Source organism: Cavia porcellus, unplaced genomic scaffold (genome assembly GCF_034190915.1).
Source record: "Cavia porcellus strain 051 isolate PalLab524CR breed Dunkin Hartley unplaced genomic scaffold, mCavPor4.1 scaffold_8, whole genome shotgun sequence".
NCBI lineage: Eukaryota > Metazoa > Chordata > Mammalia > Rodentia > Caviidae > Cavia > Cavia porcellus.
The window spans coordinates 61,672,711-61,961,068 of NW_026947491.1; the positions used below are offsets into that span (position 1 = coordinate 61,672,711).

The 288,358-nt window shown below is 38.2% G+C and overlaps 3 protein-coding genes and 2 long non-coding RNA genes across 9 annotated transcripts; 3 read left to right on the forward strand and 2 right to left on the reverse strand.

Moving 5' to 3' along the window:
- Positions 1–10,171: 10,171 nt before the first annotated feature.
- Positions 10,172–12,766, reverse strand: LOC134477174 (uncharacterized). The gene is made up of 2 exons (XR_010049085.1): positions 11,522–12,766; positions 10,172–10,589 (listed from the first exon to the last, which is right to left on the reverse strand). It is a non-coding gene; the product is annotated as an uncharacterized LOC134477174 (long non-coding RNA).
- A 65,650-nt stretch (positions 12,767–78,416) lies between these two features.
- On the reverse strand, positions 78,417–175,357 carry LOC106028978 (uncharacterized). The gene is made up of 3 exons (XR_010049360.1): positions 175,171–175,357; positions 96,519–96,624; positions 78,417–79,141 (listed from the first exon to the last, which is right to left on the reverse strand). It is a non-coding gene; the product is annotated as an uncharacterized LOC106028978 (long non-coding RNA).
- On the forward strand, positions 174,538–205,478 carry Cpsf6 (cleavage and polyadenylation specific factor 6). Of its 5 annotated transcripts, none has more exons than XM_005006369.4 (11): positions 174,538–174,781; positions 181,961–182,170; positions 183,692–183,795; positions 186,894–187,039; positions 188,182–188,355; positions 188,485–188,595; positions 189,041–189,545; positions 189,960–190,075; positions 190,638–190,791; positions 193,771–193,963; positions 194,043–199,321. In XM_005006369.4, the coding sequence occupies exons 1-10, from the start codon at positions 174,722–174,724 to the stop codon at positions 193,958–193,960; spliced, it is 1,770 nt and encodes a 589-aa protein (XP_005006426.1). In that variant the 5' UTR covers positions 174,538–174,721; the 3' UTR covers positions 193,961–193,963; positions 194,043–199,321. The 5 variants fall into 5 exon arrangements, with proteins under 5 accessions (XP_005006426.1, XP_005006425.1, XP_003476145.1 ...); XM_005006368.4 differs by lacking the exon at positions 194,043–199,321 and adding an exon at positions 200,652–205,478 and having other exon boundaries at positions 174,550–174,781; XM_003476097.5 differs by lacking the exon at positions 194,043–199,321 and adding an exon at positions 200,652–205,478 and having other exon boundaries at positions 174,563–174,781; positions 193,774–193,963.
- A 30,699-nt stretch (positions 205,479–236,177) lies between these two features.
- Positions 236,178–240,935, forward strand: LOC100732231 (lysozyme C). Its single transcript, XM_003476095.5, has 4 exons — positions 236,178–236,373; positions 237,930–238,094; positions 239,773–239,851; positions 240,355–240,935. Exons 1-4 carry the CDS (start codon positions 236,238–236,240, stop codon positions 240,419–240,421), a joined length of 447 nt encoding a protein of 148 aa, XP_003476143.2. The 5' UTR covers positions 236,178–236,237; the 3' UTR covers positions 240,422–240,935.
- Positions 240,936–280,213: 39,278 nt separating this feature from the next.
- Positions 280,214–285,284, forward strand: LOC134477175 (lysozyme C-like). The gene is made up of 4 exons (XM_063254220.1): positions 280,214–280,378; positions 281,987–282,151; positions 284,457–284,535; positions 285,035–285,284. The coding sequence occupies exons 1-4, from the start codon at positions 280,243–280,245 to the stop codon at positions 285,099–285,101; spliced, it is 447 nt and encodes a 148-aa protein (XP_063110290.1). The 5' UTR covers positions 280,214–280,242; the 3' UTR covers positions 285,102–285,284.
- The last annotated feature ends 3,074 nt before the right edge of the window (positions 285,285–288,358 follow it).

A 288,358-nucleotide genomic window follows, 5' to 3' on the forward strand; every position in this document is an offset into this window, starting at 1 on the left:
CTGTATTAGTTGGCTTTCCTATCACAGGGACAAAGTACATGACACCTCCAACTTGAAGGAGGAGAGATGTATTTGCCTTGTTGTTTCAGAAGGCTCAGTCCATGGTGTCTGACTCCACAGCAAAAATGGCACAGCAGAAGGACATAGCGAGGCACAGCTTCTCAAGTCATGGCGTTCAGGAAGTAGAAAGACAGAAAAGCTGAGCCAGAGAGATTACATCTGTCCAAGACAAAGCTTCAGTGCACCTCTCCCAACCAGGCTCTGTCTCCTAACAGTGCATTTAGCTACAAACTCACCAATGTACTGATCAATGTTGATTACCAGGGCTCCATGATAACAATCACCCTCCAAAAAATCCCACCTCTGAACTTTGGACTTTTGGGAGATATTCTAGATCCAAACCATAACTTTCCATCCCTATGCCCCAGAAGTCTCATTTCCATCTCATTACGCAAAATGAATTCAGTCCATTTTAAAAGTAGTCAAAGTTTTAACAGTTTCAGCATTGTTCAAAAATTCAAGTTCAAAGTCTCCTGTAGGACTGAAGCAAACTTTTTTTTATAAGTCCCTGTAAAACTCCCTCCCCCAAAAGTTTTATACTTCTAACATATGATGACGGGTTGAACAGTCTCATTCCAAGAGAGGAATAGGGGGCGTGGAAAGGAATGGACCACAGCAAGACCAAAACCTAGCTGGGCAGACTTTAAATTCTGTAAATCCCTCTGCGGCACCACCGTGTGATATGAGACGTGAGCTCCAAAGGGTGTGGGAAGCAATCACTCTGCAGCCTTGCAGGTTGCACTCTACACAGCCTTCTCTTGAACTGGCTTTGCTCACTGCCTGTAGTTTTGCACGGCAGATGTTTCACATTCCTGGCACCTCTAGCTATCTGGGTATTTACTGTAGCTTTGGCTTCACTCTTAATATCTGTATGCTCTATTTTCTTAGGGGACCCAGGCAGGGATTGTGACCCTCTCACACCACATTTCCTGGCTTCCCAGGTTTTCCTTTTCAAATCTGGGTGGAGCCAACATGGTGGCACATGCCTGCAGTCCCAGTTCTTGGTAGGCCAAGGAAGAAGGACTGCCATGAGTTCAAGGCCAATCTGAGGTACAGAGTAAGATTCTGTCTCCAGTAAAGTAAAAAATCAAGTCAAATCAAATCTGGATGGAAGCTTCCATGATTATATAACCATGGCATTTTGCATTCATGTAAAACCACCACCCTGTGGATAATATTAAAGTCTTTCTTCTTGAACCATGACTGTAGTGACCCTCTGAGTGCCTGGATGGATGAACTGGAGATTAACTTCTCTAGGTGACCTTGAATGTGCAGGGAGCCCTGGGGTTCTTTTCACAAAGTAAATTCTTTCAAAAAAACTTTATACCTCTGAACCTGTGATGGGTATGATGTGACCAGTTCCTGAGATGCCTTCAAGCCATCTTTTCTATTACCCTGATGAAAAGTACCTGATTTTTTAAATGAAGTGAATCTATTCAGCAGTCGCACTTTCCTTAACCCAAATTTACATGTGCTTCCTTTCTGACTAAACTGCAAATTTTTTCAAACTGTTCTGCTCTGTTTTTTGATCCCAATTCTCATTGCAGATCTGGCTAAAAGGAACCGAAAGTACCCATGCCACAGCTTCAGTATTCTTCTTCCTTGAAATTTCCCCCACCAGATAAACTACCACATTTAATTTTAGCCTCGTACAAAGTTTTAGGACATGGCAAAATGTAGACACATTCTTTACCGTAAATGACCTCAGTATGGTTCTTTACATGGTCCTCATTCCCTCCTGAAACCTCTGAGCCTGATTGTATGGTCTACATTCCTAACAGCTTTCTGGTCTTCTCTGGTCTTCTCCAACCAGAGCCGTCCATTAAATTCTGTTTACAGTCTTCTAGACTTTCTCTAACTCAGTTCTCCAAACTTTTCCTAGCTCATCCCACAAACCAGTTCCAAAAATTATGTCAGGTATTGTCACATCACTTCTCTTGGTACTATTTATTTTGTATTAGCCTGTCTATTACTGGGACAATCTACTAGATATAACTGAAAGGAAGAGAGATGTATTTGGCTTGGAATTTTAGAGGGTTCATTCCATGGTTGGCTGACTCCAAAGTAGAAACAGCATAACAGAAGGGCATGGCAGAGCAAAGCTTCTCAGTCCAGGGCAATGAGGAAGGCAGAGAGGAGTGAGAAAAGATGAAGGGGGAAGAGGAGAGTAAGAAGAGGAAAAGAGACAGCCTGGGAAGATAACACATCTTTCCTGGTCACACCCCAGTGACCTACCCCAGTCAACAAAGACTCAGCTCCTAACAGGACATTCAGCTATAAATTCATTAATGAATTAATCCACTGATGAGTATAGGGCTCCAGTGATCAAATCATATTTCAAAAGCCCCACCTCTATATACATGGGACTTTAGGGAAATATTTTAAATCTAAATCAAAGCAATAGTTATATAAATAAAAATTTTGAAGTACAAAGAGTATAGATGGAAAGTCTCCTTTTCACTCACACTACTGTATATGTGTGTGTGTGTGTGTGTGTGTGTGTGTGTGTTTATATATCCCTCTTAACATTTTCTTTTAAAGGAACTTCCTCTTTTGTGTGTGTGTAAAGGTGTTGCTGGGAGTTGAACTCAGGGTCTTGGATGTGATAGACAAGTGCTCTACCACTAAGCTATGTCCCCAGCCTCCTCATTCTTTGTATTCTTTAAAACATGAATACATAATTGCCTGTTGTACAGATGAGCTATTTTCATTTAGCCAGTTCATACTGATGGACAGTTAGGTAGTTCCCAAATCTTTAAATTAAATATCCTTTACAGACATCATTTGCTCAAGTAAGTGACTACTATTTTAAAAAGATAAATTGTAACAATACTCAATTAACTAATGTTCAAAAATACAGATATAAAAAGGATAACCATTCTCTTATCAGATTATCAAAGATGTTTTTAAAAGTATAGTGCCCAATGTTAGGTCAAGGGAAAGTGGGCACTCTTGCCCACTGCTTGTGGGAAGGTGAATGCATTTTTTAAAAAATAAGAAAAGTTTTAAGAATTGTATCTATCTTTTGGCCAGGTGACTTCACTTCCTAAGAAAATATTAAAAGTTTTTCTTGATAAAATATTCACAGTAAAATGTACTTAGTAAAAATAATATTTTGTTGTTAGGTTTCAACTGTCAGAAGCAACAAGAGCTGGATAGTACATGATTCATTTCAAAAATTTGTTTCTCTCTATTAGATTCCTCAAGACAGTGAGCATTAGGATGCCAATTATATTGAATATTAACTAAATCAATGATGGTTATTTTAAAGTTCATTTAGAAAAAAATTGAAAACCATTACAATATGTGATTTCTAAGTATCTATTTCCCCTTTGCTTTTGATCTGAGCCAATCGTGGGTCTTCTGGAAAGTACGGTTAATTAATATCACTTACGCCTGCTGGATGTAAACAAAGAAATGTGCATCTTAATTGCTGCTGCAACTATGAGCAAAAGAGAAACACTGAAAGAATAAAGGCAATGCTGAAGCGGCACATAGAAACACAGAGGCCCAGCCTCTGCCATCGGATCCCTGACGGTAGGCTGCAAGATGGTTGAGCCTATATATATATATATATAGCCTTATCGCTCCAGTCATTTCAAGCTGGGTGTCTACTTGCATCTTACACACAGTAGTTGTAGACAAAGGGCAATTGTTCAGTAGATCAGCTTTTATTATTTGGTGAACAATAATAAAGAACTTATATTAGTAAAGACAGTTCTTATGTTTTATGAGCTTATTAAAAAGCAGAGTTCACAGCCATTGTGGAAAACATTATAGAGATTCTCAAAGAAATTAGAAATAGAACTACTAGAGAGTCCAAAGATTTTACTTCTGGGAATAGATCCACAAGAATAAGATTACTCTCTTGAAGAGATAGCGATGCTTCCATGTCCCTTGGAACCTCATTCACAAGCTGGGATATAGCTCAGTGGTAAAGCACTTGCCTAGCATGTATAAAACCCTGAGTTCAAGACTCAGCATTGAAAAAAAATCCATGCTTGCAAAATTTTTCTCAATAGTCAGGGTAAGGAAACAACTTTAGTGTTGGTCGGCAGATAAATGGATAAAGAATAAGAAAATATGGTATATGTATAGACATGTACATTTCACTTGATGAGGAACCACATATATGATGACAATTGCCCCCTAAGATTGTGTGGTCTGTTGATGTCATGGCCATCTTAGTTTAGGTAAGTATATGCTGTGATAATCACACAGGAACAAAATTACCTAATGACACATTTCTCAGAATGTGTCCCCCTTGTTAAGTGACTGATGATTACATATATGATAATTAAATATTATTTAGCCCTAGAGAAGAAAATTCTGCGTTTGTGACAGCACTGATAAAACTGGAGGATATTGTGCTAAGTGAAAGAAGCCAGGAACAAAAAGACAAACTGCATAATCTCACTTATATGCATGGTTTTTAGAACCTGAACTAATGGAAGTAGAAAATAGAGGTGAGAGAGTCAGGAAGATGTTGGTCAAAAGGCACAGACTTTCAGTTATTAGATGCATAATTTCCTGAGACATAATGTACAGCATAATTGCCATGCCAAATGCATTGACTATTGGAAATGTGCTGGGAATACATTAGGCTGTTCTCACCACAAAAAAAGGTAATCATGTGAGGTGATGGATATATTAATTAGTGTGATTATGGTGATTATCTAGCAATGTAAATGTGTATCAGAAAATCGTATTGCATACTTTAACTACATTCAGTTTTTATCTATCAATCATACCTCAATAACGTGGAGCAAAATGAGATAAAGTCTACGTATCCATAGGGGAAAAGCCAGAAAGCTCTATCAAAGTATTAACTATAGTAAGCTTTGATGCCTCTGGCTTGTGGGGATTGGGGAAATTACAAGAGGAGGAGAGGGCCACACTGTCATCTGACAGAGAGGAAGAAGGCTAAGATGACAAGGCAGAGCTGGGGCCCCCTTCAGATTCAAATTTACAGAATTCTCAGCGGTTCACCCTAGATTTAAGCTAATCACAAAAACAAGCCCTAAAATGGGATCTGATTTGGATTGTTTGGATTAAGTTCTTCTTCTGAACTAAAACAAAACAGAAGAGAAATATCTGATTTTAGGAGCTAAGTAAATAAAGGCCAAAGACTATGAAGGAAAGGGGGAAAATAACCTAATTTACTGTTCTGATACATAGAAAACTCTGAAATTCAGTGTAAAATCCAAGTGGCCACTGAGCGTATCAATAGCTCTAGGCGTAGAGTTTTAGACCGGCATTTGTCAAACTTGTTAATGCGGCGTCCAGTAAAAAATTCCCTTTGTACTGTGAGGCACTTTGTGTTGCATGGAAGCCAGAGTATGTGGGTTCAGGAGACCAGTTATTAAATACAGTTGTTTAATTCAATAAAGATACTCAGGTGTAAGTGAGCTCCATGTTCTGAAATGTCTTCATTGTTTTGTTTTCATCTTACTTGTTAATGCAAATGCAAATGTCAGCTAACATTCATGCTTTAATATACTCCATCAATAATACAAGAAACTTTTTTGAAAAATCAGAGAGGAATCAAACATTTAGAAGAAGACAGGAATGGTGATCGGATGTCCTTCTTATTTTCAGAGCGTAACACTAACAGCAACTTAAGAAATATATATGTATATCACATCAAGGCAGAATTGGAAATCCCAAAGCTAGGCTTTATAATACATAATCCAAAAACAAATTATACAACTTTTTGGTACAACTAGCATATGCTTATATTTCAGCTTTTGCAGGGAAAGGTCTTTTCTATAATTAAAAGTATCCATTATTTTTATCCATGAAGGTGGATAATATTATGGATAATTTTGAAGTTACTGATCTGCCCAAGTAGGTCAAAGACATTGCTGGCATACTCAGTATGCCTATACTTGGTAAAAAAAGAATTCAGTGTTTACAGAAGATGACAGTTGGTATGAACCCACCTGACCATATTGCTAAAAATAACTAAATGTGTTCACTACCCATAAAACATGAAAGCAATGAAGCGAGCCAGCCTTTTGCAGCTTACCTCTATTAAGTAGATTTTCTGTCACTGAATTCATGTGTAAGGCCTGTAAAAAAGGTTCATTGCTTTTAGAGTTTTAGACAAGTCCTTGGGAGAAAATCAAACTAAGCTTCTCAGAGATAATATGTGGCTTTTCTGACAGTGTTAACAGGAAGGCTCTTTGAGAATTGCTATTCCTATAAAACCCTAAAGAGAGCTCTGACAAATGAGTTCAAACAGTTGGCTTGGGCTGTCAGGGGCTGGGGAAAATGGTAACTATGCAGTGAAGACCTGTACCAAAGGCTGAGAAGGGGAAGGTTCTGAGTTTTGCTAAAAATCTGGATAGTGAAAAATGAATCTTTCACTTTCTGAAGGGCTGAAGTCATTTGAATATCTAATGAAAAACTGAAGCCTCACTGGAAAAAGTCCTTATTCAGTAAGTTTTGCCTACAATTGTAGAGGCTCCCCAGACCCTCCTGATGCCCATCTGCAGGTGAGGATTTTCCTGGAAAAGAATCTGCCAAAAAATAGACCCTTCTGATAGCTCGCAATATCCTTAGTTGAAGAAAATATAACTGACGGACACTCCATGACCCTGAATCAGCTCTGTCAATTACAATTCATTATCACAAGATTGCTTTGCAAAAAAGATGAACAACTGGGTATTCTGTGCAGCCTCAAGTTACTGGAAATAAAGGACATAAGTACATTAATAATGGTCTTTATGTGGGCTCATTTATAAATTCTTCTTTGATATGGATAGTTGACATTTTCTAAATTTTACATATCATTCTAGGCAATAGCAATTCGGAGACAAACCTTTAGAGTATCACCTTGCAACTCCCTCTCATATAGAAACATCTGAGAGTATGATGAATTTCAAGCTGAACCTTCTACCGTCCACAACTGGCCTAAGGCTTATTATGAAGATGTGCTGCTTTCTACTGCTCTACCCTCAAAGAGCTGAAATGTGAGGCAAACTAAGGGTCAACTTGCCCGCTTCCAGTTAACAGATTTATTTCAAGGTTAAATAAAACAGTTTTGCAATCAAGGCCACTGAGACCTGCCTGCCTATCGTCACAAAAATCTAAGGGTAATAAGGTTTTTATTCTGGGTCCCTACTGCTTAATAAACCATTCACCTCCATTGAAAAAGAAAGCACAGAGTAGCTTAAGAATGAGGACACACTCTAAAGAAAAGCTATCAACACGATTCTGTAGCTCTAAAACATGGTACCTTCCATTGTCTCTGGATTTTTTGCTTAACATCAAACAACAATCTGGCTCCAGATAAGCTTGATATTTTAAAAACAAAGTTATTTTAGACTTTTTTTTTACAAATTGAAGGAAAATTTATTTATTTATTTATTTATTTTGTACAATGACAATTACACATTTTAGACCTACAAATAAGTTGATGTACGAGTTTTAAACCACAGAGCACAATGTGTGATAGCCTTCTTCCTTCTCACTTATTATCTGAAGTGTCATATTTTAGTTCTAGCTCATGAAGCTCAAGACAGTTAGTTAAGAATTTTGTGGTAAATGGAACATGTGGGAAACATTAAGAAGAAATGCTAGTTGAAAACATATATGCCCTTTATTATTATTATGAGTTGCCGTTTCCCAGGCCCTAGAATAATGTGAAATACAATTGAGTTTATTATACTATAAGTGCATTGGCTCTTTACATTTTCAAACAAATTTATTATAAAAATTGACAGTTCTATTAATATTTTAAATATATATAATTTCTTATACTTCTGACTTTGTGCTTCTTTATGAATGTTAAAGGTCAACGAGCACCCTGAAGTATAGACAGTGAAATAGCATGCCCTCTTGGATTTGCTTTAAAATATTAAACAAAATAAAATTGTGCATAGCAGATAAATAAAACTAGATTGACAAACTAGGTAACTTTGAAAATTGAATGATAGGAATATAACAGCTCATCATACTCTTGTATTTGTTTGAATGGAATGTGTTGCAAAAATTTTTTTTTAAAAGTCAGAGACATGGAAATTTTCCAGGGACTAAGAATTAACAGTTAAAAACTCTTTAAACTAGAAGCCAGACAAAGTAGATCATTTAATAAATCTTGCTAGTATTTTTTGGTTAAAATGAAAACCAGATTGTGTATTTCTAACAAAATATGCCTGGAGGATTTAAGTAAATAAAGATGTCACAGTAGACAGTTCTTGAAATTCTATGTGTCTTGCTTAGCCAGATTGCGGGGTGAAGTTTGAGGATGGGGAGAGCATATTGTGTGATTCAGGCTGTGAGGTGTCTTTTCTACTTCTCCTGTGTACAAGGAGGTGTTACAGGAGAGGATGTTGTTAGACACGACTGATGGAACAGAGCAATGAGACAGAGAGAGAGAGAGAGAGAGAGAGAGAGAGAGAGAGAGAGAGAGACAGAGACAGAGACAGAGACAGAGACAGAGACACAGAGATTGTCCCAGAAAAAGGAGGCACAGGAGCTGAGAGGTGTCAGCCAGAATGAGGGAGTGGCAAACACAATAAAAACAGCAAGGAGAAAAGCTTCAAGTTCCTCTCAGGGAGATTTCACAGGGCCTTCTGCTCGACCCCACACTCGGCTCTTGTTTCAGAAACTAAAATGATCCCCCATTCTGTGGTGACATCCACCCTGGGAAAGGAGAACAGCACCTTGTAAACTCACATAAGGAAGATAGTCCGGAATCAAGGCAAATCCCTCGGAAAGTAGTTCAGTCTTTCATTCTCATGGGGCTTAGACTGAGGGGCTCAAGAAGCTTAGTTATTTAACCCATGTAGAGAAACAGGATCCAGATGCTTTGGAGATTAATTTAAAAGGCCCACCCTAGGTACACAAAGAAATGCTAAATCTTGGCAAGACCTGGAGACTCACTGGGTGCCTGTCCAGGACAGGATGTGGCGCTGAGAAGACCCAGCACAGACAGCATCACGGAGCCTAAGGGACTCTCATGTGTCTGTCGTGTCTTTGCTACTGGACCACAGAGGATGCCATGATTGAATCTTCTTAGGGAAAGGTGCTGAAGCTGGGGACGAGCCCCACTTGCCTCCAAGACTCTTGATTCTCTTCCTGCACAAAGCATTCTTTTGTCAAAAAAACAAGAAGAAAAATGTAGAGGATGCCAGTATTTCCAGCCAGGACAGGCTGGGAGCTAACACACCAGTAGAAACCTGGTTTCTGTCTCTGAATTGTCTCCCAGGCATGTAGTGGACCATACGCCAAGTGTGCTATACCCTTGTCTCCCCTGCCAGATGTACACTGTGTTGCCAAACACCAGACTTCAATTCTATACCTCATTCGTCCTCTCCTGGCAAAGCTGAACGGAGTCCCACTGTTATTCACTCATAAGGTTTCATCAAACCAAAATATTTGGATCCATGTTTAGAAGTTAAGTCATAGCATTAATGTATGAGTAACACTGGGAGAGCATAGGGTTTCTGATGACATTCCTGATGGCTGAGAGAAATGACACCAAGCTCCTTCTGTGTAAGAGCAAATGGGTCGGTGGTGGTTTTTTTTTAAAATTTAGATAAAACAGACAGTAAAAAACATACATTTTCTTAAGTGTGAAGCTTAATTAAATTTTGCATAAGCCCACGCTTGTGTAACAACCACTCAGATTCATATCTATAATATTTCTGTCATCCCATGAGGTTTTGTCATGCCCGTTGCCAGTCAGTCCTCCTCAAAAGTAACTTTTAACCTGACATCTATATTCATTGATTTGATTTTGTCAGTTCTTATGCTTCATATTAGTGGAATCATGCAGTGTGCAATTACAGACTCTAGTGACTTTTTACTTTATTTACTCAATTCTAATGTGACTTTCATCATTGGTGAGACATGCAGTTCATTTATTTTTAATGTTTTAGTAGTATTCTATTATGTAAACATTCCACAGTCTACTTGTCCATTCTACTCTGGTTAAACAGTGGGTTGTTTACAACTTTGGGCTATTATGAATAAAACTTCTGTAAATGATTTATGGTTGATATGAAGCATGGTTTTAATGTGCATTTTTCTGAGGTCTGGTGGTGTTCAGTAGGGGTATAGCTATGTACAAATACAGTGGTCACTTAGGAATGATTTCCCAACGAAAGGAACAATAATTTTTTTTATTTAAAGAAAGATTAAACAAAACAGAAAATAGGTAGAAATAGTACATACATGCAGAGAAAAAAAAAGAGTAAGAAATCACTAGTTGATGTCGTTTTACAAATAGTTGTTCAAGGTACAAAAATGGAACATGTAAAGTGGGAATTCAAATAGAGGGACTGCAAAAAGTTCTAATCAACTGTCCAACAAAAACTTAGTAACATGGTTGTCAATCCTATACATTTAAACATACACGCAGTTATCCATATCTTCATTTATGTTTAGATTAAACAAACTAAATCACGTTAAAATCATTTTGAACAAAGAATAATAGTATTGCTGGATTTCACTTCATGACGCTCCATGATCAGCACTGGGTACTGTAGTGTCTTCTTTTTAAAACTGAATTTAAAGAAAGACTAAAAAAACAGAAAACGGGTAGTAATAATACATACTTTCAAAGAAAAATAAACAGTAAGAAATCACTAGTTGATGATTACAGATTGTCTTCTTACAAATAGTTATTCAAGATACTAAATTGGAGCATATAAAGTGGGGATTCAAACAGTGAGGTTGCAACCAGTTCTGTTCAACTATCCAACAAAAACTTAGAAATATGGTTATCAATCCTCTATGCTTAAACATACATGCAGTTACCCATATCCTCAATTATGTTGACTTTCAATAAACCCAAGCAGGCTAATATCACTCTGAACAAAGAATAACACTATTGCTGGGTTTCACATTATGACACTCCAGGATCAGCACCGGGTATTTTAGTATCTCCTTTTCTTCAAAGTATCTGTTCATTTCATCAATTGCCATAACATCAGTTCCCATAAATTGTTTATAGATTCTACACATGCATGGGTCTTAACATGTATTTTTTTTTTAATTTTGAAAGTAGCAATTGTGCAACAGCGTAAGACAGAACAAAGCCAATCAAGACAATGCTGTGAAATTGGTACAGGATTTCACAGTAGGATACTAGGATAGTAGTACTAAGTACTATGATATATCACTTTAATTTAACAATAGCTATCCAGTCAATTACGTATTGTTAAATCAAACCAAAAATAGAACACTGTAAAACGAATTGAGAATATTGAATAGAGCAAAAGAAATATAACAAAAAGTAAAAACAACCTATGCCTTCAAACAGAAGATAGAAGGAAATCCCTCATATTTGCTATACTGCTTATGGTCATCCTCCCAAGAGATGTTGAAATATCTGTCCCTAGTAGGTAAGGGGGAAGGGGGCAGGTGGGAGAAGGGTGCTTGATTTTCAGCTCGAGTGGGAGTTGGCTTACAGGTAATGGTTCTCCTCCAGGCCCAAACTGCAGGTGCTTACCAAGAGGGCAGGTGAATAGGCTGCCTGAATTCCTCCATGGCTGGAACTCTGGAACTCTGTTCTCCTCCTGGCCTGCGTTGCAGACGCTTACCGAGAGGGCGGGTGAATTAGGCTGCCCGAATTCCTCCATGGCCGGAACTCTGGAACTCTAGGAACAATAATTTTTAAACACTTTGGAAACAAAATGTGAAAGTAAATAGTCTCATCCGCTTTTATCACTACTTTCCTCTCTTACACCGCCGTTTCTTTATTCTGTCTGAGTACTTGTAAGTATCTGACTGCTTCATGCCATGAATTTCAGTGGACAAATGAGAATTTTCTTGTCTTTCTCCCCTCTGTATTTCTTCTAAGAAGTGATGGTGAACTTTTTGCAGCTTTCAGGGATAACAAACAGCCCTTTTGGCACATGTGCCATAGGTTTGTAGCTGCTATTAGGAGCTAAAGCAGAGAAATGGAAATTAAGGCACTGGAACGGAGTGCAAAACTGAAGGATTCTGCCTCGTTGAATCCTCTCTCCTCTTGCCTGATTTTTTTTCCTTAAGTGCTGGGATTACAGGGATGTGCCGCCATGCTCAAATTGAATTCCTCTTCTCTGAGATCTATTCCACATAGACAGATGTGGGTTCCTAAAGTCATGTTTATATCATGTGACCCTACCCATTCTACTGACTTCAACTGATGAGGTAAAAGAAGTCACTTGATCCAGAGGGAGGAAATTCTTTGCTTGGCATGAGTCCCAAAGATTTTCTGTTGTGAGCATTTGAAGTTCTGTTGTTGAGGCAATGACCGTTGTTCCAGAGACACTGGGAGAGGAGACTATGCACAGAAAGGCAGCAACAGTTAGTCTGCGGACAAAGTAAGACAAATAAAGAGCTGTGCAGAGATAAGGGAAAGAGAAAAGCAGCGACAGGGAGAGCACAGCTGTGGGAATCCCCACAAGGCCTTGATTTCTGGCTCTGCTCTGCGTATCCTGTGTTCTGTAACATAGCTCAATAGTGATTCAAGTGAATTCCGCCTTTTTGGTGAAGCTGGTCTGAGTATGTTTTTGTTCCTTGCCCACAAAAGTCACAGAGTAAAGAAATTCTTGTCCAAGTCTCTTTTGATCATGGGTTGGAAAAAGAAGGTTAAATTGCAAGAGGCCTGAACCTGCTCCATCCAAGCACTGCTCCTTGGAGGCTCACCCTGCAAATGCTGTCTTTTCCTACTACATCCATTAAATAATGAGAATAAAATTAAAGACAGGGAAAAAAAGCATAGGATTTGCCTCATTTACCTCTTTCCTCTTCCTATTTTTCTTCTCTAGGAGTGCCCACTTTTAGCTTTTTTCTGTTTCACTTAACTTCCTTTTATTTCTTTGCTGAAGCCTCTTAGCTTTAGAACACTGTTTCTAGAACAATGGCTGTCATGAATGAAAGCATTTGGATGTAGGGACAATCTTTTCCGAAACATGGGTCCCTGTACTTTAGCTGACACTTTGGGTCAAAACCAAATCAAAACAATTGACAAAAGAAAATCGTGCCTTGGATGAGAATTCATAAACTGTGGAGACCAAGAGCAAACCACGCACCCTGTGCGGCCTGCCCAGTTTTCAGAGCTGTGCGAATTTCAGCCTGCTAGAGAGTTCAGGGACATGCAGGCAAACGTGGGAGAAACAAATCACTTTGTTAAAAAAAGGAAGAATTTAGTAGTTAAGAGCACAGGAAATGAAAGCAAGTAGATCTATAACTTCCAATGTGAAAATAAGTGCCTTTTCAAATAATTTAGCTAGTTTCTTATTCTAGCTGTGACCCAGATGTTTATTTAGAAGACAACTTAGCTCTTCTGTATCTGAAATATTTAATATTTCATGGGAGTGTCCTTCTCAGGGTAACAAAATATAAAATGACTAGCTATGGATTGATTTTTACAGGCAACCTGAGAGATGAATGAGGAGGCAGCCTCCTAAAGGTTTGTGATATTCTCAAGGACAGATGAAAAAGAATCAAACCAACCAGCAGCAAGATCCACCGTACGGAAGCAGTGTGCTGTTTTTCTCACATATTGTTTGGTTCCCTAATTCATTTTTAATTCTTGTACACGTGTACTGCTTTGTATTTAGAACGTTCTTTTCTGCAAGGTGTTAAAAGGAGGGAAGGGGGAAATGATACTTGGGAGGCGTAGCTTGGAAAGTTTTAGTATCCATGAGAGAAGCCTTCTCAGGGTTGGGCTGAGTGGGAACTTACTAAAACATCTCGCCTTTGTCTCCATGACACTCGGTTACACTGCAACCTGACCCTGCGGTTTCTGCTAAGAAATTCCATCCCGTCTTCCTAAGTATTATCTTCTTTATAAATGACAAAAGTGGAACAAGAAAAATGCTTTTCTCATATACTCTTTAATCCTTAGCCTACTTAGCCTTATGTCTTTCAAGTAGCAACAAGAATTAATAACATCGTGGTGTGTGAAAACCCATCAGTCACAAAAGTTATGTTACATAAAGGGAAAGGAGTAGCTACAGGCTGAAGTTTCTTGCTTGAGGCCAAATGTGTGTTATTCTCCCCAGACAGGATGGAGTCAGACGCTGAGCAGGTTATCTAAGCACAAGGGTCTCTTTGGAGATTGTCTCAAAGATGTGTCCAAATATGTAGCTTAGGAGGACAACTTTGTGGTTTTGGAAATGGATTTGGAATTTGTATGTGCTCTTGCAGTATTTTTTCCAGAGAATTTTCAAACAAGTTTTCATTGTTACCCCTTTTAAGTAACTCAGCTTTATACATGCAGTGGGAAGGGACCCGCATGGAGTAATGGGGGAAATCTAAGCAGGCGTCAAGTGTAGGAAAGGCTGCAGCTACCCGGCATCCTGCCCCCGGCACAGCCTTTGCCTCCTTTTGCCCAGATGTTCTCAGGGTCAGACCCCACAGGCCATCAGTCACTGCTGATAAGCATTTATTGACCATCTCATGGCTCAGCCAGCCTTTAGATCTTAGTTTAAATATCACTATCTCAGAAACACATCCCTTGGTTGCCCTAAGCCATCCTATGCGTTATCAGGTTGGTGATTGTTGTTGAGATTGTTGACTTAGCCTATATTCAGCCTTCCCTCATCCAGGTATAAGCTCCCACACAGTGTTTATTCTCATCACATCAATAGATATCCTTGATATATTGTACATGCCTAACCCTTTCTACGGACTTAATAAATATCTACTTGATCAATGAATCAATTAATGCATGGAGCCAGAGATGTTGGCATACGCCTGTAGTCTCAGCTACTTGGAAGGCTGAATTAGGATGATCACTTGATTCGAGGAGTTCAAAATCAGCCTGGATATCATAAAAATGCCCTCATCTCAAACATACAAAAATAATAAATACATAAAACATAGTATTTAATGGAATATAATTTTCAGTGTTTATTGAGCATTTACTACATGCTAGTTCTCTAAGAAATCTAATAAATGGCCGGGAGAACATGGCGGACAGATAACAGCAACTACCAGAGGCTCTCTGAAAGACTTGGCTCAGAAGCCAGGAATGGTGCGGACTAAGGAGACATAAGCAGGTGGAGATATGCTCTGCTGACTCAGGAATGAACTGGGGTGAGAGAAACCAACTTGGAATGCATTCCTGGTGCTAAAACAGGAACAGAAAAGCCTCGGTGTGGAGGCTGGACCCCATGCCATTGTAAGCCGCAATTTGGGTTTCCCGCCGCGCGGCGGCTGGCTGCCTCTACAGTGGCTCGGCAAGGGGAAAGACGTGCAGAAGCTCTGAGAACGGCAATCTGCGAACGGCAGGGAGGCGTGCATTGACTTGTGGTGAGGTGAGTGAGAGAAACTGACACTCTACCACAGTTTGACTCCAGCAGAGGACTTTCTGGGCCCGAGCAGTCCTGTGGGAGCAGGGTGCGGTGGCGACTCCAGCCACACATCCCCCGCTCAGGCGGGATTGGTGAAAAGTGCCTGGCCTGTGTGACGCTGCCGGCGGACCTGGTAGGCTGTCCCAACCCAGATCCCAGAGCCTGACGGTGGCCGGGAGGGGAGACGCGTAGGCTGCCTGGTCCGTAACTCCCTGGTGCATAGCAGTGAGCGGGAACACCTAACTGGCGCAATTCGATCAGGCTGTGGCTGACTGGGAGAGAAGCTGGGCCTCTTATATAAGCTTGCATATATAAGGAACAGAGAAGAAGAGGCAGCATGGGAAGAGGCAGCAACAAGAAAGGCTCCTCGGCCCCCAATTCTGAGAAACAGGCAATAGCAGACACCGCACCAATACACATAAGGCACCATATAGAGAGCCTCATAGACCAATTCAGGAATGAAGTTATCAACGACCTGAAGCTAGAAGTATGCAGAATAGTTAGAGAAATGCTAAGTACCACCCAAGAAAAAACAGGTGGTGGAATGGAAGAACAGAAAAAAAGGGGAGAATTGTTTGATGGAGAAAACAGAGAAAGCATAGAATACGTGAAGCAGGTTCAAAGGGACTACCAAGATACTAAGAAGTCTATAGAAGACTGGCATAACAGCTTGAAAGAAACTAAGGACAGACTATCTGAATTGGAGGGCAGACTTGTAATATGGGAGAATGAAATGAAAAACTTCTTAAAAATAACAAAGAAACAAACAGCAATAATACAAAGACAAGAAGATGATAAGAGGATCCATAACTTAAGGATTAAGAACATAAAAGAAGAAGTAGGGACACAAACAAGTGAACTACAAAAGCTACTCACAGAAATAATCCAGGAGAATTTTCCTAATTTAGCAAAAGGTAAAGATACTCAGATGTATGAGGCATACAGGACCCCAGCTACCTACAACCCAAACAGAGCAACACCCAGGCATATAATAATAAAAATTCCAGAAATTCAATACAAGAACAGAATATTAAAAGCTGTCAGAGACAAGAAACAGACCACTTACAAGGGAACACCCATCAGAATTACAGCAGATTTCTCTGCACAAACCATCAAATCACGAAGAGCGTGGGGGGAAATAATTCAAGCTTTGAAAGATAATAATCTCCAGCCAAGATTGAGATATCCTGCACAACTGTCCCTGGAAATTGATGGAAAAACAAGGTGCTTCCAGGATAAAGAGGAACTGGGGGAATTTGCAACCACCAATTCAACTCTACAGAGAGTATTGCAGGATATTCTAAAAAAAGAAAAATACAAAGAATCCAGAAATAATGGCCGAGAGGCCACAACGAATGGAGCAGAGAACAAAATGAAGAAGACAAACTGACAGCTACTGACAGAAAAAGAGCTCAACAGAAATGAGGCAGAGAAGATTGGATGATAGGAACAGCTATTTTGGAGAAAATGACATCTTAATAGGTAATACTGATTTAGTATCATCTTGTTTTGAAGTCTCATCTAGCTTTTGTCCTTCTGTCTCCAATGGTCTAAATAGGCTGTATCTTATTGGATTTAATTATGTACGATAGTATAAGCAAAAACCTTTTAAAGACAAGGAGATTATACAGAAACCATTGTTCATTTTCTGTTAGTCGATTCTAAATACTCTGTAATGCTGTCATTCTCTTGAATGGTTTTACATTGTTTTGATATAGTTAATGCTACAGTATACGAAGTTGTACTCAAGGATTTCAAAGAAAGAGACAATATGGTAACTACTTTTAGGTTAGGATTATCTGGTAGTGAAACACTATTCTGCTTAAATGGTTATGTTTTGATCTGCGCTGTTTTGCTGTTATGCCCTCTTTTATCTCAATCTCCACTCCATTATTTACTTTTTTATCTTTATCCTTTTAATTAAAGGAAAAAAATAGCAGGATATATTATAGTAACCCACTTTGACTTTTCATTACCTTGATTTAAAGCCCTGTATTACTTTCACCATCTGGTTTTTAACTGATGTTCCCCTATTCTGTTTTGCTGGATAGTATCAGGTTCGAAAGTCTAGGCATCAGCTGTGAAGATAACGAGATTCATTATGACGCCCATTCTTGTTGACTTTTATCTACTTTTGAAGACCTACAATGTCTCCAATGTTTTGGTTTTGTTGGTTTTATTCTTTACTGTTTTGTTCAATTGTATTATAACTAACGATATAGGCAATTCTATTAGAGATAGCGGGAGGCATTATGGTAACCATTGTTGATCACCTTGTATTATGTTTTTACATTATCTATTATGTCCACCCTTTTGACTTGACTGATTCTGTTCTGTTATGTCACATTTGGTTTTACTCTCTTCCAAAAAAGTAATAAGAACCATGGGAGCAATGAAACCCAAAATGTGTAATAGTCATGGTACAAAAGAGAGGAAAAGAAAGTGCTCCAAACTATATAACTGCATGTATATTTAAGTGTATAAGATAGAAAATGACATCACAGAGTTTTATTGGATCAATGAACAGAACTGTTTGCAGTATCATTGATGGAATGTCCACTTTACAAGCTTTAATTTTGTGACTTGAACAATTAATTCTAAGATGACAATATGTAATCCATTAACTAGTGATTTCCTACTGTTCATTTTTTTTCTGTAAATCTGTATCACTTGTACCCTTTCCCTGCTTTTTTTTTCTTTTCTCCTTAAATAAAATTAAAAAAAAAAGAAATCTAATAAATGATCTTTACTCTCTTTGTGTGTTCACTCTTCCTGGATAAACTCATTCTTTTTAGTAGCTCTCATCACTAACTTTGCATGTGAGGATTAAAAAAATTCTATCTCTTATCCTGAAGATACCTCTCTGTAGATTACAGCACTTTACTAACCCTAGAATAAGACAAAGAATTTTAAAAACTCAATATCTGGAAATCATTCAATATATTCCAACCATTCAACATCAGGTTTAGGTTTTAGGTTTTCTAACTATTATAAAGACTTTTTTGTTTTTCTTTCTTCAGTATCAGAAGTGAACTTAGAGAGCAAGGAGCATTGAGGATGTATCCCCAGATCTTCATTGTGATTATTATTGTTGTTTTATTTTCCATTTTATTTTGAGACAGAGTCTCACTAGTCATCCCGCCTGGACTTCAACTTGTGATCCTCTCACCTTACTCTCCCAAGTATGGAGGGATTGTAGATGTGTGCCCCTGAGATGGCCATGGAGAACCTTAAAAGTAAGATAGATGTATATGTCAATAAATCCCAATGCTTTGTATTTATTTAGTGCATTGTAATATAAAAATTTTAAATGTTTTCACATTACTACTGATGAGAAATTAGGGTTCTAGGAAGTTAACTAGGGCTGACAAGTCCTAGAGCTAATGTTAACATATGATAGAGCTCTAAGGGTACCAACTGAGCACTGTCATTTCCAGAGTGCATCAAGTTGAGAGTTGTTCCCCTAGGAAGTCGGAGACCTTGAAAGTCTTTTGAGTGGGTAGGCAACAGTGTGGAAGAAAGGTTTAGGGAAGTTAAAGTAGTCGTGGTACACAGGATGGGTGGAAGGGGACACGGAGGTCAGGGGTCTGGACAGAAACTACAATGTGACTCAGGTGGTTGGTGAAAAAAAACCCGATTCAGAGAAAAGTAGAAACACAGAAATGTTAGAATTTGGTGCTAAATGAAGTTAGAGGATAAAGAAAAGGTTTGATTTTCAAATGTCTTTAAATTTTCAAACATTAGCAGTTAGAGGCAGAGAAGCTGAGAATGGGAACATGTTTGGAGGGAATCAATGACCTCGATTTGGGACATTGGGAAGTGACACTGCGAGCCCTGTGAGTGCATCTGAACATCTCACATTCATGAGGAGGCTGGGTGAGAAGCAGCTGAAGAAGGTGATCCCGGGAAGAAGATGAGAATAGCTCTTGTGGAGACTGTGGCAAGCAGGCCAGGAGACAATAATTCAACTTAAGGGCTGAACTGTGGTTAAAGAGCAGGAAGAGGAAGGAGCAGATGGAGGATAAGGAAGAGAGGAGGAAAGTAGCAGTCAGGGGAGAGAGATGACCAGAGTGAACAGTGGTCTGGAGGCAGGAACTAGGAGGTTGTCTGTGTAAATCTGTCAGAGCTGACCCAACAGCTGGGATTTTGCACGTTCCAACATTGAGAGTAAGGCAAGCTGAACCACTGGGAAAGAGTTTGGAATGGATCAGGGGACTGGATTTGAAATCAAAAGTGGGGCTGGGAGTTGGAAGCTGAAGTCTTACCAGTGAAGTCATAAGAATGAACAACTTTCTGAGCAGGAAATAACAGAAAAAAAGATGAGCAGAGCAAGGACTAACGTTGGAACCTCTGGAGAGATGATCCTTAGTCCACAACTCATTGCACAGGTGCTATGCTAATAGGCCAGATGAAGGAGGAAAAGAAATTTTATGGCAAACAAAAGGCCAAGGGAACTTCTCACTTCCTAACTATACCCAAGTCTGCTATTTTGTTGATCCCAGAGTTAGATGGGAATATTCAAGTACATTCACACAACTTGACCAGTGCTTCAGGTAAGTAGATATCTTTTCAATGTTTATTCCTTTTTTTATTTATTTGAAATATTTTTTCCTATTTAGTGTTTGATTCATTCTCAGGGGTGGCCACTATAGTTACTGTAACCTTAATTAAAAAGGGACTTTGTGCAGGCCACTTTAGAATCCTTCTGCTCTCTGGCTTCAATCTTCACTTTGGGTCCTTGCATTAGTATGGGAGTGAAAAAGGATATTTTGATATTTTAACCTCCTGGGTGCACCATTTTTTTCATGTGTTTTTTTTTTCTAGTACCAGTTGACAGAGGGAAGGATATTTGTTTTCTATCAGTGATCCTCTAAGTAGGCAACTTTATTGCCTTTTGTCTCTTATATTTCTGATAAATATTGATTTGAGTGGGATCCAAGAAGATGTCAGTGCCTGTTTGTATGCTGGTTTGTCAAAACCCTACTACTGAATAGAATGAAGGGGCATTTATGTTTTAACTCTTGAAAAAGTTTGTAAGTTCTTTATGTTCTTGGGTAACACATGGTATGTGTACAGATACATCTTAAATCTAACTTCAGACAAAACTGATGATAGTGACAGAGGAGACAGTTAGCTGGAGATGGCAGGCTGGCAGGGAGGATCCCAGGGAGGAAATTCTGCAAAAAATGCTCTAAATGTCCTGAGCCTGTGGTCCCCAAATTCCCTGAAGAAGTACAGTAAGCTCCTTTCAAATTCTCCACCTGCACACTCCTATACTTTGGGAGCCCACAAAGTCACAGGCAGGTGGGGACAAACAGTATTTTGACCCATGGTGACCCTGCCTTACCCATTAGGCCTTATTTACATGTATTTGCATGGCTCTTTTGACCCCTCTGTTGGACAAGCTATGCTTGTCCTGACTCCCTTTCTCATCATGAAGCTGGAGCCTCAGAGCTGGTGGAAAAACCCTGTTAGTTCCCGCCCTTGGCCACTCCCTAAAGCAACAGAAGCAAATTGTCCATAGAGCAGTTTTCACGTCTAACTCTACCCACTTTGATCACTCCCAAGTATCCTATCCAATAAAACTACTTTGCTTGTTACACAACCCAGATCATCACTGATGCCAGGCTGATCCTCAATTCTAATAACAATGGGAATGTTAAAAGGTCACAAGGAAAAAAATTGGCTCTTTTCTTGTAGTACTAGTCAGGGCCTTCCAGAGAAGTCAAACTAATAAGATACACATCAACAGAGAGACTGAGACATGGAAAGAGAGATTAAGAAAGATTTACTTTAAGAAACTAACTCATGTTTTGTGGGATGCAACAAGTCCAAACTCTATAGGATAGACCTGCAGGCTAGAAATGCAGGTAGAGTTTCTATGTTACTGTCTTGAGATACAAGTTTTTTCTTCAGGAAACCTCGATATTTGTTCCTAAGGCTTTCAGCTAATTGGATGAGACCCACCTCTTGTGGAGGGCACCAGCTTTGCTTAAAGTCTGCTGATTGTGAATGTTACTCACATCTAAAAATTACCTTCATGGCAATGTCTAGACTAGTATTTGGCTGCACAACTAGGCACCATAGCCTAGCGAAGTGCTTACATGAAAATCACTATCACACTGGGTAAGAGCATTCTCAGCAACAATCCCTTCAGAAGCTGTGACTTCCCTTCCTGAGTCAAGAAGGGTGAGATGTTGCCCTTTCCAGCATGTGCAGAGGGACAAACCAGCCCTGTGATCAACCTCTAGTCAGCAAAGAGCCACAGAAGAAAGTGGGGGATGTCAAGGCAGACTGTTCATACAGGCCAGGCCTGGAAGTGATATACTTCCTCACACATTCCATCAGCCATAGTTACCAGCCTGTACTCAAGGAAAATGGGGAATAAGTTTATGACCAGTGTCTTGCACAAAGAGGTACGTACAGTCAGCCAGTTTCTAGTTTCAGGGACTAATTGGGTGATAGTTTGGGTAACCAAGATAAGACACTCACAATAGCAGATGGGGTAAGAGATGTTATGCAATATTCAGCATGTGCAGCCTTGGGACATGGCGGCAAGATGTCCTGTAGGGGGCCAAAACCAAGTTGAGAGAAGATGGGGGCACCGTAGACAAAATTTGGAGTCTTTGACCTGTGAGTGGCATAGATAAGAGAAGAAAAGAGTAATATAGATGCATCATTAAAAGAGACAAAGGAACCAGTGGTGGATTTTGAGAAAAGAAGAACAGGACCCCAAAAACTAAAAGAGGAGAGAATTACAAGAAAGGGTGATCAATGGAGTCAAACAATAACAAAAGGATAACAGTTCAGAAAATGTTCTTTGTGCTTAGTGATTATTTTTTGTCTTCTACACTAAAGAAATTTTCTCTAAATTTTTCTCTTGTTGGGAAAGAACGGTTTACATTATAATAATATCTAGGCCAACCAGGGTGGTATTTGCTTGTAATTCCCACCACTCAGGAAGCTGAGGCAGGAGGATTGCAAGCTTGAGCTTAGCCAGGGCAATTTAGCAAGACTCTCTCTAAAAAAAATTAAATTAAAAAGGGCTGGATGTAGCTCAGGGCAAAGCCTGTGGGAGAGTAGCTTAGGGACAGAGCACTTACCTAGCGTGAATGAAGCCCTGGGTTCAACTCCAAGTACCACATACATAAACACACGCACACACACACAAACACACACACACACACACACACACATATACACATACATACATACAATCAGTAACAAATTAAATGGTTGGGGATGTAGCTAAGTGCTCCCTGGGTTCAATTCTCAGTATAGAAAAAAAAATCTGAACAGGGAAAAAAAAGATTATGGACTGAGCACAAGAATTTCTCAACTAAGACACCATGAAAATGGCAGTAAGTGAATGGTCGAAGAAAAAAGTAAATAAACCCACAGCAAGAAGAGTTTAAAAATAATTCTAGAGAACAGGGTGGAGCGAAGAGAGCCACATAGGGAGGGCAGAGGAAGCTGATGCAGCTGGCCAGAAGCTGCTCCTGTCGGGTGAAGACCAGGAGTAGGGGTATGGACGTAAAGTAAAAGGTGAGACTACAAAGGAGAGCTGGAGAATGAAGTGCAGTGACGAAGAAGAGAGGGGAGGAGGAGGAAGAGGAGGTTGAAAAGAGAAAAGCTGATTTCTTCTTGGAGCCCCAAATTGTCTGGCCGTGAGCGGCACAGCAGCCCCGACCACAGTCTGAAGAGAGAGAACACAGAGCCCACCTCCAAACCACCAGGCTGCACAGTGCGTGTCTGCCAGGACCGTGGTGCAAACGCTGTTTGCTGCTTTTCAGCTTCTAAAACCCAACTACAGACTGATGAGGGGAGATGAGCTACACTGACACAATAAAATGTAATGTTAGTCTGGCAGAAAGAAATGAATGGATGTTGGCTGAGGAAGCAGGAAACATATTAGATCACCTTATAACTGTCTTCCAAGACAGGGACTCAAGAGACACAGTCTACATTTGATTGCAGAGAAAAGGGAGGTCGGGCTGGCAGTTTAGAGGTAGGATAGACGTGACCACCTGAGGACCCCAGTATGAAGCTGCAACTGTGACAGGAGGAGACATGGGAGCAGTGAAAGGAAGTTAAAGCCTCCTCCACCAGAGCAGGAAGTTAACAGGCAATGTTTCAAGTTGATAAGTCAAGAAATATTATTTACAGTATGAAAGTGATTATCAGAAAAATTTAGAACAATTGTTTAATGTGGTTCTGTCTGAAATAGAAAACCAAGAGACAGCTTGAATAATGAAGCTCGGTTTTGTGGTTTCTGTATTGGCTGGGTTTTTCTTAACCATGTGTAAAATGGGATAAGTTGCTAATATGTGAAAATGTGCACACTTGCAATTATACTTATGTATCTCCACGTAATACCATAAAGTGTTAAAAAACACATTGCAGAGTGATATACAGATTATGATACCCTATACAAAAAGAACACCAGATACGTAGTTCCTTATGTTTTGTGGGTGCAGATATTTGCAAATGCATAGAAAAAACTCTGGGAGGATTTGCAACTAACCAATCGCAATGTTTCCTTCTTTGAGAGGACAAGGTGGGGAATGGGGAGCAGGTAGTGTCAGGCAAAGTCTCTGGCCTGACTCTACCCACATGGCCCAACGCTTTATGCAAAGAAGTCCATAGGAATTTGTGCAATTCTGGGTTTGACCAAGGATACCTTAGCTGTGTCTATAATGTTTAGCTTTTTGCCAAAAAAAGCATAATGCCTTTTTCTTCTTTCTTTCCTTCTTTCTTTCTTTCCGTCTTTCTTTCTTTCATTCTCTCTTTCTTTTCCTTTCTCTTTTTTGAGACCTGGTCTCATTGGGTAGCCAGTTGGCCTTGAACTCTCCATCCTCTACTTCAGGCATCCTAGAGCTGGAATTCAAGCATACTACAGCTTTAAGCCGGATCTCTGGCTTAAAGCATACTTCTTTTGCAATAAAAATAAACTTCAACATATTATTTCCCCCATGAAAATTCTGTTTTCATTGGGAACAAACTTTAACTGCAAAGAATGAATTTCTAATGAATTTCAAAGATTGACATGGATTAAAGAGAAAATCATGTGGTTTACAAAGCATTTTGGATATTGTCAAACTCAGCTTGCGTGGGCTTCTGTCAGTGTTGACTCTGTGAATGCAGAGGTTAATGATCTGTGTTATTGTCTGATGGTTTTCATGAACTAGAAAATTTCTCTGAGGCTTGAACACTGGGCCAGTTCCACAAGATCGCTGTGACTCTATGTTTCTTTATTATTAAAAATAAAATAGTAGACACACCTATAATTCCAGAACTCGGAGAGGCTGAGGCATAAAGATCACAAGTTGAAGCCCAGACTGGGCAAATAGCAACTTAGTGAGAACCCGTCTCAAAATAAAAAATCAAAAATACTGGGGATGCAGCTTACAATTCCCTGAGTTAAATTCCCAGTACTGGAAAAAAAGAGAGAGAGAGAAATAAAGAAGGAAAGAAAGAATGAAAGAAAGAAAGAAAGAAAGAAAGAAAGAAAGAAAGAAAGAAAGAAAGAAAGAAAGAAAAGACAGCACAACACAACACGATGGCAAAATTACCCATCTGCTTATCTGATTCTGTGGGCTCTCTTACTAAGATGTTACATGAACAGACCTTTTGAAGTTGGGACACTATTGTTTTGGAAATTGAGTGATGGAGATGAGATGGGAGAAGATGGGAGATGGAGAAGGGCTGTCAAGAAAAATGAAAAAACATAGTAAGTGAGTATGTGTGTGTTTAGCCAGTTTCATAGAAGCCAGGATAAGACAGATGTCTCTATGTTCAGTTTTTCCCATGAATATTCATTTCTGGCTTAAAATTAATAAAAGAACACAAATCTCCAAAGTGGACTTATATCTCTTAGGTTTAAAAAATACTAAAGAAATAAAGCTATGGTTGTAATCTCTGAGATACTGAGGCAGGAGGATTACAAATTTGAGCCTAGCTGGGGTAATTTAGCAAGATCTTGCCTCAAAATGAGAGAAAGAAAAGGAGGAGGGAGCGAGGGAGAGAGAAGAGAAGAGAAGAGAAGAGGGGTGAAAAAGAAAAAAGATAGGAAAGGAATAAAAAAGACAAAGCAAGGGAAAAAGGCAGGAAAGCTACAGGTTTGGGTCCTGAGTGACAGTGGTCACTTAAGATGCATTCTTGAAATATCCATTTCTCATCGTTAGCTACAGTGCTCACTTTTTAAATTTTAATTGGTACCAGGGATCGAACTCACAACTGTGCACTTGCAAGGCAGGCGCTTATACCGCTGAGCTAAATCCCCAGCCCCACAGTGCTCACTTTAACAGCACATATACACAGACCAAATTTGCTAGAGTCCAGATTCGAAAGAAATGGAGTTTTCCATTCTATGAAAAACATGCCAGATACTCTGTTGCGCTAGACGACCCTTAAAAGAAATGAAGATTTAGAGACAAAATGGAATTGTGAGGGTGCTTTATTTCACACAAGTGGTCTTCATTTTCAGAGATTAACATAATTACAGAATGTTAAAACTAGAATATTTTTCACATCAGTCGTTTTGTTTATTTTCATTTTTCCTTCAAGTATTTTTACACTAGGGAAATCAAAGCTCCAGCTAAAGAATTTACTCAAAACTACCTTGTTAGTTTCAGGAATGGGTGTAGAACACTGATGGCAAATTCTCCCTGATCTGTTTACTAAGTCAGCAAACGTGCATGGAACGTTTACTGTGACTTCGAGCTGCGTTAGATTCTCAGTAAATGCTAGTCCAGGCGCTCCTTGCAGGCATTCCTCATTGGTCACCACACTCTTTTCTGCCTCAGAACACTGTTGTACACTGTATTCCAGGCAGCAGCTGTGTGAATCCTTTTTTTTTTGTGTGGCCCCTAGAGTTAGGTGTTTCCTTTAAGTTTTTCTCTAATTTATTTAAAATGTAATATAAAGATATTAAACTGGGCTCATGAGCATCTTAAATGTAAGGACTACCACCACCATTTCCCATAGCACATATGTAGCTTTTTTTTTTCTCTTTCCTTTTTGTTTTTGTTTTTGGTGCTGGAAACTGAACCCATGTCCCCCTGCAAGCTAAGTACACAGTCTACCATTCAGCTACATCCTCCACCCCCAGCTTCTGTAGTGTCACTGGTGCTCAGATCTACAGATTCATTGTCCAGCTGCCAAGAGGGAGCAGGATGGCTCTTCTTTGTTTAACTGCTTGGAAATCATGATTTACATTCTCAGATATACTTTGCGAAGACCCTACATTTCACTTGGTCAGGGTGAAGCCTTGCCTAAGCTTAAGGTCAAAATTCTGTCTCCTTGAACAGTGACCACAGCATCTCAGCTTGGTCCTTTGAACATGGGTGTCTGAGTCAGCACAAGGTTCCCTGCTCAGCTTACAGAATCAGGACTTGGGAGAACAGAGAATTGCTGTGGGCAATCAAGCATTAAAGCGGCTTAAGGCTCAGACAGAGAGAAAGGATTGAGGAGGATAGAGAGGAAGTACCCAGAATTAACAACCTCTTTTATAGTGAACTTGACACCAAATGTGGCACTATCCCAATAGTCTGCGTGTTACTGTTGGCTATGGGAATAACCCTGACACCTTTTTCATGCATTCAGCATTCAACACATATTGTTTGAGTTACAGTATGTCAAACACTCTGCTAGGTTGAGGGGATAAAGAAATAAGAAGGTGCATGGTCTAAGGAAACTTGCAGTTTGGAAAATAGATATAGCTATGTAAACAAATGCCGGAAAAGGAGAGTTACAGGCAATTAAAGAAAGAATTCTGAAATTAGCAACCATCTAGGAGATTAGAATAGGCTACATAATTTGGGGAGCACAACACAAAATGAAAATTCCAGATTCTTATTTAAAAGTTGTTCAGGATTTCAAGGCAGTGCCACTGAAGCATTAAACAAAGCATGGGCTGTTCTGAGTGCAGGGCAGTACGTGTCTTACAGGTCACACACTCATGAAGTTGGCTCTGTTGCAACCTTCAGTTTCTAGAAAACCAAGGACCAGCCCTGAGAATATGTAGCTCAATACTGATGAGAAGTGGTGAGATGTTCAGAACAATTTTTTATGCTTTTACCACAGTTTCTCTTTTTTAAAATTTTTAAAAATTTTTTTGTCTTTTTCGTTTTTATCGGTACCAGGGATTGAACTCACGACCGCCTGCTTGCAAGGCAGGTGCCGCTGAGCTAAATTCCCAGCCCCTTTACCACAGTTTCTCAATCATTATGAGACCGAGTGTTCTGGTGGCACTGCATGTGAATGCTATGATTGTATGTTCCTCAGTCCTGCCTTCTACTACCACTGAACTTGGGCATTCAAAACCTCATCTCCCTATGCAGCAGCTTGGGATTTAAGAAAAGTGCTTCCAAAATAGCTAATTGTGTGTCTAGCTTTGGAGATGGTTTGCTAGCCGAGACCAACCTTCAGTGGTATTTGAATACAGCCAGATATCCTGGATTCAGCAGAAGTATTCACTTAAAGGAGAAGAAATAGTTAGTTGGAAAACAGTCATTTATCCTGCCAGCACTTGATACACTGTACAAATCAACAATACCAGCTGGTTCCTGGAGATGCATGCCTTGGTCCACAGGGAAACCAAGAGCAGCGAATGTTTTTGAATATGTAAACAACTTTAATAAGAGTACAGAGTGCTTAATTAAAGAAGTAATTTAGTTTTGTACACAGGAATGAACAAATGGTTGTACATATACACAGTGAATATACATGAATAACTTAGTTTGTGAGCTTGACATTTGAAAGGAAGATGTATTTCCTGGTTTGCAGGGGAAACTCTCCCCCACCCCTTTACTCCATCACAGGGAGGGAGATATTTGAAAGTCAAGGGCATACTTGGGGCATGGTGGAACTTTTGATATGACTAAAAAGTTAAAAGCCCTGCCTTGCCAGTGACTGGTTCTTTGTATTTCTATTGTTTGTTGTTGTTGCCTCCTGTGGATCCTTTTCCTTGTCTGTGTAGCTGGTGGGGTAACAGAGACTTGGGTGATGATTTGCTTTGGAGGGACGCCTACTCTAGGAAAGCCAAAGGAGTGGGTGGTGAAGATCAACTCTGCTCTGGTTCCTCTGGGAAATACTCTCCTTCCTTCCTTTGGGTTGGCCTTTCCTGATTCTCCTTGTCGTGGAATTAGTAATAGCTTGAAGGTCAGACTTAAGGGGTTCAGCCTAGTGGAAAGGAGTCAAGCCTGTTTTTGTTCTAGGTCTGTGCACAATCTACAAAAGAAGAGTCTTGGCACCCATGAAGTTAAGCTTCCCTAATAGCTAAAGAGCTGCGGGCCCTATGGTCCGAAATCTGACATGATATGGAAGGGCCCTCTGCCTACCTCTCAGGATTCTGTAAATAATCTTGTAAATAAAGCAAGCCTTGTTTACTAGCATCACACTGTCACATGGAACTAAAGCTAAGCTTTTCCAGCACTTTGTGACTTGATTCAATCAAATCCAGTAAACACTCTTGATCCTAATATGGAGCCAATGTAAAATAACAACTTTAAGAGAAATAAGAAAATATCTTGTTCTGAGCCAAATATGGATGACCGTAGTCCAGGAACATGGTTATGAGTTACTCAGAATGTTGTGTATCTGCAGAATAAAGATCAAAAATCCTTGCATTGATCCAGCACATTAAAGGGGACATTAAGGGAGACAGGCTATAGCAAAGTGGGGAAATCTTTTCCATGGATTTCAGATGCCATCTTATAGTATTCTTAGCAGTAGGGTTGTTGGAGGCTAAAAATCCACTAAGCTTAGCAATATATTCCAATAGTTGTATCTGATACAGAAGTAAAAAGTAAACAGCTGTTTAAAAGACAGCTTAAAAGATAACTCAAGATTTTGGCTCTTGGTCTGCAGCTTTTGCCATGTTCCCACAACTGTGATGTTTTGCTTCATCAATGTCAAGTAGTCTGCAGCATCTTCAAGATAGCTGTGGTTTCTTCAGAAAAATTAGACTTCTCAATGGGCAAGACACTGTCAACACAGGCAAAGTTTTCCTGTGGTTTTTGAAGAGATGAATTTATTTTGACTTGTGTATGATAATTACTAATTAATTAGCGTTGTGTTTGACATGTTACTCTGCATAACTTTGGTCACAATCCTCTCAAAAGCAAAATTTTATGGAAGAATTTGAATAAGGTTGGCAGGCGCAGCCACTGTGCATCAAAACTAGCCAGTTAAAGAGGGGACAAAGGACATTTGATTGAAATTGCTGACAAAATGAGCTCCGTCTCTGTCCTTCCTGTGCCCCTCTCACTGCCCACCTCCCTTTTTCCCGTGACCGCAGTAAAGGCCTAGGAATGTGCACAGTGCGCTACCCCCTGGAAGTGACAGATCCTGTTACACATTCTTATTCTTAATTCAACTCGATTCATTCTCCCAGCAACCTAGCTTCTAACTATTTATGTTATACCCTTGGAAACTCTTGTTGTAGTGCCAAAAATTAAAATAGCTCCCTAGGCTCTCAACCTTTTCACTGACTGCCTCCTTTACTTTGCAGCTTTAATCGAAACTTGGATTTCTTTAGAGAGCTGTCCCTTGCAAGCTGTCCCTTGTCTCAAGAGGAGGCAGCTCAGGCTTGCACACTTGTCCCTCTGATGGCCAGGCTTAGTTTCTTCTGACTATAGGCTTTGGCCTGCAATGCACTGTTCTTTCACATTCTTTCAGAATCCTTTCCTTTGTAGAATAGCCTTTCAACCAGTTTCCCATCTGTATTTGTTTCCTGTTGCTGCCCAAACAACTTACCATAAAGTAAGTGCTTTAAAACATCCTGATTTTAGATACTGGTGATATAACACGATGGTAGAGCACTTGCCTAGCATTCTTGAGGCCCTGGGTTCAATCCCAGTATTATGGGCAGTTAAGTTAGACAGAAATTAGTATACACTGGCTCTCAAGGAAGTCAGCACAAAAATAAAAATGTCAGAAGTGGGGCAGGAGGTGCACCTGAAGAAGGCCAGGCCTCGAGCTGAGGACGCAGTGGCCAGGTCTACATGCCTCCCTAACAGTTAAACAGAAATTTGAAATTATACTGTAATTAGTATCACCTGGTGTTGTAAGTCCAGATAGGTATCAAGTGCCCAGGTAGGTGATCAGAACATCTGGACCCTCCCTTCCCAAAAGTGGCTTTGTTCCTTCCATGTGCCCTTGCCGTGTGACTCATTTCCCTACTGGATTAACATTAGTTAAGCAGCTGTATTTGTAATCCAATAGGTTGATTATAGTTTGACCCACATTGTGACTTTACTGTGTAAACTACTCTTGATAAAAACTTTGGTGATCCTCTATCCGAGACCCCTCCTAGAAATCCAGGAGCAATTCTCCTCTCCTTATTTCCAGCAAAACCCTCATGACTTCTTTTGGTTTATAATATCATTCCTCAATGTTAGACAATGCAGTTGGCATGTTAAACATCTAACAGGTCAGTAGTCATATTTCTCTTATATCATCAGTACTGAAAAAACCCAGTTACATTATCTTACCATCGTAGAGGTCAGAAATCCAAATTGAATTTCGCTGAGCTAAGATCAAAGTAGCAGCAGCACTGTGTTCCTTCTAGAGCCCCTTAGAAAGAATAACTGACTTTTCTAACTTCTAGTGGTCAATTGAATTTTTTGATTTGATATCTTTCCTCCATCTTGAAAGCCAACAATTCCATCACTCAGAACTCTATTTCTGCTATTGTAACAGGTCTTTCTGTGACTCATTTGGGTTTGTTTTCTATAGTATAGAGATCCTTGTGATTACCTTGACCCGCTCCTGATATTCCAGGGTAATCTTTCCATTTCAAAATATTTACTCACATCTGCAAGGTCCCTTTTGCTGATAAGTAACACATAGATTTTTGGGACATGAACATCTTATTCTTTCTCTAGCTATCCCTACAGCTCTTTACTACACTGAGAAAGCTTAACCATTCTCTATCTAGCATTCTCTGGTTAAGATATCTCAGTCTTCAACTCCCCCACCATCTTCAGCGATGCCTACCTTGCTGTCTTTGTTTCTTTATCCTTTGTTTCCCCTGATCTCTCTCTCTCTCTCTCTCTCTCTCTCTCTCTCTCTCTCTCTCTCTCCCTCTCTCTCTCTCTGTCTCTCTCTCTCCCCCTTATTAGCAATTCCATTTTCTTCACCTCTGTATTCTTTTCTCTCCTTCTTCAGCTGATGCGGGCCCTGGGAGAATCTGACTGTGAGGTTTTCAGAGCTGTGTTTAGAGAATTCCTTCACTGATACCCTATAAGTCTGGTTCATCAAAGCTGCTCAGGAGTGTTTTGCCTGGCCAGGCATTGTGGTGTACTCCTGTAATCCCAGCACTCAGGAGGCTGAGGAAGAAGGATTGCTACAAGTTTGAGGCCAGCCTGAATTACAGAGCAAGACCCCGTCTCAGAAACAAACTAAACAAACAAACAAACAAACCAACACCAAAAAAGACAGAAGAGTACTTTCTCTGGCCTCTGGTGAACTTCTCTTTGCAAGGTCCATGTTGAAAACTCCAACTTCTAACATCCATAAAACCTCCACGACTCTCACACTTACTTAGCACATGACATTTGCCCCTAAATCCAAGCAGAAAAGAGAGGCAATGTGAGCCAAAAGCCTCCTTCCTGCATTTGTGAATCTATCTGAGATACGTTTCTTCTGCGTCCTTACTGTCGGCACAGGTGGAGGAGTCCTTCCTCCTTTTGGGCCGAACCTTGCTCCACGATTGAATCCTGTCTCTGTCATTTACCACTTCTTTCAAACATTAATCTCCTGCCATCCTTTCTTCATTTATAAATGTGCATACATTTTAATACTATAAACGTAATCCTTTCCTTTACCCTCAATTCTCAAGCTATTTGCCCTTTGTACAGTTAGCACAAGAATAAAATTGAGGGAATCACTAAATCTGAAGGAAAACAAAACAAACAAAAAACTTATTCCTTCAGAATAAAATGAACAAAATCAAATTTTTCAGAAATCAATTCAGACACCTTCAGAACAATCCAGAAGTTGGAAGAGGCACAGATTTGGAGCACTGTATTGTATATAATACGGATGGTGATATTTTAATAAAGAATTATACAAACACACCTAAGGCCTTGAAAGCTAAAGTAGTATATCATGAAGCTCCAACTTTATGTATCCCTGTAAATCCGCACCTGTCCAGAGCACAGCGTGAGGTCAGTCCAGTGGCTGACAGTGTCTCCGAGAAAGAGCGTTGCACTGTATGCACTCCGAGAAAAGTACTTGACAATCGGAGATTTAGCTCAGTGACACAGCACCTGCCCGGCAAGTGTGAGATACTAAGGGGAAAAAGAACTACTTCACAGAAGGTATTGTCACCTCACTGCTAGTATTCAGGATCATTTAGGAGGATAGTGGCTCATTAGATTTTAATTTAAAAACTATATTTTTAGATTCAGAATTGCCTTTGGTTTGTGGCAAGAGGTAGTAGCTTTCTATTTGCATTTATAATATATGATTGCCTTTTTAAATAGCCATTTATTATGAATTTTAATTTTTTAAAATTTAGATTAATAATAGTATATATAAGTGTTGTATGGATATGGTAAATGTTGTGTAGATGGCTTGAGAATGGTCATGTCTGGGAGACACCAAGTCAGAGGAACTGGGATAATTTCTCTGAAAGAAAAATCTAAAAATGGAAGTTGGCAGTGAAACTCCATAGCTGCCCACAAGAAAAATCCTGTGGCCCAAAGCATGCGCACCGTGTGGCAAATACATTTCACATTGAAGAGGGATGTACAGTGTAGCATGGATTACCCACACCAGTTGTATTACTGGGTAATTCCGCTTGCTCTCAGCTTGTGTTTCCTGGGAACATTTTAATTATCATTGGGCACTGCCTACAAGCTATTATTCTCTCATTAGCAAGCCATGAACATCTGGCTTCCCTGGTAGTTTATTACTCAATATCAATTAATTAATCAACAGTGTGGTTTTTTAAACAGAAGCTCACATGAGCTTGGAGCTCTGTACTGGGAAGCTTGTTCCCAAGACTGCAAGACTGAAGGATGCAGGTGAAGATCTGGAAGGAACTCAGACCTGCCAAGATGACTGCACATACACACCTCGTCTGGGCGGCCAGGCTTCCCTCCCCTTTCAGGTGTCATTTGACGTTGTGCCACAGTTTCACATCAAACCATGGCCTTCTTTGCTCCTTGACGTCCATGATCTGCTGACTCTCCATTGCTAACTACGACTGCTCTCTGGATGTCCTTTCGTGGTCTTCTCGCTGTCCGATTTGGTTTCATTTTCAAAGCTCATCCCCAGGGACTTCCCGTATTTTTTTTTTAAACACTTTTGAAGACTGGTTGACCTCTATCTGGCTTCTATACCCCATTTTCTTTTTGAATGTCTGTTGAATATTATGAACTATTTTCTCACTAGGCATGATGGAACATGCATGTCCTTAAGACCAGCACTCAGGGAGGCAAGAGGATAGTGAGTTCAAGGCCAGCCTCAGTTTCACAGTGAAACCCTGTTCAAAAAAATAAAAATAAAAATAAACAAAAAAATACTGTTTTCTTCCTAGATTCTACTCTGTTTTCCAGTTGAAGGTGGATGTCTTCATGGTAAACAACAGAGAACAGGACACTGGGGTCAGATGACCTGGGTTCAAATTTACTTATTTATCAGCTGTATAAAGTGGGGAAATTTACCTAATCTCTAAACCTCAGATCATTCATCTGAAAAGACAACATTAGTAATTTCTCAATAAAATTGCTGTTGGTGCCAAGTAAGATAATCCACACAAGGTGTAGTGTGTAGTAGATGATAAATGCTCAGTAAATGAGGGCTATTTTTCCCTAACCACATCTGCAGCTTTAATTACTGCATGAGATAATCAAATGAATTATTCCCACCTTGAGCTTCCTTCTTGGCTCCAAATTGCTCACTGCCTGCTGACATCTTCTATGGGTTCCTCAAACAGTGTGTCCACAACAGAATGCTCATGATCATCAACACCCTTCTCCTGCTGTGGCCCACTCTCATTGAATAGTTCACCGTACTTTTCGCTTCTAATTCCCTGATGGCAACTAGTGTGATACTCCCAGACGTGGAAAACTAGAAAACTGGAGTAATTGTTACCTCTTGCCTCTCCCACATGCTCTTTCTTCCTGGCCACCAAACCTTGAGTTCTTTCCTAAGCATCACTCCTTCCTAAGTCTCCGGGCATCACCTGTAGTTCAGTCCTCGCTGGGTTGGTGTAAATGCTTCCTAAAAGTTGTTTACCATTTTAATTTATCTTCTGCAATATTATTCAAATTTCTTCTTTCTTTTAAAAAAATCTGATGACGTCATTCTTCTACTACAAGGTCAAGTCCAGGTCTTTTACTGTCTGACATTTTGTTTGCAATTCCTGCATTTCCCCTACTGTGTGTGTGTGTATGTGTGCGCGCCCGCGTGCATTGCTGGGTACAGAACCTGAGGCCTTGCAGAAGGTAGGCAAGTGCTCTGCCACTGAGCTACACTCCCAGGTCCACCCCTAACTCTTGAAAAGGCTTCAATACATGCTTTGCACTCTTGATACATCTTCCGCCCTCTGGGCCTCAGCTCCTTCTAACAAACTCCCATTCATCTTCAGTGCTTAGCATCAGTGTCACCTCTTTAGACATGTCCTCTGAATCACAGTGCGGTTTCTGATGACACTGCTATCATGTTGTAGTGACAACATTCTCTGTGTCTATCTCCTCCTCTTGATCATGAATTCCTTGAGGGGAGGCACTTTACCATTTACATTTGTGTTTTCGTAGCACAGACCCTGTCATACTGGACAGATGCAAGGCCATCCCCCTGAGAACTGCCATGTTCCAGGCTTCCACATCTGTTTTCTCACTCAGTCTACCTTTGTGATTTCTCATTGCTACATCTTTTGTAAGATTTGCCTGGAAAAAATCCTCTCCTGATTGTTAAATCTGCTAAGACAAGTGTATAGATTAAACAATAGAAATTCATTTCCTCACAGCTCTAGAGGCTGGATGTCTGAGATCAGGGTGCCAGGAGGGCTGCTTTCTGGAGAGGCTCATCTCCATAGTTTGCAGGTGGCGGCCTCCTCACTGTACCTTCCATGGCCTTTTTTCTGTGTGCACACTGTAAGGGAGAGCTCTCTGGTGTCTCTTCCCTCTCTCATAAGCACACTAGTCCTATAGGATTAAGGCTCCTTCCCTTCGGATCTCATGTAACCTCTATTACCTCCTTTTAGGGTCTATGTCCAAATACACATTGGGCGTTAGGGCTTCAAAACATGAATTTTGGGAAGACACAGCTCAGACCATAACTCTAAAACTAATTTGTTGCCTACTCTTGTGCTTGAATCTGAGCAACCAAACATAGATAAAGAAAAACACACAACCATGCCAACTAGTCTTGCTTTAAATTTGGGATCTCAAAACTTCTAGGAAGCCACCCGTTCACCCAACAAGCCTGGTACATTGCTCACAGAGGACTGTTTCACAGCTCATCCATGGGCTTCAGGTCCTCAACATGCCCTTTGCCCTCCTCATCCGCTGCTCCTGCCCTTGTTTCCTGTTTCACGGAGTCTATCACACTTTCATTCTCCCCACTTCTCTTCATGTTTCCGTATGTGCTCTCTCCTCCTTTCACAGTGAACGAAAGTTTTGAAATGTGAACAAGCCCAAGTCTTGGCTTGTGCATCATTCTCACAATTTGTAACAATTTGGTCTCCTATGTCATACATTTCCCTTTTCCTATTGGATAATTTCTTTCAACGTAAAACCTGTGGAATATGACATCAACAGGGTATCTTTCAGTTTAAGAAACAAGCATTCTCCCTAGTAGCCAAGTTTTCTAGTTCTTTTCTGCTTGTACCTTGTACAATTCCTTGAAGAAGTGAGTCCTTGAAATTCTTTCAAATTTCTTGAAAGCATGACAAGGAGAGTTGCTATCTCTCCTTTGTCACCCCCACTCTCCGTAACTCATACCAATAAGGTGATCATCTCCCCGTGTTCCAAAAATGTCACCAGTGACTTCCCAGTTGTCCACATCCTACTCAACCCATCAGCAGCCATTGACAGAGTTTATCTTGAACCCAGGGTCTTTCCACTAAGCTACAGCCTCAATCTTTTTTATTTAATTTAAATTTTCTTTTTGAGATAGGTCCTCTCAGCATTACTAAGCTGCCCAGACTGGGCAGCTTGGATCAAATTTGTGATCAAGAAGGATCAAATTTGTGATCAGAAGGATCAAATTTGTGATCCTTCTGCCTTAGTCTCCCAAAATTCTGGGTTCCAGCATGTGTTGTCCTGCCACACACACCTGGCAACTAACTCCCCCTTAAGCCATTGCCATACTTGACTTTGATTTAGGACACTTCAGTTCTCCCTTTTCAAAGGCCACTCACTCTTGAGCCCCTTTGCTGAAGCTCCCCATTTTTAAATCTTCTATTGTGCAGACCCTCAGGGTTCAGGTTTCAAATCTTCCTTCTCTATAGTCTCCTTGGTGCTGGGGGCCTTGGCTTCATGTACTATTCGTAGTCTAAAGACTTACCAGTTTACATCTCTAGCTCATGCTCTTACCTAAACTTCTCTGGGACGTTCTATAGATGCATCATAATCAACATGCCCAAAATAGAGCTCTTACTTTTTCCTCCAAAAGTAGCTCCTCCTTTAGCCTTCCTATCTTGATAAACGTCATTATGATTAACATAGTTTTTCAGGACAAAATCCTTGGAATCATCCTGGACTGCCTTTTTAAAATTTTAATTATTTTTATTAGTACATGTTTTCAGTACCTAGTGATTGCACTGGGAGTTGGTACATTTGGTTTTTTTTAATCCCCTTTCCCTCCTCTCCTTCCCCTTTCCCTGCATCCTTTCTTTGTTCCCCTTCCATTTTACAAAAGCTCTGTCTCCCTGTTTTATATGGGCTCGGTTCATGTAGGTCTTAATGAGAAAACTGATCCAGAATCTACCGTTTCTCATTCTCTCCTGTGTTGCCAATTCAGCCATCGCACCATAGCTTCTCGCTTAGGTTATTACACAAACCTCACTTTATAACCTGTTTTCCTGCTTCCCTTTTTGCCTCACAAACATGTATTTTTTCACATAGCAGCCAGCTTGATTTTTAAAAAGTAGTCAGAGCAGATTGTTCCTCTCCTCAATACCCTCTGTCTGCTCCCATCACACTTAGGATAGACCCAAAGTCCTCCTAGGGTCTGGCCCTGTGGCATCCTGCCCTGGCCTGTCTCTCTGACTGCCTTGTTCTTCACTTCTTCCCTCCCCCTGCTGGCCTCAGGACACATTAACCTTCTTGCTTCTCTTGAATATGTCGAATGCCTGCCTGCCTGCCTCAGGGGCTTGAACTTGCTGCTCCTCCTGTTAGGACACTCTTTCCCCAGATACCCACATAGTTTTCTTCCTCACTTCATCCAGATCATGCTCAAATTTAACCACCTAGAAGCCTTCCTTGATGACTTCTCCTTAATCTAAGTAACATAAGCCATCGCTCTCTGCCTCCTTAACTTGCTTTATTTACATTCCCTTTTAATACATATCATGATTTGACATGTTATTTGTGTATTTTTATGTTCCAGGTTATTGTTTCTCATGCTAGAATATGAGGCAGACCTGGGAATGCAGACCTGGGAAGTTTTGTTCGCCACCATTTACCCAGCACCTAGGACGGTGTCTGCCACTACTGCACTTGGGTGTTTGCATTAGTTTACCAAGATTGCTGTAAAACACGGTCTAGGGACTTACCCAGCAGAACGTCATCGTCTCACACTTCTAGGGACTGAGAGTCCCAAGTCAAGGTACTGATAGGGCTGGTTCTTTCTGAAGGCTTGAGGGAAGGATCTGTTCCATTCCTTCTTCCCATTTGTCTCTTCAGTAGTCTTTGTCTATGTGTATCTCTGTGTTCAAATTCTCCTTGTTATAAAGACACCAATCATATTGAGTTAAAACTCACTTCATGAACTCACTTTAACTTGTTTACTTGTGCAAGGATACTGTCTCAGTGTTACAGTGTTTGCCTGGCAGGCCTGAGGCCTTGAATACAAATAAAAACAAACACACAAACACAGAAAAACTGTCTTACAAAAAGTCACAGTCTTCTGGGTGTGGTGTTGCACATCTATAATCCCAGTGCTCAGGAGACTGAGACTGGAGGATGACCACAAATTCAAAGCCAGACTGGGATGCTTAGTAAGTTCAGATCCAGCCTAGAATACCCAGTGAGACCTTGTGTCAAAAAAAAAAAAAAAGTCACATTCTGAAATATCAGAGGCTGAGATTTCAGCATATAAATTTGGGGAGATTCAATTTAACATGCAACAGTACTCACTGAATATTTATTAAAGATTTATTAAAATATTTATTAAAATAAATTTATTAAATACTAAAAAGGCCTGATTGAATATATAAATGAATTCTTTAAACAATCCTTTTTATAATAAAGACATTAATCCTGGCCTGTGAATGTGACCTATAATTATTTTTCAAATTTATTATTCATTGTTTAACTTCATGTCCCAATGGAACACAGTTTGTTATGCAAATCTAATCACATTCATAAAAGCACACCAACTCCACATACTCCAATGTTGACATAACCCATTGAGCCTAAAAGCTGGCAGTTCAAAGTGTTTCATTCTATATATAGTTAACAAGAGCCCCTGGACTTCAATGAGTTAACTCAGAAATATTATTATTCTGCAGTAACACAATTATACATCAAAGAGCATAAAAAAGAAAGAACAGGAAACAATTTGGGAAGTGTGGAATGACCTTTTGCATATTAATCTCTAGAGATAATGGTGAAAAGCTATCAGATGTGTGACCTATATTGGAAAATAATCAAGTATCTTGGTTTTTTCCTGGCAACCACTTGTCTTCCCTTTGTTAGATTCTAAGGTATATATATATATATATATATATATATGAAAAGCAAGATGATGTATAGTGAAAACCAGGTAAATTGTGCCTCAAGAAAAGGGCAGATAAAATGCAGATGAATTAGATATGTGTACTAAAGAATCAGTCTGTGTTTTATGGGAGCTTTCCTTATGTAAAGAATTGTCTGAAATTTGTAAGTATACAGACAAGAGGATGGAGTAGTAAACCCAAGACTTATGATATTTATAACCAATTGCTCAAACTATATCATCTTGCTACATAAACAGCTTGCTGAGAAGGAGACTCACACAAATGGAGTTCAGAATCACTGTAAATTAAAAGTAAGAGCCAAGCTAATCTGACACGTAATTAATAAAATGTGTCATTGCAGTGATGCTTGAAAACAAAAAGTAAATGAGAATCAGTTCATTAAAGTGATTTTAATTAGCACTTTCCACAGTCTAATCTAGCAAGTCTGAGTTTAGCTGAGAAGAGAGTTAGGTGGAAAGTTGCTGAACAGCTGTGGTGTTGGTGGCCTCGTGGGAAGACTTTGAATTCCAGGGCCTTGGTATCCACAGCCATAGGCCATTTCTTTGGCCCAGCAAAGGTGCACAGGATCCTAAAAACAGTGTGGATGTTGGTATCTGGGCTTTACTTGGTGGCTCCCTCTGTCTGGAATGTCTCTACCTCTCTTTTATGTCTATGTAAGTCTGTCTCATAATTCAGATTTTAACTTAGTTAGAACCCAGATACATTTACTTAGTTAAACTTTATGATGGCTCATGAGCAGCATTGAAACTATAGATCACAATGGAACTTTAAACAGCCTAGACCACAATTTCCTTCTCTTCTTTGTAGCTGTGTTCAAGAGTCTCAGGACTCGATGGGAGCTTCTTAAACAGTGGAATCAGCCAGAATAGGAGAGGCTGGAAAAATGCAGTTGAGAAAATCTGTATACATGTAGAGTGTGTCATTTGGGATTTAAATAAGAAATGGAGGATGAAGATCCCTGACTCTTGGTTAAAGTTCCTGGGAAGAGGAAGTCATGACAGATAGACAGTGATAGAGATTCTGGGAGATTTGCATCAGGTATACAGATCTAGGCAGACTGGACTCAAAAAGTATGAAAGTTGTAAGACTACAAATAGAGTTACTCGTGACCAGTTCTAACAAAAATACTAAATAAAGCTGAGAAGTCTAAAAGAAGGAGGTATTAGGCATGCGTGCCTGATTACAAGAATTATTCACAAAAGATGTTGCCAGAACCACAACTTTGCATGAAGGCCACTGTAAACTTACACACATACACAAATACATCTGCATGGATAGCTGCCTGGTAACTTTCTGTTTAAACTTTCAACAATCCCACTCTTGTCACTGACGCTTGACCACCCTTGATCAAAAAGTCCTTGTGGCCAAGAATTATTATATTAAAATATTTCATGCAATCCTTCTTATTTTCCTTTAAAATTTTTCTGTACCTCCATCTCCTTGAATACATTCCTAGTTTACTGGACATATTTCTATTACAATCCTCTGCTATTTCCAAGTTTATTAATCTTTGGAGAATATATGTTATTTAGACTACCAGGATATCAGTCCGGAAGGCCTAAGAGGGTGTGTGTGTGTGTGGCAGGGGGAAAACTAGGCCAGTCATAGTGCATTTGGGATCTCAAGTTATAAAGCAGAGTAGAGATCCAGATATTGAAATGTGGATACAAGGTCAATGTGGGGCCTCAAGCAAGGCTAAGCAGGTGCTACCTAACCTAGCTGAAAATTTGGATATTCTTGATTGTCCCTAAATGAAGACTTGCTTCTCACCCCAAGGAGAGGTACAGTGGCACCTGCATGAGAGTGCAGGAACAATACAAAGAAATCACTGCTTCTGTTGTGTCTGTCCAAGTCTGTGTTCTTGTTACTGTGATGAAGAATCAAGATGTCCACATTACAGAAATGCACTAAATGTGTTTGACCTTCAACTTTAAAGAACGTTCCTTTTCTTTTTCTTTTACCTAAATCTTAGTCCTTACAGGAGCTTAATAATTGACTACTGGAGTGGTCCTTGAGGCTCAAGGCACAGTAAATCAGTTACTGCAAAAGGGTGGCCTAGGCACATTGAGTCTGTTTGTTAGTATGTGGATTTAGTCTTTAGCCCTCTTTTATAGCTCAGATTTTTAAATGTCTTCCAAAGGCCCATTTGGTATAGGCTTGATTGTCCCTTGTGGCACCATGGAAGGGTGGTGGAACCTTTAAAGGAGTCAGCCTAGTGGAAGAAAGCTGGGTCTTGAGACACATGGCCTTGAAGAGGGTATTGGGACCCCAGTCCCTTTCTCTCTTTTTGCTTCCCAGCCACCATGAAGCAAGCAGGTTTCCTCTACAACATGCTTCTTTCATGAGGTGCTACCTGCCCACAGGTCCAAAAGCAACAAAATCAATCAGTTGTTGACTGAAACCATGAGCTGAAACAAGCCTTTCCTTTCTATAAGTTATTCTCTCAGGTATTTTGTCACAGCTACAGGAAGCTGACTAACACATCATCACCACTACCCTCCCTTAATTTTTTGTTCAATATTCTGCTTTACAGGACACTTGGTTTGTGAAAGTCTTTAATAATAGGCAAAATTATGAATATTTTTCAATCTAAAATGGTTTGATCTATTGCATCCCTTTCAATATTTTGCTCATTTTTAAAATGTGTTTTATTTTATGAAATTAGAGTATGCAGTATGGTTTTTAAAAGTAACAAAGTATAAGCCAACTAACATCAGGAAATGATGGCCTAAGGATAGGTCAAATTATGACTCCTTCAGGAGCTGTGTTTATGTTTGTGGTTTCATGATGTGATTAAACTTAAGTAGAAGCTGATGCCAGTGCCATAGTGTTGCTCTGCTAAAAACTGACCTAAACTTTTTTCTTTATAAATTGTCAGAAAAAAACTTTTTTTTTTGTTTTTAAAATATCAGAAGAAAAAAATATGTAATCCTAGCACTCTGGGAGCAGGACAGTTGTAAGTTCCAGTCCAGCACTAGGCAATTCTGCAGTTTAGATAGACCCCTCCTTAAGATAAAAGATACAAAAGGCCAAGGGCATAGCTCAATGCACAGGCTCTTCCCTCCCCCAAAACTGGAAAAAAAAGAGGAAGAGCCATTCTTGTTCATGTCTGAACATCCCTGGGCTTTGAACAGGAATGCCCGGATACCTGGCTTTGGGATGTTGAGAGGTAGAAGAGGGTCTTACATCCATACTGCAGTCATTTTCTGAGAAACAGAAACTCTCTAACTTATAACCTTCCTTACTCACCACACAGGGACCTCACTTTCTTTTTCAAAGCTTACATCTGGTCCTTACTTGGTGGCAGGCTCTTCTCTAAGCACCTTATTAAAACATATTTAATCCTATCTACAACCCTGTGGATACATTTTATAGAAGGGGAATCCAAAGCAAGCAGAAATTAACTAGCCCCAAATCACACAGAGAAGCACTGTGTGATTTGCTGGGATTCCACTGAGCTGGGAATCAGTTCAGACACTTTGGTTCCATAGCAGGAGTGCCTAACAGCATTTGACCCTGGCCCCATTTTGAAAGTGATAGAATTTTTGGCGCAGCTAAAAAGATAGAAATATGAAATAAAGTGGCCTTTATTTTAAGAATGTGGAGAGAGAAACCCCACCACCACCACTGAGGTCTGGCTTTTCTCTCTGCCGTGTGGGGGCCATGCATATAGCTTTGGTTTAGGGTGGTGCCTAAGGGGAATTACTGATGCACAAGTAGCCCATTGGAATTCATTTTGAACCATAGGTAAATTGTCTAGAGGCGGGGAAGATGACATCAGGATAGAGCCGCTTGGTTCTGCCTCCCAGCCTCCCACCGCTGCAGTGTCCCATTCAGGGCAAAATCCTTTCAGGAAGGATTAAGACTTCACTCTCCAGCCCTATGCTCTCAACTCCCCTCTGTCATTCTCTTTGCACAGTACTCATCACCGGCACGGTAAGCTTGGTTGTTTGGTTCTCAGTATTGTTGCAACTGGCAAGCAGAATCATCAAAATGACACTCAAGATTTGGAGGCAGATTTTTGTCCATGGGCACTGATTGGGATCACTCCCAAAATATCAGGCCCTGATCTCCGATGGTCTAGGGCTTATATTGCATAAGTAAGCAAGAAGTACAGAGGCAGAATGGCTTGTCAGTTGAGGATTGGTTTATACAACGTACATCATAGTGATCAGCTATGCATCACAGTGACCAGTCATTTCTAAGAGATAGGAGCAACTGGATCTGGAACAGGAACTATCATCTGGGCAACTAAGGAACTGCAGTATACCAGCTGGGATGGGGTGGAGGAGCATTTTCTGCATATTAAGTTTTCTGCTGCATAGCAAGGTATAAGCACATAAGCACAGGCTTTCTGGTGGCTTTGTTTTTGGAGGTGTCCCATGCATTTAGGACAGTGTGTACTTGGTATGTGCTAAATAGATGAATAATACCTGCTACCTAAACAGAAATCTAGGCAGATTTTAAAAATCATCAAATCTATATATAGTATATAACGTGTCCAAAACAGCATTTCATGAATGGCTAAAGTATCGGGAGGTAAAGAAGACTCTTAAATGTAACTGGGTTCAGTGAGACTGTTCCTGTTGTATTTAAATCAGGGTGAAATTGGGGCATCACCTTTCTGGCTTAGTGAGATTATCGTGTAAGTAAGACAAATCAGATTAAACAAAAAGGCACTGTAGGAATGAGACAGCAGGAGGTGAGAAAAGGGAGGCTGCTGGTTTCAATTTCCTTTTTTCTTCCCAGGTTTATTGTTTCATTCTTTCTCCCTGCTTTTTAAAAAAATATCCCTTTGATCCACTCTGTTAAATCATCTACTCAGACACTTCACTCTAATTGCATAATTTTAGGAGGTCATGCCAGGGCTGGAGTTAAACTACACCGTGGTTTAGTTGTGAGTCATCTTCTGTGTGTGAGGAACAAAAGATCCTGATGTGAAATCTGATGGTAATGATCAGAAGATGGTGAAGTAATGCCCGTGGAGTGCAGGCTCTACATCGTCAGCAGGAGGCTCTGCCTTCCTTGGCTCTGGTTCTCCTGTCCTTTGAGTCATGTTTCGCCCAGCCAAGCCTGAGCGGGTGCCATCTTCACTTTTTAGCTGGTCCTGCCCCAGTATGGGGCTGACATGGGAGCACAGAGTCTTGTACGAGGGCTACTGCTGAAAGTTGCTTCAATTAATACACAATGACATTTAGAGCTGAGCAACCTCAAGACATGCTGGTTAGTCTCACACAGACTGCGTAACTGCAGAGAAATGGCTATGTGGAGATTCAGATCAGCCCTGAAGATGAATGGGGGAGAGATGGTTTCCCACTATTATTAATAATACTATTAGTAAAAATTAAAGGAAGCTTGCTTGCTAGGTACCCAGAATGTAGTATTTGCATCAATTAAATCTTCACAAGCCTTGTGGGAAAAGTGCTATGATTATTGTTGTTGTCATCAGTGGCGGGAATTGAGCCCAGGGCCTTTGCACTGAGCAATGTCCACAGCCCTTTCATTTTTTATTTTGAATTGGAGCCTCACTAAATTGCTAAATTGCCCAGGTGAGGCTCAAACCTGTGATCTTGCGGCTTCAGTTTCCCAGAGTACTAGAATTGTAGGTGTGTGCTACCATACCTGGCTGTAAAGCGTTATTACTATTCTTACTTGTAATTGAGGAAAATGGAGGGGTTAAAAATGTGTCTAGGATAATATAACTAGAAAGTGGTAATAGCAGAACTGAGACCCAATTTTCTGATTGCAGAATATCTGCTCACAATCGTGAGACTCAGCTTTGTAACTCTGTGTTTAAAACGCACATTAATAATGAAAATATCTGCCCAATAGGGCCCTGAGTGCTTTATGGATTCCTTACTAAATCCTCATAAAAACCCTATGAGCTAATCCTAGAGAGAGAAAGCCAGAGAAACTTATGCTGGGGATATTCTACGGATGCCAGGCCATACTCCTCGAGATAGAGAAGGTCACGGGAAATAGGAAATATCTAGAAGCTGTCACAGATGAGAGTGAGACAGAAGAGAAGGTCCCAGGGCTAATCAAGAGGTGAGTTTAAAAAATTTGTTTTTGTTTCATCTTTTATAGCTACAACTGACCCAGGAGACCTTTGCTTTGGCTGCAACAGCTTTAGACTAGAGACCATTCCAGATGACTCCAAAGAGCAGAGCCTTTCTGGATGACTCTGCTAATCTGCAGCCACTTTAGCTGTCCCAAAAGCTACCCCTGGTCTGGTCTCCAAGACCTCCCCTACCATGATCAGGTAAGTAGTCTATGATTAGCCAGTAGGACACGGGACATTCATGAGCTCACCCTTGTTTTCTATATAAGCAACCTCTTCTATATCTTATCATATCTGCCTATTTACTGATTTCACTTATACTGCAGCACAAGTCTTAATAAAGCCTCTTATGGATGGTTTTACTTTTGCCTGTTCATGATTTCTATCTTGAGTAACCTGAGCTGGTTGCATTAAGAGCAGGTAACACTGAAAGCAGCCAAAAGCTGCAACTGGTAACACTGACAGCAGCTACTAGCCAAAAAACAGTGAAGAGTGGTAGCATTGAAGAGGAATGGAGCACTTTCAGGAGCTGCTGGCTCCAGCTGCTGGGAAGACTCTGAGGGGGCTGCTGATAGCTGCTGATTGAAGTTAGTAGAAGAGTTCCAGAGAGTTTCCAGAAGCTTCTGGCTCCAACTGCCAGAAGAGCAGTAAGAAAGGCCACTAACACTAAATGCTAAGAGTCACTGACATTCAAGTTTCTGGGTTGCTAAATTAAGGGAGTTGCACTTTGCCTATTTGTGATGTCTCTCTGAATTGAGGAAAAGAATCTTTAGTTCATTGGTAATAGGAGAAGATTGGAAATACAATATGGTTTCCTTGTTCCTAGAAAACAAACTGGGGCCATGTACACAAAACCTGGAGTTTCAACAATTGTACCACAGTGATGTAAAATGTAGCAGTGGAGAGAAATACCAATGGGAAGTCTTTGCAACTTTTCTGTAAGTCTAAAACTTATTTCAAAATAAAATCTTTATTAAAGGAAAACAGTCATGAGGTACATGTTATGATTATTTTATACAGGAGAGATATAGTGCAGTGAGGTTAACTTCCCCAGCCTATAATTTCTCCATCACTGTTATAGGATGATTCATCCCAATAAATGTCTAGAACAAATAAATATGATTGCATGTGATTCACTTAATCTAGCATTTTGCACTCATGCACACATGTGTGTGCCAGTGTGTCTGTGCATGTGTATGTGGTGCTAGGGATTCAGCCAAGGGCCTTTACATCTCCAGCCCCTTTTCATTTTTTATCCTGAGTCACTTGGTTGCCTAACCTGGACTTAAACTTGCAATCCCCTTGCCTCAGCCTCTCAAAGTGCTGGGAAGACGGAGGTACATCACTATACCTGGCTTCTTAGCACCTTTTTGTGACATCTTATAGGCCAAAATAGCCTGATGATTTCTGGGAGAACTCAGTCCTGCTCTTTTACCATTTCTTTCTTTCTTTCTTTTTTCTTTTCTTTTTTTATGTGGGGAACCACTCAGATTGCTTCAAAGCTCAGGGACATCTAAAGACACCTGAGGTGTGACCCTGATGTCTAGCACAAGTGCACGGTGGGATATAGTTGTATAACCATAATTTAGCAGTGGACAACTACCCATGTACCAATGTGGCTAGCATGTAAGACTGTAAATATGAGATAACAACCTGTATAAGAACTATATGATAAAGACACAGGTGGCTCTTGTGCTCTTGCTCTGCTCCTATTGCTGCCTATTGTCACTGATGTCTTGCCCATGTGTGTTCTTTAACCTGGGGACCTTACCCATGAAGATCTCCCTGGGGCTCCTCCAGCAGGCCAACAGCTGGCATAGGTGGGGGATGTTGAGGTGAGTGGTTCCCTGGTGGCTGTGGAAACAGCACCTAGAGAGAAGGGAAAGCTCCAGCAATGGCTGATAAGCAAACCCTGGCCTTGCCATGGTTTTCTATAGCCACCTTTTTGGAGGCTTGGCAGGCCCTGGGGGACAGAAAAACAGTCTGTTTGGAGCCCAGGGATGCCTTGCAAGCCTTGGAAGCAAAAGACAAATTTTTCCCCCTCACCATGAAATGATGGGGCGGGTAGCTTGGGTGTTCTTTACTCTCTTCTGCTACATATCTAAATCAAGAGGCAAGTGGCCTTATCTGGAAAGTAGACCAGCTGCAGCAGATAGAAGAGGAACCCAAGCAACTGCTGGCTACTCTAGAGTTCATGTGTGAGGCATGGGAAGCACTGCCTTCTCTAGAAATGTCTTCAGAAGTGGAAGTCCTTATGTTCAAGAAAAATCCCAGGGAAATTCCATGGTTATGCATGCTAAGCTGGTCATTTGTCAAAAAGTGGAAATAGAGGAACTCCTAGCCCAAGGAGGAGGAATGGGAGGGCTGCCTACATTTACCTGGCATACAGTGTATACAGCTTACACAATCATGGCGCTATCGGAGCTGGCTAGGAATTAGAGTACAAGGAGGGTGAAACAGTGCTCATGTGACTTCCAGGAAAATGGTTGGGTAAATGAGCAGCAGAGAAAATAGTCTCTCTGAGAGGCATCATCTATACTAGGGAATACACCATTGTGAAGAAAACAAAAAGGAAGGAAGTGGGTCCTTTGGACCCAGGAAGAGACTGAAGCCTGAAATGAAGCCCACAGAGAGAGTAAAAGAAAAACTTCAAGGAAGAAGGAAGTAGCTGGTGGCGCCTTCACGGTGAGCAGGACTCGCTGCATGAGGGGAGCTAACTGGAAGCTGGGGACCCACGCTCACAGTGACAGTGGCAGCTGGTGATCCTAGATGCTTCTGCAGAAAGACTCAGTGCTGGAATGGAGCTGCAGATGTGGAGAAGTGCTGGCTGGGGTGCATGCAGAGGACTCAGTCCTCCCATGGGAGGGAGAGATTGCCCAGGAGCAGTTTTGAAGTCAGGCCAGATAAGCCCAGAACCAGAACTGTTGCTGGCTTCCTCCAGCAGCTCCTTTCTGGGTGCAGACTTATGGAAATTGCTTGGACTGTGGTGAGTCCAGTGAGTCTGGTCTGAGAGCAGGCCTGCTAAGGTTGTCTGCTACTCCATCATAAAACAGCTCTTGGCTTGCGGGGATACAGTGGCACAATTCAAGACAGTGTCTGCACAGGCTACGAGTGAATCCAGAGACAGTCCTGGAAGTGGACTGCCTTTTTTTGTTTTTGTTTTCGTCTTTCCTTGTTTGTTTTATTCAATTTGTTTTTTATCTCTCTCTCTCTCTTTGAGTCCGAGTGTGGTTCCTAAACACCTTTGGTGTGGTTTTGATCTGTTATACTTTTTATCTCTCCCAACTCTCTTTTCTCTCAGTTTTCTGCATCGTTTCCCCAAGTTGCTGGGCTCCATCTTTGTCTTCCAACCTATTTGTAATATGTTTCTCTTCCCCTACTTTCCTGTTTTATTTTTAATCTGTTTTGAATCTTAACCCTTGACAGAATTGATATATTATGGTCTTATATATTGTATATAACTGTTTTGCATTCCATTGAAAAGATATGAGAAGACACTTAAACAAGACACAATGTCAGACACTCAGTTCACAAAAGGCAAACCCAGGGTGCAGTGAGGATGGAAAATCCAAAAGCCCCCTACCAGGGCTCTCTGAAGTGGTAACAAAGCAACTGAATGAAGCTCTATAAAAAATGAAATCAGAAATAATCTCTCAAATAACTACAGAGATGTCCAAAATACATTTCATGCTTGCTGATATTAGAGCAGACACAGACAAAAAAAAAAATAGATGAGCTTAAGGAAATTATGGAAACACAACACAGGAAACAAATGGAATCCATAAAGCAGATTTCAGCAGAGATCCACGAGAATAAAAACTCCATTGAAAGTATTGAAAGCAGATTAGGCCAGTGTGAACACAGCATCTCAGATATTGAAGACAGGATTGCAGTTAGTGACCAGGATAAGAAATATTTCAGAACTAACAAGGGAACTTGAGAAATCAATCCAGCAGCTGCTAGATGAGGCAAAGAAGAATAACTTAAGATTAATATTACAATGAGCAAGCAGGAGATACCACAAATGACATTAAAAACATCTTCACAGACATTGTGACAGAAAATGTTCCTAGTAAAGAAAAAGAATTTGACGTAGAAATAAGTGAGGTATATAGAACTCCAATTAGCAATGATCAAAAAAATCTACAGCCAGGCATATCATAGTCAAGATTCCAGAAACTCAATATAAGAATAGAATTTTAAAAGCTGTTAGGTAAAAAGGAATGAATCACTTATAAAGGAAAGCCTATCAGACTCACAGCTGACTGTCAGCTCAAACTCTCAAGTCAAGGAGAGCTTGGAGTAAAGTACTCCAACTTCTAAAGGAAAACAACTTTCAACCCAGATTGATATATCCCACAAAATTATCCTTCAAAATTGATGGAGAAATAAGATATTTCCATGGCAAAGAACATCTGAGGAAATTTATGACCACTAAGTGAGGGCTCCAAAATGTCCTCCTGAAGGACATTCTAGAAAGAGAGGAGTAAGACTATAACTCCATGAACCCAACAGAAGGAATCCGCCAGGAAAGGCAAACAATTAGAGGGTAGAGATAAAGAGAAAAAAAGGTTGGGAGAGCCAATAATAGAAAAATAATATGACAAGGATAAATCAATACATATCAGTGTTAACAGTTAGTGTTAATGATCTCAATTCATCAGTCAAAAGACACAGACTGGCAGAATGGATCAAGAAGCAAGATCCAATAATATTCTGCACACAAGAAAGAAAAGAAATTTATAACCCAAAAAGAAATTTATAAACTGGAAGTCAAAGGATGGAAACCAACCAATGTTCCATGCAGAAAAAGGCAGAGGTTGCTATTCTATTTGCAGATAAGGTAAATTTCAAACCAAGACTGATTCAGAGAGATAAAAAAGGTCACTTTAAAGTGATTTTCCTGGTAAAGGGAACAAACCAAGAGGAAGAGATAACAATCATAAATATATGTGCAACAAATATTAGTGTACCCAGTTATTTAAAACAAGTATTAATGGACATAAAAAATCAAGTAAGACTTAACACAACTGTATTGGGAGACCTCAATATCCCGCTGTCCAAAAAGACAGATTAACTAGACAAGAAATAAATAATGAAATATTAGAATTAAATCAAACTTTTCAACAAATGGACTTAGTAGATGTCTATAGAGTGTTCCACACTACAACATCAGAATAAACATTCTGATGTAAATGTAAAGGAATGGAAATTATCCCATGCATACTATCAGATCGCAGTGCAATTAAACTGGAAATCCATGCCAAAGGAAACCACAAGAACTTCATCAACACATGGAAATTAAATAGCACCCTATTGAATAATCAATGCATCACAGATGACATTAAAGAAGAAATTAGACAGTTTTTGCTGTTCAGTGATAATGACAACACAACATACTGGAACTTGTGGAACAAAATAAAAGCAATCTTAAGAGGAAAATTTAGAGCAGAAAATACCCATATCAGGAAAACAGAGCAAGCACCTATAAACAACTTAATGTTGAACCTTAAACATCGAGAAAGAGCAAGCTAAACCAGGGGAGGAAATTATAAAGATCACAGCAGAAATTAACACACTAGAGACTAAAAAATTAATGCAAAAAATCAATGAATTGAAGAGTTGATTCTTTGAAAGATTAAATAAAATTGACAAACCCTTGGCCAACCTTATCAAAAGGGGGAGGAGAAAAGACTCAAATCTATGCAATCAGGAATGAAAAGGGTAAAATTACAACAGACCCTGTAGAAATCCAGAAAATCATCTATACTTACTTTGAAAACTTGTGTCCTAGTAAGATAAAAAATACAGAAAAAATGGACAGACTCCTAGATATATATGAAATAACAAAGCTGAATCAAGAGCTATAAAAATCCCAAATAACCCAATATCAATAAATTAAAGATGTAATGAAAACCTATCAACAAAGAAAAGCCCAGGCCTTGATGCATTCACTGATGAATTCTATAAGAAATTTAGTGAAGAGCTAATACCACCAGTTCTCAAACTCTTCAATGAAATTGAAAAGGAAGCAAAACTCCCAAATTCAATCCTGAAAGCAAGCATTACTCTGATTCTAAATCCAGAGAAGAACCCAACAAAGAAAGAGAATTACAGGCCAATCTCCCTAATGAACGTGATGCAAAACTCATTGATAAGATATTGGCAGATTGCAACAAATTGTCAAGAAGACTACATCATGATCAAGTAGGATGCATTCCAGGGATGCAGGGAGGGTTCAACATACATATAATACATCATATTAACAGAGCCAAAGACAAAAATCATACGAGCATCTCAATAGATGCTGAAAAAGCTTTTGACAAAGTCCAGCACCCATTCATGATAAAAACCCTACAGAAAATTGGAATAGATGGTCTCTATCTCAATATGATAAAAGGTATCTATGACAAACCAACAGCCAACATCGTACTAAATGAACAAAAATTGAAAGCTTTCACTCCAAAACTAGGAACAAGACAAAGATGTCTACAGTTTCCACTCCTATTCAACATAGTCCTAGAAACTTTAGCTAGAGCAATTAGACAAAAGAAAGAAATAAAAGGAATAAAGATAGGAAAGAAAGAAGTTAAATTATTATTATTTGCAGATGACATAATACTCTACTTAGAAGACCCCAAAGACTCCATCAAAAGACTTCTGGATTTAATAAGCAAATTTAGTAATGTAGTTGGTTACAAAGTTAACACTGAAAAATCAATAGCCTTCTTGTAATATGAATAACAAACTCACTGAAAGAGAAATCAGGGAAATTATACCTTTTACAATAGCATCCAAAAATAATGAAATACCTAGGAGTCAATCTAATGTAAGATTTAAAATACCTCTACATTGAAAACTATAGTACTTTGAAAAAGGAGATTAATGAGGATATTAGAAAATAGATATCCAATGTTCTTGTGTAGGAAGAACCAATACAGTGAAAATGGCTATACTTCCAAAAGTGTTATTCAGATTCAATGCAATTCCAATCAAAATTCTAATAGTGAATCTTACTGAATTAGAGAAAACAATCATAAAATTCATCTGGAATAAGAAGAGACCTAGAATAGCAAAGGCAATCCTGGGTACCAAAGACAAGACAGGGGCATCACAATACTTGACTTGAAATCATACTATAAAGCTACTGTGATAAAAAAAAAAATGGTGTGGTACTGGTAAAAAAAAGGGATAGGTTAGAAGATACATAAATAATTTCAGACACAGAAAGCTACCTTATTTTCACAAAGATGCCAAACACATTCCTTGGAAGAGAGATGGTCTAATAAATGGTGTTGAAAACTGGTTTTTCCATATGTCAAAGATTAAAACTGGACCCATATCTTTCACCTTGTCCTAAGTTAAAATCAGAATGGGTTAAAGATCTTAATATTAAAACATTAAATCTGCTGGAAGATAAAGTAGGTAAAACTCTTGAAGACATTGGTATAGGGAAAGACTGAATAAAACCCAGAGTGCACAGGACTTATTGCAAAGAATCAACAAATAGGATGTCATCCTATTGAAAAGCTTTTACACAACAAGAGAAAGCACCAACAGAGTGAAGAGACAACCCACTAGGTGGGAGAAAATGTTTGCCAGCTGTTCCTCAGATAAAGGATTATTGTCAAGAACATATAAAGAACTCAAAAAAATCAGTCTTCCCAGATTTAAAGACCCAATCCAAAAATGGGCACCTGAGATGGACACACACTTCTCAAATGAAAAAGTACAAACTGCAAATAAACACATGAAAAAATCTTCAGCAGTGGCCATTGAAGAGATACAAATTAAAATAACACTGAGATTTCACTTCAAACCAAAAAGAATGGCTAGTATTAAGAAATCAACCAAATAAGAAATGCTAAAGGGGCTGTGGGGAAAACAGAACCCTTTTCCATTGTTGGTGGGTATGCAGACTAGTGCAACCACTGTGGGGAGATTCCTCAAAAAACTAGGATTGGAGGTCCCATTCAACCTAGCTATTCCTTTTCTGGGTATCTTCCCAAAAGAATTAAAAACATATCCAGTGATATACATGCACTCATGTTTATAGCAACACAGTTTATAATAGTCAGATCTTGGAAATAACTTAAATGCCCATTAACTGAGGAATGAATAAAAGAGATGTATTTCTATATTATGGAATACTATTCAGCCATAAAGAATAAACTGGACTCTTTATAGGTAAATGAATGTGCCTTGAAAACATACCTATTAGCAAAATAAATGTCGCACTTGCATAATCATTATATTGTTTCATTAGTATAATAAGGAAAACACATGTATTTTGTCTCAGAAAGAAGCAATGATTCAGGCTATATCTGCCTTCACTTTGACTAACCCATCGTGAGCCATTGTGAGTTGACCTCTAAGTGTTTTAAGAAATTTTTGAGGTGCTATAATTTGGGTTTTTGCAAGTGGATATCCAGTTGTTCCAGTATATTTATTGAGGGTACACTCCTTTCTCCACTTAATTACTTTTGCATCTTTTCTGGAAATCAAATGTCTGTTATGTGGGTACCTATTTTGGGACTTTACATTACTACTTTGGTGGTTTGTCTGTATTGATATTAATGTCATTTTGTCATGATTGGTGTAACTTTATGATAAGTCATGGGATTGGGGGAAGGTTGGGGCTCTAATTTTGTTTCTTTATAAAAGCTGTTTAGACTGTTTTGAGTCTTTTATTTTTACAGAAATGCAAAAATCAAAATGTTAATACAAATGAAAAATGATATTGACAGTTGGATAAGGGATTGTGTATTCTGATTTTTATTATTTTCTTCTTTTTGTTTTTGGTTTTATCCTATCTTTTATTTTTAATAAAAAAAAAACAGTGCCCATGTAGCTGCTACAGCTATGGGACAGTGGGCTGATAACACACATTTAAGCCCACAGGAGATGTCCCAAATAGCTGACACCCCCACTATGAGATGAGTCCCATGGGATGTAAAGTACAGCCCTGGAAGCAGGTAATCAGATTGCGATAAATTGATTGATAGCAGTAGCTCACCTGGTTTGGGAGAAGCCAGGTGAACTGCTGGAGCAGGTCACTAAATGGACAGCCTGTCTAGACTTGGTAACTGTGCTATGTGAAATTGGCACGGGGCAACTGATGTTCACACTGCAGTACCATAGCCCTGAGGATGAACTGCTGATGGCACACACAAAGGACACAATCCTGGCAAGTGAGCCGGCTGGCACATTTGGATCAGTGGCAGCCCTTCTAGCCCCTTTCACAGATCACCCAACCCATGATGCTGTGGATGCCTTGGCCAGGCTGAGAGATGTGGAAGTGAAGTGCCAAGATAAGGCGGGATCTACAAAAACTGTACAACAAAAAAGAAAAAGAAGAGGGCTTGGGCAAGCAATCAGGGCCATTCCCCCCAAGGACAGGTTGTGGGACCACCAGAGTCAGTCTGTGCCATACCTGGACAGATCTGCTGGCTGCCAGCCTTGCCACAGATAAGATACACAGGCAGCCCTCTGTGGAGGCTGTTGTTCCCTGCGTGGCAATACTGGCCAATGGACCAGGGCCAAAAGGTCAAAGGAACCCCTGTGAAACAGGAAGTAGTGAGATTGGCCTCCTTTTATCCCAGTTAAGAGGCGGGCCAAGGTACACAGGTCTTGGGGGTTCCAGGAGACCACATGTAGAATTATTTACTGGTCCCCCCAAAATGTGCATGTATTAGTGTTTGGTGGATACCAGGGCCAAGTCACTGCTAACATATGACAACCCAGACCACTTGCACACATGAAAGGGTATGGAGAGCATTACACCACAGTCTTCCAGGCATTGGGTACTGGGCACAGGGACAAGTGTCCTTATGATGTTTATTTCCCAGGTTACATTCTGGGGTTGGATATGCTAACTGGCGTTTAGCTTGACATTCTGGGGTTGGATATACTGACTGGTGTTTAGCTTGACATCACATAGGAGGAGTTCTGCTTGTGAATTCACATAGTAAAAGCTGTAGTCTGAGGACATCTATACCACACACTGCTGACTTTCCTACATGTCATGTGAGCGGTGTGTATGAGACAACACTAATTGCCTGGAGGTCATGGGACAGACTATGCTGATAGGTGATAGGCCCTGCACAGAATCCCTCATTATGGTCCCATACAGAAGCCAGATGGGTTGTGGTGAATGGCTATTAGAGTCTCACACTGATGCTGTCAGTCAGGACCAATTTGCCTCCCCCAGGAGGACAGGCAATGGATCTTTCAGATGTGATCACAAGGCTATTTGCATAGTTCAACTTCATGTCATGGCCTAGTGGCCCAGAACTTGGCCACCTGGTTCAAGCCCTACTCTGTGTCACTGTTTTGTATTGATGATTTATGCTAAACTCTGATTGCCTTGAGGATTTAAAGCTGCCATGCACAGCCTGAAGGAAGCTTTGTTGGCATGAGGGTGGGCCATGAATGAAGACAAGGTCTTCATTATCTGTCTGTCATTATCTGGATTATCTGTCAAGTTTTGGGTGTTATCTGGTTGTTTAAGACAAAAATAATTCACAATACTGTTATTGATAAGATCCAAACATACCTCAGACCCATGACAGTTCACCAGTTGCAGGCATATGTGGGCTTGCTAGGTTTTTGGTAGACATATTGAACCTAGATATCCTGCTTTGAGCATCTAAGGACACCTGAGGATGTGACCCGGTGTCTAGTGCAAACACAGTGGGATGTAATTATATAACCATGACTTAACAGTGGACAACTATGCATGTGCCAGTGAGGCTAGCATGTAAGAGTGTAAATATGTATTAACAACTGTTGTGGTTTGTTAAATGCTCCCCCCAAATCTCATGCAGTCATGGAGATGACTGAATCTAGCATTTGTGATTGGTTCCTTGTCTAGTGCTGGGACTAGTGGTGTGAGTGCTGCACCCACTCAGGGGTGGACAGCCAACACAAAATATAAGGGAAGAAAGGAGGCATGCTTTCCCTATTTTGCTCTTTTTGCTCTTCTCACTTGCAGGCACCATAAACGGCTATCCCCTCGTCATGCCACCCTGGCCTTGGAGCCACCTGAGTATGGACTGAAATCTCCAAAAACTGTAAGCTAAATAAACCTTTCCTTCCTTCATTTCGAGTGTCAGGTATTTTGTCTCAACAACAAGAGGAAAAGTAGCCATAACAATAACTACAAAAAGTATACAATAAAGACACAGGTGGCTCTTGTGCTCTTGTACTTTTGCCCTGTTCCATGCTGCCTGCTGTTGTTACTAATGTCTTACACACATGTGTTCTTTGACCTGGGGACCTCACCTGTGAAAATCTTCCTTGTGCCCTCTATGTGCCAAAATGACCCAATAGCAATATCTTACATTTACTGAATGTTCATATAAAGGAATTCTTAAATTTTATAGACAAGAAAACTATAGCTTAGGGAGGTTCAGCAACTTGCCCAAGGTTATGCAATGACTAAACAGAGTTTGAACTGGAACTCAAGTCTAATACCCAAGTGTGGGCATAACCACACCTAATGACTCAACTCTGTCCTGCCTCTGTATTGTCTTTTTTTTTTTAATGATTTAACTATGCAGTAATTAAAGTTCGTTATGAAATAGGGTAGAATAAAGACAGGTAAACAGGACACAAGGAAAATTATAATTTTAATTTTAAAAATGCAAACGGCAGCTTCAGGAAACAACCCCAATTTAAACATTTTTTTTCTGTCTTTTCTCCCCAAACACAATAACCCCGAGCAATTCCCTTTCACCTACAAATAGGTTCCAATCTTACATTTTTACTTGCAAATAGTCTTCACCTGCGAATAAACCACATTTTCACCTGTAAATCAGGCTTTCCCTATGCATGGACTATTTTCTTATTCTATGTGGGCCATCATTCCACACCTACCAAACAAAGATCAAGACTACAGATTGATAAATTACTCAGATTTCCACCATTAAAAGCACAGGAATATCCCCAGTTCTAAACTGCAGCACCTCTGGTTCCTCTCCCTCTCCTTTTCTCTCCCCTCCCCTACTCTGGGGCTTGCACTCTTTATGTCTGAGGATACCTTTTAACTTCTGCCTAATAAAACCTTTTGCCATGCCTCTTACTGACTAGACTTAGAAATTCTTTTTTCCACAATGGGAGTCAGTGATCCTGCAAACTTACTTTATAAGAAGTGCAGGTTAGGATCCTTATATAAGCTTTGGGGACCTCCTCTGACCCTATCTGGTGACAATTATACATGAGAGATGCCTATTGTGGTGAATAGGAACTTTTTAAGGCTACTTCATGTAAAATAGGGCTGTCATGAGTAAACTTTATGTTCAGAGGAACTATTCCTACCTTTGTTTTATGGAAATAAGCCAAGAGCATACAGTTTTGTATCCAAGTTCCCAAATGGCTTTTATAGAATATACAAATATTTTAGAAAAAAATCTCTTAACCTCATTAGCCCAGTGTTTTGAGAAAAAAATATCCTTATAATTCCACACTATTTTTAATTTAAGGAGCTAGAAACTTCTAAAACTAACATTCTTTTTTTCTTTCTTAAACACATTTTTCTCCCTCTTAAATTATTTGCATACAAAGAAAGTGTGATTATAGACGTACCATACTCAGCTGAAGTATCAAGTCTTACACTTACACTTACACAAGTATTTCTTTCATTGGAAAAGAGTCTATTTTCCAGCAATTCTGATGTATGACAGTAATACTGGAAACACCTAATGTGTATAAACAATGTACAATGTGCCAGCTATTGTACTAAATGGTTTCACTCAGGTAATGTAACTCACCCAAGTCAGGTGCTACTTCTGTATCTGCATTTTACATGTGAAGAAATACACCCTGATGATCTTGAAACTGTTACTTAGAGCTTACTTAGGCAGAAAAGGCAGGTGCTAGGAAGGGGCAGGAGCCCTGAGATAGGAGATGAGCCTCAAGTCTCCTGCTCCTAATTTAAGGAGTAGTCTGCTTATATCTGTTTTGGTTTATTGGGCATTAGTGGAGTCTGTCATTTAAAGGGAGAGTCTCACAGGGCATGGTGGCCCACATATGTAATTCCAGCACTTAGGAGATTCAGGGAGGAGTTCAAGGCCTGCCTGGGCCACATAGTGAGACCTTTGTCAAAAAAAGGTGTGTGGGAGGGAGACTCTCATTGTGTGATAGTTAACTGGGCTAAAGAATCAAACACCATGTTACCGTGACAGTATTTTATAGATGTGATTAACACTTACTGATAGTATTACCAGGTTCAGAGATGCTGAGGTCTCCTTCTAGAGATGCTTTCTAGGTTCTTAATGTTCTGAATTGGACAAAATAAGGGCAAAAGGTAGTGAGGTTTTACATTTATTGAAGGTAAGAAAAGAAACATGTTCTGTAGAGCTAGTGAGGGCGAGTTAAAAGTAGGAAAAGAAGTACACGCTGCAGCATGCCAGAGAATGAAGTGTGGCCACCAAGAGCATGGCCACCATCTTTTGTCGTGCCCCACCCCCGCCCTCCAGGCTGACATCAGATCTAGGGTCATCCTATCAAACACCTGCTTGAGTTCTGAGATGAACTGAAGACGGCACTTTCTGACTGGTCCCAGGTACAGGGCCTGGGTGCATGTCTCTTGACTTTCTGTGATCCATAAATTACACTTACCTGCCCAGCCAGTTTGCCATTCTCTAATCTCCAGCCTCATTAACATTAAGTCAGTAAAGGAGATTACCCTCGATGGTGTAGTGGGCCTCATCCAATCAAGTGAAAGGCCTTGAAAGCAAACATTGAGTTTTCGCAGAGAAAAAAAATTCTATCTTAAGACTACAACATTAACTCCTGCCTGAGTCCCCAGGCTCTGGGGACCCTGGACTTGCCAAACCTCGCAATCAGAAAATAATTCCTTAAAATATCTCATCTCCTGTTGGTTCTGGTCCTCTGAGTAGCTCTGTCTAACACCAAAGTTCTACAGCCTTGCTAGTGATGGTGGTTGTTGATTGGGAGCTGGTCAGAAAGGCAGAATCTCAGACTCTGTCCAGACCTGCTCAGTTAGGAATTGCAATAGTTTTTCTTTTATTCTTTGTTTTCAGTGCTGGGAATTAAAACCCAGGGACTCATACACACTAGGCAAGTGCTCTACCACTCAACTCTATTCCGAACCCTTTAAAATTTTTTTTTTATTTGGAGATAGGGCCTGACTAAATTGCCTGGGTTAATGTAGGACTTAGGATCCTGCCTCAGTCTCCCAAGTAGCAGGGATTGATCACAGACATGCCCCACTGCACCTGACTCCATTTTAACAGGATTCCCATGACTCTGAAGCATATTGAGGCTAGAGGAACATTTAATATAACACTAAAAAACTAGAGCACAATCATCTTGCCAGAACAAAATCTCCAAAGACTTCAATTTTGAGGATCTGAACTTATTCTGGGAACCTCTGAAAAAGAAAATAAAACATCAACTTGTTTCCTTTGAACCAGCTACTTTGTGTTCATGTCATTAACGTGTTCAACAACTTGTGAACTTAATATGAAATCTCTCAGCCACCTAAGTGGTAAAATACCAGGAATAGGTCTATTTGCTTTTATCAAAGTTTTCTCATCAGCTCTTACTGTATGTATGCCCCCTTCTCATCTAAGGATATCAAATCTTTCCTGTTCCTCTTAATAAATAGGAAAGTTAAGTCCATGGCAGAGATATGGGTCAGCTAATTGATATCGAGTTTCCTCCACAGGCATAGCCAAGTTACATGAGACATAGTCAAAGGCATTGTCCAGCCTCAGCCTCAGATGAAACTGAAATATTTCATTGAAGTTTATAATTTCTTTAGCTAAAATTCTCCCTGCCTTGTCAAGATTTGCACTCAACTGCATGTGCTGCTAAAGATGCAAATAATGATGAGATAATTTCCTTATCCCGTTTGTTGGTCCAGAGATCCAACACAACTGACAAGCACCTTATGTCATTCTCTGCAGCTGGGACCAGCAGGTGAACAAGTCGTCACCTGCACTGAATAACATAACTCAGAATTATTTAAATCCTTCCACACTTCTGCTACAATCATTTTCTCAATTCATTTTGTGCTCTAACTAGACTTCTTGGAATCCATTTCATATCCCAAGAGTCAAAACTAATGAGCTCTCTGGTAGGAGAGCATACATATCTTCATCCCCAGAGATCACAGCAATTCATATGCAATTCCCCCATTGAGTAAAGGTTATCAGTAGTTCTGAAAGTGCTAGGGAATAGAGCAAAGCCAAGATTCACATAAGCTGAAGGCTGGGTTCTGTGGGGTGGGCCTTCTTCCCTTAATATCTTGGTGGCCAGAAAGCAGACAACTACAGCCATTTTAGATTAGCCTAAGCATTAGTGATTCTCAGCAGAGGGGAAAGTATATAGCAGAAGTGCACTGGAAACTTGGAGATTTTGAGTCAGTAGGATTGTGATGGAGCACAGAAATGTGTGTGTGAAAACTCTCCATGGAGCATTCTGACAAAGCCCTGTCCTTGCTTGGCTCCTCCTGCTTTATATAAAGGTGCTACCGTGGCTGTGCATTAGAATCATCTGGGGGTAGAGAAAAGGGAGTGTTTAAACAAAGCTTTGTACCCAGATTGTATCTCAGATCAATTACATTTGATTCTCTGTGGCTCAGGTTAGTCATTTATATGTTTAAAGCTTCCAAGTAATTCCAATGTATAATTCTTTATATCAGAGCTTCTCAAACTTTAACAAGTGAACACTCTAGACAGCGATGTTGATGCAGTGCAGGTTCTGATCCAAGAGGTCCAGGTGGAGTCTAAGATCCTGCATCTTTGAGATGCTTCCAGGGACACTGATGTTGCTGCCGAGGGATCATACATTGAGTAGAAAGATATTAAAAGGCCCTATTTATGCATTTCTCACAGTATGATTGCCATAACCCTAGTGCTAATAAATTTGAGTTTAACTTAGCTGAACATGAATTTCAAATAAACTGGTGTTTTTTTATGTAAGACTGTCCCAAATATTGTGCGAGATGTTTATACTGAAAAGTTATTTGTTGCTTAGCTGAAATTCAAACTTAAATAGATGTCCTATTTTTCATTTTGTTTTATTTTGCAATGCATAGTAACAAATCTATCTGCTTTGTTTCAATGACTAAGTATTGCACTGAATATCAAGTAACTGCATAGGACACAATGCTGAGAATATCATGTGTTATGGTTTGTTTCTAGATGTCTCCCCAAAGCCTCATACAGTCATGGAGACATGCTTTTCACAGGCTGCTGAATTTAGAATTTGTGATGATTCATTGTCTAGTGCTGGGATTAAGAATGTGAGTGCTACGCCCACCGTACATATATAAAGGACAGAAAGAGTTTTCTGTCTTGCTTCTCCCTGTTTGCTCTTGTTGCTTTTGCTGTTTTCTACTGCCATGAACTGTTGCCCTCTGCCATGTGCCACTCTGCCTTGGACTCAGCAAATTATGGACTGAAACCTCCACAAACTGTGAGCTAAATAAACGTTTCTTTCCTTAATTTGGGCTTCAGGTATTTTGTCTCAGCAATGATAGAAAAGTAACCAACACATCATGAGTGTCATAAACCCTGACCCCACCAGAAAGCACACATGTATGCATACATATTGTATAATGTTATGCAATGGTACCTGGTACTAAGATTCATTTATGGACTTTCCAGTGATCCTCAGACTCCTGACTAGAAAATCCTGCCTGTGTTTCCCAAAAAGGTGTTCTGGTCACTGGTATCACAAAATGTTTACAGATTTCTCATGAACAAAGAGGTTTTATGAGGAGAGAAATAATAAATTCTAGATTAGACAAAATTAAACATTTTTCTCTTGTAAAATTTTGTATATGTTTAACATATTGTGCTATAGAATTTTCCCAAAAAGTGACAAAATGTTTAGTACTTCATGAATAGATATATAATAGGTAGATAGATAGATAGATATGTTTCTGTAAAAGCTATTTCTTAGGCTTAGTGATATTGGATGCCCCTTTAAAGCATATTGCTTAACTAAATACCCTTTATGTAAAATTTGGAAAAAATACAAAAATAAAGTTTTACAAATGTTACTTGGCCTGGAATGGTGGCACATACCTGTAATCTCAGAGACTGGAGAGGCTGAATCAGGGGATTGCCTGGGAAACTTAGCAAGACCCCATCTTTAAAAAGCAAAATGAAAAAGAAAAAAAAAATGTTACTCATAATCATATTACCCAGATATAAACCCTATTAATGTTTTAACCATGTGTCTTTGGATTATGGAGGTGAGTGACTCAAGAGATGAAAAAGTTTCATGAGTAAAGGATTTTTGCCTAAAGGAAGGAATTCTTGATGAGTTAAAAGACCCCTAGAGGATGGAGTAAGATAAGCTCTGTTTGCTAATTCAATAAGAATGAGGGGTTAGAAACAGATTTTTCATCTTAGCTTCTTATTGTAGATAACAGAATATAACTTTAAGTTTCTCCTTATCTATTCCAGATGTTAAATTTCTGATGAATATAGTATTGAGATCTGACCAATTAACACAAATGTGGCTCCATAGCTTCAGCTACTACTCTGTCATTATTTCTTGAATCACTTCATTTGATCTGAAAGGCAAGCAATTGAGTGTCTGTAATTTGCCTCAACAGCAATATTCCCTTAACCATTGAAACGTTATATCCTATCTTCACAAAATCATCACGTTTACATCTTTTTATCATTAATGTGAAAAAATAGTTAACATGCTTACAACCGTTATCTATTAAACATCTTTAAATAGGTGGTATCTTTGGAGTCTAATGGCCACTTTGGAGGGGCAGGAAAGGTGATTTGTATTTTTACTAGTGCCAAATAAGGGCAATTCATAGAGATTAAGTAAATGACACAGCTTGAACCAGAACTAAAGTCTTTTGACTTCATCCTCTGCATTGTTAGATAATACAGTCAAGAAAATAAATTGTGTGCCATATTTGATTTTCTAAAGACTTACAATAGCTTTAGGTTTTCATGGAAAACATTAGTTTTTGAGGTCAGCAAGTATAGGCATTCCTTTACTGTGGAATTTATTTTTGAAGAGTCTCATTCTTCTGCTATAATCTAGGCCCCACTGCATGAATGTTTCTAAATAAATAATGTGTTCTTAATGCTGTGAGCATGAACTTGACCTACTCTTGAAACTTAATAGATATTTGGTGGACAGTTTTCTGGACTCTTCTGGCATCACATACATGCACTCCAATTCCATGTCTCACAATGCCAACCTGGACATAGTTATGGGGTGAAAGCGAGTCATTCCTTTGAAGAAAATCCTGAACAAGAGGCTATGTTTGACAGTTCTTCCATCTTGAGAAATAGTTTTAAAGAACTATTTCCAATGAGCACTGCATCATATTCATTCCATCATTTAGTCAACAGATACTTATCAAACACCTACTCCATGCCAAGCAGCTGGAGCATGGTTAGAAACAAGACAGAGGATGTCTGCGCTGAAGGATGTTCTACAGGAAACACACAGGGGAATTTTGGAAGATGAAGCAGGGAGATGTGGTGAGATGGGATGACATGAGATGGAGTGGGTGACTGAGAGCCAGGGAAAGTCCTCCGAAGAGCTAATGTTTGAGATAGGCTACACATTTCCATAAATTTAATGGATGCTGTGGGTTATTCCAATTAACACACAGCCCCACATGTTTCTGCTCCACTTCCCTGCTTTGGTTTAACATATCCAAATACTTGAAATATTCTCCTTTTGGCAACATTTCTATATGAACTTGGTGCTAGGAAGGCAGGTTGGTCAGATTCATGTATATATGAAATAATTTTCTACTCTTTCTTCTCAGAGTGGTTGCATTAGCTGCATCAAGAGACAGGCCTTGAAAACATGTCCCTGTGTGTAAATGTGTCCCTACCTGGTGAGCAGGACAGGAAGGCTTCCAAGAAGGACATGCCATTCTCCTTCTCACCTTCCTTCAGACAGCCTTGCACAGTGAGAAAGAATCTACCTCCACAACCACCACCACTCATTCCTAAGCTTCCACACTTCTCTAGTGTCTTGGGAACAGCCTTCAGAGACCAGATCTCCCCAGCCAAAAGACCGGGAGATAGCAACTTTGGAGTATGTGGTCCTATATCACTCAGGATGATAGGAAATACGTCCATTATAATGACCTGGGGAGTCTGCCCAAACTATGCCCCTCTCATCACCACTAAGTGTATCCAGGTGGGAATGGGGAAAAAGATGGAACTCATGAGTCTTGTACTGTTGAGTTTTTGTCAATATAATTCATGGAGATAGTGAGCCAAGTCTGGAGAGAAACTTATGGGCTGGCAGTGATGAATTAATTATCTTTTATTCAAAAGATTATTAGTGAGCCAGAATTTTATTCTTAATGGTAGGGAATAGAAAGATAAATAAAATATTATTTCTACCTCCCAGGAGCAATTAAGTTGGCAAGCTGGATTTGAAAACAAACTGTAATGACATAAGGGAAGGGATGATATATAAAGTGTTAGATTCCATTTAGTGTCACCTTCTTTAAAATGTGATAAGATCTAAGCCAGGCATGGTGATACACGCCTGTAATTCCAGCATTTGGGAGGCTGAGGCAGTAGGATTGCCGTGAGTTTGAGGGCAGTCTGAGCAGCACAGTCGGTTAAGGTACATATCAAGACCCTGTCTCAAAACACACACACACACTCACACACACACAGCAATAAGCTGTAGATGATTATCCAAAGCTGTGAGGCTGTTTATTAAATGTTATATTTAAAAGAAATAAAATTGCCTGATGTGGTGAAACATGCCAATAATCCTAATACTCTGGGAGGCTGAGTCAGGAGTATTGCAAGTTTGAGCCCAATATGGGCAACTTAGCAAGGTCTTGTCTCAATGTAAAAAATAAAGAAGCTGGGGATATAACTCAGTGTAAAGATACTGGATTCAACCCCCAGTACATACAGCCATATCCATCCATCCAAAAAGTTATAATAAATAATTAACTTCAGAAAGCATCCACAAATGTTCATTTTAGGAACAAAGATGTACATCTGACAAAGCTTCGTTAGTGCTAGGGAATATGAAGCAAGGTAGGGAAGTCTTCCAAATAGAACCCACCATCTTCTCCAACACAACTCCAATCACCAGTCTACCAAGTTGCACTGAGGGCCATGGAATATGAGATGTGAACAGCCGCACCAAAAACAAACAAACAAACAAACAAACAAACAAAAAAACAAAACAAAACAAAAAAAAACCAAATGAATTTTAAAGGAAAATTGAACCTATAAATTTGACAAAGACCCTAGAAATCTTTTTCTCCCTGCCAGTCCATTCCTTGTGCTGCTAATGCCCGTGAAGCTAAGTTTAAGCAAATTTCTCAGGGTCACACGCTAGTTAGGGGAAGGCACTGAAAACTCTATCTCCTGTGATTTCTCCAGTGCTTTAGTTCAAATGGCGTCAGTGAATTACAGATGTATTTGAGAACCACATAAAAACAAGAAATAAAGAAAGGAAGAAAAATGAAAGAAAGAAAGAAAGAAAGAAAGAAAAGAAAGGAAAAATTCAGTCCATTCATACAGAAAGATTTAATCAAACTTTAATCAACAGACTGTTAGAAAGAGAAATTAGCCAGGCATTGTCATACATGCTTGTAATCACAGAACTCAGGAGGCTGAGGCAGGAGGCCCACCATGAGTTTGAGACCAGGCTTGGCTACATAGTGAGTTCAAGGCCAGGCTGAACTACATAGCAAAACCCTGTCTTAAAAAACCAAACATAAAATAAAATAGAATAAAAATAAAATAAAATGAAGTGAAATAAAAACAGAAAAGTGACAGGCTATGAGGACTACATTAGAAAGTGTCTGGCAGTATGGCCTTCCCTACACATTCCATGACCCTGGGCTGCAAAGAGGGTACCTCACGGGCTGGGTATTCCTCTCAGGGTGTGCTACAGTGATCCTTTTATACCATGTGTGGTCGGATATGGAGTCCTTTTTGGTTGATTTTTCTGTGAAAAATTTCTTGAAACAAACAAACAAATCATAATTCAGTAGATATCAATAGAAAAATCCACATTGGAAAGGGGATGATCCTTGTTTAGCACCCACTGCACAGACACAGACACACACACACACACACACACACACACACACACTCCTGTCCCCCAAGTACCTAAAGGCAGGCTCATTTTCTCACTAATTGCCCTTCCTGATTGGTATTGGCTCAACAGCATGTGTGGCCGGAGTCTTACCTACTAGTGCCAAATTGTCTCCAATTCGTCTTACATTCCAAAATAAACACAAAGTATCAGTTTTACTTCTCTTTCGCTTCAAGGTGACATAATCGTAAACTACTCTCGGTAAAATATTCCACAGGCTGACATCTGCTTTCCTTTCCTCATCTCCCAAATGGAGGTGATCATAAACAGAGCTCCAAGAAATTTCTAATACAGCTGTTTCCACTGTACCACAGCTTCTCCAGTTTCAATCCTGAGGGTGTTTTCTGCCATCTGCTTATATTTATGTTACCTAAGGAATAAATCCTCCTAATTTAAAAACAAATAAACAATGTGTGGTGGCAATGTTTTAGTCACAATATAAACCTCACCAAATTAGTCCTGTTCACCAAGATCTTCCAAATGTGGCTTCAGCCTCTCCATTCTGTTTACGTTATGGAGCCATCAGGAACAGCCATTGGCATCGAAGGACTTGGGCTCACTTTTTCAAGCCCCCTCTTTGAAAACAGAAAGAATTCCTTGTATTTGTTCAACAAAGAGGGTCTTTGAAAGGAAAGTCTCTTTAAAAATCCAGACAAAGGAATTCCCTTCTACTCATAAAAAGGAATTTGTGCTCTGGAGCAGTGCCTGGTGGTTCCCTAAAGCACAAGTCTTACAGAAAGAACAAAGTCACATCGCTTGCAACCTGTGACATCCCGCAATGATGACCAGCAGGAGGCGCTAGGAGCAACCATCCAGAGAGTAAGATGTTTAGGTCATAGCATTACAGCTGTCCGTGGCTGTGGGGTAAAAACACTGGTTTTGAATCCACACGGATCTGGATACCAAACCAGTTCCCCAAATTATGATTTGTATAAAGGTTTTTTTTTCCTAAAGGTAAAAAGGGGATAATTATATCACTTTCTTCATAGGGTTACAGGATTAACTGAAATAATTCACATTAAATGCCTAGCCTTGGCCTTGGCACAGAGCAAGTGTACAATAAACATCAGCTAATAAGTAAAGGAGTAGACCTGGCAGCAGACGTAGTGATGTCGCGGCTTGTGAGCCACCCTTTGAGGTGAGCAAGTGTGATCCATGTGCAGTGAGAGCCCCAGACAGAATTCTCACGCGTGTAAAATGACAGGAAGGCCCCACTCACCCAACGCGGCCAGAAGGCTTCTGGCTAATTTTAAGAGCTGGCCAGTCAATTATAGACAAATAATAACTGAACATTCTTTGTTTCTCTTGGCAAAATCATAATTTGCAAAATCCTATGTAGCAAGAAAATGGTTCCAAAATTCTTTTTTTTTTTTAAAGAAAATTATTTTAATAACCAAATGTGGAATAAATGGACAATCTCTAAGAGTCCCTTTGGGCCAAAACACTATGTGTCTCACAGCATTTGGACTGGCAGGGAGTATGTAGCAGAAGGAATGTACCTGGGCTTCGGGTCAAACAGCCCTGGGCACAAGCCTGGGATCCAGCTGTTAGCACTGTACACAAGACGGTCGTGACCCATCATCTCTTTGGGGCTTTGTTCTCTTTACTGCATAAATAGAGGTAGGAATGCTTACCTTACAGAACTGCAGGAGAATTAATGAGTCTTAATGAGTAAGAATGCCTTAGCATGGACATAAGCAAATGGTAGCATCCTGCCCTTCGTCTCCAGGGTCTTCTGCAGTATAATCTAGAGGGCCTTCGTGAGGGAATTAAAGTCACATTTGAGACTTTGCCACTTGTGCAGGCACCTTATGGGATGTATTACTCAAACACATGCTTGAAAATTTGTTTTAAGAGAAGAGAGGATGAGAAAAGAAGCCAGAGGCAGAAACTGATTGGCAAGAATTTGGGTACTGTGTAGCTGGCTGCTTTGAATACCCTGTTCTCATTTATCTAATTTATTGAACACGAATTCCGTGTTAGCATCAGGCTTAGGGCCAGGGATACAACAGTCAAAACTAAATAGCTTCTGGCTTTAAGAGTTCACAGTCCTCTGAGAGGTGGCAATTAAAATATAACGCAGTGTGATCAGCACCAAGGGAGGAAAAGTACACAATGCCTCCTGTGCTTCCCTGGGAGGTTCTTAGCTCACACTACATCAAATGCATTCAATGATGGGTAGAGGAAAACAAATTTTTAAAATAGTTTTAAAAGAAAATATAAGGAACACTACTACAGCCATTGTTGTAGTCAGGGGTTGTACACAGAGAACAATTCAGATCAGGACATGGAGTTTATAATATTTTTATAATGGTCACCAGAAGTTAACACAAGAGAATGCAGAAAATCTATCCGCAACACCAATGACATAGATTATTTAGTCAAGAGTCTAAACCCCATGGCAATGTCCCGCATGAGTCCAGATAAAAACCCAGAGCTCAGGACACGCCTCCACGAGTCCACCTGGAGGTCCAGAGCCCACAAGAAGGACTCACGCCAGTCTCTTTTACGGATTTGTGCCGGAAAGACCCAAGGGTCAGCGGTGGAAGCCAGAAAGTCTATGCCAGCAGGATGAAGGAGCTGTGCTAGTGGGATGAGGGTTCTACTCTGGAGCCAAGAAGTCACACTCACAACAAAGACAGGGGCTCTCCTGAAAGGCACCACAGCTGTCCTCAGTGACACAGAGGCCCCGAGCTCCTCCGACAACAAGCACAGTCGGGTATGTGCCAGGAAGGAGCGTGACGAGTTCATCCTGGAGACCAGGCAGCACATGTCTTCCCCTCCGGAGCCAAAAAGCAATGCTCGATGTGAAGACCAAAGCTTCTCCAGGAGAAGCAACAGCTCAGATAGCAACTCATAGGAGAACCCACAATGCCTCCTTAATGCCTCAATCCCTCTCAACACCTCTCTTTTTCTCCACCTATTTATCCTGGCAACCCTCCTCAGGTGAAGCATCTTTTCTCAATGCATGCTGATGTAATCCAGCTGGCATTAAGTTGACCACCAGTTTTCAAACCATAACAGCCATTACATCATGTAAAAATAAAACACTACTGCTATGCTTTGAGGACAGCTAGTGTCCCCTAAGGTCCGTGCATTAAAGTCTTTGTCCCAGGGAGGGATTACTGGCTGATGGTGGAACCTTTAGGGGTGGGACAATGGAAGCTCTTGCAGTCACTGTGAGAGTCTGTATTCCTGCCTTGAGGGCGGCACATGAGCATCTCAATCTTTCCCTGTTTCCTGGCCCAAGACGCAGTTTGTTCTGCCATGTGTCTTGTCATGGTGTGTTGTCTTTGCCAGAATAGGCTCACCTTACTGGAACTTTCAGAACTATGAGCCAAAATAGCCCTTTTATCTTTTCAGGTTATTTCCTGAAGTATTTCACAATAGTAACGCAAAGCAGCCTAACATACACACTAAACCTGATGAAATCTATGTAGTCTCTCTCCCCCATTCATGTCTTTACATCTTTACAACATAGGTATGTACACTGTGTCATATAGAGTACTTCTGAGGAGAAATCTAATAATGCTAATAAACCTATGTTTAGAGACATTTATTTTATTTGTACTCAAAGTGGAAGTGACTAGTTGAATTTCAAAGTAACTCAAAGTTCTGAAAACTTTTGCGAAGATATTTTTCACCTTTAAAAAAACATTTCTTGCCAGTTTGCATGCCTGTAATCCTAGCACTATAATCCCAGTACTTGGGAGGCTGTAATTCCAGCATTTGGGAGGCTGAGGCAGGAAGATCACTGTGAGTTTGAGGCCAGCCTGTTACATAAGAAAATTCAAGGCCATCTTACACTACATAATGAAACCCTGTATCCAAACAACAACATATATATATATATATATATATATATATATATATATATATTTGCTTTTGCATTTCTAAATTCTACAAATTCTTGGAGGACATATTAATAATTTTTAAATTTAGGTAATAGATAAAACTACTCATTCACTGTAAATATTGCTATATTCTATATTACTCAGTTTCACAATCTCTGCTGACTTGACTGCTATTACATAAGCACACTGTAAAAATGCTCAATAGAATCATGTCTGTGAAAAAGAAAAGTTATTTTTAAAAAAATATTCTGCTCACAACATTTGCTGTTATTTGCAGCTGTGGACCTGGGACTGATTTATGTAATGTAAGTTATGTAAGCAGCAAGGTTTCCAGCAATGTTTAGCACCGTAGCAAGTAGGTACCTAGAGGCTCCTACTCTGAGGGTGCATAGAGGGGTCTTCTTACCTGGTTGTGAGGTTTAGAGACGTCTTCCAACACTGCTGGAAAGAAATGTAAGGGACTGATAGAAATTATCAAGCCACTGAGTAAAAGCAGGGAGGAGTAAAGTCATTATTTCAGGCATAATGAGAAGCAAATTCGACGTGTGAAAGGACATAGTGTACTTTAGACAGTATGTGGCATGAGTATTGCTAGGAATTAGTAATAAGATTTAGACCAGAGAGCCACATAGTACAGGAAACCTCCAGGAGAGAATTTTCCACACTACAGAATACATTATGGGGGGAAACATACACCTATCAGAAACCTTTGATAGAAGTGATAAATTAATGTAGAATATGAATGTGTTAAAACACCCAGCATATCTTTCCTCTGATATTCGTTTACAAGCCAAAAGTGCCCCCCAGAGTTTTCATTTATCCTGTCCATCATTTACTTAACAATGAAGCCAAATTTTCGATTTAAAGAATGATTGAGTGCCTCGCATCCATTACATCTTCTCAAGCAAAAATGGTGCACTTGCTGCTTGTGGAGAGGGTGTGCTATTTTCTTGTGATAAGAAAACCCTCCAAGCAGTAGGGTATCACGTCGTGGGAAATGAGATTACTTCTAACCAGGGATACTGAGTCACACTGATGTGTTTCTGAAAAACACAGCTGTTTTTTTTTTCTGAAATAGAATGGAGTTTTCGTCTGTAAGGGTTCAAGCCTTCTGTTCGAGACACTATGTCCAAAGTTTGCCTGAAAAAGAGAGGAACAGGAGCCGGAAGGAAAGGGCAGGGACTTCGGGAGTAGGTCAGATCCCAGGGGTCTTCTGAAGGCAGACGGCCAGTGCCAAGCTCAGTAAGGAGTTTGGTCTGGCCTGGGACCTGCCACCAACATCTGAATGGAACTGATCCCAAGTGTGGAGATTGTGGATTTGAGAAATGTAGCTGGGCATCAAAATTATGATTGGGCGTGAGCTAGGTAATTCAACTACCCAAAATGAAGACAGGGAAACAAGAACAGGAAATATCCCCCAAAGAGAAGCAGGGGTCTCTAGTCCCTGAGGAATTTAAGGGTGAGCAGTAGCAGACAAAATCACATAGATTATTCAAGAGACCTAGGAAGCCAGCACCACTTCCAACACCAGAATCCTGGTTGTGTACTCTTTTCCTAGACTCCTATACAAGTAGGAAGCCACATGATATTCACCCTATACACAGGGCGAATGGCAAAATGTCCCCTGAGTATATGCAAATTCATTTTCCCTCTGTGATATAAACATATTATATTAACTGCTCAAAGCTATGAAGTTGGCTTAGAGAGTCAAAATGTTTCTGAAACAGCAAGGTGTGACCTGAGTGAAGGAATAAACATATCTAAAAGGTGTTAATACAATGCAGAGAGCAGAGGCAGTTTTTTACTTTTCTGTGTATATACTTTTACATACAGAGACACGCAAACGCTGCGCGGGTCTGTCTGCACTTCATCTGACCACAAGGTGGCGGTGCAGCCTGATACTGCATCAAATGACCTGGTTTCTCTGCCAATTACTGAAAATGTTGAAGTACCTTATCCCTTATTATTCTGTAAAATGTGCAAAAACTGGAAGTTGCCACGATGGAGAGAATTCACTGGCTTACATACTTAGTCTGTTTTATAGTTACATTTCCTTTGCAGACTAAACCGTTGTTCGTATTTGTAATGTCCAGTACCTTGTCAAGTTTCAGTGTGTAAGTCAGCATTGCTTACTATGACCAACTGACAAAATCACATTGTCGCTTGCAAGGAAACCCTTCAGGCTTTTACTTTGTTAGTCTTTTGGTAGACTTCTGGTTTCACAATTCTTATGTTTAGTACCACATACTTTTTAAAGTTTTCCCTAAGAATTAAAAAAAAAAAAAAAAAACCCACGGATGTAAGAAATGTAGTAATGTTTTGAAAATTAGTACATGTTTGTGATACATAAGGAATACATATAGTTCTTTTTATTTCCTCTTCCCCTCCCACACTTCCCCTCTCTCTCCATCCTTAGATCACCTTCCCATCTATAGAGGGAGGGGAATGCAGTACGTTGAGTTCTTGTGCTCTGTTTGTATGGTACCAGGCAGACAGGAGAGGAGAGTGGCTGGCACGTTAATGAGGACGAAGATTGACTAGGACAGATACGGAATGAATCTAAGAGAGGGTCCTTGAATAGTAGCCAAAAGTCAAAATCAGAAAGATCCAAACACCAAGGCCAAGGGACAAGATGAAAATCACAAGAAGGGGAAGTCAAAATTTGGGAACAAAACAGAGACTAGAGTAGAGAAGCAGCAGTCCAGAAGCTAGCGAGGAAGAACGGGGATAACACTCCATTAATACGGATGGAGTTTTGTACCTTACCTTGATGAGTTGGCAGATACCTAGACGGTGAATCAGGCAGCGTTAAAGCTATAAAATCAAAACAGAAATTCCTGATTCATCATTGTTCACACTGGTAGAGCTGGAGGGTGGGAAGCACTCTGCAAAAAACTGAGAACTGAGAGTGCCAGGAAGATGGACTGAGGTCAGAAAGTGACAGATAATGCTGATCACTTATTCCTGTGGGCTTGAAGAGCTGGCTAAATTTATTCTCCCTAAGTCTATACTATGTATCTTTCTCAGGTTTCTGATGTGCAAGAGGTTTGGCTGCCAGTGTCACTGGGGAGCAGGTCAGAGCTGAACCCTGAAAAGAAAGCTTGTGGCATCTATTATTGTGCTTTGCATAATGCACTCACTTGCTTTCCTCCAGATTTAACTGCCACCACCCCTGGTTTGGGGAAGTGCTCTTCTCTGACTCCATGGTCTTCTGTGGGGCTATGAGCCCCAGCACTCCATGGAACACCAGGTCGCCAACCTGTGACCGAGAATGAGCCTGTTATAGTGCCAGACTCCTGGCCTTATTACTGACCTAAGGAGTAGGCATGTGCTTCAAGGTAGACAAAATCCTTTTCTGGAATTTTCTGAATTGGAGATCAGGGAGGCTCTTCCTTTTTTTTTCTTAGATTGAAAGCTATAAGGACATGTATTAGTGAGCTTCTTATATTTATGAAAAGAAAGAATTTCCTTCAATTCACATTCCTAGAAGTTTCTGTCCAAGACCAAAGGCCTTGCTCTTTGGGTCTCTAGAGAGAGTGGCATATCATGTAGCAGTGAGGTGAGAGGCAGACCACTTACCTCATGAGCCAGGAAGCAGGGAGGATGGGGTCAGGGTCCTACCATCCCTTGCAGTGGCATGATCCCCAGTTGCCTAAGGAGCTCTTACTATATTCCACCTCTGAAAGGTCCACAGTACCTCCCTATGGGGCCACCCTGGGGACCATGCCTGTGGCACGTGGACCACTGGGGGATACTCATCCAAGCCTTAGTTAGATGCGACTCCTGAAAGGCTGGCAGTCACTTCTCCCACTGTGGCAGACACTTGATGAATGCCAGAATTCACTTTCAATAAAAGAGTTGCTACATTTGCTAGAAGAATTGTTGACAGACAGAATTTGGCTATCAGCCCATGGATTGCCTCAGCTGTAGACAGCCACCTTGTCCAAGGTCAGCCCCTTCCCTGGGTGGCTCATGTCCAAAGACTGAATAAAGTACAGGTGTAAGCATCTGGCTGTCTCAGTCCAGAGCAAGACAACTCATAAAGGACTTTATGTCAGCCCATGTTGTTACTGTGCGTGTCTCAGCTTGATTTATGGGCCAGTTTGCTTCCTGCTCTTCTACATATATTAATCCTGAGGGTAGGTCTTAATAAGCATGCTGAGCATTAAGTTCAGCCTGAGGGTCTTCTCTCCGGTGATCACCACCTGAAACACCCACTACACGGAGGAACTTGAAAGAATGAAATCAACATATAAAGAGAAACTAAAATTAAAGAGGGAGATATAGAGCAAGAAAACTGGTTTAATGCAGTCATCCATGGACCAGCTTCAATCCTGACATCCTGCACTTTAATCGTGTGAGCCAATGAATTTACATTATTAAATGTTGTGGCTTGAGCTGGCTTTCTGACATTTACAGCAGAAAGAGTACTGCAAAATACAGAAATGATATCACACTGAACAGATCATTTTGAAGTATTAGATTAAAAGATTGCCAGGAGGTTCTTTTAAGATAGTGCATACAAGTTACTTAACTTTCTGTACCTTGCTCCTTTGTCTGTAAAATGCATACTTTTACCTATTTCATTTGATTGTTATGAAGAATAAGTCAACTAATCACTTCAGACACTGGCTACCGCATCAGCTGATTCTCTTCCTTTACTCAAAATCAGTGCTATCACTTTCATGCCAATCTCGAACCTGTGACTTTTAGACAAATTCTTTTTTTTTGCTTTGTGGGTTAAGGGTGCAATTGGTACAAGACTGTGAAGATTATTTATTACTGTGCATATCATTTGTTGATTCTCATGCCTCAAGTAATAAGCCAGTAGTACAACTGGGAAAAGCAGGCCTTGGGTAAAATTGCTGAGAAAGCCAGAAGGAAATGGTGCAGACCACGAGGAAAAGCTTGCGCCTTGTCTCAGGTGGGCAGCCACTTAAGCACAGTGCTTGTACAAAGGAGAATTTGCTAGTGCCAAACCTGACTTTCCAAGGAGTAAAAGTCTGGACTTTATGAAAACATCATCTTTGCAATATGAGAAAAAAAGTAAAGACTAAACAAAACGGATCTGCTGACCACCAGCTTGAGTCTTCAGTTATATAATATTTATAAAGTATTAAATTATTTAACAGAATTTTTCTGAAAATAATAAATCAGGATGAGTTTTATAAAATAGTATCTGTACTTACAATGAAAAGCAGCAATCCTTTGCTCCATCCCTCTCAGAGCTATCCCAAAAGAAAAGTTAAATTATCCTACTTCTTGAGTTACCAATTGCATATATTTGAGAAATTGCCTGATTATTACCATGGTACATAAATATTTGGGTTTATTATACTTTTTTGTTTCAACCATAGACGTCTCCAACTTTCTTTTCCCCTAGTCATCTAGTTTCTTTTTTTAACATTATGGAAAGCTGAATCAGCTGGGATTCAATCAAAACCACAAGTTATTTGATCAGAGAGAATTTACAACAAAGACTTTTAAACTGTGTTACTATTTTCATGGATAACATTTTTAACTGAAAGGATAAAAAAGGACTCAAAACACATGTTCTCTTAATCTTGATACCAATGTTATACTGGGTCAAATAACTTTTGTTGTGATGGCTGCTCCTGTGTTCTAGGATTCTCTGCCCAGGAGATACCAGTAGTACTCCCTTCACTTCCTTTGAATTGTGACAGCTAAAAATTCTTACCAGCTTTTGCCAAATGGCCCCTAAGAAGCAAACTTGGGCCTGGTCAAGAACCACTGCCTTAAAATATGACAAAGGCAGTACCCTTAGGGAGCAGCTACAACTCTTCAGTTTAGCAAAAATACAGAAGTTTGGAATTACTGAAACTAAGATTGCAGGAGAGGACATTAACTCCTCAGACCTCTGCTGTACTGGGTGTCTGAGACTGACACCATGAAACTGGTTCTGTAAGGCCTGCAAAACCTGCAAACTTGATTATACTGCTGCCCAGAAAAGAACTGCTGCTTACTGAAACAAGCAAGTATGCTGCACGAGGCTCAAAAAGCCAGTCTGCAGGAGCAAGTCACTCTTCCTCCTCTCATCTTGCAGCCTTCCTGGAGTAACTTCAAGGCAGAAGCTAGCAGCAAGCTGATTGAGTATTTTTGGAACTCAATCTGAGGCAGCACAGAGAAAATGAGAGAGAAGACAAAGATTAGAGAGGCCTTTAATGTGGGCACGGGAGAGTTATTAAAAAATATAAATGCTCTCAGTGAGAACAAAGAAGTGAAGCTACTTTTATCATTTTTGGCTGAGGGAGGAGTTTGGGAGGTAGGCAAAATGATGTATTAGAGGCTGACTCGAAGGAGCATCTGCTTGTGTAAAACAAGAAACAGAAAGATTTACTGGGGCTGGGAGTGGAGTGCTGGGGTGGCTGTGAAGTCCTAGGATTGGAAAGGGCTCGACTCATGCACAAAAAGGGGGTGGCAGGTTTGCCTCCAGAAGGAGGAGAACATGCAAGTTACTCTTGGAAAGATAAGTTGTTTCTCTGGGTCCATTACCAAGCTGGGTAGATGTCATGCCACACATAGTTAAGCCCCAGGCTAGCAAATCTATCACAAGCCAATTTGCACAGCATAGTGGTTTGGGGCTGGAAAACTAATTGGCACAAGTGTGAGGCTTTTCAGTTAAGGTCTTTCACGTATTATTCCTTGTGCTTCTTAAGCTTTAATGTGCTTACTAAACACTGGGAATCTGAGACAAAGTCTGAAAAATATGCAATGGAAGGTCATGGCACGAAGTTTGAGTTGATTCCTTGTGGGCAGCAGACAGCCACTGAATTCAAGATTTAAGGGGTTAAACACATCTACAGACCATATATGGGATGATTTTCCTGATGGCCAATCTTATCATCATGAATCAATTCTTACTGGCTTTGCTTTCAATATATCCTTATTTCTAACCTTGAGGACATTTTTCCTAAACCCATCTATGACTGTTATTCCTAATAGAGTTGGAGGATGCTTCTTCTGGATTCTCAGACCTCACTATGTACAGTCTTTTTGTCTTTGTTGTTGTTTAAGTGTCTCTTTCTCTCACCAGACTATTAATGCCTTGTCAGGGATTGTGTTTTATTGATTTCCTTGCCCACAGTCTAACGTAATAAGTGTTCCTTAAAGGCTTAATGGAAGAATGAACCAGCAGGAAGGCAAGAAAAAAATATAAATGAACTTGGAAACATAATGCTTCCCAATAACAGAATAATTCTCAGATGCCAGAGAAATATTTTAAACATACATACTAGAATTAAATAATATAAAATTAGCAGGTATAGTAAACTCTTTTTAACTATGCATGGATGTTTCTTGAAAATAAATTTCTATGAATGGGTGACAAATCTAGAATATAAAAGCAGATTTGGTTAAATGACAAAATACATAAAAATTATGGACATGGCCAATGTTACATTAGATTTGCTTTTAGATGTCTCTACCTCCATGATAACTCCAGGACACCCACAGAAGTAATTCTGGGTTGCAGATGAAAATTCTAAATTGCTTCTCTTGTTAGATGGTCAACTCATTCTTCTTCCACAGTATTTTATTTCTGAGTTTTGCAGAGCTTTAACTTTGGCTCCAGGTTGGTAGAATCTGTGTCTCCAGCCTCTTCTCTGGACTCTTTATCCCACAATTACTTTCATTTCTCCCCTACAGCTCAACAGTGCTTAACATTCTCAGGGTTCTCACCAGATTGCCCCAGGGAACCTGAATGATTAAAGTTTTTTTTATTGCGAAAACATAGCTTTTGGGGTCAAGCAGACTGAATTAGATCACATTTTCTTAACTCTGTGATCTTGGAAAGTTAGATCCCACTTCACTAATTTTCTGTATCCTTTTCTCTCAGTGATGGGTTGCTCATGGGATTGTTATGAAAATTAAAATATTTTACATGTAAAATGTCAAACTTAATTCTTGGGATCTTAGGTGGTTTCTGGACACTGACACTGAAAGGAACACTTGCAAGCAGGTTCTTTTTTTGAAGGGGCGCCTTCTTTTTTTAAATTTTATTTTGAAGAGAATAAAACCAAATGAAACAAAATATAATAGAGTCAATCAAAACAAAAGGATGAACATGTACATGACTTAAAAACAAAATACAAGGAGATCAACAATGGCTACCATAATGTCTTTTATTATCTTCAAAAGAATTGCCTATACCATCAGGCAAAATAAAATCAAACAGAATAGTATAGAATAAAACCAATAAAGACAAAACAGTGGAAACAGTATAGGCCTTCAAAGGAAGATAATTGCAAAACCACAGTGGGTATCATAATGTATCTTATTGCCTTCAAAGTAGTTGCCTATATCATCAGACATGATATAATCAAACAAAACAAAATAGAATAAAATCATTCAAAACAAAACAATGAAAGCAATACAGGGCTTTAAATCAAGCTAATAGGTAATCAGAAATGGTTACCATAATATACTTTGTTATCTTTGAAATAGCGCCACCCAGTGCAGTTCTCCATGTCTGCTGCTCCCTACCGCCACCATCTCTTTGCAGAGGTCTTCAGGCTTGGCAGCCACCATCGTCACAGTGACCATGCGCCTCCAGTTTCAACAGCTCTTCTGGCAAAGTGGGTCCGGCTCTGGGTGAAGGTGCTACCATCTTCTCCTTTGTTTAAGTTTTTCATTTTTTACTCTCTCTGTGTGCTTCAGTTCTCCCTTTAGGTTCTTCCTGGGTAGAGGGGACCCATTTCCTTCTTTCTTGTCTTCCCCGTGATGCTATACTCCAGCATCTGGACTGTTTCTCTGAGAGAGGCTGTTTTCTCTGCTGCTTTCTGTTCTGCCATCTTCCCGGAAGTCAAGGGGGTGCCCTTATAATGGGGCCCTTTGAGATAACAAGAATGTGAAATGAAGAAACGGGAAAGTGCAGAGAGGAAACTGAGTAGGATGCATAAAATGATCACTCTCATAAGTCAAATGAATCAGTGAACACCACTTGGCTGAAGTCAGTGAGCAAGTTACCTGTCAGCAGCATTCAGCATGATCATTCCTTGCTCCTGGAAAAGGTTTCTTCATGTGTTTTCTAGAACCTTATGCTCTCTTGGTTTTGACTCAATCTTCTTAGTCTTTTTCCCCTCTTTTGTCTTTTTTTCCCCATTTTTGAGAGGGTCCTGTTTTCTGCTTTTAGTATCTTAATGAAATAGTGCCCTAGAGATCCATCTGTTCTCTCCTCAGTCCGTTAGTTGTCCTATTTCATCTTATAACATTAAATACCTTCTATTTGTGCTGTAATCCCCAAATTTATGTCTTCAGCCCAGCCCTTTCCCTTAAACTTGGGACTTTTCTTTTTCTTCTTGTATATCTCACTGGTATTTCAAACTTTAATCTGTTTGCCCAAACATCCCACCTCTATGACCCAACCCTCTCCATCTATGGCCCTCCCCACCTTAAATAATAACATCCCCAATCATTCTGTTGATTATTCCTCAAACCCCATGATCATCTTTGATTCTGCTCTTACTGTCACACCTACATGCAATAAATCCTAGTATATTTATATTAAAAATATAATCAGAATCTGACAGCGTCCATCACTAATCTCTTGATCAATGTAATGTCTCCTTTGAATTGTTACTATTGCGTCCTAATTGGTCATGTCAGTCCTCTGCTTGAGATCTCTTAGTGGCTGCCCATTGCTCTCAGAATGAAGGCCAAAATACATTCAGTGACCTACAAAACCCTGTATGATCTTGCCCTTGGTAGTCACTCTGATCTCAGCTTTGCTTTAGTCCCTCTTATTCATTCCATTCCAGTTTACCTAATGCTCCTTGAACACGGCAAGCATAGCTCTGCTTCAGTGACATCACAGACATTTTGTCTGCCAAGAACATTCTTCTTCAGATGCATGGCTCACTCCTTTATCCTTTTTGACTGCAAATATGTTCTCTACAAAACCTTCTCTGACGATCCAGCTTAAAATTGCTAAACTGTACCCCCTCATTGGAATTTCCAATCTCCCTGCCTTGCTTATTTTGTCCTCATAGTCCCTTACTACAATCAAACACACTAGACACACACACTAGACACTATACTATGAGTCATTTATTTACTATATATTTTTGTTTTTTCTATTTTGTTCAATGAATCCTAGTACCTCCAAGAAAGTCCGTTACATAATTGAGTTTAACCATTATTATTATTATTATTATTATTATTATTATTATTATTGTGTGTGTGTATGTGTGTGTGTGTGTGTCTTATGCTGGGATCAAAGCTAGGGTCTCACATATGTTAAATAGGTGCTTTACCACTTAGCTGCAAGTCTAGTACTAATGAGTATTACTGAATGACCCAAAAGTAATTATATAATTATACTTAACTAGAACATCTCCTTGCAATTATTATTATTTTCACAGAGCCCATAGTTTCAATATTTTTGACATAGTTTAAGACTAAAAATTGTGGTTAGATGTTACTATCTCCATTATATTGTCATTTCAGTTAAAAAAAATTCACACAGGCATTTTCTGCAGTTTTAAAAGTACCTGTTCCTTCTAAATTTGCACAAAAAAACTCCTTGTCTGTACCTAAAAATTGTCAAAAGTGCAAATTCAGAAACTAGCCTCTGTGAGTCAAACACTTAAGCAATATGGCCTCACATAAGGTTGTAGGATCAGGTTACCATGGTAACCCCTACTCATCTTCTCTGAGCTTAATTGTTCATTTCTAAAATTGCATGCTCTTGAGGTTTAGTATCCTTCAAACTCTGCCAGGCCTCAGCTGGCAGGGAATTAAATAATGGCATTATTAGTCATCATAATTATTTGCTAATGATAATTTATATTTAGAAATATGAGAGAATATTAAAAAAGTAGGACACTTTATGTTTTAAAAAGTTATGTTAAATTTTTCATTAGTACATGCTTGCAGTACATAATGATTACATTCATCATGAGGAATTGGTGTGTACGTAACAAGTCTTAATTCCTTTGCTTCCCTGTTCCTTCCCCTCCCTACTCCCTTAAGAGGGCTTTTCAATCTACCTAATGCTGCTTTCAGGATGGTAATTGATTCTGCATGTTGTAGAAACATGCAGAATGTACCGTGCCCTATCACGTACCTCTATCTTTCAATTTTTCTGTAGTTCAAGATAAGAACTCACTGAACTTTCCTTCTTGATTTTATCTTTTAGAGCACTCAACCGCAGGAAAAAAGATGTGAGAAAATATATGGTTGATATAATTTAAGTTGTGGGCATTGAAAGATCTAGATATCAAAAAGAAATGAACCAATAATAAATTCTCTAAATTCTTCATTATTTGGGAAAAGAAAAATAACCTTCATTTAAAAATAAATCTGTAGTAGCTCAGGTAATAAAAATAAATGGAGACCTTTATATAACACTTTCCATTTACAGAAACTATTGGGGACTCAGTGAAGAGTCCTAATTGTCTGTATTAAGGGTATAGAGAGGAAAATTACAAACAGAGACAAGTTTAGTAACACATGATGATTGGGAAGTTAGTGTCTCTCGATAGGTCCTCCTCACTCTCCTAAGCAGCCACTATTTATTGGGTATATACAATTATAGGCAGGGCTAGCAAAACATTCCAATTCTCCGAAGACTCAGAGGCTTGTAAGTCTATGAGCAAGTATAATCCTGGAGTGACTCAAGACGGCATAGATGATCACATGCTAAGAAGGAATTTGTGCTAGAGTATAATCCTATGATGACCCAAGAGGGTGCAGATGGTTTTATGCTAAGAAGAATCTTGTCATGTAGTATAATTCTATGATGATTCAAGAAGGCATAGATGATCTTATGCTAAGAAGAGTCAATGGGAAATCTCAGATGGGTGGTACTGATAATCCCAAACCCCCATTTTATCCCCATACTTAGGGAAGTATGCAAAATTAGCCATTATGAATTTGTGGTCCCTAACAAGAAACAATACTATAACTTTTAGTACTCAATTTTCTTACCAGTGAAATAATTTATTCCTGGTTATCATTCATTCCATTCATTTCCTGTTATATTTATATTTCTTAAATGAAAAAAAACTCTACTAGTTCCATTCTCTGTCCTAGTTTTAAGTGTAGTTTCAAAAATCCTAGAGGAAGGAGAGAATTAGACCAAATCAGTGACAATGGGCATTGGAGTGGAGGGGTATAGGCTTCAAAATTAATTACAAGATGGAATCCATTTGTGCCTGGTTATGGGATGCCTTGTTTCATCCCTGCTGCTATAACAATATGAGTAATTTATAAATAACAGAAATTTGTTTCTCACAGTTCTGGAGGCTGAGTAGTGCATGTTCAGACACCAGCAGATTCAATGTCTGCTGAGGGCCTATTTCCCAAAAGTAGCACCTTCCATGTGTCCCACATAGTAGAAGGAGAGGCCAAAGGGGCAAATGAGCTCCCTTCGGCATCTTTTATAAGAACACTAATATCATGTAAGAGGATTTGACCTTCCTGACCTTGTCACTGGCCCAGAGCCCCTCCTCCTAATACATTTTCAACATATTAGGATTACATTTCGGTGTATGGATTTTGGAGGGAGACTGCAAATCAAAATGGTCACTTACATGAGGCTCCATTTCATCAAACATAAATTAGGTTTTCATCTGACTTCCTCAACAAAAGGGAGAGATAACAGTCAAATTTCTCAGTCAAGCCAGCTGCATAGTAATAATGTTCCCTCTACTTTAATCTTTGCATTTTTAAATCCTTGTAAAAAAGTAACCTGAATGCCACACTTGGTATTAACCTGTCAGTTATTTTTCTCTTGTTCTGTTTCTATATACCCACCATATAAGGTAAGTAACTGTGAAACGACCTATCGGCTTTTTTATTATTTATTTCTGTTTTTCCCAGCCTTCCTCTGTCTATGAAAACCTCTTCTACTCAAACCATCTGAATACTTATTCTGTTTCATAGAATGAAATATTGCTCAATTTTAGAATGGAAAATAAAATCAATTAACATCTTTAAGCTAAACTGTTTTAATTTTGTTCTTTGACAGAAGTCAAGGGGTGAGAGTTTTAAGGGCAGAATACTCAGTGATGCCAAATGCTGTAGAAAGCAGCTATTTAGGGAACTGAAAATAATCTACGAGTTTGGCAATTAGGAAATCGCAATGACTTTGGATAAGCCAGCTTTATGCCTTCAAGTTACAGAGTAATGCTTGATCAGGGAGGGATAAGGACAGAAATCACTTGTGTTATGGGACAAAACTGGTGGGGGGTTGTTATAGGATTCAAGTTTTCCTCAGTCCAAAATATCTAATATATGATATATATAATAATATAAAGTTTATATTGAAATTATTTGTTGGGTTTTATATGTGTACCTGTGTATTTTTTTTTTTTTTTGGATGTTAGGGACTGAAAGTACTTTATCATTGAGCCAACGTGCCAGCCCCTACTTACAGGTTTTAAATTTAAGTGTGCTAATCAGCTTTTCATTACTATAATTAAATATCTGAGGCCAGCTATGGTATAAGAAAAAAAAGTTATGTTGGCTTATGGTTCTGAGGTAGGAGATTAGGGTGGGGCAACACTGATTGAACAAATGGACATAATTTATCAGTGAAGGAGACACAGAACACAGAATGTGAATGACTATGGCAGGTCCCAAACCCTGTACTAGAATTAATCAGGGCAGGGTCATTTTCAGTTCTTCATTTACAGCTGACACAAATGCCTTATTTGCATGAAGAAGAAGCAGTTCTGGAAGTGGATATAGAAAGAAGCCCTGCCATGACCCTGGGAGCCACTGGGAACCGTTTCACCAGCCTCTGCTCATTCTGCAGAACATATTTCTTTTCTGCCCTCAATAAATGTAAATCTTCACTACTTTTTCCACATTGTGTCCAGTTATTTGTTCAGAACACTAAGAACCTGGAAAGAATATCTTTAGGACCCAAAAATTCGTAATAATTCTGGAGGGTCAAGGTCAAGGGGACACACCTGATTATGTCCTTGCTGGCATTCACAAGGCAATGCAGCATCACAGGGCATGAGATAGAAATGTTTGTTTGCTTATAAAGCCACAGGGTTTCAACCAGGGGTGCTAACGACCTTATCTAATCCCAGAGCCCTCCATTCTCAAGCACCACTGCTGTGGGACAGAAAGGCAGTCCTCTTGGGCACTCAGTTTTCTGGTCCTCTGCCTTGTGGGATTATGGCACTTTCTGCTCTCAGCTCCTTCCTCCTCCCTCCCCTCTCTCTCACAGCCGAGGCTTTGATGTGATAATGAGCAGTTTCACAACTGTCTCACTCCTCTTTCCCTCCCCATAAGAGACTTCACTCCCCAACCTACAGTGCTCTCTCCTCTTCCCTTCCCCCTGCTTTGACTCCCTAGCTGACTGAGGCTGACCAGATGGCCCAAGTTGTAATTTGTCACCTTGAAGTAACTGTCTTTATTTAGCTCACTTTTTCCTGCCTTAAAATGTATAAAACTTTCTGTAACTCTATCCCTGGCATCCAGGTCTCAGCGTATGAACTCCTCTGAGCCTGGCTAACCAATAAAAGACTGGCTTTCTCCACTTCTTCAAGTGCCTGCTTGACTTCTTGTGTCATCCGAAGATTTCTGTTATCCTGTTCACCACAACAGTTTGGGTGCACTGGCTGGGAAACTGACCATGCTGTCCCTCTGAACCACTGGTTTGGAGTCAGGAGCAGCTGCCAGAAGCCTTCCCTAGAGAATGAGGCAATGCACCACTGCCCAAATTTGGTAGTCCTTCCTTCACTAGGCGAGGGGGACTGATGGTTACGTACATCTGACTCGGCACCAAGTTTCACTAGGATTTCAGGATAAGATAAGGCCAGAGCCCATCTGGAGCACAGTTAGGTCTGTTCCATTGGACAGAAGGAAAGCCTGATCACCTGTCTCAAGACTGAGACTCCAGACAAGGAACTTCTCAAAGGGGTAGGAATGTTTTAACCTCTGAATGACCGTTTTAGTGTATGAATGAGTGTAATTGACTATTGCCCTCAATAGCTGGTCTATGCAGTTCCATAGCAAAGAAACACTAAACAATGGAGTCTGATTGGGCCTTTATCTGCTATTCTGTGGAGATGTCATGGGCATAACAGTGGCGTAATGGTGGTCTGACCATGCCACCTTTGCAAGAACACTCCTAATTCCCAAGATGGGTGCAGCTAAGTAGGCATCTGAGGGGTCTCCTCTGGGGACTCTCATCTTTTGTCTGTTGTGCCTCCACTTGAGGGACACTATATATACCACAGGCAACATACCTAGTAAGCCTACTATCTTACACTGTATAATAAAAAATCTAGGAAGGAATTTAATGAAGATTGTGGAATAAAATTAAAGCCCCAAAGGTGTGGGCACTATGTAAGGTAGATTGGCCCCAGTTTAATGTGGGGTGGCCCCTTGAAGGAACACTAAACATCCAGACAGTTCATGAAGTCTGGAACATTGTTGCTGATCAACTGGCCCACCCTGGCCAGTTTCATTATATTGACTCCTGGCTGGAGATTGCTCAGATTCTTCCATCATGGGTCTGATTTTGCATAAATAGGAAGATACAGAGTCAGGTTTGTGACCCATGAGCAGGGCTGAAAATCCCAAAAAGAGAAAATCATTCATTAGGGAGACCCAGAAAAAGACCTCCTGTCTCCGTAATATACCCTCATCCTTCTACCCACAGCTTCCCCTCCAGTGTTGGCTGACAGCCCACTGTCATCTGACCCACCAGCTCCAGCATCCATTGCTAGTCTGTGACCTGGTCCATGGACCCCAGTGCTACCTACCAGCCTGCTTCTTCTGCCTCTGGCAACTCGTCATCAACTTGTTTCTACACCTGTCACTCCCTTCACCAACTGTTAGTATGACTGCCTCTCTGCCTGACACCAAGACACTTCTCCAATCTACCACTGCTCCTCTACCTACCTGACTGCCTGTACCCCTCCTGGGGAGAGACCTGCTGACCAAATTTGGAATCAAAATAACCTTCACACCTGAGGAGTCTGCCAGCCTAATTCTCAATGGTGAAAAGTGTCTAATTCTGTAACAGTCCCATGAGAAAAAATAGGCTATACACTTCAGATCTTTAAAAAATAAAAGTCAACCTTCCAGGCCTGCTTGAGGCATATCCAGATGACATGTTCTGTGCAACTCTCAGTGTTCTCATAGTGAAGACAATGAGAGGATGGAGAAAAAAGAACAAGAGTCAGAACACAGAAAGCTGTGGCTGTATGAAGCCTTCTTCCCTGATGGGAACTAAGGAAGGAAGAAAGAGGAGAAAAAGGAGGATAGAGATCTAACAGCTGTAGTACATTTATTTGTATGTTTGGGAAGTTGAATATCATGTGAAATCTCCCCATCTAATAGCTTTTCAATGTGGCCAACAGGTGCTAATTTTGGTGAACCAAAACTGTGCTTTGGGACAAAGACACACTAAATAGAAGCTGGCAGGCAGAGCTACCTTTGTTTTTTCTCTTTTTTCTTTCTTTTTCTTTTCTCTTTCCTTGTCTTTTCTAAATGTCTGGGGAAAAACTCCAGCCGAAGAAAACAAATCTCATCCCTCAAGCCCAGAGATCAAGTTCAGTTATGTTTGTCTTATTCACTATCCTTCTTAAATCTCCCCACCACAGGGTAAAAACCACTCTACTAAAGAGGAAACACTTTGAATACAAACTCCCAATTTATGATCAGATCTGTTATATAGTTGTAGATTTTGCTCTTATGGTTTAAGGTACAAAATTAATAGCCACCAAAGTTTGTAACTTTCTAAACTGCACTTGATGATATTGTTATTACTAATTATACTACTTTAGCTAAGATGTCTAACCTGTTGCAATCAGTTATTCTCCCTTCTGCAACAAAACTGGGAAACTCTGGAGTAATTATCTGGCACAGCCCAGCACCAAAGAACTGGGGACTGAGCCAAACAGATACCAGCATCTCACTCTTAATTAACTAGGGAGGAAGGATCTTGGAAAAGACACAAGCCAAGAACCTCCTACACCCAGAGGACATCCCTGAGGAACAGATTTTTTTCCTTGACAGTACTTCGTGCCAGTGATATAGCTGTCTACTACAAAAAACAACACGGAAAAAACCCAGAAATTTTTGAAATAGAAAATGACAAGGCACAGATGCAAGATGCAATCTCAGACCTCCAGCCCTCTCAGAACAAGTCCAAGAGACAGTGATACAGAGGAAAATGGAGACATAGACCTGAACTTTCTGAAATGATAGCAACTGAACTAAAGAAACAAACTCATGAAGCAATAGAGGAAACTAGATTAGAAATAATTTCTCAGATTAAAAAAAAAGAAATGTCAACATTCATAAAGGAATTGCTCAGCAAATCTAGAGTAGAGATATATAAAAATATGATGATAGGAAAAGGATGTAAACAGTGAATGATCAATACAGGAAAAAAATAGAATACATGAAACGGATTTGAACAGATATCCAGGAAATTAGAAATTCTGTTGCAAGCTGGTAAAAGCCACTTGAATGAAACAAAAAATAGATGTTTGGACCTTGAAAACAGGATTGTGGGTAATGATCTTGAAAGGAAAGCTCTCCTAAAAATAAAAAGGATCAAGAAAGAACAATTCAACAGCTGTAAGCGGATACAAAGAAAAATAATATAATACTGATAGGTGTCCATGAAAAAGCAAGAGTCCATACAAATGACATAAAAAACTATTTGCAGAAGTAATAGCAGATAATTTCTCAAACCTAAGAACAGAATCTGACATACAGACAAATGAGACATATAGAATCCAATTAACCATGACCATAATAAATCTACAATCAGACATAAAATAATCAAGATCCAAGAAGTTCAGCACAAGAACAAAATATTAAAAGCTGTTAGATAAAAGAAACAGATCACCTATAAAGGAAAGCCCATCAGAATCACAGCAGGCTTCTCAACACAAACCTTCAAATCAAAAAGAGCTTGGGGTGAAGTATTTCAAGTCTTGGAAAAAACCTCCCAACCCAAATTAATGTATCCTGAAAAACTATCTTTCAAATTAACAGAGAAATAAGATACCTCCATGACAAAGAAAAACTGAAGAAATTCACGATCAACAAATCACCCCACAAAAAGTACTGAAACACATTCTAAACAGAGATTAAAAATGATCACAATTCGAAGAATAACACAATGAAATCACAGGCAGGGCAAGCAGTTAACCAGAGGGGAAAGGCAAAGAAACAACAGTGGGAAACTAACATGACAAAGATAAACCAATACATATCCGTTATAACCATCAATGTAAATGGCTTTAATTTACACAATTGAAAGAAACAAACTGGGGGAATGGATCAAGAAACAAAATGCAACAATATGCTATATACAAGAAACACACTTCACTAAAAAACAAATTCATAGACTGAGAGTTAATGAATGGAAAACGATACTCCATGTGACAGGAACCCAGAAAAAGGTAGGAGTAGTAATTCTGTTTGCAGACAATGTGAACTTCAAACCAAGAATAATCAAAAGAAGGTCATTATGTACTTGTTGAGGGAGAACTTCAAGAGGAAGAAATAACAATCATAAATATGTATGCACCAAATAAAGGAGCACATAACTATATAAGACAAATATTAATAGACATGAAAAATCAAATAAGCAATAACATAATTGTAATGGAGGGCCTTAATACCCCATTATCACCAAGAGATAGATCAACTAGACAAAAGGGTTAACCAAAATAAATATCAGAACTGAACAAAGTGAACAACTAAAATAAATATCAGAACTGAACAAACCTGTGAACAAACAGATGTAGTAGATGTTTACAGTGTTCCACCCAACAACATCAGCATACACATTCTGCTCAACTGCACATGGGGCTTTTTCTAAAATAGACCACTTACCAGCCCATAGAACATGTTTAAGTAAATGCAAAGGCATTGAAATTATCTCATGCATATTATCTGACTGTAGTGCAATGAAATTGGAAATTAATGGAAAAAGAAACTGCAAAAACTCCACAAACACATGAAAATTATATAACACCCTCCTGAACAACCAATGAGTCACAGATGAAATTAAAGAAGAAACTAAGTAATATCCACAGTTAAACAAAAATGCAGATACAACGTATCAGGGACCTGTGGGATACAATGAAGTCAGTTGTAAGCAGGAAATTTATAGCAGTGAAGTCTCATATCAGGAAAGCAGAACAAGTACAAATAAAAGATCTACTGTTGTACCTCAAGCTTCTAGAAATAGAAAAGCCAAGTGAAGTCTAAAACCCATACAAGAGAGGAAATTATAAAGATTGGAGCAAAAATTAACACAATTGAGACTAAGAATACAGAGAATTAATGAACTGAAGAGTCAGTTCTTGGGAAAAAATAAAATTGATAAATCCTTAGCTAAAATTATCAAACAAAAAAAAAAGGAAAGAAGAGACACAAATTCATGCATTGAGGAATAAAAAGGGTGAAATCAATACAGATCCTATGGAAATTCAGAAGATCATCAACACATACTTCTCAAATATTTACTCTCATAAGATGGCAAACACAGAAGAAATGGACAGATTCCTAGATACATATGAATTACCAAAGCTGAATCAAGAAGATATAAAAATTCTAAATAACCCAGTATCACATAATGAAATTGAAAATGTAATTAAAAACTTATAACAAAGAAAATTTCAAGTCCTGATGGATTTGCTGCTGAATTTTACAAGAAATGTGGAGAAGATTTAGTGCCAATACTCCTCAAACTTAATGAAGTTGAAAAGGAGGTAATATTCCTTACCTCATTTCTTGAGGCAAGTATGAAACTGATACCAAACCAGAAAAAGACCCTATCAAGAAAGAGAACTACAGGCCAATCTTCCTAATGAACATAAATGCAAAAATCCTCAGTAAAATACTAGTCAACAGAATGCAGCAAATCATCAAGAAGATAATCCAGATTTGCCAAGTGAGATTCATTGCAAAAATGCAGAGATGGTTCAGCATGTTCAAATCAATAAATGTAATACATCATATCAACAAAGATAAAAATTGCATGATCATCTCAATAGATGCAGAAAAAGCTTTTGATAAGGTCCAACACTCACTCATGATAAAAAGCCCTATGAAAATTGAAATAGATCTTTACCTCAATCTGATAAAAGCCACTTATGACAAACTAATAGCCAATATAATTCTAAATGAACATATAATTCTAAATAAACTGAAAGTTTTTAATCTAAAATCAGGTACAAGAAAAAGATGTCCAATATCACCACTCCTATTCAATATAGTTCTGGAAACATTAGCCAGAGCAACTAGACAAGAGAGAGAAATAGAAGGAATAAGGATAGGAAAGGAAAGGAAGAAGTTAAATTATTATTGTTTGCCAATGACATGATACTCTACATAGAAGCTCCCAAATCCTCTACCAAAAGAATTCTAAATTTAACAACCAAATTTAGCAGTATAGCTGGATACAAAGTCAACACTCAAAAATCAATAGCATTTCTTCACACAAGCAACAAATTCACTGAAAAAGAAATTAAGAAATAACATCTTTCACAATAGCAGCCAAAAAAAACGAAGTACCTAGGGATCAATCTAACAAAAGAAGTAACAGATAAATACATGGGAAATTATAGTACTCTATAAAAGGACATTGAAGGAGATATCAGAAAATGGAAATATATTCCTTGCTCATGGATAGGAAAACCAACATAGTGAAAATGGTTGTACTCTCAAAATTATTATACAGATTTAATGCTTTCCCAATTAAAATACCATTAACATACCTCAAAGATCTAGAGAAAACATTCCTAAAATTTATTTGGAACCAGATGAGACCTGGAATAACAAAAGCAATTCTGGTCAACAAAGGCAAGGCAGAAGGCATTACAATCTCTGACTTGAAATTATACTACAAAGCTACTGAGATAAAATCAGAATGGAATGGCAAAAAAAAAAAAAAATGCAGACCTGAGGATCAGTGAAACAGATTAGAAGACACAGACACAACTACAAGCACACTCAGCTGTCTTATCCTTGAAAAGGGGGCCAAATATGTTCACTGGGAGAAAGATAGCCTCTTTAATAAACGGCACAGGAAAAACTGGCTCTCTATATGCTGAAGACTGAAACTCGACTCATGTGTAGCACCATGCACTAAAATAAAGTCAAAATAGATCAAAGTTCTAAATACTAAATATTAATCTACTGGTAGGTACAAATCTTAAAGACATAGTGATAGATAGAGAGATCATGTACAAAACACAAACTGCACAGAAAATACTTCAAAGAATGAACAACTGGAACCTCATCTTATTAAAAGACTTTTGCACATCAAAAGAAATCACCAACAGAATGAAAAGGCAACCCAAAGACTGGGAAAAAATTTTAGCCCCTTACCCCTCAAACAAAAGACTTCTATCTCAAACAAATAGAGAGTTGAAAAAACTCTGACCCCCCAACTCAAAGACCTAATCCAAATATTAGCATCTGAGATGAATACAACACTTTTCAGATGAAGAAATACAATGACAAATAAATATATGAAAAAATGTTCCACACCATTAGTCATTCAAGAGATGCAAATTAAAAGAACACCGAGATTCTATCTCACTCCAGCAAGAATAGCTTTTGTCAAGAAATCAACTAATAACAAATGCTGGAGGGCTGTGGTTAAAAAGATACCCTTTTCCACTGTTGGTGAGAGAGTAGACTACTGTGCAACTACTGTGGAAATCAATGTAGAGATTCTTAAAAAACAAACAAACAAACAAACAAAACCTAGGATTAGAGGTCCCATTTGACCCAGCTATTCCCCTTCTGGCTGTCTTCCCAGAAGAATTAAAAACATCATACCACAATGATATATGTGCACAAATGTTTATTGCAGCATAATGTGTAAATAGCTAAATCACAAAAATAATGCAAATGCTCATCAACCAACGAGTGGATAAAAAAGATGTGATATTTCTATACAATGGAGTACTATTCAGTCATAAAGGATAAACTTGAGACTTTTACAATTAAATGGATATATCTGGAGATCTTATTCATAAGTGAAATGAAACAGACTCACATGTGTGAACATCATATTGTCTTCCGGTATGAGAAACTCAAACAGTGAATGAAATCTAAAAAATACAATAGATGTGAAATAGACAGAAATTGTTAAAAAGGAAAAAGGAACAAGGATGGGGAAAAGAGTAAAGGAAAAAGGGAAAAAAGAAAAAAATGCAAGTTAATTATGTTATTATTGTCTCTTAGTTCATAGAAAAGGAAAGTTCATGCTAATATCAATAAAAGAACTTTTTATGCTCATATTTTGTACTCCAGTTGACTACTTTAAAGATAATATTGAATGTATTTATTGTTATTCTCCTATCATTTTGTTATAAAATTTTCTTTTACCTTTTTACTATAAAATAAAAAAAATAAACCCAGTTCTTTCACTCTCTCTCAAGTCCAAACGATGAAAGAAAACTCCACAACTTTCTGGGAGTGATAGGGTTCTTCAGGATCTAGATTCTTGGGTTTGCAGAAAAAGCTAAGCCTCTCTCCTTACAGAACCAGAAAGTCAGCCCCTAAAGTGAGAAGTACAGTAAAAGTCAGCCTTCAAAGACATCAACTGGCTATTCATTAGCACCCTGGCCCTGGGATTGAATTCAATCTCTTCGTTTACGGAAAGGACCATATTGTCTTGGAGATCCTGACTCAAACCACGGGACCCTTGTAGAGACCAGCGGTCTGTTTATCTAAACAGCTAGACACAGTGGTCAGGGCTTTCTGTTGTACTTGCTCTACCCACCACTGTTAAAGTTACAGGAGTCACCCAGTGGATTCATCATACGATTCAAGAAGGCCTACCCCAAGGACCTACCAGCTTGGATTGCTTGTCCAGGTCCCCAGATCCACTCAAGACTCATCTCCAACAGGATCACCAGAGGCCCAGTTCCCAAGACATCCTGCTCTGGTCATTCCACATAATGACCAGTCCAGGCATAGCTGAAGCTTAAGAACACTGTTGAAGGTACTCTCCATAATCAAATGCTTTGCTAGCCCTGAATTTCAAGTCCCTTTGGACTGCTTACTCTAGCCTTCACTATTGGGCTAGCCACTCTAAAGAGTGGACCCTCCCCATAGAGTTCTGTTAGCTTTCACTTTTGTTACCATTGTAATGTGTTTTATTTGCCTAAATTGTTTCTTGTAAGACAAATTTTGTAATTTCTGTACAGGCCATGTAGATGCCTGCCTCCAACTAACTGATGCTATTACTAGTCCCTCTAATACTGATCTTAACCTAGCAAACCCAGACCCCCTTCCCTTCTATCTGTCTACAATCTGTCTACAAACCCTTCTATCTGTCTACAAACCCATTCTCTGTTGAGTCAGGTATTCCCTGAGCTTGCCAAAAACTTTTGGCTCTGTATGTCAACCTCCCACTAATGCAACCTTGGTACCACTTCAGATCTGGGTGCTCTCCAACTCCTGGTTGCTACCACTCCTTTCAACTAAGGTGATCCCCAACCTCATAAATGCATTTTATAAAGAAACTAGAGCTGCCACCCAAAATTCTATACTTGGGCCTGATACCACTCGGGTTGAACTTAATCTCTGAGTTCCCATTGGCCTGACTCCTCTGATGTTCAACTCTATCAAAATCTCACTTTGGGACACTTCTTCCTTCTGACCACAACTACACTCTGAATTTACATCTTCCCAGAGAATATCTAAAAATAATAAGCTCAGATAAATGACTAAAACTCCTCACTAGCCTCCCCAGAGCAGATACCTCTAAATTGCTCAATGTATGATCGGATTACTGTTTGAGCTGAGAACACCCTTACATAGGAGACTTCATCTGGGGACCCCTTCTACCTGACTCCTCTTCCCTAATTCATGTGGTTCAAATGAGTGGCTACTCATTGATACTAACAGGTTTCTCCTACTCTAGGAAAGCAAGACCAAAGGGACCATCCAGCCAAAATGCACCAGACAAGTCCCCCCATCACCAGAGCAGCCCTAGCCTTTACCATCACCACACTGAAAGAACAACAGAAAAGAAAAAATCAGTTACAGTAGACACCTGCTTCTCCTGCGATATTCCTGAATCTGTGGTAAAAAACATTCATCTCTGTCTCCTGCAAAATTGGATTGGAATGTGTACTTTTGCCTATCTCACCCCAAAACAGACATAGCTCCTGGGAACACAGACTTTCTTGTTAATCTCACACTCGATACTAGAAACAAATGAGGCACTCACTTAATTCCCCACCTGATTAGAATGGGCTTCTCTGGAGGACTTGTGGGAGGAATAACCAATTTAATTATGCATGTCTTAACATTTTAAAACTATCCAAAGAAACAACTGGTAGCCGAGAATCCATCTCTAACTCACTAGCTGACCTATAAAAAGAAGTAGATTTTCTAGCAACAGTTGTCCTCCAAAACCACCAAGCAGTAACTGCAGAAAAGGTGGTATCTGTGTTTTCCTAGAAGAGTTTTGTTTTTACGTTAATAGATCAGGAGTTTGCCAGGCATGGTGGTGCACTCCTGTAATCCCAGCTCTCAGGAGGCTGAGACAGGATTGCTGTGAGTTTGCCAGCCTGGATTACGAAGCGAATTGAACTACATAGTGAAACCCTACCCCAAGAAGACAAAAACAAAAACAAAACAAACAAAGAAAGATCAAGAGTTGTCTGTCAGGCTATACAAAGCCTCCGTGACCACGCTACAAGGCTCCAAGAACCATACCAATCTAAAGATTGGTGGGGAAGCTTCTCCTGGAGCAACTGGACCCAATGGCTCTGTCATCTTCAGGCCATTAATATTTATTTTTCTCCTCTTGCTGTTTGGGTCTTTCCTGTTTCAATCTTTAACAGACTTTCTCTGAGATAGAGTTTGAGTGCTGACCCAACAGTCAGTTCATCAGCTACTGGCAAAGATCCACATGGATTACAGTCCAGTGGCCACTAGTGATGTCCTATGGGGCTGCACTTAAAAGGCAACAAAGTAGGAAATGAGACAGGAAAGTGGTCCACTTTGAGACTCAGTTCCCATGTCCTTTGCTTTGTTGGATCACAATGGTTTCTGCCCTCAGATGAGCACACTCTTCATCCCTCGCCCCTCCCCATGGATTACATTTTTATGTGATAATGAAGTGATTTCACAACTCCGTTACTTGATTCCTCCTTCCCTCTCCTATATGAGACTTCACAACCTAACCCTTCAGCCTTCTCTTCCTCCTTTGTCTGGTTTGACTCCTTAGCTGACCAAAGTTGTAAACCTGTTACCTTCAAGTAACTGTCTTTGTTTAGCGCAGTCTTTTTCCACCTTAAAATCTATGAGACTTTCTGTAACTCTGTCCCTGGCACTCAGAGTTTGGCGATGAGCTCCTCTGAGCCTGGATAGCCAATAGTGGATCTGGTTTTCTCCACCTCTTCAAGTGCCCTCTTGGTTTCCTGAGCCACTTGAAGATTTTGTTATCTTGTTTGCCACCACAGTTGGATTAAGCTTTCGTCTTTGCAATATCTCAAAATGAGAATTAGATTTCAACATATGAAACCTTGAGGAATAAACTGTATTCAAACCATAGCAATCATCATTTGATTTACACAGGTGTATGGGGGAGAAAAGAAGAATCACACTAAAATCCTTAGTGCTTACAGTAGAATGTGTTTATTATGTCTATTTTTCCTCCTCTTCCTCCTGCCCCTCCCCCAGTGTTTAATAATATGCTTATATTGAGGTGGGCTAGGAAAAATAAGTGAGGTAGAAAGGAGACAAAAACTGATTTTTAATTTAAAAACAGCAGATTCAAGACACAAACCTTGTCAGAAAATTCCTAAAGTCCTTCAATATACAATAAGCTTGAGCCCTTTCTTTTACTTGTATATCAATCACTTCTCAGCTGATTAGACCAATTCTTTTCACGGACTTTTCCACATGAGTGGGATATAGCCCTGTCACCGTGGTGATTGTCACATTTGAATGGGCCATCACCTTTCCCTTGCAGAAAGCTGTCACATTCCATGGTAAATTGGATCTCCTCTTTCATAGATTCATAGATTTCATAGATTCATAGATTCATAGATTTCATAGATTCATAGATTCATAGATTCATAGATTTCATAGATTCAGACTTCCACTCTCAAGTCCCCCCACAAATAAACCTAGCATGGGACCATAAGAATGCTTCTCTGGCTTTTAAAGGCCCACATTCTTTCCTTGAATATCTACTCCTAAAATTCTACCTAATAAATCTCTTTATGCATATTACTAATTCACACCTAATAATTCTTTTTCTGTGGTGGAAATCAGTGAACCTGTTCCATGGGTGGGATGTCAAGATCCTCCATCTTTGCTTTGGGGACCTCCTCAGACAGTCTGGTGACACTGAAAAGAAAAAAAAAATCACTTAAAAGTATATCTTACAAAGTATTCATCAGTAGTTACTCCTGTTAATTAAATTCATGAAGTCATTGTTGGATGATCTTCCTGCATTAAGGCCCAGCAGAGTAGATCAGAATGGAACCAATCAGTGTAAATTACCAATCAAATTAAACTTTAAAAGGACACAGTTTTCTAAAAAAAAAAAAAATTACTTTGGAGAGCCACAGAGGCCAATCAGAATGGGCCTACTACTTCATCTGAACTGGCAAAAGAAAATTTCCCCTTTTAAAACTGTAAGGAAGGAAATCTTGAAATTAATATATACGTAATTTAGGACCTCTAAATAATCTAAATAATATAAGGGAAATATTATAATTCCCAACTTGCTAGGTGTCCAATATGCCAAGTTCATGTCCTCCAAAACTGAAGAATGAATTCTAAGGAATAACAGAGGTTAACAGCAGGAAATATTTATTAGGGAAAAGAAAGCTTCTGTCTAAGAGAGACAGAAAGGAGATCCTGAGTGGGGGGCAGAGGACCCTGTTTCTCATAGGAGGTTTTAACCACATGGTGGATACAAAATCACAAGGTGGATATAAGATGGAACAAAACTATGGTCAACTAGTAAGTCTTACAAGTATAGATGCTTGGATAATATTGACCCAGTGGGGAAGTAAGTCATGTAGCAAGTATGTACGGAAAGAACAAGGCTTTTTCTGGAGGGAATCAGTCAGGGACTCTTCCTGGACAGCCACCCAGGTGATTGATGCCTACTTAGAATACCAGTCATTAGTATTTATCCCTAGTGGAAGTATGTAGATGTATGGTGGAACTTTGGCTTACAAACTCAATTCATTTGTGAAAGCTGGTTGTAGCTCAAGTTGGCTGTAAGTCAAGACATTTTCCTACAAAAAAACTGGAAATAGCAATAATGTGCTCCAGACCTCCCAAAGCACCTCTTAACTAACCATTTAATAATCAAAGAGTTATGTAATGTGCATTATTTACCTGAAGCACCAATAATTTTCCTATTGTGTTCACCAAAATGTTTTTAAATGTATCTAGTTCACCAGAAAAAACAATTTCATACTTTTAAAGTAGATATTTTAGGCTTTTAGGAAGGTAGAATGAAATGGAAGGTGGTTATTGTTTGAAAGGAGGGTCCCCTTCCATGAGAACATCAACAAGCTGGCTCTCCGATGTCCTTTCTGTCCTTGAGAGAGGCTGCAGCCTACTAAGACCTGCTTCTGGCTCAGTAGCTCTCAGCATTTTCAGAACTAATAACTGCTCTAAGGTTTTCTGTTTCTGTTTTTTCTTTAACACTACTATGCAGTATGATGTGACACAGTGGTTAAGTGACTGAATGCAACAATTGACTGTCTCTGTGTGGGTGAGTCTTCTCTGTAAATGTTTGTAGTTTTGTCCATTTTTCAGGATTTCCTTGATGTCAGAAGAAGAATTTCACTGCACTGATTGTTGATTCTCACCTTTCTCTCCAGCTGTTGCTCAACCACAAGTTGCTGAAGTCGCTCTTTAGCCAATTTTTCTTCCAAATCCTTTGGGTGGGCAGGAGCACTGTTCATGATGAAAAGAGCTTTGAGTAGTAAACTCTCAGATATTTCTCTAACAATAAGACAGAGAGACTTCCTTGTCCACTCAAGTAAAATTACACGCTCTACCCAGGCTTTTGTGTTAGACCTCTGCATGATCCCTAGAAATTTGACTCTGTGTTTTCAGAGTGATAAACCAAGAGAGGCTTTATCTTGAGATCACCACTTGCATTGGCACATAGCAGGAAGCTTAGCCTTCCTCACAAGCTTGTGATCTGTCACTTCCTTCTCTTCCTGGGTGTGTATTCTCCTGGCATTTTCCTCTAGAAAAGATCAGTTTTGTCACAGTTAAAAACCTGACGAGAGCAAAGCCATTTCTCTATGTCACTGTCTCGAGTGGTGTATATAATTTTCAACGGCCTTTTTATCAGCACTGACTGCTTCACCATACATTGTTAGGCTATGAGCCCTAGTTCTCAATTTAAAGTTCTTAATTTACTGGCATTAAATGTTTCACCATTATCACTGGTTGATGCATTATCATTTATGAGATCTGCATTGATAGCTCTAGCTTTTTCACAAATTAAAGACTCAGAAAGACTATAGCATACCATCTACCTTTCATTTATCCATGCTAATAATAGCCTTTCTATCTCATATAACACTGTTGATCACAATTTACTAATTTGAGTAACACTTTTAACAATATTAACTTTCTTGCACAAATCTTTTCTCTGTAAAATTGTTAAGATGGTGGATTTTGACATGCTGTAAATATTAGTGAGATCAGTTACACAAATGACAGTCTCATATTTCTCTACCATTTCCTCCTTCTGTTCAATTGTGATCGCTTTCTTTGCCTTCTCATTCTTGCTTAGCTTCTTTTAGAGTTGTTTGGGGTCATTTTGATAGCAGTAATCATAGCAATTATGTAAAGCATTGACTAAAATCATGTCCACTAACACTCATATTTCAGCTCAGACTCATACTTATGCATATTTACATTTGCTTTTCTGGCAGTAAGAGTCTTTGTTTACAACTGTACAAATAGCCAGCATTCAGGTCAGAACCCTAGACTTTGGTTATAAATTTATGATAAGATTATGTTCATATGGGAGGCCAGTTGTATCTCAAGGATCCACTATAGCCATTTTGTCTTTGTCTTGAGGTGTGTCCACCAATGAATGTGCCTCTACCCACAATTGCAATGTATTCTCATCATTTGCACTGGCTCCTTTGAGGGGCTAGCCCTGTCTTAATATACCCTGGGTTCATGTTCTCTGAAGAATGAATTCTAAGGAACACTGATGATTAAGTGTAGGAAAATTTACTGGAGAAAAGGAATGGAAAATAAATATGAGGGAATGGGGACCAGAATAACTCCTGAGACAGGAGGAGTCTCAAATGGGTTGCCAAAGAGCTCACCTGTCAAAGGAAGTTTTATAGAGCAAAATCATGAGATGAGTATAACATGGGTCAGAATTGTGATTTACTGAAAAGACTGTAAGTTTAGCCACTTACATAATATTGATCTAACAGTAGCAAGGGTACAGATACAGGGGAAACACCCAACGTACTAAATGTCCAGTTGAGCTAGTGTTCTTTAAAATCAAAGAATGAATCTTAGGAACAATGAAGGTTAAAAGCAGAATACATTTATTGAGAGAAAGAAAGCTTCTGTTGAGATAGAGACAGAAATGATTCTGTGTGGGCTGCCAAAGGCTCTGTCTTTTCTAGGGAAGTTTATAGAGCAAAACTACAAGGTGAAGTGGGTCCAAGATGGCGAAAAATGGGAACTCTCAAGTAGGCATGAGGTGAGATAGAATTATGGTCAACCAATAAGATTACGAGTATAATTGCTCAGGTAAAACTGATTACATCAGGATCCAATAGAGAAAAGAGTCACACAGCAAGTGGGAACAGGGCCTTTGCCTATAGAGGGTTGGATTAGTGAATTCTTTTGGCTTTTCAAAGCAATGAATATCTACTTAGAATATCAATCGCTGATATTTATCCTTAAGATGTGGCTGCATTTGTATTGTCTTATTTCTTGAGATCTGGCCCACAACAGGAGGTGCTTGCAGGGTATCTATCTGGTCTTCTGCACTGGGTCCTTTGAGGGCCTAGTCTTGATAGCCTACAATATTCTATCTAATTTAGCTGCCTATAATAGTACATGGGTCACATCACTAACCTTGGTTGATAATCTGTAGTCTTAGTCTTGTGTTTAGTTTTAGTAGCCTTGGTTTTAGTCTTAGTCTTTCAATCTTACTCATAGGTGGGAGAGGATTGCCCTTCCCTAAAGAGATAATGAAAAAATATCCAAAAGGTGACAGCAATAATCCCAAACCTCAGTTCATTCCTGAAGGAAGTATGTAAAACTAGCACTTGTGACCTTAATCTTAAAATGTACCTTCAGTCACAGTCCTTGTTGACTGTCATCTTTTGCACTGACTCCCTCGAGAGCCCAGCCCTGTCTAACTGCCAACTGTATTTCTACCTAATTTAGCTGTCTTTAATAGTCTGACTGCTTATAATATTTTAACTAACTTAGCTGTCTATAATAAAATGACCAATCCACTTTTTCTCCCTGCATCTTGTGACGTCCTACCTTTCTGCCTATAAATCCGACTCTGTCAGCTTGGCTCAGGGAATATCCCCTCTGTTTTCTAGATGAGATGATGCCTGATACTAGAACTGAAAAAAACCACATTTTTTCTTTTCCTGAAGTACTAGAGATGAAATCCAGGGCCTTCCTACTGAGTTATCTCCACAAGCATTTTTTTGTCTTGTTTCATTTTGAATTTTGAGACAGAATCTTTCTAAATCAGTAAATCACCCAGGTTTGGCTTGAATTTGAGATTTTCCCTGCCTCAGGCCCACAGAGCACTGGGATTAGTCACGTGTCTCCACACCTGGTTTAGATATTTACATTTGTTGTAATTTTGTCTTTTTATTGTAGATAGCTAAATTGTTTAGAAACATAATAGGTAGTCACACAGTTATTTAGAAATATTATAGGCAATCAGACAGTCCAGGACCCCAGAGAGCCAATGCAGAAGATAAAAACATATTACAGCTGTGGCTGGAGAAGCACTTATTGAAGGAAGGTCAGGCTTCAAGACAAAGAGAAATGACTAAACCCACATACATTCCACGGGAACTAACAGCAGTGCCTGATATTCTAAATAGGCATCAGTCACCTCAGATGGAGGACCAGAACTTCCCTAGCCCATTTCTTCCCTGAAAATTCTTGTTCATTCCATGTATTCTTGTCACATGACTGGTATCCCCATTTGGTCCCCATTTAATCACTATTATCTAAGTGACTATACTCATAATCTCACTGGTTGACCATAATTTTGAGCCAGTTAATACTCACCATGTGATTTCCCATTGGGTCAATATTATCTAAGCAACTATACTTATAATCTAATCAGTTGACTGTTTTGTTGCATCTTATACCTGCATCACCTTGTGGTTTTACTCTGTAAAACTTCCTAGAGAAGCAGGTTCCCTGCGCCACCCACTCAGGACCGTGAGTCTTTAGCTTGGCTGACACTCCTAGCTTCTACCCAGGAAACTTACCTCAGCACTCAAGGCTGCCATCTGCAAACACAGGAAAGGAGATAAGAGAGGACAAGGAATTTCAGAGAACCTTGAGACAGCTGGAGACTGCCAAAAATTTACAATGGACACTTTAAAGAACTTTGCCCACCGAGATGCGAGATTGCCACATGGTCTTTGCTGCCCATATATGTTACAGGGACCCACTTTGTCCCTCTTAGACAGAGGCTTTCTTTCTCTCAATAAATATTTCCTACTCTCAACCTCATTGTTGCTAGAATTCAATCATCAATTTTAGAGAACACAAACTTGGCATATTAGACATCTAGGAGGTTTGAAGTTATATTTCCCTTATATTATTTGAATTATTTGAGGTTCTATATAATCCCTATATCATATGCCCTATATCATATTGACATTCTCAGTGGATAAAAAAGTACTTTTTCCTGTGTTATTTGGAACTTTTAGATAGATATATTCCAATAAGAGATGCTATATATTTAAACCGCAGGTGAAAGTACAGGTTTAATATAAAACTCGATTAAACCTAAGAGCTCTTAAGTCTGGCTGCAACTTAGACTCACCTAAAGAGCAGTGGAGAAATTGTTAATATCCAGACCAATCTGAATCTCTGGGCAAGCACGGGCATTTTTTAAAGCTCTCAAGACTTTCCATGTGAATTCAGGGTTGAAAAGAGCTAGATTAAACTATACGCATAGCAAGATCATCTGGAAATTATTGATTTTCCTCCCCATAAACCTTTCTTTTTGAGACAGGGTCTCACTAGGCTAGCCTCAAACTCATTTGTTCAAGTGATCCACACACCACCACATCCTCCCCAGTAGCTGGGTCCACAAACCATGCATCACCTAAAACCAAGCCAGATCGTGGCACCCTGAGACACTTTGAAAGCATCCTCTGATGTTCTTTCAGTCACTAATTATTTATGAATGTGTTTATGTGACTTTCTATTAATGTCTGCCTGCTCAGTGAGCTAGATGATTTTGTACATTACAATGAGCTCTAAGTAGAGTGCCTGGTGCAAAGTAGGTACTCAGTAAATATCTGTCTTTACATCTTTAGATCTTTACATTTGTTGTAATTTTGTCTTTTTATTGTAGCTAGCTACAATAGGGCTGAGCATGTGACTCATTGATAAATAGCTACAATAGGGCTGAGCATGTGACTCACTGATAAAGTGCTTACCTGCCATGTGTCCTTGGCCCTGGGTTCAATTTCCAGCCCCACAAATAACAAAAAACAATAAACCAGTAATAAAATATTTAAAGATTAGACCAGCCTGGGCAACATGAAAAAAACCTTGTGTTAAAAAATAAAATGCATACAACTTTGGGAAAGATAGCTTGAGATTAATAATAAGTAAATGCCTTATTTAAAGAATATCTTATAATAATTTTCAAAAATATATATAATGGAGGAATAAGCATGGAATGTAACTAATTTCTAAAGTGACTCAAATCATGATTGATTTAGTACTTAATAATCACTGATTTGGTATTCCAAAAGATGATTCTAAATACATTCACATATCACTGCAGATAATCCCTGTCTAGATGCAAAGACAGAACCCACTAAAGAATGCCAAAGGCACATGAAGAACATTCCACAGCCTGTACAGTAAAATACAGTTTTTCTCTATCTTTATATGGCTATTTGTTTCATTTAAGCAGTGGTTTTAAGTTGTAGTAAAAACAGTAAAATAGTAAAAACTTCGCAAACGAAGAAATTAGCAAAAATATTTAAAATAATGTTCTTAAAATTTGTTTGAAAAGAAAAAAGCAATGTAAAATTCATTTTTGCATAAACAGAGATAAAAATTCTAAAAAAGCTTCTAATGTGATAAGTATAATTTTTTGAAAACTTCATTGTATATTCTATATTTTTTTAATGTTATGAAGCTGAAGTGGAGACAAGATTTTACATTTTTTATTGGCTCAAGAGGCATTTCATCCACAAAGAAATTGTTTCTTCTTTAGATGTCAATTCTGTCTTTGAAAAAAATTAAATTGGAATGTATATAAATGAAATTACAAAGGCTACCAAGAGTAATTTTTTAATCAATAGAAATAGCTATACAAAGAGCAGATAAGTGATTTAAGTTACCCAACCTTTCAAGTGTTTTAGCAGCACATAGTGCACATAGAAAGCATTCCTCCATATATTGTATATGCCCTGTCTCACAAAAAAGCTTTCACTGTGAAGCAAATAGCAAAATGGAGTGTGTCTTTCTTCTGCTCCAGCTCCCAGCCTGATGTGACCATGGTTGACATTGTTTTTGCCTGCATGCATGATGTCATGCAGTTGGTCAGTCATCCCTGGCACTTCTCCCTCAGCATGCTCCAGACCCTTTCTTGAGATGGGCACAGCTATAACCTGGTTTGCTTGCAGCCTGCCCTGTCACTTTGCCACATGTGTCTCTGCTGTGTGACTAAGCCTCTATTTGTTTGTTTCCCAAGAGTGTCATTATCAGTATTCTTTCCATGACTAAGCCCCCAATCACTAACTGCAAAGCACAGAATACAAATGTTCTGCACAATCCTCTAGGTAACAACTATAATAATTCAGTCTCCAAGCCGAACACAATGGAAGAATAAATAATACAGGTGGTGCTGCTGCTTAGAGCCAGACAGCAAGAACAGAAGTTCTGGTAATTACTGATCTCCTACCTGACTGTTCTCATACCAAAGAAAAACAACTCTTTGGTGTGATAGGAGATATCTAATCTTAAAGCCAGTTTTAATCTTGGATGTCCCATTGACCAGAGCTGTGTGATTTATGGAAAGGAGGGATTTTATCTCTACTATGTCCTGGAGTGCTTTGAGATGCAGTTGAGGTAGGAGGGGCTCACATCCTTCCTGACCTCCTCTTGATGATTTGCTGTCAAGGCACTCTAAATTTATCCACCTAATAATTGGCCTGTTTGCTGGTTCATGACCACTGGCCTTTCTCCTCTCCAGTCCTTCCCTGGCTCCAGCTGTCATCACTGAATGTAGTACCCGTGGTGTTCATGTGTTAATTCAATAGTCATAGCGCCTGTTATGCTCTCAACACTGAGCAAATTAATATAATGTACTCATGGAATTTACAGAGAAGTAGACATATGAATAATAATAATAAATAAATGACAAACTGGGGAAATGCTATGGAAAAGCATAGTGCTATTGGAATAATGGCAAGGAGACTAGAGTCTCAAGGGAGTATTTTCCAGGAAACAGAGGATTAAGCAGAAGGGAAAGACGAGATAAAGAGGAGTTCGTAAGGAGGTGGAAAAGAGTGTGGCATAAAGAGCCAAAAGAAAACTGAGTAGCTATCTCAGGAGATCCTTTTAGTATTTATGTTCCATCTAAGAGGAATGGGAAAAACTGAAGATCAGAGGCATGTTGAGGCCTCTTCAAAAATCCACTGGGTACCATGGGAACAGTATATTGGATAGTGGAGGAATACAACTGGGTAGATTTGTTAGGAGGCTATTTTATTGGTCTGGATAACAGAAACTAAGAGTCTGGGCTAAAGTTATGACCACACATAACTCAGAGTTGAGTTCTGGGCTGACAAGACTCAACAGAATGTGTTCAGTGTCCACTGAGGAGGTTATAAGCAAGACAGCAAATCAGTATCTTACCTGGGATAAATACAATGTGAATACAGAATTCTATGAATGTGATGAGCAGAAGTTCTAAAATATCCTGCTGGTCTTTTATTCTTTCCTGGTCTATATTGTGGCCTTGACAGTCCTTCCCAAATAAACCCTGCTTTTCTAATCCCAAGTTAGTAGTTTATTGATAATCAGTTAAATGCTAACCTTTTGCCTAGGTTTTCAAGTATCACACATTTTGGATTCCATGTCTTTGAAAAAGCAGCATCTGCTCACTATCAGAGTTCCAATCTCTGTATTTTGATTCTTTTTTCCAACCTCAGGACCATGCTAGATCCCATTAAGTGCCCAAGCATACCAATTAGAGAAACCTGCACTATCAGCTGGAGGCTAGCACTCCCCACAGCAGACTCACCAAGTGAGGGGCTCTATACCAAGTATTCAACCTGCCTGTCCTGTCCTGGTTAGACCCCTGCTGAATCCCTGGCTCCCAAGTTTCAAGAGCAATGTTTGGCTAGATATAATGAACATGACACTTTCATTAAAAATCTCTTATTTCTGGGAAACAGGGGAATTATACATTTTCATCATATTAGGATAATGACTGGTTTTGCTGAATTATTTGTATCATGGTGAGCATAGTACAGGAGTTTTGTTAATATACAACAAGATACAGGAAAGCTATTACCTACTTTTAAGGGCACTCATATCAAATACTTATGGATATTCTTTTCTAAAGCAGGTGACTTTAGAATAGAATGGAACCATTTTGGCTTTCATTTTAGTTTAGGATACAAAAGGAAAAGAAGAGTCAGACAAAACCCTGAACTCGTGAAAATAAACTATAATAAAGAAACAAAAATAAAATTTTAAAGTAAGTGATTAATTATGACTTCTGCACATTTAAAACTCCACATGAAAGAGTACATAATAAAAACAGTTGTTCATGTATAGTAGTGTATTGCTGCATGATAATTTGCATTGAAAGTGTTCTCACACTGACAAATTCAAGCAAACTTAATAATGAAGAGCTTGAAGGGGAAAATAAGACTGTGGTTCAGTTGGAATAATGATTAATTCACAGCTGCAATTAACACCCTGTAAGGTCTTAATAAAGAAACTAGCTGCATGTGCAGCAGTGACAAAATCCAACTGTTTGCATCTGGCTTTAACTACATCAGTAGTGTTGGGAGCAGTGATTTTTAAGGAAGAAGAATGAGTTCACCTGGAAAAAGGTTTATATAGTGCTTTGTCTTAATATGCTAGAAAATAAATTCTTATACCAAAGTAGGATCTATACATCCTCCTTTGAACACACACACACACACACACACCTCTTCTGATTTCTTCATGAAACTAATTAAAGAAACATGGACATCATAAGTTATATCTACTTCCAGTTTTCCCTTGATCTGTCCACTTGCTGAGAAGTTTGTATAAATAATTTCAATGTCTGAATTAGAATTCTGTTTTTAAGTTCAAAAGCTGAGAATATGCAGGTGTTACTGAAATGCCTGAAACACTGAATGGGTTTTCCACATGAGATGTAAATAAAGGGCTGTCCACTTTTCCAGTGGATATGAACAGCAGCCCTGCAGATTTGTGTCTGAGAGTCTATAACGAGACTAGCTACCAGCCTGATTGCATTTATACCCCTGATCACATCGCCTGCCACTTTTGGAAGGAACCTATACTCCAGACCAACCACAAAGTAGCTGCCTGAATTATTTAGATATTCACAGCAACTAAATCGTGTTACTGAGAGGCAATGTAATCAATTGCTTAGTAACTGGCTGCTATGGTGGCAAAATCTACCAAATGACCTCATTTTATGGAGTTAGGGGAGTGACACTGACAGCAGCTTCATTGTTCTGGGCCAGAAGCAGTGTGAGATGGAGGTGAGGAGCAAAGGATGCACCATCTCAAAATATGCCAAATTGGTATACTGATTATTCCAAGCTGAAATCATTTGAAGAGCTGTAACTTCAAAATGGACCATTTATTTGGTCTATCTTTTCTTATGGGCAACAAACCATAAAGAGTCCTTTGAGAGGAATGTCTTTCACTTAGTGAGGCTGGAAAAATAATCTTGATCTCTAGAGTCTGGTAGTTGGGGCTATAGTGAAGCCCAACAAATAAACTAATATAACTCTTATTTTCCTGAGCTTCTACAGATATATATATATATATATATATATATATATATATATATATATATCTTAGTAACATCCCTAGATTTACTATCATGGTCTAAAGATCCACTGTCAATCATTTACAAATATATTGCTCTTGGTCTAAAATGTGCAAAAGCACCATGCTTTAGTCATTTCTTCAGACTTCACTCTCATGTGTGGATTCCCACATACATATAAATTTACTAAAACCTTTATACTTTTTCTTTTTTTAGAGTGAAATATTTACCTAGTTTTTTACTTGCCTTTTTTTAAAAAAAAAAAACCTATTTATTTCAAAGAGAAAAGAAAAAAATTTTTTTTCTGAGACAGGGTCTTGCTATATAATTCAGGCTTACCTTGAACTCACTGTGGAGCCCTGGCTGGCCTTGAACTTGCAGTGATTATTCTGCTTCAGCCTCCTAAGGGCTGGGATTACGTGCAAATGCCACCATGCCTGGTGAACTTTTATGCTTTTAGCTTAGTTATTACTATTAATTATTAATTTAGTTCCTAGATCCAGCTAAAGTACCCCATAAGAAATAAGAGAGTCAGGAATATAGCTTAGTGGCAAAACATTTATTTGGCATGTATGAGGTCCTGGGCTTAAACCCCAGCACTGCAGGAAAAAAAAAAGAATAAATAAGAAAAGAAAGAAAGAAGAGGGGAAAAATTAATGAAGGGAAAGTAGAGGAAATCATTCGATCCTTTAGTGAATAAGGGTTTGCCTTGGCATCATATCAAACTGGATTAGAATTTGTGTGTGTGTGTGTGTGTGTGTGTGTGTGTATTGCTGGATATCAAACCCAAGGCCTGGTGCAGTGCTGTACCATTGAATTACATCCCCACTGCTAGGCTGTAATTTTTACTTAACCCCCTACTAGCTGGATGGCCTTGGACAGTTTCTTAATTTCTTTGAGTTTGGTTGTTATTGTCTATAAATGGGGGAAGGAATAATGAAGCATACTTTATAAGACTGTTACAATGACTCAAGATCATCTCTATAAAATTGCATCACAGAGCCTGACACACAGCAAGCACTCAAGAAAAGAAGTTTCTGAAACTCTCCTCTGATCCCATCAATCCTTCCATGCTGTTGGATGATGCCTTCTGCAAATGTTCCATTTATTTTGCCTTCTTCTATTAACATGAGTCTCTATGCAACTACACCTGTCTGGCTCATCACTGTCATTCAAATGCTTCTTGCCTCTCCTTGCCTGGACTTTTTTCCTGGCTTGGAACGTTTTCCTCTTTCACCTCTGTCTATCCAATTCTCTGCCTGAGGGTGGGGGACAGTGGGGTGGGGGGAAATAAAGAGGATGTTTTGGTTTTTTCTAGTCCAGGGACTTCATGCTGAGCTATTGTTGTAAGAAAATTCACAACTCAAACTGAAAGGAAGACTCTTCGAGACACTGAGGATATAATGGGGCAGACTGTTGTGGGATAATTCCCAGAGGCAACAGCACTGAGTTTACAGAGATCTTAGTTTATATAGAATTTAGAAGTGGGAGATCCAAAGCAAGTCACAAAATGTTACATAATTGGTTACATGCATTGAGTCATATATTGACAAGAAGGCTAGTCTTGAACAGATTTGTTGAAACAAAGGAGTTAATTATCATAATATAGAAATGATACAGGAACAAGAGGAGGGGGCCCTTACAGGATGAGCATAATTAAAGGTGTCCTTGAATAGCCCAGGGTGTCTTAAGGTATAGCCAGTTACTCTGACTCAGTGCTTATCAGAGGTATGCAGCTGGACTTGAAACACTGTCAAGGTCAACTGAATTCAGCAACAGAAACTTGGTCAGAGTCTTCTAATTGCTCTCTAAGAAATACCTGTGAGTTTTCTCTTATAAATGTGATCTTATATTATAATTGTGCCCCATCACTCAAGGGCACAATATCCCTAGGCCTTAGTTTTGAGACAAGCTTTCACTAAATTGCCCAGGCTGGACTTAAACTCATTGTTAGGGTTTTCTGGGGCATAGAGAAGCAACAGGAAAGAAAAATCGGCCTTTATTGAGGATGTGGAGAGGAGTGTACCATTCACGGGGTTGGGCATTTCTTCTCTGCCAGAGACAAACATGGAGGGAGATTTTATAATCTCTGACCAGATTAGAATTTTCTTCATGTGCATGGAAAAAGAAAGAGGAAGTTGTAATCAGGGCTGAAGAGGAAGGAGGAGGAAGTGGTCCTCAGAGTAAGTCTTATTTTTGCTTTGGCATTCTGCCATGCTAGACCACTACCATAATGTGCAGTAATTTATACTAGGGCAGAAACCTTTCACTCATGATTCCCCTACCTCAGCCTCCAAGAATGCTGGTGATACAGAACATATTTGATATAGGGGTTGCATATGGACCTCCAAATAATTTAAGGGAAATATTGTAAATCCCAGCCTGCTAGATGTCCAAAATGCTAAATCTGTATTCCTTGAAACCGAGGAATGAATTCTAGGAAAAATGGAAGTCAAGAGTAGGAAGAATTTATTTATTGAGAGAAAGATAGTTTATGTGAAAAAAAAGAAAAGACAGAAGGGAGCCTGGCAAGTGGGTAGCCCACTAACCCCATTTCTCAATGGTGTTTTATTGAGAAAAGCTATGAGGTGAGGTGGGTTCAAGGTGGGACAAAACAATAGTCAACTAATGAGATTACCCATACAGTTGATTTGCTAATAGTGATTCAATAGGAAGTCACAAGGTAGGTGTGAGGTAGGACAAAACTATGGTGAAGCAATAAGATTAAAACAGGCGTAGTTGCTTAAGTAACATTAATTAAATGGGGGTCAAATGAGGAAAAAAGTCAGGTAGCAATTGTGCAAGGAATAAGCAAGGATATTCTGGGAAGGAATGGGCCAGGGAGGTTTTGGTTCTCCATCTTAGGTGATTGATACCTATTTAGAATATCAATCTGCTACTCATCCTTAGGGGAAGTATATGGGTGTAATCATTCTTCTTTTTCTTGAAGCCTGGCCTTCAGTGAAGGCACCTCAAGTCACCATTGTCTTCTGTGTTGAGGGCTCAGCACTGTAATACTTATAACTAATTTAGCTGTTTACAGTACTGGGATTATGGATGTGCAGCACAAATCTGGTTCATATTTGGTTTTTAACTAAACTCAAATCTTGCTTCCTACAGGGGATGACTTAATTGTTGGCATCCCTCTTTGACTGGCAGTGGTACCTGTAGTCTATACCTCACATGTCATCATGCAAGAATTTCTAACCTAATAATCTTACAAACATATGTTAAAGTCCCTGACACAAAAGTAGTATTGCAAACTCTATCTCTATCTACCAGTTAGTATATTGCTAATTTCATAATGGACATCACATTTATGTTCATGGGTTCATTCATTCAACATTATACTCAAAACACTGATTTTATTTGATGAGTACCAGGAATATCTATGCTTCTTTTCTGTAAATAGCAAAATTATTTAAAAGTATCATAGGCAGTCAGACAGGGCTGGGCCCTGGAAAGGTCAGTGAAGAAGACTACTGTGCTGGAGGTGCATTCACTGAAGGCCAAGCTCTGAGAAAAGACTGACTACATCCATATATTCCTCTAGGGATGAGCAGCAGTGGTTGACATCTAAATAGCCACCAATCACCTTGGGTGGAGGACCAAACCTCCTTAATCCATCTTTTCCAGGGAAGTCCTTGTCTATCCCATGTGCACTTGCCATGTAACTTGTTTACTAATTGATCCTCATTTAATCAGTGTTACCAAAGAAACTATTCTTGTTCTAATCTTAGTGGTTCCTTATAGTTTTGTCCTATCTCACACCCCCCTTGAAATTTCCTATTGGATCAATATCACCTAAGTGACTATTCATGTAATCTTATTAATTGACTATCACTTTGTTCCACTTTGAGCCTGCCTTGCCTCCTGGCTTTGCTCAATAAAATGACAAGTGAGGTTGGTGGGCAACCCACTTTCCAGGCCCCTTTCTATCTCACTGAGACAGAATTTTTCTTTTTTCAATAAATCTTCCAACTCTTGACCTCCATTGTTCCCAGAATTCATTATTCAATTTTAAAGATACAAATTTGATATTTCAAACATCTAGCAGGTTGAGAGTTTCTTTCTCTTGTTGTTTCACTTTGTTTGGAGGCAGAATACAGCTTTGAATAAAATCCTCAGTCAACTCAATTTTATTAAAAATCCTCATTAGAATTCAATTATAGAATTACAGAAATGCTGTAATTTTAGAGCTCTTAGTGTCTTGCAGAGTCATTCAATCCTGACCTCTTTATTTTACAATTGAGAAAACTGAAACTCATAAAGTTTAAGTAACTCATCTACCATAACCAGTTCATGTGAAATTCAAAATGGAAGCCTTGGTTTCTGACTTCCAGTGTGAGGGCATTTGTAACCCCCATATTTGCTTTTTTTTTTTTTTGCCATTTTCTCTTTGAAACTCCCCAAACCCTAGTCTTGAAAACTTCACTTGTTTTATGGCCTATAGATTATGGTTTAGATGCTTAGCTAGTAGTTAGACTTTAAACAGTGAGTGAACTTTGGCCAAATCCCCAAAGGCCTCCTTCCTCTCCCTGAATTGACCATAAAAACTATGAAAAGGGGGGAAAATGGGTTTATCTCAAGGCAACCAAATTGCTTTATGCCCACATTCTGTGTGTAAATTTACCAGATGTGTAGGAAGGTCTTTCAAAGCAATGATAGAGCTGCAAAAAAGTGGTATCCATGGTAACTCCATGACCTTATGAGCTCATATAGGGGTATATAAGGAAAAAGAGCAAGGGAATCAGGGCCTCCATTAGTTTCAATGGTCTGAGTTGACTGAGCCCACTTGTTCCTCGAATCTCAGTTTTCCATGGGTAAATTTCTTGAGTATGCCATTGCACCAGGAATATAAGAACAGCCAAGTGCTGTGGCTGCTTGCACTAAGATGTGTACAATTATGTGAGTTCTCAATTAGGGTAGGGGGACAATATTTTTTTTCCAATGATAAACTGACACCAGATGTGTGAACTCCAGTAACCTAAAATTGAATCCTCATTCTTGCTGTCTGATCCTGGGTAAGCCACATAAGCTATCTGGGTGTCAGCCGTGTCCTTTGAAAATAGTTACTGTAAAGGACATGAGACTTGAATTACAAGTCTGTACCCTCCACAGGACAGTGTCGGACTTGAAGGAAATAAAGGGTGCAAAGGTACTTTTATACACAAAAAATTATTAAGATGTATTTTCTGGATAACTTTTTTTTATAAGGAGGAGCTAGCAATTTAACTCATGGCCTTGCACATTTGAAGTACACACTCTACCTGGTATCTACATCTTCAGCCTTCCTTGGGCAACTCTTTAAATGTTACAAGAAGGTCAGGTTAAATGCAATCATCAGCAAAGACCGGTATCTATAGTAGAACACTTAGAGAATTGGAAGATGGATATTTTGCTGAAGAAGTATTTTGTAAAATAAACATAGTTGCTCTAATTGTGAAACTTCAGGGTTCTTTTTCTCAGTACTCAATAAATATGTGATTTGGGGGCCATAAAAGGATTCTCCTATCTTGCTTGCCCCACCTTTTGTCTTTCAGTTTGAGCACCCTGAAGCCATCTAAGGGATAAAATAAATATCTGAATAAATGAATTAAGTAAATAAATAAAGTTAGATGTCATAGCAAGAATTCAGAGCTTCTTGCCTGTGGTATATCTGCTTTGTCCTTAAATGGAAAATATTTACAAATGTTTGAAACATTTAACTAACTATGTGCATAAGATAAGCTTTTAGAAAAGACTGACAGAACATCTGCAAAGATTTTGTTATTTTAAAAGGGTTAGACATTGCTATAGAATTGTTTGGATCTAGTTTATGATATTGCAGCACATCATCCAAATGCCAAATCAAATAATAATCTTTTAGGAATGAAAGTGTATTTAGTAGTAGAGGATTTTCCTAGTATATGAAAGACCCTGGATTCCATCCTCAGCTCTACAAAATCAAAAATTTTTTTTCATTTTAGCAAAAGGATATGATTAAAACGGTCTCAAAATGAAACACCTCATTTATTCAATTTCAAGAATACTGGATATTATAAATTTAGACTGAGTAAAGATATATAACATGGAGAATAGAAATAAGGCACTGGCCAAGAGAGAGCACCAGGGTGGTCAACATCCTCAGAAGGGATAGCTGAGATCTACAACATGACCTGCCAGAGGTAAAGAACAGATAGTTTCCCAACTGCAGATAATTCAGACTTTGCTGGAGAGGACAGTGATCTGTGGTCAGTAGCTACCAGATGGTCAGAATTCCATGAATCAAGTGATAAGAAAGAAAGCCATTGGAAAAATAGATGATGGAACTCTAACCCTGAGATGAGCTTGCAATTGTAGCTGCACATTAGAATCACCTGAGATAATTTTTCTACACTATCATATTAGGCCCTGATCCTTATAGATTTTAGATGGAGTCTAGCCACTCTGAGTGCATATGTGTTGTTCTGTTTGAAAGTTTCTCAGGTGATTTTACTGCATGGTCAGCTTTGAGAGCCACTGCCCTAAGTGAGTTAAAGCTCTTAAAGATATAGGGGAAATACTAGCTGTCATATATGCCCAGTTCATGTTCCCCAAATTTGAAAAATGAATTCTATGGAACAACAGAGGTTAACAGTAGGAAAATTTACTGGAAAAAAGAAATAGGGAATAGGAATGGCAAGTGGGAAAAGCTCCTGTCCCAATGGATTGTCAATGAGCTCACTTCACAAAGGAAGTTTTATGGAGCAAAATCATGAGGCAGATACAATGTTGGTCAAAATTATGATTAACCAATAAGTTGCAAGTATAGTCACTTAGGAAATATTGATCCAATGGTAGCAATGGCATATGGTTGACATCATTAACACTGGTGAATAATCTACAGTCTTAGTCTTATTTTTATTCTTAATTTTAATGGTCTTAATCTCAGTCTTAGTCTTAGTCTCGGTCTTAGTCTTCATTTTAGTCTTAGTGGATAGGAGATGATGGTACACATCTAATGGGATAATGGGAAATCTAAGAGTAATATGAATAACCTCAAATTTCTGTTTACTCCCTAGGAGGTATGTAAATCTAGCCATTGTGACTTTAATCTTCTTCAGATGTGCCTCTAGGCAGGTTTGATGCATTCCCATGTTCTGCACTGATTCCCTCAAAGTTTCAGCCCTGGCTGCCTACTGTATTTCTACCTAACTTAGCTGTCTGTAATACTAAGAACCTTGCGATCTTTGGAGGAGCTCCAGGCTTTGCCTGCAGCTTGGACATCATTTCCTGGCTTCTAGTGGACACTCTTCAGCTTCTTCCTTGGATCTTTCAGCTTTCGGCATAGACTCATCACTTTCCCTGGCAGACCCATTGGCCTGCTGATACAGACTTGCACAGGACACTGCAGTGAGCTCCAGGCCTTAGACTGAACCCTTCAGCCTCCCGTGTGCAGACACCCTCTGTATGTTCCCTTATCCAACTCTGTGGCTGACTGTGGTAAGCCAATCTTGTAATTTATTACATATTTGTGTATCTTGTATTGTATCTTTCTCTGGTAAAACTCTGATCCACATGCCATATTTCATCTCCTTTAGTTAGTCTCTGCATTACTGTGCAGCTTTCCATGTTATTTTCATGTGTCAAACTTGACTTCATTTTTTCCTATTAGTTTAATATTTTAAAAAATATTGTAAATGGCATTTAAAAATAAAATGTCCTAGTATGCATAAAAAAAGAATCAATATGCTTAGCTAAGCATGGTGGCAAGTGCCTGGAATTGTAACTATTTGGTAGACTAAGGCAAGAATATTGCAGTTTTAGGGCTAGCCTGACAACACAGCAAGATATCTGTAGTGAACTAGCCTGCCTAGGGCTAAGTCCTTGTTTGTAAGACACTGTTTGGGTGTCACTTGAATCAAACTGTCTATACTGGTCCCAGGTCCCTGTCCAGAAGACACCTGTGGGGAACCAGCCTGCTCTCGTTTCTTCCCACTCAGGTGCCACCTGCAGAAACCTAGTCCTGCTAGCTTGTCACCCTGACCCAGGCAGCATGGGTGAATGAGGATGAAAGACAAGCAGATATAGAGTTGGTTTAACATGTGGGAAATCAGAGGGCTCCTGCTGCTAGTAGGCAGAGAAGCCCTGAGCATCTGGCTCATCCAGCTTGCATTCACTCAAACACAGGTACAAGCAATAAAAGTAACATGAGCTTCATCTGCCTTCCATTATTCATTAGTACATGCCCTGGTAACAACCTGATCTCAGCTGTACTGACTTTTCCCTAGACCCCGCAACCTGTCATTACTGTGTGTTGCCAAAGGAGCACAACCTGCTGCCTTTCTCCTTTATGCTCACAGAGGAGATTCACGAGGCCTCAATTCTTCTTTAGCAGTCTCCCACAGACATCCATCTCAAACAAGCAAAAAACTAATATGCTTTTCTCTGCATAGCTATGTCCATTTAACTGCCATAAGTAAGTTCATTTCTAAACTGTTTGTACCTTATTTCTATGCATTAATATAGTCAATGACATTCTGATGTAAATTCTGACTTTAAACTTAGGCAACTGGGGCCAAAATTTGGATTAAATTTCTCCCCTTTCTGAGGAGCATGTTCCTCAAAATTTTCTAGTCCTCATTCAGTGCTTGGGACCCACGTCTGGACAAGTATCTGTTTCTCCTATTTCTGGCACGGTTCAACATTATACTGATTCCATTCCCCCAATACTCCCTACCCAACTAGTAGGGGTTGACCAGAAACCCTAAAGAGCTCTTGCCTTTACAGCTTTGGAGTCACCTTGTGATTTCATGGATGTCCCCAGTTCCAGGATAGCAGATTGGTGGATGTTTTCTTTTCACTGGCCAGTAAGGCATTTTTCCTACCATGAGATCAGGTGAGTTAGTCATAAGAATGGTACCAATATACTGATTCTGAGTGACTCAATTGCTTATGTAGACAGAAACTACACATGCAAGAGTAGTTCTACCCAAGAGAATCTTAATTTATTTTCTGAAAATAAAGTCTTGTATCTGCCTAAGTTCCTCCATAGTTTCTCCTTTCAGAAGCCTCCAAAGAGCATCAAGTGAGGAGCCAGAAAGGGAGATAAATCCCAAGCCACAATTTCTGTGACCTGCTTCTTTCAACCAGACCTCACCTCCTAGAAACAAGTCAACTGTAAATTCCCATAACCAATCACCCTACCTTATGAACATGTGAGGCTTTTGAGGTATATCTAAATATAAATCACAACAGATACTTTATTTATTTATTTTAAAGAGGGTAAAATTAAACACAACAAAACAGAGCATAAGAAAGCAATATAAGAGACATAAATTTTAAAGCAAGACAACCACAGATCTTCACTATCTATCATCATATTGTCTTTTGTTTTCTTCCCAATAGTTGTCCATATCTTCAGATACACAGAATTCATACAAAAATAACATAGTATAAAACTGATGCGAACAGGATGAGGAAGGTGTTTTAGGTCTTCAAGACCAGACAATAGGGAAATCAACAATGGCTGTCATAGTGTCTCTCATTCTCTTCAAAAGAGCTGTCCCTACCTTCATGTATGTTGAAATTAAACAAAACAAAACAGGCTAAAATCACTCTGAACAAAGAATAATAGTATTGCTAGATTTCACATCATGATGCTACGGAGTCAGCACTGGGTATTACAGTGTCTCTTTTTCTTCAAAGTAGTTGTTCATTTCATCATACATAATATAATCAGTTTTCATAAACTGTTTACACGTTCTATGCGGTGCATGAGTCTTTACATGTATTTCTATTTTTTCTGTATTAGAGGGAAAAACAAAACAAAGCAAGACAAAACAAAACAAATTCCTATAAAAACATGGAACAAAAAGTCATATAAAACCATAGTTCAAGGTGATCTACAATGGTTACTGTAGTGTCTCTTGTTATCCTCAATAGAATTGTCTATATCATCAGGCATAGTATAATTGAATATAGCAGTACATAACAATATTAATAAAAACAAAACATTGTAGATAGTGTAAAACTTCAAAAGCAGGTAACAATCAAACCAGAGTGGGTATCCTAGTGAATCTTGTCATCTTCAGTGTAGTTACCTATACTCTCAGACTTGATACTATCAATTATAACAGATTCGAATAAAATCCATCAGTACAAAACAGCAATCTAACGAACCAGATTCAAATAAGATCAGTCATGATAGTGTAAGTATACAGGTCTTCAGATTAATAGGAAATTAAGGATGATTACTGTACTATATCCTGCTATTTTTGGGATAGCTGTCACAACAGACACTTTAAACACAGTGTTTCCTGAGTGCTCACCATATTTGAAATGGGTGTTTAATGGTTACTCAGTGACCATTTTTCAGATGATGTAGCTAAGACACAGAAAGGGTAAATTGCTTGCCCATGGTCACACAGCTAGCCAGGAATACAGATGAAGTAGGACCAGATTTATCTGACACAGAACCTTGTCAGTTGACCACCTCACAATACAATATTGCCTCCTGATGAGTTTTGTCTCAAAAAAATTTTTTGTTTTGAATAACACTTATACCATGCTGGGCATGGTGGCACATACCTATAATCTCAGCACCTGGAAGATTGAGGCAAGAGAACTACCATGAATTCAAGGCCAGATAATATGTTCAAGGTGAGCTTGAATTACATAGCGGGATCCTGCCTCAAAATGAGGCAATAAATAAATAAATAATACCACAAATAAATTCTGAATATTTAAAAGATGACATTATTGCTGCTTAAATAAGCAAACACCTAGGGTTAGTGGAGATTCTCAATCAAGAAAGAATTTAATAATATATATAGGAAAAGTGAGGAGTTGTGTATTTAATAAGAATATTCCTAGTAGATACTATGTCTTATGATTATTTAGTGATAAATGATATTTTCAGTCAATTAATTTAAATATTATATCCATTTGTATCAGACATTTTATTCATCTAGAAATTAATGCCTGTTTATGTTAATCTTTGTCACTGTGTGCTTGTGGTGCACAGTGATTACACTTATTGTAGTGAGTTGATAGATGTACATAACACATCTTAATTCTTTTTTCACCATCTGTCTTTCCACTTTCTCCCTACTCTTTCCATTTCTTGGTCCCCTTTACATTTGCAAGAGCTCAATCTCTATTTTTTCCCAAATTCCTTTTTCTAACCCCTTTTCCTCCTCCCTTCCCCTTTCTCCATCTCTTCTCTCCCTTCCCATTTGAAAAAGATCTCCCTACTAGGAAATTGCTAAGCAAGCTCCAAAAGCAGCCCCAGAATGATGTTTTGACATAATTCTTATTTTCCCTATTTTTGCGCCCCTGCCCTAAGCAATCATCTGAACTTGAAAATGATCAAAATTTACTTAAAATGTAAACAAGTAGTATGTAAAAAGTGACCTTTTCCTACTTTGAAAACCTGACATCTATCTTTTGACCAGTGGTAGCACATCCATACTAAATCAGACTCCCTCTTTGATTCATTCATATTTTTCAAAGGCTCAGAGGAATTGCCATTACTGAGTAGTTAGAAGTTTCAGCTAGTTTTTTTCCTATATAAAAAAAAAATCCGTGGTGCATATTTGATCTGGAGGAGAATTTCACTAAAGAGCGCTCAGTGGATTTTAGATATCATATGTTTAGCAATGTAAGTCAACATAAAAATCAGTAACATGAATCTGCACTTTTCGCAGAGAGCAAGAAAATGTGGTACTTCCCATGTAGGAAGCACTAAGGCTCACAGGGTCACATTTTTCTCATGCATGACTTCTGGTGGCTGTACACAGTTTCTAACTGCATAGCTTGATGTTTCTAAATTAATAGGCAATGTGTATTACTTTATGTTGCAAGAAATCCAGTAGTTTTTTAAGTTTCCTTTTGATTGATCTATTACTTAAGAATGACAATTTAATTCATTTGTTGGCTTCAGAATATTTTGATTAGCTGACAACATTTTCAATTTGATGTGCATAGTTTCAAAGTAAGACTTTTCTTGGTGTAGAAGCAAATGCACTCTGTGTCTCTCACCGCCCTCTATGGGTTGGAACCAGAGATGCTGAGTTGGTGAAATTGCTTAATTGGAGACCTAAGATCTGTGTATAGTAGTGGAATATACAAGACAGAGACTTTACTCCATACAAATTACCCTCAAGAATGGTTTGACCTTAAGTATTTCACAAATTTAATTCAGTTTTTGTGGATATAAGAATAATTGGCATTCACCATACAATGTAGTGGTATGAGAAGATTACTGACTTTGTAGAAGAAATCCTGTTACTTTCTGACCTTGGGCAAGTTATAAAGCCTCCCTAATCCTCTCCCCAGCTAGCATCCCTGGGATATGTTATCTGGGGAAATACAGATTATAAAGCAGTGTTTTCACTTTCTAGGAGAGACACAGTGCTCAATAAATGTTGAGCCCTTCTCATGCATATATGTAAGTATCTCTAGAGATAAACCCATAGAAAAACACTTGTGGATGCATTTCCTGCAAGCACAACAAATTTTGAGCATTGCAAACAAATTGTAAAGCCAAACCATATAATTTGATTATAAATTTTGTTAGTCTCACATCACAGTGCTTCTCCTTCATATAATTATGAAGTATGATAATCTACCATTATTATTCCTTCTGCCTACTTCATCTCACTTTTCTAAAGGCAGTGAGCAGGAGGTTTATTTCTATTGTCCCATCAAATTTCATATGTTGAAATCTTAACCTTTAAGATGATGCCACTAGGCGTGCGGACTTTGCAAGTGGAACCCACATGAATTAGTACCTTTATACAAGGGATTCCAAAAAGCTCTCTCACCCTTTCTACCCCATTTGAGGACACAGTGAAAAGATAACCATGCATGATCCAGGAACCAGGCCCTCTCCAGATACAAAATGAATTTTCCAGTCTCCAGAACTTTAAGAAATAAGTATTTATTGTTTAAACCCCTCAGTCTATGCATTTTGTTATAGCAACTTGAAGAAACACCACAGATTAGCAAACTTTCTGGTAACTCCTCATCTTTTAAAATTGGATAACACTAAATATTGCTCAGATTGATAAAACTGTAAGTATAGGAAATTATATAGCTGTAAAAAGAAAATAAAGGTAGAAATCATTAAAAGTGGCTATATATTTGGAATGAGTCTGGAAATGAGACGGAGAGACAGAAAGAAGATTTTTACTAGAACTTCAGCCTCCCCTGTTCTTTTTTTAAAAAATACATTCACATATATTAACCTTAGAATTGTATTTTTAAACTTTCGGGTCTTTCATAAGTAACATAGTTGAGGAACACTTGAGGCCTAATTTCTGTCCTGAGGAATGGTATGTTTAAGGGTAGGTGTATTAGTTAAGGTTGGCTAGTTGTTAAAATAAATTAAACCCAATATGTTTAAGTGTTACCATGTTCTGTGGTCCTGCAAAGTCCTTCTAGAGATTCTCTTGAGGTTTTTGTCTTAAACAAAGAATTGGACAAAGTAAGCACAAAAGGTACTATAGTTTTACATTTATTAAAGGTACGAAAAGAAATGTTCTGCAAAGCAAGCACAGGCCAACTGAAACACATGAAAAGAAGTACATTCTTCCAGGTGAGAATGGACTTCGGTGAAAGGGAATATAGTCACTAAAAGCTTAATGGTAGCCATATTTTGTATTCCCCTACTCCTTAGGTTGATATCAGATCTAGGCCATCCTATGAAAAACCTGCTTGGTTTTTCTGGAGAAGAACTGAACATAGTAATTTCTGATTGGTTCTAGGTGTAGGGATTGAGCACATGTATCCTGAATTGCTTTGGTTGATAGGCCACACCCACTTGCCCAGCCAGTTTTCATTCCCTAATCTGCTTCATTAGGGCCCAAATATCATAGTAAAAGCAGTTAATTTTTGTATAAATATGAGTTCACAATTTCATGAATTCAAAGAATAAAATTGTTGTCAAAAGGAGAGATTAGGAGAGCAATTATTAGAAATAAAGAGAAAAATAGCTCTTGGTGGATACAGACTATCAGAGGATTCCAGAAATGGAATTACTGATGTGCTTTCTTGCTTTTGTTTATAGATAAGCAGAGCATGGGAGTTGTAGAGTTTTAAAAAATCAGTTATTTAACAGGAAACCAGTCGGTATGTCTCTATTTCTACATTTCTAGAAACTGGGTTCAAAGGGAACCATATGCTTTGCATTTCTTTCAAGTCCAGTACAGAGCTAGGAACTTTAAACTCAGTATACTCTACATAAGAAACTTCTTGGAAGGAAGAATCTTTATCTGTCCATTTTTATTTTAAATTTTATCCTTCTTGTATTAACTGCCTGCTTGTAAACTAAACGGTTTATTACCTTCTATTACCATAGCATTTGATTTCTCATTCTCAGAGCAAAGCAGTTCTAGGTGGATGAGATGGGGCTTCAGAAATAGTAGGGGAAGGAATACAGGTTCTCTGTCCCATACAGAGTCCTTCAAGGATCAAGACTGGCAGAAACTCTGCTGTATTCATCATGTGGTTATGAAGGTTGCCTGAGACCCAACATCCTGCAACAGCAGAGGAAAGAACATGAAGCAGACTGCATTAGAGGATTGTTATGGACCAGGCATGATAGTCCTCATAGAAGACTGCACAAGTCTGCTTAATTTGCATGAAACTCAATCAAATGACCACACCTAACCCAAGGAAAGCTGGGTAATACGAGCCAGATGAATATCCAGCATAAAGAGAACGTATTGCTAGGTAAGGCAGCAAACACTTGTAATCCCAGCACCCTAGGAGGCTGAGGCAGGAGGATGGCAAATTTGAGCTCAGCCCAGGCAATTTAGTAATGTGGTGAGACCTTCTTCTCAAAATAAAAGTGGCTGAAGCACAGTGCAAAGGCCCTGGGTTCAATCCCTAGTACTGAATAAAGATGGGGGTGGGGGGTGGGCCTTGGTTAACAACTATTAGTTTTGTCACAAGAGGTTACTATAGATCTTTCTAAGATTCCTGCTTTGGGGATTAGATTGTCAGATCTAATAATATTAGAATAAAACCTTTACTCCAAAAATCAAATGTAAGGAATGGTTTTTGGCACACTCTCTCAGTCCACCTTTGATTTCAACTGAAGTTAACAATTCTCATACTCACTGACAATGGCCCACACTGAGAAGTCCTATCATTGAGACTTTTTGAAGTCACAGGACAAAGGCAAGTCAGTCCTAAAGTAAAGAGGGATCAACACCATGAGAACAAACCTTAAAGGTGGGATACGGAGGTCTTCCAGGAAGATGGCAGAGCAGTGAGAAGCAGTAACCCAGCCTCTCTGAGATGGGGACACTGGACAGGTACACAGCAACTTGGGGGAGAGAAGAAGAGGGAAGTGAATCCCTGAGACCCAGGAAAGTTCTGGAGGGAGAACTGGAACCCATGGGAAGAGCAAGGTGATGAACCTTAACGCAGAAAAGGAAGGTGGTAAACTTCACTTTCTCACAAACTGTTGGCTCACTGGCAAACTGTACATTCTCCCTGACTCCTGGATAGCAAGATGAGAGAGGAGGTTTGAGCCTAGGGGTGCAGTGATGGCAGGGGATCCTGGAAGCCTTCCCAGAGAAACACACTAGTGGAACGAAGCAGTGGATGCTATGAATTGTGGCAATTGGTGAGTGACCCCAGTTCAAACATCCCCAGAAGAGAGTAATTGACCAGCTACCATTTAGGGGGTTGAACCAGTTAAACACAGGACTGGGAGAAAATATGAATTGGCTTCATCTTGGAGCTCCTAGTGTCCAAGTGAGACACAGCATTGGGAAACACCCAGAAATGGGGAGCAAAGGTCAGTCCAGTAAGAAACAGTCACAGTGTTATGGGCTGCACAACTCTGGTCACAGACCCACAATCAGAGACAAAAATTAGTCTGAACTTCTGCAGAGTAGAATCAGCTCCCTAAACTATTCCTACTTCAGGCTTGTTGGAATTATGCACACCCTGCCCTAATCCTACCGATACAAAATGTTATTGGGCTCTGTCTACCTCCTCTGTCTACCAGGAACAAGGTAGATAACTTTCTAAAATGGAGAATACCACAGAACTGCAGACACCAGAAGGGAACCACAGGTTTGACATCTTATACTTTTAAAATAATTATATACTCTTGTTTTTTCATGTATAAATACTGCTTTTAGTTTTGCTTAGTTCTTGTGTTTTATTTTTCTTTCTTTGTTACCTTCCTGTCTTCTTTGCCAGTCTCCAAAAGCTTAGGAGATCTGTCTACCAATCTTCTTAGTATCTCTTTATCTTCTATTTATCTGTTTTTCCTCCATGTCTTTTTAAAATCTTCTCTCAGGAGACAATCACTGAATTAAGGGGACAATTGTACTATATAACGTATGGTTATTTTTTCTTTCTTGATTGTTCTTATTTTTTTTTTTTAGTATGAATATCGTTTCTAGTGGGGGGATGGTTGATGTTGTTTTGTTCTGTTGTTTTTATTTCTTCCTCCGTTCTTTCCTTCCTGTCTTCTTCACATTTCCCAAAACACGCATAATCTTCCTTTGTGCTTCAGCCTTGTTTCTAATCTCTCTTCATTTAATTCTATTTATCTATTTCTTCCTCTTACCACATTTTTTTTTTTTTTTTTTTGGTATTGTGAGTCAAATTCATGAACTTCTGTTTACCAGGCTGGCAGACTATACCACTGAACTATATTCCTGGCCCTCTCGTACCACTTTTAGTTTTTTCCATGGATAATATCACTATAATAAGGGAATATTTTCCATATACAATTTTGTGGTTTGTTTTAAATTTTGTTAAATAACTACAAAAAATCTTGTTCATATAGTTAAAGGTAGCAGATCAATAGTTACAACAATTTCTCATTTTCCACCTGTGCCTGATGTTATTGTTATTACTGATGGTACTACACCAGCCAACGTGACATATTTATTCCAGTCAGTTATTCTTCCTTGTCTACCAAGGTGAAATTGACTTACAGTTATTAAAAATAATGTAAGCCAATAGCAGAGAACCAGGGATTAGGCCAAATAGGCAGCAACTTGTCTGCCTGAATAAGGTAGGATCTTGCCACACACTCAAAAGCCAAAAGCCAGCTACACCTAGAAGACATTTCTGAAAAGTAATCAAATCCTAAGGAGTTCGTAATACCAGCAATAAAGCTACCTACTATGAGCAATTTACAAGCATCAATGCAGAAACAAAACTAAAGAAGTATAGAACATGAAAAGACACAAAAGGAAGTTGTGATTCCATCCTGGAGGGTGGTCAGTTGGAAGACAGTGAGCCCATGCTCTGTGCCCTCCATTCCATCCCAGAGGGCAACCTGGCTGGAGGAGAGTGATTCTGTGCTTGGTGTTTCATGCTACTCCATTCCATCCTGGAAGGAGGCCCAGCTGGAGAAGAGGAAGTCTGTGCCCTATGCCCCTTCATTAAATCCTGTATGGTGGCTTGACTGGAGTACAGTGAGTCCATGTTCTGTGCCACTCAATTCCATTCAAGGGCAGGTTGGCTGGAGGAGAGGGAGTCTACACTCTGTGCCCCTCCATTACATCCTTGAAATCAGTGAGTTTGTGATCTGGACAGCACCCATTGCATCCTGGAGGGTGAGTCAGTTATAAAAATGTAAGACTGATGGGAACCCCAAGACCCAGGACAACAGCCAGGTGCACATATGTGTGCACATACCTCAGGAGGGTGAATCAGTCAGTGAGCCTGTAATGTGGAAGTACCTGAAGCAGCAGCCAGGAGTTAGCAATCAGACTCTGGAGAACTCCACTGATAGACCAGTCTCAGCCTCATTCAGAGGTAAAGATTAGGTCCATACCCAGCACATCTCTGGAATGCAACATGGCCATTATCACAGAACCATAAACACTAGAAGAAAAAACAGAACATAGATGTCCCAATGAGCCAAACAGCTATCATTGGAGATCAGTAGCCAGCTCCGTGGGGAGAACCAGTCAGCCAAGCTACTGTGTACCTGCTACCATCAGGACAGCCTCAGAGTAGCTGCATGTATTGAAAAAGCCAGCTCTGCACCCCAAAACCACCCTGGGAGCCTAGGACAGGAGAAGCCTAGGTGCCTGACCCATTCCCCTACACTGTGGATGGGCAGCCAACATGGGAAGTGCCTGGGACTTCACAATCCACGTAACCTGGAAGAACCTAGGAAAATGTCAAGATGAAGAAGCAAAAGGCACTCTTTGGCCTCCAACCCACGCAGAGCAAGTCCAGGAGATATAAATATAGAAGAGACAGGAAGTCACACACCTGAAGTTTCTGAAGTGATGGCAACTGAAGGAAAGAAACAGCTTCATGAGGCAATAACAGAAATTAGATCAGAAATGATATCTCAGGCAAAAGAAGAAATGGAAAACAATAAAATAATTGCTGAAAATATCTAAAGAAGACATGGGTAAAAAAATAGAGGAGCATAGGAAAATGAGGGAAACCTTGAGTGAACAATATAAGAAATATACAGAATGCATGAAACAGATTCAAAGAGATATCCCAAAAATTAAAAACTCCATCAAAAGCCATCCAAACCACTTGAGAGAAACTGATGATAAACTTTCAGACCTTGAAGACAGGTTTGCAGCTAGTGACCATGAAAGAAAATAGCAAGGAATTGGGAAATAACAATTCAATGGCTCCAAGATGATACAAAGAAAAATAATTTAAGAGTGATAGGTGTCAGTGAAAAAGCAGAGATCAATACAAATGAAATAATAAGACTACTTACAGAAGTTAATAGCAGAAAACTTCTCGAGCATGGGGAAAAGACCTGACATACAAATAAGTGAGGCATATAGAACTCCAACTAGCCAAAACAAATTTACACCCAGACATATAATAATTAGGATATCAGAAATTCAGCACAAGAAAAGAATATTAAAAGTTGTTAGAAAAAAAGAAACATCAATATAAAGGAAAAGCCATCAGAATCACAACAGACTTCTCAACACAAACCAACAAGTCAAGAAGAGGTTGGAGTGCAGAATTTCAAGTCCCCAAAGAAAACAACTTCCATCCCAGATTGATGTATCCTGAAAAACTATCTTTCCATATTAGTGGAGAAACAAGATACTTCCATGACAGAGAGCAACAGAAAGAATTCACAGCCACTAAACTAACTCTACAAACAATACTAAAGGACATTCCAGAAAGAGATAAAAATTACCAAGGTACCAAGAACAGTGGAAGATGGGGATCACTAAGCAGGGCAAGCAATTGAATGGAGGGGAAAAGTAGAGAGACAATGGCAGGAAAATAGCAAGGCAGAGATGAGCCAGTATATGTTGGCCACAATCATTAATGTAGATGGCCTCAAGTCACCAATAAAAAGCACAAGTAGAGTGCATTGGGAGACAGGATTTATCAATATGCTTTATACAAGAAACATTTAACTCAAAAGGAAATAGACTGAAAGTCAAAGGAGAGAAAACAATGCCCTATGTGACAAGTAATAAGGAAAAGGCAGGGGTAGCTTGCCCATCAACTGTAGAATGGATAAGAAAGATACGGTATTTTCATACACTGGAGAGCTACCCAACTATAAAGAAAGATAACCTCAAGGCTCTTGTAAGTAAGTAGATACAACTTGAGATCATGCTCATGGGTAAAATGGTTCAGAGTCACATGGGTGAACATTGTATTGTCTCCCTTGAGGGAGTTAGTGGGATCCAAAATGCACAATGGATATTGTGAAAGTGAAAGGGGTGGGGCATCTGAAAAGGGAAGATGGTATCCATTGTTAATTTCTTATTATCTTGTTTTGAAGCCACGTATTGTTTTCATTGTTCTGTTTTGTTTAGTTTTATTCTGTTTTGTTTGATTTTATTATATCAAATGGTATGGCCAGCTATTTCAAAGATGGCAAGGTATATTATGGTAACCATTGTTGATTTCCTATTATCTTTTTTCAAAGCCCTATATTGCTTTCACTGTTTTGTTTAAGATTTATTTTATTCTATTTTGTTTTATTTGATTTTATTATGTCTGGTGGTATGGGCAGCTACAAAGGATAACAAGATGCATTATGGTAGCCACTGTTGATTCTCTATTGTCTTGTTTTGAAGTCCTGTATCACATTCACTGTTTTGGTTTGATTGGCTCTTTTCTGCTTTGTTGTTTCATCTTATTCTCTTCAAAATTAAAAAAGGAGGAAATTGCAACCCTAGACTTTCAGCTCACCAAAGGCAAGCCCAGGGAACATAGGTGTTCAATATTACCCACTTGATCTTTCTGAAATGGTAACAGCAAGAGTAACAAAATAGATGAATAAGGCTCTAGAAAAAAAATCAAATGAGAGAAGCCAGGCAGGGTCCAGGAAGAGAAAAATAAGTGCCTTCCAAGAATCAGCCATGCTGAAACTTGGAGACCATGAAGAATCAACTAGCCAGCATCTCTGATAAGGCACCTAAGCCATTCGGAGTCCAGGAAAAGCCAGTACCTCCCAAGAATCACCCATGCTGGGACTGGAAGGAGACTACCAAGAAGTCAATTAGCCAGACTTTCTGGTAAGCTATGCAATCCATGGGGTCCCAGGAAGAGAAAAGTCAAATAGCACTTCCCATGAGCCTACCAGCAGATGGACTGAAAATCAACCTCTCCCCTCAGAAGCAACCAGCTGGTTCCGAGGACAGGCTGAGTTGATAGCAACTAAGGTACATAAAACAATTAAATGTTTATACAGTTTGGTTGATTTTGCAGGCCTGGGGCCAGTAGTCTGAACATCTATTGGGAGGATAACAGTATGCAATATAGCAAATATGGGAAATTTCCTCCTATCTTGTCTTTGAAATCCAATATTGTTCTCACTGTTTTGTTTTGTTTTTACTAATTGTTTTGCTTTATTCAGTGGTCTGTTGTGATTGGTTTTATCCTGTTTTATTTGTTTTTGCTATATGTGATGGAATAGATAAATATTATGAAGATAACAAGATATACTATGGTAGCTGTTGTTTCGTAATATCCCTCTGTGGACTGCTTTCATTGTGTCCCTTAGTTTCTGGTAATTTGTATTTTCATTTTTGTTCCATTGTAGATATTGTTTAATTTCTTCTGTGACCCACTGGTTGTTTTGGAGAGTATTATTTAGTTTCCATGTGTTTATGGGGTTCTTATGGTTTTTTTTTTTGTTGTTAATTTCCAATTTTATTGCCTGTGATCAGATAATATGGATGGGATTATTTTAATCCCTTTGCTTAAGCAAGTTCTGTGAGTTAGTATATGATCAATTTTAGATAATGACCTATGTGTAGCTAAGAAGAATGTGTATTCTGATGTTGTCAGGTGAAACACTTGGTACACATCTACTAGGTCTATTTTTCACAAGTTTGATTTAGTTCTGTTATTTTTTGCTAATTTTTTGTTGGCTAATCTGTCTCTACTTCTTTTCTCTTTTGATCTTTCTTGGTTTGAAATTCATGTTATCTGCAAACAAAATTGCCACTCCTGCTTTTTTTCTAGGTTTCTGTTGCATGGAGTATTGTTTTCCATCCTTGACTTTTAGTCTATGAATTTCCTTTTGAGTTAAAATGTGTTTCTTGTACACCGCATATTGTTGTTTCTTTTTATTGGTGAGTTGAGACCATTTACATTGACGAATACAACTGATAAATACTGACTTATCTTCTGTTGTTAGTTTTTTACTTTTTCTGTTTAATTGTTTGCCCTGCTTAGTAGTTTCCTTTTGTTGTTGTTCTCAGGATTCTAGTGATCTTTGTCTCTTTCTAGAGTGTCTTTCAGTACTTTTTGTAGTATTAGTTTGGTGGTCATGAATTTCTTCAGTTATTCTTTGTCATGGAAGTGTCTTATTTTTCCATCTATTTTCAAAGATAGTTTTTCAGAATATATCAATCTGGATTGAAAGTTGTTTTCTTTCAGCACCCGAAATAGTTCACTCTAAGCTCTTCTTGGCTTAAAGGTTTGTGTTGAGAAGTCTGTTGTGTTTCTGATAGGCTTCCCTTCACAGGTGATTTGTTTCTTTTCTCTGACAGCTTTTAGTATTCTGTTCTTGTGCTGAATTTCTGATATCCTAATTATTATATATCTGGGTAAAGATTTATTTTGGTTATGGTTAATGGGGTGCTGTACACCTCACAAATTTGTATATCAGATTCTCTTCTCATGTTTGGAAAACTGTTATTATTTCTGCAAATAGTCTTCACAGGTCATTTGTGTTGACCTATGCTTTTCCTATGCTTTTTCATTGACACCTATCAATCATATATTTCTCTTTGCATCATCTTGCAGCTGTTGATTTATTGTTTCCTGATTCCTTGTTATTTTAAGAGACCTTTTCTTTTGTGGTCATAATCTTCTATGCCATCTTGAAGGTCTGAGAGTCTATCTTCAGCTTCATTGAAGCAGTTTTTCTGGCTTTCAACGGAATTTTTAATTTATTGAATATCCCTTTGAATCTTTTTCATGCATTGTAATTGTCTTATACCTTGTTCATTCAAGGTTTCCATCATTTTCTTATATTCCTCTATTTTTTAATCTAGATCTTCTTCAGATTCACACAGTATTTCGTTTATAATGTTTGTCATTTCATTTTTTACCTGAGAGATTATTTCTGACCTGATTTCATCTATAACTTCATGGAGTTGTTTCTTTACTTTATTTGCTATCATTTCAGAAAGTTCAATTGTACAGTTGCCAGTTTCTTTCAGGTAATCTCTTGGGTTTGTTCTCAGTGGGCTGGAGGGTTAAGACTACCTCTTGTTCTTTCATTTTGTCATTTTCCTCTGGGACCTGTGTGGCTAGCCAGACACCCTCCTGATGGATTGCAGTGGAATGCTGCACTGGGTAGAGTTTCAATCCTCCAGTATTCCCCTGGCTAGCCAGGGTGCGCCCCCGACCTATGGTACCAGATCCTTGTGCTCAGTGGCCTGTGAGGCTGGCCAGGTATTCCCCTGACATACTGCACCAGGTTGATCTGGAATGCTGGGCTGGGCAGAGGTTGGATCCTCTTGCTGCTAGTTGGGACACACTCCAGGAGTGTGTTGCTGGGGCCTAGAACCTGGTTGAGTGGAGTTGAGCACCTCTGGCACCCAACTGGCTTGTAGGGATGCACTCCTAGTGTGTTGCCAGGGCCTAGCACCTGCTGGGTGGAGTTCAAAACCTCTGGAACCCATCCTGCTAGGTAGAGCATGACCCCAAGTGTTGCACTGCCTGGACCTTGCCTCTGGTTGGGAGGAGTTCAGAGCCCCTGGAGCATGCAGGTTGTGAGAATGTATCCCCAGTATATAGTATGGGGCCCTTACTTCTGGCTGGGAAGAATGAAACCCCCAGGACCTGCCACATGGCTAGGTGGGTTGCACTACTGAACTATGGGGTTGAGCCCTTGGGCTCTGATGAGTGGAGCTCAAATTCTCCAAGACCAGTCTTTATTCCCTGATGGGCAGCTCTGGGGCTCTGGACTAGGCTGGGCTTGGTATCTCTGTGATTTGTGAGGTTGGCTGGGTGTTCCCTTGATGGATTATGCTGGGTTGCTAGGCTGGGCAGAGTTTGGATCCTCTGTGCAGCTAGCCAGGATGCACCTATGGAGTGCAGTGCCAGGGCCTTGTGCCTGGCTGGGTGGAGTTCAGAACCTCTGGGATCCTGGCAGCTAGGCAGAACATAACCCCAAGTGTGGTACCACCTGGACCTTGCTTCTGGCTGGGCTAAAATAAAATTTAAAACAATCCAATGAGAAATAATTCTAGGATAACTAAAGAGATGATGACCATCATGAAAGACACGGTTAGTGAATCTAGGGTAGATACAGACATATAATGGAGCTTAGGAAAATGATGGAAACCATGAATGTCCAACATAGGAAAGAAATGGAATCCACAAAAGAAATTCAAACAGATATTCAGGAGATTAAAAATTCTATTGAAAATATATACAGCAGAATTGATCAATGTGTGGGCAGAATATTAGAACTAGAGGACATCAGATCTAGAAGGGTAATGATAATGAAGAGTAAGATTTTTTAAAAATAGCACCTTGCTTCAAAGATTACACATCAGCTCCTCAGCTAGCCCAATTAATATTACCTAAAGCCAGTTGAAAGGACAAAGAAAAGGCCTAGCCAGCTCTGTACATATCAATACATTGAGAGAGGGCCAAGTTTATCCAAAATGGAGATAATTACTCTTCTTTCAAGGAGAGTTTTTCAGGTGGTTCCCCACAAGAGACAAAGAAAGTCACTAAACCCTTATGAAGGGAACTATCCAAGAGAAGAGATAATAGTCATAAATATATATTCACCAAATACAAGCATGCCCAATTATATAAAACAAATATCAACTATGTGAAAAATCAAAGCACTAATACAATTCTAATGGGGAATCTTTTGTCCAATGGGGTTACCTACTAGAAAACATATCAACAAGGCAATAAAAGAACTGAAATAAACTTTTGAACAAATGGACTTAATGGATGTCTACAGTGTCCATCCCACAACATCACAATACACATTTTTCTCGGCTGCACATGGGAAGTTCTCCAAAATAGACCATATACTAGTACTGAGAACATGCTTAAGTAAACACAAAGAAACTGAAATTATACCATGTTGCATAATTTCACATTATCAGTATTTATCGTATAAGAAAAAATAAAAATGGCCTTTTTATTCAAGGATGTGGAGAGGAGGCCACAACCCGCAGAAGTTTGGCTTTCTCCTCTGCCAGATACAGGGGGTTAGGGGTATATGCAACCTTTGACTGGAAGTGGTGATTGGGGTGGGCATTTATGATATGCAAGATGGTCGTTGGAATTTTCTTCATGTACATGGGAAAGGAAGGAAGAAGTTGTATTGGTTGAAGGGGAGGAAGGAGGAAGTGGCCATCAGGGTAAGCATTTCTGATGTGGCCTTCTGCCATGTTAGACTGCTATACACTAGCAAAAAGAGCTTCGTTATCCTGTGCTATGTTTTGCCAATGCCCAAGTTATATGACCAAATTACTGTTAATTCCCTTCACAAACGCAACTATTTTTCTACAACTGGACACCCTGGGGCACTGACCACACTTTTATAAAATAACTGTAGCGCCATCATACTGTTCTGTATGTGCCATCTTCCTGGGTGACCTGATTGATATGTTAACCATTGTTCCCCTCTGCAAAGGACAGATATTATCTAAAAATTAAGTGCTGAAATTAGCTGACAAAGGACTGTAAATTCCTGGGAATCTTCTCAGTCCTCAAGCAAAGGGAAACAAAGGTTTTCTTAATTTACTTTGTGATTGTTCTTTCTATAAAAGTCTGTCAAAATTTTAAGCCAGTTACACAGCTTTGCAAACTCCAACTGCACTGTGTTGCTGGTGCCAGGATAAATAAAAGCCCTTCTTTTTCTTTAAAAAAGAAGTCTTGCCCCATTTTTGGACACCATTTTGGGGGCTCTTTTTTGGGGTACAACATAGGCCACTGCCACAATGTCCTGTAACATATTCTAGGGCAAAACTCTTTCAATCAAGCCATAGTGCAAAGAGATTGGAACTCAATGGGAAAAGAAACCATAAGAACTCCAGAAAGAGATGGAAATTAAGTAACATCCTCCTGACCTGCCAATAGGTCACAAATGAAACTTAAGAAGAAATTAGACAGTCTCTATAATTAAAAAATAATGCCAATATAGTACACCAGAACTTATGAGATGCAATGAAAATAGCCCTGAGGAAAATTTATAACAGTGAATTCCAAATCAGAAAAACAGAACAAAAAAAAGGAAAGAAAAAGAAAAGCAGAATGAGCTCAAATAAATAACCTAATGTTGAACCTTAAGCTTGTAGAAAAAGAAAAGCAAGTCAAGACCAAAACTCATGTGAAGAAGAAAATTATAGTGATCAGAGCACAAAGTAATGCAACTGAGATTAAGAAAAAAAAATACAAACACCCAATAAATAGGAGAGTTGGTTCTTTGAAAGATTAGATAAAATTGACAAGCCCTTAGCCAACCTTATCAGGAAAAAGAAAGAAAAGACTCAAATCCATGCACTTATGAATGAATGAAAAGGGTGAAATCACAATGAATCTTGCAGAAATCCAAAAGATCATCAATATCTACTTTGAGAACCTACATTCTAATAAGATGGAAAACAGAAAAAAGGACAGATTTCTAGATACATATGAATTACCAAAGCTGAATCAAGAAGATACAAAAATTCTAAATAAACCAATATAAATCAGTGAAATTACAGGTATAATTATACAACTTACCACCACCAACAACAACAAAAAGCCCAGGTCCTGATAGATTCACTCCTGAACTCTACAAGAAATTTAGAGATTAGTTCATGTTATTACTCATCAAACTCTATGATGAAATTGAAAGGAAAATAGTGCTCCCAAATTTATTCCTGGAAGCAAGCAATATCTTGACACTAAAACCAGAGAAGAATCCAACCAAAAAAGAGAACTACAGGCCAATATCCCTAATGAACATAGTCACAAAAATCTTCAAAAGAAATTGGCAAACAGAATGCAACAAATCATCAAGAAGATTATACATCATGACCAAGTAGGTTTCACCCAAGGAATGAAGGGATAGTTCAGCATATGCAAATCAATAAATGTAATATACCATACTAACAGAAACTAGGAAAAACCACACAATCATCTCAATAGATGAAGAAAAGCAATTGATAAACTCCAACAACCATACATGGTAAAAATTTCTACAGAAAACTAGAATGAATGGTCTTTATCTCAAGGTAATAAAGCTATCAAGGACAAATGAAGACCAACATCATACTAAATTATCAAAAACTGAAAATTTTTACTCTAAAGTCAGGAATGAGACACAGGTGTAGGTAAAGATTTCATGAACTAAACCCCAGTTTCAAAGTAAATATTACATAGAATCACTAACTGGGATCAAATCTTATTAAACAGATTTTGGTTAGCAAATGGAATCACCAGCAGAGTGAAGAGACAACTCACGGAATGGGAAAAAAAAAATTGTGCCAGCTGTTCCTCAAACAAAGGACTGATTATCTAGAGTATATAAAGAACTAAAAAAATCAGATACCCCAAATTGAAAGATTCAATCCTGAAATGAATAAACACTTCTTAGATGAAGAAGTAAAAATAACAAATATATGAAAAAATGTTCATCACTGGTCATTTGACAAATGCAAATTAAAACAATATTGAAATCCTATCTCACTCTAGAAAGAATGGCTGTCACTAGAAAATCAACCAATAGTGAATGGTAAGTATGTGAGGAAAAAGGAAAACTTCTCCACTGTTTATAGGAGTGTAGTCTGGTGCAACCACTGTATAAAGCAGTGTGGTGGAGATATGTCAGAAACCTAAAACTAGAAGTTCCATTTGACACAGCTATTCCTCTTCTCTTCTCAAAACAGTTTGTTATGGTTTGTGTCTGGATGTACCCCCAAAGTTTTCTGTGATCATGAGAGGACAGGTTTTCAGAGGTGGCTGAGTCTAGAGTTTGCAATTGGCTCATTGTCTAGTGCTAGGTTTGAGGGGTGTGACTGCTGCACCCACCTTGGGGTGGATAGTCTGCCAACAATGTAAGGGAGGGAAAAACTTGCTTCTCCCCTTTTCTTCTTGTTGCTTTTGCTATCTTTTAATGATAAGAACAATTGCCCCTCTCCCACACCAACCTGCTTTGGAGCCAACTGACTATGGACTGAAACCTCCACAAACTAGGTGCTGGGCATTTTGTCCCAGTAGGAGGAAAGTAACTAAGATAGAGTAAAAAGAATCATAACATAGAGATATATGCACACTCATGTTTGTAGTGGCATAGTACATAAGAGTTAAATCTTGGAAATACTACAAATCTCTATCAATGGATGAATGAATAAAAAAATTGTGGATTTTTTATACAATGGAGTATTACTCTACCATAAAGAAAGATAAGCTTGAGACAATTCTAGGTAAATGAATTCACCCTGAGACCATACTCTTAAGTGAAACATATTAGACATGCATGTTTAAATATCACAATGTCTCTCTTATGTGAGAAACCAAAGGGTAAAGAATCATCTAATTGTGTAATATATATTAGAAATAGGAAAATAATTTTCAAATAGGAAGGAGGGCAATGGAGAGAGAAGCAGGGAAGGAAGGATGAAAAGAAAAAAGACAATGGAAGGAAAGGATGGAAACAAAGCTTTTATAAATAAGGGGAGGAGAGCAGTTGAATTTAGGGGAGAAGTTTGGGGAAAAAGAAAAATCAAGATATATTATGTACAGGCCAAATTCCCCATAAAGAATGTGATCATTGTATACACTTAAAATGTACATAATTAAAAAATAAAGGTGTACTAGAAAAGCCAGGTAAAAACAGGTTCATCACAATTTTATTCATATTAGTAAAATGAAAACTACCTGATGCCTATCAACAGAATAACAAACAAACTGCATTATAGTCATTAAATGGAATGTTATACAGCAGTAATATAGAAGAAATTGCTGGTACAAGCAACAGCATGAATGGATTCCATAGATATTAAAGTGAGTGAAAAAGCTTAATTTAAAAGAATACATACTGCATGAATCCACTTATACAAAGTCCAAGAATGAACAAAAGTAATCACTGATGACAAAAGTTAGAATAATTGATTATTTCTCCATGGGGCTGGGGTACAGCCTGAAAAGAAGCAAAAGGGGAGTCTTTGAGGTGATAGGACTTTTCTATGCCTTGATCTGTGCGGTGTCGAGAAATACATATATAGTGATTAATCAAGCTCCATTTTTAAGATTGCTGCTTTTGGTATATGAGTATTACCCTTCTATGAAAGGATTTTTTAATGTTGGTGGTATATACCTGTAATCTAAGCTACTAGGGAGGCTGAGGCAGATGATCAGGCCAGCATGGGGCAACATAGGGAGATCCTGTCTTTAAAAAAGAAAACGCAGGCTGGGGATTTAGCTCAGCAGCGTGTCTGCCTGGCAAGTGTGAAGTTGTGAGTTTGGTCCCCGGTACAAAAAAAAAAAAAAAAGAAAGAAAACGCTGATAGCACTATAGGCAAGAAACTGTTGGGAGAATAATGAAAGACATCTGCCACACTCACTTTAGAGGCCTGGGAACAGATCAGCTGCCCTAGAATGCATATCCCACTGACCTTCTGGAGGAGAAGGGTCTGGGGAGTGATCTTGGCACCTGAAAGCAACACAAAGTGTCATCATGGTGGCACATGCTTGAAATCCCAGCACTCTCAGAGCCTACGGCAGGAGGATTATAAATTGGAGGCAAGGTTGGGCAACACAGTCTCAGAAAATCCAATAAAACAGAACAAGAAAGGACCAGAGAATCAGATGAATGAATCTCCTCAAATTTAACCTATTGCCTAACATTTAATTTTATGGGCCTTGTGGGAGGTCAGAGCCTTTACTGCTGAAACCAATAATGAAGATAGATCTGGGAATGTAATTATCTACAAGCACAGATATGTTCAGATCTCAGTTGACAAATGGAAGGCCTCCTACTCTTCCCGGTCTGATTGTCCTAAAGCTGCAATGAAATTTGTGACTCCCAAGGTCTTTAACCCAGGAGTAGCTTCTCATGAATTTCATTTGATTAGAAGGCATAATTTAAATAAAGCAGCAGGTGAAGAATTTATGCTGTCAAAATTATTCAAAGTCAGTACTAAATGCTTATTCCAAAATACAGACCCATCTGTTTGTTGAACATTTAAACTTTATGTGTACTTCATCCTTAAAGCATCAGATTGAAGATTTCTGGAACAGCATTGTAGAATAGTCAGAGTTTCAAGTACATTCTAGCATTACCTTAACTAAAAAAATTTAAGAATAATAGATTGTTAGTTGCCTTCCATTTTTCTTGGAATTACATGAGCAAAACTTTAAAAGCTTTAAATGCATTATAGATTTGGGTTTTTCTATTTGTAACTAACATCTCTACCTTTAGCCCTAGACAATAGTGACTCCAGGTTATATTACCTGAGCAGAGTACTAACACCCAGCTATTGGTTCTGATAAAGCAGCTGTACTTTAACTTTAGCAAAAGTCAGTATCTTTATTCCTGCAGATGTATCTCCTTGTAAATCAGGTTATCTCCATCAAGGGGCCTAAAACAGGACTGTATTTTTCCCTAACTCGCATCTCTCCTGTATATATGTAAAACTTATTTTGAAGTATACAGTCCAGTTAAATATAGTCACAGTGTTGTGCAATAGATCTTTAGAATGTTTTCATCTTGCAAGAAACTCGGTACCCATCAGACAGTAGTGTCCCTGTTGTCCTCTCCCTCCCACCCTTCCCCAGTCCTCGTTACTACTTTTTTATTAAGAATGCTCCTGCTGTGTACCTTGGAAATAAGGAGGTATGGCAAGGTTTATATTCAAAAATAGGTGCAATAATATTTCTGATCTCACATGCTCTTCCAAGCCCTGTCACTTCCCAATCAAACTTCCCTTGAACGTAGAAGTGACAATGTGTGGCTTCCTGGCATATGTCATAAAATGTAATATGACTTTCTTGTGTTTTTTCCCCTCTCCTGGGACCTTTAGCATCCTAAACCACCTTGAGAGAAGTTCAACTGTCCTGACTTCAGCTGCTGAGGAAACCGCCTACCAAGACTACAAAGAGAGCTGCCCAAGGAGCAGTGCTATTCCAGCCTCCTGCTAACCAGATCTTCCTGGTCTGGTAGCAGATGTGTGAGTGAGCAACTGTCTTCAGTCCAGATGATTCCAGCCCTCGTCACAGTCTGACTGTAACTGCATGAGGAAATCTGAGCAAGAACTACTTTGCTGACAGGAGGCCAAGACAGGAGAATTGCAACTTAGAGGTTAGCCTGACAATATAAAGATATAGCTTAGCCATCCTGAGTTCAAACCCTAATACACACACACACACACACACACACCTTGCTGAGTTCAGTCAACCCTATTAATCATGAGAGATCACAATAATGACTATCAGTTGTTTTAGACTACCTCATTTTGGGGTAATTTAGTAGGCTGCAATAGATAACTGGAACAGAAGCCTTTTTGTTTATCCTGAATAAGGTTTTGATTAGATGCTTCATTTTTCATAGAAGTTTGTAAATAATCACATTTGATAACTAAAGTAAACATTGCCACTAAGCAACAAGGTAGAACCACCACCCTTCAAGACTTCACAGAGAATATAAATGCCAATTACTTTTCTGTACTCTTATTAAAGGTCTGCTTTGAAGTGATTTTAGTAGAGTTGTTTAAAAGACTTACAGTCCTCTGGTTTTTCCAGGTGTATTGTTTGATTTAGTTAAAATTTTGGTCTCAATCTCAAGCAATATTTTATGGGTGTCAAATGAAATTGCTTTCAATGAGTTGTGCTATATAGGTTCTGCTATAGGTTTCATGCTACAGGACACAGATTTAGGAAATCTCCTTTGGATTTGCTGAAAGAAAATCCTTGGAGAAACTATTGTTCATATCCTCAGTGTCCCAGATATAAATCCCCACAGCAGTAATTTCTTAAGGTGTTAATTGCCAACAAAAGCATGAGAAACTAAAATTACTTGCCTTTGTAGTCAAGAGAATCATGACTGGCCTTCATTTCTTTCAGGAAAAAAAAAAAACTCAATCCAAATCTGAAGCTCAGCTGAGATAATTAGGTGCAGCCTTCTTGCTGTGTACCTCATTTCAATTCATGAATTTATTTTGGTCTATTGTATGTTTCTTGTGATGCTGGCCTTATTTATTATTCATATTTTCTATTTTATTATATGTAGTGTGATAAGTTTTTCCAAATCCCTTGTGGAAGAGAAAATAATGATAACTATAAAGGGGATAGAAGATGAATATATAAGTAAATTACCCTTTTGAGGTCTCATCAAATTATAGGCTTACTACAGCCTGACTTAATGATTTATTTTCTTACTTCCAGATAGTGATTAAGCATCCACTCTGAGTGACTTACTGCATTTATAAATGCAGTAAGAAGCATGGCTGAAAATATTTTTAATGGTGACTATTAATATTACTTTGCATCCATAGCTAATCCCTTGAAGTTGCTGAGGAGTGGAAAAAAGTAATTTAACTCATTTTGCATCTGTTTTTAAAAAAGTTTTATTAATACATGTTTGCAGTTCATAATAATTACATTCACTGTGGGGAGTTGATACATGTGAATATCTTAATTCTTTTTTCTCCTCCTTACCCTTCTTTTCACCTCTCCCACCATCTCTTGATTATCTTCCCTTTTGCAAAGCAAGATAAAAGATAGCCAATAGGAAACAAGGAGAAAGAGCTTTTGAAAATATCTTTTAAAAACCTAGTCCTTGTCCTTAGGGAAACAATAGATAAGAATGGTTCAAAAATTTGGTGCCCTGTGCCAGCCAGTCATGATTTGAAACAGTGACGTTTCTAAGGCCTCATAGTTATCACAAAGCCAGATTTCTTAAGCTTTTTCATAAATGAGAGGAAAGGAATATATGCTAAATTAATACATGCTTTAGGTTCCTGGCTGTGACCTCCACACAATACCATCTAAAAATTCCTTCTAGTTCTGAACAAATTGTTGGTAAAACCTGTTCATAAAATGTGTCAAGCTGACCAATTCATTTATCTTCTACCAGCCAACACTCATGACTCTCTGGTTTGTGTTTTGCCTACTAGTTTTACTTCTAGATTGATTCTTTGCCTCTTCCTAGATCTCCGTTTATACTTGTTGGATAAATTTTATACCTATTTGTCAGGGAAATCCAAAGTCTTCCAACCCTGGAAACTTTCAGCTTCTCATCCCATCAAGGGTAACAATAAATGTAACTTGCCTTTTCAATCTTAGGCACTTACATACTGACCCTCGGGATTTACTTCTAACAGTGTTTTTTCTCTGACCCATTTACTGTCTTTGTCTGCTGCTCTTTGCCACCAGAGGGCTCCACATTCTTGCCATCAGGATTCATCTAACCACAGGATATTTTGGTCTCTTTTTACAACAGGTGCCCTTTCCTACCCTCAACATCCCTGGAAAATGTGTGATTACTAATCTCATCCCCTTAGAACCTAGGTTCCAAATAAGATGTTTCATTTGTTAATGCAAATATTTGGACACAGGTTGTAATTAAATAATAAATCCCTTTGGCTTCTCTAAGGTCTGAGTTCCAGGGACTTAAAACAAAAATGCAAGTAAGCCTGTCTTTCTGTAGGTTCTTCTCTAAGGAATGTTAACTATACTTCTGTGGGCTAAATTTACATAGGTGTACATTGTTTTTCTGAACTATTCATATGGTGTCTTCCACTTGCCTAATAGATACATGACCTCAAGTAATTTCCCTGGCAAATCACTTGAAGAGTGTGAATACTCTTCCTGGCAAATAGTCTACAAAGTAGCCATTTTTTTCCTTTTTTTACATTGCAAAAATAAAACAGTATTTATTTACATTGGATATATGGTATACACTTTGACAGTTTAAAACTATGTAAACTGCAAATTTCAGATCCAGTTTAAAAATCTATTTTACATTTAAATTTATTACGCTATATGTAACAATTTTAGACTTCATGTTCTTAACCATCAAAGCTTCCATATACTATTATCCTAATCTATTATGTATGTTGGCTGCAGTAAATCATTCAGCAAAATTTTCAGAGACGGTTCATGATGAATATAGTTTCCTAACTCCTTGGTATTTAAGAATGTTTTCCAATTGCCTTTATACCCAAATACTACCTTGGCAGGGAATATATTCTTGGTTCAAAATTATTTTCTCTTAATATTCCACAGATGTGGTTCCATAGTGTTCTGGCATTAAGAATTATAACAGAAAATCTGAGTTCAGTCTGACTTTTGTGCCTTTATAGATAACCTGCTTTGTCTGTCTGGATACTTGCAAAAAAATTTTTTTATCATTGAATTTAAAAGAGACATGAGAATATATCTAGGTGTTGCTTTCTTCTCATTAAATTTTAAAGATATCCTATGAGCCTTCTCCACTTGTAGGCCTACCTTGTTCTTCAACTCTGGAACATTTTCTTTAATTAGTTCCATAATTATTGTTTCAGTTTCATTCACTTTGTCCTTTTTCAGGTATTTCCATTATACATTTATTGTATCTCCTGGATAGGCCCTCTACATTGTCTTTTTATCTTCTTTTCTCATCTTAATTTTTTTGGCCTTTTCCACTTCATTCTGTAAGAATTTCTCTTGTTTTCCATTTGTTGCAGGAATTGTATTTTATAACCTACATATGCTTCCTTTAAATGGAAGGCCTCAGTCTCTTCCATGTGCTTCACAATTAAGCCTGGGTAGATAACAAACCCTCTTATAAAACAGCCAGAAATTTCTAGAAGATTGCTATAGGCCACTAAATAGAGGTAGTCTAGTACTTCAGTACCAAAAGGAGGCTTTTTCTGATTATTGAGGTCTATTCCTTTTTTCTGAACTGAGACTTCATGATCTTTTCAACAGCTGTTTGCAATGGGATCCAAAAATGTGGTCTTCCTAAGCACCAAAATTGAAGAGGAAAACTTTGAGGTGTGATTGTAGTAATTGTCCTCTGATAGACCCACATTACTGTCTTGATTGCTGCAAATGTGCTAGAAAATAAAAACACAGGCAGGTGATGAGGGCCTCATGATCTCAACACAGCTTTGAAAGCTGAGGTCATCCCTCACCAACACAGAACATTATACTTTCCTAGTCTTTCATGAACACCGTCTGCCTTCCCTTGCTCCAATACTTTGTCAAAGAAATATTGGCCTCTAATGTTTAGTTTCTACATGTTTATGTAGTTTTGTGATTTCTTGTGCTCTTGATTTCCAGTTACATTGCAGTCAGAGAGCATGAATGGGATTATTTCCATGTCTCTACATTTACTCAAGCATGTTTTATGAACTCATATGTGGTCTGTTTTGGAGAACATTTCATGTGCAGATGAAAAGAATGTGTATTTTGATGTTTTGGGGATAGAACACTGTTAGACATCTATCCAGTTCATTTGTTCACAGTCTTGGTTTAATTCTTATATTTCTTTGATTTTGTCTAGTTGATTTATCTAGTTGTGAGAGTAGATAAGTCCTTCCATTTCAATTGTACTAGTGCTTATCTGAACTTTCATTTCTCTTAATATTTGTTTTATATAGGTGCATGCACTAGTATTTAATGCATATATATTTATGATTGCTATCTCTTCCTCTTAGAGTTTTCCCTTAACAAGTACATAGTGAACTTCTTTGTCTCTTTTGATCAGTTTTGACTTAAAGTTTACATTGTCTGCAAGTAGAATAGTTAATCCTGCTTTTTTCTGGGTTCCTGTGGCGTGAAGTATTGTTTTTAGCCTTTAACTTTTAGTCTATGAATTTCTTTATGAATTAATGTTTTTTCAATGCAGTGTATTGTTGGATCATGTTTCTTGATCCATTCTGCCAATCTGTTTCTTTGTTGTTGTTGTTATTGAATTGAAACATATTTACATTGATGGTTATAACTGATATATGTTGGCTTATATTTTTCATGTTATTTTCCTGTTGTTGATTCTTTATCTTTCTCCTTGTTTAATTGCTTGCCTTGCCTGGTACTTTCTTTCTATTGTTGTTCTTGTGGTTATGGTCTTTATTTTCTCTTTCAGAGCCTTCTGAAGAGCTGATTTGATGGTCATGAATTTCTTCAGTTGTTTTTTATGATAACAGTATCTTATTTATCCATTGATTTTGAAGGATAGTTCTGCAGGATACATGAATCTGGGTTAAAGATTGTTTTCTTTTAGGACTTGAAATATCTCACTCCAAACTTTCCTTGGGCATTTGTGTTGAGAAGTCTGCCATGATTGTGATGTATTTTCCTTCATAGGTTGTCATGGTTTATGTCGGTGGCCCCAGGCCTCATATGTTTACATTATGCATCTGTGATTGGTTCATTGTATAGTGGATGGATGGTGTCAATGCTACACCCACATAGGGGTGGAGCCAGGATGTGATGTAATGGCAGGAAGAAGGAATGTCTTGCTCTCTTGCCGGTTTCTGCCTTGCTGTTTGCAGCCGCCATGAACTGTGGCCCTGCAATGCCACCCTGCCTTGGAGCCAACTGAGTAAGGACTGAAACTTCCAAAAATTGTAAGAAATAAACCTTTCCTTTCCCAGATTTGGGCATCAGGTATTTTGTCTCAGCCACAAGTAAAAAGTAACTAAGACATAGGTGATTTGTTTCTTTTCTCTAGCTGCATTTAGTATTCTCTTCTTGTGCTGAATTTCTGGAATCTTGATTATTATATGTGTTGGTGAGGATTTATTTTGGTCATGACTATATGGAGTTCTATTTGCTTCATTTATTTGTATGTCAACTTCTTAATCCATGTTTAGGAAGTTTTCTGCCATTATTTCTGTGAAGAGTTTTTTTTAAATAGCTTTTGCACTGTCTCTTGCTTTCTACTGACTCCAGTCAAACTTATGTTGTTCTTTGCTTCATCTTCTAGCTGTTGGATTGATTTTTCATGGTCTTTTGCTATTTTTAAGCCATATTTCTTTTCTGGGTTGCTAGTCACAATCCTGTCTTCTATCAATATATTTTATCCTCATTTTCATTCAGTCTGTTGCATGTACTTTCAATGGAGTTTTTAACCTCCTGGATTTCAGTTTGGATCTGTTTCTTTGATTCCTTTTCTTTTTTATGTTGTGCATTCATAGTTTCTATTGTTTTCCTGAGCTCTTCTATTTTTTTAATCTGTGTCTGCTTTAATGTTGTTCATTTTGATCATCATTTCTGTTTGCATCTTGGAGATTATTTTTCCTAGTTTGTTTAAAAACCAAAAACCAAAAAAGGATAGAAATGACACAGAATTTCAAAAAAGAAATAGGGAATTTATACTTATTAACATATTGAATATTGTTATTCTAGAAATAGTTGTTTAGGTTACAAAATCCAGGCACAAAGATGATCAAATAATGATAGCACAAATTGTTCTTTTTTGATGAAGTAACAGAGGTTAGTAGTATACTTATCTATCTAGCATACACATACATACATATAATCCTTTACTTTATCCCTTTTTCCCTTTCCCCTATCATAGTTGTTCTGTCCTTTTGAGAACTTTCTTTCCCTTTCATTATTACAATATCTATTGTATATTTTGGATCTTATTACTCTTTCAGATTTTTATTTTATACTAGGGAAGCAATATGGTACTTATAAATGTGAGTTTGATTCATTCCACTTACAAGTATGGTCTGAAGATGCCATAATTTACTTATAAAAGCCTTAAGATTATCCTTTTTTATAGCTAAGCAATAATCCATTGTATAAAAATACCACAATTTTTTTAAGCATTCTGCAGTTGATGGGCATGTTCGTTGTTTCCAAGATTTAGCTATTACAAATTATGCTGCTATAAACAGGGGTGCACATATATCGCTGTGGCATGACATTTCCAATTTTTCTGGAAAACACTCAGAAGGGGAATAGCTGGATTAAATGGGACTTCCACTCCTAGTTTTTGAAGGAATCGCCACACTGATTTCCACAGTGGTTGTACCCATCTACACTCCCACCAACAGTGGAGAAGTGTTCCTTTTTTTCCCCACAGACCTGCCAACATTTGATATTGACTGATTTCTTGATGGCAGCCATTCTTTGCAGAGTCAGATGAAATCTCAATGCTGTTTTGGTTTGTACTTCTTGAATGACCAGTGATGTTGAGCATGTTTTCATGTATTTATTTGCCATATGTATATCTTCATCTGAGAAATGTGTGTTCATCTCAGATTCCATTTTTGGATTGGGTCTTTGAATTTGGGGGCATGATTTTTTTCAATTATTTATATGATCTACATATTAGTCCTTTGTCTGGGGGACTACTGGCTAAAATTCTTTCCCGTTCCATATGTTTTATTTTCACTCTGTTGGTGATTTCTTTTGAATTACAAAATTTATTATTAAAAAGAGATCCCAGTTGTTGATTCTTTGAAGTACTTCCCATGCAGTTTGCATTTTGTTCATGAACTCTTTGCCTACCCTATGTCTCCAAGATTTCTATCTACCTTGTCTTCCAGTAGATTTAGTGTTTCTATTTTAACATTTAGATCTTTGATCCATTTTGACTTTAGTTTAATGCATAGTGATAGACATGGATCTAGTTTCAGTCTTTGGCATGTGGGAAGCCAATTTTTCTAGCACCGTTTATCTTTCTTATAATGAACATGTTTAGCTCCTTTGTCAAAGATAAAGTGGATAAGTGTCTTTGTGGTTTTGTCTGCATCTTCTAATCTGTTCCACTGATCATCAGGTCTGGTTTTTTTTTTTTTTTTTTTTTTTGCCAGTACCATACTGGAAAATATAATTTGTAGTACAATTTCAATTCAGGGATTTGTTACCCAGGATTGCCTTTACTATTTGAGGTCTCTTCTGCTTCCAAAAGAATTTTAGGAATGTTTTCTCTAGATCTGTAAGATGTGTTAATGGCATTTTGATTAGGATTGCAATAAATCTGTATAACCATTTTGGGAGTATGGCTGTTTTCAGTGCTTATTCTTCTTAACCAAGAGCAAGGGATATGTTTCCATTTTCTGACATGCTCTTCAATCTCCTTAAGAGTACTATAATTTCCAACGTGTAGGTCTTTTACAATCTTTGCTAGGTTGATTCCTAAGTATTTCCTTGTTCTGGATGCTATTGTGAAAGGTGTCATTTCCATAATTTCTCTCAGTGAGTTTGTTGTTTGTGAACAGGAGTGCTATTGATTTTTGAGGGTTGAATTTGTATCCAACTACACTGCTGAATTTACTTATTAATTCTAGTAGTCTTTTGATGGAGTTTCTGGGATCTTCTATGTAGAATATCATGTCATCAGCAAATAATGATAATTTAACTTCTTCCTTTCCTATCTTTATCCCTTTTATTTCTCTCTCTTGTGTGATTGTCCTGGCTAATGTTTCCATAACTATATTGAATAGGAGTGGTGATAGTGGACATAGTCATCTTATCCCTGATTTTACAATGAAAGCTTTCAGTTTTTGTCTATTTAGCATAATGTTGGCTGTTGGTTTATCATACATTTTTATCATGTTGAGGCAGCTACCATCTCTTCTGAGTTTCTGTTTTTATCATGAACAAGTGTTGGACTTTACCAAAAGCCTTTTCTGAGTCTATTGAGATGATCACGTGATTTTTGTCTTTGATTCTGCTGATGTGGTGTATTACATTTATTGGTTTGCATATGTTACACCATCCCTGCATTCCTTGGATAAACCCCATTTGGTCATGATGTATAATTTTCTTGATGATTTGTTGCATTCTACTTGCCAGTATTTTATTGAGAATCTTTGCATCAATGTTCACTAGTGAGATTGGCCTATAGTTCTCCTTTTTGGTTTTCTTTGGTTTTGGTATCAGAGTAATATTTGCTTCCAGGAATGAGTTAAGGAGGATTGCTTCCCTTTCGATTTCATTGAAGAGTTTGAGCAGTATTGGTATTAAATCTTCTCTAAATTTCTCTTTTGTCTTTTTGAGACAGGGTTTCTCTAGGCAGTTCAGGCTGGTCTTGAGCTCACTTTGTATCCCAAGCTGGTCTCAAACTCACAATGATCCTCCTGCCTCAGCCTCCCGAGTGCTGGGATTATAGGCATGAGCCACCACACCCAGCTTCTCTAAATTTCTTGCAGAATTCAGGTGTGGATCCATCATGCCCTAGGCTTTTCTTTGTTGGTAAGCTTTCAATCATATTTTCAATTTCAGTAGCTGATACTGGGTTATTCAAAATTGTTATACTTCGTGATTCAGCTTTGGTAGTTCATAGATTTCTAGGAATTTCCTCTTTATTTTCCACCCTATGTGAGTAAAGGTTTTCAAAGTATATATTCATGATCTTCTGATTTTCCATGAAATCTGTAGTAATTTCACTCTTTTCATTCCTTACTGCATCGATTTGAGTTTTTTCTTTCTTTTTCTTGATAAGGTTGGCTAGAAGCTTATCAATTTTATTTATTCTAAGAACCAGCTCTTTGATTCATTAACTTTTTGTATTGTTTTCTTCAATCTCAATTGCATTAGTTTCTGCTCTGATCTTTATAATTTCCTCTCTTCTATGAACTTTGGGCTTGACTTGCTTTTGTTTTTCTAGAAGCCTGAGATGTAGCATTAGGTTGTTTATTTGTGCTTGTTCTGTTTTCCTGATGTGACAGGTCATTACTATATATTTCCCTCTTAGGATCACTTTCATTGTGTCCCACAGGTTTCAGTATGTTTTATGTGCATTTTCATTGAATTTTAAATATTGTTTAATTTATTCTTTAATTTCACCTATAATCCATTGGTTGTTCAATAGGTTGCTATTTAATTTACATGTGTTTACTAACTAAATCCATTTACTCACAGGTTTGATTCAGTTGTTATTACTTTGCTGACTTTTTGTCTAATCGATCTATCTCTTTGTGACAATGGGGTATTAAGGTCCCCTGTTACAATTGTGTTACTGTTATTAGGTTTTTCATGTCCATTATAATGTATTTGTCTTATATAGATGGGTGCTCCTGTATTTAGTGCATATATATACTTATGATTGTTAGCTCTTCCTCTTGAATTTTTCCCCTAACAAGTATATAGTGACCTTCTTTATCTCTTTGGATCATTTTTGGTTTGAAGTCACACTGTCTGCAAACAGAATAGCTACCCCTACTTTTTTCAATTCCTGTTGCATAAAATATTGCTTTCCATCCTTTGACTTTTAGTCTATGAGCTTCCCTTTGAGTCTGTTTTCTGTATATAGCATATTTTTGGATCCTGTTTCTTGATCCATTCTGTCAACCTATTTCTTTTAATTGGTGAATTGATGCCATTTACATTGATAGATATAACTGATATGTACTGGCTCAACTTTGTCTTGTTATTTTTCTCTTGCTTGTTTCCTGCTTTTCCTTCTTGTTTAATTGCTTATCTTGACTGGGGTTTTCTTTCTGTTTTTGTTCTAAAAATGGTAGTCATTTTTATCTCTATCTAGTATATCTTTCAGTATTCTTTATAGGGTTGGTTTAGTAGACATGAATGTCTTCAATTCCTTTTGCCACAGAAGTATTTTATTTCTCCATTAATTTTCAAAGAAAGTTTTCAGGGTACATCAGTCTAGGTTGAAAATTGTTTTCTTTCAGGGCTTGAAACACTTCACTCCAAGTTCATCTTGATGAGGGTTTGTGCTGAAAAGTTTCTCATGATTCTAACATGTTTTCCTTGATTGGTTAGTTGTGTCTTTTCTCTAAAGCTTTTAGTATTTTGCTTTTATGCTGCATTTCTGGGATTTTAATTATTGTATGTCTGAGTGTAGACTTATTTTGGTTATGACTATTTGGCATTCTATATGTCTCATTTACCAGTTTATCAGATTCTTTTCCCAAGTTTGGAAAATTTTCTGCTATTAATTCTACAGATAGTTATTGATGTCATTTGCATTGACTCCTGCACTTCATTGATGTCTATCAATCTTGTATTGTTTCTCTTTGCATCATCTTGAAGCTTTTGAATTGTCATTTCATGCTGCCTTGTTATTTTTAAAAGTTGTTTTCTCTCATAATTAGTTGTTGTGATCCCATCTTCAATGTTCAAAATTCTGCCCTCAGCTTCATTCAGACATTTTCACCAGCTTTCAGAAGGATTTTTTATTTCCTGGATATCTTTGAATTTGTTTCATGCATTCTACTTTTCTATATTGTTCACTCAAGGTTTCCATCATTTTCCCATGCTCCTGTTTTTTTTTTTTATCTATATCTTCTTTAGCTATGCTGAGCAACTACTTTATTAAGGTTGTCATTTCTTTATGTGATTATTTCTAAGCTGATTTTCTCTATAGTGTTATGGATTTGTTTTCTTATTTCACTTGCTATCTTTTCAGAAATTTTAGGTGTATGACTTTTAATGACCGCTATTTCAATGTCTCCTGTACTTGTTCCTGATGGACTGGACATTTGAGATTACATTTTGCTTTTTGTCATTTTCATCTCTTTGGTTAATATTTTGGCCTTTTCAATCCCACTAGGCTCAGCTGTCCATCGTGTGTGTCTTAGGGTCCTACTGTGTGGTTGATGGTTGTCCAATTTCTGGGTCTCACAATGAAGGGGAGGGTCAGCCACCTGAATTCCTCCTGCAGGGCCTGTTGGGTGTGTCCTATATTCTTCCTAGGCTGACTAGTCTAGGAGTATTAAGTCAGTCCTTAGTTCCTGCTGTTACTATGGCTTCAGGCTATTCCAGGCCACTAGATCTACCTCACTATAGTGTTTGCCTTACCTGGGACCCTACTATGTCACTGGATGTCTCATAAGTCCTTTTGACTTCCTCCAGGTTGGGGGAGCCCTGTCAGTAGTCTCCTCAACCCACCTGGTGTTCTCTGTATGGAACAAGGACACACCTACACTCTTGCCAGACTCACTGAAGTCCTATAGCTGCTGCTTCACTGCAGTTCACTGCTGCTTCTTTTTACCCACTGAAGTCCTCCATTTGAGGGGGAAACTCACCACACTGTTGCGAGCCCATTGAGGTCCTCTGTGTGAGTAAGGGGTGTTGGGGCTCCCACCAGCCCCCCAAGGTTCTACAGGTGGTGGAAGGGGATGCTAATTGTCTATGAGAGGAGGACTGATTGGATGAGAGGATGACTGATTATCCTGCTGATCTCCAAAGTTATGGGGCAAGGAGGAGGTGAGACCAGTGATCCTGATGGCTCTCTAGGTCAGTGAAGCAAGGAGGGGGACAAGGCCTATGATTCCACCATCCCCTAGGTTTGTGAAGTGGAGAGCGGCCAATGATCCTGGTTGCCCCTAGGTCCGTAGAACAAGGAGGGGCCAGATTTTTTTCCTAATACTTCTTCCATTTGTTTTTCATGTCTGCTGCTATCATTTCAGAAAGTTCCAGTGATTGGCTTCTGATTCCCTCTATCACTTTGCGCTTTGTACTTGTCTTGGGTGGGCTGGGCATTTGTGATTACATTTTCTTTATTCTTCCTCTTGTCAGTTTCTATTTTTTATTTTATTTTGTTTTCTGTGTTGATGCTTGTAGATTTCTTATGTTACATAATTTTAGTCCTGGTGTCTAGGTTTTCCTAGGAGATGTCTATTCCTCAGCTTGTCTTCTAGATATAGGTTGTTCTTGGTCTTTATGCCTATCCCATAAATTCATCTTCCTAATATATTAAGAATGTGCAGTTGCTGTGTATTTGACTCAAGGTCCATTCCTTTGGTACTGGATTATGATAATGGTTATGATCCTTTGTAATTGCAGAGTTATCATATAGGGAAGAAAAACTGAGTATAACAGGTATGGCATCCTGATTAAAGTGGTACAGTTAGCAATAACCATAGATCTAGCACAGCCTGGCTATACTAACGAACTATGGGAACTATTGGCTTGATATCTTTAACCAAAGCAGCAAGTTCTATAGCCATATAATATAATCTAACTTATACCATGAACTTGTATACAATGTTTTTACACTGAGCAGAGTGATTTTACTCTGTTATGAGGTGTTTTAGTGGGGCAGGGAGTAGGATGGAGAGATTAAATATAGTAGGAGCAAGAGTGGTATGCATAGAGTAATCATCCAAGTTTTGGGTAATTGTAAGATACAATAGGGAGGGATTGGAAGAGAAAGCTTAGGAGTGTTGAAGTGAACCAGAAAGAGACATGTATACTCACATGAAAAACTCATAAAATAAAGTGAGATATTTGACAAAAGAGAGGAAGAGGATGAGTGGAAAAAACAAAGAGAAAGTTTAGAGATTTAAATAGTGAATGAGAGAGAAAAGAATGTAGAAAAGAAAAAAGGGAAGAAAAAGAAAAAACAGAAACAAAGTTAACCACACACAGAGAAAAAAAACAACACATATACAGAAAGAGAAAAAAAACAAGGTAAACAGAACAGAAAAAGAAAAGAAAATGGAAAAAAAACCAACAAAACAAAGAAAAGAAAACACACTAACTTGACTACCAAGAAGAAAACCCAACTGGGGATTTAGCTCAGTAGCATAAGTACCTGCCTGGCAAGCATGAGGTCATGAGTTCGATTCCTGGTATTAAAAAAAAAAAGAGGAAGAAGAAAAAGAAGAAGAAGAAAACACAGCAGATGGAAAAAAAATAAAAAACAGTGAGATTCCTCTAGTGTCTACACTTCTGTCATAGGTCTAAGGATGTTCCCAGAATGTGTACTCTAACCAAGATTACAGGTGAATTTGTACTGAGTTTGGGTCTGATCTTCATCTCTAGATTTGGAGAACAGGATTAATTTTCTATAGCTGGAGTTCTCCTCAGTCATTTAAAAAGAAGGTATGTCTCTTTCTTTTGCCGGTTTCTGCCTTGCTGTTTGCAGCCGCCATGAACTGTAGCCCCGCCATGCCACCCTGCCTCGGAGCCGAGTACAGACTGAAACCTTCAAAAACTCTAAGAAATAAATCTTTCCTTTCCCAACTTGGTGCATCAGGTATTTTGTCTCAGTGATGAGTCAAAAGTAACTAAGACAAATCCTTTCTAGGTTTTGAATAAATTTGCAAAAATTTCCATCATTTCATCTTTCTTTTCATCTTTATGAAGGTTATATATTCTTGCTCTAGTTTTGAAGGTCATCTTTTAATTTTTTTAATAGTAGGTTATGGCTTATATCTAGATGTCCCTCTGAAGCCTCACGTGCTCATAAGTGGAGCTTTGGGGGGGTGGTTGGATCATGAGGGCACGACAGTTACCAGTGGATTAGTCCATTTATGAGTTTATATCTAAAAGTGATTGTTGGGAGGTGAGGACTGCTCAGAAGAGGTGGGTCTCTGGGGGTTGTGACCTGGAAGGGCCTATCTTTTTTTTTCCTCTTTGATCTAGCTCTGCTTTATGCCTACCATGCCATGGTCAATTTTTCTCTGTCATGACCCACTGCCATGAAGCCCTGCCTTGGAATAAGCCAAGATGAAGGATAGAAACCTCTACAAATTTTTAGTCAAAATAAATCCCTCCTTCCCAGACCCAGTGATGAGAAGTAACTAAAACAGTATATTTAACTATTTTTTTCTGATCATGTCAGAAATTATTCAACAGTTTTATCATACTCCAGAAACAGAACCTTAGTACAGACTATCTCTGTGTATTCCACCATCGTTAGCATGCTGGTTTTTCATTACATGTTTACTATCTCACAGTTACAGTAAGTTACATAACTCCATTAGGTAACAAGTTTATATTCAAGGCAAACAAAAAAGGAGGTGAAAAACATAAAGGTTATATTTGTTCTATTTATTAGGAAAGTATTCCCATTTCTACTAGTAGAATTCCAACTAGGTTGCATTGGCCAGAACCAAGTCCCTTAGCTGTCTTAGTTGAAAAGAAGTCTAGGAAAGGGAAATCAGGATTCACATTTGTTAACAGATTATAATTCTATTATTCTTTGGGCAAGACTTGAAAATAGTAACAGAGTAAAATACATATCTTCTAAGATTGAGAAAAAGTAACTTTTTCTATTGTAAAATTAGCACAGAGGATTAGATTATCTCTGTTGGTGACACATGGTAATACACGGTAAGGTACTGGGTCAGAAGAATAATACCAGCATAGAAAATATCCGAGAAATTTACAGGAAAATCCAAAAGAGTTGAGACTTGGTGATCCCAGGCCTTTCAACAAATTGCATTTCCATTTCTTTTCCCTTCAGCACAGTAAACACCCATATTTGGTTCCAATTGCTTCTCCTTCTTTGTGTGGTGTGATAAGTGATGCCTGATTAGTATTCACTTTCCTCTTCTGTTCAAAAGAGACTTAGATTCATGAGTCATTTTCAGTTCTGAAGTTTGTCAGATATTTTTTAACAGCTTGATTCAGACAGCGTTCATTAAATGCTCCATATTATATCAGAAAATGCCCCCTAGCATTATACTTCAGTTTCTGTTAGTTGCCCAGGTAACCTCCAGTTTACTTCAGTTTCTGTTACCTCTATTTCTTAGAAACAGTTGGTCACTGTGATACATAGGTGGTCACTATGATGCATATTGTAAGACCCAATCAAAGACAGCCCGGTCCTCTACTTCTTGCTTGCAAACCCCATGAAAACCTCCCTTCCTGAGCCTTCAAAGTCTAGAGATCAGTCTAAACTGACTCCCCATCAACACTAAATAAATCTTTTTTTTTTATCGGTTTTGGGGATCAAACTCACGACCATGTGCTTGCAAGGCAGGAGTTTATGCCGCTGAGCTAAATCTCCAGCCCAACACTAAATAAATCTTGCTCCAAATTCTGGGTGACATTTCAGTGCTTTTGTTTGCCATTGCAATATGACCAAAGCATTCTTCCAGATAGTTTGGCAATATAAGAATGAATAAATTATTCTTTGACTTCAAGGGGTTTATATTAATAAATATGCTAAAAAGGATTATCCTCATTCTCTTTCTTCCCCTCCTCTTCCTCTTCTCTCTCTTCCTCTTTGTCCTCCTTCTCCTACTCATCATAACCACTACCTGTGTCATTGTATTCAGGCCTGTCTCCTTTCTACAAAATATTCATAGTGCAGGGTTCATAACTTTATCCTAAGTATTTTCATTTCTGGTTCCAGGTAATTGATGTTAAACATTTTGTGGAAGGGAAACTGCACACCGAAAAAAGAGTGAGGGGCAAGATAAGCTTCACTTCTATAGGGTGTGTAACAATGAGGAGTAGCAGGGAATGCAGCAATGATTATGCTATGGCTCGTATCTAGATGACCTCCAAAGTCTCATGTGGCCATAGGTGGGCTTTTTGGAGGTGGCTGGATCTGGGGTGTGTGATGCTGGGATCGAGTATGTGACGCTGGGATTGATTCACAGGGTGATGCTAGTACTAAGGCTGCCCCACCCCGGGTATGAGTGCTACCCTCCCTCAGGGTAGGGAGCATGGATAGGATATGAGGGACTGAAACAGGATTATCAGTTGTCGCTGCTTGCTGCTGTTTCTTCACTATTTTGATGCTTTGTTGCCTTCTGCTTGTCATGAACTCTTTTTCCTCTGCAATGCCCTCCTAATCTGCCACCCGCCTAGGACCAGCCAACTATGAACTGAAACCGCTACAAAATGTGAGCCAAAATAAACCTTTTCTCCTTTAACTTTGGGGGTCAGGTATTTTGTGTCAGCAATGAGAAAAAACAAACTAAGACAGGTCATCAGAATCCACGATCCACAATGGCTTATCTAGCTCTTGAGATGAGCCATTTCTTCACTGGGTGAGTATAAGAGTTTTAGAAAAAGTTGTATAATGCAGAAGCAAGGACAAAAGCCACATGCACATTTCAATTAATGGGGAAAAAGCCTTTGACAAAATCCAACATCTATTCATGATAAAAAAGTTCCAAAGAAAATAGGTATAGAAGGGTCTTGTTTTAATCTGATAAAAACCATTAAAGACAAATCTACTGCCAGCATCATATGAAATACTGAAAGCTTTCCCTCTAAAATCAGAAGTAAGACAAGGTTGTCTACTGTCACTACTCCTGTTCGACTTGAAACTTTACTCAGAGCAATCAGGCAAGACAAAGAAATAAAAGGGATATGTACAGGACAGGAACAAGTAAAATCATTATTATTTGCAGATGACATGATCTGCATAGAAGACCCAAAAAATTCCGCTAAAAGATTCCAAGAATTAATAACCGAATTCACCAACATAGCAGGATACAAACTGCGCTCAAAATCAATAGCTTTCCTGTATATCAGTAATGAACTCACTGAGAAAGAATTTAGGTAAAACAATACCAGGGACAATACCTTTTTAAAAAATTAAGTACTTAGGAATTAGTATAATCAAGGAAGTGAAAGATCTCCACAACAAAAACTATGGTAGTCTGAAAAAGGAGATGGAAGAAAATGGAAAGATAACTCATTTATTGATAAGCAGAATCAATATTGTCAAAAAATGATCATACAGAGATGAGTATGATGGTACACACCTGTAATTCTAGCACTTGGGAGGCTGAAGCAGGAGGATCACCACAAGTTTGAAGCCAGTCTAGGCTACATAAACAAGTTCAAGGCCAGCTTAAACTATAGCAAGATTCTGTGTCAAAAGAAAAAGTAAACTAAAGTTAAAAAAAAAACATAACAACAAAGTATTTCTTATAGAAATAGAGAAAACAATCCTAAATTTCATGTAGAACCAGAATAGACCCAGACTAGCAAAAGTAATTCTGAGTAACAAGAACAAAGCAGGAAGCACCGCAAACCTAGATTTCAAGTTATATTACAAAGCTACAGTGATAGACTCTGGAGAACATGGCGGACAGACAACAGCAACTACTGAACGCTCTCTAAAGGCTCGGCTCAGAGTCCAGGAATGATGCGGACTAAGGAGATACGAACCAGTAGAGATATGCTCTGCTGACTCAGGAACGAACTGGGTTGAGAGAATCCAACTTGGAATACAGTCCTGGCGCTAAGATAGGAACAGAAAAATCTCGGTGTGGAGGCTCGACTCCGCGCCATTGGAAACCGCGGCTTGGATTTCCCGCCGCGCGGCGGCCAGCTACCTCCACAGCGGCTCAGCAAGGAGAGACGCGACCGCCGAGCTCTGGGAACGGGCGTCTGGGAACGGACTCGGAAACGAGACGGACAGGAAGGAAGGCTGACTGGTGGCGAGGTGAGCGAGGAACTGACTCCCTACCGCAGTCTGACTCCAGCGGAGGATTTTCTGGGCGCGGGCAGTCCTGTAAGAGCAGGGCGTGGTGGCAACTGCAGCCGCGCATTTCCCTCTCGGACGGGATTGGTGAAAGGTGCCTGGCCGGAGGGACGCTGCTCGCGGACTCCCTAGGCTGGCCTAGCCCAGATCCCAGAGCCTGACGGTGGCCCGGAGGAGCGACCGACTTCCGCGTAGGCTGCCTCCTCCGCAACTCCCTGGGGCGTAGCGGTGAGCTGGAACAACTAGCCAGCGCAATTCGATCAAGCTGTAGCTGACAGGCAGGGAAGCCGGGCCTCCTGTGTAAGATTACATTTTATAAGGAACAGAAAATATGGGGAAGGGAAGCAACAAGAAAGGCTCCTCGACCCCCAATCCTGAGAATCAGGCAATAGTGGACACTGTACCAATATACATTAAGCGCCATTTAGAGAGCCTCATAGACCAATTCAGGAATGAAGTTATCAATGACCTGAAGCTAGAAGTATGCAGAATAGTTAGAGAAATGCTAAGCACCACCCAGGAAAAAGCAGATGGTGGAGTGGAAGAACAGAAAAAGAGGGGAGAATTGCTTGATGGAGAAAACAGAGAAAGCATTGAGTATGTGAAGCAGGTGCAAAGGGACTATCAAGAAATCAAGAAGTCTACCCAAGACTGGCATAACAGCTTGAAAGAAACTAAGGACAGACTATCTGAATTGGAGGGCAGACTTGAAACATGGGAGAATGAAATGAAAAACTTCTTAAAAATAACAAAGAAACACACAGCAATAATACAAAGACAAGAAGATGATAAGAGGAGCCATAACTTAAGGATTAAGAACATAAAAGAAGAAGTAGGGACACAAACAAGTGAACTACAAAAGCTACTCACAGAAATAATCCAGAAGAATTTTCCTAATTTAGCAAAAGGTAAAGATACTCAAATGTATGAGGCATACAGGACCCCAGCTACCTACAACCCTAACAGAGAAACACCCAGGCATATAATAATAAAAATTCCAGAAATTCAATACAAGAACAGAATATTAAAAGCTGTAAGAGACAAGAAACAGATCACTTACAAGGGAACACCCATCAAAATTACAGCAGATTTCTCTTCACAAACCATCAAATCACGAAGAGCATGGGGAGAAATAATTCAAGCTTTGAAAGATAATAATCTACAGCCAAGATTGAGATATCCTGCACAACTGTCCCTGGAAATTGATGGAAAAACGAGGTGCTTCCAAGATAAAGAGGAACTGGGGAAATTTGCAACCACCAATTCAACCCTACAGAAAGTATTGCAGGATATTCTAAAAAAAGAAAAATACAAAGAACCCAGAAATAGGGGCGGGGAGGCCACAACGAATAGAGCAGAGAACAAAACGAAGAAGACAAACTGACAGCTACTGACAGAAAAAGAGCTCAACAGAAATGAGACAGAGAAGATTGGATGATAGGAACAGCTTTTTTTGGAGAAAATGACATCTTAATAGGTAATGCTGATTTAGTACCATCTTGTTTTGAAGTCTCATCTAGCTTTTGTTCTTCTGTCTCCAATGGTCTAAACAGGTTGTATCTTATTGGATTTTACTATGTACGATAGTATAAGAAAAAACCTTTTAAAGACAAGGAGATTATACAGAGACCATTGTTCATTTTCTGTTAGTCGATTCTAAATACTCTATAATGCTGTCATTCTCTTAAATGGATTTACATTGTTTTGATATACTTAATGCTACAGTATATGAAGTTGTACTCAAGGACTTCAGGGAGGGAGTCAATATGGTAACTATTTTTGGGTCAGGATTAGCTGGTGGTGAAACACTATTCTGCTTAAATGGTTATGTTTTGATCTGCCCTGTTTCGCTGTTATGCCCTCTTTTTTTCTCAATCTCCACTCCATTATTTACTTTTTTATTTTTATCCATTTAATTACAGGGAAAAATATAGCAGGATATAATATAGTAACCCACTTTGACTTTCTATTATCTCGATTTGAAGCCCTGTATTACTCTCACCATCTTGTTTTTGACTGAGGTTCCTATATTCTGTTTTGCTGGATAGTATCGGGTTCGAAAGTTTAGGCATCAGCTGAGAAGATAATGAGATTCATTATAACGCCCATTCTCGTTGACTTTTATCTACTTTTGAAGACCTACAATGTCTCCAATGTTTTGGTTTTGTCGGTTTTATTCTTTACGGTTTTGTTCAATTGTATTACAACTAATGATATAGGCAATTCTATTAGAAATAGCGGGAGGCATTAGGGTAACCATTGTTGATCACCTTGTATTATGTTTTTATATTATCTATTATGTCCACCCTTTTGACTTGACCGATTCTGTTCTGTTATGTCACATTTGGTTTTACTCTCTTCCAAAAAAGCAACAAGAACCGTGGGAGCAATGAAACCCAAAATGTGTAATAGTCACTGTACAAAAGAGAGGAAAAGAAAGTGCTCTAAACTATATAACTGCATGTATATTTAAAAGTATAAGATAGAAAATGATATCACAGAGTTTTATTGGATCATTGAACAGAACTGTTTGCAGTATCATTGGTGGAATGTCCACTCTACAAGCTTTAATTTTGTGATTTGAACAATTATTTCTAAGATGGCAATATGTAATCCATTAACTAGTGATTTCCTACTGCGCATTTTTTATTCTGTAAATCTGTATAACTTGTACCCCTTCACTGTTTTTTTTTCTTTCTTTTCTTTTCTCCTTAAATAAAAATTAAAAAAAAAAAAACAAAAAAAAAAAAAAACAAAGCTACAGTGATAAAAACCAAATAGCAGGATAAGCAAGTCACAGAGTTGGGGTCTCCAATCACAATGTTTATCACATTGTATCTTATCACACCACTTCTCATTACATCCAAAAATCTTATTTACATTTGTATTCCTCAGCACTGCCTTCTGCATTGGCCCCAAAGAGTAGTTATTTTAAAAATACTTGTTGAAGGGCTGGGGATTAGCTCAGTGGCATGTCGTGAGTTTGATCCCAGGTACCAATAAAAAAGAAAAAGATAAAAAAAAATACTTGTTGAATAGAATGAATAAACTCTGTAATCACTTATACTTTTATTTATTTATTTGCCACCTTCAGTAATTTCCAGAAATAGATCATTAAAAGCATAAACACATTTTACAAAGTATAAAAATAAGACCACTTGTAACAAACAAAACACTTAAAAATCATGATGAGAACTACTTATGTTTCAAACACATTTTCACATAAGTGTTGAAAAATAATTCATGGCAAAATACAGTGTGGTCTTAGATGTTTTTACTTTTTTAACCAAGTTTGTGACTCACAACTATAGATTTCTAAATGCTAAGTTCTTCCCAGCCAGCATAAGCAGGCAGGTTTTTTTTTTTTTTTTTTTTTTTTTGGTCTTTTTCCTTTTTATCGGTACCGGGGATTGAACTCATGACTGCCTGCTTGCAAGGCAGATGCTTATGCCGCTGAGCTAAACCTCCAGCCCCTAAATGCTAAGTTCTATCTTGAGTCCAAATGTATGGCCTCAACGCATAATAAAATCCTAAGTCTATGCTTTTCTATTTTTAAAATTAAAGTTTAATCTTTTCTTGATTATTAAGTTAATATATTCAAATGTTATACTAATACTGAAAACAAAAATTTGTAAATAAGCTTAAAAATTGAATTAAAATTTCAAAATCAACATTAACATTTTAATTTAATTTATTCATTATTTTATGTGTATATGAGACAAACATTTATTTTGACTGTATCTGATCATCCTAGGGGAATGTACATAAACATAGGTTAAGGCTTACAGTTCAGCCTCAACTTTGAGGGAATAGGCAAAGAAACAAAACTCAAGAGTTTAGGAAATAGCTAAAAGTGTCAAAAGTGTAACATTCCCCAGCACTGAATGACCACTCGTGACTTCCTTTTTTTCTTTTTAAGCTTTCTTTTGTGAATAGTGGTAACAAGAAACCAAATCTTCCACATACAATTTTGTATGCCTTACAGTTACACTAATTTTCTACAGAATACTATCTGGTTCCAGACATTTTAAACTTTTTCCTCCAGCATGCACACAATTGTACTGCCTATGAAAGTATTTAGATCACAATAAACTTCAGGCATTGTATCTTTGTATCACAAAAGTTGTATGAGTCAGCAAAGTGACAGTGAAAGTATTCCTGGGAACAATACCAATATGAAGATTCCTAACAGCAACTTAAACACAATTATGTCCCACTAAACCCCAACTGAATGTATTCATTGAATTTTACATCGCTCCAAAAAGATGCCATTTTAGACTCCCATCTCACCCTGCATAAGAGGTTGTATGACAGAAAAGAATGCAGAGTGGAAAAGACAGTTGTTTTAAATTAAGGAACACAGTCATAAAGTGAGAGGTTTTGACTCATTAATTTCTTTAGCTTCCCAATAACTCTTCTTTTGGTTTACATGTAATTCTGAGGGAAGGGCAGAAGGGATACTACAGTGCTGAGTATCATAAGGTGATCTCACAAATATACACAATATGATTCACTTCCAGTGTATTATGGTACATGACAGCTTACAAGACCCAGATACACAGACTTGTGGATTATGTTTTCTAGTTTTAACTAAGCTAAGCATCACAAAATTCCCAAGTGACTAAGAAAGATTCCTAACAAATTGGTTGATAGCTAATACTAACAATGAAAGTATGAGTGAAAAATGATAGAGCCACATATTTGCTCCTTCTACTGTAAAGTTTTGCTGGTTTATAATGAGATGAAAATGATGATATGATCAGATTTGACAAAAGCTGGTCCCAAAACTTCAAAAACTTAAAGAAACTATTTAAAATACTAGCTTATACATAGTAATGATAGCATGAGGCTATTACCATTGGTAAGACACTTAAAAATCTTATTTTTAAAAAATTTTGTATTTGACTTTTTTGTGGTATAAAATTGTTAATATAAAATGACAGAATAGGGCTAATGGTGATAGTACATGCCTGTAATCCTAGCATCTGTGAAGCTAAGGTAGGACGATAATAATTTTGATTATTAAATTAATTAGCTTAAAAGATAGCTAGCTTAACAGACCACACTTCTGGGCTACATAAGCATGTTCAAGGCCAGCTTGCACTACATAGTGAGATCCTGCCTCCAAAAAAAAAATGGTGCACAATAATATTTAAATTTACATGTGTCATGCCTGCATGTTTTAAAATGTTATGCTTAGCCAAGTATGGTGGCGCATACTTGTAATCCCAGCACTTGGGAGGCTGAGGCAAGAGGATCATTGCAAGTTTGAGACCAGCCTGGACTACAAAGTAAGCTCAAGGCCAGCCTGAACTGCATAGCAAGACCCTGTCACAAAAAGACAAAAAAAAAAAATGTTATGCTAATAGGGGTATAATGGTTAATTTTGATTATTAAATTAATCAGCTTAAAAGATATCTAGCTTAGTAGGCCACACTTCTGGGTATGTTTGGGTGGGTCATGGGAGTATGACCTTGAAGACAGTTATCTAGTTCCTTGTCCCTGCTTCTTCTGTGGTTCTTTCCTGGTCTCTCTGTTTCCTGGCTTTCATGAAGTTAGCAGCTTTCCTCCACCATGCCCTTCTGCCATGATGTTTATGGTTTTTTTTGTAGATAAGGTCTTATTCTGTGGTTTAGGTTGGCCTTGAAATCACTGTGTAGTTCAGGCCTCAAACTTGCAGCAAGCCTCTTGCCTCTGCCTCCTAAATTCTGGGATTACAGGCATGCGTGATCATGCTTGGTAATGTTTGTACCCTAAAATCAGCCAACCATGGACTGAAATCTATGAAACCATAAGCCTTTCTCTGTTCAGCTGTGTGTAGCAGGTATCTTATCCTATAAGTGGAAAGGTGATTAACAGAAAATTGGTACTAGGAAGTAGAGTCATTGCAATAACTATACTTGACCATGTATTTCAGAAGACTTTGGAACTGGTTTGCTGAAAAAGTTTGGAAGTTAGAAGAATGAAGCTGGCAAAAGCCTGGAATGTTGTAAGCAGAGCTTGATGGGAAATTCTGTTATGAGTTCAAAACACCATAAAGATGATAGGAATGCAGAGAGTAAATATTGCTCATGAAGTTTCCGTTGAGAATGAGGACTCTATTAGGAATTGGAGTAGAGTCAATGTGTGCTATATTCTGGCAAAGAATTTTGTCCATGCTCCAAAATTCTGTTTGAGACCAAATTTAAAGATAACTGGTTAATTCATCTGCTGGAAAGATTTTTCAAGGCACTGGTAATGCTAGCTGCTTTTAGTTAGATTAATACAGCGAATCAGGAAGGAAATCAGAGCAGAAAGATTTGAGAAACTTGAAATTTGGTCAGAAAAGAAATACTTGCAAAGCAGGGGTCAAACAAGCTGCAAGCTGCAAATTTGCTGAAGAGAAAAGCACTGAAAAGAAGTCAAATACTTTCTAGTAGGACAATAGGAAAGATTCCTTGAGAACATCTCAGGGATTAGATTGCGTCTATGGTGGGTACATGAGAAAAACCAAACAGTCTTCTGCTCATTCAGGGCCACCTAAAGAAGTGTTTCTTCACATTCAGCCCTCGTAGCACTCACAGGCCACTGCAGCTGTGGTCCAAGAAGCCCTGGCAACTGCTTGAGATTTGTGGCAGACTTTGGCATTATACATATGATGTGGGTTTTGCAGGACAAAGGGTGAAAGAGTGGTGGGGTCATGGTTACCTCCACTCAGATTTCAAAGGCAGGCCTGGGAGGATTAGGCAGTGTGTGACAGAGTCAGAGTCTCTGCCAGAAGCACCAGAGAGGGCAATACATGAAGTTGTGGAAATCAGGTCAAACATGTGACGGAGACCCCAGGGAACTGGAGGTGTCAGGAACATGGAATGTCTTCCAAGAAAAGCTTCAAGGAACAATCAAATCCACCTCAAAAGAGACACTATTTGGGCCACAACTGGAAAGTGCACAGAGGCAGGGTTGTCTGAGTCTTTGGAGCTTACATAATGCCACCACATGTCCCAGTGATGGACCTGGTGTGACATGTTTGCCCTGCTGCATTTCAGTCTTGCTTTGTTCCTATTCCTTTCTGCTCTTCAATTCCTCCTTTTTGTTTTTGTTTTTGTTTTTGTTTTTTTTTTTTTGTCTTTTTTTCACTTTTATCGGTACCAGGGATCGAACTCACGATTGCCTGCTTGCAAGGCAGGTGCTTATGCTGCTGAGCTAAATCCCCAGCCCCTTTTTTGGTCTTTTTGAGACAGGGTCTCTATGCAGTTCAGGCTGGCCTTGGGCTCACTTTGAAGCCCAGGCTGGTCTTGAACTCGAAATGATCCTCCTGCCTCAGCCTCCCGAGTGCCAGGATTACAGGTGTGAGCCACCATGCCCAGTTCTTTTTTTTTTGTCTTTTTGCTTTTTATCGGTACCAGGGATCAAACTCACGACCGCCTGCTTGCAAGGCAGGTCCTTATGCCGCTGAGCTAAATCCCCAGCCCTCCATACCCAGTTCTTAATTCCTCCTTTTTGTAAGTGGAATGTTTATACTTTCTCATTGTGTTTTGGGATTATGTAATTCGCTTTTTGAGTTTTATAGTTTGATAGCTAACAGTTAACCCTGAGCCTGAAGATGGACTGAAATTTCAGTCAACCATGGACTGAAACTTGTGAAGCTGTGAGTCAAAATAAACATTTTCCCTTTTTAGTCTTGTATGACAGGTGCTTTGTCCCAGCATGAATTAACACAAGAGGTGAGGATTTCTTAAAAGTTTGGGGTTGAAGTGTGTCCTGTAGTACACTGGAATCTGAATTATGATCCTTCACAGAGGATAACATTGACTTATTTTGAAATAAGTTGGAATAATATGAACTGTTAAACGTTTATGAACTTATATTTGCCTCTTGTAACCATCATGCTTTCATTTATATGTTGTCATACACTAGTTGAGACAGTCTTCAGAGTGTCTACCTAGCAGAAAGCAACCATCATTCGCTGAGAATCTATTATTTCCTAACTCTCAAGATAGGATTTGTTGGTAATTTTTTAAACTTCCAGTTCTGAGGATTAACCAGAGTCTGTACCTGCTAGGAAAGCACTGTATCTCTGAGTTGTACCCTTAGCACCAACCATGTTTCTATTCTGTGATTTTAACCCTTTAGAAACATTTGATTTGTCTAGGAATACACTCCTATAAAATGGAGCTAATTAGTTGCTTTCTTCTGAGATTTTGTAATTTTTTAAGTTGCTTTCTCCTGAGTTTTTGTGATTTTTAAATGGCTTTTTGCAATTATTTCTCAGTATAAACATGGTTTATAAATAAAAGAAATTGAACCAAAGCAACACCAAAACCCAGCATGGCAAAAATTAATTCCTGTAGTTCTATATCCAGCACATGGAGCAAATTGTGGCAAGATATGAGTTCCAAACGGCTTGGGTGGTCCCACCCCAAGACATTGCTGGATATAGTTTTCATAGCCTTTCTCTGGGTTGTTTTGTTCACTACCTGTGGTTTTCCTCAAACGATCCATGTTCCTAACATCTCCAACTCTGGGGTTTCTTCCAGGAACTACACTTTTGGCTTTACTCTCAATTTTACATACTAACCTCTCAGCTTCTCATTGCCTGACCTTCTAAAATCTGCTTGGAAGTTTCCTTGACCCCCACAACTTTTACATTCTGTGCCTATAAATCCAGCACCACATGGATGACACCAAGATCTGCCACCTGCTCAAGCAGTAGGTGGGCCCCCTTTGTATCATGGTTTCAGAGGTGTCTTATGTGCCTTGAAGGTAGAATATCATGCAGTAAAATCCAGGGTACCAATTCCACAGGTGGCCCAACTTGAGCAGGGTCCTGGGGGACTTTCTTCTCAAAACAAAGTCTTGCAAAGGAGTTTATTTTTACCCTTTTATACTCATAAGCCAAAGAAGGGTAGGGTCTTGCTGGTTGCATCTTTTCTAGTATCCCAGTGCAAAGTACTTGGCTTCCTATTAATGCTAATCTTTTCAGTAACCATTCTCTCTTGTGACTTAACTTTGCAGGCACTTCCTTTCTGGTGAAACTGAAAAATTTTTAAATGGCTTTTTGCAATTATTTCTCAGTATAAACATGGTTGAAAGCCACTGGTGGTACCCATGACACAGCCTGAATATAGGGTTGCCTTGAAAATTTCTCTGTCAGATTAATTAGTCCACAGCCCTTAATCTCAAGTCTCCTGAAAAGTCTTGAGATATAGGCAAAATGTAGACAAATTTTTTTTTGCCAGAGTGTAACACATGACCTCTAGCTCAACTAATTGCCAATAGAGTTCTTATTCCTCTCTGAAACCTTCTGAGCCTGGTCGTTGTCTTCTGTGTTGCTACCAGCATTCTGATGTCCTGAACTCTGACCAATATCACCTGTCATGTTTGATTTACAGAATACTAGGGCTTCTCTAGCTAGTATTTCCAAACTTTTACAAACTCTACTACAAACTAGTTCCAAAGGCTTCATTTTTTAAAAAAAGCGAGTAAGACACAACAATAAAATGAAACAAAAACAAAACAGTGATATGACAGTAGGAAGTCCACAATAGTTACTCTATAGCATAATGTTATCCTTTAAATAGTTGCTCAGACTATTGTCTTTCGGTTTGCAAAGTCAATCAAATAATACAAGCACTAGGTTGTTTCTTTCTTTCATTTTTTTTATCGGTACCAGGGATTGAACTCACGACTGCCTGCTTGCAAGGCAGGTGCTTATGCCGCTGAGCGAAATCCCCAGCCCCTAGGTTGTTTCTTTACTTCAGTTGTTACATCTCACCCTGTGTTCCTCCACATCAGTTGGCTGCTTAATGAGGGAGGATCTTCTCTCTCAGCCCACATGCTAGCTGTCTCATTGGGAGTGTGTGGGTTCATTCCTGGTTCTCCCCAGCTGGCAGGGCTGAAGCTGGCACACAGGGGGCTGCATATCTTCCTTTTTTGTTCTCTCCAGTCGGCAGGGCTGCCACCAGTGCATGGGGGTTGTGCAGCTTCCTTCCTTTCTCTCCAGCCGATAGCCAAAAGCTTCCTAACCACATGGTCAAACACAGTCACCACAATGGTTGCAGTGACCTGCCTATTCCGAACAAGCCCACTTCCTAACAGTAAGTCAGCCACAACACCACTCTGATTCAATCACCTTCCAAACACATAAGCCTTTTGGGGCAATTTTAGATCTAAACCATAACATTACTCTTCTTAAATATTTTTATTTTACATTGTTTATATTGGAGTGATGGATCTATGGGAAGAGGGCCACAACTAGGAAATGTGGGAAGCTAATAAAAGAAAGACAATATATTTTCTTCTAAAAAAGAAAAGCAGAAGAAATACTTTGAATTTTTGATAGGTTCAGTGAAACCTATTTAGATTTCTGATCTCTATAAGATAAATTTGTGTTATTTTAACCTACTAAATTTGTAGTCATTTGTTGGAACATCAATAAGAAATTAATGCAAAAAAGGCTAATGGCAGTTTCTCTGTAACATTTACCTTGTCACAATTCCTCTTTAAGAAACTTCGATTTTCAGTTCTCTGAAGATTTGAGTAAAAGAATTTCAGAATTTAGAGAGAATTCCACAAAGAAATTCAAGTGAAAGATTTGTATAGGATAATCAGCTATTGAGCCAGGACAAGAACTCAAATCTCCAACGTTTCATCAGTGTACATTAATGATCTTAAATGTATAACAGAATTTGAGATGTAGGAGATAATAAGTGGTCAAGTTGTTATTACAAATTTTTCTTTATAATCTATATTAATATTTCATTTTTTGAAAATTGCAAGTAAGGAGTTAACCAGTTTAAAAATCATCAAAAAACTAATAAGATGGTGAGTAATCACTTGTTTAGGAGAGGATAGGGTTTACATATTAAGAATAGTCTTGCCCTTGAGGCATTATCAAACCCAAAAAGATAGTGGAGACTGAGCTGCAGTGTTGATATCTAGAGGAATAAAACATGGACTTTAGAACTTTCCAACAGTGAAGACCTTGGCAAACTACATTTTGGTGCAGTATGTAAAAGTATAGCACCCTGGAGTAAAGGCAAACCAAAATAAGTCAAGATAAATTCCAAGGCTGACAATTTGAGCAATATAAATTATGTGCTAGAAAACTAAGCTCTAAAATATTTTTTAAATTTAAAATCACAAAAATATAATGTTCATATCTCAAAAGATGAGTTAATACCACATGAGAATCAGTAATTTAGCAACTATATCAGAAAAAACCACCCAAAAAGAAATATAAGGCCACAAAATGATGGGAACAAGGAAAGAGTTATCTAGGTGCGATGTACCTAAAGTTTCCACACTTGAGTGATTAGGATGGAAGGATCAGTTCAGCCCATGATTTGAAAGTCAGCCTGGATAACACAGGGTGATCCTGTCTCAGAAATAAAAGTCTCACATGGTGCCACCTCAGTTCACAAATTTATTTGTTCCACGATTTGGGTCATGAACTGAATTGGTCCTGAACTAAATAAAATTTTCCAATAAAGTTCAATGTAAGTAAAGTTAATCTACCCTAAGTCATATGTATTTTTAACTATAAAAATGTGAAATAAAATACAGTACAATACAGTATAAGGAGAGAACACTAATCTTGCTTGAGGCAACTTCTGGTATGGAGGACTGGAAGGCAGATGGGAAGAAGGTTATTGTTTGAAGGGAAAGTGTCCCTCTATAAGAAAATTGAGGAGATCTCCTTCAGGGATTTCCTCTCTTCTTTGTCGCTTAGCTGCAGGATTAGTTTTGATGAAGACTGTCTAATGTCACTTGTTATTTTTCTTGTACTGCATAACTCTCCAGAAATGAGAGATTAAGTTATTGTTCAGTAGATTCAAAACTACATTCATTACAGTTGTGCTGGAGTTGTACTTCTCAAAGAAATCTTGGCACTGATTTCTTTTTTCCATAAAGGATTTTACCATATCACTGTCAACCTCTTCCCAGTCTTCCTCTTCCTCAGTGGGATGTTCCTCAACAACAGCCTTCTCCTACAGGTTCTTTCATTGTCAGGAACTATTTATAGTCCTCAACCAGCTCCTCTTTACACCATTAATGTCCAGACCCAGACTCTTGCCCATTGACAGAATCAGACCCTCCAAAGTCATTTTCAGTGACCAATTCTGGCCAGTTTTCTCCAGGCTGAGTTTAAAGTCTGGTACATGACATCTTATCAGGCTTTGTCAATTAGGTTGATGCAATGGAGGACACTGAAACATTTTTTTCAGAACCCTTTCAGAGTCAAGGATGCCTCTTTGGTGACATTAAAACACCTGGTAGAGAGTGCCTTTGTGTATAGTTTCTTGAAGTTGCAGATTGCTGGTCCATAGGCTGCAGAAGAGCCGTTGTAGCAGTAGAGGAGGACTTTGATCTTTATGAAATCATACTCAGCCACAAAGGCTGGAGGGTTGCTGGGACACTGTCCATTAAAACGGACCTTTTGGGCAGTTGGCTGTCAGAAAGCTATTTCTTAATGGTGTGTGTGAACACCTCGTTGCAGTCATTCCATGAACAACTGCCTTGTGACCCAAACTTTCTTATTGGCTCTCCATATGACAGGAAGTCTGTCCTTGTTCACTTTCTGTTCTTTGAATGCACAAGGCTTGATCTTCATACTGACACTTGTACTCACACACAGCAAAAGGATCAATCTGTCCTTTTTGGGTTTGTGCCCAAATGGTGCCTTTCCCTCCTGTGATACAGGTTCTGTTCAGCATCTTTTTCCAGAAGAGCCCTATTTCATCACAGTTGAATATTTACTGAGCAATATATACTCCTGCACTCATGAATGTCATTAATTCTTTTTTTGTGGGCTACTAGAAGTAGCCTTGTTAGAACTGGAAGCCGAATCGTGTCACACTGCACAGGCACTTCTCTTGTGGAATTTATCAAGCCACCCTCTACTGACTTTAAATGCATCACCTACTGGAGAAGAATTTTCTCGAGTAAATCATCGTTCAATTTCCTGACTTTTTCACTAACATTATCACTGCCATTCAACCACACTAACAAAAGCTTTCCTACCTCTTCCAGCACTTGTGGCTTTTCCTCAGTTAACACCATTACTCCTTTTGCCCCATCCGCTCCTTTGACGGCCTTTTATTCAAATTGAGACTGTTGACTTTGCCATTTGTACTTTGAGGCCATGTCAGTCAGGTGAATACTACACTTATGCTTTTCTACAATTTCTTTCTTCAATTCAGGGCTCATTTTCTTCAAAACTTCATTCTTACCATTCTTGCCTTACACTGTCTTGTTCCCTTCATCATTGCTCTGTACATTGTTTTTACCATTGTGCTTGATTTGCACTTTCTTTGGAGCCACAATGGGTTGAATAATACTTTGCAGTATTCTATGTGCTAGGAAGCACACAAAAAAGCTTCACAGAGAGAGTGCACAGGTCTGTCTGCCACCGTGATCTCAACTGGAAGAAGCCATGATCATGAGTCAAAGTAGAAAGGATGGCTGTAGGTGTGTTCATCACCAAATATGGAGCTCATGAAGCAAAATTTTACCAAATGACTCTGATCACGAATCTGTTTGCAAAAACAGACGTGTTTGTGAACTGAGTATTACTGTATTTATTTAGAATCATAGGAGAGAAGAAAATGGGAGCCAAACACAATGTTTGAAGAGGTAATGCCTGAGAATCAATCTTCCTTTTTTTCTTGCATATATTTGTTGTTTAGAATACACTCACTCTCACACTCTTTTGTGCCACAGCAACTAAGGGAATTTCTTAGTGGACCCACAACTATTATTTTATAAGGCTTTTGTCTTAGAAGCTAAAACAATTCCTTTACTTTATCCTTCCTTCTCAGATGGCTGAGAATTTTCCAGAACTCATGAACCATGTCAGTCCATATATTAAGAGGCAAGGTAAATTCAAAGCATCATAAACAAATACATTTTAAAGTCTACAAGATAAAAAGCAGCCATAGAAAAAGACCCCATTACTTTACAGAAAGTAGTAGCCCTAGTTACATGATTTTGTACAAGCAACAACAGAAGTCAGAACAAATCTTGGAATGATTTTTGTGTACTCCAACATAAACTGCATTTGTCACATCTTCTCTTGATTCTATTACCTTCCTTGTTCACTTACAAGGACTCCAGACAATCAAAGAAAATCTTTCGAGGACTTCCAGGAGAACATGGCGGACAGATAACAGCAACTACCGGAGGCTCTCTGAAAAACTAGGCTCAGAAGCCAGGAATGGTGCGGACTAAAGAGAATAAGCAGGTGGAGATATGCTCTGCTGATTCAGGAACGAACTGGGCTGAGAGAAACCAACTTGGAATGCAGTCCTGGCGCTAAAACAGGAACAGAAAAGCCTCAGTGTGGAGGCTGGACCCCACGCCATTGGAAGCCGTGATTTGGGTTTCCCGCCACGCGGTGGCTGGCTGCCTCTACATCGGCTCGGCAAGGAGAGAGATGCGCAGAAGCTGTGAGAACGGCAATCTGTGAACGGAGTCGAAAACAGGACGGGCAAGGAGGTGTGCACCGACTAGTGGTGAGGTGAGTGAGAGAAACTGACACTCCACCACAGTTTGACTCCAGTGGAGGACTTTCTGGGCTCGGGCAGTCCTGCGGGAGCAGGGCGCGGTGGCGACTCCAGCCACACATCCCCCTCTCGGGCGGGATTGGTGAAAAGTGCCTGGCCTGCGTGACGCTGCCAGCGGACCCAGTAGGCTAACCCAACCCAGATCCCAGATCCTGAGGGTGGCTGGGAGCGGTGGGCCCCGCGTAGGCTGCCTGGTGAGCAGTGGTGAGCAGGAACACCTAACCGGCGCAACTCGATCAGGCTGTGGCTGACAGGGAGAGAAGCTGGGCCCCTCATATAAGCTTGCATATATAAGAAACAGAGAATATGGGAAGAGGCAGCAACAAGAAAGGCTCCTCGGCCCCCAATTCTGAGAAACAGGCAATAGCGGACACCGCACCAATAGACATTAAGCGCCATATAGAGAGCCTCATAGACCAATTCAGGAATGAAGTTATCAACGACCTAAAGCTAGAAGTATGCAGAATAGTTAGAGAAATGCTAAGCACCACCCAGGAAAAAACAGATGGTGGAATGGAAGAACAGAAAAAGAGGGGAGAATCGTTTGATGGAGAAAACAGAGAAAGCGTAGAGTACGTGAAGCAGGTGCAAAGGGACTATCAAAAAACTAAGAAGTCTATCCAAGACTGGCATAACAGCTCGAAAGAAACTAAGGACAGACTATCTGATCTGGAGGGCAGACTTGTAATATGGGAGAATGAAATGAAAAACTTCTTAAAAATAACAAAGAAAAAAACAGCAATAATACAAAGACAAGAAGATGATAAGAGGAGCCATAACTTAAGGATTAAGAACATAAAAGAAGAAGTAGGGACACAAACAAATGAACTACAAAACCTACTCACAGAAATAATCCAGGAGAATTTTCCTAATTTAGCAAAAGGTAAAGATACTCAGATGTATGAGGCATATAGGACCCCAGCTACCTACAACCCAAACAGAGAAACACCCAGGCATATAATAATAAAAATTCCAGAAATTCAATACAAGAACAGAATATTAAAAGCTGTAAGAGACAAGAAACAGACCACTTACAAGGGAACACCCATCAGAATTACAGCAGATTTCTCTGCACAAACCATCAAATCACGAAGAGCATGGGGGGAAATACTTCAAGCTTTGAAAGATAATAATCTCCAGCCAAGATTGAGATATCCTGCACAACTGTCCCTGGAAATTGATGGAAAAAAAAGGTGCTTCCAGGATAAAGAGGAACTGGGAGAATTTGCAACCACCAATTCAATTCTACAGAAAGTATTGCAGGATATTCTAAAAAAAGAAAAATACAAAGAACCCAGAAATAGTGGTGGGGAGGCCACAACGAATGGAGCAGAGAACAAAATGAAGAAGACAAACTGACAGCTACTGACAGAAAAAGAGCTCAACAGAAATGAGACAGAGAAGATTGGATGATAGGAACAGCTATTTTGGAGAAAATGACATCTTAATAGGTAATACTGATTTAGTATCATCTTGTTTTGAAGTCTCATCTAGCTTTTGTTCTTCTGTCTCCAATGGTCCAAATAGGTTGTATCTTATTGGATTTTATTATGTACAATAGTATAAGCAAAAACCTTTTAAAGACAAGGAGATTATACAGAAACCATTGTTCATTTTCTGTTAGTCGATTCTAAATACTCTGTCATGCTGTCATTCTCTTAAATGGTTTTACATTGTTTTGATATACTTAATGCTACAGTATACGAAGTTGTACTCAAGGACTTCAAGGAAACAGTCAATATGGTAACTACTTTTAGGTCGGAATTATCTGGTGAAACACTATTCTGCTTAAATGGTTATGTTTTGATCTGCGCTGTTTCGCTGTTATGCCCTCTTTTATCTCAATCTCCACTCCATTATTTACTTTTTAATTTTTTTTATCCATTTAATTAAAGGGAAAAAATAGCAGGATATATTATAGTAACCCACTTTGACTTTCTATTATCTCGATTTGAAGCCCTGTATTACTCTCACCATCTTGTTTTTATTTGATGTTCCCCTATTCTGTTTTGCTGGATAGTATCAGGTTCGAAAGTTTAGGCATCAGCTGTGAAGATAATGAGATTCATTATAACACCCATTCTCGTTGACTTTTATCTACTTTTGAAGACCTACAATGTCTCCAATGTTTTGGTTTTGTCGGTTTTGTTCTTTATTGTTTTGTTCAATTGTATTATAACTAATGATATAGGCAATTCTATTAGAGATAGCGGGAGGCATTATGGTAACCATTGTTGATCACCTTGTATTATGTTTTTACATTATCTATTATGTCCACCCTTTTGACTTGACCGATTCTGTTCTGTTATGTCACATTTGGTTTTACTCTCTTCCAAAAAAGCAGTAAGAACCGTGGGAGCAATGAAACCCAAAATGTGTAATAGTCATTGTACAAAAGAGAGGAAAAGAAAGTGCTCTAAACTATATAACTGCATATATATTTAAGTGTATGATAGAAAATGGTATCACAGAGTTTTATTGCATCATTGAACAGAACTGTTTGCAGTATCATTGTTGGAGTGTCCACTCTACAAGCTTTAATTTTGTGACTTGAACAATTAATTCTAAGATGGCAATATGTAATCCATTAACTAGTGATTTCCTACTGTTCATTTTTTTTCCTCTGTAAATCTGTATAACTTGTACCCTTTCACTGTTTTTTTCTTCTTTTCTCCTTAAATAAAAAAAGTAAAAAAAAAAAAAAAAGAAAATCTTTCTATCTCAAGAATCTTAATTTAATATATATGCAAATTCTTTTTTACTTTGTAAGTTAACAACATATTCACAGGCTCCAAAGATCAGGATATGAACATCGATGGTGGGCCATTATTCTGCCTACCATACCACCAATCTAAAAAATGCAATCATTCTTGAATAGCTCTTTTTCTCAATAATGCTTCATGAGAAGAATACAAATCAGTATTTCCAAGCACTTTGCATATTAACAGTATCTTAATCTACCATCAACCTGCAAACTTGGGGAGGGAGATATTACTACATTCTGATATTAAAGATTGAAGATGAAAGTAATTTGACTGAGGTCATCTAGCTAAATGCCTGACTAGAAGTTTGAGCCCATGTTTAAGTTTTTTGTACCATATCAAGCTGTTGCTTGGCTTACTATGATTTTTGGCCAGTACCTGAAGAAACACTTTCTAATACGACAGGTTTTTGCATGCATTAGGAAGAAAAAATATGGGTGTAGGAGGGGGAAGGTTTTAAACTGGAGTGATATCTTTGAATAAAGTTTGAGGGCAAAAAACGTTAACTTTACTGTCCATGGAACTGTGGTTAAATGACTTAGATTTCTCATCTGTAAAACGCGATGTTTACATGTAATGAAACTCTTTTTTAGATCCCTCCTGGGTCGGACATTAAGAGAGAAGCTTTGGCTTCAAAATACTCTTCCTTGGTGTGTGAATAAGATGAAGTTAGAAGCATCTAAACTCTGCAAAGAAAATCTTTTATATATCAAAGGAGGAAAAAATGAAAGTTAATGAAGGACAGCAGGAGAGATGAAAGGAGCCAAAGACTACACTGAAAATTGAGATGCAACTATAAAGAGTGCAAATAAGTCAAGATATTTACCAATATCTAGCAGTTAACGATGTAAATAAAATTCTAAGGACCTTAAGATGCAGAACTAATAAGATCCTGTTCTTAATCTTGAGAAGCTCACAGAAAGCCCGGAGGGTTACATTTGGTTTTTGATCGTGGACATCTTTTAAACCCTGGACATGAAAACTGGAAATGATTTTTTTTTTTAATGTGTGTGTGTGTGTGTGTGTGTGTGTGCTAGAGGCCACGTGAAATTCTCCGGAAATAAGCGGGAGCCACTGATAACCCGGACCCGCCCCTGGAACTAGGGAACCGCAATCCTCTACCTGCCCCCAGGCCTAACCCCGACACACAAAAGAAAGAGCCTGGCCCTCCGCCCTGCTCGCCTACCCGCCCACCGGCCCACGGCCGAGCTGGGCCTCTGAGCCCCTTCGGCCCACCGCCCCCCTGCGTCCTCGGCCCTCGGAAGTGACGCAGCGCGCCCCGCCCCCGCCGCCAGATCCGCTGCTGCTCCGCGGCGGGCGGACCTGCAGGAGGCGGCGGCAGCGGCGGCTCGGCCGAGGGAAGATGGCGGACGGTGTGGACCATATAGATATCTACGCGGATGTGGGCGAAGAGTTCAACCAGGTACGTGAGCGTGCGGGCCTCCCCGCCGACGCGGACGGTGCTGCGGCCTGGACGCCGCCCCGAGCCTGCTGCGGGCCACGAGCCGGCGCGGCTGCAGACCGTGCGCCCCTTCCGCCTCCGGCCCGCGCCGCCCACCTCGACCCCGGACCTGGACCTGGCGCGGCGCCCTTCGGCTCCCGTGGTAGACCGCGCCGTTTTGCGGGCCGCGGGGCCTGCAACGCGCCCTCGGGCCGCCGCCAGCCCTCCCGCCCTGCGGCCTCACGCCCCATTGTTGGCGGCGGCCCGCGGGCGCTTCCCGCCGCGCTAGGCCCGGAGGCCGGGCCGCGTGTGCGCCGGCCGAAGAGGCAGCCCCGCGGGGCTGGCCCCGCCGCCCGGGCTCCGATTCCTACCGCCGCTCCATTTTGTCTCCCTGTCCGCGCCCAGTCGCCTCATGGAAGGCCGCGTTCAGATCCCTTTGTATCCCGCGCGCCCGGTCTCCTGGGCTCCTGTTCGCGTTTGCGACAGGTTTCGGCGTGGCGCTTTCCTCCACCCCTCTTCCTGCGTGGAAGTGGCTTCGAGGTGGGCACGTCTGCAACAAGTCCTTTGACTTTCGGACCCATGGATCGGTTTTTAAAGGCTGCGCGCTTGCCTGTTTTATGTATTGAGGTCTTGCAATGCCTTTGAGGCCCAGTTGTTCTTGGCCTTTGTGATGAGAATGAATACCTGTGAAAATAAATGGCTCGGGCCAAAAGGAAGACTTAGAAGCTCGGTGGTTGAACAAAAAGGTGGTAGCTCACCAGCAAAGCAGAGTGATAAAATGAAAGAACACTTACCCGAAGGTCTTAAGGTATGATTGAAAAATAGAGTTGCAGAAATGACCTTGTTTTTGAAAACAAAGTGTTTATCCCCCGAGGGTGCTGCTTTACCTTTTGAAAGGCTGGAGAAAGTGAGAATGTACGGTTTTTCCGGTATCTCAGAAGCCACGATTGCCTACAGCTAACTGCCGAGCTATGTTTGATGCTGTAGTAGCATCCTTATTTGTTACTAGAGAAGTGACGTTTAAGCTGTAAACCTTCTGTTCACATCTTCACTGCATTTTATATAGTAAAATTTTTTAAAAAGACAGATTTTTGCTAACCGTAATGAATCTAAAAGCTTTTTTAAAAACTATTTTCCAGGTCCATGCGAGAACCGTAATAAAATTCCATTGGTTAATTCATCCCACCTTTCCATTAAGTCCAATTTGTGACTAGAAGTTAAGATTTTTAAAAATATGGGAACTCAGAAATCTTCACTGTTTTCCAGAATGACCTTGTGACTCAGATCTAAATATTAAGAAAGAAAAGCAATTTTCATTAGGCTGTAAATGTTTACTACACTGTTAAAAAAACTCGGATACGTTTAAATGTAACCCATTGTAATAAAACTGTTAGGTTTGAAAATCTGTTTTTACTGAGCTTATATTTTGAATACTTCTCTTGAGTGATGACGATTCTAATGCTTTTAAGCTCAGTAGACAAAAGATCTCTAGGAAATTTCCTTTCACTTATCAAGTGAGCGTTAACATCACATCCAAAAGACAGCCATAACTGCAAGTAAGGCAACAATTAAGTACATTGTTTGTAAAGGAGCTCTTAGATGCTTCCTCTTCAGAATTGCTTTTCGTTTGTCGATTTTGTGTCGATTCTATGTGTTTGCTATACACAATGATTACATTCCTCATGGGAATTGCTCCTTGTACATAACACGTTTTTCGTTCTCTTCCCCTTTTTTCCATCCCCTCTCCCTCCATCTTTTGGTCTCCTCCCTTTGCAAAAGATTTGTCCCCAAGTTTTCTATTATCTTTTATTTTGCTCTGAAGTTTTTGTGAAATTAAAGAATTTAAGAAAAAAAGTGTTCAAGATCATTTTTATTAGCTGTTCTACAAGAAAATGTATTCCTTTATCTTTCTTTGCACAGTAAGGAAGCTAAGCTTTTTTCAGTATCTCTTTATGAAATATTTTTGGGTTTTTTATGTACCTAATTTGGAAGAGACATCTCCTTTACCCTGATAAGTGGATGGAGTGATGCTTTCTTATCTTTGTGCAGTAACTGTTGCTAAGCAGGAGGTAAGAAGAGATTAAAATTTTGTGGGCCCAGTGAAGATTACATTATAGGGGTTTTTTAAATGTAACTCTTGTACTTACAGAATTACAGCTAATGCAGTTGTATAATTTTAACAGTAAAGTTTTCATGTTTGAATAGATTGATAGAAAAATTAAGTAGAGACATTATTTTGTACATGATTGGTCTTTGTAGTCTGCTTGCTTTGTTAATTCCTAAACACCAATAACAAAATGACCACAAAAAGATTGGTAGTCATTGTTAAGATTTATTCTTTTTTAATGTTACTGTCAGAAATATTTTTATCATTGTTTATAGTTGATTAAAAGGTTTTAAGGTACCATTACCTAGTCTTTTATCTTGGCTTCTAAGCTCCTGTAAATATTTTAGAAAATTTTTAATCTCCAGTGTGAGCTGCAGTTCTAATTGCAGCAGAAATTTTGATAACTTTAGTCATTTATTTCCCATTTTCCACTGTTTTAAATAGTTACCCTTTCAGGAAATTTTTTGAAATGTTGGTGTAAGCACAGTATTCAAAAAGTGAAGCCTCTGGTAATCTTAGAAGAAATTAGTTTGGGGATTGAGTGAAGAAAACATTGATGAAACTGGTAGATTTTTTTTTTAACCAAATAAATTTAAATTGAATAGAGAATGAAGATGGGCAGTATTACAAGGGATTGATTATTCTTCACGGGTCCTGTTTAGTTCTGAATTGAAGGTTTTTGGATGTCTCCAAATTAAAAATAGTTTAAGGTTTAGTAGAATTGCTTCTAAAGCTCTACTTTATTTGCAGTTGATATACTTTATCAGTTTACTTTGGACTAGGATTTGAATTCAGTTGTAGTTCACTGGCCTAGTATTTAGTAGTTTCAGACTTTACTTTGACCCAAGCTAAATAATAATTTAAAATATTAAGGTTCAAAATAATGTTAACTCAAGAATCCTACCAGCAAGAGATATCATAGTCTCTACTCTTGGAGTATGCTATGGGGTGAAGGTGAAAGACAATTACATAATTACAACATATTGACAAGTCCTTTATTGTAGCTGCTACTCCTGTGTCTGTAACTGTAGAATTTTATTTATAGTGGAGAGGTGAGGATCAAGAGAAATTCTGTGAACTCAGGTTGTGAGTTCATATTTTGGAATATTTGTGTAGACTTACCAGTTGAGCATCCCTAATCTGAAATCAGAAATCCTTCAAAATGTTGACACTAAAAAAGTTTTGGATTCTTTTGATTAAGGATGTTGAACTTGTACTCTGTATTGAGGTGATTTGTATTTTGCTTGTTTGGAGGTCAAAAGCTGTTATGTAAAATTTTAACTTCTGGTTTGTCAGGCTTTGGCTGACATATTGATAGCAATTTGACCACCCCAACTTTAAGTAAACAGAGGTAGTAGTGTAGGTGGAAAAAAAATTAATTTAGGAGTTAAGGACCTAGTCATCCTCAAGTCAGCTTTCATTTCATGAATCATTTTGCTTTATTAGTCATTATTTACTCTAGCCAATTGTTTAGCCAGTTATAGAAAATAGGTTTATTGGACAAAAATTGGTGCAGCATTTTCTGTGATAGTTTATGTTTAATAGACAATGGTTTGTGATAAGTTTGTAAGATTCATAGTGAGGTTTAAGTAGATATTGATTCAGACACATGGATAGAAAGTGTTTCGGGGAGTTAGAATTCGTCAGTTGGATTTTATTGTTTATGAGCCTAGTTAATTTAGCTGCCTATTAGTTATGCACTTTGTGGTTTGTGTGGCATATTTTAAGCATTAATTCGGCTTCCTCACTGTTGAGCTTCTTACAGGGATTATAAACTGATTCTAGTATGTACTCAAAACATAATCAGAAAGTGGTGTTTTCTTAAATACAATTAGTCTTCTGTATCCATAGGTTCCACAACCACAGATTAAATGAACCACAGAAATAAAATATTTAGGGTAAAAATTGTATCTACTGATTGTGCAGACTTTTTCTTAGTATAATAATTTACATAGAGTTTACAACTGCTACTTACATAGCTTAAATTATATTGTGTTGTAAATAACCTAAAAATGACTTAAAATATAAGAAAGGATTGTGTTGCTTATGTACTATATTACATCAGCTGCAGATTGTGGGATGCTTGTACCAGCTTGAGAGTAATATGCTGGAATATATGCCCTGTTGTTAATACAGTGGAACAACTGTTATGTATTAGGTTATATACAGTTGGATTTTGTGTTAGTATTTCTCTTTTGTGGTGTAGAATGCATTTTGTTAAATACAAAATGCTACCCTCTACCTCTTTTATTTTTTTAAATGGACATGATTGTTATATCCTGGGGTTTTTTTTTTTTGTTATTATTGTTAGATTGGCTTTGAAACATGACCTTTATTGTGTGTTGTTGATAGTATCCTACAGAGTGCATATGGTATTAACTATAATTTTAGGGCTGTTAAGAGCAATATTGGAGCTGTGAAGGAGAATGAATAATACCTTGATAGCTCTGTTGGTGGTACCAATAATGTCATATAGTATATGTGTGATATTAAACTTCTTATAAGGATGTTTAGGGAAAAACTCGTAGTGATGAAGCTTGAGAAACAGTGCCTTCAGGGAGCTAATAGGATATTGGTCATTTTTCTATTCGTTTTATTTTTAAGTGCTTTTTCTGTCTAGGCAGCAGCTATTTGTATATCACATAAAACAGTACTAACTCAGTTAAAATGAGAAGTAATAATTGAAAACACGCTTCACATAGAACTTGGCAGTATTTGACTATTTTTCCTTGACAAAGTAGAAATCTTTGTTTTTTATTTGTTCAATTTTTCAGAGCTCTCTTTATATGTGACCTGTGATGGACATTTTGCATAATTTCAGAATGTGCATATTTCTTGATTTTAGTTGAAATGAAATTGGATGTATTCTGTATTTTTAATATGAAAGATAAATACAATATTATGAAGCTGAAAACAAGTTACTGATACTACAAGAGTTAAAATGCTTTGAGTTGCGTTTTTAAAATAATGATGGCAAATGTATTTAGATTACTTAATATTTTTTCATAAAGTCCAAATGTATACTGTTTGGGGCCTTGAGACACAGTGAAGCTAATTAGTTCACCAAGAGCTCAAACTCCAGGATCGAGGTCTCATTTAGCATCATACTTCTGGTCCAACTACCAGACAAAATGGCTGATTCTAAGTATTGGTTTAAGGGTATCAGTGTGGAAAGTGAGTTGTCAGTGTAGGAATTCATAGACATATAAAAAATAGTGATTTTAATACACTGTTACTGTAGCTGCAATTAATGCTTGTAAATTATTGTCTACTTACATAAATTTTTTCAGATTTACAATTAAAGAAAACAGTATCTTAACCTGTTAGTGTAAGTAAAAGTATAAATTTGAATGTTTAGCTTTGCTATTAATTCTTACATTCTTTTTTACTCTTCCTCAGACCATATATTGTGGTTCGTCTTTGCTTTTAGGATGGAAACAACTCCTTTTGAGTAATAATTCTACTTGTACAGAATGAGATTGTCAAGAGCTTAAAGTGTTCACTACCCCTTGTGGGAAGCTTTGTAGTATCTTAAATATATGAAATTACTGTTGGTTGCATCCATACCACCTGAAACTTTGTAACAAAATTTAGCCTCATTTTTTTTTAACTGTCACTACAATTTCAGTATATTTAATACTTAGGGACTATTGTGTACAAACAACATAAAGTTAGTGGCATTACTTATGATTTGTGGTCTTAGTTTCTTCTCTTTGGTAAAAGTGATTTTGTTCTCTGACATAACCTTAGTATTCTGAATCCCTTGTGAAATAAGTATTACAGAATTGTGCATTATGACAAATGAAACTGAAATGTAAAAATTCTTCCATATAATTAGTAAATTGGACAGGTCATTTAGGAAGATTATCTAAGGATGACATTACATACTTGATGTCTGAATATGTGTATGAATTTTTTTTTCTTTGCTCTAAGTCATTTTCTTTTTGGTTTCTTGTTAAAAATATCTTACTCAGGCTGTTTTTTTGAGTAACAGAAAAATAGCCATGCTCCCATAGTCTCTTATTGATCTGTTCTCCATCATACACATGTTTTCTCTTGGTCGTTGTCTGCATACTGGTCCCTGAAACTTATCACTTCTTCTTAATTTGTTAATAAATTGTATATACTGAATTGTGTCTCAGCAGTTAAGGCATCTTGTAATTCTTTTTCCTTTTATTGCAAATGTTCTGCTTCAGAAGAATAAAATACTTCAAATTGATTTGAGCTACTTTGGAGTTTTATCTCTGCTACGGGCTTAGTCAGGCTTCTGAGCCAGTAGTGGTTACCAAAGGCAATCAAATGGTGGTGTGTGTTGTGCTAATACCTATACTGCATTTTTCTTGTGTTTGTCATTCTTTTGATTTTGAACTGTTTACCTATTTCATTTTTTATTTTCTTTATTCCTTGGTTATCATTTTAGACATGTCAGTGATATCACTAGATTGCTTTAATTCTGTTGGTGAAACTTAATGGCCAAAGGTTTACTAGGTCTGTATTTGAATACTTTTTGCTAATCTATTTGACTAGACATCTAAGAAGTCAGGTAAGCACTGGCTTTTCGTTGACCAAGAATATTATTGTGAGATACTAATTTGGATAGCTCTATGTATATTTCATTAGTTGTTTCTGTAGATCATTTGTCATTTTTCATCCCTTTTCTGTGGCTCAGTTTACTTTTCTTTTTCTGAAACTATTAGCTTTTTCAAGATTAACAGCAAGAACTGAATACCACAGAAAATAGTTGTTCTTTGTCGTGATTAAACACTGAAAACCTACAATAGCTCTGATTTTTTGTTTGTGGTACTCTTTATGTCAAATATTTTAAGTTTTCTACTTGAATTCATATATTATTAAGAATATTTTACTTCTAAAAAAAGTTTTAGTTATAGTCACCATTCAAGTGTATGTATTAAATAAGGTGGGAAGGCCTGTACTGAGCTTTTTGAGCCTTTTTCTGTCATTAGACTTTTAAAGTTAGAAAGTTGAATGAATTTGTATCCAAATGGTAATATTCTGACTGTTGTTTAACCTGGAGCATTATTTCTGTGTCTTAGGAAGCGGAATATGGTGGGCATGATCAGATAGACTTGTATGATGATGTCATCTCCCCATCTGCAAATAATGGAGATGCTCCAGAAGACCGGGATTACATGGATACTCTTCCACCAACTGTTGGTGATGACGTGGGGAAAGGAGCTGCACCAAATGTTGTCTATACATATACTGGAAAGAGAATTGCATTATATATTGGAAATTTAACTTGGGTGAGTAAAGTAACAAGAACTAAATTACAGGTATTGCTATAGCTAGTCTTTTTTGTCTGGAGCTTTAAAATAAAAATTCGAAGGTATTGTTTTTCTTTAAGTGTTTGACAAGCAAAATCAGGTGCCTTTCAAAGACCATTAGTTTCAATTCTGTTTGAATTTTATGTCCTTTCTTCTCACCTTGGTAGACATACCAGTTAAATGCAAATAGTTTTTTGTCTTCAATTGTTGTTCTTTATATTACTACTTGCTCACTTCAGATACTCATATTTACTAAGAAAAATGTTCACATAGGGTTTCAAATCAGGATTCAAAAGACATGAAAACCACTCATGGTCTTAAAATATTGTTCATTTTCTAATTTAAAATACTGACTTGTCATTCTTGTTATTTTGAAATCTGATTTATAAAAATACTGCTATGTACTTTGTATTTTAGTTTTGAGTTGTTTCATGAAACTTGAAAATTACTAAGAGCTTCATTAACTATATATCCAGTATATCTATTTGTATTAGCATTAAACCTGAAATATTCACTAAAGCAATCCTATAGAATTTTTCATCTCCACTATTATATTTCAAAGTTTGAATATATAGATCTAAAAGTCAAAATAAACCTCAGCACTTTTCTACTTTGTTGAAAACATTCACTTATTTTTTATTCAGTACTGGGAATTGAACCCAGGGATTCACACATGCTAGGCAGGTGCTTCTCCAGTGGGCTGCATGTTCCAGCTGTTTTTATTTTTTGAGACAAGTTCTTGCTGAGTTACCCACGCTGGCCTCATTGTAATCCTTCTGCCTAAGCATCCCTAATGGTTGAGATTACAAGTGTGTGCTCCTTGTAAATTTGTGTATCTAACTAAAAAATGTTTTACTTAAAAACATTTTTTTAGACTGACGTCAAACTTCCCACAATGCAATGTAAGCAGTCTTTGGAAACAGTAACAGTGTATTTATGAGAATGTAGTTGCTAAAGAATTTGAACCTTAGTTCCATCATCTTATTTTTGTGACTTAGTTGTTTGCCCTGTTTCCTCTGTGTCAAATGGGAATAATAGGGCTTACAGCATTTTAAGAGTTCTGTAGTTGATATAAAGTACATAGTAGGTACTAAACACATGTTAGCTTTTTATCTTTCCATTTTATATTCAAGGATAAGATGAAAATTATTTCAAACAGTGTTTTCCTTTAAAGGGAGGAAGTGACAAGTGAGATTGGTTTTATTGAGAATTTAAAATCATAGCAGTTTAAAGCTGGAAAGAACTAGAAACTCTTAAGAGTAAAAATCTATCTTACCTCTGAGGGTAGGTACCGTCTATTTCCAAAATTCTTATCAGGGAATGAAGTTAGGGTCTTTGTGATATTTTAAAAATTGGATGCTGACTGCTAGTAATTATGCTTAAATTTGCACTGAGCAATAATTTTCCCTTTATCTTGAGTTTACTGATAAAAGCTCCCATTTGAGCAATAAAAATTCTGGAGACAGTCTCAGTGGTTAATAAGGGAAACATGTCTTACAGTGGACAACAGATGAAGACTTAACTGAAGCAGTTCATTCTTTGGGAGTAAACGATATTTTGGAGATAAAATTTTTTGAAAATCGGGCAAATGGCCAGTCAAAAGGGTAAGAATTTGAGTTTATATTATGTTAGTAGCTTTTGATTATAATTTATAAAGTTAGTTTCCCTTGATGTTTAATTACAACCAGAACACATGATTACACTGGAGGATCTTAGGCAGAGATTTTTTTTTTTTTTTAAACACATACCTTGTTATTTAGCACGTAAAACTAGCGGAGTTGGTTGTGGACAAACTAGGCCTGCTTTCCTGAGTTTTCTCCATCTGTGGTTGAAATGACAGTTGATAGGTGTAGTAATCTGCCTGTGGTTGAGATGTGAGAAAATGGGCAACTGGAGAACAATGTGAGTAAGCTGGATGTATTGCTTTTTATTTTTGATTATAAAACTATAAATTAAATAGGTTCATGTGGGAACATTAAAAATACAGACATCCAAAGGTAAGAAAATGCAATAATGGCACCAACTGAACCATGTACATATTGTCACATATCTTTACTGTGTGTGTGTGTGTGTGTGTGTGTGTGTGTGTGTGTGTGTGTGTGTATAGGTTTTCCTTTAAAAAGTGTTAATACAATTTGCATGTTTTCAAAAGGTTTGGTACAGAGTAGAACAAATATTTAGCAATAAACACCCATCTCCCTTTCTTATATTTTGCTACTTTGGTGGTTTCCATTTTTTGCCTATCATAAATAATGTTTCAGCAGGTATAGTTTTATATAAACCTTGAGAAAGGTTTTTTTTTTTTTTTTTGCCAGTACTAGAGATTGAACGTCTTTTAAAAATTTGTTTAGAGGCAGTTCTTATTAAGTTGCTCAGGGTTGGATCAATCTTGGCTCTTCTGCCTCAGCCTCCCAGAGTGCTGTGATTACAGGCATGTACCACCACACTGGGCTAGATTTTTTTTAAGTGATAAATTATGGTATAGATAAATTAGGTAAAGTAAAAAATATGGTGGCTTTCTATTGCTTCACTTGTCCCAAGTCACAATCATCTCATCTTAGCAGTAGCTTTGAACTGACATCCCTATTGCCCCTCAATCTCCTGGGGTGTATCAGTTCCATATAGATGTTTTTCAAGGGCTTGATTTTAAGGTAATACTAGTATCCTGTTTAGGATCTTGGGATGGTTTGTTATCTCAGTGTTAATACCTTGGTCTGCAAGGTGATGCGTGATCTGTTCCCTTACCTCTTCTACTGTTCTACTTTTCTACTTGTTTGGGGTCATGTTAGTTCCTTTGCTGTTTTTTCAACAAATCTCTGTGTTAGAATTTTAGTGGTTTACTTTTCTTTACAAATATCCATCCACATGGCTCATTTTTATTTTCTTTTTCTGAAAGGGATCTCATTTGATCTTGCTTAGGCTGGCACTGAACTCACACCAAAGTACCCAGCTCCATGGTTCAATCTTTCACTTCTGTTAGGATTCAAACTATTATAGAGTTTTCTTTTCTGAACACTATAAAACAACAACATTATGTTTAATTCCTTTTTTTCTTATTTATTATCTTTCCTCACTGGATTATAAACTCCTCAAGAGCAGGGGTTTTGTTTTGTTTACATCAGCCTTAGAGTATTTGAGAATAAGAGCTGGTGCTCTGTGAATAATTATTTAATGAAGTTTTCTTTTTCCTTTTTCTGGTGCTGGGGATTGAATCTGGGGCCTTGTTTATGCTGAGTAGATGGATGCTTTACTGTTGAGCTGTAACCCAGCCCACTTAAATTGTAATATTGTGATTCAGATAATCCATTCATACATTTGCTAAGTAGAGTGAAGGATCTGGTCTAGGACCATATTGAACATTAGAGAAGAAAAAGTTTCTTACCTAATGAGACCCCCCTACCCCAGTAATCTAGGCTATTCTGTAATCATACTGATTGATAGTTTAGTTTTTAAATTATGTTGTTATTTTTCTAGAGTATTTTTCTTATAAGATTCATCCATTTAAAGTGTGCAATTCAGTGATTTTTTTAGCATACTGACAAAGTTGAGCAACCATTGCCACCATCTAATTTCAGAACATTTCATCACCCTCAGAAGAAACCTTGTGCCCATGAGCATTCACCAGTCTGCCCACCTCCCTGCTGACAACCACTGATGTACTTTCTGTCTTTGGATTTGCCTGTTCTGGATATCCTGTCTATTCATTTCTTGTAAATGAAATCGTACAACATGGCCTTTTGTGTCTGGCTTCTTTTGCTTAATGTAATGTTTTCAAAGTTTGTGTTGCAGCAGATATCAGCCTTTCTTTTACCAGCCTTTTTTAATTCAAATAATATCCCATTATATGAATATAACACTTTATTTTTAAATCCATCATCCATTAGATGAGCATTTGGATTCTTACTTTGCAGTTAAGGGAAATGTCCCTATAAATATTATATTTACCAGTTTTGTGTGAATGTTTGTGTTTGGTTTTATGGGCTATATACCTAGAAATAGAATTAAGTGATAACTTTCTTTAGCATTTTAAAGAATTGGGAATTGATAGCGATACTATTTTACATGCTCATCATTAATACATGAGAGTCCTAGTTTTTCCATATCCTCACTAACACTGTTTTTATGATTATTATAGTTATCTTAGTGTAAAAACAAGCCTACTGCCTATAAGCTGATGGATGCATTTTTAGAAAATACAGTATAGCTACCATGGAATATTGCTTAGTCACAAAAAGAAGTAGTACATTTAACATGGAAGAATCAAGTTACTATGCTAAGTAAAAGAAGCTGTTTATAAAAGAGGACTCTGTATAATCCTATTTACATGAAATTCTAAAGTAGGTGAATCCATAGAGACAAAGTAGATTCCCTGGGTTTGAGGGATGGGAGAAAATAGGAGTGAAGGCTGCTGGTGATGGGAGTTTCTGAGAGTGATGAAAATGTTCTAAAATCGGTAATTGTAGAAGTCGTGAATATACTGAAACTACTGAAATTGTACGTTTTAAATGAGTGACTTTTATATATTCTATATAGTACATTTTCATATCTGTTAATAGATGTGAGAGTATAAACATTTGTAGTTTTAAGAAGTATTTTTTGGGCTTCGAAGATAAAAATATATTTAGACCATTTCTTTTTTAATAACAGTAACTATTAGTTCCTTCTCAACTTTATGCCTCCACCCCTTTAAACCACCTCTTAGATTTGCACTTGTTGGTGTTGGATCTGAAGCATCTTCAAAAAAGTTAATGGATCTGTTGCCTAAAAGAGAACTTCATGGTCAGAATCCTGTTGTAACTCCATGCAATAAACAGTTCCTGAGTCAATTTGAAATGCAGTCCAGGAAAAGTAAGCAATCTCTCAGAGGCCTTTTTAAAAGATTTTACATTTTAAACAATACTGCTTGTGTTAGGTGTTATGCTAGAGAACTTACCTATTTACTGTTTACATATCTAGTAGTTCATTAAAGATTTTGTTTTTCTTATTCTTTCTTTAAAAGTCCTTGCTGTTACTTGATTTCATCATTGGTTATGACTATAGACCCTGGTCCTGTTACATTTTTCTGTAGATCTCACAGGCCCAAAAGTATATGATACTGTATTGCTGCCATTATTGTCCTATCCTTCCCATCTTAGAGAAAGAGGAAAACTGCATTTTAATCCTTAGCATGAAGGAAAGCTGTTGTGGATATATGTTACGTTTGCAGAGAGAACCACTGATAATCAGAAAATATTTGTTGGTTTTCTGATTGGCACCAAGACTTTTCGTTTTGTTTTCTTTTTGGTTTTTTGACACAGGGTCTTGCTATGCAGTTCAGACTGGCCTTGAACTCATTTTGTAGCCTAGGCTGGCCTTGAACTCACAGCGATCCTCCCGCCACAGTCTCCAAGTGCTGGGATTACAGGTGTGCGCCACCACATCCGGTGACACCAAGATTTTTCACCACTTGGTAAAGTGAATGTACAAAAGATATTACATACTTATGGATGTTAACAATTAACGAGATAGGTGAACGTATAATTAACAGAAATTCAAGTGGTTGTTTTCTTTTAATGGTTTAGTAGTTAAGACTTTAACTGAAGAATATATTGCAAAGTTTAAATGATCTGTACTACTGGAATTAAGATTTCTGTTGAATAGTTTATTGTCTTGGCTGCTATAGAGTACTGGTATTTTGAAAGTAACTCATTTACTCAGTGGAAATAACCTTTTTTTTTTTTTTTTTTGAAAAAACATTTATATCCAGTAAGACTTAAAAAGGGTGCCTACTTGGCAAGCACAAGATCGTGAGTTTGACCAAAAAAGGACTTAATAGATTTCAATATTTTCCTTATCAGTGATTCTCAAGTGGTTTGCACAGGCTCGAGACTTCTGCTAATTAATAGATAGTGTAAGTGAACTTTGAAATAAGAATTGTTTCTGTTAACAGTGGTTACATTTCAGAGAACTGTTTTAATGAGTGCTACTTAAGAGTATTTGGATGTTTGCAGCTACACAATCAGGACAAATGTCTGGGGAAGGTAAAGCTGGCCCTCCAGGAGGCAGTTCACGTGCAGCATTTCCACAAGGTGGTAGAGGACGGGGCCGTTTTCCAGGGGCTGTTCCCGGTGGGGACAGATTTCCTGGGCCAGCAGGACCAGGAGGGCCACCCCCACCTTTTCCAGGTAAAGCTTTTCTTATATTACCATAGATAAAATGTGTCTACCTAATATCTCTTTTCCTTTTCTCTCTTTTTCAAGTAATGTATTATTAATGTGACTTACTCTCCTTGTTATGCTATTTTTGGAATCCAGGAAATTTGATCAAGCATCTTGTTAAAGGAACTCGGCCTTTGTTCCTGGAAACTAGGATTCCATGGCATATGGGGCACAGCATAGAGGAATTACCCATTTTTGGCCTAAAAGGTCTTTATTTTTCTCCAAACTTGCTTGACTTATATATAGAATATATACATCCGTCTTATTTTCTTACCTCTTAAAAAACCCTTTCAAGACCATTTTTCCTTGTTCCACTTTCTAGCTTGGCATCAGAGTAGAATATAAGGTGGGTGATTTCAATGTAGTGTGTATACACTCAAAAATGGAAAATATCTCTAAGCACTGTAATTTTCGAAGTTTGTTTTCAGTATAATCTTTCTTAAACATAAATTGAACTATTTAAATTTATAAGGATATCCTTCACTTTTATTAGTTGTTAGTATAGCATTTGCATATGAGTTTCATTTAAAGAGAAAGAATCTTGGTTTTTAACTTATGCTATAAAATATGATCTTGGCATGTAAAAGTTAAAATATCTTTATTATTGAAGTATTTTTTTCTTTCTCTTTTTCTCTCCACCCCCCTCTTGTAGCTGGACAGACTCCACCACGCCCACCCTTAGGTCCTCCTGGCCCACCTGGCCCACCAGGTCCTCCTCCTCCTGGTCAGGTTCTGCCGCCTCCTCTAGCTGGGCCTCCTAATCGAGGAGATCGCCCTCCACCACCAGTTCTTTTTCCTGGACAGCCTTTTGGGCAGCCTCCATTGGGTCCACTTCCTCCTGGACCTCCACCTCCAGTTCCAGGTTATGGCCCCCCTCCTGGCCCACCACCTCCACAACAAGGACCACCGCCACCTCCAGGCCCCTTTCCACCTCGCCCACCAGGTCCACTTGGGCCACCCCTTACACTTGCTCCTCCTCCGCATCTTCCGGGACCACCTCCAGGTGCCCCACCGCCAGCTCCACATGTGAATCCAGCTTTCTTTCCTCCACCAACTAACAGCGGCATGCCTACATCAGATAGTAGAGGTCCACCACCAACAGACCCATATGGCCGAGCTCCACCATATGATAGGGGTGACTATGGCCCCCCTGGGAGGTAAGTTAGTATGTAGCAATGAAAATATTTGCTCGGGAAAGCGGGGGTGGGGGGGTAGGGAGGTGGGGCGGGGCGGGAATACTAATTCTGGGAAGTCTTCCAGTAACTGAGGCAGGAGGATTGTTGTGAGTTTGAGGCCACCCTGAACTACATAGCAAGACCCTGTCTCCAAAAAAAAAAAAAAAACAGAAAGGGAAAATGTAAATATAGCATTTCTGCCCTCCAAAAAGATGAAGTTTCTAAACAGCTGAAAGGTGTAAGAGAATTTTGCTTAGACTTACTATCTTTGTAGGATAAATAGCATACTTCAGTCTGGCAAATAACCATAAAGGACTTCTACTTTGAATTGGTTTTTACTGTTTTGAGTAACCGAAAAAATCTATTGAGTAACAATTTAAAATTTTCTTTTTATAGGGAAATGGATACTGCTAGAACTCCTTTGAGTGAAGCAGAGTTTGAAGAAATCATGAATAGAAATAGGGCAATCTCAAGCAGTGCTATTTCAAGAGCTGTGTCTGATGCCAGTGCTGGTTTGTATATTTTTCCAAGTATCAGTATTTCTTACTTATGTTGCATGTACTCTTTTCATATTGCCAAATCATTGCCTAAGACTTAAAAAGCATTGAAGAGAGCTGTATGTCACAGTGTATAATGGAAAGAGCCTCAATGCTAATTGGGTTTAGATTCTGATGTTGACATTTAATGGCTCAGAGACCTTAAGGCAGCTCATTTATTTATTTTTGTATTTGAAAAATGTTAACTTGTTTTACACAGCTATAACAACAAATCATACAGTTTGGGGCTGGAGATTTAGCTCAGCGGCATAAGCATCTGCCTTGCAAGTGTGTGGTCGTGAGTTCGATCCCTGGTACCAATAAAAAAAGAAAAAGACAAAAAAAAAATCATGCAATTTCATTAATATGAAACCCTTTGCAAATTTTGAAACACTTCTTAAAAAAAAGCATTAATCTTCTGTAGTCACTTTAAAACTTAATACTGTGTTGTACAATGCTTTTATCATTTTTATCCCTGAGTGATATAATGGCATTCAAAAGCAAAATTTGACATTAATGCTTTTCTTCTCCCCTACAGGTGATTACGGGAGTGCTATTGAGACATTGGTAACTGCAATTTCTTTAATTAAACAATCCAAAGTCTCTGCTGATGACCGTTGCAAAGTTCTTATTAGCTCTTTGCAAGATTGCCTTCATGGAATTGAATCCAAGTCATACGGTTCTGGATCGAGGTAAAACTTTCCTGTCTTAAGACTTTTTGAAACTCTAGTTAACAAAAGGAGAAAATACTATGGTTGGGTGGTTTTTTTTTTTTTTTTTTTTTTTGGTCTTTTTCCTTTACCAGGGATCGAACTCACAACTGCCTGCTTCCAAGGTGGCCGCTTATGCCGCTGAGCTAAATCCCCAGCCCCCTGTGGTTGGGTTTTAAAATAAGATTTTCATTTTACTTACTGTTTACTCAGCAGCAAGAGTGAATTTTTAATACTGAGTCAAATATCAGTTTATTTGCTTAAATATCCTTCAGAGGCTTCTACTTAGAGTAAAATTGTAAATGTTAAGGCGTCATTTGACTTCTCTTGCCTCTTAGGGTAAGATTTATGTTTTTAATCTCATACCTCTCCCCTTTGATCTTGCTTTTTTTTTTCTGGACACATCTAACTCTTGCTTACCTCACTGATTTCTTGATATTCCTTCTATGGAAACCCTTTTCCTGTCTGTTTACGTATATGACTTCATAGCCATTGTGTCTCAATTTAATCTCATTTTTTGAGTTGTCTCCCAAGTTAGTCTGTCATATCATTATATTTATTTATTTCATATGTTTCATACACTATAACTTGTTATTGGTGGCTTTTTCCTCCATTAGAAGATTTTCAGATGATGAGAATACCATTAGCTATCCTGTTCACATAGAACTAGATTTATATTTCACCATTGCTTGATACAGAATAAATGTTTTTTGAATGAGGGAGTTATGAGTGGATGGCTTATTGCTAAATAGTTTTTCTTAAATTCGATAGTTCTTTTTTTTTTTCAGCATTACTACTAACCTTGAAATCTTGATATTTAATCTTCACATGATGTTCTTAAACCTTCTTAAGTACTTTGTCTGGAAGTAGAGTCGTCTTCATGAAGTTAATGGAAAGAAGTTTGTCTTGGGCATGGCCTTCAACTTTGTTTTAACCCGTTTGACCCACTGTAAGAATCATTGTAACTGAACAGAGTTTTTTCATAGCTAAAGATTTTACCATGCATTGTCTTTAATATTTTAAGTTCAGAGCCAGAAAGCCTACCTTGATTGAGGAACTCAACACCTAATAATGTTTAGCTGTCTAGTTCAGAAATACATGAACTATAGACATTTGTAAATTTCTAAAATGCTTTTTAGATTTTAAACTTTGGTTAATTTTTTAAGGCAGTTCATGAAAACATTTCTACTTAAAAATACAATGGGTCTACTTAAAAATACAATGGGAATACAATACCAATCCTTTCAAATGATCATAATTATTAGTCATTTCTGCCTAAACATCTTCACACCTTTACACACATATAAACACAATTTCTTAGTGGAGTGTAGATAAATCATATTTTGGTTAGGTAGGAATGCAGAACAGACAGATACTTATATAAAGTAGTCCCATAGTGTCTGAAGGGATTGATTCTGGAATCCTTGACAATAACATAATCTGCCAATGCTCAAATCTTATATAAAATACTTGTTTATAATCTATATATATCTTCCCATATACTTTATTTTTTCCTGTCTCCTGCTGTTTAGTCCTGTGTGCTTTAATCTTCTCTTCTTCATTTAAAATAATTGATATAAAGTGCTGTATAGTCATTACACTATATTGTTTAGGAAGTGAAAAATTTGCATTTTCCCTAACAGTAGGTTTTTCCCAAATATTTTTAATCTGAATTCAGAGCCCATAGATACGGAGAGCCATCTGTATATATTTTGATAACTTACATTAATAGGTGGTAATACTTACGTATTTAGGACCCATTGTATATTGAATGATTTTTGTGAATTTTATACTTTAAAAAATCTATATTCTAGATATTAATTTGACATTTTGTCTGCTTTCCTGTTTATTCAGTAACATGTATGTTTTAGGATACTTATTTAAATAGGTGATATGCTATATTTCCATATGTTTTACTCAATTTTTTGACAGATACATTTATTGATTTATGTAGTCTTCTTGAGATATGGTCTCGCTATACAGTTCAGGCTGACCTTTGGCTCACTTTGTAGTCCAGGCTGGTCTTGAAATGATCTCCTGTTACAGCATCCTGAGTGCTGGCATTATAGCAGTGTGCCACTATGCCCAGCTTGGCAGATATTTTTAAAAATGAAATTTTGGGTTTATGCTTATTGATGATTTGGTAGTCATCAATAGGACAGGATAGACTCAACTGTGTCACAGAATGTTTTACTGCCTTAGATTTTTTAAAAAATTTATTTTATTCACACATTTATAATACACAATTATGTTCCTTATGGAGAATTGGCATATGACATAAAAACCAAGACCATTTCCCCTCATGTTCACAACACTGTTGTAAGACCCCAGTGAGTTCCTGGAATCCCTGATATACTGAACTATAAATCAGTGACATCTCTGTCTTAACTAAGTGCTTACCCACACTATGGCTGTAACTCTTGCATTTTAGTATTACCACAAAAGTAGCACAAATTTCGTTTTACAATTTCACAGCTTCCTACTGTAGATCTCAACAACTTCAGTAATGATTTTTTTCTTTTCCTATGAAATCAAGAACTTTTTTTGCCTTTTCACTTGAGGAACCTTATCAAAATTTGCAAACAGTACTATTGCACTTTGGGACTACTGTTAAGGCAAACTAAAAGTTACTTGGACATGAGCACTGCAAAACCATAACAATCTGTCTGATAACTGAGGTAGCTACTAAAAGATTAATGAGCAGGTAGCATATACATGTGGATATGATACACCAAAAGATGATTAGTATCCCAGGCAGGATGAAACCAAGACTGAGATTTCCTCACTTTATTCAGAATGATGTTGAGTTTAAAAGTTAGTTTATTTTTAGAATTTCTCATTAATTATATGAGACCATGGTTAACTGAGTAAGTGAAACCACAAAGCAGGGGAGAAAAACTGTACTCAGTACCTTTTCAACTATCCAATTATGGGGAGCATTAATCCAGTAATTTCTTTTAGAAGACGTGAACGATCAAGAGAGAGGGACCATAGTAGATCACGAGAAAAGAGTCGGCGTCATAAATCCCGTAGTAGAGATCGTCATGATGATTATTATAGAGAGAGAAGCAGGGAGAGAGAGAGACACCGTGACCGGGACCGAGACCGTGACCGGGAGCGTGACCGAGAGCGAGAGTATCGTCATCGTTAGAAGGTAGGTATTCTTGTTCCTGTTACGTTTAATGTGAGTATTATTAACAGTGATTATAACTCCAGGGCTGTTGTTTATACAGTATATACCTACATATTAAATGGTCCAAGTACTTGTTCTGAATTTAATCATCTGGAAACACCTGAGACAAATAATAGGTAAGTGATCACAGGTAAAAATTTTGACATCTTTTCCTTCAATATTCTGTTGCTGAGTTATCAGTTTTAGGTTTCAGATTGTTAATGGTCTTAAAGCAAGAAAAATAATCAAGAGGACTCATTATGCACTTCTAAAACCTGCAAATTGGAATTTTTGCATGTTATTTAAAATGCTTAAACAGGGAGTTCAGATACAAATAATGTGCTTGGAGTTTTAAAAATAGTTTTTATATTGCCTTCACCTAATTTTATTTGTTCCTAAAACTTGTAAAGAAAGTCTAACACTAATAGTTTATAAATATAAGAGAATGTTTTGTCAACTTTGAAAGAGGTTTTTTCTTTTAAAAAAAAATACTTCTAGAAGAGGGACTGTGTTCCTGGCACCTAGTTTTTGTTTTAAAAGAAATATTATCCTTAATTTGTAAAGAAAACGTAAGTTACTAAATTAAAATGGGTTCAGGTTACATATTTCAAATTTTTAAATTGTATCAAACCATACATCCCCCATTAGAATAACCTTGAAATAATTTTCTTTGATGTTTCATTCATAAATCATAATCATTGTCTTTTTTTTCTGTATTTTACAACTATTTCTTGTGAACATTTTTCATAAAATGGGAGGAGTTGTCTCTGTTTATACTTCATTTTCACATGTGATTTTATTTTTATATTTGTGAACAGCATTTATTCATGTGAAGGGGAAACTGAATCTTGTGCATGTGACACAGAGATTACAAAATATTTTTTGTAAGCAAAAATATTTTTTCTCCATATGTTGATGGCATATCCACACTGAATTAGGCTTAAAACAAACTCCACATAGATAAATAATCTTTATGTGATTACTTTTAGTAATCATGGAAGACAGTGAAAATTTAGTCACTGGTGACTTGTGAGTATCTAAATTGTGATAGGCAAAATCACAGGCTTCATCACATCGTGTGTAACTGACAGAATAGCAGTTTCTTTAGCTATAACATACATACTAGCAAATGACTCATTTTGAATAATACTTATAGCAAGAAAGCATGTAATATCTTATTTTTATGAAACACCAATAGCTGTTTTACTATTTGTAATTTTAAAGGCTTTTTGAATTGAGAAGGCCCATTCTGATACTTACTGCATTTTGATTATACAGTTTGAATATGTATCAAAAATTTTTATGCAGTTCTCTATGGATTGTATTAAAAATTTAATGTCTCGAAACATTTTAATATGAGACAAAGCATCTTCCATTTTTAAAACTAATCTTACTGAAATTGGTAATTGCTTTTGGATGTAAAAATAGTGTTGTATCATGTAAATTAAAGTAAATCTGAGCTTAAATTTTACTGATGTAGCTTTGTATTCCTGAGTTGAATAATCTTAGCTCATTAAATTATTAGTGTTCAGTAGTTGTTTATGGTGAATTGAGGCCAAGTTGTTATTTGAAATGGTTAACACTGTAGTCATTTGTATTATGGTTACAAGTTCTGTAAGTTAGTGTTTTAGGCTTTCCTAAGTTATCAACTTTAGTTACTGAAGACATGATACTGAAATTTGAATACATCTTCAGTCATCTCCAAAATTGATGTACCATGTTGCCATCAAGGGTCTTCTAAATCAGTTTATACTGGAGATTAGTGACAGTTTTCTTACTGGTTTTAGTAAAACTAGCATAGTTGACAAAAAAGTTCGTCCTGAAAATCCATTGTTAATTTTAAATAGCTTGAATATACATTCCAGCATAAGTGGACCTAATACATCATGACTTGAGTTTCATTACATTCAGACATTAACTATGAATTCCTCATGTGAAAACTATTGTTGACATTTTTCTTAGTCACTGATGTATCATACCAAAATTCCCATGTTTTGTTTGTACATTAATCAGAGTTGAGTTGTAATATTGTATGCCTTCATCCAAGCAAAATTTTACATAAATCTTTCCAATACAAAAAAAATGGTTGTCTTGGATTATTGTATCTTTGCTATACCAAACAGTATTTATTGTGGAACTAGATATGAAATGGGGTGGGGACTGATATTAAAGTGAAAAACTATTTGCAGATTTTGTTACTATCATAATAAGGTCTGTTGTTGACCTCTTTAAAAGTTTTTAAATATGAGTCCTTTTGAGCTTTCATGTAAATCTTAAATGTAGTGAGTGAAATAAGAATGACTTGAAAGCTAAAATGAATGTCAGTAAGTTTGTACATAAACATATGATAATGTAATCTGTTACTAAAATGATGATGAATGGCTACAAGGGCAAGCCCGTAATTTAACTGGAAATTTAATGATGTTGGCAAACTGTTAATGTCTGTCCCATCTTAATTTTTTTTGTGTTTGAACTGTTGAATAATGTTAATTACATTCTCATTTAAAAATGTATTAGTTTTTCCAGAAACATTCAGTATATAAGTTCAAATAGATTCTAATTTAATGACACAATATCAGTATTGTAAATTTCAGTATGTAAATACATTGTGCTTCGTATTCTGTATTTTTTTGCCTCTATTCTGAGACCACTCTGAGCAAAATAAGTGATTTTAAATTGTACGTGTCTTACAGAAATAATTTTACCTTCCTAGTTGAGTTATTTTAAGGTTGTGTTCTTACTACCTATGGGATAGTACTACTCAGGAAATTTGTGTTGTTTATTTTTTATATTGAAGAGTAATTATTTTTAAAATACTCATTTACTCAGTTTTCCTTCTCCCCATATGAAGTTTACATATTCTTAAATCATTATACGTTTATCAATAAATGTCTTGTGTATGGGGATCTGGATTAAGTAACCATATTTTCTGGACTGTGATCACTTCTATATGTATCATGCTGTTAGAATTTGTTATTACTACACGGGATTTAAGATGCTTTGTATTGCTTATTCAGCTTCTTATAGTTTTGTGTTAATTGGGGTGAAAAACAAAAATGCAAAAGAGTAAAAAGTTCTTTACTAACACATTAAAAGACATTACATCTCCTTAGGAATTAGTGTTACATTGAGGCTTTTGCGAAAATCAGATTGTCTTCATTGCCTGGTGAATGATGATTGGTTGTATAATAATACTTAAAAATTACTTCTGCAACTCTTAGATCATCTGAGACCTGCCTCATAAATTTTAGTTATGTTTCCTTGTGTTTACCCTTACATTGTAACTACAGTTTCATCTGGATATGCTAGCTTTTCATTACTTGAGCTCTAATTTCCTTGCTTTTAGTAGTATTTGCAAACCTGTGTCTGACTATACCGCTATCTACTTAGCAGTGACAAGAGAGAGTAGGAAGTAATCCCCTGAATGGATGATGTGTTTTGCTCACTGTGGTTGAAGAATATAGTTTTGTTTATAAATGATTAATACTTTGTTTAAAAACATTTAGTGCTAATGTGAGTCACTTTGCTCTCTCACGTTCATTTCAGTGTGAAGTTTACTACCGGTATTTCAGTTTGTAACTTAGATTTTGAATAATGTTTGAATGAATGTTTAGTTAGTATTGTTTAAAGAAAACCTAAAATAACCAGTAAAGGGTAAGGGTACCATTTGTGCTATACAAATTTATGAGTTTGCCCTCTGTGGTAGAATGTTTGAACTGTCACAGTGGATTCTGAATACCAAATAGCCTATTTTGAAATGTCCATCTTACGAATCTTTTGGAGGCAAAGCTGATTTTTTTTCTTTGTGATGTAGTTTATTTCTATTATTTAATGGATTGCCTAGAGCAAGTTATGTAAATGTTTTATATTGAGTGAGAAAATGGCTTTTTGAAATGAGGTAAGTACTATGTCCATAGGTAGAAAGATTACTGTGAAGTGTTTTGATAGCAAGGAACTGTTTGTAAACATCTACAGTAAGCAGAATGGCTTTCATGCCATGTGTTGTAAGAAGACTTTTTTTATCTTAAAGAGTAAACGTATATGTAGAGACTTGTTTCTCTTGCCCACTTTTTTTTAGTCCTTTAAGAAGTAATTTTCAGATAGAGAATAGTAAATTGTTTCATTGAATTAAAAACAGCATTATTTTATGTTTACATAAAAACCCTTTTAATTCAATATATTATTGTGAAAACCTGTAAAAAAGCTCTATCAAATTTATATTTGTCTTAAAAGATGACTACCATGACTTTACATACTAATGCTGACAAATTTGCTTAGGTAAATTTCTAACAGAAACACCTAAAATTTGGGTGTAATACTGACTTGATGTTATATCAGTTATCTCAAAATGCAGGCACTTGACATTTTACTTGATGCTCACATTAGTGTACAGACATTGGGAAGTCTAGATTCCATTTGTCATCTTAGTGCTTTAAACAGCTGTTCACACAACTTCCTTTTATAACTGATAGCTAATTCAAGTAATTGCGTGGCTTTGACATAGATTTGATCAAACGATTTTCTGAGAACATGAGCATTGATTGTATTTGTTACTTTTAAGTTTCTTTTTGATATCTTTGTTTATGTAGACTATCTTTTTACATATTTGAGACTGTTAACATGGATTTGGATTATTGGAAATGGGTTGTATTGCCTTTAAATTTGCTTCCTTTTGAGACTGTAAACTTTGTGTATCCAGGTGGATAAATAAATGTAAAATGTTTAGAAATAGAAATGACTATCCCCCAAATTTTATATCTGTATCACAAAAATTAGGATTAATAGTAAAGACTTTTCTATAAAATATAATCAAGCAAGAAATAAGATGTATATTGTGACTTGATAAATAGGATTCACTATATAAAAAGCAGTAAAATTCTCTGTTGGAATAAGATACAATTGTATATAACAATTTTTTTGGAAGAACTGAATATTTTTGTGTTGCTCACTCATTTTAAATAAGTTTTCCTTAGTGACCCTCTTTTTTATTCTTTTCAGCATAACAAAAAAATTAAAGAAATAACATGCTTTCATAGCAAGGTTTATTGATTTCCTCGTTTTATAATTAGAACATATGCTTTATGTAAGACTTTTACCAGCTTTTTAAAGTGCCTTGCTGGGCTGGAGGTATAGATTAGTGGTAAGCCTCTTGCTTAGCACAGCATGTGGTCCTGGGTTCAGTCCCTCAGCTAGCTAGCTAGCTGCTAGCTAAAAATTAAGCAGACAGATAAATAATCCTAAGTGCTAAGCAGTTGAGAGCTAACATTTTGCATTTTTTGAATTAAATCCACTAAATAAGCTTTGTCAGCATAAGATGAAAATAAAAGGTAATACTAGAAATAGTTTAGGTATCTCTTTGAAAAATACAGGTTATAGAAACTATCTAGAAAAAAATCCCCGATTTTAACATTTGGTTTTTTCCTTGTGTAATTATAAGGTCTGAGTTTTTAATTGCTAGGCAGTGTGAATGAGTGTATGTACTGATGCTCTAAATACGTTTTCAACATAGGGAAAAAAGAACATAAAGAGATAAAATTTATAATTGTGTTAGGAATTACTCTTAGTAGCAGAGCAGCAGGTGCATTAGTGTATACCGTGATCCTGGCACTTTAGAGGTTGAGGCAGGAGGGTTGCTATGAGCCGGAAGCCAGCTTTGGCTGTGCAGTGAGTTCAAGCCAGCTTGAATTTTATATATAGCAAGACTCTTGTCTCTCCTCCCCGCCCCAAATTTTGTATTTGTGGCAAAGGATCACTGAACATTGTGCTCTTTAGACTCTTAAGTCACTTTTCGAATGCCCTCTTGGAATTTATATTTTAAATAGCTGTTGTTTATTTAACATTTATATGCAAATTAATTGAATGTCTTTTGTGAACTTCTACCTGAAGTTTGCTTATATATGTATTTTTTGCAATTTTAGTTTATCAGCTTTCCTTTTTTTTTTTTAAAACTTTATGTGAGTTTTCAAATTTTCAATGAAATTTATCATTGTAGATTCCTAGTTAGCTTGTTTTTGGGTAGTTTATATGAATATTGGGTATTTCATTATAGGTGGAATAGAGTGAAAGTTAATGTCTCAAATTGTATTCTGTCTAAAGATTTGTATGTGGATGTCATTTATTTAAATGTCTATACTGAGTTTTCTCTATAAATTTTGTAACATGGAGAACTATTTGATTTATATCAATTGCAGAAGTTCCTGTATGCTGTGAAATAAACAATTTGTAAAATTTATTGCATTTTATATTCAGCTCAGCACTTGTTAAATGAGTTCATATAGAATTGATATGTGGGTGATTGAAAAGTATCTACATTAAAATCATCCAAGCATTTTCCATTTACTTTTGTAGTATGCATATTTTTAGAAACTGACTTATGACTGTTTCCATCATCACAGAAACAGTAGCTGCTATATTTTCATTTGTTTCAGTCATTAAATTTGAAAGACAATATTTAAGAAGAGTGAAATCAGAATGTCTCATTTTGAATCATCAGATGAATTGGGAGCATTTCTCCACCAGATAGGCAGCTACTGTTTCAGTTAATTCTTATTTTGTGTTAGAATACGTAACAGAGTAGATGCACGACTTGTGTATGTATAGTTAAGCCAGCGTTTTTCTGTGTATTATGGGGAATAGCAAAATCTACATCACAAATTTTGACACATTACAGCTGAAGGAAGAGGAATACCTTCAAGATAAAAGTCTTCATGGGGGAAAAAGTGACGCTTGTCCAGCAGTTTGCTTCTTGTGATTGAACTGAACCTGTAAGGATTCATGGATAAACTGAACAGGAATAGATCTGAATAAAGCAAATCTGCATAAATGGTAACCAGTAGCTCTACTTTTATTTTTTATGTTGCTTAACTGTTTTATTTGAAGGAAACCTGTGTGATTTAAAAAGTTACTAGCTTTTGCAACTTTATTACTGGTTATATACATTTGGCCATTATAATGTGCAAGCAATTGGAAAAACAAAGTCAAGTAAATGCTTGTTTTTATAGTAGTTTGTTCTTGTTAAAAATGTTCATATGATAATGTCTGTAAACAGCACCACTTTGATTACAGTAGATGTAGTGTTGTAATAAACTGTTTAATGGGGCTGATGTGTAAAGCTGTTCAAGTTATTTGATGTTTACACCTCAGGGAAAGTCTTGTGTTCAGCAATATCTAAAGATAATGTTACTATGACAACATTTTTACTGTCCTTTAAAAAAAAGCATTGCAATAGCGTTTTTGGATATGCATCAATCTATTCATGCGTTCAGTGAATTAAACATAACTGATTAATGTCTCTTGCCCTTGATTTTGATATTAGAATAGGTGGTTACATGGATATTTAATATTTCTATATTCTGCTTTTCTAGCTGTTTTTACCTAGTTAGCTTGTGACTTTGCTGAATGGTATAAACTTGTAAAAACTTAAAACTTGACAGACATAGCAATCTAGTCAATGTTTTAGGGGTCAAAAAAATTTGAAGTTTTAACATTTTAGTAAAAACTCATGTATTTGCTATGGTAGTGCAGCTAATGACAACACATATACACAGTTGAGAACTGCTGGCATTGAAAGACAGATTTGATAATTCTAATTGATCTAGAAGTATTTGGTGTTTCTTATTGATAATGCTTATGGTTTAATTTTGAAACCATAGGTAGTGTAAATACAGCCATGCAGCAGATTCATTATGAATAAGGAGAGCCTTAGTTTTATTTCCTCGTTGGTACAGATTTCTGAAGGATGTGATGCTTGTTAACACTAGATGGTGTTCTACATTGTGAATAATGGGAGATTATAGGTATCTTCAACAGTTCAAGGAATTCTATGTATGTTCATGCAACCTGTTAATTCATGCTAGAGTTAAAGATTTTTTTGTACCTGCCTTATGTAGAGACCTATATTAAAAGCACCTGGCTAGCATGTGTTCTTGCAAAATTAGCAGAGGCAGACTGTCAGTTTGACTAGATATTTTTATAGGAAGGTAACTGTGAATCACTTAAAAAATTTGAGTTAAAGTCTTCAATTTGTTTTTAATATATTTTTAAGATCTAATGATCTTTGAGAGACCTGATAGCATACATATAGGTTTTTAAAGTATAAATAAATTTTGGGACAGTATGAAAAGTATTTAGGAATCTTACATAATACATAATGTTCAACTGTAGAAGTCCTCTAAAAATGTGCACTGCCACTGTTCATTTTCATCTTGTCTACTATCAGACTACTCACAGTTAACGATTTCAAATTATCCATATTACTGCCAGCTTTATTTTAAAAACATTTCATGAGTAGAGCACTTGCGCATAGGATCATTGCTATTTACTATAACTGTTCACTCTCAGAAACAATTTTTGAAGTGTTTTATCTTAATGAAAATGCAGTTGCCTTTTTAATATTATTCAAGAGTAGTATCAGAATCTTCTTGTTTTGTGTATAGATGTTGTAAGTTTTATCATTTTTTTAGCTTTTGTATATTTTAATGACAATACCCTCCCTATGTTGAAGACGTTTGGACATATGTATAACACAAGGGAAATTAGTTAATAGTAATATTTAAAGGTAAGTAAAATGTCCACAAGAATAAAAATATCTGTGAACAATTTTAAAATGGAATCACAAAACTATATTTGAAAAGAAACTGGAAATTTTGTACTGGTTTAATTTTACATTTAGCTTTTTATTTTTTTATCAGTGGAACTCTTTAATTGTTCTATCTATATCACTCTTCTCCCTGTTTGGCTGATTTTATTATGTGATTTTTGTTTTAGAGAGTCTGAGTGTACTAAAATTGTTTGCTGCTAGTCCATTATTTTAAATGTTGTCAGGAAGAAATGACTTGTTGGTCTGACCAAGTAATTTTGCAAAATACTTCTTTACCTGATAGAACATGAATGTATAGCAGTAAAGGTAAAAATTTCAAATCTTGTTTTATTTGTTATACCCTGTCATCGTTCATAAGCTGATGTTATTTGAAAAAAAATTTTTTAATGTGTAGAAGCAATCCAAAGAGATACATCTTTGCAAAGACACCAAAAAAGAAAAGAGCTTTTGTGTCTTAGAGACCTTTTTATTTTTTCTTCATTTATAATAACATTAATGGATATGAGAACAAATGAGTTGAATTTTAAACCATAGCATTTATTAGTGCTGTTCAGTCACATTCCTTTCAGCTAGCAGTAAAATTATGGATGAGTGACAGCATCAGAATGGTGTTGCTTCTGAAGAAACACTTTGAACTGAATGTGCTGGCTTTAATTAAAGAAAGTATGTTATAGAAAGCATATTCCAGTGTAAATTTGCAAGTGTTTATTTTCATAAGCAAGATTTGGAGTAACTTGCTATGACTTGATCATAGATTAGCCCATTTACTGACCCTTTACCTAGAATGTTCTTAAGCAGTTAATTATAACTTGGAGTTCACAAATAATGTGTAGCGTAAGTTATTATTTTCATTTGATTCTCCTATGGAGAATGCTGTTTTACTTTTTACTAGTTAAAGTCAGTTTTAAAAGTAAAATTGGAGGTTTAATGAATGTTGTATAATATTTTATAGTGAAAGGGGGAAATTGCTGAAAGGGTAAAGAAGTTTTCTTTCCCTTATGTATTTAAATGTGCCAATAACCTAAATACATACTGTTTTATACAATGAGATGCTACTATAAGACTTTTCTGTTGGCTCTTGGCATTTTGGTTTTCATAACTGATTGGTCATTGCGTTTTCTGTATCATAAAGTGACTCCAATTTTGTGTTTTGAGCTTTGGCTTAAATTATTTTAGGGGAAAAATACTATTTTAAAAGGAAGATTATGTCCTGATTCTTTATTGAGTATGCAGTATTGAGATCCTCTCTGTTCTACAGATAACTGCGTTTTAAATTTTATTCACTACATCCATTGCATCCCATAGCTCTCTGTAAATGATTCTTCCAGTTGTATGTACTTAAATGCACGCTTATCCATTGTATATATTAGACATTTTTTGTGCTAAGATATATTAAGTGAGATTTTTGTAGCAAAGCATTCTATTTTTCTGTTTTAACGGTTTGTGTGTTTGTTGTTGTTTTTTTTTAACATTAACCTTCAGTTTATAAACACTGGTGTATTTTTTTGTTTGTTTGGTTTTTAGTAACTTGACTCTTAGAAGCCTTAGACTTTTAAAATAATACTCAGCCAAAAATTTTAAGTTTATTCAGATGTGGCCTTACATTGACATTCCTTGTGTTCATAATGTGAGACTTTTTATTTAAAGAAACCAAGATACAGGATTAAAGTTTGATCTTAAGTTGAAAGAAAAAATGTGTTAAAATGTCTAGGCTTCTGGGACAAAGTTCTTGTATTCTTCTTTCTTGACATTAGAAAGAAGCAGTATGAACTATTATGAATATCATAATTCAAAATATTCAGGCCTGTGTCCTGTTCAGATTGATTTAGGTTTGTTTTAACCAATGTTTCTTTAAAGTTTCAGGTTGTTGGCATTCACTGAATACACCGCTACTGTGGTTTTTGTATGGGATGTATAAACACTTGGTTATGAACAGATTTCAATGTTTTAAAGACTTCCTGCTACGTTAATACTGCAATGGAGGCTTTTAAAATATTAGGTTGAATTTAATTGAAGTCACACAAATCTTGAAATGCTATCTTTGGATAGTAAACACTTAAAGAGTTTTTCATGTGGGAGTATCCTATAACTCCACCATGGGTGTAAATGTTTTACATTAATTTCATAATTGGACAGACTCTACACTTAGTAAAACATTTCACTTTGAAGGTTTGTTCTTTGTTGCACTGTTACTGAGTAACACTTCTCAGCATTCTGTAAGCTAATTTTTAAATACAGTGGTAAACTCATGTTTGTTTATTTTTTTACTTTAATAATTGTAGTACTCAGGTGGTATTTAGTAGAATATGATCTTTTGGGATAAATCATATGTATTCTAAGGAATGCATCTATAACATTGATAACTTTAGCCTTAAAAAAAGGTCAATTATTCCTTTTTTCCTCTTCATCCCATGGTAAATGAACAAGATAGTTTACAGCCCACTGCAGCCTTAAAATGTTTCATAATTTTAAATGAAAGCCCTTAAATCACAACAAAAATTGTATCATATTACCAGTATCCCATCAATTATTGGATCACAGTTTGTAAATCATTTATCTAATACCAGAAGGCCAAAGAAAAAAGTCTTAAAACTTTAGCTATTGACTGGTGACTTCACAATAAGATTTCTGTGCAAAAGGTAAGGTGATTATTTGATAAAATACCATCTTTTTTGTTGCCATGAGAACTGGACTTCCATATTAGCTTCTTTTAAAAATTTTACTCTCATTTATTAAACTGTAATTACAATTTTGTGTTTAATGTTTACTCTGTCTTTTCTTTCTTTAGCATTTAGGTGACTGTTGAGCAGTTTGCTGTATGGCCATTGTTGGTCTAAACTGCACTGGTAACAAGCATGGTCTTGATCTTGTACTGAAAATAAAACAAAGTTTTCATAATACTGTGCAACATGTCGTTTTTGTTTTATAATTTGGTGACTATTGTGTGTGGTTTAAAATAATACTTAAGGGCAGTATGCAGCATGACATAATCAAAGACCGTTGTGTTTTATTTTTAAGCCATACTCTCAGTGTTTTTTTTCCGTACTGGCATTTTGACATTCTCTAAGCAGATCTGGCTATAATTAAGATTGAGGAGTACAAATCTTCCTAACTCTAAAATTCAGAAAACATTTGTCCAGTGTAGGGGATATTAACCTCGCAAGACTTTCTAATCACATTTCTAGATTACAACAATTAAGAAAAAGTGTTTTACAGGTTAGCTTGGAAAAATTACAGAGTATTTTAAGAATGTAACACATCTTTTTTTCTTCAGTAAATACTTGAATAAAGTATTACATGAACCTTCATTCCTCATCTGTGAGTTTCGGAGCATGTTGATGTAATAACTTCCTAGTAGAGTCCATTTCATTGCGTCCATTAACAACCTGAACTTGTGGTTCAAGTTTGTTAGGTTCCCTGTTGTTTGTGTTACATGTTTACGTTTTTAAAAAGACAAACTCACTGATCCTATTTGTGTTGACTAGGATACTTGCCTATGGACTGTAGGGGTAGCAGTTATTTAACAGTAAAATTTATCCTTGGGAGTAACTTCTGACAAGATGCCACATCAAACTTCATAGGAATCATCAAAGTCTGATTTAGCAAAAGGGAGTAGCACATCCATGGGTGCACATGCTGTGCGTGTGGGGACATTGAACTTAGAGCTTTGGCACTGAGCTACATCCTCAGGCTTTATTTTGAGACAGGACCTCATTAAGTTGCCTAGGCTGGGCCCACACTTGAGAGTCACTGGTTGGAGTAGACTTGTGTCACCACACATGACTGATTATTTTTAAGGCAGAATTTATTTTATTGTTATTGTGAGATTTGAAGAATAAGACTTGGTGAAAAGGGAAGTCTTACTTGGGCAGAGAAACTTGAAAGGAAGACTGGTAGGAAACGTAACAGAAATAGAGCCAGTTGATCGAAGCACAGAGGAAGAATATGTCCCATGTGAGTTGAGGGGAGAAATGCTCAGGAATGTTCAAGGCCACATTCTCTAGGTCTTGTAAGTCATATTTAAAGACTGTCTTAAGAGTGGTGTAGAGTCATTGAAGTGCCTAAGGTGTCACAAGATTGGTATTTGAGAAAGCTGCCTGGCAGTAATACAGTTAGGAAAAGAGTGGTAAAATAGACCAATGAAACTTGGAAGAATCTTCTTTTAACTACCAGATGGTGGAATGAAAAGGAGAAAGCAGTAGATAGGCCTAGGAGAGAGAAAGCAGTAGATAGGCCTAGGAGACCAAATCCCGAGGGTGCGGTAGAAGTTAGATGTGAGAAGGTTAGAGGATGTTATAGAGCTTGTGTAGTTGTATACTATTGACTAAGATGGGGGACATGAAAAGATTATGGGGTACTGTGAATAAAACCTTTGAGATCAAAAGAATAGTTACCTAGTTATGTGATTCTGGACTTGAGAATGCAGGTGTGGAATAAAGACTTAACTTTGTACTTGAAATAAGGTTAATTACAGTTGAAATATCTGATAGAAATCTATGGGTAGAAATGGGGGCAGTGGGACAGGGGGTGAAGTCCAGGATAGCTTCCTGTTTTTTGACAGAAAAGCTGAAATAGATCAATACAGTACTTATCCCCCACCCAACAAGAGGAAGGAAGTGTTTTTCAACCCAAAGCTGCTGCTTCATACTACTGTATGTGGAAGGTTTTAGGTAGATGGCAGAAATTTAAGGTGTTCATATTAAATGACTTACGTGGTTTTGAAGTAGAAATTAAAAGTATAGTATGGGTGTAGCTTAAGTTGAGAAGATAACAATGTCAAGGTATAAGGAGTATGGGGCCTTTGTGAATGTACCATTGGGCTCTGGTTCTGTGGTGGAAGTCTACTTAGTAATACATTATTCTGTTTACAGAAGGAGGCAGGCAGGTCAGACGACAGGATGGAGTTGGCAGAAACCAGCTTTCCTAACTTTGCAGTTCAGTGGCTGTAAATCCAACTTCAGAATACAGCTAAGTACAGTCACTCATGCCCTCCGCATTGTTTCTTAGGGAATTAACATTTCATTTTGTATCTGTTGCCTCACTGGTTTCTTGGTCACTGTAAGACAGATTTGTTAGTGTTGTATTTTACAAAGGAAGCATGAAAGAATTGTGACTAGCAGTATGTTGAGTAGAGGTTAGATGATTTTAAGTTTTCAACATTTTAGTTGGACTCGCTGCATATTGTACTCAGCTTGATAGTTTTAAGCCTTACTGATAACTTTCTGAAAAACATATTTACTGGGGGCTGGAGATTTAGCTCAGCGGCATAAAAGCCTGCCTTGCAAGCAGACACTCATGAGTTCGATCCCCGGTACCGATAAAAAGGAAAAAGACAAAAACATTTACTGAACATTTTTCACAAATCTTGACTTACTCTACAAGATCCTGTGTCATACTTTTTGGGTGACACAAGACGGGAACTTACTGGTATGTTATTTTTTAAAAATGTCTTACGTTCTGCCTACATAATTACTATAGCTATCAGGTACTTTTGATTTACAGTATGAACAGTCACTTTGTTTTGCTTTTTAGTTTTAAGTTTTTGATACATTAAGTTTTCCCTGATTTAGCATTTTTGCGCTGGAAATGCCTGCACATGCTTTTGAATGAGCACTGTAGTGGCTTATTTTCTTTGTTTTTGTTTGTAGTTGGAAGGATGAATCAGGGCCTTTCCCATGGTAGGCCCAGCGCTCAAGGGCTAGCTGTCTCACCCCAGCTCTTTCAGTTTTAGTATTGTGCTGCCATCTAGTGGTAGGTAGGTTTATGTGGAGCAAAGGTTAAATTCTTGGCGTGGTTAATTTCATTTTACAGTTGAAACCATTCTATAGATGCATGCACAAAAAAACCCTTTTGAAATACTCTTTTCTAATTTAAAGTATCCATTAGGCAACAGCAGTATAGTCAAATTGGAATGAACATAATAGGCTGTGTATTCTGGTGAAGTCAGCTGATGAGAACTTTTTAGGTTCCATTGTTATACTGAAGTGATTTCTAAATGTGTGCAGTGCGGTAAAGGGGGAAGATACTTGGAACTTAACAAGAGAATGAGTGCATTTAACATTGTTTCATACAGGATCTCACTATAGTTAAGGCCAGCCTTAAATTCACCTTATGCTTCACACTCTGTGATCCTCCTAGTTTCCCCAAGTTCTGGGATTATAGGCACTCACCACCATATCCTCACATTTAAAATTTTTAAAAGAATGCATAGTGTCCTCTTACTGAGTAGAATTCTCATTGTAGACTGGTGTTATACTCAGTTATATGTTAGAACTTGAATAGCTGTTCTGTGGTGGAGCAGCTTTTGAGGAAGGATATTCGAGTCAGGTCATGTCTTTTGTAGTCAGTGATCGAGGAAATAGGACCCTTTGCTCCCAATAAATAACTCAAAATTTGTGCAATGTGAAAATTTTCCCAAAGAAATCAGTTGCCCATTGTCGGTGTCACTCCCGGCCGGCAGGAAGGACACACAACAAAGTCTGGCAGTGGACAACCTTTTCTTTTATTTTCCTTCTCCGTACAGCCTGCCCCGGGAATCCTCCCGGCCGAAGCCTCTGTTGGTCCGCTCCCCGCGGCTCCTTGCGTGCTTCTCCCTACAGTCTGTCCCGAAGCCTCTACCGGTCCGCTCTCCGCGGCTCCTTGCGTGCTTCTTCCTACAGTCTGTCCCGAAGCCTCTACCGGTCCGCTCTCCGCGGCTCCTTCTGTGCTTCTTCTGCTTCTTCTTTCGTGGCGGGAGAGGCACTCACTTTTATAGAGTTACAGTGGCCAATCAGTTCAAAGCGCGCGATGCGGGCTGATTGGCTAACATCAGTTGTTGCTAGGCAGACTATCTTACAGGGCGGGTTGTGAAGCAGGAGATCTTACAGAGCGGGTTGTTTACCAAGCAGGAAGCAGGAGATCTTACAGGGCGGGTTGTTTACCAAGCAAGAAGCAGGAGATCTTACAGGGCGGGTTGTTTACCAAGCAGGAGATAAGCGCCATCTTAGCACACTCGATGGGAGGGGTAATCTAGGTCAGGCTTTGCTCTTTCCTACAGGCCTCACGTCCGCCAAGTAAGGCGACCGGGCTCGGCCGCGGCTCCCAACAGCCCATGTGTAAGACAGGAATTCAAAAGACAAAATACTGACCGTCTTACAAGTATCAATCAAAACAGTTCTATTCAGAGTATTTCTCAATTTACAAAGTTTCAATACAGAAGTAGTGATTCACTGTATCTTGAAATCAGAGGAGCCAACCTAGAAAATGTGACAGTGGGATGTAGCGCCACACACCTGTAATCCCAGCACCCAGCACCCAGCAGGCTGAGACAGGAAAATCACTGCAAGTTTGAGGCCAGCCTGCACTAGAAAGCAAGACCCTGTCTCCAAAAAGGAGGTTAGCTTCTTAGTAGTCACTTGCAAATGAAGTGAAAGGATCTACAGCAAAGTTAGAATTAAAAGTGAAGTTCAGTGATTACAAAGTCAGTATAGAAGCTAGATGTAATATAGCTAGGGTTAAATCTAACAATGCATGTGCAAAATCCTTTTTGTGGAAGATTTGAATCTATTGAAAGATTAAGGTGGACCCAAATCCATATATATTTAATGTTTATTGATAGGAACAATGAGTATTGTAATTCTTCCCAGGTTGGTTTATATAGACTGTGGGGCTTGGTGGCACACACCTGTAATCTCAGCACTGGGGAGACTGAGACAGCAGGATTGCCAGGAGTTTGAAAAATACATAACTTCATGATCTTGGGATTGGAGAGTTCCTTAAATGTAAAAACAAAGGATTCTTTGAATACATTAATAACTAATTTTTATTAGAGAAATTCCAAGCTGAGGTGATATCTGAAACGCATGTAATCAACATTGGACTAATAAGAATAAGCAGTAAACTGCAGTTCTGTAAGAACCAAGATTAAAGTTGGGCAATAAACAATTGAAATTTCAGAGAAGAAATAGTCCATATATACATAAAATTCAACTTCATTGTGGAAAATGCATATTAAATTCATAGTGCTTTATACTGATAAAGAATTATGCCACACACAATTTTTTCAGTACTGGGGATCTAATTCAGGACCGTAAATATGATTGGCTAGCCAAGAGTTCCACCACTGAGCTACATCCGCAGCCCTAACATGTTCAGCTGTTTATAATTACCGGCTAAATGGAATAGGAAACAGACCTGGAGAGAGTAAATTGATGCGACCATTTTGGAAAACAGTTTAGTGTTGATTAGTGAAGTGAGATACGTGTATCTTTAGGAGACAAAAGAATATATGACAAAACGGGAGCAGTGATGGAAATGGGCAGACCAATTGGAATGATTTTGCATTAATGTAGGTGAAGCTGGCTTAGGTTAGGGTAATCTCAGTGGTGGTGACACGGTAAGATTTTGAGTATTTTCAAGGTAAAGCCATTTTTGTTCCCTGACAGGTGAATGTGAGAAAAAGGAGTCAAGGAAATTTCCCAAATTTTTGGTCTAAGAAGCTGGAAAGAGGGAGTTGTCTTCTACCGAGATGAGATTGGGATGTGGAATGGGAGTAAAAAAGGTTTTGTTGCATCTGTTGGAGAAAGTCATTAGATACATCAAGTGGGAATTCCAAGTAGTCACTTGAGTTTGCATATCTGAAATTCAGGGTCAAGGTCCAGGCTAAAGATAACCATTTGGATATGGCTGTATAAACAGTATTGAGAGAGCAGATGAAATAGAAAATGGAGTTGGATTAAAAGGTCTACAGGAATTTTAAAAGAAATTGAGTGTGATTGATTAAAAAGTAACAGGAAAGTCAGCCTATTAAGTGAGCTGAAAATGAAATGGGAGAAAAGATCGTGCCAGAAGTCATTTTACAGTGTTATTTGCTACTGAGAGGTCGAATTAAGATGACTAAATTGAGCATTTTGACAGTTTAGTTCACATCGGTAGCATGGTTTCATTGTAGTGGTGAAGACAAAAGAATGGCGCAAGTGAATTCAGAAGGAAAATGAGGGGAACATCAACAAGATAGTCAAACGGAAACCCTAGCTAGTGGTTTACCATTGGTGCCCTAGACTGTCCCCAACATACAAACTTCACAGTAGTACACAGGCTGCCTCTAAGAAATACAGAAACTATTTAAAGTACTGTACCACACACGAATCTGAAACCAATCTAAAAAAAAAAAAAAAACGGAAAGTAGAAGGTATGTTTTGCCAGATCCATTCTGTGCCAATCATGACTGAAGTGAGAAAATTTTTAACTGTTGTGTTCCCCGGTGAAAAGTGAAAAGCATCTATCCCTGGACCCATGTAATGACAGAAATAGAATGCAACGATGATGTCTCAAAGACGGGTATACAGGGGCTGGAGATTTAGCTCAGCAGCATAAGCGCCTGCCTTGCAAGTAGGCAGTCGTGAGTTCGATCCCCAGTACCGATTAAAAAAAACTGGTATACAGGTTTACACCTGAGTCTTTAATGCTAGATGGGCGCTAGGTGGCGCTGTAGTGTGGAAATACAGTGTAAGAAGTGGCCATAACACCAGGCAATAAGGAGCTCCTGAATCAAAAGTGTGAACCTTTTAAATTAAGTTACAGGTCCAAAAAGGATATATTTCCAGGAAAGGCTTGAGAAGACTGCAAGATTTTTAGCCAGTCTTCTGTGTGTAAAATCAAACTATAAAATCTGGGAGAAATGAATAATTCTCCAGTGCTAAAATCCCCCCCAAATTGAAATACAGTACATTTAAAGAAAAGTTCAGAAGTTACCCTGAAACAGCTGCAAAAGAGCTCAATTACCTCTGCTGAAGAGTAGGATAGATGTGGGCAAAGACTGAAGAAAACCCAAATTGCACGGGAAATACAAAAAGAATGAATAAATAGGATCACATTAAAAATTTGCACAGCAAAAGAAACCAACAGAATCAAGGGACAGCCTACAGAATGGGAAAGTTTTGCCAAATGTACAGAGGACTAATCAAGAATTTATGTAAAGAACTAAACTGATTTATAAAGCACTAAAAATTATACTCCCACAAATTGGAATACCTAATCCAAAATGGGCATCTGAAAAGAATATTGTTTAGATGAAGTACAAACCAATAAATAATGAAAAAATGCTTAACATCACTGGCCACTTGAGAAATGCAAATTAAAACAATACTGAGATTCCATCTTATTCCAGGAAGAATGGATATTATCAAGAAATCAGTAACATGCTAGCAAGGCTGTGAGAGATGGGGAGGAAGCCCTTCTGTATTAGTGGGTGTGTAAATTGGTACCACCACTATGGAAATCAATATGGAGATCTTAAGCTAAAACAAGGTTCCATTTGACCCATCTATTATTCCTACATATCTTCCTGAGTCGTACCAATCATCAGTGATAGCATGCATGCTCAGTTTACAACACAATTTATAATAGCTAAATCCTGGAGACAGCCCACATGCCCACTGACAAATAAGCTGACAAATTGTGATATGTACAGTGAAGTACTACTCTGCCATAAAGAAAGGTAAGTGTGAGTTGTGTTAAGATGAATCAGTGTATCTTGAGACCATAGTCTTATGTCAGATACACAACAAGTGCATTGCATTAAATAGTACATTGCTTCACTTGTCTGAGAAGTACAAAGTACAAATGAAGAAAATGGAGGATATATGGAAGTAGGACAAACGTTGAAATGAGATGGGGAAAGAGGGAAAGGGAATTTAAAAAATAATTGAAAAAAGTGGAAATAGATTTTACATTAGTGTGGGAAAGGGGTTGGAGAAGGTAAAAAAATTGAGATGTTTTATGTACATGTACACATCCATGATGAATGTGATCATTATACACTGCAATCTACCAATTACTATCAGGATGTGTAGTTAAAGGCACAGGCAGGTAAAAGGAAGATGATGAACAAAAATAGCAACAAAGATAACCAAATTCTAGAGTACAATAGCTGATTTGAAAAATTCATTAGAGGAATTTAACAAAATAAAACAGGTAATTGTTAGCATCACATAACTCACAAATACTTCAGGCAACTAATGTATAAAGGGAAGACTTTTGCTCATAATTCTGGGACTTCTAATCCAGTAATGGGAATCTATTTGAGTCTCTTGTTCAGTGTGCTGAACAGCAAAGGTGAAGGGTAAAGTTTACACCATGAGCCAGGGGACAGAACTAGTTGGGAGTACTATAATCCTTACTGGGTCATATCCCCAATGACCTTAAGTACCTCTCACTAAGTCTCTTATCTCAAAGGTTCTGCCACCTCTCAGTAGCACCATCCTTGAGACTTCAGCCTTAAGATATGGATACTCATCAAAACCATATGGAAAAGAAGTAAGTTAAAGACAGGAGTTTTTAAAATCACTCAGGCAAAGGACAAATCAAATTTGGAGTCTCATGAAACACCACTGAACAGAAAAACAAACACATGAACTCCAAAATAGACCCTGCTTGAAGAAATAATGCATGATGAAAAAAATTCTAAATCTGAAAGAAAGTGAACGTATTAGCCATGCCTGGTGGAGCATATGTGTAATCCCAGCACTTTGGAGGCTGAGGCAAGAGAATTGTCACAAGTTCAAGGCCAGCCTGAACAACATGGGGAACGTAATTCACAACTGGGATAAATCTACACCATGACACACCATCACCAAGCTGTCAAATGCCACAAAACTAGGTTAACACAGGTGTACACAATTTATGAGTAAACAACTGAACAAATTATGCTAATAGGTGTGAAAATTTAGATGATGAGGGCAGATTTCTAGGACAAAACTGACACGAATATTAAGGTAATTTTAAGGTCTATTAAGGTAATTTTATAATCCCACACAAAGACAATAGCAAATGAATTCTTTTGATCATTTAAAGAAAAAATACCAATTACACAAAACCTTTCAGAGTACAGGAAAGGATGACCTAAGGCAGTGGCGACAAACCCATGGCACATGTGCTGTAGTGGCTGTTTGTATCTCTGAAAGCTTAAAAGTCTCGCCATCCCTGACTTAAAGGGAGGAGTGAGTCCACGCAGGCTTGTAGTGTGAGTACAAGCTGGATGGTGGCACTGTCCACACAGGGGCAGCCTTGTGTAGGCTATCGGGTCCCAACCTGCTTTCCGGCCTCCTGTGAAAGGGATAGGTAGCCTGGTGTAACAAGGCAGAGCTCACAGCATTCCTGTGGGGAGCAACCTTGTGGGTTAGAACCTAAGTAAAAGTAAGGTGTCTGATTGGGTGCATTATTGAGGAAGAATGATCCATCATGGGATATCATGGCCAACAGGAAGAGTGCATCCATCCATGGGAGTAATCCAGTGTGAGGAGTCAGAGGCTGAGCAGTTGAGAGCATGCCTACAGTGAATAGGCCTAGTGTATGTAGGCTGTAGCCGAGGCAGAGAGAGATGTCTGTGACAGCTGTGGAGATGGGAGATGAGTTACATACAGGGAGAGGGCAAATGATTAAGAAAAGGGAAAGTGGAAGGCTGGTTTCCCACTGAGTTAATATAAAGGTGAAAGCTAGATTGAATCTTGTATTTTGAATTACACGGTGTAGTCAGGGGTTATGCAGAGAGCAATTAGAATCAGAACATGGAGTTTATAATATTTTTTTTTTTGTCTTTTTCCTTTTTTTATCGGTACCGGGGATTGAACTCACAACTGCCTGCTTGCAAGGCAGGTGCTTATGCCGCTGAGCTAAATCCCCAGCCCCAGTTTATAATATTTTTATAATGGTCATCAGGAGTTAACACAAGAAAATGCAGGAAATCTATCCACAACACCAAAAACACAATATTTAGTCAAGGGCCTAAATCCCAGAACAATGTCTTACATGAGTCCATATGAAAACCCACAGCTCATGACAACGCCTCCATGAATCCAACTGGAGGTTCAGAGCCTACAAGAAGGACTCACACCAGTCTCATTTATGGATCCATGCTGGGAAGGCCCAAAGGTCAGTGGTGGAAGCCAGAAAGTCTATGCCAGCAGGGTGAAGGAGCTATGAGGGTATGTTGAGGTTTCTATGCTGGAGCCAAGAAATCACACTCAAAGACCAGGACTGTCCTGAAGGGCACCACAGCCATCCTCGGCAACATGGAGGCCCTGAACTCCTCCATCGACAAGCACAGTCTGGTACTTGCCAGGAAGCCAACGTGACGAGTTCATCCTGGAGACCAAGGGGCACACGTTTTTTCCTCCAGAGCCAGGAAGCAATGCTCGCTGTAAGGACCAGAGCTTCTCCAGGAGAACCTAACGGCTCAAACAGCAACTCGTAGGAGAACCCACAATGTCTCAACGCACTAACACATTTAATGCCTGCCTTCTCCTTCTCCACGTCTCTATGCTGGCAACTTTCCTTAGGTGGGATATCTACGCTCAGCGCCATGCTGATGTAATCCAGCTGGTGTTAAATTGGCCACCAGTTTTTAATTCATAACACATAGATATCCAGGTTTTGTCTACTGAGACAGAATGGTGAGATTTCATTATCAATAAAGATATTTAGGATATTGTCACCCTCCCCCTTTTTTTTAAAGTCCTCTAAAAGGAATTACATTGCAGCTGGGTATGGTGACTCATGTTTGTAATCTCAGCTACTTGGGAAACTCGGACAGGATTGAAAATTCGAGGCCAGCTTGGGTTTAGTTTAGCAAGATCCTATCTCAAAAGTAAGAAGCTAAAAGACTTGAGATGTAGCTCAGTGGTGGAACACTTGCCTAAAATACATAAGGCCTTGAGTTCAATCCCCAGTGCTGCAAATAACAGCAAAATCGTAAAAATGTTTAAAAAACAAAGGTTTTTTTTTTTTTTTAAATGGTTGATTTTTGAGGTAAGGGGAGAACAAAACATAAGAATGTAGTATCTTAACTTTGCCAGAAAGCAAGATTTCCAAAGGATGATGAAAATACAGCAAAAGGCCCTGGAAGCCAGGTAGAATGTGTGATCCTCTGACAAAATTATGGGCAATTTATTTTTTTATTTTTAGTCTTTTTTTTTTTTTGGTACCGGGGATCAAACTCACGACTGCCTGCTTGCAAGGCAGGTGCTTATGCCGCTGAACCCCAGCCCCCTATGGGCAATTTAGACAACAAAGTGTGATAGTATAGACCAACAACATCATGGCAGCGAACAGTCTAGACATAAACCTTGTATTCATGTCCAAATTATCTTCAGCAAGGGTGCCTAAACCACCCAGTGGGAAAAGAACTATTTTCAACAAATGCTGTGGGTAATCTGGATGTCCACATGCAAAAGAATGAAGTTGCACCCTTACCTTATTCAAAAATTAAATAGGTTACAGAACTTAAGATCTAAAACTATAAAAACCTCAGGAAAATATGGGACAATATTTCAGGACACTGGGTTTGGCAATGATTTCTTGACTATGATGGCTAAAACACAAAAAGAGCAAAAACAAACCGGTGACACTATATCAAACAAAAGATTTCTGCACATCCCAGGATATTATCAACAGTAAGAAAGCAACGTATAGAATGGGAAAAAAAAGAACTGCAAATCATTTAATGTCCAGAATAAGTACAGAATGTCTACAACTCAACAACAATGTCCTTGTTTAAAAATGGGCAAATAACACTGATAAATATTTCTCTAAAGAAGATCTATAATGGCCAGTAAGACACGTAGCATCAGTCATCAGAGGCATGCAGATTGAAACCATGGTGAGATACTGATTCCAACAGTCTGACCATTAGCGAAAGAAAACAGTATGTAGTGGTGAAGACGTGTATGTTGGGGCCATTTTTACTGTCAACATAAAATGGTGCAGCTGCTGTAGAAAATAATACACATGTTAAAAAATTAGAAATAAGAGGGCCAGGGGCTCAGTGACGTAAGTGCCTACTTGGCAAATGTGAGGTCATGAGTTCAATCCCTGGTACCAAAAAATAAATTAGAAACAAGAATCAAGTGATCCAGGAATCCCACTTCTGAGTGAGTATACATCCAAAACAACTGAAAACAGGCCCTCATGATAGTTACATGCCCATGTTTTCTACAGCATTAATCACAATCGTCAACAGGTGAAAGAGCTAAATTTTTATATTCAAGAATCATTCCCAAAACAGTATACCCAACTAAGTATACAATTGAGTGGCTTTTAGTTCACAAATGTATGCATCCATCATCACAATATTAGGGAGTTTTTATTATCCATTAGCAGTTACTTCTGATTTTTCCATAATTTTCCCACCTAGTTCTATACAACCACTAGCATATTTTCTGTCTGTAGAATTGCCTGTTTGAAATATTCATATTAGTGTAATCATAATATTTGATCTTTTTGACAGGGCATCTTTCATTTAGCCATTTCAAATTTCACTCACACTGCAGCATGTATCAGCTCTTCATTTCTTTTTACAGATGAGTAAGCTCAAGTGACACATTTTATTTATCTGTGCATCAGTTGTTGGACATTTGGGTTGTTGCTGTTGTTGAGGTATTATGAATAATATTTTTTTTTTTGGTACCAGGAATCAAAATCACAGCCTCGTACTTGGCAGGCAGATGTGCTGCCTGGTCCATGAATAATACTTCTGTGAGAATTAATACACAAATTTTAACATAAATATGTTTTTATTTCTCTCTTGAAACCTAGGCAAGAAATTACAGGATCATGCGGTAACACCTCTGTCTCTGTCTCTCTCTCTCTCTCTTTCTCTCTTTCTCTCTCTCTCTCTCTCTCTCTCTATATATATATATATATATATATAGAGAGAGAGAGAGAGAGAGAGAGAGTTTTAAAAAATATGTATATATATATATATATATATACATATTTTTTAAAACAGGTGCTCACTATGTAGTTCAGTTTGGCCTTACACTCACTGTCTAGCTCAGGGTGACCTCAAACTTGGAGCTATCCTCCTGTCTCAGCCTCCAAGTGCAGCCTTCATGTGAGATTACAGGCACACACCATGCTTGGGTTATGTTTATACTTTTAAGACACTGCTAGGTTTGTTTTTCACAAAGTGTGCACAAACTGCACATTTTACATTTCTGCTAACTTTTGAGGGGTCCAGTGTCTCCATCTCTCACCTATGCTTTTTAGTTCTCACCATTTCAGCTAATACCACACTGTCTTGATTACTATTAATTTCTAGTAAATTTTGAAATTTGGAATGTGAGCCCTCTTCCATTATTATATTTCATGATTATCTCAACTATTATATCCTTTCATCATTCTAGAAACAGTTGTTGCAGAAGCATGCAGAATAGATCCTCTTTGTTTTGGAGCGGGGTGGAGGAGGACACTGGTTGCTCTGTTGCTGTGATGTTAGGCATCAGTGTCATGCCCCCAAATGGACCTTCCATTGGCTTCAAATTGGGACTCCCTCTTTTATAGCCCCAGATCAGATATACATATATTCCTCAACAAAGCTAGATTCTTTTGTACTGATTCTGTTCTGTCCCAAAAGAATCTGGAAAGTCCATTCTTAACAGGGCTCTTTGTCCTAAATAGGCAAGGTCCATCAAGATGTGGGTGTGGTAAAGTAAGGTCTGGTTTACCCAGACAAGGGTAAGGTCCAGATTGCCCAGGAGCTGCCTACAAGAGAGTAGAGCTGACAAAGAATTATGAAAGAAACCATCACTCCTGAGGATAGCTGAAGACACAAAAGGACCTAAAAAGAGAAACTAGGAATTTATGAGTCTTTTCTAGGAAAGAAAAGAATTATAGTTGTTTTCATCACTGAAGCAACAGTGGGAGGAAAATGAAACTATCATGTGATGATAAGGAAAAATCAGTTGAATTTTTGTCAGAATTTAATGGCCATGTATGGGGCTTGTGTGATGATTAAACCTCAGTGACACACAACTACAGAAGAATCTACAGTCACACATTCCCTTTCTCCTAGGTTAAGAGTAACTTGATAATGGATGAAGTGTTAGGAAAAAAATAAGCTAACAGAGATCCTCTTCTGAAGTGTGTGGAGCCTCTTGTAAATTTAAAGCACCTTCTGGAGGCAAAAGGAATGGTGTGAGAAAGTAGAAAGAAATCCATCAGATGCAATCCAGCTTCCAACTGTCAAAGTTTTAGAGATATATGAGCATTCCACAGCAATCACCCTTCAATTATCAAAGCCAAGAGACTTTGGAGAGCTCAGAGGAACATCTCAAGGTATTTGAGACCTTCATGGAGAGTACAGAAATAGCTCTGTATAGGCTATAGCAGGAGCAGCAAGTCTGCAAGATACCTCCACCCATGCCAACAGGAGGCTAGATTATAGTGTACATCTACAGTGGCCTGAAAGTACTGGGTTTGAAGGTGAATCCTCATCAGAGATGGTGGGTCATTGGAGTATGATTAGACAGTTTATTCTTGTGTTTGTTCCTTCTTCCTCTGTTTGCTTCGCTCCAGGATATTAGCAGCTCTCCTATGCCAGGCCCTTCCACTTTATCATTTCTGCCTTAGAGCCAGCTGAATATAAACAGCGAAAATAGACCTCTTCTTTAAGTTGCAGGTGTTGGTGTTTTGTTGCAGCTACTAAAAACCTGGCTGGTGCAGAAAATTAGTATCAGAGAATCCATTCAACTTGTGACTACCTGATCACATGGCTTAAGAACTAGTTTGCAAGAGGAGTTTGGAAAAATTTGGAGATAGTGGCTAGAAAAGTGCTAGATTGTTGTAAAGCAAACTTACTGGGTGATTTTCATGGGAGCTCAAAGGCCAGAATGCTGATAGAAATGCTGAAGGAAATGCTAGGTTCATGAGGTTTAGGTTAGGAATAAGGCTATTGGAAACTGGAAGTAGAGACCATGCATATTTTATTTTGGCAAATAATTTGTTTATATTTTGCCTATGTTCTAAACTTCTGTGTGAAGTTAAATTTAAAGGTGGTGAGCTAATCAATCTAGCAGAGGAAGTTTCAAGGAAGCCAAATACTCAGACTGGCATGGATACTTGTGGCTGCTTTTAGTCAGCTTTATTAATGAGAATCAGGAGCAAGTAATAGAGTGAGAAGACTTGAAATATTTGCAGTTTTATCTGAATAGAAGAGCCTATAAAGTTGTGTCTAAGGAGAAAATGATTGCTAAAAATATTAACATCAAAAAATCTACATCAATGCAATCAGAAACATGGCTTGAAGGCATTTCAGAAATTGATTGTACCCCTCGCATGGCAAACTCAAAGATGGAAAAAGGAAAACTCCTTTGAAAGACTTTTCCTTGAGAAGAGAGCCCCAAGGTGATTTACTCATTTAAGGCCACATATGCTTAGGAAAGTATTTGCTCAAGTTCAGCCATCCAAGCATGCAGAGGACATTGCATCCATGGTCAAAGGGGCCTTGGCTTCTGCTTGAGTTGGCAGCAGACTGTAGCATATATTTTCATGGTGATGGAATTTTAGGAGTGCAGACTGTAAGAATTGTGAAATCACAGGGGCTTCCACCAGATTCAGAAGGCCTAGAAGACTAAACAAAATATTATGTGACAGTGTATAATCCCTTCTAGATCCTTTGATAGGATGATGCTTGAAGCAATGAAAGTAAATCTGAGAGTTGAGGACCCTAGGAAGCTGGAGATGCAAGGACCATGGATCATGTGCTGCAGAGAGCTACAAGAAGTCAGTGGAGTCAGCTCAAGAAAAGGGCCCCCATGTGGGCTGCATCCAGCAAGGTCACAGGAGGCCTGCCCAAGCCCTCCACCACATACTACTGTCAAGTGCTAGACATGGAGGTACCGGATTTAATATTTGCCTCCAGGGTTTCAGTCATGCTTTGGCCCAAGTTCTTTTTTTTCCCCTAGTCTTACCTTTTGGAATGGAAATGTTTACCTTGTGGTATTTTATGATGGAAGTATTTAACTTTCTTTTTTACTTTTACACAGACTCAGCTTAGAGTTTGCCTTGAGTCTCAGAGGATACTTTGGACTTGGAATTTTCAGCAATACTGGAATAATTAGAACTCTAGTAACAATTAGAGATGGACTAAATGGATTTGTCATATTGAGACACACATTGCCTTGAGGGGCCAGGGGTAGAATGGTTTAGATCTACAAGGCACCCCCTCCAGTCTATTGTTTGGAGGTGGAGCTTGGTCAGAGGAGACAGGTCACTGGAATGTGGACTGTAAAGATATATTCTTACCTCTTACCTTTATCTCTTTCTGCTTCCCGGTCACCATAATGTGAACAGCTTTCCTTCATCGGGCCCATCCACCATGTCATTTTTGCCTTGGAGCCAACCTGCCATGAGCTGAATCCATTGAAACTGTGAGACAAAGTAAACCTCTTCTTTAAATTGCAGGTGTCAGCTATTTTGTCACAGCAGTGGGAAGGCTGACATACACAAAGAATAAGGATGACATGCCAGCAACTGATGAACCTGGCAGCTTGTCCATAAAGCAGGAAGAGATTTCCCCATAGTTCTGAATAGAGATAACATGACTGTGAAGCACAAATAAATCTCTTTAGATCTGGTCGGTTTTCAGATTTCAAGCTTTGCTAAAGGCAAGGCCCTTATTCCACTCATAATATTGAAGCCAATGTTGAGCTGAATACGACTACAAATATTACATAACCAGATAGAGCTCTACCACACATTGAATTCATTTAGTTCTCTTCCCATAACCTAACAGAGAAGAAGAGCTTCATCTTCAAGTGGCAGATGAAGAAGAGCTTCATCTTAATGGCAGTTGCCATCTAGAAAGAAATTTGCTATTTTGTTTCTGATATTTCGGTAAGCTTAAAGTGTGTGTGTGCATGCACGTGTGCACACACATGTGCAGCTATATGTATTTTTTTCTTTGAGAGTATAATTGCATTTCTGATTACTCAGTAAGCTTAACTTGTGTATGGATTTTGTATATGCATGTATATATGCATATGTGTATGTGCATGCATACATAACTATATGCAAAAGAGTGAATTTTGAGTCATATATTACATTTTCACTGTATATAGAAAATTAACTCAAAATGGATCATTGACTTAAATATGCAACTTTAAACTGTAAAACCTGTCAAAACATAGCAGAAAAATGTTGGAACTTTGGATTAGGCAAAAACTTCCTAGTTGTACCGCCAAAAGCATGATCCATAAAAGAAACTTGTAAATTGGGTTTGGACACTAAAATACAAGTCACAGAACACAAAGCAGGAAAAAAATTTACAAAGCAAATGTTTGCTAAATGATTTTCAAAACTCAGCAATAGGAAAACATGCAATTCATTTTCAAGGAGAGATTTCAGCAGATACTACCAAATGACATATATGGATTTCAAATGCACACATGGGAAAAATGTTCAACATCATAAGTTATTATAGAAATTAAAATTAAAAGCAAAATGAGGTACCACTGCTAGAAAGGCTGAAATTAAAAAACCAACCATACCATGTATTTCCAGAGATGTAGTAGAATCAGAATTTTCATATGCTGGTGAGGGGAATGTTAAATAGTAAAACCACTTTGGGACACAGTTTGGCAATTTCTTTTATTATTATTATTATTGTAGAATAAAGTTTTTTAAATTGTTTTTTACTTTTATTTTGTGGTAGTTTGCATTCAATCTAGAGTCCTAATTCCTATCTACATCTCCATCTGTTTTATTTGTTTCTTTTTAGGGGATAAAACAAAACACAATGAAACAAAACAGAATAAAACAAAACAGTGTGAACAATATTGGATTTCAGAAACAAGACAAAAGTAGATCCCCTATAGTTGCTATATTGCACATTGTTATTCTCTAAATAGATGCTCAGGCTACTTTAGGCCTGCAAAATCAATCAAACAGCATAAGCATAAAGTTGTTTTTGTACTTCAGTTGCTATCATCTCAGCCAGTGTTCCTCCAAATCAGCCAGTGTGGGGTAGGGGTGTGGTGCTCTCTTGTCTCCCCGCCCACATGCTGGCTGCTTTATGGGAGGACACAGGTTGGCTTCCTGGTTCTCCCAGCCAAAACTACCACCAGCTCACAAGAGGGTGTAGGTTGGCTTCCTGGTTCTCCTTCTGGCCCATGACTGCTGCTGGCTCACGGGAGGGTGCAGTTTGCTCATTGGTTCTCCTCCTGGCCCGGGACTTCCACTGGTTCCTGGGAGGGTACGGGTTGGCTTCTCGATTTTCTTCCCAGCCCGCATGACTGCTGCTAACAATTTTTTAAAAAGTTAAATATATTGAGCTAAGGATGCTAAGGATGTAACTCGATAATAGAGTGTGTGCTTAACATATACAGAGTCTTGGGTTCAAATTTTAGCACCGCCAAAAAAATATATAGCATATGACCCAGCCATTCCACTCCTGGAATTTTCCAGAATAAGAAAGATATGTCCATGCAAAAACTTGGACAAAAACATTTGTAACAGCTTTATTTTGAAAAACAAAAAGTGTAAACAGCCCAAAAGTCTATCAGTAGATAAATGGAATAACACATTGTGGTATAGTTATACAGCATAATGATGCTCAGCAATTAAAAATAGACTGTTGATACATGCAGTGATTATGGATGAATTTAAAATGATATGCTGAGTTAAAGAAGCTAGGCAACAAAGAATATATACTGTGTGAGTACTTTTGTATCAAACTAGAAAAGGCAAGCTAATTTATACTGACAGCAAATCAGTGGTTGCTTGAGGATGGGAAAGGGACAGCAACTTGAGGGATCACAAAGGGCAGAGAAATCTTTTGAATGTGATGGGATATGTTCATTGTCTTGCTAGTGATTATTTCACTGATAAATACATATGGCAAAACTTACCTTATACACTTTGAATATGTGCAGTTTGTGTACTCATACCTAAAAAAGCATTTGAACCTGGAACCTCATGCAAGCAAGGCAGGTGCTCTACTACTGATTTCCCAGCCTGAAAAAGCCTTTTAAAAATGAGATATAACTTCTCACCCATCAGATAGACTACAATTAAAATACTGGCAATACTCAGAGGAGAGAGGAAAAATAAACTGTTGTCACTGTTATTGGGAATCTAAAACACACAGCTACTTTGGAAGACTAGCAGAACTCACCAAAGCTGAACAAACTCATGTCCTATGACCCAACAGGAATGTAGTAAAGGGAACTAAGTTCACATGTCTACCAAAAGCATGTACAAGACCATTCATAGCAACTTTATATATATTTGAAAAATAAGAAAATATGAATATTGAACTGGAGCATTATCATAAAAGTAATATACAGAAAAAATGGAATATTGATACAAAGTGTCAACATGAGGATGAATATCAGAGATACACTACAATGTGGAGTGATGTCAGTGTGCACGAGATAAGTTCCTAGGGAGAAAATGATGAGGGGATAAAAAAGTAAAGGTAGAAACAAACAGCGGGGGTCAGTGGGAGCCAGACCTCCACATGGGAGGGAGAGACTGCTCAACCAGTGCGATATGTTTGTTTATACATTTGTCCCATGGTGCCTGTTTGCTTAACTCATATTTTCACATCCTATGTTTTCAGGGCCGGGACACCTGTTCACCTCTAGCACTCTGTGCCCTTAGGGCATTTTTCAGGCATGCTGTGCCCTGTGCCTGTTTGGGCATTTGTGCTTTCTGCTCTGCTTCTGTGAACTATCACTAGCTCAGCAGCTTCCAAAAATGAGATAAGTCAGATGTGAAAAAAAACATACTCAAGATTCCATTTTTATGAACCTCAGAACAAAAAGATGAAGAGCGATAGAGATAAAAAATAGTGGCTACTTTTGGGGAAATGTTGATTCAAAGGACCACAGTGAGTCTTCTAGGTTGCTGGCTATATTCTATATATTGACCTCTGTTTTAATTCCTCAGGAATACATGAAATTCTTTCATCTGTACATTTATAGTTTATTAGCAAAAGCAATAGCAGCAATAAATGGATACTCAAATTTCATGAAATAACTACGAAAAGACATGAGAAACAGATGTACAGAGCAGAATTTCAAGAAATCAGGTGGTAGAAATTTCAAAAAATCAGGTAGAAATTTCAGTCATACATAATAGGACTCACTCTTATCCTAGGGATTCTTAGTTGGCTCTGATTTCGTTTCCAGAGGCTGATTGTAGTTAGGGGAAATGCTAAAATTCTTTTTAAAATTAGAATTGCTATTTACTGTTGTCAGTGCAAGAGAAACTGAACTACAATATGACTGTTCCTCTTTTCTAAGTTAGTAGTTTAGGTCTGCAGCCCAGACCCTGAAGCATCTCAGGGTCTAACGGCTAACTGCCGTGACCACTTAGCACCTCAAACACAGCGTACCGAAAGGAACTCATCATCTTCCACTCATGCTGTCCTTCAAGTTTACCCACCACACTGCATTTCCTGTAACTGGGCCCCCACAAACAGACATACGAAGATAAATTTCACCCCTCTATCTTGTACCTCCCTCCCAGTCAATAAAAAATTTTGTTGATTCTGCCCCCTTGACATCTCATCTGTCTCCTCTGTGTGTACTTCCTACCTTCTCTGATCTTGTCGTCTCTTTCTTTCTCTTATAGGTTGAAACAGTAAATTCTCACAATGTAATTTGCAACCCACAGTCTGAAGAGCCCATGCACTAATGAGTTCATTAGTTCAAAAATGAACCAATGGTGTCACTGAACATATAATGTAAGATCCTATATATTTTCATGTTTATATATAGCAAGGGATTAGTTGCTAAAAACCACTAGAGCTCCTAAGGGTCACTGAAATGTGTAAAAGTAAATTAAATTTAATACTTTAATAGAATTCTCTGATTACTTGGAACCGGTATTCTCTAAAGAAGTCTGGCTGAATGCAATGTTACTATAAATAATTGGAATTACCCTCAATTTCTCAGGGAAAAAACCCCTCATTCATGGTTTTTTGTTCCCATTCTACTTTTTAACTTCCCATAAATGCAAGGTAACACAATGCATTAAGACTACAATTTTGATTTAGATATTTTAATCATTCATAACCCTGATGCTAAGGTAAGTGTACATATAATCCCCCAAACCTGATTTTTAAAAAGTACTGCTAATGACTCAGAATTTTTCTACAGAAAAAGGATATCAAGGGAATCAAGAAGAGCTATAGGATCATTTGTTCCCTCTAAAACTGGGTCACTGCCAAAAGAATTTGAAAGCCACTTGTGTTTATTATCGCTTTACCCTTACCTCTAATTCCAGACTTCAAGTACTCATACATTGTCACTTCAGTCTGCACTGCTGAAAGTGATGTCAGGTGCTTGCTTTGGCAGCACATATACTTAAAGTGATCTCAGGCCAAGGCATGGTGGTGACACCTGTTATGCTGGCACTGGGGAGTCTGAGGCAGGAGGATCACAGCAAGTCTGTAGGCCAGCCTGGGCTCTGTGCTACACATAGGGAGTAAAGAGCAGTGTGAACTGCATAGTGAGACATTATCTCAGAAACAAACATAACAAAACTGATCTCATCTTTTTTTTTTTAACACAGTACACAATTAGTCTACTTTTGTTGCTTAGAATACTGAGTTTCTCTGTTTCTTTCCACAATGATTATCAACACATTTTAGGTACTTTTTCTCTTGAGAATAAGTAAATAATAAGGCTTTTTGATTTCTTCTGAAAAAAATATATAATTTCATATAAGTTTTTTCTATACATTTGAAGGCCATAGAATTTTGGAGATTTCACATACCTCTAAAACCTACCCATAGATCATTAAGGGATGGAATTTCCAGAGCACAATGTGTACTCTGTGGTTATTGGCTCTCACCAGAGGTCAAAAAGATGGGGCTGCATGATCTTGAACTGTCATCCTGTAAAACTGTGAGCTAAATAAATATTTATAATGTATGCAGCCTCAGATATTTTGTTATGGCTACAAAAAGCAAACTAAGACAGTTTCTCAACTTTTCCTTGTTTTTAATGGCCTTGACAGTTTGAGGAATACACTACTGGATTGGTAGTTGGTAAACTAGTTTTTGAGATTTGTCTGATGGTTTTGTTTTTGTGTTTTCAACACAGGGTTTCAGGATATAGTTCAGACAGCCTTTGAACTCACTTCACAGCTTAAGCTGGCCTCAAACTCATAGCAATCCTCCTGCCTCAGCCTCCTGAAGCTGGGATTACAGGTGTCTTATGATTTTGTCATACTTAGGCTAACATTACATGCATTGAGAACGAAAGCCACAGATGCACAATACCTCTACTGAGGATACATATTATCAGTGTGCTTTATCACAGCTAATATAATCGTAATCTGTTATCTGAAGTAGCATTTGCTGAGATTTTCTGCTATAAAATTTCTCCTCTTTCCATACAGGATTCTTTAGAAGGAAATCAGAAGACATAGCCCATACTTAAGGGCTATTAAACCAGGGAATTAAACCATACTTCTTGAGGATAGTGTAGCTATATAAAGTACTTAAAAATTTTTTATATCAAAGATTTATGTATTTTACCCTTCTACATTTTAAAAATATATTTACCTCTATTTGGAGTGCTAACAAAGCAAAAACACTTTCAAAATTTAAATGGCTCAATACATATTTCAGTTCTCGTGATAAAATGCCCGTTAAGGTTTAGCAAGTCTCTAATCCACGGGCTGCAAAGAAACCCAGGATACTACAGGTCCTGTTATCAGAGAACTACACCTTCTGAAATGACAGCTTCATCAGTTTACCAAGGTGCAGTGTTTATGCCAGCAATTAAAAGCATCAGCATAGGAATGACATTTGTACCCACAGAATTAGTCACATGACTTTCGCCTAACTGTGTAGGGATGGGGACATAGATCATCCCTGTGCTTGTGAAGAAAGAGAATCAGACTTAAGTATTAGAAGTTTCTACGAGTGTTCTGCCCCAACTGTCCACAAAATAAATCTACTTGTCCTTCTATTACACTCAGCTAAAATTTTGTGAAACCTTCACTCTTAGTTAGACTTGAGGTCTTCTCCATGCTCCATGAGCATTTTGCAGATATCAATACTAAAATAATGTGTACAGTTGGATTGCAGTCATTAGTCTGCATGTTCTGAGGGACTATTCTTTTCATATCCTCAGTATTGATAGAGTGCCTAGAACATTCAAAATAGTCTAGCACATTTTATCTACCAAATTGATAAGTAAATGAAGTCTTAAAATTTTAACCAAATGTTACACATGACTGTCTTCTACAATAAATATTTATATATAATTTTTTGGCAATTCAAGTACATTTTTGTCCTTAATAACTTTAAATGACCTGCAAATAGATTCTAAGTAGATTAGCATGAGAAATCCTATGTCTCAAATAGGGTCTTATTTCTAATTTATTTTAGAAGACTGCATTAAGTCTATATGAAAATTATATTTTCTATTTTTAAACACTAAGCTATCTTTGTAAATATTTTCTAACGCCAAAAAAAAAAAAAAAAAAAAGATCCTAGTTGGAAGTTGTGCACATCTATCCACAAAATAAAATCCTATTTTTCCTCCAATTACATCCAGCTAAAATTTGGTGAAACATTCACTCTTTTTAGTTAGACTTCAGGTATATGTAAGACATATAAGAGTCTGAAGAAGGAGGATTATCGCAAGCTTGGGGTCACCCTGCATTACATAGTGTTACTCTGTCTCAAAAGAATGAGATCCTTAGGTAGTTTATGGTTGGTTGTTATTTGTAAGCTATTTTCTATTATTTCTTTGTACCCTTTATAATGTCAAAATCTTATTTTAACATATATGGTCAGGAAAGTGGAGCAACACTTTTAATTGTATGAGGAATGTTTGCTTTTTCTTTTGTCTTCTAGTGATACTGGGGATTGAACCCAGGAATTTTGCACTGAGATAAATTCCATCCCCTTTTTTGTATTTTTTGTTTTGTGGCAGTGTCTAGGTTAGGTGCCCGAGCTGGACTTGAATTTGTGACCTTCGTGCCTCATCCTGTCAAAGTCTTGAGATTTTTGGGTATGCAGCATCCTAACTACTAATGCATTTTTTTATACAGTAGTCAACCATATTTGTTGAGTGGCTATATTATACAGGTGAGTGTGCCTGTTAATGAAAAGATAATTTTTAAAGAAGCACAAGGTGCCTAGCATGGTAGTGCACTCCTGTGAACCTAGCATTTGGGAGTCTGAGGTAGGAGGATCTTTGCAGATCGAGACAAGTGTGGGCTACAAAGTGAGCCCAAGACCAGCCTGCACCGCATAATGAGACCCTGTCTCCAAAAGACCAAAAAAAAAAAAAAAAAAAAAAAAAAAGCACAAGGCATCACAGGATTCATTATGACAATTTTAAAGACAATCTGATAGTAGGCCACCATCATATACAGTAAAGTCATGGATTATAAGTAATTGATATGAGGGAAACATCCTTACTTTCTAGATTTTAAAGTCAAGTCTCTTCTATTTTTTTTTTTTAAAGTCAGATTGTAGTTTATCATTCTGGTATTTTTATATCATTTCTAATTTACCAATTTACTCCTTAGTTGAATATGAATTTGAATCAATAGTCAAGGAAATAATTTTCCAAAGTAAATGTGTGAGACACTGCCAACTTTGAGTCAGGCAGACTTCACTGAAGGACTCGTGTGTAAATGGTGCTTGATTTGTGACTCAGTTTCAAATTGAATGAATGGAAATGGATTGCCTGTTCTGGAACCTGACACCTCACAGAGATATGCTATTAATCAAAGTTGGGGAACACAGGGAAGGAAGAATTAGATGCTGTAGCTACATCCAAATAGAGTGATGCCAAAAGGGAGAACAGCATCATCTTCAGTTATACGTGTACGTGCAAGCTACTGTCAATAAGAAGTTAAAGCATTTTATTTTCTTGCTAAGGATTTCAAGAAAATGTTTGTCAAAAGGAAGGAAAATACAGCCAACATACATGACCCTTACCTCTATTTGTGACACATTCATCCATTTACCCCAATACTTTGTGATGTTATCAGAGCCAGTTTAAATTTTGAAACCATTGCTTTCTAGTTCAATGAAAGAGAATGTAGTACACATCAAAATGATTATATGAAGACTTAAACCCAAAGATCATACTTAATATAGAAATGAAATCCTAGTCGGGCATGGTGGCTCATGCCTGTAATCCCAGCACTTGGGAGGCTGAGGTGGGAGGATTGTTGCGAGTTCGAGACCGGCCTTGGCTACAAAGTGATCTCAAGGCCAGCCTAAACTGCATAGCGAGACCCTGTCTCAAAAACGAAAACAAAAACAAAACAAAACAAAACAGAAATGAAATCCTGAAGAGGAAATAAAAATGGGAAGATTCCATTTCTTTCCAAATTAAACTGCATTTCAAAATATTTGCAAAGTTAAATTTCACAATGTTGAATACCCAGTAATTGAGTAAATTGACAAGGGAATTTTGTAATGTGGCCAAAATGAGAAGGAAAGCATTTGTTTATAAGGTGGAAGTGAGAGTGAGCCAACGTTCTTGTTGCATCGGCCTTGAAAATACAGAAATAATAGAGCATTGAGAAAGTGTTCCCAAAAAATGAAACACCCCCTCCCAGAGTTACTTAGCCACCTGTTCAATACCAAGAGGACTTATTAGTTAAAAAATAACCTATAGGTAGGTGTTCAGTAGCATTGTCTGGTGTTAGATCATCTTCTTAGAGAAAACTCATACTTTTAAATGTGTATGTATGTATAATGAGTTTGCTTAGCTGTTTCAGGAAATGAAATCAGGAAGTAAAACCAGAAAGGGGACAGACAAAGAAGTTTTCACAAGGTGCCGTGGTGATTTAAAAGTGGATGGAATTGACCTGAATCTAAACCCTACCTCTGCCATTTACTCATTGTAATTCTTTACCCAAGTTACTTTACCTGGTGGGGTACATATATGTTGCCTATAAAAGGAAAATAATGCAGACACTTGTAACAATTTTGATGGTTAAGTGTTCAGAGTCACCAGGCAGGCTTTGAGGAGATATTTTATCTTTAGAATAATTTTGCAGGTTCACTGACTTCTGTTCTGGAAAAAAGAATGTTCAGGTTGTATCAATAAGGGCATAAAGGGATTTATTAGTTAGATGTTTAAGGAAACACTCTCAAAGAAATAGAATGCAACCCCAAGGGAAGGAGGAAGAGACGGTAGGCAGACAGACAGACAGAGACAGAGACTATTTCCTGGTATTGGAAATTGGGATACTTATGGGGGTGCAAATTTCAGGAAAAGGTGACCCACCCCCAGAAAGGTATTGGCCTATTTATAGGTATAATCCTGGATTTTTAAAAGAAGCATAACTTTAAGCATTCTTTGAATTCTCTCAACCAGTTCCCTTATCTCAGGATCGAGTTTCTCACTTAAGCCAATTTATGCACTTAGAATATTCTGCAGGCATTTTAGATGTGATGGGTCTGAAGGAAATGAGCCAAAAGTTAGCCAAGGGAGTGCTGCTGTGGATTGCCTTGTCTGATTTCAGCTGGCTCCTAAAACTGATAGTCTTTTTTAAAGTACGGTTTTTAATTATGACTTTCCTTGTCTCCTTTCTACCAGTTTTATTTCTTTTATCCCGACTCATCTAGCATCGTAGAATCATTCAATAAACAGAAAGTGTATTTGCTTTCTCTTTTCCCATTGTCTCCAAAGAATCTGGGTAATCAAGTTTTGTTAATTTAGTTTCCTGTGCTTCTCTTAATCCCCCTCAGTTCTTCCCATATCCCAACATCAGCTGCCTTTGGATTATTTGTCAGGTTTCTAGAGTGTCTCTCCCTGAGTTCATTCTACAGTGATTTCTAAAAATGATTTTGTACCTCATGCTGTTCAGTTTACTCCACTCATGAAAAGTATCTCATTCTGGGAATTAGCGTGTGGGTGTGCCCCTTCTGCCTCCAACCCAATTCCCTTTGATAGATCTTACCAGGTAACCTTACACTTCTTCAATTATTTCTGTCAGCCTACACTTTCACTCTTCACTCTGGGAAAAACAACATGTTCTACTCTAGCCTGTCCCAGTATCCTCTCCACCTGTCTCATTTGAATAATTACAACTCATCACCACGTCTCAGCTGGACTTCCCACATAGGTGTGTCACTTTTCTTAATGTTTCCCTTATACACTATGCTTCTTGTTCTGTAGAAATCCCTGCACTTAACATTTGTTTTTAGTCAACATGATTTAGTTTCTTTTCTTTTTTGAGGGGGAGCATGATTTAGATTTAGTAAGCTCTAAGAAGCCAAAACTGCTGTCTGCCTCGTTTCTACAACAGTCTGAGGTCTTAGTCCAGTGCTTGTCACGCAGATAGCTCCTAGAGAAACACCAACAAACAGTTCCCAATAATAAAGTATGGGAGGGTGGTATCATGGTACAGACCACTCCTGTAGGAAGAGTGTTAAAAACACTTTAAGAGCATAAAAGCCAGGATACCATTCGCAAATATGTCTTAAAACTTTAGAAACATACTCTGAAGAATGTCAGAAGTTAATCCCTCTTTGGGAGACTTTAAAACTGTTTTGTGAGACAGTTGCAGTCCAGGATTGATGAAACATGAGTTTCTGGTTGAGTGCTTTGTGCTGTAATGGATTCAAGTAAGACCCACAATTATATATGTGTGTTGGAGTCTTATACATAGTTTAAACTTCATTGGTATCTGCAGTTCAGACACAGTCGCTCTAATAGACAGTTATCACTACTGGTCTACTGTGTGCAAAGGACAAGACTAGGTACTACAGCAGAGAGAGACATATTGACCTCCTAGTCTGAAAGAAGGAAGCAGGTGACTAAGTAAATGCAATGGAGATTTCTTGAAAATTCCATTAAAGAGGAAAGACCATTTCATTCTGGTAGCACTGAATTAAACTTTATGAAATTGTGTAGTAAGGTTTCTACAGGCAGAGTATAGGATGGAAGAGCATAGCAAGTGGAGGAAATATCAGAAGAGACTGAGGGCATAGCATGTACCAGAAGAGTAAATTCTTTTCTATGGCAGGAGGTAAATTGCACAGCAGGGCCTTACTAAATGAGGGCTATTCCTTAGGCACAGAAATGAAGCAACAGATTTTAAGTCACTGTGGTTCTTGCTACATGTTACATAACTAATTTCTTTACCCAGTCCTCTGGTGTATGTTGAAATATATTATTTTCTCTCAGTATTATTCAAATACTGACTCAAAAGGCAACAGTAATAGCAAAGCTACAGCATAAAGTAAAGCTAGAAAGATAATTTAGATGGTGTCAGAAAATCAGGAAAGAAGTTCTCTGCCTTATTTGATCTAACTTTGAAGAGAAGGAGCTTAAGTTACGGAGATATTCAGGACTAACAAAACAGAAAGTGATCCTTATTCCATGAAGAGAAAATGCATTGGTCTGGATTTGGTAAACTATTTGCCATTTCTGAGAAATCTCTGCACTCCCTGGGCAAAGAAAATGCCACTTGTGAGTGGGAATCAAGCCCTGTTCTTGAGGCAGAGGATGATGCCATCGAAGTTACCCTGACATCTGTAGGCACCAGCTGCTTAGACTTTGGAATTGTTGCATGGGCTGGACACAGGGCAGATCCACTAGTAGAGACAGGAATTGCTTCACTTGAATCTCCAACATGTTTTCTTCTCGGGAGAGTGAGAAAGTGTTGTGCCACCTGCTCAAAATCTTGCAGATTCTCCTAGCAGCTATGCTGCCATGACAGACATGAGGCCAGGTCCCCTGCACCCTGGCCACATTATAAGGGACAGCATCAGCCTGGTAAGAACTAGATACCCCTGCCCTAATCATGGCCTCTCAAGCCCTCTGAGGCTTCAGGCAGCATCGCTACCCCACTGGCAAGAGTAAATTGGTAGCCTGTGCAAAATGTATCATGTTGCTTCTTTCCATCAGCACAAAAATTTTTAACTTATCTGCCTCAGTGACTTACTGAGGCTTTTAAATGTAGATTTGCATATTCCTCAAATACTGACACAAGGAGATTTTAACTATTACAAAGAAAACAAAGCTGCAGGATAGACGAACAGAGAAAAAGGTAAGAGTGGCATAGGTGATAGTGAAACAAGATTGTGAACAAATGCACCTAGTGTGCTGTATACATGTGCTGCCCAAGTGAGACGTGTATTGTGAGCTAACACACTCCAGGACTGACGGAATTTGAATCCTTGGAACCCAAGAGCTATTTTTAGGAAACCAGTTTAATGTTCAAGACTTTCCTGTACCATCTCACTTCTCATTTTCTACCTCATTCTTTTCTGGGAGGTGGCGTACGTGTTCATACAGGTTCTCACTGTGTAGTTCAGGCCAGCCTTTAACTGATTATGTAACCAAAGTTGGCCTTGAATTCCCACCGATTTCCTGCCTCAGCTTTTCGAGTGCTGGGATTACAGGTGTGTACCACCACATTTGGCCTCTCATTTTATTCTTAATAGATCAAAAGAATCTAGATCAAATTGCATGGAGCTGAGAAGCATCAGCTGCTTTAGTTTTCTAAATCAAACAAAATCTTCCTCTTAGCTCCACTTCTCCAAGAATGGTGTGGCCATGATAGTGCTTTGAAAACATTTTTAGCAGTTTCCCTGTCTAGGATCTCCCCAGAATGTCAAGACACTATGAAGTCAGGAATCTGGGGACGCCTTAGAGCTCTAGTCTGACAAGGCTTGCCTGAGTAGTTCATACAGTGGTTACTGCCCAAGCAGACATGATCTTGCAAAGGTAGGAAGTGTCTATTTTGAGCTTATTCATACCTAAGGCAGGGCAATTAGTGTTGAGCCTCCCCAGCCTCTCCGTGCCCTCCACCAGACCTCTTGAATTATCCTTGGCCTATATAGTAGTGAGATGCAGGGCATCTCTTGATTCTTCTATTTAATGTGTTATTAATGGAATCTCACTGATTAATATCAAGGGCTGTTTTTTAAATTTCTGATTATTCCTTTGTAATGGCATCCTAACATTCCATAGATAGGAATGTTAGGATGTCATTGTCTCTCTGAAATGCTCATTATTATTTAGATTTTATTTTGTGTTGCTCCTGTTTCCTCTGAGTTCTTCTTCTAAAAATGCTTATTTTTGTCTATTTTCCACATAACTGGCTCTCATTAAGTATCTGGTGAGCTTGATTAATTGTAAGTCTTAAACTCTAAGGAGTTGAATGGAAAATTTGTTGGTTAGGGTGAGTCATACCATAGGTAATTGTGCAAAACTGGCTGTTTTATTGTAGTACCCAAATGTTAGTATCTGTAAGTATTCTCTCCTCCTTCTGACATTTGTCCTAACAAGGAAAGCTATTGTCTCCTGCCTGAGAAATAATTTTGACAGCCAGAAATCAAGAATCTGAATGGGGAAAAAGGGACATGGCTTATTGAATCTCCCTGTTTGCATTACAACTTTGTACTTCTGCCTTTACCTTCCCCTGGGTTTTTTGTTTGTTTGTTTTGTTTTTTTCCCTATGCTGGGATTGAACCCACCACCTAATGCATGCTAGGTGACCACGTATCACTGAGATATACCTCCAGCCAAGATTTTGTGTCTCATCTCCCTAGTTTGGTTCTGGATAGCATGCAAATATTTGCTTATTCCAGGGTGGTCTCCAGCTTGTGATCTTTTTGTCTCAGCCTTCAAGTAGCTAAGAGTGCAAGTGCATGCCACCATGCACAGAACATTACTCTTCATACATTTAGAGGAGGAGGAGGGAGAGGAAGAGACGGAGAAAGAAGAAGAGGAAGAAGAATAAGCAAAAATAAATATCCTTTTTGATCAAAAAGTGCTTCCTGCTTTGCACACAGCTCAGAAGGTGGGGCTCCCAAACCACCAGAGGAAAAGGAATTTAAAACATAATAAATACTGTGGCTAACTTCCCCTACTCAGCCCAAAGTCTGGCTGCCCAGCCGACATGAAGGCTTTCCTTATTCTGGGGCTGCTCCTCCTTTCTGTCCCCATCCATGGGAAGATCTTTGAAAGGTGTGAGCTTGCCAGAGCTCTGAAGAGATATGGACTGGATGGCTACCGGGGAATCAGCCTGGCAAACTGTAAGTCTCCATCTTAGTTCCAGAGAGTTGGACACATATGGAACAGATACGTAGCAGAAGGGCTTTGAGTAAATACACGCATTTGTTTCTCTGTGAGCCTGAGTAGTTAACAATGGTGAAAATATCGGTTTAGTCATTCAGAATCAGAGATGTCAGAAGAAGGACGGAGGACGGGAGAGGGAAACATTCCACACATTCTGCCTCACACAGGATTTGCGGTCTTCTCCCAGACTGGCTAGACTGGTCTCTTACTCAGACTCAAAGGCCCAAGAAGGCTGAGTAAATGATATGTTGGAGGCCAGTTCGGAATGTGGGCTCTGAGCATGGTTATCTTTTTTTCCTTAAATTTGTCACTCATGAAAAGAATTTCAGAGCAAAATTTTTTTTTCTTTCCTTTCTTTCTTTCTTTCTTTCTTTCTTTCTTTCTTTCTTTCTTTCTTTCTTTCTTTCTTTTCTTTCTCCCTCCTCTTCCTCCTCCTCTTCTTCTTTCTCTCCGCCCCCTGTTTTGAGACCAGGTCTCACTATGTAGCTCAGCCCAGCCTTGAACTCACTATGTAGCCCAGGCTGGCCTTGAAATTACAGCAATCCTCCTGCCTCAGCCTCCTGGGTGCTGGCATCATTGGTATGCACCACCACGCCTGACTTCAGAGCAACATTTTAAAAATTACATTGACCTCTCAAAAATTGGAAGAAAGAACCTGTTTCCCAGGTACTGTTCATAAAAGGAACTCTGAAAATGGAAAGTTTTACTCTCTTACTCACTCTAGGTTGACTTAAATATTTTTTTTTGTTTTCGTCTCCACAATTCAAGATGTATCACACAGAAAAGTTACTTAACAACTTACTCCATATTTGTCAATGTTATCACTGTACTTTTCAGATTGTAGTCAAACATTTTCCATCAATAACTACTTCTGAATGAGCATATGAATAGATGGATGAAATCATAGAATAACCTATTCCGTAGTCTGTTTTTAGGATTCTAACTTGACATCTAAACTCACCTTTAGGCAGTATAGTATTTCTCCCTCTCTCTCTGAAAAATCTTTATATTTTTGTAATAAAAAGCATTTTCCAGTAAGCTGCTTGTAATGCCAGCTACTGACAAGAGGATAACAAATTCAAAGCCAGCCTGGGAAACTTAGCAAAAATCTTGTGTCAAATTAAAATAAAAGGAATGAGGGATGTGGCTCAGCATTAGGATGCTTATGTACCATGGATGAGGGTCTGAGTTCAAACCCCAGTACTAAAAAAATGGCAGTTTTTCATCACCATTTGTACTTATTATAAATTTACTAAATCTCTCAACAACTCTGTAGGTTTGTTCTATTCTAAGCAGGATATTACCTGAGGAATGAAATCAGAGGAAGAATTAAAGTACTAGAAGAAACATATATATATATATATATAGTGTGTGTGTGTGTGTGTGTGTGTGTGTGTGCGTGTGCCAGGGATCAAACCTTGCACTTGCCAAGCAGGCACTTGTGCTGCCTAGCTGAACTCCCAGCCCTATTTTAATATTTTAAAAAGTACTTTATCTTGCTTTATTATTTCAGGGGTGTGCTTAGCCAGATGGGAGAGTAGCTATAACACACGAGCTACAAACTACAATCCTGGAGACAGAAGCACCGATTATGGGATATTCCAGATCAATAGCCGCTACTGGTGCAATGATGGCAAAACCCCGAGAGCTGTTAATGGCTGTGGTATATCCTGCAACGGTAAGACAAGGTGGTATTGCAGTGATGGGCAGGACGCATCTGGGAAGAGAGAATAGAAAGTCAGTGCCGGTGAGAGATAGCACAGTGCCTGACTGCATGCAGGTGTTCCCGGGTTCCAACCTCAGCACAGCGAAAAAATGAAAATTAAACTCAATAGAAATAAAAAGCTAATATAAAATGTCCGAGACTTTTAACATACAAAATATTCTGAAATTACGTATAAATTTAATCTAAATGGTCTCATTGATGCTTTGTCTAGAACAATGTCATTCCTCTTACTAGGGATAGTTCAGGAATAATTTGGTTATCTGATACCTTTTTGATTGCTTTATCTTTTATTATAAACTTTCCTAAATATATAAAAAATTAGAATAAGCTGAAATATACCTATATGCTTAACTAACTTAGCTATTAACATTTGGCCATATTGTTTTCTATATATGTATAAAGTATACATATGTATGTTCATATACTAGATATGTATTTCTTCTGAATGATTTTAAAGTGAGTTAGAAGTATCCAGATATTTTATTTCTAAATGCTTTAGTTTGCCTCTCCAAAAACACGAGTCCAAGGTAATAATTATCACAATAATTTAACTCACATATTTGAGATGAAGCTCATTTTCTTTCTAGAAAAAGAATACATAATTTACTACATGCCAAGTTATGGGAATATTAGACTCCTGAACTCATATTAAAATTAAATAATGTTGAATTGTTGGTGTGGAAAATAGTGCATAGATACTGAAAACTGATGTTATTAAATTTTTAAATATTAAAATTCCCAGTAGAAAAAAATACATTTAGAATATTTTGTTTTAATCTATTTGATTTGCTTTGAAAATATTTTCTATCATATACTAATCTATAGTCACTGAATAAAACTTAGAGAAAAGTATATGCAGAAAAATATAGCACCCATAATCTTACTTCAAAGAGACTTACAGCCATTGGTAAATTTTGGTGTACTTTCTTCCCAAATGTGTATGGATGATGTATACATGTTACCTGATGTATACATGTTACATTTGATCACAAGCATGTGATCAAATTGTGTTTATACAGATATTTAATAATATATGCTGCTTTATAATATTTTCCATAATTTCCACAAAATTATTTTCCAAACTGACAAATACAAATCCATACTAACATTTTAAAGGGTGAACAGAATTCTACTATATGAATTTTTTTTTACTATATGAATATTTTATAATTTATTGATCTAACTCTATTAAGCACTTAAATTTTTCCAGTTGTTTCCTTTTATAAATTTCTTTTTTTTTTTTTCTGTCTTTTTCCTTTTTATCAGTACCAGGTATCGAACTCATGACTGCCTGCTTGCAAGGCAGGCGCTTATGCCGCTGAGCTAAATCCCCAGCCCCTCCTTTTATAAATTTCTAGGGAGACCTTTATACATACATATTTGGCTACATTTCTTATGTTTCTTTTGGATAAAATTTTAATGTAGAATTGGTGCATAAAATATCATTAGACATATTTTTTTAACAGTGTGTTATACAAAGATGACCTATCATATTAATAACAACAGATCTTCTAGTGGATTTAATAAATGAGAAATAGATACAGCAGCGAATAGGGTTGACTGGCTGCAGGTAAATTTAAGATGAAATTTCTGTCACAGTTGTTTTCACTTCTCATCATCTCTCTTTCAGCTTTGCTGCAAGATGACATCACTCAGGCTGTGAACTGTGCCAAGAGGGTTGTGAGAGATCCACAAGGCATCAGAGCATGGTATGTTTAAGTGTTAATGGGGAAAACTGCTCATGTTACCCCCATGCCTACCCACTGAGATGAAAACTTTTAAGGACCAAAGTGTCCTGAGCACTGCATGGCAGATTTTGGCTTATGTGAGACCAAATCAACAGTAGTCTACTTTTAACTGATTCAGTCAGTAGCTTACTCTTCCTCTTCAACTCTATTTTAGGGTTTTGGGGGCTTGAAGATTCTTTATACTCTTGTAGTTCCTTTTTGTATCATGAAAATATTTGTAAAATAAGTAAATGTCCAGTGCAACATTTCTAACTATTTGTGTTTAGCATTCTTGGTCTACTGAGAGTCTGGGGAGGGGCAAGGAACTTGTGGGCATGCCTCCACTCATAGAAACACCCAGGTCTAGCTAGAGGCTGTAAGTTGTTTTTGATAAAATATTTTTTACCTCAGTGGATTTGGAATATGTGTACTAAAATGAAGGCATGTTTTAACTTTTTCTCTGTGTGTTTCACTATTCTGTACAGGGTGGCGTGGAGGAATCGGTGTCAAAACCATGATCTCACCGAGTATGTGCGCGGCTGTGGAGTTTAACTGCAAAGTTTTCCTTCTTGAGCTTACATCGCCTCTTTTTTAGTGAAGAGAGTGATAGTTAAGTGAAAGGTCACATCACCATTGTTTCTCTTCAAATCAACAGAATCTTTATAGCAGCAAGAGCAAAGTATATGTTTATTAATGTGTTTATTATTGGATGTTAACCTACATTTTTTCAGTTTACTAACAGAACTAATACTGGTGAAAATTTACCTATAACTTTGATTCTCAAATATATCTACAATACTATCAGTCCTTTACCAAGAAAAAACACAGACACTTTATTCTGAATAATACAAGTACTGCCCAACAAAGGATTTTGTTACAAAAAAAAAAAAAAGGCTATCTTAAAGCAACGTGAACTCTGGCACAATTTCAACAGAGCAAGCATCTGATGTCTTCACCTGTTCTGTCGTCTCTTAAAGCAGCAAAATAAACAACTATGTTGAGCCACATCAGTCTTTAAAGGAGCAGAATGCAGACTGAGTGAATAAAGAATTTTCGTGAAAAATGAGACCTTTTGTTTGTGTGTGATACTGGGGACCAAACATGAGGCCTTGCCCATGCTGAATAAGCCTTTCACAATTTTGCCACAAATTCAGCCCTATAAAAACACATAAAAATGTGATCTCGTGTTCAAGTACTTTCTTAAAAAACAATTTATATCAATCTGTTTTAAAGCTTGAAAGAACACTTGTTGCTAATTATGAAAGTTTTAAGGAGAGATTAAATGAGTTTCTCAGTTTTATTAACTGAAGCACACACATTTAAACTAAATCTAAGACCAGAGGGATAAAAGTGTGCATTTTGTAAAACTACAAACATTTATCACTAAAGAATTTGCAAAGCATATGTCACCTATCTTTGTTTAACCCATTCAGGGTGTCCTGAGAAAAAATTTATATAGACAGATGGGTGCTGGAATCCTGCACATATCTTAAATCTCCTTTGCATCTCCATTCAGACATGATAGCTACTCTAATAGATGGTGATCACTACAGACCTACCAGGAACCTGGGCAAAGAGCCATGGTAGAAAGAGATAACTCTGATTTACCTGTATCAGTGACTTAGGACTTTTAGTGTATGTTTTTATGTATCTCACATACTGACCCAAGTAGATTTTAATTATAACCAATAAAAAGGAGTGTAAGAAGGATGACAAAAAAAAAAAAAAACAAAAAACAATGTAATAGTAGCATAGGTTATAGTGAATCAAGATCATAAAGTCTGTGTCTTTAGAAACCAAACATGTAGGGTTGTATCCAGGGTTCATCATGGTCTGAATCATAGAGGGAAAGATTTTGGGGGGAATTTTTTATTTTAAAAAGAAAAAAATAATACAAAATTTCAAAATAAGATAATAGGAAAGTAATAATGGTTAATACATTCCATATTGTTATCTTCAAAGTAGTTGCTCAGATTGTAAGCCTTAGGCATAGAAAATGAATCAGACAATATAAGCACAAATCTTTTTTTTCAATGAATTAATAGCAATTAGTAGTGTAACTATTTTAACTATCTTGCATATATATTTTAAACTATTTGAATACATATATATATATTGTTAGGAAGATAACTTAATCTCTAGAATTCTTAAAGACCATCTCACTTGTCAGCTTCCAATCTCATTTTTCTCAGATTATGCCATATAGATCACATAATATAGTGACAATAAATTTGTCATCCAATGAATCAATGCAAGAAACATCATTTGGCTTTTGTTTTACAAATCAAACAACATGCATCTCTAAGCTCCACTTCCCCATTAGTGATCACTGTCCGTTGAAAACTACTCATCAGATTCCCTGTGCAGCTTCCAGGCATCTCAAGACATCAGGAAATCTGAGGAAACCTTCGATTTCAAGTTTGGTATGGCTCTAGGCAAGATGTTCACACTGTGGTTTTGTCCAAGCTGATGTGGCCACAGCATGCAGGACATCTCTTTATCTTTTCTATTAAATGTGTTATTTAAGTGGCCTTATTGATAAAATCAAGGATTTCTTTGATTGTCTGATTATTTCTTCACTATAGCATTCTTGCTTAGTCCATGGATGTAATATTATGCTTTTCTCTCTGAGATACTTGTTATAGTTTATATTTAATTTTATCTGACTTTTATTTCCTCTGAGTTCTGCTTCTCTCATGTTTATTTTTTCCCCTGTCTTTCACATTAGTGGCTTTCATCAAATACCTGATGATCTTTGATAGATTGTTTATAAGGCCTGAGAGAGAAGGAGCTAAATGAAAAATCTGCGAGTTTAGGTGGGTCACATTTCAGGTAATTGAACAAAACAGGCTATTTACTTGTGGCCCCAAATGTTAGGGTCTTCAGGTCTCTTCTCCTGGTTCAGCCATTTTCCACAACAAGGAGTTCTATTGATTCCTTCTTGGCTGGTGACTTCCACAGCCAGAAATCACGGAGCTCAGCAGGGCAGGTTGAGAGCCACAGACCTGGATTGTATTGCAGAATGCCCAGTATTACTTAATGTCTCTGTTAGCAATATGGTTTTATCCCCTACCTTAACCTTTAACACAACATTTATTTATTTTTAACTCTTACTTATTTCTAATTTTTATTTAATTAGCTTTTCAGTGCTGGAGGCATCTCCAAGGCTCATGCATATGAGGCAAGGGCTGTACCACTGCCATACGCCACAGCACTTCAGCTCTCCGTAGAGTCCCGAGTCCTGAGTCTATGGCTCTTCCTGTCCAAGGAGTGATCCTCTCATCCTTCTTCCTCTGGGGTTTAATAAGGACAGCATCTGATTTTCCCCACCTGGTGGATGTCTGTAGTTTAACTGCTCCACGTACAGATTCTAAGCAGTCTTGCTGTTTATGGCACTGCCATCCAGTGCTGCCTTCAGAGTTTCCTACCTGTTAGTAAGATAAGAATCAGTTTGCTTTATATCATCCACTTTTGCAAGTACTTGGGTGTCAGTTTTCCCATCTATAGTAAATTTCTACTCATCCACCTTAGATTACACAACCTTTTCATCACATATCTTTCTCTATTTGGCTTATACCGTTTTTGTTTTGATTTTGATGTGAGGTCTAGATCCTTGCTCAGGCTGACCTCTACTTGATATGCATAGTGATCCTCCCGCTTCAAACCTCCCAGTAGCTACAGGTGTGTGCCAGTTTGGTTTGTACCTTGAAAGTTCTTCTGTAGGTATTTTAATTGGATTTGGACAGGAGTAGAGATAGACATATGTTTCCAGCCCACATGTTCAACACTGGCCCCGTAGTACATGCTTTTGAATATCATGAATGGTGGCAGAGCTTTCACTTTTAAGGAAGGTACAGTATCAATTTGGAGAAACAGTCAAAATCTGAGAAATTCTATGTCAAATCCCCTTTGCCTGGTTGTAAGCCCATAACACTTTTTATAGCCAGTACCTATTTTTCTATAATGGGAATCAAATATGCTTTAAAAATTAGGGATTATGGGTAACTAATGAATTATCTGTTTCAATGCAAATAAGTAACAGGTTTTATAAGCATCCTTCCTAATAACACAGAATGCAAATATGACACCCAGTTAAACAGCATATATAAAAATCTCAGGAAAAATCTCTGGCTGAAAATTATGTCTTCTCATTTTATTTTTAAATATCTGGCTCAACATGTCAAAATATATATTAAAATTATGACTGAGTGTTGTCATTCCCTACAAGTCTTGGCTCAGGGAATATGACTGTGGAGATCAAAAACATCTCTTACCTTTCAAGTAGTCACACTGTGACCACACTACCACTTCTCATCTGTTTAGCAAGCATTTGCTTATTTCACCCAAAGAAATCTTTTAATTGCTCAAACATTTGAAAAGAAAAATTAGTTTCATCATCAGTTGGTGGAAACTGTCACTCATACTAACTGAACACTTTTCACATTGACGTAGGAAGAGTACAAGGAGCCAAGACTGACTGTTTCAGCTGGTTCCTGTCTGTTTTGGACCCCAGAATCTGTCTCATTATTTATTATTAATGAATCAAAATAAGGCCCAGTCTGATAATGACATAGTTCTTGATTTTCGGGCCTAAACATTGATTTTTGAGAGCTGAATCTGACAATCTTTAAAGGCCAAATAGAAACTGTCGTTGAAGGAGAATAAGGGGAACAACAAACTGCTGTCATTTTATGTGGTGCACAGTCTCTCTGCCTAAGTAGATCCACAGCATGGTTCTTTTGAGCTCTGGTAGTGTAGATTTTAAAGAACCTGCACAGCCTCGAGAAACAACTTGTTTTTCTTTTTTTTTTTTTTTCTTTTTTTCTTTTTATCGGTACCGGGAATCGAACTCACGACTGCCTGCTTGCAAGGCAGGCGCTTATGCCGCTGAGCTAAACCCCCAGCCCCAACAACTTGTTTTTCAAGGTAGCACTTAGTTGGCTATAGTTCAGGTAGGTGGACTTTTAGTCTATTTTAAAATGACCTCATATGTTCTGACATGGCAAAGCGAGGCAGAGTATGTAGGGAAGGAGTAAGAGAAATTGTTTACATGAACCTTATTTATAATTTGTACAGCTGTCACATTTCAAAGAAGACAAAAGTCCAAGTAGGAAACTGGCTAAGCCAAATAATGTCATGGGCTGTACTCTACACAGCTGGCCCTCCTGTCAGGTCTACTGGGAGTAAAAAATTGAAGGAACAAAGATTAATGCAAGGGCTCAGGATATAGCTCAGTGGCACAAGTGCCTGCCTGAAAGTGCAAGGTCCTGCATTCAATGCCTGGTACCAAAAAAAGAAAAGAAATTAATGCCAAAATAGTGAGTACACACAAAGGAGTTTACTATAATGAATATTATTTAAAAAATCACAGCTAAATTTAAGCCAAAAATAGCAATTGCTTTTTTCATAGTTGATAAAATTCATAATAATATAGAATGTCCTGTTTTGCCTATTATTCCTGAAGCAAATTTTCAAATGTTATTACTTCAGTGACCAAAGATTAATTATTACAACATCAGACAGGTCATCCATTTACTCCTGCTTTGCATGCCAGTCACAAAGTGTGAGCCCTAAACCAAGAGAGGAAAAAGGAAGTCAAAAGACTTTAACAAGTGGTGTCACTGCTCTTGGCCATTCTAGAGGTCTGTGCTTCCAGTCATCATGAAGGTTCTCCTTCTTCTGGGCCTGGTCCCCCTGGCTGAGACTGCCCAGGTCTAGTTCTACAAAAACCATGAGTGTGCCTAAACTCTGAAAGCAAAAGGAATGGATGGCTACAATGAAAACACCCTGGCAAATTGTAAGTCTGTTGTCCCTACCTCCAGACATTCATCTAACGAACAGGTTCAATGGGAAAATGGATGGTCAGAGAGGTTTGGCATGGAGAGAGTATCATTTCATTGTGGATTCCAATATTTACAACATTTAAAACATTTGTTCCTTTAGTGTCAGAGATACAGTACTGCAGTGGCAAGCAGAAGCATCATCACCCAAGATTAGGAAGCAGCTTTATTTAGTGTTGATGGGTACCGACCTAAAAAAAAAAATGTCAGGTCCTGAAGATTCAGGGAGGGAGGATTTTATGGGACTGTGAAGGGGAAGTACAGAGGCAGAATGGCTTTTCAATTGGGGATTGGTTCACACAATGTGAAACATAGTGACCAGCCATGCATCACAGTGAACAGCTGATTCTGGGAATCAGAAGTAACAGGAACTGTAACAGGAATGAAATAAATTGGAGGTTACTAAGCAACTAATAAAAGCTAAAGTATACTGATTGGGAGGGGGCATTTTCTGCTATATTTTGTCATTCTTTTAGTTTCCCCAGGAAATCTTTGCTGCCATGTTACATGTGATCTTCTGAGACTAGGCTCAACGAGAAGAAGTAATGTTAGAGCTGTCAGTGGCTAGGATGGACCCTAGCCAAAGTCCCCAAGAGTGAAGGTTTCACACCAGGAGTTTGTGGGTTGTTTCCCTTATTATTATCAATGTTTAATATAGTAGAAGTATTTTTCTTTTAGGGAAAGACATGTTTTCCCCCTAGTGATTGTGATTTACTTACTCTGATAAGGGAGTGAGGGAGTTAATCTGACAGAGGAGAGGGTCCAATGTGCCTTAGACATTTGTCAAATCTTGATCTTCTGTAGAAAGAAAGGAAAGGAAAGGCCTTACTGGTTGTTTTCTGTTTTCTCAGGGCAATCATCCATAGGGCTAAGGCAAAAGTCACAGCTAGTAGGAGGGTGGGGGCAAAAAGCAAGCTGGAAAATACAATACTAAATACACACTTAAGCTGAAGTGGAAACAAAGGACTGGGGAAGCAGCCTGAAAAGGCACAAAAATCAAGGGGAGTAAAGCTTTGAGTTCTGGAACAATCCTGTGAATGGTGTCCTCAAGCTGTGTATGGACTGATCAGTGTCTGGATTGACAAGAGCAGGATTTTGAGTGCGTTGTCTCTTCAGGGTGAACCTTGAAGAAGCTTTCTGGTCCATTTAAATTCTCCAAAAATTGTCTGAATGGTCTCTTTTAATTCTGAAATGGTGGATTAAGGCTGGATTTCTGAAACTTTAAGAACTCTAGAGGTAGTTAATATGCATCTAGGTTGTATTGTATGCAGAGATGCCCACAGATATAGCTGGTCTTTTAGCTAAATTTTTATGGAGCTGGCTATATGCTGTTTCTATAGGGTTATGTTCTTATTTCCTCAATATTTTAGAGCTTTGTGGCCTATATGTTGTAGTAGTTTTATTTAATCTTTAATAGTTCTGCCAGTTTTTGAGTTATCTCTGCTACAAATACAGGCCAGTTATCACTGCCAATACTCAAGGGTGGGCCATATCTAGAGATGATTTCTTGTAACAGAATGCTAAAAACTTTTGTCACCCTCATCTTTTAAGGTTGATCAGCTTTAGAAAAGTTCATCAGTCAGTGCTGGGCAGTCGGTGGGTTCAGCTTGATGAGCAGTTAAATGGGAGGATTGAGTGGTTTTATTGCCGAAAGAGTCAAGTAAGGATTTTTGTGTAAGACTGGGTGACCTAGCTGCTGGAGAGTCAGTAATGTCCATGGTTATTCAGGAGGTACAGCATGTGATACCTGGACAGTTTGGTCTTGGTCTAAGGTGAGCTTGTCAGTTTTCTTCATCAAGACAGTGGCTGTTACAACATGGAAGTAAAGGAAGAGGTAGCTCTTCATGACTGGACCCAAGTATTTGCACAGGTAGCCCACTGGGCACACTCTGAGGCTGACAGTTTGAATAAGCAACTTTGACAAACAAGATGAATTCAAGTTACATCTGAAATTCTCAAGGCTGAGGGTGCAGAGAGGGAATCTTTTCTAGATAAGGCGTCATACATGGATCTTGCTTTTCTGTGAACTCAGGGAGCTGATGGTTCTTCTCATTTTAGTTTAAGATACAATGTCCCTGATTTAAGTCAAATCCCAGATATTTGACTTATTCTTTGCAAATTTGTGCTTTTTTCGAAGATCCCTGGTAGCCTGTTTTTGCCAAATATTACAGCAGATATTTTGTGCCTTACCAGTTTGGGTGTCATTAATCAATAGTGCAATGATATTTTGTGCTGGAAACTAGCAAAGTCAGTTTTGAGGGCTTGTCCAAAGAGAAACAGCAAGTTTTGAACCTCTCAAAAGTTGAGTCCAAGTCAGTTGACTTTTGAGTTCAGAACTCGGCTCTTTCCATTTAAATGTGAAGAGGGGCTGACAGAAGCCAATAAAAGGCAGAAGAAGGCATTCTTTAAGTCCAGGCAGATGTACTAGCAGGCTGTAGGCAACAGAAGACTGAGGAGAGTGTATGGGTGTGGGACTGCAGCATGGAGGTCAACCATGGCAGAACTGACAATTGACAGCTCAGAGATCTTGAACTGGGTGATATTTTCCACTGGGTTTTTTACAGATAGAAGAAAAGTATTTCAGCAGTTTTATAGTCTATGAGTGTTTTGTAGTTCTGAATCCTCTAGACATATGATTGAATTCCTAGCTGAATCATTCATGGCATGGGATACTAGTTGATGCATGGCAGGTTGAAGATTTCATAAATGGTTGGCTTATGGGAGAAACATATAAGAGGAAGAAGGCATCTTTTAAATCCAGGCAAGTGAATCAGGCAGTATCTGGAGGAAGCAGTCTAAGAAGAGCATATGGGTTGAAAACCACACAGATTAATGTGATGGTTGCATTGTTGATGGCATGAAGATTTTACACTTGCCAGTAACAATGGGCTTTCTTTCAACAGGAGGAGAGGAGTGTTATAAGGTGATTAACAGTCTATCAGGGTCCTGAACTGCTTTAGGTTTCTGATGTATGGCTAGATGCCTGGTGGTGCTTCCTGTGACCTAGGATATGGGAGCACAATTGATGACCAAGCCTGGAGGTGAATTTTTGGCCCACACCTCTAGGAGGAGAGTTTTTTTTTTTTTTTTTTTTAATTTTTTTTTGGTCTTTTTCGTTTTTACCGGTACCAGGGATCGAAGGATTGTGATTATTTTTCTCAGGCTGATGCAGGCATCATCCTTTCTCTAAGAAAACAGACAATGTTAGGGCCAATTTTGAAAGTACAGAATTAAACAGAGGGAGGCTGTCTTGGTGCCTTTAATTTGGAGAAGAGGTTCCTTACTGAAACTGGAATAGGGCATACTGACATATACAGGATTCATATTTAGTGGAATGTCTTCTTAGGCTGCAAATTGGCGCCCGGCAGAAGGGATGAGAGGCAAGAGTCCCAGTTGCCCTGTGAGAGTCACTTTTTCTGACAGAGGGTATTTTTGAAGGCAGAAAGTTCTGTTCCATTGTCTACCAGGAAGTTATACACTGGCTCCCAATATGGACATAGACTTTAGGCTCCTGGTGACTCAGCTGAAGAAGGGAACCTGCTCTGACCTGGTCTGAGCCTGTCAGACCAATGAAAGGGTTGTCATCTGATCCAGGTTGAAGCTTTTGAGAGTCCTTGTATTTTATTCTGAATGGCATTTATCTTTCTAGTATTTATAGCTGTGACATCTTGCATAATTGGTCTTTGGCTAGAGGGCATAGTAATCTATCAGCCTGGATTTTCTTGCAAATATCAAGTGCTTTTTGTGCAATGAAGGTTGCACATCTGTAGATTTCTGGGGGCCTCAGGGTTAAAGGAGTATAGATCCCGTAGCCTTTACAGTCTCATAAAAATCTGAATGGATTACATCAGGCTTCTGAGTAACAGTAGTAACTTTTGACATATTGATGGATTTTTTTACTCCCGCTCTTAGAAATCTTTGAGAAGCACTTGCCTGGGCTGCTTTGTTTCTTGCTGGCAAGAGACGTGGCCTGGTGGGAGCTCCAGTGGTATCCTGCAAGGCAGAATTCTCAGGTCAGAATTCTCAGGTTCAGACTCAGGGATTAGTGAGTCTCAGGGAGTCTCAGCAGTTTGATTTCATTTTTACTCCATAATTGCCAAAAATGTCCTTTTTAAAATTCTTAGGCCTACAGTCAGGGACCATGGGTTTGGACGAGTTAGTTCCTATTTCTGACTCCCTGTGTGTGTGTGTGTGTGTGTGTGTGTGTGTGTGTGTGTATTATACCCTTGAACAATAATGCAATAGACAAAGGATGGGTTCTCTTCAAAGAGAGACTATTCAGAAACCTACCTAGCTACTTGCCTCTCTCTTGGCAACTTTGGGACCATCCAGACTATGAAGGAGCCTTAGTACATTCTCTGTTTCATCCTTTATAGATGCATCGATGAAACCTCAGGTTGGAACTCAATCAAGCTCCGTAGTTTGGAGTGGATTTCCTCATCACCACAGAGCACAGGCAGTATGGTCTTTTGCTTTCACCATCTGTTACAATGCAGTCATTTAACAGGCATTCAGAGGTTAAAACATTCCCTCACCTGAACCACGGGGAGGCTTAACTAATAAGCCTCCTCCAGGCATGGACTAAAATTGGTGCCCCCAGGGTCTTACCAGAATCAGGCATGCAAGTAGATTATGTCCTCCTGTCTTTTGAATCCAATGTGAACTGCTTGAACATGGAACTAGGAATTCTTCTCCAGGCTTTTGAATGGACTTAAGAAATCTCAAGGTTTCACCTTGCTATTGGGACCTGGAGTAGTCCTTGCTCCATTTGTGAGGGGTGTGATAGGTGATCAAAAGGTCGGCATGTTTGGTCTTTCCAACTGATGCACCAGATGCAATGGTTTTCATGACATAAGTTTTCTAACACAAAATTTTGAAAAGTAATGGTAACCTCTTAATGAGAAGATTGTATTTTATTCTAGTTACTGTTCATATAAGGAGTGTCTCATATTTAGCATGATGTGATTTACTATTATTCTCTTTACATTAATTGTATTTTATTTTCACTGTCACAACTCATGATGTGTCATAAAAGTTCCTATACAACTTGCTACATATTTGTCAATGTAATCTCTTACTTTGCAGATTGTAGTCAAAACATGCACACTGGTCACCACTGGGGACACTTCCCACCAGTAATCAGTGCAGGCTGGGAAAAAGTAGTAGCCAGCTCTGCACCCATGCACCAACCAACCACCATCAAATACCCATCGTTAGCCCTGACCAGGAGAACCAGCCAGCCATACCTCAGAGAAATTGTAGCCAATGCAGGAAGTGCCTGGGGACCCAGAACTGGCTTGTCTGGAAGAATCCAGGAAACTGTCAAGATAAAAAAGCAAAAGGCAATATCTGGCCCCTAACCCATACAGAACAAATCCAGGAGATGTAAGCATAGAAGAGATTAGAATTTGCACATCTAAAGGTTTTGAAGTGATGACAACTGAAGTAAAGAAAAAGCTTCATGAGGCTATTAAATAAACTAGATCAGAAATACTATCTCAGGTAAAAGAAATAAAAAACATAATCAAAGAATTACTGAGCATATCTAAAGAAGACGTAGATTGAAAAAATCGAGGAGCATAGAAAAATGAGAGAAACCTTGAATGAACAATATAAGAAAGATTTAGAATGCATGAAATAGATTCAAACAGACATCCAGGAAATTAAAAACTCCACTGAAAGCTGGCAAAACCACTTGAAAGAAACTGAATATAAACTTTCAGACCTTGCAGACAAGTTTACAGCTAGCACTTGTGGGATTAAAAATAGCAAGAACAAGGAAATAACAATTCAATGACTGCAAGAGGACACAAAGAAAAGTAATTTAAGAGTGATGGATATCAGCAAAAAAGCAGGGGAGCTGAACACAAATGACATAAAAAGATTATCTATAGAATTAATAGCAGAAGACTTCCCAAGCATGGGAAAAGGACATACATACAGGTAAGTGAGGCATACAGAACTCCAACTGGGCAGAACCAAAATTAATCTACACCTAGACATATAATGATCAAGATCTCAGAAGCTCAGCACAAGAACAGAATATTAAAATTTGTTAAAGAAAAGAAACAGATTATCTATAAAGAAAAACACATCAGAATCACAAGAGACCTCTCAACACAAACCATCAAGTCAAGAAGAGTGAAGTATTTCAAGTCTTGAAAGAAAACAACTTCCAACCCAGATTGATGTATCCTGCAAAAGTATCTTTCAGTACTAATTGAGAAACAAGATACTTCCATGACAAAGAACAACTGAAGAGATTCATGTCCACTAAACTAACCCTACAAAGAATATTGAAGAGCATTCTAGAGAGAGATAAAAATGACCATGACAAAGGTGGGTCATCAAGTAGAGCAATCAATTGAAACAGTAGGAAAAGTAGGAAGCCAACAACAGGAAAATAGCAAGGCAGAGATGAGCTGGTGCATGTTGGCCATAACCATTACTGTACATGGTCTCAGTCCACCAATAAAAAGACACAGGCAGAGTGGATCAGAAGACAGTAGCCATCAATATGCTTTACACAATAAACACATTTAACTCAAAAGGAAATTATTAGGCTAAAAGTCAAAGGAGAGAAAACAATGCTCCATATGACAGGGAACCAGAAAAAGCAGGGATAACTTGTCCATTAACTGAAGAATGGATAAGAAGGATATGGCATTTTTATGTAATAGAAAGCTACTCAGCTATAAAGAAGGATAACTTCAAAGATCTTGTACGTAGGTAAATGGATTCAACTTGAGATCGTGCTCATGGATGAAATGTTTCAGTCACATGGGTGAACACTGTGTCATGTGCCTCGTATAAAAAACTGAAGGAGTTAGTGGGATCCAAAATGACAGTAGATATTGGAAAGTGAAAGGAGAAGCAGCATCTAAAAATGGAAGGCAGTAGAGACTATTAATTTCCTACTATTTTGTTTTGAAGCCTTATATCATTTTCATTGTCCTGCTTTGTTTGGTTTTAGTCTGTTTTGTTTTATTTTGTTTGATTTTATTACATTTGATGGTATGGGCAGCTATTTCAAAGATGGTAAGGTATATTATGGTAGCCATTGTTGATTTTCTATTGTCTTTTTCAAAGTGCCATATTGCTTCATTGTTTTGTTTGGATTGATTTTATTCTGTTTTATTTTATTATGTCTGATGGTATAGGTAGTTACTTTGAGGATAGCAAGAGGCATTATGGTGGCTATTGTTGACTTCCTATCATCTTGTTTTAAAGTCCTATATCATGTTCAATGTTTTGTTTTGATTGACTATATTATGTTTTATTTTATTTGCTTTTAATCTCTTGAGATTGTAGTCAAACATTTCTCAATGAATAACTATTTTTAAATTAATTTTATTGGTCCACTTTTGACATACATAATGATCACATTAATCTTAGGGAATTTGTACCTGAACATATTATTTCTTAATCCTTATCTCTACTCAATCCTTCTCTTCAACCCTTCTTGCCCCTTCCTTTACAAAGCTTTGTTTCTATTGTTTTCCTTCCAATATTTGTTATTTTATTTATCCATTCTTTCTCTTCCCTAATCTCATGTTCCCTTTTCCATTTGAACATTTTCTTCCTATTTCCTAACATCTACCATCCATTTTCATCCTTGTTATTGTTTATGTTTAGATGTCTTCCCCCCCCCCAAAGCCTCATGCAATCATAGGAATTTTTCAGAGGAGGCTGAATCTAAAGTGTGTGATTCTGGGATTAGGGTGTGTGAACTGATCGTTCACTGATTGGTTTGGCATCTAATCCCAGTATAGAGTATAAAAGGAGCAGAAAGATATTGTTAAGGTAGGTTGTTGAGTTTACTATCCACCACGAACTGTTGTGTCTGCAAAGTCACCCTGCCTTGGAACCAGAAAAATAGTCTTAAGCTTCTATAAACTGTGGGCTAAATAAACCTTTTCTCCCTTAAATTTGAGTATCAGATATTTTGTCTCAGAAATGAAAGAAAAATATATAGAATTTGGTACCAGAGAAATGGGGTCAGTGCTGTAACTACACCTGATCATGTAGTTCAGATGACTTTGGAAATGACTTATGTCAAGAGTTTTGAAAGTTCAAAGATGCCAGCTGAAAAGTAGAGAGGGAATACCTTAGGCTGTACTGTGTGGGAGATTCTAGTCAGAACTCAAAAGACCAGAAAACCTGTAAAAACCTGGCACAGAATGTTTCTTCTGGGAAGAAAAACTGCATTGGTTATTGGACTCCAGATGATATGTTATGGTTTGGCGGAAAGTTTGTCTGCATCTTGATGCTGTCTATGGATTTTAACCTGAGACTACAATTAAGGGCAATGGACTAATTCAGCTTGAAGAAGAAATTTCAAGGCAATCTAATGTTAAGGCTGTGGCATGGCTGCTATTGTGGGCTTTTAGCCAAGTGTATGTTGAGAATCAAGAGCAAAGAGGCCTGAAGAATGATTTAAGGTGCATTGAGTTTGACCAGAAAGGAAGCTCCAATAAAGTAGTCAACTGCTGAGAAGGAACAGGAAGATAGAAAAGAAGGCCTAGGAGTTCACAAGAAGCATAAGGACTCCACCCTGTGTAGCCTCAAAATTGCAAAACTGAAAGACTTTGTTTTGAGAAGACAGCCCGAGCATGGGCCAGGAGGAGAACCAGAGCTCCTGAAATCCAGCCATGGTGGGACTCAGGCAGCTTATTCTTCTGCCCTCTTGGTAAGCACCTGCAGCGTGGGCCAGGAGGAGAACCATCACCTGTGAGCCTACTGCCACACGGGCTGAAAATCAAGCACCCTCCCCCCCTCCCCCATAGCTACTGGGGATAGATGTCTCAGCATCTCTTGGGAGGATGACCATATGCAGTATAGCAAATATGGGGGATTTCCTTCTATCTTCTGTTTGAAGGCAAAAGTTGTTTCCATTGTTTTGTTTTGTTATGTTTCTTTTGTTCTATTCAGTATTCTCAATTGGTTTTATAATGTTCTAGTTTTGGTTTGATTTTGCTATGCCTAATTGACTGGACAACTATTGTGAAGTTAAGGAGATATACCATAGTACCTATTACTACTATCCCAGTATCCTACTGTGAAATCCTGTACCAATTTCACTGCATTGTCTCGATTGGTTTTATTCTGTCTTGTACTGTTGCATTTTTACTACTTTCAAAATAAAATTAAAAAAAAAAGAGAGAAGACATCCCCAGAGCATCATGTTCCAGAATAGCATCAGCCTAGATAATTCACTCCTCAGAACTGGATTCAGAGTGTTCAGTAATCCAGGCACTTGACTCCTACAGTCAGAAGAGAGGGAAACCTGGTTACTGCTCCATCTGACAACAGATTTTGACATTATCTACATGGTGCTGGTTTTAAATGCATGTAGAATGGAAGAGTTTTGGGGTCAAAGGGCTCTCATTTAGATTTCAGAAGAAGGCATGGGAGGCCAGGCAGTGTGCACCTGAGTAGACAGTGAAGCTATGAGCATAAAGCCAAAGGTGCAGTGGAGACCCCAGAAGTTTGGAAAATCTAGGAAAAATGCAAGGGAGGAGAAGAGCAGGCCGAAAGAGGAGCCATACGAGCTACAACCACCAGAAGTGCTGCAGGAGCAGAGCCACCCAAATCTTTCAGAGTTCACATCTTGCCACAGATTACCTCAGATACTGTATATGGAATTATAGGCCTTAATTTTTTCTCTGCTAGATTTTGGACTTGCTTTGGTCCCACTCCTTTGTATTGTCCTGTTTGTAACATTTGGAATGGAAATATCTATCTCATGCCATTGGACATTGGGAGTGTTTAACTTTCATTTTATTTGCACAGGGATTCATAGGTAAGAGTTTGCCTTAAATCTCAGAGGATATTGGGACTTGAACTTTTCAGTAGTGCTGAAACTGTTAGAGATTTAGCAACTCTCAGAGGTGAATTAAATGCCTTTTTCATAAAGGGATATGTATAAATCTTTGAGATGGACAAGTGGAATGTTACGGTTTGTCTAGATGTCTCCCCAAAGCCTCATGCAGTCACAGGGCTCCTTCAGAGGTGATTGAATCTAAAGTGTGTGATACTGGCATTAGGGTGTGTGATCAGTTCACTGATTGATTTGGCACTACCTTAACCCTGGCATCTTACATAGAGCATAAATAGAGAAGAAATATGTTGTTAAGGTAGGTTGTTAATTTCGCTATCTTCTGCAAAGCCACCCTGCCCTATACCCAGCCAAATATGGTCTGAAACCTCTACAAACTGTGAAATAAATAGACCTTTCCTTCATTAAATTTAGGCATTGAGTATTTTGTCTCAGCAATGAGAAAAAAGTAACCTAGGCAGTCCTTATTTACCCTTTCAGTTTCTTACATAAGAGAGACAATGTGATATTTAACATGTATGTCTGATTTATTTCATTTAACAGTATGGGCTCAGGATATATCATTTTACTTAAAAATGTCTCAAGTTCATCCTTATTTCAGTTTTTCATGTTTCTCTTTTTCAGCTATGATGAAAGGAAACATCTCACAGGCTGTAGGTTGTGCCAAGATGGTTGTAAAGGATCTACAGAGCATTAGCTTGTGGTATACTTAAGTGTTAATGGGAAAAGAGTTTTACTTGCTGTTGATTTATACAGTAATAGAAGACTTCAAAGATCAAAGTGTCTTATGAGAGGTAAAACCGGTGAATTTTGGCTCAGAAAAACAATGTCTTACCTGTATCCCTGAAGAAACATTCTACTTCAAGTGATTAAGAATCTTACTGTTATACTCCACCTATATTTACATTTGGAGAGTTTAAAAAATCTCCACAACTCTATTATTTCCATGCCATATCTTGAAAGTGTTTTTAGAATAAGTGTCAAATGTACATTATTCATAATTTTGTTCAGCATACTGTGTTCTACTGAGAGTGTGGAGTACAACAATTTTTGGAGAGGAACAAATTACTTTGCATACATCCTGTATTCAGAAAACAGCAATACCTGAGTCTAGCTATAGTTTACAGTTTATTTATTTGATATTATGTTGCTGCACAAGATTTAACAGTCAATATTTGATAGCCAATTCTGATAAAAACATGAACATCATATGTCTAATCTGTTTCATTAGTCCTTGGGTATATTTTTTGCCAGTACCATATTTTTCTATCACAAAAGCTTTGCAGTATAATTTCAAGTCTGGGATTGTGATGCTTCATGACTTATCTGCCTAGAATTGTCTTTGCTATACCAAGTCTCTTCTGGATCCAAATGAATTGTAGGGTTTTTTTCTGTAATTCTGTCACAGATGCTGTTCACATTTTGGTCAGAATTGCATTAAACATTTATAAAAATTTTGGAAGCAGCCATTTTCAGTATATTGACTTTTTCCTACCCAAGAATAAGGACCATCTTTCCATTGCCTGATATTCTCTTCAATTTCCTTTTTCAGAGTACTGTAGATTTCAATGTAGAAGTCTTTTTCTTCCTTTGTTAGACTGATTCACAAGTATTTGAATTTTTTGAATGCTATTTTGAAGTGTTTCCCTAGTTTCTCTCTCAGTGAGTTTGTTATTAGTGTATAAGAAAGTTACTGATTTTAGAGTGTTGACTTTGTAGCCAGCTACAGTACTAAATTTGGTTATTAAATCTAAAAGTCTTTTGGTGGAGTTTTTGGGGTCTTTTATGTACACTGTCATGTCATTTGTGAATAACAATAAGGTAATTTCTCTGCTTCCTATTGTTAGTCCTTTCATTTTTTTTTCTTGTCTAGATGCTCTGGCTAATGTTTCCAGAACTATAGAATAAAAATTGTGACTGTGGACATTCTTGTGTTGTTCCTGACTTTAGAGTGAAAGCTTTCAGTTTTTGTCTAGTTAGCATGATGTTGGCTGTTAGTTTGTCACAGATGATTTTTATGAGATTGAGATAAAGATCATCTGGTCCAATTTTTTATAGGGTTTTTTCATCAAGAATGAGTGTTGGACTTTGCAAAAACTTTTTCTGTATTTATTTAGATAATCATGAATTTTTGTCCTTGGCTCAGTTTATATGATGTATTTGTTTATTGATTTCTCTTTGTTGAGCCATCCCCTGGGGTGAAACTTACTCCGTCACAGTGTTATATCTCCATGATGATTTACTACATTCCGTTTACCAGTATGTTTTTGAGGATGTTTGCCACTATGTTAATTAGGGAAATTGGCCTGTAATCATCTTCCTTTTTTTAAAAAATTTTTATTTAAAGAAAGACTAATCAAAACAGAAAATAGGTAGAAATAGTACATACATTCAGAGAAAAAATAAACAGTAAGCAATCACTAGTTGATGTTGTCGTTTTACAAATAGTTGTTCAAGGTACAAAAATGGAACATGTAAAGTAGAAATTCAAACAGAGAGACTGCATAAAGTTCTGTTCAACTGTCCAACAAAAACTTAGTAACATGGTTGTCAATCCTATACACTTAAACATACATGCAGTTATTCATATCTTCATTTTTGTTTAGATTAAAATAAAGCAGGTTAAAATCATTCTGAACAAAGAATAATAGTATTACTGGATTTCACATCATGATACTCCGTGATCAGCACTGGATACTGTAGTGTCTTTTTTTAAAAACTGAATTTAAAGAAAGACTAAACAAAACAGAAAATGGGTAGAAATAATACATAATTTCAAAGAAAAAAATAAACAGTAAGCAATCACTAGTTGATGATTACAGATTGTCTTCTTACAAATAGTTATTCAAGATACTAAAGTGGAGCATATAAAGTGGGGATTCAGTCAGTGAGATTGCAAGCAGTTCTGTTCAACTATCTAACAAAAACTTAGAAATATGGTTATCAATCCTATACACTTAAACATACATACAGTTACCCATATCTTCAATTATGTTGACATTCAATAAATCCAAGCAAGCTAATATCACTCTGAACAAAGAATAACACTATTGCTGGGTTTCACATTATGACACTCCAGGATCAGGACTGGGTATTTTAGTGTCTCTTTTTCTTCAAAGTATCTGTTCATTTCATCATGTCATAAGATCAGTTCTGATAAACTGTTTATAGATTCTACACATGCATAAGTCTTAACATGTATTTCTTTTTTCTTTAATTTTGAAAGTAGTAAAAATGCAACAGCACAAGATAGAACAAAGCCAACTGAGACAATACAGTGAAATTGGTATAGGATTTCACGGTAGGATACTGGGATAGTAGTAATAAGTACTATGGTATATCTCTTTAACTTAATAATAGTTGTTCAGTCAATTAGGTATTGTAAAATCAAACCAAAAATAGAACATTATAAAACCAGTTTAGAATACTGAATAGAGCAAAAGAAACATAATAAAACAGTGAAAACAACCTATCCCTTCAAACAAAAGCTAAAAGGAAATCCCCCATATTTGCTATACTGCCTCCCAAGAGATGTTGAAACATCTATCCCCAGTAGCTATGGGAGGAGGGGGCAGGTGGGAGAAGGGTGCTTGATTTTCAGCCCACGTGGCAGTAGGCTCACAGATAATGGCTCTCCTCCAGGCCCAAGCTGCAGGTGCTTACCAAGAAGGCAGGTGAATAAGCTGCCTGAGTCCCTCCATGGCTGGATCTCTCTAATCATCTTTCTTAATTAGATCCTTCTCTGATTTTTTTTTTGTCTTTTTCCTTTTTTATCGGTACCAGGGATCGAACTTACGACTGCTTGCTTTCAAGGCAGACGCTTATGCCGCTGAGCTAAATCCCCAGCCCCCCATTCTCTGATTTTGATATCAGAGTAATCCTTGTTTCAAATTACTTTGGGAATATTGCTTTCCTTTCACTTTCATTAAAGAGTTTGGAGAGTATTTAAATTTCTTGTAGAATTTAGCAGTAAATCCAAAGGGGTCTAGGTTTTTCTTTGATAAATTTTTAATTACATTTTCAATGTCAGTGATTGATATTGGCTTATTTGGGATTTTTATATCTTCTTGATTCAGCTTTCATAACACATGTGTCTAGAAATCTGTCTATATCTTGTGCATTTTCTGTCTTATTAGAATAAAAGTTTTCAAAGTAGGTATAGATGATCTTCTGGATTTCTACAGGATTCATTATTATTTGATTTCTAATTGAATGGATTTGTGTCTTTCTTTTCCTTTTTTGATAATGTTGGGGGGTTTTCAGTTTTATGTAATCTTTCAAATAACCAATTCTTCAATTCATTGATTATATTGTTTTCTTAGTATTCATTGCATTAATACATGCTCTGATCTTTATACTTTCTTCCCTTGAATGAATTTTGTTCTTGACCTGTGCTTATTTTTCTAAAATCTTGAGGTTCAACATTAAGTTGTTTATTTGAGCTCTTTCTGTTTTTATGACACAGGTATTCACTGCTACAAATTTTCCTCATAGGACTGCTATGAGGAATTACATCCCATAATTTCCAGTATATTGTTCCAGTATTAAATGGCATTACCATTTAATTTCAGAAAGTATCAGGATGGTATTTAATGTCCATGTGTTTACGAACTTCATGTAGTTTCTTTTGCCACTGATTGCCAATTTCATAGCACTAAGGTCTGATATTATGCATGGGACAATTTAAATTCCTTTGTGTTGACTTAAGCATATTCTATTAGCTAGTATGTGGTCTATTTTGGGGAATGTCCAATGTGCAGCTGCAAAGAATGCATATTATAATGTTGTGAGATGGAACACTGTAGACATCTACAAAGTCCATTTGTTTAAAGTTTGCTTCGGTTCTAATATTTCATTGTTAATTTTTATCTAGTTGATATGTCTCTTTGTGACAGTGGGGTATTGAAACCCCCAATATAACTGTAGTATGCCTATGTGGTTTTTCATGTCTATTAGTATTTGTTTTATATAGTTTGGTGTACTGGAATTTGGTACATATTTATGATTTTTATCTCTTACTGTTGGATTGTTTCCTTTATAAGAATGTAGTGACCTTCTTTGTCTCTCTTAATCACTCTTGGCTTGAAAGTCACTTTGTCTGCAAATAGATCAGCTACCCCTGCTTTCTTCTGGGTTTCTGTTACATGAAGTATTGTTTTCCATCCTTTGACTTTTACTCTATGATTTCAGAATTACAACAGACTTCTCAGCACAAATCCTTAAATCAAGGAGACCTTGGAGTGAGGTATTTTGAGCCCCAAAAGGAAACAATCTTCAACCTACAACAGTGTTTCCTACAAAACTACCCTTCAAAATCAATGGAGAAATAAGATACTCTCATGAGTATCTTAACTTAATAAATTCATGACTACCAAACCAGCTCTTCAGAAGGCTCTGGCGGATATATTAGAAAGAGAAAATCAAGACATAATAAGCCAGTGCACATCAGTTATAGCCATCACTCTAAAGGGTCTCAGTTCAACAACAGTTACAAAAAGAAAGAAAGAAAGAAAGAAAGAAAGAAAGAGAAACAGACTGGCAGAATAGATCAAGAAATAAGCGCTAACAATATGTTGTACTCAAGAAATACATTTAACCCAAAAGGAAATTCATAGAGTAAAAGTCAAAAGGATGGAAAACAATATTCCATATGACAGGAACCAAGAAGAAAGCAGGGGTAGCTATTCTATTGCAGATAATGTAAACTTTAAGCCAAAACTGATCAAAAGAGACAAAAAAGGTCACTACATACTTGTTAAGGGACCAATCCAAGAGGACAAGATAACAATCATAAATATATATGCACCAAATACTGGTGCATACACCTACATAAGACAAATATTAACAGACATGAAAAATCAAATAAGCACTAACACAATTGTAGGGGGAGACCTTAATATCCTACTCTCAGAAATAGGTAGATCAAGTAAACAAAAAATCAACAAAGAAATCTAAGAATTAAACTGAGCCTATAAGCAAATGGACTTGATAGATTACAGAGTATTCCATCACAAAGCATCAAAATACATATTCTTCTCAGCTATACATGACATTCACCAAAATGGACAATATATTAGCCCATAAAACCTGCTTAAAGGGGCTGGGTCTTTAGCTTAATGGCATAAGCACTTGCTTAGCAAGTGCAAGGTCATGAGTTCGATCCCTGGTAAAAAAATTTTTTTTAAAAAAAATTTTAAAATGCTTAAGTAAATGTAGAAAAACAGAAATCATTCCATGCATACTATCTAACCATAGCACAATGAAACTGGAAATTGAAAGCAAAACAAATCACAAAAACTACATAAACACATGGAAATTAAACAATGCCCTTCTGAACAACCAAGGGATCACAGAGGAAATTAAACATGCAATTAAACACTATCTACAATCAAACCATAGCACCAATAGAATGTGCCAGAATTTATGGGATGCAATGAAAGGAGTCCTATGAGATAAATTTATAGCGATGAACACTCACACCAGGAAAACAGAACCAGCTCAAATAAACAACATAGTATTGAACATCAAACTTCTAGAAAAAGGAAAACAAACCACACTCATACAAACCAAAACTCATACAAAGGAGGAAATTATAAAGACAAGAGGAGAAATTAGTGCAATTGAGATGAAGAAAGCAATACAAAGAATCAGTGACTCAGTCAATTCTTTGAAATAATAATTAAAATTCACAAACCACTAGCCAACCTCATCAGAGAGAGAGAGAGAGAGAGAGAGAGAGAGAGAGAGAGAGAGAGAGAGAAATAGGGCATGCTGCTGCCAAGCCAAGCGCCATCTAGTGGAAAAGCAGGCCAGTAAGAGCATTAGGATGTGTTCTCAGCCACCTTATTCACCAGAGCTGGCACTGTTCCACTTCTAACTCCTCTGAAAAGTCAAAAAACTATGAGAGTCAACATCTTGAATCAGTTCAGACAGCCATGACAGCAAGTACTAAAGACACCCTTGAAAGAAAACTTCCGGATCTGATTCAGAACCTGAAAAGAATGATAGACTAATTGTGTTGAAACAGGGAGAGTATTTTGAGAAGTAACTAATGGCAATGTGGCTTTCATGGTAATAAATTTCTTATTTAAATGATAAAACATGTTTATCGCATCTTGTACATAGTTTTTAATATAATAAACACCAAAATGTCTGTCCACATTTAAGAATAATTATCGTAATACCAATTATTTCCTCTCTGTATAGAAAAACCACCAGGATCTTGGAACATGATCATAACACTTAACAAATTAACTTACGGATCTATGCATTTAACATGAAACTCATGTTTCATTTTGATTTGTGTTTTGTAAGAAAAGAACACATAGAATTTATTCCATGTCAAAGTAGGGAATAATAGACTCCTGAGCTGATAATAAAGTAGAAATTCACGTGGACTCTTTACTGGTACAAATACCAAAACTTTGTTATTGCCAAATGCTTAAATGGTAAACTTCCCAAGAGACAGGACTAATTTTGGAATACTCTCTTTTTTTTTCTTTTGTACCAGGAATTGAACTCAGGATTTTCCACTTTCCAGGCAAGCACTTGTTCCACTGAGATATATCCCCAGTGAGAACAATATTAGATTTCAAAGACAAAATAGAAGGAAATCTTCCATATTTGCTATACTGCATACCGTCATCCTCCCAAGAGATGCTCAGACTGCTGGCCCCAGGCCTGCAAAATCAACCAGACGATACAAGCATTTAGTTACTTTATATTTCTTAGTTGCTATCAACTCAGCCTGTCATCCAAACCAGCTGGTTGCATTTGGGGTGGAAGGTTGGTATTTGATTCTCACCCCGTGCCGTGCACTGGTAGGTTCCTGGGAGGCACTGACTTTTCCTGGAAGCCACACAGCTTGCATGGCTTAGCAGAAAGGCTGGCTGGTTGGCTTCTTGTTGGATCCTCTCAGTCTTTTCTTTTTTTCATTTTATGAGTAAAGCAAATAGTCATGAAAAGTTTTCTAATACTTTAATCTCAATAAATCTGCAAAGATGTAACAGAGAGTTAACCCAATTCCCTTGACATTATGTAAAAAATGTAACAAAAATTCTTGAGAAAGCAAATTCATCTTAGGAAATAACCCTGCTGTGTAGCCATATGATACCTTCATCAGCACTTCCAACACACACACACACACACACAGAAAAAGAAAAGAAAGAAAAAAATAAAACTAGCATCCTTTCATCCACACTTACTGATGCTTAGAGGAAACTTATCAGGTGTGTAACAGAGAACCTTGCAGACAAAGTGCTCCATCAGCACCCTGCTGACCATGCTCCAGTGCATCAGCTATCCTCAGTTCTGAGCCTCAAACTCCTGAATGAACACACAAGCTCAGTGACCCCGGCAGGGCAGAATATGATCAGATGATCCCTTGCATGTTAACAGAGTTGGAAAAAAATAGGAAGAAACATATCTACTCTGAGTGCCTCAGAAAAATTACCGAGGGAGCCAATGAAAACCCAGTCTTCTTTGTGAACTTCCTTTAGAGAATATACAAACTTCATTCCTAACTCTCCTGAGGGCTTAATTCTATACCTCAACTTCACCTCTCAATCTTCTCCAGATAGTCAGAAATAGCTTTAAAAATTACAAAATGGACTCTAAACACACTCACAAATGACTTGGAGACCCTGTCTTTAAAGTTTTCAACAACTGGGATGAGGAACAAAGAACTCAGAAAAACAGGCTAAAGCCAAGTAATCAGATTCTGTTTCCTTTGTTTCACCTTTGGCTGATAGGCTGTAAAAGGTCTCACCTCACACCCACCCAGTAACTGTTTTCTCTGTGGCAATTCTATCCACCGGCCCAGAGTCTGCTTCAGCTGCAGGCCTCTTACAAAGCAGCGGACAATGAAGATATTAAAAATGGATTTCCCTCTAGGGAAGTCAGCCCTTCCTTTGAGTCCTCTCCCTTCCAGGTGACCAGACACATCCAGAGAGGACCGGGAAGCCTTCATGGCTTTGTCTTCAGCCACCAGCTGACACAGCTTGGATCCCATACCCCTCCGTTACCACCATGGGAAAACCAGCAGATCCATTGGTAAGAAGTACAGTGGCCAGAAAGCAGGCTTCCTTCCTGGCAAACTCCATGGCCAGTCTGTTATTACTGAGTATTTGGGACCTTCGCTTTCCTCTTCTGTCTGGGTGTTGTAGTAAAAGGCTTAGTAGACACATCAGTCCAAACACCCCTGGTATGCTGTTCCTTTTACCATATTACTCTCCTTTACTCCCTCCTGGTAACTCCCCATTGCCCCAGTCCCCTTGTGGGAAGAGATATTCTTCACAACCTGGAGATACCCTTACATATTCCCACACTTCTCTACAACCCTCCTTCATTCTTCCAGTTATACTCCCTAAAGAGACCTCCCACTAGGCAGTATGGTTTATTAAATCAAGTTGACGCTACTGTTTGGACACAAATACTGTTCCTTTCTTTGCCTCACTGCAACGCTCCTTTAAAATAGCCCTCAGAGACTCTACTCAAGGGATCATATTTAAGCAATACTCCTTTAGCCCTGATGGTCATCTTGGTCTCCAGCCCATCACTTTCTCAAAGCCCACATCCCTAGCTATTCCCCTGAAAATCCTACCATCCTTCTGGTAAAGTCTGATGGTTCTTTCCAATACTCCAAGATCTATGAAAGATTACTGAGGCCATTGCTCTCACCTACCCAGGAATCCCCAACCCCTTCACCCTCCTTTCCAATATCCCTCCCAGTACTCAGTACTTCATTGTCTTAGACCTCAAAGATGCCTTGTTTACTATTACACTCAGCCCTGATTCCCAACAACTTTTTGCCTTCACCTGGACAGTCTCCATCTATCTATTCACCCAGCAACTCATAGGGATACTCCAACCTCTCACTCCACCACTCACCGCACATTCTTCTCCTACAAACAGGCTATTACCTTTCTTCACCAGAAAATGAGATCTTCTTTCCTTCCTAGGGCTCATTAGCTATTTTAGACTCTGGATTCCAAAGTTGTCACTCATTGTTAAACTCTTTTGTGAGGACTCCCATGGGGATTCCCCAAAAGGATACCAGGAAGATTTAATTTCTGCTTCTTTCTGGACCCCTCATTGAGCACTCCTCAAGGTACAAGATTTAGGCACATCCAGTCCTGATAAACCCTTATTTCTATTTCTAGCCAGAAAAAAGGGACAAGCATTAGGATTACTTGGACAACTAGTGGGAGATTTCTTCCAGTCTGTTTCCTATTTATACAAACAATTCTACCAGGTCATGACAGATTGACCTCTCTCCTTGCAGGTCCTAGCATCAGCGGCACTCATTATCACTGAGGCACAAAAAGTTACCCTCCACCAGCCCCTACAGTTACACTGCTCCAAAACATCTGATTTCAGTCTCCGTGTTTTAAAACTTGTCTCCCTGGCCTGTGTGCATGTCTTATACTCTCAATTCCTACATGCTCCAGTTACCTTTCACTGTTCTTCTATTCTGTACCTTGACACCTTCCTCCCATACCTGACTACCAAGACTCTATTTCCAAGAATGATGGAATAAAACTCCTTGATTTTACTCTTACCCATTTCCATCAGATAACCACAAAACACATTCCAGGATAAAGAGGAACTAGGGGAATATGCAACCACAAATTCAGTTCTACAGAGAATACTGAAAGATATTCTAAAAAAGAAAAATACGAAGAATCCAGAAGTAGCGGCAGAGAGGCCACAATGAATGGAACAGAAAACAAAGTAAAGAAGACAAAGTGACAACTAATGACAGAAAAAGAGCTCAACAGAAATGAGGCAGAGAAGATTGCATGATAGGAACAGCTATTTTGGAGAAAATGACATCTTAAGAGGTAATACTGGGGGCTGGGGATTTAGCTCAGCGGCATAAGCGCCTGCCTTGCAAGCAGGCAGTCGTGAGTTCGATCCCCAGTACCATAAAAACGAAAAAGACAAAAAAAAAAGAGGTAATACTGATTTAGTATCATCTTGTTTTGAAGTCTCATCAAGCTTTTGTTCTTCTGTCTCCATTGGTCTAAACAGGTGGTATCTTATTGGATTTTATTATATATGATAGTATAAGCAAAACCTTTTATGGACAAGGAGATTATACAGAAACCATTGTTCATTTTCTGTTAGTCGATTCTAAATACCCTGTAATACTGTCATTCTCTTAAATGGTTTTACATTGTTTTGATATATTTGATGCTACAGTATATGAAGTTATACTCAAAGATTTCAAGGAAAGAGACAATATGGTAACTACTTTTATGTTGGGATAATCTCGTGATGAAACACTATTTTGCTTAAATGGTTATGTTTTGATCTGCGCTGATTTGCTGTTATGCCCTCTTTTATCTCAATCTCCATTTTATTATTTACTTTTTTAGCCTTTTAATTAAGGGAAAAATAAATTTAAAAATAGCAGGATATATTATAGTAACCCACTTTGACTTACCATTATCTTGATTTAAAGCCCTATATTGCTCTCACCATCTTGTTTTGACTGATGTTCCTCTATTCTGTTTTGCTTGATAGTACCAGGTTCGAAAGTTTAGGCAACAGCTGTGAAGATAGTGGGATTCATTATGATGCCCATTCTGGTTGACTATTATCTACTTTTGAAGATCTATAATGTTTCCAATGTTTTGGTTTTGTTGGTTTCGTTCTTTACTGTTTTGTTCAATTTTATTATAACTAATGATATAGGCAATTCTATTAGAGATAGCAGGAGGCATTATGGTAACCATTGTTGATCACCTAGTATTATGCTTTTACATTATGTATTACGTCCACCCTTTTGATTTGACTGACTCTGTTCTGTTATGTCACATTTGGTTCTACTCTCTTTCAAAAAAGTAATAAGAACTGTGGGAGCAACAAAACCCAAAATGTGTAATTGTCATTGTACAAAGGAGAGGAAAAGAAAGTGCTCTAAACGATATAACTGCATGTATATTTAAGTGTATGACATAGATAATGATATTACTTAGTTTTGTTGAATCATTGAACAGAACTGTTTGCAGTCTCACTGTTGGAATGTCCACATTATAAGCTTTAATTTTGTAACTTGAACAATTATTTTTAAGATGACAAAATGTAATCCATTAACTAGTGATTTCCTACTGTTTATTTCTTTCTGTAAATCTGTATAACTTGTACCCTTTCTCTGCTTTTTTTTCTTTTTCTCCTTAAATAAAATAATAATAAAAAAAAGAAAACAAAAAGAAGCTATACTATATTAACATGGAAAACAGAAGAAATGGACAGAATTTTTATGCATATGAATTACAAAAGCTGAATCAAGAAGTAAAAATTCTAAGTAACCCAATATCAGCCAGTGATATTGAAAGTGTAATTAAAAACCTATTAACAAAGAAAAGTTCAGGTTCTGACCAATTTGCTGCTAAATTCTACAAGAAACTTAGGGAAGCTCTTATCCCACTGCTTGTCAACATCTTTAATAAAGCTGAAGGAAAGAATTACTCCCAAATTAATTCCTAGAAGAAAGAATTACCCTGATATCAAAACCAGAGAAAGATCCAAACAAAAAAAGAGAGCTACAGGTCAATCTCCTTAAGAAACACAGTCACAAAATTCCTCAGTGAGACACTTGCTAACAGAATGCAGCAAATAATCAAGAGGATTGTACACTTTGACCAAGTAGGATTCATCCCAGGGATCATTTAACATTTGCAAATCAATAAATGTAATATACCGTCTTTTTTTTTTTTTTTTTTTTGGCTTTTTCGTTTTTATGGTACCAGGGATCAAACTCACAACTGCCTGCTTTCAAGGCAAGTGCTTATGCCACTGAGCTAAATCCCCAGCCCCACAATACACCATCTTAACAGAGCTAATGACAAAAACCATGTGGTCATCTCAATAGAGGCAGAAGAAGCATTTGACAAATTCTAACACATTCAAAACGTAAAACTAGAGGTGTCATTTACCCTGGCTATTTTCCTTGGTATCTTCCTGAAAGAATTAAAAGCATTATACTACAACAATATATGCACACCCATGTTTATAGTGGCACATTTTGAAAGAGTTAAATCTTGGAAACAGCCCAGATGCCCCTCAACAAATGAAAGGGTAAAGACTCTTTTTTAATTGAATGGAATCCTACTCCACCATAAAAATGGGTAAGCCTAAAACATCTCTAGCTAAATGGATGCACCTTGAGATGATACTCTTAAGTGAGAGAAATCAGACACACATTTTTAAATACTTCATTGCTTTTCTGGTGTGAAAAACCAGAAGTGTAAAGTATAAGAGATATTGTAAAATAGGAAGAAAATGTTCAAATGGAGAAGGGAGCAAGAGAGGGGTTAGAGGAAAAGGAAGGAAGGGATAAAAGAAAAAAGAATAGAAAAGGGAAAAATGCTTTTGTAAATAAGGAGGGAAAGTGCATTTGAAAGGAGGGGAGGGAATGTGAAAAAAAAAGAATTAGGAGGTTATGTCATGTAGAAGTACACATTCCTTATAATGAATGCGAGCATTGTGTATGTTTAAACATACCAATAGACTAAGAAAAATTTTAAAATACACTACAAATAGATCCTAGTAAAAGATAGCTGTAAAGCTGACATTAGTTCCCGCTTGCAAAAAGTGATGGATGTAATTGACTGTGTCAGTGAGAAAGTAGTCAAAGTGCTGGTCCACTGTGAGGCTGGGGTCTCCGGGTCCCCCATGTTCTGCACAGAGAACCCCGGAAGACCAAGTAGCTTCATCTGAAGGAACTTGGAGAATATCAAACAGATAAGGAGAAGGATCACACCCAACTTAGCCTCAGGGTCACCTCCTCCACTATGAATCTGAGCTCATATCCAGCCCCCCCCCGGGGGGGGGCTGCAAGGGGAAGCAGCTACCTCCTCATTTATAGATCATTTGCGATGCTAAGCCCTGACTGCAGAGTACTTACTGCACATTTCCTAGCTTGATGCTGGTACTGGTGCCCACTCTTTCGACACGCACAGAGCTCTGCAGGAGTCCTATGGCTCTGGCCACACCCTGCTAAGATTTGGATGGGGTGCCAGCCCATCCGCAAGAGAAACTGTGATTGAAGTTTGTGGGTATGTCATTCCTGTGCAATACTGAAGACCTTTCAATGTCACACTATCTTCGTGAGATCAAGATTGGGCACAGGCTGGCGGGCACAAATGAACTTCAGACTGACCACAGGGTAGATCCTGGGAACTAGGGAAGGCCAAACTACGAGGATACGCAGTGGGTGGTGACTACCAGGCTCCTGGTCTCTCAGCATTTCTCAGTCCTTCCACCTCACAGTTCACTTCTTCACATCTCAAGTGTGAGGCAGTAAATAGTAGCAACGACGTGGGAGAGAGAAGTTGCTGAACTAGAAGAAAATGCAGTTATGAAAGCAACTCACCTTGAAGGAAACACAATTTCCACCTCCTTCTCTGAACTTTGGCAGTCTTTATGTGTGTTTTTGTTGCTTCAGGCCATAAGCTGATTATTACTTTGCTAGGGAACAATCTTTTGGGTTTGCAAGGATGCAATATACATACCAATTTGAATCTTGAAATATTTGGAGATTCTTTTTTGGTCCAGGGGAAGCAATCGATTGAAGTATCTAGAAGTTGACTCTTTTGAGTGTCTTTTTCACAGTGGCTTCTCTCCTGATCTTGAACTTAGGCATATTTCATATATTTATTCAGTTATTTATTTTGTATTAGAAACCAAACTCAGGACCTTGCGTTTGCCAGGCAGGCGCCATGCTTTCAGCTTTATCCCTGGTCCATGCTTCTTATTCATACTACAGTCTGTCTCATTGTACCTCTCTTTCGAGCAATGCTTTGTGTCATTCAAAAAGGTTTCAGACCTTATATCTAAAATCACGGGGTGCTGGTACCAGTTCCCTGGAGAAAAGAGTGCTCACTGTGGGTTCTGAGTCAGCACATCGAAAGTAGGTGCTGCTCAGGGTGACGCATCCCTGGGTGCGTCTCTGGGCCTTGTTTCTTGGAACACTCATTTTCCTCCTTGGCTCAGGGATTATCTTTAAGCTACTGACTCCTGGGATTTACAGATTTTGCACTGTGGCACTCCTTGTTGGTTTAGGTTACCTCCCCAGGGAAAAGGCAGTCATTTTCTAAACCCCACGTGAATGTGAAGAAAACCTGTGTTACTGGTTGTGCTTTTCCTTTCATTGTGCAAAATAAAAACAGCAACAAAATTTTTATAAAGTGGCCTGCTTGTGATGGATGGAGATAATATATTGTCCCACATAAGTCAAAATCTGTAATTCAGTTTTCAGAGAATACTTTGGTCTTCAGAAGTCATATCTTGTTGTGTATTCTATGGAAACAGGGCAGGTTTCCCCGTAAACACTGAACCATACAGTCCTCTAATGCCTGTGGATCCCTTGCAATCCATTTTGTATGAGCCACAGCTTGAGTAATGTCATCTTTCAATCAGCCTGAATGCAAGATAGGGAGGAATAAAAATAACTGTCATGGAAATTTCATTTTAAATTTAGATTTATCTGTATTTTTTTTTCTTAGGCTTGGATAGCATAATACTAAAACATATTTTTCAGGGGTCGTGTGTCGTGGGCTAACTTGTTTTCATCCTACCCAATTTGACATGAAAATATCATTGTGAGAAGTCTTGGAGACGTAGGGGTAGGCAGAGAATTCATGAACAAAACACAAACTGCCCAGGAAACATTTCAAAGAATCAACAACCAGGATCTCATATTATTAAAAAGTTTCTGCACTTCAAAAGAAATCACCAACAGAATGAAAAGAAAACTCACAGAATGGGAAAGAATTTTAGCCAGCATCCCCTCAGCCAAAGCACTTATATCCAGAACATATAAAGACCTGAAAAACATCAATCCTCCCAAATTCAAAGACCCTCTCCAAAAAATGGGCATCTGAGATGAACACACAGTCCTCAGATGAAGATATACAAATGGCAAATAAATACATGAAGAAATGCTCACCATCACTGGTCATTCAAGAAATGCAAATTAAAACAGCATTGAGATTTCATCTCACTCCAGAAAGAATAGATGCCATCAACAAATCAACTAATAACAAATGTTGGTGAGGCTGCAGGAAAAAAGGAGCACTGCTCCACTGATGGTGGGAGTGTAGACTGGTGCACCCACTATGGAAATTAGGATGCAGATTTCTCAGAAGACTAGGATTGGAAGTTCCATTCAATCTAGCTGTTCCTCTCCTGGGTATTTTCGCAGAAAAACTGAAAAGGTCATGTCACAGTGATATATGTGCACCTATGTCCATAGAAGCACAATTTGTAATAGCTAAATCTTCGAAACAACCAAGATTCCCATTCAACTGCAGAGTGGATGAAAAAGAGGTGTTATTTTTATACAATGGAATATTACTCAGCTGTAAAAAGGATGATATTGAGGCCTTTATAGGCAAATGAAGACAACTTGAGACTATCCTCATTAGTGAAATAAATAAGAATCATATTTATAAATATCACATTGTGTCTCTAGTATAAAAAGTAATAATAAATTTAAGAGAAACATAACCCAAAATGTGTAATTGCTGTTGTAAAAAAGAGAGGAAAAGAAAGTGCTCTAAAGGATATAACTGCATGTATGTTTAAATGTGTTGGATTGATAACCACATTACTAAGTTTTTGTTGGATCATGGAACAGAACTGTTTGCAGTCTCACTGTTTGCCCATTTTGTATGATTTACTCTTGTAACTTGAACAACTATTTCTAAGAGGATAATATGTAATTTATCAACTAGTAATTTCTTACTGTACTTTTTTTGAAATTATGTATTATATCTACCCTTTTTCTGTTTTGTTTTTTTCTATTTAAATAAAAAAAAAGAAAAGAAAATATCATTGTGTAGTTCAGGTTGGCCTTGAACTTACTATGTAGCTGAAGCTGGTTTGAAACTTTCCACGGTTCTCCTACCTCAGCCTCTTGAGCACTGGGGTTACAGGCATGAACCACTGCACTCTACATTAATTTAAAGCTTTGGAATTATAAGCTAATATGATGGAAGATTTTCTTTGTGTTCAATAATGTAAGTACAAATGTAACCAGCATGCCTCAGACTGTTTTGCTCAGTGTTTCCATTATTCAAATTTACCCTAAGATGATAATAAGAAATGTACCTAAACACGTATGATAAAGCAATTCATGGTGATTTATAAAATGGAAACCAACTCAGTGCTGAACGTTGTGAGTTGATTAATAAAAAGCATATTCATATAGTGGCGTAGGCAGAAAAACATACATAAGGGTCTTATTTGACTCTTTGGCAAATCCCAACTAAAAAGGGTGAAAGCTTTGCTTTAAAAAGCAATTAACAAGACAAGAGGGAGAGCTGACATAGCACAGGAGAAGCGAGGTATTCACAACACAGTTAGCCGCCCCTTCTCTCTTCAATAAAATGTAAAGGAGATGAGGGCAGCCACTTAAAAGAAAGATATTGTTTAGTATTTAAAAGTACATAAACAAGGGCTGGGGATTTAGCTCAGGGGCATAAGTAGCTGCCTTGCGCATGCAGTCGTGAGTTCACTTCCCAGTACCGATTAAAAAAAAAAAGTACACAAACAAACACAGAAATCCATACTCTATGTCACCATATTATTGCACTAGATAATGTGCATCTCCTTAGTTACTAACTTGACTTGTATGTAAAGTTTTGCTTAACCTCCCCTATAAATTTTAGAGATAAGACCCTGACTAAGACAAGTAGACCCACCTAGGAATGTGCACACAGGCAGTGGGTCCCCAGGTTAGGTTCTTGGGCCCTGGCACCCTTCTATGACAGTTCAAAAAACCACTCAGGTTGTGACAAGTTCCACACGTGGACCTGGGAGGAAGGCTCTCTATCGTTTTAATAAACAGAAGCTGAAGACAAAATTCATAGGTTTTCGCCTTTGTAAAACCCCCTATCCTCTACTCATAAGGTAGTTACTGTCTTCTGAATTTGTTTCTTACAAATAGTGTTTTGATTTTTCCTTGTAATAAGAATAAAGAAAGAATAAAGAAATATTTCATGCTAAGTTTCAGAGATGCTGATATAGACTTTACCTGAGGGAGAAAATAAATCCTGCTTCCTTTTTTTGAGAGTTCAATGTAGCTGTTTACTTGTTTGTTTGTTTAATTTGCTCTAAAAGTCCCATGCCATGGCAGGGAAACTGAAGTAAAGGAAAACACTGTACTTCTCTAGTCTCTGTGTGCCCAAGTTCCAAAGGAGTCCTCAATGAATCTTTTACTCAACCTATTTGGGCCTTTGGGTCTGAGGCAACTGGCCACCCTAGAGGCACTAGGAGAGGACAGCAGGTCTTGTGTGACAGACAGCATAGAATATTTCCCTCTCAAGCTCTTATCCTTTATGTCACATCTCTGATGCTAAAAGGACTAAATTGAGGTTTTCACCATTGTAAGTAGTCTAAGGCATGAAGAAGTGAATGCATGTACTGTACTCACTCAAAACTCTCCTGACTATTCATGTTCTCCTAGCATGTGCTCTATGGATGGTTATCTCTCTGGAGGTCAGGAAGAGAGCTAACTTAGATTTTGGAGCCTGCTGCCCCTATAGACATGTACTCCAATTCTTTTAATGTTCTGATCAACTCACACTACCATAAAATCTTTTCAGAAAAGAGAAGGCCCAGGATAAAGAGAGGCTTCCTGCTGCCCGAGAAAGAAGTATACCAGGTTACCTAGGGAAAGATAGAATTTATATTTAACAACTTTTGACTTTCCTTTTCCTCTGGTTGTTGTCTGTTCACACTTTGAACTTCCTTATAAATCAAGAAATACTAAGTGATTCACAAATTGAATGTTTAATATATGAGGAATGATATTTTGAAGTCAGATGTCATAGTGCACATTTGTTCTCCCAGATGCTTGGAGGCTGAGGAAGGAGAATCACATATTCAAAGCTACCATGGACAGCAAATATCTACTTTTCATCCAGACCTGAGCTTGGAGGATGAAACAGACACTTGGACCTTGAGAATGGAGTTCAAATGCTGGCATGTGTCTTAGGAGTAGAACACTTGGTAGTATGAACCAGCTAGTGATTTGGATACCTAACACAGAATAAAAAATACACTCATCTAACAGTAAAGGCAGAATAACAAAGCATAATGTGAACAGGCAGGTTATGTAACATCCATGTTCTAAGTCACTCTGCTCCTTGATTTTTGCCAGCCAAATAGCCAGCCTAGCAGGATTTAGCAATGTTCTACTCTGGGATAAATTCTAGAACTAAGGAAGAGACAAATAGTGACATCAAGGCCCACTGTGAAAGGGGAAATTTTGCTCAATTGCCTGTCGTGTTACCAGTCCAGGCTCATAGAATTTCCAATCGCCTCAGTAGCCCTTATTTTTCTGTATGATTAAGTGAGGATCAGCAGGTATTTAATCAAAGCCACTAATCTGAAAGATAGAGCAAATAAATACATAGAGAAGAACTCAGAAGAAATAGAAACAACAGAATAAATTATAATCACTATGTCAGAGATAAGATAATCACATCCATGGAACAAATAGGGTTGCAATAATAAGGAGATAATCAGAAAATTAAAGGGGGACTGTCTTAGTTACTTTTTCTCACTGCTTAGACAAAATAACCTCACACCCAAAGTTAGCGGAGTAAAGGTTTGTTTCAGCTTACACTTTGTAGAGGTTTCAGTCTATAATTGACTGACTCTAAGGCAGGGTTATCTGCTCAGGAAGGTGGAATTCCAAGACCAATGTAAACTAAAGATAATACTAACAGGAGAAATCATTACACTCTTTCCATGTTAACAGGAACAGGACGATATGCTACACAACAAGCTCAAATGCGATATGAGGCAGGCCTTTTTGCTCAATCACTCTGGCAGCAACCAAAGCATGGAAAAAGCTCCCCTTTAGTGGAGTCACTTCTTCCCTTATAAAAATAAAACAGAAACCTGAGGAACCCTTCTCTGATTTCGTTGATCACCTCTTAGAGGCAACTGAGCGCCTCTTTGGCACCTGCAAGGACAACTCTGACACTGTTAAACAATTGGCTTATGAAAATGCTCATCCTGCCTGCCAGGCTGCTATCAAACCACACAGAAAAAAGGAGGATCTCTCAGGTTATATTTGCTTGTGCGCTGACATAGGCCCTGCCTACCATCAAGCTCAGGTCATAGCTGCAAGTACAGCTGCAGCTGTAAAGGAGATCCTCCTCACACACAAGCAAGAATGGAAAATCAATAATGGCAAATGTTTTAAATGTGATTAAACAGGCCATTTTGTCAGACAATGCCCAATGGCCCAAAAGTCCCAACACAATAACCCAAAACCAAACCCACAAACTTGTGCCCGAGATGCAGAAAGGGATATCATTGGGCTAATGAATGCAGATCAAAAATGGATGTAGATGGCAACCCCCTCCCCCAGCAGGGAAACGGGAATCGGGGTCAGCCCCAGACCCCCTACCTAGGACAAGCCCCTGGGGCTATAAGGTTTGTCCCACAACAAAACAACCCAGCACAAAACAATCCATCTCAGACCTCCTCCGCACCACACAAGGAAGCGCAGGATTGGACCTCTGTTCCACCTCCAACACAGTAGTAACCCCAGATACGGGTGCTCAAGTCATCCCTACAGGGACTTTTGGCCCCCCCTCCTCCTAATACATTTGGCTCCACCCTATATAAGTTTTCACCATTTTCAGAATAAATGAGACTTGATTGGAACCTTTCATCTTGTCTCCGTCTCTCTCTCCTCTTGCCCAGCCCCCCATCTCCGTCCACTCTCCAGGCGAGGCCCACAGACTGATCTGCGGTCCAGATCAAAGAAGTTCTCTGTTGATCATAGCTATTTGTGGTTTCATATGCCTCATTTATCTGTATGTCCATTTCTATATGTGTGGGGAGATTTTTGCCATTATTTCTGTGCATGGAGTATTTATGTCATTTGTGTTGTCTTCTGATTTGTCGCTATTTCCCATTATTCTCAGATCAGTCTTCTTTGAATCATCTAGCAGTGATGACATCAATTTTTCATTTTCTCTTGCTGCTCTTAAGATGTCTTTGGGTAGTTGGCCTCTGAAGTCATCATTGTCTTGTAGTTCTGCAATTCTGTTCCCACATTGCTCTGTCCTGCTGCTCACACTTTCAATATGATTTTTTTAATTTCCTGAATTTCTAATTCTAATTTCATGAATTCTAATTATTTATTGAACTGGTCATTCTTGCATTGTATCATTTTCTTTAGCTCATCTAGCTGTCTGTTAGTGTCTTCTGAGAGTTCTTGCGTCTTTTTGGTTATTACTTGCATTATATGTTTATGTATACTTTGTCTAATCATATAGGAGTATCACTTTGAGCTGTTTTCTAACCTGTTCTGCTATGTGTTCTGACTACTTCATATATGCAGTTTATACTGTTCTGTTCCTTGGTGCTCCCAGATTGGCTTCAGGGGATTTTGGGACCCTTTTGCCTTTTGTTCCCATTTCTGTACTTTTGTTTGGTTTGTTTTATGCTGCTATTTGTGAATGCTTATTATCTAAAGACTTTGTTACTAATACACAGATCTCTTTAGTTTCTGTTCAGTGATGTACTTGGGAATGGCTAGCTGGACTCCTTTGCCACATCCCCTAGTTTGGCCATTTTGTTTATTTTGGGAAAGGAGAATGGACTGTAATTAGTCCAGCAACCAAGTTCTCTGGCATTGTACTCTAGTATTGATGTAGGGGATTTGGGCATGGCAAAGCTGGTTGGGAAAATATGCATAACCTGTTGATTACAAGATCCTAGGACACAGCACCAGAGCAGTCTCAAAGCCCAGCACAAGGATTTCTTGTGAGAAATTGAGTAGATTTTCAATAAGATGGTCTAGAACTCACATCAGCCTGAGGTGTGGGATTTCAGTACCACCTCTCAGGGCCCATAGGTAGAAGTTCTCATGAGTTTCAAGAAAAGTTGGATATAAGAAAAGGACACAGACAGTAAGAAGATCCTGCCCTAGGGGATTTGCTCATGATATCCCCCCGGTATTCCCAGGGTAAACTCTTAGCTTATTTTTCCTCTTATACTTAACCTAGCCTCCCTCGACAAAACCAGATTTTCTCTCATGCTTCACTTTTAAATTTTCAAACAAATTTTACTGCTGCTTTTTACTCATTTCATTTACTTTTTTGTTGAAATCAGAAGCACCTGGAATCCAACTCCAGAAGCAGAGGTGAGCAAACTAAAACCTGATAACATTTAATTGGTGAATTAAATCTTTTATTTAATCTTTCAAAGGATCAATTCTTTGGTTCATTGATTCTTTGTATTATTTTCTTAGTTTCAATGGTATTAATTTGTGGCCTGAACTTTATAATTTCCTCCCTTCAGCCAATTGCAAATGTGAGACCAGCATGGGCTACAAAGTGAGCTCAAGGCCAGCCTGAGCTGTATAGTAAAAAACTATCTCAACAAGACTAATAATAATAATAATAATAATAATAATAATAATAATTTCCTCCCTTCTACAAACTTTGGGCTTGATTTACTCTGCTTTTTATAGAAGCTTGAAGTTCAACATTAGGTTTATTTGAGCTTTCTCTGTTTCTCTTCTGTGGACAATTGCTGCTATAAGTTTCCCTCGTAGTGCTTTCCTCACTGTGTCCCATAAGTTACAGTATCTTACATTGTGCACCTACAACCCATTTCACAAGAGAAGATCAGAAGTGAGAAAGCAATGTAAGCCACTGTGGACAAACCAATGCTCGGCATCAGCCATAACATTTTCCATAGAGAAAAAGAGAGGGAGGGGGTTGGAGGAGCAAAGGGAAGGGAGGAAAGAGAAAGAGAGAGAGAGAGAGAGAGAGAGAGAGAGAGAGAGAGAGAGAGAGAGGGAGAGAGAATGGAGTTCATCTGAATGCAAATGCTGCTTTCTATCTGTATTTCTTTAGTTAAGATATTTCTCTCATAGGACTTCTATTATTGATCTATAAAATGATACAGTGCCTGACTATATGATTATTGCAGGAACTGTGATATTAAGTACTAGTACTTCAGAAGCACTGAGTAGACAAAAGCCAGTATTACTCCCTTTTTATTAATCTTCAACAACTCTAGATAGAAGTTGGTTCTTGGTTGCTGGACTAATTACAGTCCATTCTATCTTCAACAACAACCCTGCGTATCTCCTATTTCTTCTAGTTCATTTCATATACCAACCTCATACACCACTGGGCTTATTTCTCAGGATTCCAGCAGCTCCGCAAGAATCCAGTCAATAGTCATTTTTTAAAAAGCTTTTGAAACTGCTGAACTCCCATAAACTTCAGGAGAATTCTAAATCCCATTGTTCTGAGGATTTGCACATTGGTCTGACTCTGTTCCCTCGAACTTCATGTCTTTGATGTATGTCATAGATGACATAACACTATTGTCAGCGTCTTCACAAGCCTATACTTCCCTATTCTGTGAGGAACAAAGAAAATGTGATTTCAGGTGTCATTTGTCCCTGTCTCTCCCACCTGGCTCATTTGACTACAACTCAGCATCCAGGTGTCAGCTAGAACATCCTTAACAGGTTTATCATGTCTGCTAAACTTCTCATAAACACTATGCTTTCCGTTCTGTAGAAATCCCCAATTGCAGTAAGATATGACTGTTTTAAAATAAACTCTAAGAGGGTGAGGACTATATTTGTTTATTACTCACCGCACCCTGAGGTCCTAGCACAGTGCTTACTAAGCAGAGAGTAGCTGCCAGGGAAATGCAATGAAACCCACCTAGATCACTGGAGGAAGGCATGCATGACCAAGACAGCTAAGGACAGTGGGAAAGCAAATTGAGCAATTACAAGCAAGGACACCTTTCAGAAATGGCTTTTAATCTTCAAACATACGTTGGCGGTGTCTGAACTTAAGATATCCCCTTTATAGACAGATATTCTCAATTTAAGATTGTTTTTGTTGATTCGCCCAGTTGGGGTCCCTTCCTGCACTCTGCTTTTGCCCACCTTGCTTTCTCTACTTATCACAGGCCACCCCCAGCCCTCTGGAGTTTCCTGGCTGGCTTGCATATCGTAAGTATAAAATTGACCTCAGTGTGGTGGCTGATGATCCACTGCTTCATGATCACTCTATTGTTTTATAATTCCCTGTGTCAGCACAGGTAGTCCATAATATGTTTGTGTTTGTTTATGATGGAATGGATACAGTACTAATACATTGGGGTTTTTTGTTGAGGATTTCTGCTGTAAGGACTAAAGTGAGACTGATTTTTACGGAAGTGTGCCTGAATGCCACATATATCTTAAATCTCCTAGTCTGATATCTTTTTTCATGTATGCAGTTAACTATACTATAGGTAGTTATCACAACAGACCTACCAAGTACCAAGGCTAACAACCATGGCAGAGAGCAATAAGAGGACCAATTACACTAGTAGGAGAAGGAAACTGGTCAGCAACTAAATGCAAATGGGATTCCTGGCAAATGCAAATGTAGATAAAAGGAAAGCTACCTGCTGATCAGAGGCTTAAAAAAATAGTAGGCTTTCTGAGACTCCACAGATTAATTCTTACAGCAACAAAATGTTTCACAAAATGCTTTTGAATGAGGTAAATCTAATTATCTCCTGCTTTGCATACCAATCATAAAGGGTAGCCCTAAAAAAATAGAGGAAGGAGGAAGTGAAAAGACTTTAAATACTAGCTCCACTTCTCCTGGCCATCCTCGTGGCCTGTGCTTCCAGTCATCATGAAGGCTCTGCTTCTTCTGGGCCTTGTCCTCTTGTGCGGGACCGTCAAGGGAAAGATCTACAAAAGATGTGAGCTGGCCAAAGCTCTGAAAGAAAAAGGAATGGCTGGCTACCATGGAATCAGCCTGGCAAACTGTAAGTCTGCTCTCCCTACCTGCACACACATTCCAAGAGAAAACGAATGGTCAGAGGGGTTTCCTGGGAAGAGACCGCTATTTTCTTGCAGTGTTCAATATTATAACATTTAAGCATGATTTGCTGCTTTAGAATCAGAGTTATCAGGAGAAGGAATGACGCCATGAGAGGAAATATTCTCCATGGTATATGTTTCACACCATCTGCTGGACTTTTCTGGGGTGACTAGATTTGCCTGTTGCTCCAGATTCAATGGCCTGAGAAGCCAGAGGAAAAGATGCCCTTAGATAGACTGGTGTGAAACCTGGGTTGTAGAGGACAGAGTGATGTGGAAGCTTTCTATACATTCTTTATCCTGATACAGGGTTTGTAACAACAAGATTTTAGAAACTTAATGTGAACTTGTAAGAGGAGAATAAGAATGTATTTCTCCCCAGTAATCGTTTATATGAGGGGTCTCTGCAGTTTAGCAAGATGAGTTTTCCTGTGGGTCTCACTGCATTGTCTATTTTTCATTTTCCTCCACACCATTCATGCTGTGCCATCAAGAGAAGCTCCTAAAGTTTGCTGCATATTTGTCAGTGTGATCTCTTGGTTTTCAGACTATTGAAACATTTCCCAGTCAACAGCTGCACTTAAACGAATAAGGTAGTAAGTGGAAGAATGGATGGATGGACACAGATGAAGTTACATAATAGTCTATTCTGCTCTCCGAGGCTTGTTCTCAAGAATCTTGTGTGACGTCTAAATTTACCTTTAGGACTTACAGGCAAATGTGTACCTCTTGGAAAAATTCTGTTTTTTCTAGTAATACCCACTTTCCTGTGAGCTTTCCTGTGCTATACATTTACTAAATCCCCTCAACAGCTGTGCTGATGTTTGCACTCTATATTGAATATCGACAGAGTAATGAGAGCAGGGCAAATGTGACAGCAATGGCGACGCAGGCATTTCCATGCTTTTAAAGGGCCACATCTTGCTTCATGAGCGTTCCAATCTGAGATGCCTCATGGAAGAGATTCTCTGAGAGAACCTTTAAACCCCAGCATTGGGCTGAGCAGAGTGGTTCACACCTGTGCTCCCAGCTACTCAGGAGGCTGAGAAAGAGGATCCTTCCAACCCAAGAGACCAGCCTGGGCATTATGAGCATACCCTGGGACACGACAGCAAGAAAAACAGTCAAGTGCAAAATACTTTGTAGTTTAAATACAGTATATGCTTGCACTTCTAAAATAAATATCTCTAGGGCGGGGGGCACAGGTCAGCAGCATAAGCACCTGCATGGCAAGTCCAAGTGATTCATGGTACAAAATAAAATTTTTTATTTAAAAAAGAAAATTATAGAGTAAGTGTCTGGTAACATAGAGTTAGTTAAAAAGAGCCACCATGGTAGCACAGACCTGCAATCCCAGAACTCAGGAGACTGAGACAGGAGAACTGCCATGATTTTGAGTCAAGTGTGGGCTACTGAAGGACATCAAATCCACTCTGAACAACATGATGAGGTCCTCTCTGAAACAAATAGAATCAGATGTAAAGATCTGACTTTGGTATACAGTGTAAATCATTTCGTATTATTACTCATTATTTCAAATATTTCCTCCGCAGGGATGTGCTTGGCCAAGGCGGAGAGTAGTTACAACACACGAGTTACAAACTACAATCCTGGAGACAAAAGCACTGACTATGGGATATTCCAGATTAACAGCCACTATTGGTGCAACGATGGCAAAACCCCCAATGCTGTTAATGGTTGCCACGTATCCTGCAAAGGTAAGACAGGAGAGTGCTAGAGAGTCGGCCAGGACCCCTCTAGCACAGACAATAGAGATTCAGTGCAAAGGACAATCTGGAAGGATTCTTCTGGCTCCTAAGGAAACCACAACTCAACTGCTAGAAAGGAACTGCTTTCTCCATCAAATTTTGTAGCAAGAATCACGGGTTGGGGTAATTGCACAGGGTAGACAAACTTCTTAACGTGCCTGCTTTCCTAAATTTCACTTCTAGCACTGGAAACCACAAACCAACCAACACTCCAATGTATAGCACAAAAAGTTGCTCGTTTCAGATGCAAGTTTATGAAATTATTGATTAATTTAATATCAGTTGCTATACTGAGATTTTTATCCAGACCAGTGATAGTTGTGTTATATACTTAGGGATATTTAACAAATGGTTGTGTGGTCCTTTATGACTGTTTCTCCTTTTGTTATGAAATAGTCTGAACAGCCATGGTGATCAAAATATATTTTGCATGGTTAACTAAAAGTTTTTATTAGAGTAAAATGCACATTGCCATTAATTGTCCTTAAAATGCTCTCCCTCTCTCTGACAGAGAGTAGCATTATTCTCGTCACCTTTTGAAGCAGTTCTGGAAGTCTGTTTTATGAGTTTCTTTTCCAGTGTCATCACCAAACAGGGCCTGCCGCTGTGGAGCACCATGCAGTGGAAAAGCAGGCCTGTAACCCCTTAGGGTGTGTCCTCAGCCACCTACTCACCAGAGCTGGCACCATTCCACCTGGGCCTCTTCTGCAAAGTCAAAAGAGCCACGGGAGTCAGCAATCTGAATCAATCTGGGACACTGAGGCCGCTGTGACAGCGAGCACTGAAGACACTCATGAAACAGAACCTGCAGAACTGCTTCAGAAACTGGCAAGAGGGATAGATCAACTGTGTTCAAACAGGGAGAGTAGTTTGAGAAGCTGATGGCTGTGTGTCTTTCACGGTCATAATACTTTTATTGAAATATACAATTTTTTTATCACATCCCATGTAACGTTTTTAGTTTTTAGTGTAACAGTGAAATGTGTGCCCACTTTTAAGAGAACTTATTATCAGACCAGCTGTTCCTCTCCACATATATATTTATTTGCTGGAAGATTTTATTGTAAATTAGAACAAGATTGGATTTTCTTAATATTTTGATTTGCATATCAAAAAGTAAAAAATACTAGGGATCTTGGAACATCACAACACTTAACGAATTAATTTATGAACTCATGCTTTTAACATGTTTATTAATTTATTATTTTATTAATAATTAGTCCCAATTAATTTATAAACTCATGTTTTTCTTTCGTTTTGTGTTGTGTTTTATAAGAGATCACATAGAACTTATAGAATGCCAAAGTATGAAATAATAGACTCCTGAACTGATAATGAAGTAGAAATTCATGTGGATTCTTTTTTACATACAATGGAACATAAATATCTAAAATGTGGTCTTACCAAATGGTTAAATGTTAAATGTGCCATGAGACGAGATTGATTTTCGAATACTCTTTTCAATCTGGTTAATTTATTTCTAAATACTTTGTACTACATAAACATATAGTCACTAAAGAAAAACTGAAATATACAAGCAAAAAAAGAAAAACCAAACTAACAATGACATTCTTCCTACTGAGGGATTCACATCCCTTTTAACTGTATGTATATGTTCGTTCAGAATGTACATGAATGATGTACAGGCAAGTAAATTATGTCATGTACATGTGTATACACACAAGCATGCAAGAAATTAAGTAATTATATATTTGGCTTAGTAGTTTGCATAAGTATCACATAAAATTATTTCCATATCGCCAAATGCAAATCTGCATTTTTAATATAAATGGTGAATATAATTCTACTGTATGTATACTCCATCGCATTTATTAGATATTTACTGAAAAGCACTTAGATTTTTTTCTATTTTTCTCTTTTGTAAATTGCTATGAACAGCTTTGTGCATATATGCTTGAGTGTCTTTCTTCTAATTTTTTTAGAGAATATTTTTTTTAACCAGGAATCAAATTCACGATCTCTTATTTTTTTTTTTTAGGATGAATAATCCATAGTAGAATACCCAAGGAAAACATAACCAGGCATTTCTTTAAACAGTGTATTGTTCCAAGGGTAACTTTCTGTTGCAAATGTTAAGAATTCCAGAGTTCCCAATGGCTTTCCTTAAAGAGAACAAAATGCTTAATTTCATGTCAAAAGGGGTAGATGAACCATCCTAAGCCTTGGCTAGCTGGATCTAAATTTCAAATGAAATTCCCATGTCAGTTTTCATTCCCCACTGTTTCTCTTTCAGATTTGATGCATGATGACATCTCTAAGTCTGTGGCTTGTGCGAAGAGGGTTGTGAAGGACCCACAAGGCATTAGAGCATGGTATGACTGACTGAGTGTTAGGGGGGAAAGGCTTTTACCTATTATCAGCATATGCAGTGAGAGAAGATCCAAAGACCAAAGTGTCTTTGAGCTAAAACTTGGAATATGGTGACAAAATGTATTCCCATTATCCAGGAAACATCCATCTACCTGAAGTGACCCAGACTCCTATGCTTTTACTCCACCATTTATTTTAGTGGGTTTTGGAGATTTAAAATTCTCCACCTTCCACTATTTCCATGACATTTACTGAAAGTATTTCCAGAACAAGTTAAGGGTGGAATGTACACAAGCCACCATTTCTGTGCAGCTTGTTGCGCTGCGCTCTGAGTTTGGAAAACAAAATACTTTATATGCCTTTTCCATTCAGTAAACAGTAGTACTTGATTCTAGCTACTTATTTCTTGAGAGTATGTTTTGTCACTGATACGGATTTGAAGTATGTGTGTTGTAATGAGGACAGATTGTAACTTTTTGTCTGTTTCATTTCTCTTTGCAGGATGGGATGGAGAAAAGAGTGTCAAAACAAAGATCTCTCGTCCTACGTTAAAGGCTGTGGAGTGTAACTGAAAAATTTCCTTCTTCAGCTCATTTTCCCTTTTTCATATAAAGGAGGTAGCAGATAATCAAAGCTTCATAGTACCGTTGCTTCTCCTCCAAACAAAAGAAATGTTATGGAAGCATTAGAAAAACACAGTCTTTCTCCTAAAAGCCTTAGTGTGAACTAATAAATCTTTTCTTTCATGTCATGACTAGCACAAATGGTAGTGAAATTTTTTCTAATACCTTCAATCTCATAAATCTGCAAGGAGATACCCCAGCCATAAAAGAAAATGCCACCAATATTCCTCAATATTACATAGAAATACAACAGAAGTCATGGGAAAGTAAATTTGTCTTAGGAAATAACCCTGCTACTTGACCATGTGATACCTTCAACTGCTTAGCACTTTCAAATGAAGTAAAATAGAAAAAAAAATTAGTATCCTTTCATCCACATTTACAGATGATTAGAAGGAACACATTCAGTGTGCAGTTGAAAGACTTGCAGACGAATTTCTATACCAGTGCCCTCTGACCACGCTTTAGAAACTCAAATGGTCCTCAGGACTCAGTCTCAAACTCTTCAGTAGACATACTATGCTGGTGGGATAAAATGTGATCATATGATCACTTGCTTCCTCATAGACACAAAAATCCTCACTAAGTCACTGCCAGCAGAATGCAGCAAATCATCAAGAAGATCACACACTATAATCAAGTGGGATCCATCCCAGAGAAGCAGGGATGGTTCAAGATAGCAATAAACATCATGTGGTACATTACCATAGCCATGCCCCAAACCACTTGACCATCTCGATAGATACAGAAAAATTACTTAACGAAGTCCAACACCCATTCATAATGAAGAAAAAGAAAACTTTGCAGAAAATTGGAATAGATTTTGCTTATCTCAATCTAATAAGTGTCATCTATGAAAAACCAACAGCGAACATCATACTAAATGGAACTCAACTGTAAGCTTTCACTCTAAGATCAGGAAAAAGACAAGGATGTCCACTGTCACCACCCTTACTCAATATAGTTCCAGAAATGTTAGCCAGAGCCATCAGAAAAAAGAAAAAAGAAAGGAAGAAAGAAATAAAGGAAAGGAATAAGAAGCAGAAAGGAAAAAATTAAAATATCATTCTTTGTGGATGATATGATGCTCTACATAGAAAAGCCCAAAAACTTCTCCAAGACTTCTAGATTAAATAATCAAATTCAGTAGTGTAGCTGCATAGCCAACACTCAAAGATCAATACTTGTCCTATACACAAACAGCAAATACACTGTGAGAAATTAGGGAAAAGACATTTTCACAATAGCATTAAAAATATAAAATGAAATACTTGCCGGTATGCTGGTGCAAACCTGTAATCCCAGCATATGGGAAGGAGAGGCAGGAGGATCACCGTGTTTTTCAGACCAGTCTTGGTTACATAAGCAATTTCAAGGCCAGCCTGCACTGCATGGTGAGAACCTATTTCAAAAAAATAAGATAAAATACATGCATACATACTTAGAAATCAACCTGAAGAAGAAAATAAAAGAACATTACAGTAAAAAATACAATGTTCCCCAAAGAATAAAGATGGTATCAGAAAGTGGAATGATATCCCTTTTTCTTCAGTGGGGAGAACCAATATAGTGAAAAAAAGGGGCAACTTTCCAAATTTTTAAACAGTTTTAATGCAACTGCAATCAAAATATCAACAGCATCCCTCACAGAACTAGAGAAAACAATCTTCAAGTTCATCAGGAGCCAGAAAGACCCACCACAGCCAAGGCAATCCTGGGCAGCAATGGCAAGGCGGGGCCATCACAGTCCCTGACTTCACAGTACTACAAAGTGAGAGTGACATAAAGAGCAAGGTAATGGCAAGAAAACAGACCCAAGGATCAATGAGGCAGATTAGAAGATGCAGAAACAACTCCAACACTTAGCTACCTTACCTTTAACAATAGCCCCCAATGCTTTCACAGGAAGATAGTCTCTTGGGATATGGTGCTGAAAAACCTGGTTTTCCACATTGCAAAGAATAAACCTAGACCTGTGTCTACCATCACATGCTACACTAAAATCAAAATGGGTCAAACATCTAACGAGTGAAACAGAGACACTTAATGGGTTGAAACATGGACTGGATTTCAGCATAGAACTCTTGAACACACAGGTGTAAGCAAAGGCTTTATGAATAAATCCTCAACTGCACAGAAAATATCACAAAGAATCAACCACTGGGATCACCTGATAATTTAAAAGCTTTTACACTGCCAAAGAAACCATTCACAGAGTGCAAAGACAGCCCACAGATTGGGAATAAATTTTTGCCAGCTGTTTCTCACTAAAGGGCTAATGTCTCAAATATTAAAAAAAAGCCCAAGAAGCTGGACACTCTGAGAGAGTTTAAGATCATCACTCCCAGTGGTCAAGGATCCGCCCAGCTTCCAGCCACACCAGGCTGGGCTCTGCAGGTTTCGGGCCTGCCTGGGCCACGGTCAGTCAACTTCTTTTCAATCTAAGGAACTCAGCTGCCAGCTGAGTTGAGTTCCTGCTCACCATCCCGAGCCCTGGGAGAGTTTAAGATCATTGATCCCAATGATGAAGGACCTGCCCAGCTTCCAGTCATACTAGACTAGGTTTGGGAGGTTTTGTGGCCTGACTAGATAATGCCCAGCAATCTTCTTCAATCAGGGGAGTTGAGGGCATGTGAAGTGAGTTCCAGGGCATTAGTCCTTGTCTGGGAGGGCTTTGGATCCACAGTGGTTAGATACCTGCCCAGCTTCTTGGAACACTGGACAAAGACCGAGAGGGTCCAAGGGCCTGACTGGACCACGCTCAGCAACCTCCATTTAATCCCAGGAACTGAGGGCATAGCAGACGATTTCCAACACTCCCAGGGAAAGCCTTGGAACAACACTTCAAACGCGGAAATATAGGAAAATGGCAAAACAAAAACCAAAATGAAATCTCAAACATCCAGCCCATCCCAAGGAAGCTAGACACTCCAAGTTTAAAGGCCCAATCCAAAAATGAGCATCTCATATGAAGACACTTGTCAGATGAGGAAGTACTAATGACAAACAAATACATGAGAAAATGTTCCACATCACTGATCATTCAAGAGATGCAAAGTAAAACAACACTGAGGTTGCATCTCCAGAAAGAATGACTAGTATCAGGAAATCAAGCAATCACAGATGTTGGCAGGGCTGTGGGCATAAAGGAACACTTCTCCACTCTTAGTGGAAGTGTAGACTGGTGCACCTACTGTGGAAA

Bases quoted from the DNA above. Each gene is read 5' to 3' on its own strand.
- LOC100732231 (XM_003476095.5), top strand. From the start codon at position 236,238: ATGAAGGCTTTCCTTATTCTGGGGCTGCTCCTCCTTTCTGTCCCCATC. The intron at 236,374-237,929 runs GTAAGTCTCCAT...TTATTATTTCAG, and splicing joins GGGAATCAGCCTGGCAAACT to GGGTGTGCTTAGCCAGATGG. The intron at 239,852-240,354 runs GTATGTTTAAGT...TATTCTGTACAG, and splicing joins CCACAAGGCATCAGAGCATG to GGTGGCGTGGAGGAATCGGT.
- Cpsf6 (XM_005006369.4), top strand. From the start codon at position 174,722: ATGGCGGACGGTGTGGACCATATAGATATCTACGCGGATGTGGGCGAA. The intron at 187,040-188,181 runs GTAAGCAATCTC...GGATGTTTGCAG, and splicing joins TGAAATGCAGTCCAGGAAAA to CTACACAATCAGGACAAATG. The intron at 190,076-190,637 runs GTTTGTATATTT...TCTCCCCTACAG, and splicing joins TGTGTCTGATGCCAGTGCTG to GTGATTACGGGAGTGCTATT.
- LOC134477175 (XM_063254220.1), top strand. From the start codon at position 280,243: ATGAAGGCTCTGCTTCTTCTGGGCCTTGTCCTCTTGTGCGGGACCGTC. The intron at 280,379-281,986 runs GTAAGTCTGCTC...TTTCCTCCGCAG, and splicing joins TGGAATCAGCCTGGCAAACT to GGATGTGCTTGGCCAAGGCG. The intron at 282,152-284,456 runs GTAAGACAGGAG...TTTCTCTTTCAG, and splicing joins TTGCCACGTATCCTGCAAAG to ATTTGATGCATGATGACATC.